This window comes from Leucopleurus acutus (assembly GCF_964270905.1).
Source record: "Leucopleurus acutus genome assembly, chromosome: 2".
Taxonomy (NCBI): Eukaryota; Metazoa; Chordata; class Mammalia; order Artiodactyla; family Delphinidae; genus Leucopleurus; species Leucopleurus acutus.
The window spans coordinates 85544566-85832923 of record NC_139143.1 but is presented as its reverse complement, the minus strand read 5'-3'; the positions used below and the strand labels follow the sequence as shown (position 1 = coordinate 85832923).

The 288358-nt window shown below is 43.7% G+C and overlaps 17 protein-coding genes across 20 annotated transcripts; 6 read left to right on the top strand and 11 right to left on the bottom strand.

Moving 5' to 3' along the window:
- Positions 1–112131: 112131 nt before the first annotated feature.
- Positions 112132–112736, bottom strand: LOC309978337 (histone H2B type 2-F). Its single transcript, XM_082864754.1, has one exon. The coding sequence runs from the start codon at positions 112695–112697 to the stop codon at positions 112317–112319; it is 381 nt and encodes a 126-aa protein (XP_082720880.1). The 5' UTR covers positions 112698–112736; the 3' UTR covers positions 112132–112316.
- A 1038-nt stretch (positions 112737–113774) lies between these two features.
- On the bottom strand, positions 113775–114209 carry LOC309979109 (histone H3.2; the record flags this gene model as incomplete). Its single annotated transcript, XM_082865730.1, has 1 exon — positions 113775–114209. One exon carries the CDS (start codon positions 114207–114209, stop codon positions 113799–113801), a length of 411 nt encoding a protein of 136 aa, XP_082721856.1. The 3' UTR covers positions 113775–113798.
- A 4869-nt stretch (positions 114210–119078) lies between these two features.
- Positions 119079–119434, top strand: LOC309972639 (histone H4). The gene has a single exon (XM_082856422.1). It carries the CDS (start codon positions 119091–119093, stop codon positions 119400–119402), a length of 312 nt encoding a protein of 103 aa, XP_082712548.1. The 5' UTR covers positions 119079–119090; the 3' UTR covers positions 119403–119434.
- A 13962-nt stretch (positions 119435–133396) lies between these two features.
- On the bottom strand, positions 133397–133824 carry LOC309975646 (histone H3.2; the record flags this gene model as incomplete). Its single annotated transcript, XM_082860832.1, has 1 exon — positions 133397–133824. Exon 1 carries the CDS (start codon positions 133805–133807, stop codon positions 133397–133399), a length of 411 nt encoding a protein of 136 aa, XP_082716958.1. The 5' UTR covers positions 133808–133824.
- Positions 133825–134925: 1101 nt separating this feature from the next.
- On the bottom strand, positions 134926–135452 carry LOC309957566 (histone H2A type 2-A-like). The gene has a single exon (XM_082832867.1). The coding sequence runs from the start codon at positions 135420–135422 to the stop codon at positions 135030–135032; it is 393 nt and encodes a 130-aa protein (XP_082688993.1). The 5' UTR covers positions 135423–135452; the 3' UTR covers positions 134926–135029.
- A 301-nt stretch (positions 135453–135753) lies between these two features.
- LOC309978920 (histone H2B type 2-E-like) lies at positions 135754–136697 on the top strand. Its single transcript, XM_082865595.1, has one exon. The coding sequence runs from the start codon at positions 135773–135775 to the stop codon at positions 136151–136153; it is 381 nt and encodes a 126-aa protein (XP_082721721.1). The 5' UTR covers positions 135754–135772; the 3' UTR covers positions 136154–136697.
- A 6570-nt stretch (positions 136698–143267) lies between these two features.
- LOC309979098 (histone H2B type 2-E-like) lies at positions 143268–143742 on the bottom strand. The gene has a single exon (XM_082865715.1). It carries the CDS (start codon positions 143696–143698, stop codon positions 143318–143320), a length of 381 nt encoding a protein of 126 aa, XP_082721841.1. The 5' UTR covers positions 143699–143742; the 3' UTR covers positions 143268–143317.
- A 304-nt stretch (positions 143743–144046) lies between these two features.
- Positions 144047–144493, top strand: LOC309975540 (histone H2A type 2-A-like; the record flags this gene model as incomplete). Its single annotated transcript, XM_082860736.1, has 1 exon — positions 144047–144493. One exon carries the CDS (start codon positions 144047–144049, stop codon positions 144437–144439), a length of 393 nt encoding a protein of 130 aa, XP_082716862.1. The 3' UTR covers positions 144440–144493.
- Positions 144494–145624: 1131 nt separating this feature from the next.
- Positions 145625–146052, top strand: LOC309979107 (histone H3.2; the record flags this gene model as incomplete). Its single annotated transcript, XM_082865729.1, has 1 exon — positions 145625–146052. The coding sequence occupies exon 1, from the start codon at positions 145642–145644 to the stop codon at positions 146050–146052; it is 411 nt and encodes a 136-aa protein (XP_082721855.1). The 5' UTR covers positions 145625–145641.
- A 17734-nt stretch (positions 146053–163786) lies between these two features.
- H2BC21 (H2B clustered histone 21) lies at positions 163787–166052 on the bottom strand. The gene has a single exon (XM_082834343.1). It carries the CDS (start codon positions 166033–166035, stop codon positions 165655–165657), a length of 381 nt encoding a protein of 126 aa, XP_082690469.1. The 5' UTR covers positions 166036–166052; the 3' UTR covers positions 163787–165654.
- A 274-nt stretch (positions 166053–166326) lies between these two features.
- LOC309957244 (histone H2A type 2-C) lies at positions 166327–166843 on the top strand. Its single transcript, XM_082832390.1, has one exon. It carries the CDS (start codon positions 166363–166365, stop codon positions 166750–166752), a length of 390 nt encoding a protein of 129 aa, XP_082688516.1. The 5' UTR covers positions 166327–166362; the 3' UTR covers positions 166753–166843.
- On the bottom strand, positions 166780–167471 carry H2AC21 (H2A clustered histone 21). Its single transcript, XM_082832389.1, has one exon. It carries the CDS (start codon positions 167304–167306, stop codon positions 166914–166916), a length of 393 nt encoding a protein of 130 aa, XP_082688515.1. The 5' UTR covers positions 167307–167471; the 3' UTR covers positions 166780–166913.
- A 9931-nt stretch (positions 167472–177402) lies between these two features.
- Positions 177403–179618, top strand: BOLA1 (bolA family member 1). Its single transcript, XM_082832956.1, has 2 exons — positions 177403–177607; positions 177977–179618. The coding sequence occupies exons 1-2, from the start codon at positions 177575–177577 to the stop codon at positions 178391–178393; spliced, it is 450 nt and encodes a 149-aa protein (XP_082689082.1). The 5' UTR covers positions 177403–177574; the 3' UTR covers positions 178394–179618.
- A 2912-nt stretch (positions 179619–182530) lies between these two features.
- On the bottom strand, positions 182531–190822 carry SV2A (synaptic vesicle glycoprotein 2A; the record flags this gene model as incomplete). Its single annotated transcript, XM_082865711.1, has 12 exons — positions 182531–182714; positions 183111–183270; positions 183863–184069; positions 184932–185065; positions 185273–185437; positions 186114–186202; positions 186391–186501; positions 186741–186830; positions 187496–187629; positions 187742–187893; positions 188716–188896; positions 190201–190822. The coding sequence occupies 12 exons, from the start codon at positions 190820–190822 to the stop codon at positions 182531–182533; spliced, it is 2229 nt and encodes a 742-aa protein (XP_082721837.1).
- Positions 190823–203033: 12211 nt separating this feature from the next.
- Positions 203034–207580, bottom strand: SF3B4 (splicing factor 3b subunit 4). The gene is made up of 6 exons (XM_082865743.1): positions 207499–207580; positions 206898–207026; positions 206102–206644; positions 205330–205536; positions 203639–203812; positions 203034–203435 (listed from the first exon to the last, which is right to left on the bottom strand). The coding sequence occupies exons 1-6, from the start codon at positions 207530–207532 to the stop codon at positions 203248–203250; spliced, it is 1275 nt and encodes a 424-aa protein (XP_082721869.1). The 5' UTR covers positions 207533–207580; the 3' UTR covers positions 203034–203247.
- Positions 207581–208343: 763 nt separating this feature from the next.
- MTMR11 (myotubularin related protein 11) lies at positions 208344–216610 on the bottom strand (the record flags this gene model as incomplete). 2 transcript variants are annotated; one of them, XM_082832952.1, is made up of 17 exons in its annotated part: positions 208344–209074; positions 209377–209670; positions 210105–210287; positions 210682–210855; positions 211152–211318; positions 211854–211924; positions 212117–212183; positions 212866–212990; positions 213076–213164; positions 213324–213411; positions 213662–213797; positions 213926–214004; positions 214476–214618; positions 215232–215292; positions 215527–215648; positions 216091–216181; positions 216545–216610. In XM_082832952.1, 17 exons carry the CDS (start codon positions 216608–216610, stop codon positions 208928–208930), a joined length of 2103 nt encoding a protein of 700 aa, XP_082689078.1. In that variant the 3' UTR covers positions 208344–208927. The 2 variants fall into 2 exon arrangements, with proteins under 2 accessions (XP_082689078.1, XP_082689079.1); XM_082832953.1 differs by having other exon boundaries at positions 216091–216166.
- Positions 216611–218961: 2351 nt separating this feature from the next.
- On the bottom strand, positions 218962–274017 carry OTUD7B (OTU deubiquitinase 7B). 3 transcript variants are annotated; one of them, XM_082862822.1, is made up of 12 exons: positions 273757–274017; positions 243348–243497; positions 239264–239452; positions 237155–237382; positions 235557–235658; positions 233889–234016; positions 229582–229694; positions 227776–227903; positions 227318–227467; positions 226621–226735; positions 225573–225657; positions 218962–224338 (listed from the first exon to the last, which is right to left on the bottom strand). In XM_082862822.1, the coding sequence occupies exons 2-12, from the start codon at positions 243430–243432 to the stop codon at positions 223130–223132; spliced, it is 2532 nt and encodes an 843-aa protein (XP_082718948.1). In that variant the 5' UTR covers positions 243433–243497; positions 273757–274017; the 3' UTR covers positions 218962–223129. The 3 variants fall into 3 exon arrangements, with proteins under 3 accessions (XP_082718948.1, XP_082718947.1, XP_082718946.1); XM_082862821.1 differs by having other exon boundaries at positions 239264–239447; positions 273757–273862; XM_082862820.1 differs by lacking the exon at positions 273757–274017 and adding an exon at positions 258127–258424.
- Between the last annotated feature and the right edge of the window lie 14341 nt (positions 274018–288358).

Sequence of the window (288358 nt, the reverse complement as noted above, 5' to 3'; positions counted from 1 at the left end):
CTCCTTCATGTAACCTCCTCAAACAAGGGAGGAAGGGCTGCTTCTCAGGTAACCTGAGGCTTGGGGCAATTTAGGGTTTCAAGAGCCCCACCTTCATCAGAATCTATCCATAAGACCCCATCCCAATGATACCAGTCCTTCTTAATAAATTCCCTGACTTTAACATAAGAGATTCTGTGATGTTGAAAATTCAATTTAGGTTTAGTTTGCAGAGCTCGGGCCTACAGTGATACTACTAGACAAGGTTTGAAGGTTGTTTTGTTTTGTTTTGTTTTAAATATGGTTATAGAATCTTTCAGGTCCCTAACCTAAATCTTGAGCTAGGAACTTAGAACCTTGAGCTCATCATTTTGTTTCCCCAATTCCTCCAGTTTACATGGAAGTAACCAACCCATCACACTCATATCTTCACTAAAATGTTCTCTGGCAGCAACTATTTGACCACTCTAATCCTTACTTTCTGTGAGAATCTAAATACAGGTGTCTGCAGACGATGATTTGGGAAAACGTTTTGCTACTGCATGCCATGAACTGAAAGTGGTCTCTGACATCAGGGTCATTAATAATTTCACATCTAATCGGGTCCAAGATCCAATTCCAGATAATATGGAACCACTCCGTTTATTATCACTCAATTCTAACCAAGGGTGTCACTACAACAATGCTAAACCTAGAACAATGGCACTACACAAAGATGACCAGGAACTTCAGCATCCTGGATTTCTGCTACCACGCCACTTTCTTGTGCCCACGCCCACAAACTCAAACACACATCTTACTCCCTCCTCCCAAATATTAAACCAGGCATTTGTACTACCTAGGTTTTCAACAAAACAAGGCAAGGCTTGAACCACCTTGGAGGCCTCAGTGTTCTGTCCCACTTGCCTCACGATCCTTCTACTTCCTCTCATTAGATTTTCATTTATTCCTGCCCTCCTACAGCATGTCCTTCTTCAAGCCCCTGGCCCTCTCTCTCAGGAACAGGAGGTAAATGGAGAATATGATATTGTTGATATTACTACAGGCTTGTTCCCTGGATAGACATCAACTCAAAGAAGAGCAATTTGTCCATCCCAGGGTATTTTGTAGAAAAAAAGCTTAGAAAACTAACACTTGAATATTTGCTTTCCCTACAAAGAGAAATTTGAAGTGACACTGCTGGCAGCTGTGAAGTTAGCTCTGGGTGTTAAGCTAAAATGGGAGCCTTTGCATTCACCATGGGGCTGAGGAGAAATGGCAGTCAAAACTGGTTGGAAGGAGGCTTCTGAATCCATAAGACACATCACTTCCACCAAAGAGAAGTAATGTTTCCACTTCTCAGTTTGTAGATGGAGTTTACAGAAGCTTTCATTCTGAGGGAGGTAAGGAACAGGTTATGGGAGGGCAGTTGACGGTCAGTCTAGCCTTGAAATCATTTAACTAACAGGTGTTCTCATGAGCCCCAAAATGTGTTCCATGACATGACTTCCTCAGTCATGTCTCCAATGTCTGAAGCCTCTCCAGGCTCCCAAAGCTAGAGAAGTTTGAAAGAGGAGAGAATGAAAGAGACACAAGCCTAGGTTCTTGTAAGCACATTCTAGAGTATGGTACAAAGACTTCAGGGTCACCAGTCCCTTGGGCTACCAACTAAGTGGGTTTGGTGGCATAAACCTACCTGGAATCAAAGCTTCCTTTTGAATCTTTTCAGGTAGATTCCCTACATGGTTGAGTTTTGCTGTCATTTCAGCAGTTATCTCATCCTCTTTGCCCTTATCATTTAAATCTGATAACAAAACGCCCTAATTAGTAGAGTGTTGGTGGACATAATAGAAATATTTTCATCTAAGCTCTGGAAATTAAAGGTAAAGTTTGCCCTCAAAGTAGTTTTCTTATGTTGCCAGCATTTGGTTCTTTGTAACTGTGCATCCCTGGGAGGCAGGCTTGGTGTGCTCCAAACTTGTTTCCAGCTCTTGCTTAGTTCAGTGAGCTTAGATCTATCTCTAGAGTTCCTTTGGAGTCCAAGGATGCAAGATGTCTCTTATATTTCTTGTATTTCAAACATGACCTTTCTGAAAAGAGTACATTGTCTTTAAAAAAAAAAAAAGGTGATTCTACCCAGTTTTTGAGTGAACATTTTTCATGTTGAGGCAAACTCTCCACTGTAGTGTCCCCACTCCTTTCTGAATTCAGTGCTGCCTGCTGTGTCCAAATTTAGGGCATGTGATGTCCAAAATTCAACTGCATTCTACACCAGGAGCAATATCTCCATGAGAGCTCAGCACTCCATAGGCTCTTGCTTTGGGGCTGTATTGCCTTTCCCTGGAAGAAAGGGCCCAGGATTTTCACAACCTGGATTCAGAATCCCACATCTCAGTCGGGACTCCTGATTTGAGAACAGAACACCAACTGAAAGTTTTCACCGCTTGGACCTTGGAGCTCCTGGAAGCTGCAGGAGCTAGGGGACGTGCACAGATCAGAGGCATGAGACAGCTCCTTGCAAGCCAGGAACTGTGGGACTCCTCCCCTCCCCCACCTTTTCCTTTCTCTTCATGACATTGCTCTGCCAGGTCATTCCTTTCAAATTCCAGTGCCTCTTTCTTGCCTTTCTCTCAGAAATAGGACCTCTCTCTGGCTCTTGTCACTTTGCTCTATTTGATCAAATTTCAAGTCTAATACTTTAACAAGGCCTTCATGTTTTAAACAGTTCCCTAGCCAAGGCTGAAGGTCTCAGGGCATTTGGCTGCTTTAAAATGGTGAAAATCTGTTCCAAGTCAGCCCTTGATTACATGTTTGAATTGGACAGAAGACCAGCCATGAAGCCAAGTGTCAATTATTCACATCACTGGGCCACCACCTAGTGCAGGGTGAAGCCAAGGACCAGGAAACACAGACTACCATGTTGACTCTGCTTTCTCTTCTTTCAACTTTAGATTCTTTGTTTTGATGTAGATAATGATGTTTTCTAAGGGAACAATTGCGTTTCTATCTTCTCAATACCTGTGTCATCTAGTTTCCTGTCTTTAATTTACTTTCATATGTGTGTATTTGTTTATTTATGCTGACCTACAGGTCATCAAGTGAGATATTTTACTCAGGATTAAGGAAAGCATAAAAGACAGAGAAGCTTCCTTAAGACAACTAAAGTTTGTTCCCTTGGTTGGTTCTTCTTACAGGAAAGTATCTCAGATGGAAAGCAGGCAGAAACTGCTTTTGTGAAAGACTTTCATGTATCCTTTTTCTCAAGGGTGTCTATGGGAGGACAAGGGAAAAAAATTAAGCGTGTCCTTGGATTCCTCTGGGATCCTGGATATAGAAGCTTGGTTACTACCCTATGTTGGGGAGAGGCACAGTTGAATATGAACCACAAATCAGGATGCCTCAGACTGGAGCCAGGACCATTTAAGACCAAGCACCATTGTTACCTGGGTTATTAAAGCATGGATTCAGTAATTAAATGTTAAATAATCTAAATATATGAAAGTCACTTAACAGTTCCAGGGTGATTTAGAGTAGAACAATGCTGTGTACTGCCAGAAACTTGTCTTACTAATCTCCAGATTCTCAAAAAGACATTTCCAAAATATTTTTTAAAAATTTAATGAGGTTATCTTATTTTTTAAAAAACAGACTAAGCACCACTATTACAAGGCAGCCACCTACCTGACAGCAGTGATACAGACAATTCTGGAAAGCTCTTGAGAATTATCCCCTACTTTTGATAATTTTCCACCTGCTCCCCTCATCCTCCCACCGCAGAAAGATTCTTCACCTTTTTGTTGAGTCAGAACCCTTTACAATGTTGGTAGGAATGTAAAATGGTGAAGCCACTATGGAAAACAGTAGGGAAATTCTGCAAAAAAGTAAGAATAAGACTCTGCCATATGATCCAGCTATTCCACTTCTAGGTATTTATCCAGAAAATACAAAACCAGTCATTGGAATAGATATATACACCCATACATACATCAAAGCATAATTTACAATAGCCAAGATATGGAAACAACCCAAGTGTCCATCAACAGGTGAATGTATAAAGAAGATGTGGCATACATACACAATGGAGTACTATTCAGCCTTAAAAAAAAAAGAAATCTTGCCATTTGCTACAACATGGATGGACTTCAGGGTATTATATTAAGTGAAATAAGTCAGGTAAATAAAGACAAATACCGTGTGATTTTACCCGTATGTGGAATTAAAAAAAATTTAAATGAATGAACAAACCATACGAAAAGAAACACATAGGTACAGAGAACAGAGTAATGGTTACCAGAGGGGAAGGAGGAGGAGAGAGGGGAAGTGAGTAAAGTAAATTGTTATAAACAAACAAACGAAAATCCTAGCAGGAGAGAGAGCCAGGCAAGAAGCAAGGGGGCTGCTGCACTTCCCTGAAGGGTCTCTCCCAAGGTAGGTGGTTCCACTGGGCAGTGGACTCAAGACTCCACAGCCCACCAAAGCAACAAAGCAGAGTCCACAGGGCAGCAGGTCCTGGGGGGAATACCAGCATAGACATGTTCCTCCTACAAGCTCAAGGTGTGCCTGGCCTGCACTATCAGGAAGAGCGGAATAAATTTCCACCTGAAACTTCTTATAGCCCGCAGAGAACAGGGCAAGAGGGACCTCCTCGCCAGGACAAAATCTTACCCTGGCCTTAGAGGACAGATACCACAAAAGCTGGTTTTGAGGGACACGGCAAAGAAGGAAGCAACAGCAGCCCAGTGATCTTGAGTTGAGATGTCTGCAAGTTACTCTCAAATGGTGTAGCAAATTATGTACATGGAGAGAGACTGAGAAAGCAAATGTGGGAAAATGTGCGTTTTGCTGAACAATATATGCTGTTACTATTCTTGCAAATTTTCGTAGGTGTCAAAGTTTTGTGGGGTTTTTTGTTTTGTTTTTTTAAAGGAGTAATTCATACTCAGGTCCCGAGTTCTCTTTAGATGGACCCTGAAAGTGAGACTGTAGGTATCTGAAATGAAGGAAGGCATGGAGGCGAGGGGCTGCCCAGGATGCTCATCACACCTCCCCTCTCCCAGCCTGGGAGAAGCCTTGGACCTGGGGCCCACCTCACTGGCTTAAGGATTCAGTGCAGAGATCTACTGCATCTGCACCTTGGGGCACATAACACTTGTGAGGAGGAAGTGAAGATTATTGGGTGCTGAGATGCCACAAAGAAGAAGGGAGAAAAACCAACACAACAAAACCTAAATCTCCCTGACCGGGAATCGAACCCGGGCCGCGGCGGTGAAAGCGCCGAATCCTAACCACTAGACCACCAGGGAGCTGCTCGCAAAAACACTTGTACGTGACGATACGAAGCCTATAATGAGTGTGTACTATCTCCCGTCCTCCTGTTCTGAGTGCCGCACCTCCCTCCAAGGAACTGTACCCGAAGAACGTTCCCTCCCTGCTTTCTCCAAAAGAGGAGCCCCACGCGAAAGGCCGAGCGCTCTGCGGGACAGTGGACGCGCCCGCGAGGCCCGCCGGGGCCGCAAGTCCAGAGCGAGTTGCCCCGTCTGGGCCGCACCTCAGAACTGCCCTGGAGCCGCGCCTTTGCCAGGCGACCGCGTGTGGAGAGCAGGCCGCCGGGGCAGGGTAGGGGGGGCGCGCGGGATGAGACCCCGGGATCCCCAGCACCATAAAAGACTCCCGGCGGATGCAGGATCGGGGACGGCTGGACGGAAAACGCTTTCAAACAAGGCTGCGCGCCCAGACCTGGATTCCGGGTCTTCCCCTCACAACCTGCGGCGCCTGCCGTTCTCCCGCCTTAGATGACGCCAACTCCAGGTCCTAAGGCTCCGACCAAGAGTTGTCTCTCACGCAGAGTTTTCCTCAGACCCCACATGCAGTTAGTTAGGACTTCGTGTTTGCTTCTCGGTCCAGGTGGACTTTGGCCTACACAGTCCCTCCCTTTTGCGACTCTGGACTTGGGCAAACGACTCTCCTGATAAAGGCGGGGAAATCAGTGTAACGCTCGGCTCCCTCACCCTGAACCTCGGATGGGGGCGTTGGGCGACACTTGCGCTTTTTCCTGGGCTGCGTCCCTCTTCCGGGCCAGTCCTCGAGGCCAGGGCCGGGGCCGGGTGCCCTCAGCGCGCTTCTCTCGCCGGCTCTGGATGTCCGCGCCTTCCCTTGTGGCTGCAGGGAGGCTCCAGGGGCTGACTGATCGGGTTTGCGGGCCCCAGCGGCGCGGGTGTGTGTTTGTGGTCGCTCGGGGGCCCAGTGTCCCTCCGCCCCTGTCGGGGAAAGGACGACCGCCCCCTCGTCCTGTCCACGTGGGACGGCAGCGCGCCGGACGCGACCGAAAGACAGCGAATCCGTTCCTCTGGCTGCGCGTGGGAGGTGAAAACTGGAACCTGGAGGGGAGGGAAAAGGGGGAAAATCTCATGAAATGTCCTGATCTAAAGCTATTTTCAAGTCCGCCTCTTTGGGAACTCAGCCCTCCAGCGCTGGCGAGGATGCTGCAGTCCGGTCGCACCCTCGACGGCACTTGGAGTCGACGCGCAACAAGGCAGAGCCCCGCGGCTTGGGGGTCAGTGCGCACGCTGCCCGCGCCTTCCTCGGGGTCGCAGCACTTGAACCTCACGTGTGAAGGAAACGCGATGACCGCCACAATAAGAAAGAAGGAAAACAAAGACTGGAGAAAATGACACGTGCTTCCCCAAACTTGTAAAGCTTTACTTTTAAAGGAAACCAGACAGGGAGACACAGACACACAGACAGACAACGTTGCATTAAAGTCTTTCAGCAAAAAGAAAGTTGTCGGCCTGCTGGCCGTGTGTGAGGTGAACACGAAACACCCTCCAGACACCGGCTTTCTGGGAAAACCGCCTTTACCTCTTTGCCTTCCTAGGTTAAAATTCGCTCTCCATGACCTGTTTGACCGGAAAATTGTAAAAGGCAAATAAAAGACGTTTCAGACCTTGTAAAAGGTAAAACAAAACTGTTCCTCAAGAAGAATATCAAGTACGCTGAGGGAGGAATGAACAGCCGTGAGATGGGCGTGGACCGCGCCTGCGTCCTCCGCGTCTTTCTGCTGGGCCTGGTCTTCAAACGAAGTCAATACAGGCCGGGAAGCGCAGCTCGGCCTGCGTTGATGCTTGATGTTTTTCCAACAGCCAAATGACCTGAGACGTCAGCCTTTGCTACGGTTCCTGCTAAACGTGAAAGTGTGATTAAAGTACTGGACTTCAACTAGACGACTAGAATAAGCCACAGCGGCAGGAACCTGAGGAAGCCCGTTTGCCGGGAGACGCCGGAGAAGGGCTGCTACGAAAGGGCTTTCGAGGAAGGAGCAGAGGGGAGGGAGGGGAGGGCGGGTCCTATGGTTCCCGGGTGGATTCGAAGCATCGATCATTTCCGAGAGCCCAGAGCACTGACCGCCTGCGCCGTGAAAAGGGCCACCGAGGCGCGGGTCCGCAGCCTTGGAGGGGTGGTGTCCACGCTGCTGGGATGCGAGGTCGCCTGGGGCTCAGGCTCACCTAACCCCCGGCTCCTGGGGCTTCCGGGAGCTGGAGGGTCCGCGGGGGCGATCCCTGCACTCGGTGCATAGCTGTGTGTTGGATGCGGGATTGGGAAGTGAAGCTGTGGGGGCCCCAGGGACCTCGCTTCGGGGGAGGCGAGGAGCCCTAAACGAGGGCCTCTCGGGAGCTGCAGTCTCCTTACCTGAGGGCTCGCCTGTGCACCCAGGGTCCTTTGCTTTCGAAAATATTTGTGGCCAGTCGTGGCAAGAGATACAGTTCTTGAAAGTGTCCTTAAAAACCTAAGAAAGAGCTGTTTCCGTAGTGTAGTGGTTATCACGTTCGCCTAACACGCGAAAGGTCCCTGGTTCGAAACCAGGCGGAAACACGTCGATTCTTTTCTGAAACTAACATTCACGTTTAAACACCAAAAAACGGGGCGAGTGGGATGGATTGAGGTAGCGCGTGCAGCTGTACTTTTATCCCCCCGAAATGCATGGGGATTTCCCTTATTGCCTGAAAGCCTGTTCAGCACTAGCAACCATCCCTCCTTTGTCTGCTCTGTGTCACTTTGAAGACAAGGCCACAGACAGACCAAGAAAGGCACAGGACAAAGCCAAGTTAAGGTTGTCTTTACATTCGGAAATCCCCTCACCTTCTCATGTGGCGCCTAAATCTCCTTTACACGCTGACACGCATTTTGTCTCTGGAAACAAGAAGTTTATCCCTGTGAAGCTCACTTGCTTACCCCACCTCAGCACGCTTGCGGAACACGTTGATTTGCGTGACAGAACAAGAGACCGACCCAACTCCGCACCGGGTGCTCGACCCAAAGACACGTAGACGAATTTCAGGCTCCAGAATTGCCGCTGGTAGGGGCACGTAAAGGAGTCTTTACACGTGCCATTATCAGGAGAGCCCCTGTAGTGAGCTCAGAGATGAGGAAGTAGACGGAATCGCTCATCAGCCTCTGAGAGCCAAGGCAGCACCTGACACATAAGGAAACCGAGGTTCAGAAAGAGAGCATGACCTTGGCTCTGCCGCACACAGCGCTAAAGCTAGAGCAGGATGGAACCCAGCCACTTACCTTGCGGTCTGGCCTCAGAGCCCAAAGCGTCACCCGGAACAGGAGAGGTGAAAAGTGATGAGCAGCGGTGCAAGGGCTGGGAGCCCTGCACAGCTGCCTTCAGCCGCGGGCCGCTGGGAATCGCCTCCTTTTCTGCTCTGCCATTCTCAAAAATCTAACCTTACTCTTATAGTTTTCAACTGGAGAAGCGAAATTTTGGAGGTTTGTTATGTCTGGTTGCCTGGTAGCTACAATTTGGCGTTTCACTGCTGGGGCCCGAATTCGATTCCACGTCAGCAAAGCTCTAAATTGCGCTAAATCTTCCTCTTCCCGAACAGAGGTAGTTTGCCAGAAGGGCGATGCAAGACCCTCCTCAGGGTTCCTATTGCCAGGCACCCTCCATGTGGGGGAGGGGAAATGTGATGAACCACCAGGGCTTCTGCCCTCCACTCCACTCTTTTCTTCCTTTATTTCAGAAACCTAGTGTCTCACTTATGGAGTTTTCATCCAAAGAGAACCTGGGACTTAACTTCGAAAAACTCATTAAGAAAACCAAAACATAAAGCCTTTTAAATATACAAAAATTTGAAATACTAGCGTTGTCTATTCTGTACCTAATCTCACAGTTAACATTTTCCAAGCTTGCTTTCTCACTCTCTCTCCATATACATGATTTGCTACACCATTTGAGAGTAACTTGCAGACATCTCAACTCAAGATCACTGGTTAGGCCACTGTTGCTGCTTTCCTTTGGCATCTCCTTCAAAACCAGCTTCTTCGGGACCTGTCCTCCAAGGACAGGAGAAAGCTTTGTCTTAGTGAGGAGGCCCTTCTCGCCACTTCAGAAACCTGGAATCTGTTCTCTTTAGGCTGTAGAGGAGCTTCAGGTGGTGTTTTATTCGGCTCTCCCCTGCGCTGATGTTCGATGTGTTTCCAACAGCCAAATGACCTGAGACGTCAGTCTTTGCTACGGTTCCTGCTAAACGTGAAAATGTGATTAAAGTACTGGACTTCAACTAGACGACTAGAATAAGCCACAGCGCCAGGAACCTGAGGAAGCCCCTTTGCAGGAAAGGACACCGGAGAAGTGCTGCTGCGAAAGTGCTTGTGAAGAAGGAGCGCGCGGGTCAGGCGCACCAGAGCAGAGGGGAGGGAGGGAGGTGAGTAGGAGGGGAGAGGGAGGAGGGAGGGAGGGAGGCGAGGGCGACTCCTATGGGTCCTGGATGGATTCGAAGCACCGCTCATTTCCAAGAGCCGAGCGCACTGACCGCCGGCTCCGTGAAAAGGGCCACCAAGGCGCGGGTCTACAGCCCTGGAGGGGCGGTGTCCACGCTGCTGTGAGGCTGGGTCGCCTGAGGTCTAGACGCACCTAACCCCCTGCTCCTGAGGCTTCAGGGAGCTGGGGAGTCTGCGGGGGGGGGGGGGGGTCCCTGATCTCTGGCGCTAGGCTGAGGAACTGGAGACCCTGCGTTGGATGTGGGAGCCTGAATCTAGACTGTGGGAGCCCCAGGGACCTTGCTTCGCGGGAGGTGAGGAACCCTAAGCTAACACCTCTCGGGAGCTGCAGTGTACTTGCCTGAGAGATCGCAGGTGCTCCCAGGATCGTTTTTTTTTTGGTGGGCCAATTGTGGCAAGACATATACATTTCTTGGATTTTTTTGTTTGTTTTGTTTTGCGGTATGCGGGCCTCTCACTATTGTGGCCTCTCCGGTTGCGGAGCACAGGCTCCGGACGCGCAGGCTCAGCGGCCACGGCTCACGGGCCCAGCCGCTCTGCGACATGTGGGATCTTCCCGGACCGGGGCACGAACCCTTTTTTTCTGCATCGGCAGGCGGACTCTCAACCACTGCGCCACCAGGGAAGCCCTTGGATATTGTTTTTAAGCACTTGTGCTCGCGTGGTTTCCGTAGTGTAGTGGTTATCACGTTCGCCTAACACGCGAAAGGTCCCCGGTTCGAAACCGAGCGGAAACAAATAAGCGTTCTCTTCCTCCCCCCCTTTTTTTTCCCCCCTGAAACTTACATTCTCGTTTAAAAACCAGAAAGGGGGCGAGTGGGATGGGTTGTGGCAGAATTTGTAGCTGCGTTTTTCTCTCCCCAAACCCAGGAGGAGTTCCGTTACCACCTGAAGCCTACTCAGCACTAGGAGCCAGCCCTCCTTTCTCTCCTCTGAGTCCTTCGGAGACCAGACCACAGACATTCCAAGGAGGGCACAGGAGAAGGCCCACTTCAGGTTATCTTTAAATCTGGAAATCCCCTCACTTTCTCATCTGGTGCCTAAATCTCCTCTACACGCTGATACGTATTATGTCTCTGAAAACCAAGAAATGCATCCCTGTGATGCAACCTTGGCTTTCCCACACCCCAGCACTTGCGAAACAATTTGATTTGCGTGACAGAAGAAAAGAGGACGAATTCAACTCTGCACCCGGGGCTCGAGCCAGACACGAAGATGAAGAATTGCAGGCTCCACGAATTGAGCGGGTCGGGGAGGAAAAGGAGCCGGTAACGTGCCTTTATCAGGAGAGCCCCCAGAGCCACATCAGAGATCAGGAAGTAGACAGATCCACTCATCATCACCCGCTGAGAACCAAGCCTGCCCCTGACTCATAAGGAAAGTGAGGCTCAGAAAGAGAGCATGACTTGGCTCTGCCGCACACAGCGCTAAAGCTAGAGTAGGATGGAACCCAGCCTGTTACCTTGTGGCCTGGCCTCAGAGCCCAAAGCGTCTCCCAGGCGGGGAGTGGTGAAGCGTGATGAGCTGCATTCAGACCTGGGCTCTGGGAATCGCCTTTTTTTCTGCTCTCTGCTTCTCTAAAATCTAACTTTTACTGGGGTAGACAGCCTATCTCCACTTTACTTAGTTATTCTGGGGTTTTATCTTGTTTCTTCATTTGGAACATATTCCTCTGTCACCTCATTTTGCCTAAGGTACTTTTTTAATTTCTATGTGTCTGGTAGGTTGTTTACATTTCCTGGCCTTGGAGAAGTGGCCATTTGTAGGCGACTTCCTGTGGGTACCAGCAGCACACTACCCCTCTCATCACCAGATCTATATGCTCTAGGGGTGCCCTGTATGTGGGCTGCATGGCTCCTTCTGTTGTGCCTGGCTGACCGCAGTGCATGGTCTGGTAGGATTAGTTGGTCCCCATCTCTTTGGTTGTCAGGCCCTGCCTTGTTTGGAATCTGCAGCCGCTACTTGGCACTGCCGGATCAAGAGGCAACTGGCTGTGGAACCCCCGTGGGGGGGGTGGGGGGGGCTAGTGCTGGCTCACTGGTGGGTGAAGCCAGGTGCTAGGGCTACTGCTAGTGCTGGCCCACTGGTGGGCAGAGCTGGGTCCTGGGGTTTGGCTGCAAGGCCCAGGAGTCCCAGAGCTGGTGTCAGACTGCTGGTGGGTGGGGCTGGTTCCCGACACAGCTGACTGTGGGGGTTCCGGGTGTCCCGATACTTGTGTTGGCCTGCTAGTGGGCGGGGCCAGGGTCCAGCCAGTCCCAGGGCTGGTGAAAACATGGGACATTTTAAAGAAAAGTAATAACCTTGGATTGTTATTATTTGGATGGTTATAAACCTTGGGTTTATAACATATGCAAAGTAAAATGCATGGCAACAAAAGTGTAAAGGCAGGCAGGGGAGAAATGTGAACTGGTATGACTTCACTTGAAGGCAGACTGTGGTAAGTTACAGATGTCTGCTCTAAAGCCTAAAGCAATTGCTGAAATAACAAGAGTTATAGCTAGTAAGTCAACAAAGGCAAGAAAATGGAATCATATACAAAACTATGTAGAATCTATGATAGAGCAATTGCTCTTCTGGCTTTCTACCCTATGGACATGTGTACAAGAATGATGACAGCAGCATTACATGTAATAATAAAAGCATAGAACCAAATTAATTTCAAAGTATATGCAAAGGGGTAAATAAATACTATACAGACAATGGAAGAAACTTCATTGATTACAGGAATTCACAGGGTAGTGATGAGTCTACTCTTGAGGATTCCTCAATTCCCAGTGACCTGTTTTCCTCCTGAGCTCCTCTCGGAGGATCGATGATGATCTGGGTTTAGTTAGATCCTCCTGTTGTGCAAAAAATACAGGGTACAGGAACATAGTAGTAGAGGAGCCTACCTCGGCCTTTGAGGGAGAAAGTGTATAGAAAAGGGAGGACCCCGAGTCATAGATGCCAGGAAGATGCCTCCCAGAATAGGCTTGAACAAGCAACCTTTGAGTTAATAGCCTAACGCGCTAACCGGTTGCACCACAGAGATACCTTTAGGTCACTTTCTCTCTCTTCTCCCTCACCTCATCCCCAGCGAGAGCAAGCACGCCTTCCACTCTATGCCGAGGCACCCGCCTTTAACAGTGCAGTCGTACCTGCTCAAAAGAGCCCGGGAAAACCAGAGAAACCCGTGGGAAAGCCGTGCGTCGGGCGATTCCGAAGGCAGAAGAGCAGCCGAGCGTCCCCGCCGCGCCTTGCTCCACACCCGCCGCAAATGCCAGCGCCCCGGAGACGCCCGGGGCCACGAGCCCCCAGGCCTGAGCCAAGTGGGGCCCAAGGGAAGCTGAATGCCGGGTGGGCTCCGTGACGGCTCCCCGTTTGCTCCGCCTTCACCCGACCATCTGCCCCGCAGGTTTAGTAGGTGTGCTTGGTATGGCTGCGTCGGGAAAAAGATCAGGTCAAAAAAGAAACGTGAAAAGGAGCGAAAGCAAGCAGAGGCATGGATGAGACAGCGAGACCTCCCAGGAAGCCTGTGAGGAGGCTCGGGCCAGATCCTGAGAAATAAAAATTGCTTTTATTAAGTAGCAGAATGGGGAGGGAGAATCGGAGAAGAGCATGAAAGAGAGAAAAGCACGAATATCTGTAGGTGTCCAAGAATAAAACAGCAAAAGCAGTGTGGATATATTTACCTTCAAAAAATTACGGGAAGTGCAGTGACTGCCAGCCTGCCTGTGGCGCATCATGACCGTATGGTGGTTAATACTATGTGGTGGCCGCAGTAATCTCGGCTCAAATCCGAGCTATGGTAGGATGGTGTCTGTGACTGGTCTCTCGGTTTGCTTTTTTTTTTTTAAACATCTTTATTGGATTATAATTAATTTACAATGGTGTGTTAGTTTCTGGTCGGTTTGCTTTTAATGCCAGCACCAGCTACGCCCCTTAAGAAGCGGTCAGAGAGCAGAGTATGCCGCCGGCCACACAGCGCGATGCGGTCAAAAGAGGAGTAAATCCCACGGTGCACAAACCTGCGGGTGGCGTTGTCTCACCTCTGAACAGAAAATGTCTCTAAGGGTGAAATACAGCCTCTCAAGGAGGCTTGTCTGTACATTCCGCTAATTAAACAGTGCCGTCATTACCGTTTTTCTGGTAAAGATCATTCAAGTATCAGTGTTGGGTTTTTTTCTAAACGAAAACGAGGTTTTAATGAGTTTACAATAAAATGCAAGCTAGTTGTCATCATCTACACCAGCTTGTCTCCATCCATTATCCACTAATTTTTATGGGAACAGTAAATCATTGAGCTACAGTTCACATAGAGTTAAAAGCACAAATCTTTAAAGCACAGTTTTTTGAATTTTAGCAAATGTAACTATTACCCAGATCAAGTTATAGAATATTGCCATCATCCCAGAAATGTCCGCTGAGCCTCTTTCCAGGCAATTCCTACCTTCTCTCTCTTAGTTGATTACTATTTTGAGGTCTCTTGCCGAAATTACTATTGCCTGCTGTTGAAATTCAAATGAATGAATGTATTTTTTTTGTATCTGGCTTTTTAAATACAACATTATGTTCATTAAACATAACTATATTATCGTGTATATCACTTCTTAATTTTGGCATTGTCGGAGTAATTTTGGTGTTATTTGTTGTTATTTGGTGAATATTCTTGGTGTTTTGATGAATATTCTATACCAATCTTTCTGTATACTTGTGCATTCATAGAAGTACTGCGACTGCTGGATCATGGAGTAGGAACAAGATTAACTTTATTAGAAACTGACAAATAATACTCTAGAATGGTTTCAAACCAGTAACTATGGTTGGAATTTCTCTGCATTCTTGTCAGCGTTTGGTGTAGTAATTCTTTTAAATATAGCCATGCTGGAGGGTGTATAATGATATCTCCGTATAGTATTAATGTGCATTTCCCTAATGAATAAAAATGTCAAGAATATTTTCTTGTAACTTTTGGTCATTAAGATATCTTCCTTTGTGATCCAGGACGACCTTGGCTTAGCCTTTCCAGGAAAAGGAAACAGCGTCGGGTGGTCAGTCGCTGTGCAGGTAGATCCTCCCGAGGCGTCTCTCCGAGACAGAGACCCAGACTTGGGGTGTTTGGAGCGGCGACATGTGCAGATCAATGACTGGCACGGCATCAGCGTCCCCTTCCGGCCTCCCAGACCTTTGCCGTCTCCACGCACTCCTCAGTTAAGCAAGGGCCGAGAACTGTTGAGACAGCGCAATGGCTGCGGGTTTGGTCTGTTTGGAGCCGCTGCTGAAAGGTGGTCGGTGTTGTGAGCTGTGCAGTGAGTTCTCCTGTATGTGTGTGTGTGTGTGTGTGTGTGTGTGTGTGTGTGTTGGGGGGAGATTGGGGAGGAGATGTGGGAGGGGAGGTCTTCGCTTGAATTCCTTTGAGGAAAACGGTTTAGAAAAACAGCGTGGGGCGGGTGGAAGGGAGGGTGGCGACCCTGAGTGAACCTTGGAGGGGTGGGAGGCTGCACTGTGCCTGCGGGGTATGTGCCCCTAGTTACCTGGCAGGAAAGATGCCATGATCACGATGGTGGCTTTCCCAGTGCGACGCTTGTCCATTGCACTCAGGTAGTGCTGACTTTAGAGATTTCCCCAATGTGGGAAACTTGACCTCGGAATTTGCGCTAGTAGGGGTATGTATTTGTGCTCTCCGCTATCTCTCTGTGTATGGCAGGGGAGTTCTCTTCCGTGGTGCCTCACTGCACTCTACTGGCTCAGGCCCAGGGCGAGAGGCTCCCCACACACAGGGATCCAACCCACACCTTCCTGGCTTTCCTATTCCGGGACCAAAGTGTATGGATGGGCCCTGCTACTTGCTTCAGGCCTCCAGTCTGCAGGCTTGCCGGCAGGCATCTGCAAGAGAAAGGCCACATGGTGGGGGTGGTGGGGAAGTGTGGGAGAAGTCACCCAAAGGCCTCGAGCTCCACAGTCCCTTTGGGGCCAGATCGGGACCCCTTCCAGGAACATGGAGGCCAGAGGCCTGCCTTCGCAAGGAGGCTCCGGGGGCCAGAGCGCTGTATCCCTGCCCCGGGTTAGCCAACTCTTTTGGTCTCTCACCCGGCTTTCCCTTCTCCTTCCTCCCGTTCCACCCCAGCTGCGTTCTTGGGGACAGTAAGCTGTACCCTATCACCCCCTAACCCACGCGTAATGACCCAGTCCCTTCTCCAGTGCTTATGAAGAGAGCTGAATCAACGTTTTCTAACAACGGGAGGAGAGAGAACCTGCGGCGACAGGAGGCAACCCGTTCTTATGCTGGTTCTTTTGGCACAGCCCATTGAGGGGCCCGGCTCAGGAGCCTGGAATCGTCCCTCCTACTTGAGGGACCTGGGTCGCACGCGGCCCACGGAACCGGCCAAGTTGGCGTCTCTCCCACTTCCTCTCAGGTAACAGCAGGAAATCCTGCTGGGTCCACTCTTACCCAGAAGAGACACCCGGGAAATGATCCAGCAGAAGCCCGGACCCTGCTCGATGGACCACTTCGGAGCGACACTTCTGTCGGCCGGTTCTTGAGAGGAGAAATCATTTAGGACGAGGTGTTCTTCAGTGTCTTGTCTCAGACAAGAGTGAAGGAGGGTGATTCTTCCAAGAAGCTGGCAGTCCTGATACCTGTGGTCGCAGAGAGGCTTGTGGAGCAAGAGCGCCCTCTCTCGACCAGGGTTATCCAGCTGTTTCGGCCTCCGCCTCTTCCTCCTCTTCTCCTTCCCCTGTCGTTTTCTATCTTGGTGTTCCTTGAGTACTTATCTTCCTTTTGTGCCTCGGAACCTCTCACCCTCTACCATGGATTATACATTTTCCTGGGTTGTTCTGAGCTTCAAATAAGGAAATGTATGTAAGAGTGCCACAAATGCTCAAAAATTTTGATCTCATTATTTTATCAGTAACATCATCTGAATCATCAGGATTGTCTAACTCCCTTTTTAACAATTGCATTTTAATTGTCTGAATATATTAATGCACATTTAAACCATATAATTTTTGAATAATAAATTGCTTCTGATATTTTAGGATCAAAAATAATGCTGTAGGGCTTCCCTGTGTCGCAGTGGTTAAGAATCCTCTTGCCAATTCAGGGGACACGGGTTCGAGCCCTGGTCCCTGAAGATCCCACATGCCGCGGAGCAACTAAGCCCGTATGCCACAACTACTTAGCCTGCGCTCTAACGCCTGTGAGCCACAACTGCTGAAGCCCGCGCACCTAGAGCCCGCACTCAGCAACGAAGACCCAACGCAGCCAAAAATAAACAAAATAAATAAATTCATATAAAAAATAATGCTGTAGAAAGTTCTTACTTGTAAATCCTTGGCAATTCTGTAGGATAGACACTGTCCTTTTTTCCACCCTGTAGCCAACCTGTCAGTGTTAAATACCTTTAACAAAAATTTTACAACAATCAAATGCTTGGGGCCAATTGCCTTCACTTGTTACCGTCTCAGTTCAAGGACTCTAGCTAATTGGCACAATACCCTGGATTAGCTAAAATGGAGAATTTTTTCTCACTCTCTTCTGTTTTGTCTCCTTTCTTCAGTTCTTAGGTAACAGCATCCTAATAAAATGGTTGGCAACAACAACACAAGTATATCACTGTATCTTGGGGAAAGTTAGTGCTTTCCTTGTTCATATGCTTGTCTACCCAATTTGTGCTTGGAGCCAAGGAAGAAGAGATCTGCCATGGGCCTCACTCTTGCACTCTTCTAGCTGTGCCTTCTTCCATTAGGCAAGGATCATGTGGACCCAAGAGGACATTCCCACATGGTGCCCATGTCCTCCCTCCCCCATAGGGCTGTCAAATGTGTAACGAATCCCAGAGTCCCTTGCCCAAGTGTCTTTTAGCTCATGTATAGAGACTGTGGATCTTTCTTCCTTGCATTGTCAAACTGAGGGCAAAAGGTACTTTTGTTTGTTTGTACTCAAACCTAGGGATTGTGGGCAATGTGACATCAAGAGACCACATTTTAGGGAGAGCTAGTGGATGTAGCATGGATGTGTTGGAGGTGCAGAACACAATCTGGTTCCAGCAGGCCAGTAGGCAAGTGGTGATGGGTGTTCTCACCATGCTTCCTTTTTCTGGTGTGTCACTCCAAAAAGTATAGGAATTCTAAAATCCTATACATTCAGGTGATTATAAACATATAGTTTTCAAAGTAAGAGAATACAATCTATTTCAGTTTCAACTGAGAGATTTTTTTTTTAAAGCTTGATCAGTAGCTTTAAAAAAGATAGATCCATGGTAGATGCCAAGCTTGTCACTAACATTTGCAGGTGCCAGTGCAAAAAATAAAAGCAGAAGCATCAAAGCTGCTTACACTCTGAGGTTGGAGTGCCAAGATAGCTTCTTTCATATTCTGTTCCAGGGGGCCTTGAGTACAGGAAACATGGAAGTCAAGTTTTAGTCCCAGACTAACTTGAGAAGTCATATAGGAGGTCCTCACTACATTAAGCTGGGACCCCAAAGTCTTAAGCCCTCAGGGGTAAGGGTCATCCGATCTAGTCCTGTCCCTTCAAATCCCAGAGCTCTTTGGACAAGGCAGCCTTGGTGCCACAAACAGTATAAAGTACGCAACGGGAGAGGCCACAACAGTGAGAGGCCCGTGTACCGCAAAAAAAAAAAAAAAAAGAAAAAAGAAAAAGAAAGTTTTAAAAGTTCATGAGAAATCGTGGCCACAGACTTGACCTCTAGCAGATTTAGCCTTGAGTACCCACAGCCTGGGTAGTCTGAGAAACCATAAGAGAGCAACTTGATGTGTTGTTTCCCAGCTGGTAACAAACCACAAGAGCCTATTAGAGGAGAACATATTCAGAGGGAAATATATTCATTCTAGGGCTGTAGAGATGTCTACAAATAACATTTCAAGAGAATCAACTAGTATTTAGAATTCAATTATAAAATATAAGAACAAAATCTCATGTATTTGGAATTTTAGAAACACTTCTACCAATCCTTGTATCAAAGCAGATGTGAAAATTAGAAAATATTCTGTATCAAACAAAACTGAAAATACTACGTATATGCAGAAGGTGCAGCTAAGCCAGTCTTTAGAGGACAATACACAGATTTAAATGTAAATTATGAAATTTAAGGCTGATTTCTGAAGAGCTAAATCTCCATCTCATAAAGTTACAAAAAGAATCATGACAACAACAAAGGCAGATAGGAGCAGAAATTATATATAAAACCAGGAATTTTCAAATTAGAAATAAATATACAGAAGAAAAAGTATAAATGGTTGGCTCTGAAAAGACTACTAAAACTGGTAATACTGTTAAGAGAGAAGAAGGAAGTCATTGCTGCTGAACCTGTAGACATACGGGAACAATAAATGAATCTCATAAACACATATATGCTAACAAATTAAAAATTTGAGAGGAACTGAACATATTCCAATAATGATTCTGGGGGAAAATGAGCTAGTCCTACAAGCATTAAATTTTTTAAAATCAGAATTTAAAAATCTTCCTGCAAAGAGAGCTCCAGAACCAAAAAAGTTCATTAGAAGAAATGATTCCCGAGCAAATAAATTCCAAAAGTATTAAAAGATGGCATATTTTCTCCAACTTATTTTATGAGTTTATATTGGAACCAAAAAACGGCAATGTAAAAAACAGAAGTTATAGGTCTGTCTTATTGCTGAATATAACTGTAATTAAAAAAATAATCAAGCAATGTATTAAAAAATATATATTGTGACAAAATTGATCTTATCCCGGAAAACAGTTGATTCTTGTTAGAAAATAAATTAATCTAATTTACCACATTAAAATGTAAGGGAGAAAAATAATAATCACTAAAATACAGAACAGGTGTTTGAAAAATTTCACCATCGATTTACCATTTTTTAAAACTTAAGCATAATAGTATAGAAGAGAACAGACCTAATCTGCTAACGGGTAGTTTCAAAAACAAAAACAAAAGAAACACACAAAAAACCTTCAGCGAACATTATAGCTGATGATAAAATACTGGCTTTCCCCCCTCCCCCAACCCTTACCAATCAGGAACCATCAGGAATCAGACAAATAGGCCTCACTCTGACCACATCTTTTCACCACTGCGATGGAGATCTTAGCCAGTGAGGAAAGGCAAGAAAAAAAAAAGAAACAGTATAAGATGTGAAGATGACCAAAAATCAAATAACCCAATCAAAATATGGGCGGAAGACCTAAATAGACATTACTCCAAAGAAGACATACAGATGGCCAAGAGGCACATGAAAAGATGCTCAACATCGCTAATTATTAGAGAAATGCAAATCAAAACTACAATGAGATATCACCTCACACCAGGCAGAATGACCATTATCAAAAAATCTACAAACAATAAATGCTGGAGAGGGTGTGGAGAAAAGGGAACCCTCTTGCACTGTTGGTGGGAATGTAAACTGATACAGCCACTATGGAGAACACTATGGAGGTTCCTTAAAAAACTAAAATTAGAGCTACCATATCATCTAGCAATCCCATCCTGGGCATATATCTGGAGAAAAACATGGTTCAAAAGGATACATGCACCCCAGTGTTCATTGCAGCATTATTTACAATTGCCAAAATATGGAAGCAACCTGTGTCCATCAACAGATGAATGGATAAAGATGTGGTACATATGTACAATTGAATATTACTCAGCTATTAAAAAGAATGAAATAATGCCATTTGCAGCAACATGGATGGACCTGGAGATCATCATACTAAATGAAGTAAGTCAGACAGGAAGACAAATATCATATGATATAGCTTATATGCAGAATCTTTAAAAAAAAGATACAAATGAACTTATTTACAAAACAGAAACAGACTCATAGACTTAGAGAATGAAATTACGGTTACCAGGGGGGAAGGGTGTGTGTGGGGGAGGGATAGACTGGGAGTTTGGGATCGACATGTATACACTTGAAAAAAAAAGTAAAGATGAAAAATGAATACTATAATTATTTACATATATGAAAGATAAATTACTAGAATTATTAAGAGAACTGAGTTTATCTGGTATATATAAAATTTAAAAATCAGAGGAACTGAGCTAAATTAAGGGTTTAAGAAGAAAAGGTATTAAAAACGTTATAAATATTCAAAAATTGTAGCATGCAGTTCAATCACATGCACTGGGGAGGGGACGAGGGGGCAGGGAATGAAATATGACACCTACCTCTACTGTAACCAAAATCATTTCAGTGTGGATTAAGTACCTAAAATGAAATGAAACTTAAAATGATTTTAATTGGTATTATGTAGCAAGGTACTTCTACGATCTCAAAGGTAAGCAAGGATTTTAAAAATAAGACAAAAAGACTAATTCTTAATGAAGAGACTGATCAATTTGAATACATCAAGCATCTCTGTTCATCAAAACACAGAATAAAGAGTAAAAAGACAGGTCACAACTTGGGCGAATGTATCTGCAGTCAGCATAATCAACTGGTACTGAAGATATTTAATGAATTCTTACAAAACAAGAAGAAACAGACAGACAGACCTATAGGGAAATCAAAAAGATCTTTGGGGGGGAACCACTTATATGAGAAAATCCAAGTAGCTAACAAACATGTATTGGTGCTCAAATTCATTACCAATAAGGGACATTAAAAGGGAAACCCACATGAGATAACATTCAGATTGGTGAAGAAGAAGAAGGAGAAGAAGAAAATAGGAGTGGGGATGAGGTAGAAGGTTATTACCTGTTAAAGTGTGGGAGGAATTGAGGAATTGCCATCGTTTTATACTAAAAATGTGGAAAGACAATCTCAGAATATGGAAACTCTTGAAAATGAATAAATCATGTTTTTCTTTAAAACAGAAAGGGTGGGTAACTCCCAAAATGTCACTGATCTTTGATTCCCCTACTGTTAGGTAGGGGAATCCTCCACAGATTTTGGGGAAAATTAATCACTCCTAGTCTCTCTTAAGGCAGCCACACCCCTAGTACCCTCAAGTCGGAATCCTTTAGAAGGAACCTCCAAGAGCTATAAAATAAAACCGGATAAACATATCCCAGATTCTGTTGCTCATTTTCCCTTAAAAATATATATATATATATAAATTTTCAGGCTAACACCTGTTGACACACATTGCCAGGTACACGGGATCCTTCCTGCAACACCGACGGGCCCCTGGGACACGCAGAGACCGAGGCGGCTGACGACGTTAAATTTAGCACAGTGTCCGATGCACAGACTCGAGAGGCCTCTCCTCACCTCTGTGCAAGGCCCCCTTTTCGAATACCCCCTCCTGTCCACGCGGATTCCTCCCCACACGCCTTCCTCTTCCTAGGGCTGCTAGCGCCTCCCTGGACACTGAGGTGTCTGCTGGGCCCCGCAGATGCTCTTCTTTTGGGACCTTCCTCTCTTGATTCTCGCTCTCCGGTGAGACGTGGCCCAGCCGTCAGCCCAAGGTCCAGAGAGCGAATCAGTGACCTGATGGCTCTTTGGGTTCCTAGGATCTTCCAGGAGAAAAACTGAAAGTAAGGTGGCTGCTGCGCTGCGAGCCAAAGGCTACTCTGTATGCCCAAACACCTGAGGGCCACAAGGCTCTGCGAAGCCCCAGTTTAGCTCGACTCCTTAGAGTCTACTGCTCAGAACTGCCTTGAGGATTTTAGTTCTCATTTTCCTACTCCTGGTGGCCAGAACCACGGAATTTTCGGACGTGACTGTGCACCACGCAAACAAGGAGGAAGCATGAAAAGTCGGGGAGGAAAAAAAGAGAAAAGCACTGTGCATTGGCCGGGAATCGAGGCTGGCTCTCCCGCGTGGGAAGCGAATGTTCTACCACTGAACCACCAATGCTTCTCCCTGTCCACGTCTCTGACAGCTCTCCAGAAAGCATCTCCAGAGCGACCGAAGAACCGGGGGCGGCGAGACAAAAAAGTTCCAAAATAGGCTTACCCCTTCGTCTTTGGAAGACAGAGCTCACAGACTGACAGGCACCCGAAGCAAAGGCTTGCGAAAGAGACTCGCAATCAGGCAACAGCATGGAGTGGGGACAGTCAAAGGAAAATATCAAAATATTAGTTTTGTCAGCTCACATCACAGCTCTGATCATTTCACCCATTGATACTTTTCTAAAAATAAGTCCGCTCCTTATGTAAGCAAAGCACCAAAGCCTATGCGTCATGTGCATCTCAGAGTCACAAATGCTAAAACTAAGCACAACACCGAGTCCAATTCAGGAGATTAGATTCTCCCATATAATCAAGCATTGATTGCAAACTTAATGTTAATTACTCTTTTAATGATTATGGTATGTCACATATCCATCCAAATACTTTGAACACCTTAAAACGTAGACACATATTATTGTTATAGTGGTTACAAGACTGACTCATTATTCTTGTACAAAAAAACAGTTACAAAGAACTAACTCCGTTAACCAATGTGTTTCTTCATTATCTCTATTTTGATTCTGGCTTTTTTCTAATTCCAGTCTAATTCTGCTTCTGTTTCTTATTTCTTCCCTGGATTAGAATTTAGACCGAACAATTCTACTCCTGGGTATATATCTGAAAGAAACAAAAACACTAATCTGAAAAGATACATGCAACCCCATGTTCATAGTAGCATTATTTACAATTGCCAAGGTATGGAAGCAGCCTAATTGTTCATCAACAGATGATAAAGTAGATATATATAATACTACTCAACAAACTAGTGAATATAACAAAAAGAAGCAGAAGAAATATTAATATATTGGCCTTCTGATGAAATTGAAATACAGAGAGATTTCTTTCCCAATTTTTCCTGGGGGAAATTACACTGAAGAAAGGAACCTGGCGGGGGGGCTCCCCCACATGTTGGGACTTAGGAACCATTATGACTTTCTGAAAGATAGGAGCTGCAGACGTGCAGTCATGCTTCTCTTGCTGAGAAGCCAAGCTAGGTGGAGGCTGAGTCAGAAACTTGAACTCAACAAGGAAAATGACCATCCCCCTGCCCTTGAAGAGCTTTGGCTCTATCTGCCCTCTGCCCAACACCAAAGACACACACCAGCTCTGGCCATCATGCTTTCATTTACCAACTACATCAACCAGATCTACATGTATTCCCACACCTCTTTCTAAACTACAAACCTGCACTTTCCACTCACAACTCCTAAATCACGAGTCGATGTCTCCTATGTGTCTCAGAGTCACAAATTCTAAAACCCAACACAGCAGTGAGTTCCCTGTCAGCATCACACACCACCCTCTACCTCAACACTCTATGATCAGACCCAGGCACAGTGTCTCCCAAAGAGTAGTGTGCACTGTCTCTCAAGCGTTTCAATCAATCACCAAGACAATACCCAAATCTGTTCCTTCCCTTACCTAGTGTGTTTATCCTCACCACCAACCACCCTGTTGTCCAAACCAGACCTTGCTACCCTCTTTGCATATACTCTCTTATCCTCCTGGCACAGAAGTTTATGTCCAGTATAATCAAGAGATCGTGCTTAACTTTATTGGGTGCACCACTGGCTTACTGCCACTCTATGCCTACACTCTTCCACCCATTAATACATTAATACATTCCATCCGTTAATACAACCAGATAAAAAGCCAGCCTCTCTACAGCCAGTCTAGTCTACACTAATCCATTTGCCACACTGTATCCTGAGCGACACTTCCGCAGCCTAAATCTGGACATGCCTGTTGCCTAAAGCCACCTAGCATCCCCATATTCCTTCACTAAAATGTCTTATTACCTCTATGACATGTACTCTGCTTCCCCCCCTCCTCATCATCAGAATATCTCTTGCCAATTCTCAAATCCAACAACAGTGAAGTACTTGACCTGTCAGGAACTCTCTCACTCTCAGGGACTTGCTTCTCTCTACAGGGGATGGCCTTTCACAACTCCCTCTTTGTTCTTCAAATTCATTCTCATCCTTCAGGTCTCAGTTCAGAAGCCTTTTTTCCTCTGGAAAGACTTTCCTGACTGTCAGAATTGAATATGTGATGTGTCAACTTTTATTTTGGCATTAATTGTTCTAACAAAATCACACTTTGCTTGACTCTGTCTTCTGAAGACATATTTTCATATGAAAAAGATTCATATTTCCCAGAAAACTAAGGTTGTATACGTAAATAAAATATTCTCAAGAGGTAGAACAGTGCCTAGCATAGTTTATAGTCTAGGGTTGTTAAATAATGAAAGAGAGAGAGAGGAGCAAATAAGGAAAGTTTCTCTCTCTCTCTCTCTCTCTCTCTCTCTCTCTCTCTCTCACACACACACACACACACACACACACACACACACACACTCACAGATAGACAAAAGAGAAAAGAAATTTAGCTAGATAGGCAGAATGATTAGTCTGCAAAGTAGCAAAACTCCAGCAGAGCAATTGAAAAGGGTAGAGAATACAATGATCAAGAATAAAGTTTTGCTTGAATGTAAGGTAGTAAAAAGACCTTGAGTGGATCTTCAGAGTTGAAAATAAGTCAAGAGCTGGAAAGGAGAGGGGGAGGATATGGTGTGATGTGGTGAAGGGAATAAACCTTGGAGTGAAAATTTCACTTATACTCTTGTGTAGGTCTTGTAAGACATAAGAGTTTGAAAGCTGCCCATTTTGATCCTTAGGCTTTTCTAGGGACTTAAAAGAGATGCCAAGAGAGGAGAGAGGCTCTGGGGCCCTGGAGTCATTGTGCATGGGTTAGTGCTTGGCCTGTGCCAAGCTAATTGTAAACAAAAGAATAAAAAAGGAATAATTTGGATATCAGAATATCAGACAAGGCAAAGGGCAAAAGAGCTTTACATTAGATAGAAGAGTAACATTCTAGCATCTACCCAGAATCGAATGTAATCGTTTTTCTCTGGCATGCCCTCTTCAAGTGGCCAAAGAGGGTGGGGCTAAAGGGAAGAAATCTTGGAGGGAAATTTTCACTTATTCACCCTTTTGTAGGTCTCTCTCAAACACAAGAGCTTAAATTCAGGACCATTTGATCCTTGGCCTCTTTCAGCGACTCAGAAGAGCAGCTTATCTGGTTAATTTTATTTATTCTGAAGAGAATAGATTAAATTCACTTAACTGTCCACTCTATTAAATTTTGTTATAATTTATGTTACTGTAGTTGAATCAGGGCAGGAGGAAATTAAATTGCTTTAAAAAAAAAAAAGCCTTAGGAGGAGAGAGGTTTAATAGTCACTCAGATCTGGAGTAACTCAGGCACATCCCCAAACCTCCAGCCTCCCAGACCGTCCCTGAGTCCTGAACGCCTGTTTAGGGGAAGAACTTGTGCTTGTCTCAAGATTGGGGGGAAAGGGTTTGGGAGGCACCAAGCAATGGGAGGGCAAAGAGAATGCATCCTCAGTGAAGAAATGAAGTCCAGTATTTTGATTTGAATGCTGCAACTTGGTGGTGTTTCCTGACCTAAGCCTCCTACACAAAGCTTTGCTCTGGGTATGTTTTTTGTGGGGGGGGGGCGGGGGGAGCGTGTTGTTCTGCCTAATAAAGAGGACTGTATAAACTTATTTTTAGAACTGGCTTTTCAAAGTCCTTCCCGAGACCCTGCCTGGTGACGCCTAGTCTAGCAGTACAGACCAAGGTATTGGTAATTCAGTGGTAGAATTCTCGCCTCCCACTTGGGAGACCTCGATTCCCAACCAAAGCATAGCTTTAGCTGCGGGGCTCTTCCCAGTATAAGGAGCTGAGCTCAACAGGAGTACTTTTGCAGCCCTCTGAAGCCACGAAGTGATCGCGCATGCGCTAGTGCTACAGGGCGGAAGCCACCTGGCGAGAGCCTGTCTTTGAAGCCCCAAGTGTGTCTGTCTGCTGGATCTCTGCGGTTTGGAACAGTTGAAACTGAAACCCTTGTTACTACTTATCCTTTCTCCTATCCTATCCTTGGACTACATCGCACTGTGGAGTGGGGATCAAGAAATGAAGGTCACTGAAGGACTGTAGCTGTGACGGGAGAGTCGTCAGGGGCCCAGGGAGGCGGACGCTTGTGGGGAGGAATTCGCGTGGAGATGAAGGAAGTTGGAGAGCGGGACCTCTGACCCTCCTGGGGAGGTAGGCCCTAGTTTGCTGGTCTTGGTAAAATTAAGAACAAGGATGAGCCCGCAGTGGAGCGGCGCACCCATGAGAAAATCATTTTTATCTTGCCTTTTGGTTTTACCCTTCAGCACTCCAATCTTCTGGTCAGTAGATCTTTGTTTTTGCATTACGAATACTCGTTAGAACTCTTTGAGGATTACAAAAACATTGAGCACATAGCAGAGTTGTCATATTCACTCCTTTGCACACAGTTTCCTCTATTATTTACATCTTGCCTTTATGTGATACACTTCTTACAATTAATAAACCAATATTGATACATTATTATTAACTAAAGTTCATGGTTTGCGTTAAGGTTAACTCTCTTTTACTATCTCTATAGTTTTGCCTTCAATGTCATATAATTAGAATCATACAGTATGCAGTCTTTTCAGACTGGCTTTTCACTTAGTAATATGTGTTTAAGGTTCTTTTGATTATAGTCCATTTCTTTTTATTGCTTAGTATTATTCCATATTCAATATGTTCACCTACTGAAGGGCATCTTGCCTCCAGTTTGGGGCAATTATTAATAAAGCTGCTTTAAACTTTCGTGTGCAGATTTATGTGTGGACATATGTTTTCAACAGATCTCTGTAAATACCTAGGAGGAGCACGATTATTAGATCATATTGTAAGGCTATGTGTAGATTTTGTAAGAAACTACCAAACTCCCTAAATGGCTGTATCATTTTTCATTCCCACAAGCAATGAGTGATGATTTCTGTTGTTCCACAATCTGCTGTAGCATTTGGTGTTGTTCGTTTTTTGGATTTAACCATTCTAATGGGTGTGTAGTGGTATCCCATTGTTGTTTTCATTTGCAATTCCCTAATGACATAGGATGTTAAGCATTTTTTCATATGCTTCGTTGCCATCTGTATACCTTCTTTGGTGGGATGTCTGTTTAGATCTTTTGCCACTTTTTAAACTGGACTAAAACTTTTTTTCTTATCATTGAGGTTTAAGAGCTCTCTGTGTATTTTAGATACAAGTCCTTTATCAGATACTTGTTTTGCAAATATTTTCTCTCAGTCTGTGGCTTGTCTTTTTGTTCCCTTAACTGTGTCTTTTGCAGAGCAAAGATTTTCATTTTAATGAAGTCCAATTTATCCATTTTTTCTTTCATCAATGGCACTTTTGGTTTCATACCCAAGAAACTTAGTGTCAAGCCCAAGGTCACATAGATTTTCTCCTATGCTATCGTCTGGAAGTTTTATAGTTTAACACGTTCCTTTTAGGTCTATGAACTATTTTGAGTTATATTTTGCGAAAAATGTAAAGTCTGTGTCTAGATTTGTCTGAGATTCTCTTGCAGCTTGGCTTCTGCATAGAAATTATGTATGCCATTAGATGCACTCAAGAGAAATTGTAGAAGTGAGAAGAAGCAATTTTCTGCAGCTCTTGCTGGTGGCATGTAAGGTTATGGAACCATGAGTGTTTAGACACACCTGTGACTGGCAGCCATATTCTAGTGTCTAGTCACCTTTTTAGTGCTCTTCAGTGGCAGTAAATATTCCACTTCTCTATGACCTGCCTCACTGCTCCCCTTCACTCCCCCATACTGAAACCTCTAGGATAGAAGGCCATTGGTCTTGCTCTCCTTGCCAATTTCCTGTCCATTGCTCTCTTTCCTTCAGTGGACATTTATTCTCATATCCACAAATAACTAGTAGAATGGCATTCATATGAGCCTTTCCCCAAAGCTGTAGTTTGAAATTACCCAAATGTCCATCATTTGTGACATGGTTTTACATTAGTGTAATGCTTATCATTAACACCAAAATGAAGGTGTGAGAAACTCAGTAACATACGTATATATCAAAAACATAATGTTGCTTGTTAATAGCTAGATAGAAAAATTACATATTCATTCACATGAACTTGAAGACAGGACAAGCCTACTCTGAAGGGGTAGACATCAGAGTAATTTAAAGTAGCAGGAGATGTACAGGCATTACCTGGAGGGTATCAAGGGGCCATGCTTGAATGATAAAAATCTTCTGTCGATCCTGGTGATGATCACACATTTCAATAGTTAAATAGCTGCCCATTAATGATGTGTGCATTTTGTTCTATAAACACACGTTAATAATTTCCTTTTAGGATTGGTGGGCGGACGTCAGAAAATCCAGTGTAGACCACGATCGGTTTGCAGTATACTGTAAACTCTTTAAAATCTGTTTTATTTTGTGTAAAAAAACATGACTGATGTTTGAAACATTTGCACCAAAAACCAAAACCAAACAAAATCCCCGTGTGACTAGACCATTTCCTTCGTGGAAGTTACACATAAGACTCATTTAGAGCTTGAACCTGATCTTTAGATATTTTCTCTTAAATGGTGAGACCCGGAGCACATCCAGAGCTCTATAGCCTAGTGCACTGATGGGCTGACCTCCGTTCTCCTTATCTTACTCCGTTTGGACAAGCCAGCGACAAGCTAAGAGTTGCTTTGGTAGATAAAACGCAAAAGATGGGGAAAACACTGCTATTACTCGGACTCGAGCCGAGGTTGCTGCGGCCGCAACGCAGAGTACTAAACACTATACGACCACAGCGCGCCACCGTGCTGGCAGTCAACTGCACTCTTGCTCTTCTCATTTTGACATAAATCCGTTCCAGTTACTGCTCTGCTTTGTTGTTGGATAACTGCAGGCACTCCTGATTTCCCTTCACATCTTCCCTCCGTTATCCCCTCCCAATTCTGACGCATTTCTCATCTCCCCTGTGTCCAGCCCTTGTCTCTGCACAGCCCTCCAGGAAGTTATCTTTGCTTTGCCCTTGCCTCCCCTGCTTCATTCCCGCCTCTTTATATTTCCCTTTTGAGCAACCCTCCCCAACCCCTCTTTCCCGCTCCCGCGGCCAAGCCCAGATGGTCGGGTGAAGACGGAGCAAATGGGGAGCCATCACGAAGCCCACGGGGCGTTCAGCTTCCCTTGGGCCCCACTCGGCTCAGGCCGGCAGGGTCGCGACCCCTGGCGTCTCCGGGGCGCTGGCGACTGCGGCGGGTGTGGAGCAAGGCGCGGCGGAGACGTTCTGCTCCCTTCTGCCTTCGGAATCGCCCGACGCACGGCTTTCCCACGGAACGAACGCGCTGCGTCGACTCCACGTCTCCGGTTGTCCGAAGCTTGGAGCCAGCTCCTCAGTCCTGCGAAAGGCGGACTTGCTCTCTATGGAGATGAGGTGGGGGAGGGGAGAGGAAGGGCGACTTGCGGGTGTCTCTGTGGCGCAATCGGTAAGCGCGTTCGGCTGTTAACCGAAAGGTTGGTGGTTCGAGCCCACCCAGGGACGGGCCTTATCGTTTTAGAGTGTAAAGGGTTTGCGGTTGTTTCTATCCTGTACAGTGCTCTAAAAGTGCAGAAGCCCTCCATTACCCTTTTGTCCCCCAAGTCTTATGCACAACAGGAGGACGTAAGCCGAAATCATCACTGATCCCCACAGAAGAGCTCTGGAGGAAAACAGGTCACTTGGAATCCAGGATTCCTCATCTCATCGTTATCTTCTGGGTTCCTTTTAGCAATGAAGTTTCTTCCATTGTTTGTTTGTACTAGTATTTATTGAACCCTTTCCATATAACTTTGAAATTAATTTGGTCCTATGCTTTTTTTTTTTAACAAATAAAAAATCATTCGTGTGCACATGTCTATAGGGTAGAGTTCTGGAAGAGCAACTGCTCTATCATAGTATTTACATGGTTTTGTATATGGTTCCATTCTCTCACCTTCGTTGGCTTATTAGCTATAACTCTTTCTTTTGCTATTTTAGCGACTGCTTTAGGCTTTACAGCGTACATCGGTAACTTACCACAGCCTGCCTGCCAGCGATGCCACACCTCTTCACATTTCTCCCCTGCCGGCCTTTATGCTATTGTCATACATTTTACTTTGCATATGTTATAAACCCCACAATCCATCGTTGTTACTTTTCGTTAAACTGTCCCATGTTTTTAATAAGATTTAAATAGTAATAATAATACCAATAATAAAAATAAACGTTGTATATTTTCCCTGCAGATGCCATTTTTGTTGTCCATCAATTTGTGTACATCCAGATTTCCATCCGGCGTGAGTTTCCTTTTTCCTGGAGGACTTCTTTAACATTTCTTGTAGTGTGGGTCTGCTGGTGATGAAGTCTTTCAATGTTTGTATGTCTGTAAATTTTTCACCCTTATTTTTCAAAGACTCTTTGGGGGGAAGAAGCATAGAATTCTACATAAACTTTTTTTTTCCCCTCAGTCCTTTAAAGATGTTGCTTCACTATCTTCTTATATCCACTGCTTCTGATGAGAAATATGCTATAATCTTTATTTTTTTCTGTATGCAGCATGTCTTATTCTCCTGCCTTCTTTTGAGATTCCTTCTTTTTCAATGGATTTGAGCAGTTTAATTATAACGTGTTAGGTGTGGTTTTCTTCACGTTCCTTGTGTTAGGGTTCATTAGGTTCCTTGGATCAGTGGGTTTATAATTTTAATTACGATTGGAATGTTTTCTGTCATTGTTTCTTCAAAAATCTTTTCTTCCGGGCTTGCCTGGTGGCGCAGAGGTTGAGAGTCCGCCTGCCGATTCAGGGGACACGGGTTCGTGCCTCGGTTCGGGAGAATCCCACGTGCCGCGGAACGGCTGGGCCTGTGAGCCATGGCCACTGGACCTGCGCGTCTGGAGCCTGTGCTCCGCAACGGGAGAGGCCACATTAGTAAGAGGCCCGCGTACCGGAAAAAAAAAATTTTTTTTTTTCTTCCATAAAATTCCCCCCCCCCCCGCAGTGTTTTCAGGGACTCCAATTATATTAGGTCTTTTAAAGTTGCCCTAAAAAATAAATAAATAAATAAATAAAGTTGCCCTAGCCTTCACTTATGCATGCTCATTAAAAAATTTTTTTTGACTGTGAATTTCATTTTGGATATTTTAAAATTGTGGCTTTGTGTTCCACAGTCTTTTTTTTTTTTCTGCAATGTCTCATCTGCTGTTAATTCTAACTGGTGAATATATTATCCCAGACATTATATTTTTCATCTCTGAAGTTTGATTCTCAACTTTTGTCTATGTTCTACATCTCTACTTAACTGTTTGGACATATGTAACACAGTTATAATAACTATTTTAATATCCTCTCTACTAATTTTAAATTATATCAATTCTGGTTCAGTTTTGATTGACTGATTATTTCCTCCCTATGGGGCATGTTTTCCTGCCTCTTTGCAGGGCTGGTATTCTTTGATTGGATGCCAGACCTTGTCAGAGTTTCCCTTTTGGGAAACTGGCTATTTTGGCATTCCTATGAAACTTGAGATTCATTCTGGGGAGTAGTTAAGTGACTTGTAATCAGTTTAATGTCTTTAGATCTTACTTTTATGATTTCTAGGTAGATCAGTCTAGGACTGAGTGTTCTCACTAGTGAGGCAAACTTCCTGAGGGCTCTTGCCAATGGCCGATGAATGATGAGTAGTCCAGTATGGCTGGTGGGACTGAGTAAGATTTTCTGCCCTGTGTGAGTACCAGGCACAGTTCCATGATCTTTTCAGAATTTTCTTTCCTTGGCTTCATGCAGTTCCTCTGCAAGTAGACCCTGATCAGAACTCTGCTGACTACCTGAGGAAGATCTTTTTCATATGTCTGGATTGTCTCTTCCATCACTCTCAACACTGGATCTTTGTCCTATGGACTCCAGCTACCTTGTTCTCCACAGACCCTCAGCTTTATCTCCTCTATCGAGGACCTAGCCTCAGATCCTACTCTTCATGCCCAGCTTTGAATCTCTCTGGAAGCAGTAAGCTGGGCCAATGGTAGGGCTCACCTTGTTTGTTTGTCTCCTTTGTTGCCGGATTTCCAGTGTCTGCCTTTCATGTATTTTTCTCTTTTGCTTTTCTTGGGGGCAGGGGAGAAGGGGAGGGTGAGATTTCAAGCAAAAGGGTAAATATACAATAATTTCTGTCACTCCACATTTGCCAGAAGCTGAAGGCATCTTTTTATATGTTCCTAGTTTGGCTTCAATAGGAGTTGTGCTTATTTATATTCCAATGTATTATTCCAGCTTGATGAAAGACCCTTTTTCCTGCCAGTACAACAAGCTTTGTACATCTATCTGATATTCTAAGAAGGGGAGTGGTGCCCTCTGGGCTCAACTAAGCAAGAAATACAACAGAAAGACAATGTGGACATTACCCAGAGACACCTACTGCATATGTTCAGCAACTAAACCTCCAAGATGTTTAGAAAGTCTTCCAACAATTGTAATTGTTTTCAGCGGTGACCTACATAATCGGGTCCAGAGAAGACTGATTAGAATGACCTGAGATTGCTTCCTGCCAAGTAGCTTATTAATTGGAGGTGGGAAAACCATTGGTCTCAGACATTTGTTCTTCTTCCCTTATCCTATGTGAATTGCACTTTTGCCTTTGTCGAATGCACGCAATCTAATGACTGAGTGCATCCTATACCAGGGTGAACTAGCATACTGATAACTGTCACTATGTAATTCCTTGACAGTGTTTGGCTATTTTTGAAAAAACAAATTACCCCATTTGAGACAAATCATTAGAACCAACAGAATCCTCCTGCTGACAATGCATCAGGTGCAGACCTGGACACAAAGAGTTATTGGCTCACCTTCCCTTGGTTCTTCTGTTGAACCTCATGAGCATAATTGAGCTCTTTGGCTTTTACACACTAAATATGGTTCTTGGACAATCACTCTCTCTCTCTCAATCACACACACACACTCTCTCTCTCTCTCTGTTTGTCTTTGTCTGTCTGTCTCTCTCTGTCCCTCATACTCTAGACTGCCCCCAATCTTACCCACTTTTCTCTCCTCCTCTTCTGCTTTCCAGGATCTCTCATTAGAATGCCTTCAATCACTGAGCACATATTAGGGGCTTGCTAAATGCCAGGCCCTACTCTGGGAGAGATACTGCATAGTGAGCAAACCCAAGGTCCCTGCCCTGCTGAGCCCACATCTGGAGGCATCCAAAAAAAAAAAAAAAGTGTGGCAGGAGCACAACAGCTTGGCACTGTGTCCTTTCCAGGTGTGTCCTCCCACCCCTCTCCCGGGGCACTAGCAGTGAAAAAGAAGACAAGGAAAGCCTAACAAAGAAGGGGAAAAGGGTGACTCATGATCTAGAAGGCAGGTAACAAAGAACAACCCCTTACACAAATTTTTAAAAAATAAAAACACTTAAGGAAAACAGCAAGTCTCCAGTGACAGCTCCTTAATTCCTGGAGCAGACATTGCATGTGTTTTACACTTCTTAAAAATGACAGTGTTGGCCATGCTCACAAACATCCCTTAAAGTACTGACATTTCCTCTTAACCTGTTACCATATGGCCACTTTATATTCTATAAAAATATGAGGCAAATGACTGAAAAATGGTAGGTGGAATAATTAACACAGTTACTTCTAGAATTATAAGACTTAATCTCCATTTAAAAGATATCATATGGTATATTTAATTTACTGCAACACATAATTTTAAATCTTATAAACTTAAATATTTATGGAATTTAAGTTTGCTTATTGGACCAGTAAAAATAATATAGCAAAATTAGGCAGTTCAGTGTCATTAGGATTTTGAAGAGAAAATAAATCTGAGACTTCTACAAAAATAGAACTGGAGTTCTTTGCTACCAATATTTTCTTCATTATTAGAAGAAAATAGCTCTTAGAAATTATTAAACCGGTGAGATGCATAAAAGGAGTCATCTTTATAAGTATGACATGACAAAAACATTGTCTATGCCATTGTATGTCAATTATTAGAATTCTTTAAAGTCTTTAAAAGTGTTTTGTTTTTGTTCTGTTTTCTTTTTTGTTTTTGCTTTTGTTTTTTTACCTAGCACTGAAGACCACAAATTTATCCAGAGCTAAACTTCCCCCAACCCCCTACCCCGAGTTACCTGTCACCAAGAAAGAATGTTCAAGAACAAAACCCAACCCATGGATGCCATCCCCTGGGATCCTGGAACTAGAAGCTCAGTGACTACCCCACTTTGGAGAGAGGCACAATGGAATATGTACTGCAAACCAGGATGCCTCTGTCTGCTTGGACTCAGACTGGACCCTGGCCCAGGTCAAGGCCAAGACAAGACTAAGTTCCATTATCACAGGGCAGCCACCCCCCTGACAGCACCCATGCAGACAATTCTGGGAAGCTCTTGAGAACTTTCCCTCTCCCTTTAATGTATTTACCACCTGCTCCACTCATCCTCCCACCACAGGAAAGATCCTTCACCTTTCTATCCAGTCAGAACCCTTTATGCTCCCTGAAGGGCACAGAAGCCAGGTAAGCGCCAAGGGGGCAGCTGCACCTCCCTGACGGTTACTCCCAAGGTAGGTGGTTCTAGCACTCAGATTGACCCAAGACCTCACTGGCCAACAAGGGAACCAGGAGGAGTTTGGAGGGCAGACGGTCTGGGGGGACTCCTAAAAGCACAGGGCATGCCTGGCCTGCACTTGGGGGAGAGCCGAATAAAACACCACCTGAAGCTCCTCTACAGCCTAAAGAGAACAGATTCCAGGTTTCTGAAGTGGCAAGAGGGGCCTCCTCACGAAGACAAAGCTTCCTCCTGTCCTTGGAGGACAGGTCCCGAAGAAGCTGGTTTTGAAGGAGATGCCAAAGGAAAGCAGCAACAGTGGCCTAACCAGTGATCTTGAGTTGAGATGTCTGTAAGTTACTCTCAAATGGTGTAGCAAATCATGTATATGGAGAGAGAGTGAGAAAGCAAGCTTGGAAAATGTTAACTGTGAGATTAGGCACAGAATAGACAACGCTAGTATTTCAAATTTTTGTATATTTAAAAGGCTTTATGTTTTGGTTTTCTTAATGAGTTTTTCGAAGTTAAGTCCCAGGTTCTCTTTGGATGAAAACTCCATAAGTGAGACACTAGGTTTCTCAAATAAAGGAAGAAAAGAAGGGTGCCTGGCAATAGGAACCCTGAGGAGGGTCTTGCATCGCCCTTCTGGCAAACTACCTCTGTTCGGGAAGAGAAGATTTAGCGCAATTTAGAGCTTTCCTGACCTGGAATCAAATCCGGGCCCCAGCAGTGAAACGCCAAATTGTAGCTACCAGGCAACCAGACATAACAAACCTCCATAATTTGGCTTCTCCAGTTGAAAACTGTAAGAGTAAGGTTAGATTTTTGAGAATGGCAGAGCAGAAAAGGAGGAGATTCCCAGCGGCCCGCGGCTGAAGGCAGCTGTGAAAGGCTCCCAGCCCTTGCGCCGCTGCTCATCACCTTTCACCTCTCCTGTTCTGGGTGACGCTTTGGGCTCTGAGGCCAGGCCGCAAGGTAACTGGCTGGGTTCCATCCTGGTCTAGCTTTAGCGCTGTGTGCGGCAGAGCCAAGGTCATGCTCTCTTTCTGAACCTCGGTTTCCTTATGTGTCAGGTGCTGACTTGGCTCTCAGCGGCTGATGAGCGATTCCGTCTACTTCCTCATCTCTGAGCTCACTACAGGGGCTCTCCTGATAATGGCATGTGTAAGGACTCCTTTACGTGCCCCTACCAGCGGCAATTCTGGAGCCTGAAATTCGTCTACGTGTCTTTGGGTCGAGCACCCGGTGCGGAGTTGGGTCGGTCTCTTGTTCTGTCACGCAAATCAACGTGTTCCGCAAGCGTGCTGAGGTGGGGTAAGCAAGTGAGCGTCACAGGGATAAACTTCTTGTTTCCAGAGACAAAATGCGTGTCAGCGTGTAGAGGAGATTTAGGCGCCACATGAGGAGGTGAGGGGATTTCCGAATGTAAAGATAACCTTAACTTGGCTTTGTCCTGGGCCCTTCTTGGTCTGTCTGTGGTCTTGTCTTCAAAGTGACACAGAGCAGACAAAGGAGGGATGGTTGCTAGTGCTGAACAGGCTTTCAGGCAATAAGGGAACTCCTCCTGTATTTCGGGGGGATAAAAATACAGCTGCACGTGCTACCTCAATCCATCCCACTCGCCCCGTTTTTTGGTGTTTAAACGTGAATGTTAGTTTCAGAAAAGAATCGACGTGTTTCCGCCTGGTTTCGAACCAGGGACCTTTCGCGTGTTAGGCGAACGTGATAACCACTACACTACGGAAACAGCTCTTCCCCCGGCCCCTAATGACACATCCAAGAATTGTATCTCTTGCCACGACTGGCCACAAATATTTTCGAAAGCAAAAGACCCTGGGAGCACAGGCGCGCCCTCAGGTAAGGAGACTGCAGCTCCCGAGAGGCCCTCGTTTAGGGTTCCTCGCCTCCCCCGAAGCGAGGTCCCTGGGGCCCCCACAGCTTCACTTCCCGATCCCGCATCCAACACACAGCTATGCACCGAGTGCAGGGGTCGCCCCCGCGGACTCTCCAGCTCCCGGAAGCCCCAGGAGCCGGGGGTTAGGTGAGCCTGAGCCCCAGGCGACCTCGCATCCCAGCAGCGTGGACACCACCCCTCCAAGGCTGCGGACCCGCGCCTCGGTGGCCCTTTTCACGGCGCAGGCGGTCAGTGCTCTGGGCTCTCGGAAATGATCGATGCTTCGATTCCACCTGGGAACCATAGGACCCTACCTTCCCTTCCCCCTCGCTGCCTCCCCTCCCTCCCTCCCTCCCCTCCCCTCCTTCCCCTCCCTTCCTCCCCTCCCTCCTCTTCCTCTCCTCCCTCCCCTCTGCTCTGTCGCGCCTGACCCGCGCGCTCCTTCCTCGAAAGCCCTGTCGCAGCAGCGCTTCTCCGGTGTCCTTCCCTGCAAAGGGGCTTGCTCAGGTGCCCCTGTGGCTTATTCTAGTCGTGTAGTTGAAGTCCAGTACTTTAATCACACTTTCACGTTTAGCAGGAACCGTAGCAAAGGCTGACGTCTCAGGTCATTTGGCTGTTGGAAAAACATCGAACATCAACCCAGGCTTGTATTGACTTCGTTTGAAGACCAGGCCCAGCCGCGGAGGACGCAGGCGCGGTCCACGCCGATCTCACAGTTGTTCATTCCTCCCTCATCGTACTTGACATTCTTCTTGAGGAACAGTTTTGTTTTACCTTTTACAAGGTCTGAAACGTCTTTTATTTGCCTTTTATAATTTTCCAGTTCAACAGGTCATGGAGAGCGAATTTTAACCTAGGAAGACAAAGAGGTAAAGGCGGTTTTCCCAGAAAGCCGGTGTCTGGAGGGGGTTTCATGTTCACCTCACAGCACACGGCCAGCAGGCAGACGACTTTCTTTTTGCTGAAAGACTTTAATGTAATGTTGGCTGTCTGTGTGTCTGTGTCTCCCTGTCTGGTTTCCTTTAAAAGTAAAGCTTTACAAGTTTGGGGAAGCTTGTGCCATTTTCTCCAGCAGTTGCTTTTCTTCTTTCTTATTGTGGCGGTCACCGCGTTTTCTTCACACGTGAGGTTCAAGTGCTGCGACCCCGAGGAAGGCGCGGGCAGCGTGCGCACTGACCCCCAAGCCGCGGGGCTCTGCCTTGTTGCGCGTCGACTCCAAGTGCCGTCGAGGGTGCGACCGGACTGCAGCATCCTCGCCAGCGCTGGAGGGCTGAGTCCCCAAAGAGGCGGACTTGAAAATAGCTTTAGATCAGGACATTTCGTGAGATTTTCCCCCTTTTCCCTCCCCTCCAGGTTCCAGTTTTCACCTCCCACGCGCAGCCAGAGGAACGGATTCGCTGTCTTTCGGTCGCGTCCGGCGCGCTGCCGTCCCACGTGGACAGGACGAGGGGGCGGTCGTCCTTTCCCCGACAGGGGAGGAGGGACAGCGGGTCCCCGAGGGACCACAAACACACACCCGCACCGCTGGGGCCCGCAAACCCGATCAGGCGGCCCCTGGAGCCTCCCTGCAGCCGCAAGGGAAGGCGCGGGGCTCCAGAGCTGAGGGCACCCGGCCCCGGCCCTGGCCTCGAGGACGGGCCCGGAAGAGGGACGCAGCCCAGGAAAAAGCGCAAGGGTCGCCCAACGCCCCCATCCGAGGTTCAGGGTGAGGGAGCCGAGCGTTACACTGATTTCCCCGCCTTTATCAGGAGAATCGTTTGCCCAAGTCCAGAGTCTCGGAAAGGAGGGACTGTGTGGGCCAAAGTCCACCTGGACCGAGAAGCAAACACGAAGTCCTAACTAACTGCATGTGGGGTCTGAGGAAAACGCTGCGTGAGAGACAACTCTTGGTCGGAGCCTTAGGACCTGGAGTTGGCGTCATCTAAGGCGGGAGAACGGCAGGCGCCGCAGGTTGTGAGGGGAAGACCCGGAATCCAGGTCTGGGCGCGCAGCCTTGTTTGAAAGCGTTTTCCGTCCAGCCGTCCCCGATCCTGCATCCGCCGGGAGTCTTTTATGGTGCTGGGGATCCCGGGGTCTCATCCCGCGCGCCCCCCCTACCCTGCCCCGGCGGCCTGCTCTCCACACGCGGTCGCCTGGCAAAGGCGCGGCTCCAGGGCAGTTCTGAGGTGCGGCCCAGACGGGGCAACTCGCTCTGGACTTGCGGCCCCGGCGGGCCTCGCGGGCGCGTCCACTGTCCCGCAGAGCGCTCGGCCTTTCGCATGGGGCTCCTCTTTTGGAGAAAGCAGGGAGGGAACGTTCTTCGGGTACAGTTCCTTGGAGGGAGGTGCGGCACTCAGAACAGGAGGGCGGGAGACAGCAGACACTCATTATAGGCTTCCTACCATCACTTAACAAAGGGCTTGCGTACAACTGCTTGGTGGTCTCTTGGCTAGAATTCGGCGCTTTCACCGCTGCTATCCTGGTTCGATCCCAGTGAGGGAAGTTTTTTTTTGTGTGTGTGGCATCTCAGCACTCAGTAATCTTCACTTACTCCTCACAAGTGTTATGTGCCCCAAGGTGCAGATGCAGTAGATCTCTGCATTGAATCCTTAAGTCAGTGAGGTCTGGACCCAGGGTCCAAGGCATCTCCCAGGCTGGGAGAAGGGAGATGTGATGAACAGCCTTGGCAGTCCCTCGCAGGATTCCTATCATCGCTTACAAACGCAGAGTGCACAGCTCCCTGGTGGTCTAGTGTCTAGGATTCAGCACTTTCATCGCCGCGGCCCGGGTTTGATTCCCGGTCAGAGAAGCTCGTTTTTTGAAGTGTCACACGCAGCCGCCTTTACTTCTTCTGCAGAAGTGTGCTGTACCCCAATGTCCAGATGCATTAAAGTCTCTGCACAGAATTCTGAGGTCATTGAGGTCGGTCCCCAGGGTCCAAGGCAGCTTCCACGCGGGGAGAGGGTGATGTGATGAGCAGCCTGGGTACTCCCTCGCCTCCACTCCTCCCATCATCTCAGATACCTACAGCCTCACTTTCAGTGTCCATCTAAAGAGAACTTGGGACTTGAGTACCAATTACTCCTTAAAAAAACAAACAAACAAAAAAACCTACTTTGAAACCTCCGAAAATTTGCAAGAATAGTAACAGCATATGTTCTTCACCTAAATGCACCATTTAACATTTCCTCACATTTGCTTTCTGACTCTCTCTCCATGTACATGACTTGCTACACCATTTGAGAGTAACTTGCAGACATCTCAACTCAAGATCACTGTTGGAGCCACTGTCGCTCCCTTCCTTCGTCTCCCTCAAAACCAGCTTCTGTGGTACCTGTCCTCCAAGGCCAAGGGGAGATTTTGTCCTGGCAAGGAGGCCCCTCTTGACCTGTTCTCTGCAGGCCATAAGAAGCTTCAGGTGGAAATTTATTTGGCTCTCCCTGACAGTGCAGGCCAGAATGGCGTTGAGCTTTTAGGAACACAACTAGGCTGTAATCCACCCCAGAACCCGCTGCCCTGCAGACTCTGCTTGGTTGCCTTGGCGGGCAGTGGGGTCTTGGGTCAGCCTGAGTGCTAGAACTGCCTACCTTGGGAGGGACCCTTCAGGGAAGTGCAGCTGCCCCTTGGCTGTTGCCTGGCTCTCTGTGCCCTGTCAGGGTATCATTTTACTCATCTTTTTGTTTATAATATTTTTTATGCATACAGTATTATATTTCAACTTCTGTATACACTACAGTGTGCTCACCATCAAAGATTGACTTTCCATCTCTTGCCATACAGTTGACTCCCTTTACTCACTTCTCCCTCCCCCCTCCAATCTTCCCCTCTGGTAAGCATTGCCCTGTTTTTGTACCTATGTGTTTGTTTCGGTATGGTTCCGCTTGTTCATTTATTTTAAAATTAAAATAAAATTCCACATGTGGTGAAATCATAGGGTATTTGTCTTTCTTCGAATGACTTATTTCACTTAGCATAATACCCTCAAGTCTATACATGTTGTAGCAAATGGCAAGATTTCATCTTTTTTTTTTTTAAGGCTGAGAAATTGCATGGCTGCCAAACCTCTAAGCATTCCCGTGATTTGTCAGTATGAAATACCTTCATTTCTTTCGGATTTAATGGTTTGTTCTGCTCTCTGAATGTCCTGTGCTCATGGGTATGTGCCAGGTGACTATAAGCTAATAGAGGTGAACAACACAGCACCTTCTATGTTTATGGGCTTCAATAAACTACTAATTATAACAGTGCACAGACTCCCCTGTGGCTGTGAGGCAGGGTGAGGAAAGGGGAGCAATAGCAAGACAGTCATGTCTGGAACAGAGTTCAAAATGCCCACAGCACATAACCATAGAAGGGGCTGGCAGCATGACAACTATGTTATTCCAGATTCTCCAAAAAGCAAATGCTGAGCAGGATTAAATATACAAGGACTATATTAGGGAAAATACCTATGTGAAAGGAAATAGGAAGGTACTTAGGAAGGATGGGAGACACCTTAGAACATGAAGCAAATCTGACTCTGAATAAGGAAGACAGGGAGAGAAAGTGTCCAAGACTGCCTGCCATGAAGTCTAAATTCATCAAAGTTATTGTGGAGTCACTGAGCCAAAGTCAGCCAACAGAGAGTCCTATGTCTCCCAGGAATGGGTCTGCCTTTGCATCCTCACTGCACTCAGCTACTGGCAGGGAGCAGCCCATGGGAGATGTGGCCTCAGAGATAGATTTTAAAGCATAGCTGGGTCCTTCAGTCAATTAAGATCTATGTATTACGAAGGTCTATAAGGCAAATTATCATGGCCATCATAGCAGCCAAACCCAGAATAGATGTAAGACTACACAAAAGTACTAGTGATTGGCAAGTATGGGGAACAGAAATAAGTACAGTGGTCACCTCTCCTTCCAGTTCTGTGAAAGCTACTGTCACTCACCTTTTGTTCTACCTTCAGTTTGAGCTATAAGTGGCAATAAGGAATAAGTGGACCCAAGAGCCACAGATGTGATTACTTCTGTGCCCTGGGCTGATCTCATGAGACAAGTCATCTTGTTGACAGCATCTTGATTAAAACTATTCTTTTTCTAGTAAGTACGGCATTGTTTCTTGCTCAAGCCTGCATGGAATGTAAGCATGTACAACAGCGACTGAGACAGCTGGCTGGCTCACATTGTGGAAGGCAAGGAGAGCAGGAAGAATGGATACAGGGAAGACATAACTAAACACTACTATATATATATATATATATATATATTTTTTTTTTTTTGGCTGTGTTGGGTCTTCGTTGCTGTGCACGGGCTTTCCCTAGTTGAGGTGAGCAGGGGCTACTCTTCGTTGCGGTGTGCAGGTTTCTCATTGTGGCTTCTCTTGCTGCAGAGCACGGGCTCTAGGTGCGCAGGCTTCAGTAGCTGTGGCACGCAGGCTCAGTAGTTGTGGCGCACGGGCTTAGTTGCTCCGCGACAAGTGGGATCTTCCCTGGCCAGGGCCACTGTGCCACCAGGGAAGCCCACTATATTTTTTTAAAAAAGAAACTTGGGAATTCCCTGGTGGTCCAGTGGTTAGGACTCTGTGCTTTCACTGCTGAAGGCCTGGGTTCAACCCCTGGTTGGGGAACAAAGATCCCACAAGCTGCGTGGTGCAGGTCCCCCCCATCCCCACCCCTACCTCCCCCAAAAACTAAATATGTAAGGAGATTGGGTTGCTGAGGGCAGTATCCACATTTCTTTTGAAGACAGGGGAGATTAGATTGAGAAAGAATACTGAAAGAATAAGAGAAGGACTAAGAGTGCCCTCCTGAGAAAGCAAAGAAGATTGAGCCCAGAGGGATGTGATAATGCAAAAAAATGGACGCACACCACATGGAATAATCATGCATGTGAAAGCACTTTGTACATTTCAAGGTACCCCAAAACAGAAGAGATAGATCTTAAATATAATGAATATGCATTGCCATTAATTCAGTGATTCTTATGTTGCGTGGCATTATCTCACTATCTCACTCACTTAATGCTTCCAGCAACCACATGAGGTAGATTTTTTATTATGGTGTTAGAAATGAGGAATTTGGGACTGGCTTAAATACCTGAGAGCCTACATTGTTTGTCTAAAGCAAAAACCAAAAAAGTAGTGGCAAACCAGAACCTCCTGCAAATAGTGGGGACAAGCAGCTGTAATTAATACAGTAAAGGCTCATGACACTTTATTTGAATCTTTTGGGCCAGATGTTTCTAAGATGTCGGAATTTGTTATTCTCTTAGGAAAATAATATAAAGCACAGCCTTTATATTACACAACACCTCCAGTGAGTACTGGGATTGTATCCCACAATCAAATACATATACTGGATTCTAAAAATATAGGCATCACTTGTCTTGCCCTAGTCACTTCCAGCTCATGAAATGAGGGCCACTTCATTTGGTGTCTTTATCTGGAAGGACATTCATCCTGGAAAAACAAGTCCTCCTGTTGCTTCTCCTTCCAGTTCTATGAAAGCTACTATCACTCCACGTTCTTTTGCTCTACCTTCCATTTGAGCCCTTGAAGCTGGGACTGAGAGGATAGCAGAGCCTCCTCAGGAATTCCATCTCCTTGGAGTGTTCTGGTGAGCCCAGGTTGGAAAGGGGTAAAGGAGGGGGAATTTGGGTTCTCATCACTGCAAAGCAGTCAGCTGGAAGGTGAGCCCAGTCACACCCACACTGATATTGAGATCTAAAGCAAAGGTGGAAGGAAGCATCACTATTGGTATCTGAGGTGAGCTAGGGCCATATAATGGCCCCTGGGGTGACTTGCACTTATCTGGGTTCAGAGAAATAAGAGTGGCACCTAAATTCAGGGAAACTGAGTTTAGTACCGAGGCATCAGGAGATGTGCTGGGTTTACTTGTGGGAGGGTTGAAGAGAGCTATTGAGATGGTGTGAGTGCCTTTGCGATAACCTACTGAGAAAGGTAGCATCCAGTAAAGACAAGCACATAAAAACTATGCAATAGAACTATTTAAAAGACCAAGCCGTGAATATCGATTAAAGAATCATAGAACCTTACAGTTGGATTGTGCCTTAGGCATCTATCTCAGCAAGTTCTCCTTTCAAGGATTCACTCTCAGACATTCTCCGTGAGGAAACATGTACTCTGGTCTTGAATACTTCCAAGGACAGAGAGCTCTCTCCACTATGAGGCACGCTACTTCTGTTATTGGACAGTTCTAGTTGGTAGAAATGGCTCTCATCATCAAGTCCACCTTGGCCTTCACGTCACTTTCGCCCACTGGTGTTCATTCTGCCCTCTAACTCCATAGTCTAATTTCATTTCCACATGGCAGCTGTTCCAATATTTGATGAGCCTGTATTCAGAATCTTTTCTTCTCATGTACCTTTTTTCATGAAATACTCTGTCATCCTCTGAAAACTAGCAAAACTATGTCTCTTAGTTGGCAACTAGAAGTTCTCTTAAAACCGAGTTATGCCATGACCAATATAGAGCACATGGGCCTAAATTTTATCCTTGACTCAGCTCTCTGGGCATTCTTCTGACCTGCTACGTTATCAATATGGCTTAACTTGCTCTTGGTGAACCCATTCTGCTAATCAGTGCCCATCTTTTCTATGTGCTTACATGTCATCTAATTAATACCAATCCATTCTTAGTTTGAAAAAGATCAAAATAAAATTTACTCTTCTATATATATTGAAATATATTATTTCTATCTTTCTGAATATTGGACAACTGCTATTTTCCAGGCTTGAGGCAACTCTGATCTTCATGACTTTGAGAAGCAGCTTCTGTCATTCTGTTGAAGGGAGTGCACCCGGGTCTGGTAAATGGTCTTCATTATAAACGTTCAGATTTTATGCTACTATATTTTCACGTGATAGTTTTTCTGTTCTTTCCAAGCATGTAATGGGGGTCAAGGAGTCCCACGGCCCCACTCTTAATAGCTCCAACATTTTCCCAGCATCGGCCTTTCTGGTCTAGTTCTCTGAAATAGAGAAAATGTATTTTTTCCTTTAACCTTTGCTATGAATTTCAGGCCATTCTGGGTTTTATTCTTTCCTGCCCAAATTTTACTTTTTATAGACACTCAATAAATACGTGTAAACAAGTTTTAAATAATAATTTATTAAATTGATCCATTCATTTAAAGGTAATATCTGATGCCTCCAAGTTTACATCCACGAATGCTGTTGGATAGGGCTGGAAAATCTGGAGAACATATCTCTAGACCCTCCTGCTGTCATGTCACAAGATGTCCTTACCAGAGGCAGAATAGTGACTCTCAGTGTATGAACGAGGGGTTGCAAGGGAGATATCTGGAGCTGGCTGTGCAGTTCCTAGGGAGGGAAAGACAGAGCTGCAATGAAGTCTGGAGGGACTTAGGGTACTCTCTTCACTGACTGCTCCAGACAGAAACTGACATTCTTTCCCCTCCTCATTTACACTCAGCTGGAAATGGGAAAGGGAGAGAAAGAGACACCAAGCTGGTATTCAGTTCACAGCCAGTGACCCTCTGGTTATCTGCAAAGATGGGAGAAGGGATTTATATATGAAATGTGAACTTCTCAGTGCTATTGACAACTACAGCTTGTGAGTCTAGGGACTTGTAGGTGGGATCTCATAAGAAGCAGCCTTATCTAGATTGGGCTGTGTGGGTCTGGGCAATTTTTGTACTCTCTACCCTCTTCTCTTTGATTCTGCAGCAGAGTATTGCTGTGGAAAGGAGGAATATGGAAGTGACCTGAAAACTCCAGCTGGCTTCCCTGAAGGCCCTTTTCTTGTTGTAGAGCTGAGGCATGGACCCTGGGTTCTAACCATGGAAGCCAAAGGTGGATACTGTCTCAGGGAATAACAAAAACCCAGTCAAGTCACACATTTGGGTAACAGATTCTTTCAAAGATATAGTTCCTTGCATTCACCAAAGTTTCAGCCCTAGCCAAACAGAAAACCTGGGCGCCTCATGCACTGGGACAATAGTATGATGTGGCTGAGTCCATGACGGGCCACACACTCATGTCAATGGCTGCAGTTGTAGAACAGGGTCTTTCCCCCTAATTGGCTGCTGCTGTGATGTTGTAGGGGTTCTGGTCACCTTTTTTCTGATCCTGACAAGGGAGAAGGAATGTGGAAGTACTGGTCTTCCAGCGAGAACATCTGGGTGGAAAGTGTGGAAATACGGGCCACCTGCATGGGGCGGGGGAGTGGCAGGTGCTATCCAGGGCATATGGTAGTAACATGAAGGTGGGATGTGGTCCTCCCTCTGCTGAAGTGGGCACCATGGAAGCCTTGGCTCTATCATTTGACAGTCAGGCCACAAGCCCAGGGGCAGCACCAGGTAGTATAGGGAGTCACAAGAATGGGCATCACATCAGACAGCCCTGAGGATGAAAACTAGCCCTGCCTGGGGCAGGCCACTTGGGGTCAGTATTTGTAAAGTAGGGACAATAGTGCCTGTCCTGCTTCCCTCTCTGGGCTGACTGTGAGGAAGAGTGGAGTACTGCACACCAATGTGTTTTATAACTGCAAACCTATATGCCCTCCTGAGACTCTTAGATGTGGACAGAACCGGGAGGCTTTGGTGCCTTTCTTACTTTTTCCTTGGTGAGCTTTGCTGAGCACATATTCCAGCCTCTCCCGCAGGCGGTCATTGATGAATATGGATTCCTCCAGGCGCTGGCGCAGGTTCTGGATCTCAACAAGATTCTTTTCCAGCAGGTCGGCCCCTGTTGCGTACCACCAAGACATGGGAGAGGTAGGAAATGGGGAAGGCTGTCACTCACGGGCAGGCGGGGGGTTCTGCCCAGGGTCCCCCTGCAAGATCCCTGCCCATATCTATACTTCCGTCAACTTCCTCCTCACACCTGGGCACCCAGGAAACACCAGGCAACTTCGTTTAAAGAGCTCCTGGGCTCTCAATCACATCCACTCACTGACAGAAAGACTAAGGTAAGTGGAGAGGAAATTAGATCAGGCTGTGAATAATGAGTGACACTGAGTGTTTTCCTTTGGTGAGAAGTGACAAGGAAGAGCCTGGGGAGGTATCAGGACCTGAAGGAGGAGTGAGAGAAAGGAACCCCTTCAAGGAGAGAAAAAGATGCACAAAGGAAAGGGTAGAAAGACCAAAATTAGCTTCATCCACCAGGACATCTTGCTTAGGGCCAGCTTTTTCTCTGAGAATTTCAAATGTTGTATTGTTACACTGTCTGCATCCCAGAAACTGAGCTGCTTCAAGGCATTCCTCTACACAGCTGAACCCCGAGCCACTGGGTGCCAGATGCCTGGCTCCAAACCCAATGGCAAAGTTTGAGAGGCAGGACTGGCTTATAGTTGTATACAAAGTGTGTGTGTGTGTGTGTGTGTGTGTGTGTGTGTGTGTGTGTGTATGTGTGTGTGTATAGAAATAGTCTCCCATCCTGCAATAGCTCTTGACCTAAGGAAGACCGACCTTCCCCATGGAAGGGAACACACAAATGTGAGGCAACTCAACCTCCCTACAGAGTGCCTCAGAGTGCCTTCCTTTATTGTCCTGCCCAGAGTAAGTCCCTAGGTAGGGGAAATGGGAGAGGCACGTAGAAAGGACCAACACTGAGCTGGGACTTCATTCTCTGGCTGACCCACGGGATGTTGCCTTTCATCTTCTCACCCATTTTCTGTGAGCCAGGGTCTAACAGAGGAACAAAAAACCATCTGGCCAGGAAAGGAATGTATCATTCCTGTCAATGGGCTCTATTTCACCAACTGCTCCTTTGTATTTTACCAGAGGGCTTGGAGTTGGGCTGGTATAAAGAGGAGAAGGAGGATAGGTTCCCAGATGCATTCATCTTCTGAGGCCTCATCTCGTCCCATGGGCCACTGCTGCCGTGAAGCCCAGGGTCTGGTGTCCCACTCAGTTGTGTGGTGCCACTCAAAGGATAGAAAGGCTGAGCAGACATGGCTTCTGAATGGTTGCTGGGCAATGAACCTGAATCAGCAGGAGTGGCTGGGCTCTCATCTGTCCAGAAAGGAATATGAGTGAGAAACAAACAGAGAAGTCAGAAATGAAGTGTTTTAAAAATAATTATACTGGGTTGAATAGTATCCTCCAAAAATTCATGTCTACCTGGAACCTCAGACTGTGACCTTTATGGATATAATTACTTAAGATGAGATGATACTGGATTAGGGTGGACCCTGAATCCAACATGACTGATACACAGGGGAGAAGACCACATGACAGTGGAGGCAGAAATGGGAGTGACGCATCTTCAAGGCAAAGGATGCTTCCCGTAACCACCAGAAGTCAGGGAGAGGCAAGGAAAAGGGAGCATGGCCTGTTGATGCCTTGATTTCAGACTCCTAGCTTCCAGAACTGTGAGAGAACAGATTGCTGTTGTTTTTATTTTTGTTTTGTTTTGTTTGTTTGTTTTTGCAGTACGCGGGCCTCTCCCGTTGCGGAGCACAGGCTCCAGACGCGCAGGCTCAGCAGCCACGGCTCACGGGCCCAGCTGCTCCGTGGCACGTGGGATCCTCCCGGACCAGGGCACGAACCCGTGTCCCCTGCATCCGCAGGCGGACTCTCAACCACTGCGCCACCAGGGAAGCCCCTGCTGTTGTTTTTATCATCCAGTTTGTGATATTTTGTTACAGCAGCCTTAGAAAACGAATGCAGTAACTCGTGGAATGAAGACTAAGGTGGATATCAGTGACCCCCAGCCTAGTGCTGAGTATCAGCTAAAAACTCATTTCTCAAGGACCACAAATTTCACCCCAAGGTTACTGGCATTCCTGGCCTATGATATCAAGAAGTAGTTGTTAGATGTAGTGTCTGAGGGTCACAGTGCACATGCAGGAAAAGTACAGGGGCCCCTCTCCTAGCTCCCTCTATGATTCCCAAAATGCTGGAATGTTCCCAGGAAGGTACTTCAGAAATGTCTCCTCCAACAGCAGGACTCATTGCCAATCGTGTAAGTCATGAGACTAAGGAGATGAAGCAATTTGCTGGTCTGTGAACAGGTGATCCACTCACCCAACAGTCTATGCTCTTGCCAGCAGAAGAGCAGCTAGTCCTTCCTGGGGCTGTTCTGTACTGGGGCTGTTGGAAGAGGATGAGGAAGGGAAAATTGTCTCTACTTCCGGCGGATGCGCAGAAAACCTAGACAGGGGTGGCTCCCACTCCTCCTGCCTCAGCCTACTCTGGACGCCTTCTGAGGCTGAAGGAGTGTCTGAGGAAAGCAAGTGGTGAGTTGCATCCCACCCAGAATGGCTCATGAGACTGTAAAAATAATTCTTAAATATAGCTGATTGTCTGGCTCCCGTCCAAAGAATGACCTGGGTATTTCTGCATGGGGGATTGTAGAACCAAACAATATATGGTATCTTACAGCTCAATGATCCTACGAGAACATCATCATGTCCTTTGCTGGCTCCCTTTAGAAAAAAACCTGGCTAGGTGGCAGGGCCATAATTCAGAGAAAAGTTCAAGAGTCGCCCCTTTCAAGGATTATTATCAAGGTCCACAGAGTAGTCGGGTTTCTCCTCTAAGCAGGGAGGAGTGAAGTCCTATTTCCCTCAACCAAGCCAAGTTCCTCTAGGGAACTGCCTACTTAAGTCAGTATCCTTCCCCAGTTTACATAATACCAGATGTAATTAACATCACAGTGAAATAAAGAGTAAAGCCTTCAGTTCAGAGCCTCACTTAAAGTAGGAACTCAATCAAAATGTGATTCCCAACCCCTTTCAAAGCCCCTTTATCCCCTCCCCAGAAAATCAACTTACTCTCAGCTAAGAGCGTAGGAGGGTTCAAGTCTGTCAGTTAACAGTGATCAGCGTTTTCTTGTCCCATTCTCCCCTGGCCACACAACACAGGGAGTGTGCCCTGCACGGCATGTGGAAAGCAGCAGAGAAGAGCCTCCTGTGAGAGGAATTCAGCCTCACGGTGAAGCTGCCGCATCTGCCACACACCATTTGTTAACTACCCTAGACATTTTGACCCCAAAAGCAAAGAAGGAGTAGTGATAAGCCATTGCCCCTCTGAGAAAATAATGACTTCAGATGGGAAAAAGAAGGGCTTCAGTCTCCCTCAGAAAAGATAGGAATAACAGAAAATAAGGCCAATACTTTGAGAGTGCCACTCCAGCAGCCACATTTTAAATGTGGCCATTCTTACAAGTAGTGGCAGGAACTGCAGGTAAGGAGAAGGTGTATTTGCCTTTCTCCTGCTGTCCCTCAGGGCAGCGCGGAGGTGGAACCAAGTGCCTGTGGGCAACTGAGTCCAAGGATGCACTCAAAACTCCCATAGGCCCTTGGATGATGTCACACATACATCAAGGGCACCCCATTCATTTATAAATTCATGGGTGGAAGTGCAATGTGTCTAGGGTCTTGTCTCCTTTGCAGAGGCTAGGGCTTTGTGTGGGGCATAGGGGCAGAAAGAGTGGAATGGGGAAAACCCTCGCCCCAGAAGCCTAGAGAAAGAGGTGTGCAACGGAGTGACTCCCTCCCTGCTTGGTCCCTGAATGCTGAGGCTGCCGTTCAGTGGACAGTCTAAGCTTTAGGGTCAGGCAGGCTCACAGTGAACGTTACCCCAAGCTGGGCTGTCTTCAGTAGGTTCCCTTACTTCACCAAGCCTCAGTGTCCTTAGCTGTGCTGTAAAATCAGAACACCAGCACCAACTGAAGAGGACTGCTGTCCTGATTAAATGAAGCAACATATGTGTAGTGGTCAATAATCCAAGCATAACAGGTGCTCAATAAAGGTGTACTTCCTGTCTTCCCTTGGCTGCTATACCCGTGAGGAAACATTATGCTGCTTTGCTTCTCAGGGTAAAATGAGAAACAGGAACAGTACCAGGTCAAAACCCATTATGGCTTATTCATGCCTAAAACAGTCAGTTCAGGTAAAAACAAGAAAACAACAAAAAAAGCAAAAAAACCCCAGATATAGCCAGGGACTAAGGATGGTTTCCTGGTCCCTGGTTGTTCACACCAAAATCTGACTCATACAGTTGCCTAAAAATTCAAATGCTTTTCTCAGCAGGGAAAATAAAGAGAAGGCTTAGCAGGAGAAAACGAAGGTTTGATTTTGAACTTACTCTCCTCCTCCTATCCCTAGCAAGGCTGCCTAAGAGCCCTCCTTGGGGAATTCTGGAGAGGGGCAGGCTGGTGATGGATTCAGCCAGTCCCAGTTACTGATGGTTTAGAGGATATTACAGCTGAATTATTAGAATGATGAGTGGGATCTGTAAATCCACAAATGATAAAGAATATTTAGTGGTGAATAGAAAATAGGAACTGTGGCTGTTTCCCCAAAAGAGTCCAAGATCAGAGGCCCAATGTTAATGATATTTGCATCCATAGTCTGAAACATGACGTGACTGTGTTGCAGTGATGAGGAGCATCTGTCCCCTCCCGTTCCCAATTCATGACCCCTCCCCTCAAGTCCAATACCATGTATGTGCCTGATGGGGTCTGGTGGCTGACGACGTCAGGGACTGGGAATGGAGAAAAGCTATCTGACACCCTTGGGGCCTGTGCTCGGCACTGAGTCCCAGGCCTGTGCTCAACCAGGTGCATCACAGTGGATCTGCAGGGTCTGGCTGCCAAGATGCCTCCCCTTGGCCTAGACAAATAAGCGAGCACCCAGAAACTGGAGGCTCTCTGCATACTTACTGGCCACATCCACTGCAGGGCGCACTTCCTGCTCATCAAACAGTGGAGAGGTGCTGCTAGGGGAGCGATGGGCAGAGGACTCGGCATGGCTGCTGGAGTGGGTCTGGGGCCTAGTCTGGGGCCGGGCATCCTGCTTGGTCTCTAGGACTTCTGTCATTTTATCCTTCTTCTGCAACTCCCTTAAGATACTAGGGGGTAAGAAAGACAGAAGGAAAAGTGAAAGTCACCCGAACACCACAGCTGTATTGACCTGGGGGCTCACAGGGGAGGCCCCAGGAGTCAAGGAGACTGTTCCTTTAGGGAAGAAGCCAAACAATCCATTTCCATTTGGGGGTGGAGAGTTGGGAGGCAGGAGAGAACAACAGTGTCCAGTGCCTTGGCCACAAACACCCTGAGAAAGACAGAAGACCCGTCAGGCTCTTCAACACTTAACGGTTCCTTCACAAGACACCCACAGGCCCGTAAGATTTCAACATACTCTGTGACATAATCCACTGAATAGTATTTAAAACTGCTTCCTGAGGCAATGTTGCCTTCTGGGTGTCTTGTAGTTTCTAGACCTCCTTCCCTAAGTATAGTTATACACAGTATAAATCTATCTATGTCATATTTATAGTATAAATCTTTTTTCTTTCAAAGAAAATTTGTAGCCATTTAACACCTGCCAGCACTCGCTGGGTCACACTTGAATATATCAGGTATAATCTCACTCCAGTTTTTAAAGATCTAGGGGAAATCAGAGGTGATTCCTGGGAGTACAGGAGACTCCTAAGACTGGAGAGTTAGGCTAGAGCAGCTCTATATTACTAAATTAGTGAATTAATACGAGACTGGGAACCAAAAGAAAAATAAATTAAAAAAATAGGAAATGGGGCTTCCCTGGTGGCACAGTGGTTGAGAGTCTGCCTGCCGATGCAGGGGACGCAGGTTCGTGCCCCGGTCTGGGAAGATCCCATATGCCGCGGAGCGGCTGGGCCCGTGAGCCATGGCCGCTGAGCCTGTGCTTCCGGAGCCTGTGCTCCGCAAGGGGAGAGGCCGCAATGGTGAGAGTCCCGCGTACTGGGAAAAAAAAAAAAAAAAAATAGGAAATGAGACCACGTTGTCGCTCAGGATACATAATGGTGTAATGGTATAATCAGCTGTTTGGTTTTTACGGAGGGTGAGTGCTCCTGCTCCTTTGATCTTCTGGCCTTCGCTCTGGATCCTCTACCAGATTATATCTTTCATAGCCCCTGAAAATTTGGACTTACCTGAGGTCCCGCAGCACCTGTTCTCTTTGATTCTTCTTACTTATACAGTCATCTGAAAAGCAAATTTAAAAAAGGATCAGTCATAATTTAAACAGCTCTCATTTACCAAATACAAACACACACTGGGTTCTCTCTCTGGGATCAGAGACACATAGCTACTCGACTCTCAAGTCCAGGATACTCTGAATTTTCTCAGGAGACACTGGGTGGAGTCTTTAGAGAACTTGTCTGGCAGACTTCCCTGAACCCACCGTGAAGATCATCATCTCTACTCGCTCTGCCCTGAGTCAGAGTAAAAAGCTGAAAATGTCTCTTTTCCCACAGATCATGGGATACTTGTCCAGCTGGCCTCTGGACCACTCCAGCCAGAGTCTCCAAGTCCTGCCACAAGGCTGGTTCCCAGTCCCGTGTCTGTGTGTCCCATCACAGCTTTCATGCAGAACCTACTCCTGCCTCTGTAGAGGTGACAGAAATCCCTGTCCCACCTCTGCATCTGCCACCAGGAGCCTGCACAGTGGCCTCAAGCCTGCTCTTACTATGTGCCCTCAGGTCTCCAGGCAATATTCTATGTAAAAGGCTCCTGAAATAAATATTCCACTAAAGGTACTAATACACAGAGCGCCTAAATCATTCCCAAATCAGCATGATTCTTTTATCATTCTTTTTTTTTTTTTTGTGGTATGCGGGCCTCTCACTGTTGTGGCCTCTCCCGTTGCGGAGCACAGGCTCCGGATGCGCAGGCTCAGCGGCCATGGCTCACGGGCCCAGCCGCTCCGCAGCGTGTGGGATCTCCCGGACCGGGGCACGAACCTGCGTCCCCTGTATCGGCAGGCGGACTCTCAACCACTGCGCCACCAGGGAAGCCCTTTTATCATTCTTTTGAAGTACTCTGATTAATATTGTTTATTTGTCCTAAGAACAATCATGCAAACTTTAGGGGCTGGTATTATTTGACCTAACTTTTTAGGTGAGGAAACAGATATCAAAAGGAATATGAGTATGTCCAGAACTAGTAATGATCACATACAGGCTAGAGCAAGAGTCTTTAGATTCCTAGTTTAGGGCTCTTTTCATGACAACCAGCTGCCCCTACTACACCTCTCTTTCAATTAGTTTCAGATAAATGCTGTCCCCCCACTGACACCTCCTGCCATAGCAGCCACATTCCATGAGAGATGGAGGAGCAAGTAATCATCATGGCATCCTCAACCCCGTGTGCCGCTCTGTCGCTCCTAACCAGCCAGTCCTGACTCTGGCCCCAAGATGGTGATTACAAAGCAGGACCCCAGATTGAAAAGTCACTCGTGGATGAGTGTGGGCCTGTGTGAGCGTAGGTCCTTGGGAGGGACTAAAGGCCCTCCTGAGGCCTGGGGCCAGATTACCTGTGTTGAACTTGCTGGCAAGGCTCTCTGCCAGCTGGCTGCCCTTGGCCAGCTGCTCACGGAAATGCTGCTCCATGTAGCAGTCAATCTTATTACTGCTGAGGAGCTCTTCAAAGGTCTTCACTGTGTTCTTGACATGCTGGATGAGAAGGGAAGAGACAGCCCTCCCAATCCTCATCTTTTCCCGCAGGTGGGTCAACTCTCGAGCCTGATCCTGGATCAAGGAATATTTCCTAAGGCGGGAAAGAAACAGTTAAGGGTGGAAGGGGGTGACTGGTAGATTATGGCGCTTCAGCAGAAGGCGCTTTGAGAATTTCACCGAAAGAGCCTCCACGCTGAACTCTAGCACGTGTTTAGTGACCGGAATGTGGTAAAGAGAATGATGTGTAAAGAGAATGATGTGTTTCTCTGTGTAAAAGACCCCTGCTAAGATCATCTTTCCCCTTGCCCTATACTTCTGAAAATGGCTTTCTTCTCTAATTCTACTGTAAAATCTGCTCCCAGTCCCTCTCTTCAGCTTATAATCCATTTCAATACAGTAAACAAAGCTAGGTGTTAATTGAAAAGTTGAAAGGAAAATCATTATGTGAGAGAAGAGACCACTTGTCTAGGCAGCGGGATTCTTCTTTCACCAGAAAGGACCTATCTGTGCCTTTTCCATAGACAGCCAAGGCTTGACTGGCAAGACATCCTCAAGCCCTTAATTTAATCACTATATACTATTGCTTCTGTATTCTCCAGTGTAACTGCTACAGTTTTGCCCATAGGGTTCAAAAGAATGATCTGAAAAATATGATCTCCAAAAAATGTTCTGAATTAATTTAGAATCCTATGATATCTTGGCCAATATAACTACTAGTTGTTATATAGAAGAGTAGAAGAGAAGGTTTTAGTCTATCTTGTTCCTGAGGGAGGCAAAGAGGTTAGGTGTATGAGCAGGAATCAGCAAGCCCAATGCACACTGTCCTCCCACCGCAAACTTGAGAAGTCACTTTACTACTTTGTGCCTCAGTTTCTTTATCTGCAAAGTGAGAGTCATTTAGCTTCTTTGCCTTTTTAGAAATACGGTCAGGATTGAAATTTATTTTAAATGTTGGGATGAGTAGAGCAAAGCCTATAAAGCATTTAACTTATCAAAATGAAGACAGATTATCATTCATTACTTTGGTAATGGTGAACTTATAAGACCAACTTGACATCCTCTGTGTTTCTACAGATGTGCCAGAGCAGAACCAACGGCTTCTGATTTCACCATTTTCTCTTGGAGACCTAGGCAGTGTTGTCTGTATTGTGCCAGCAGGAAGCACAGGTGTTTGTTTTCTGAGAAGCGAAAATCTGCCTGAGGCCCAGAGTCGCTGGTCTGGAGACCTAGGCAGTGTTGTCTGTATTGTGCCAGCAGGAAGCACAGGTGTTTGTTTTCTGAGAAGCAAAAATCTGCCTGAGGCCCAGAGTCGCTGGTCTGGAACTGGCAATCCAGGTGTTGGAAGGAGCCTGAATGGGGATCAGGGCAGGTCAAGTAGCATAAAACCCCCTTTGAACCTTTTAACCCACCCTACACTTTATTCACATTTCTGTCCAACAATTCTCATGTCATTAAGCAGCTATACTGGTTACTAGGCTAAGAATTCTTTCAGTGCTGGGAGTTTTTTATTCATCTTATGCACACAGGCAAACACAGAGGGGGCTCTCAGTAAACAGTTCTTCAATAATGGAAAAGAGAAGTGCTTGCAAACCTCCACTCATCTCTCCCTGTGTTCCTGTCCTAAGTGTCCTCTCAGGGAGCCTATGGATTCTCCATTGATGCAGAAAACACTTTCCTTAAGAAGGACCCTGCACTCCTTGTGTGGAGGTCTGTGAAATGGGATTGTCTTCAGAAATTCATCTCAATGGGTGACAGCTTCTTAGGAAGAGATGGCCTTGTCCTACACTCTTTTCATCTGGGCTTCCAAAACACCCAGAGGTTAGAACAGTTAGAGTGTTCTGTTGAAGCTATCTATTCGTATACTTTCCTTCCCCACCGGTTTGAGTTTCTCCATGGAAGAGACCAGATCTTATTTATTTATTTATTTTTGGGCGGTACGCGGGCCTCTCGCTGCTGTGGTCTCTTCCGTTCCGGAGCACAGGCTCTGGACGCGCAGGCTCTAGACGCACAGGCTCACCGGCCATGGCTCACGGGCCTGGCCTCTCCGCGGCATGTGGGATCCTCCTGGACCAGGGCACGAACCCTCGTCCCCTGCATCGGCAGGCGACTCTCAACCACTGCGCCACCAGGGAAGCCCGAGACCAGATCTTATTGATTCCAGGTGCCTAACATGGTATCTAGCAAATGATACATTCAGTAAACATTTATGAGCTATTACGTATAAAAGCCTTTCTCCAATGTAATATAAGTACAGAAAAATACTATTATTACTGCTGCTTCAGATGCATTAAGGATTTGAGCACACTGCAAAATCTCAGAAATTCTACTTCAATATGCAGATGACTTACTTCTGTGTTCCTCATCCAGAGAGAACTCAGGAGTTAATTCAAAATATTTGTTACCACTGGCTTATAAAGGCCATAAGGCCTCGTGAGATACACTTCAGTTTTCACAAGGAAAGGTACATTACCTAGGTCATGATTTATCTCTAAAAGGACACTTTCCGTCTCCAGAAAGAATAAGTACCACCCCAAGTAACCCAATCTATGACTAAGAACTTAGAGGTTTCCTCAGACCTGCAGGATACTGACAAGCCAGGGTCCCTAACTTTTCCTTGTTAGCTACTCCACTCTATGTAGGAATTGACTACAAATAACACTCAAGAGCCTCTTCCTTGGGAAACAAAATATGAGAAAGGCTTTACTGAAACTAACGGGCTTTACAAAATCCTCCTGCATTGGGACCCGCCCCCCGGCCCCCAACCCGCCAACTACCCTAAACCTTTCATGCTATTTGTTTAGGAATGTAATAATCAGGCTTTGGAAGTTCTTATGCAAAAATCTGGAGGAAAAAAATAGACCCATAGCCTACAATTAGGTCCAGTGGCCCGGGCATACCCAAATTGTTTAAAGGAAGTAGCTGCAGCCTTTAAATTCCTTTGTGGGATCCTCCTGGAAACTTGTTCAGGGAAGTGAATTAAATTTACAGGTTCCTCATGTTGTAGACAGTTTGCTAAACATTGAGCGTGCACACCATTTCTTAGCTAGTAGATTAACATGAGACTCTACTTCTGCCTCCTAATCTGAGCCTTCTTTGCTGCCGCTCTTTAAACCCTGTTACCTTCCTACGCTTATCTGACAGAGAGAGACTCAATCTGACAGAGTGCTGAATTTGGCTCCCCAAATCTAACTCCTAGATGAGTTTTACAGAAAACCCTATTAGCCAACCCAGATTTAGTACTCTGTGTTGGTGGCTCCTATGCCACAAATTCTGAAGGGGAACGTCAAGCTGCATATACTGTAACTACTCAACACGAACTGTTAGAAAGAGGAGTCCCTTCCTCAGTTTAATTCAGCTCAACCTACAGAACTATCTACCCTCACTTGAGCCTGTGAATTGGCAAAAGAAAAAACTGCAAATATCTACATTGATAGCAGGTATGTCTTCAGAGTGGTCCGTGGCTTTGGTATGCTCTGGGAACAGAGAAGATTTTTAAGTCCAGTGATACACCTATAAAAATGGACCTCAGGTTGCTGACCTCCTCTCTGCACTGTTATTGCCCTCACAAGTTGCTGTCATAAAAACTGAGGCTCATACCCACTGATCAGACCCTGAATACCAGGGAAATGTGATGGCTGACTTTCATGCTAAGGCTACTACTCAAGAAATTACTAAGGTACCAAAACTTTGTAATTTAAATGAACTCCATAAAATGGCACATAGCCATTTTTCCTGAATTTCCACAACCTACCATCCACGGTAGAGCCAAATCAGATTGCTTAAGACAATTTGGGTAATAGGCAAAAAATTGTATGTGATGCTGAAAGATACAAAAGTGTCATGAAGAAGGACGAATATTTAACATAAAAGAGAGGATTTGCAGAGGGCCCAAATGGCTGTCTGGTGCTTCCTGAATCTCTCAAACTACCACTCTTGCAAGCACTTTACGAGACTACCCACAATGGAATTGACAAAATGACTCAAATTATGAAAAAATATTAGTGATATGGTTGTTCTAAATTAGCAAGACACATTTATAATCAATGTTTAAACTGTCAATCATATAACATGGGTAAAACCATTAATGTAACTCCAAGGGCTGCTCCCCCACTGTCTGGACTATTTGAATATTTACAATTAAACTTTTTCAATTGTCTCCTTTAGGGGCTATCAATATGTACTTGTAATGGTGTGTCTAGAGGAATAGAAGCTTTCCCATGTTGGAAAGCTGATGCCAACATTGTAGTCAAGAAATTATTAGAAAATGATTTTCCATTGTGGGGAATCCCAAATGAAATTTCAAATATTAGAGGGACTCACTTCACTAGACAGGTTTTAAAACAACTAACCAAGGTTATTCAAACATTATGGCATTATCATTGTCCTTATCAGCCTCAGTCTTTATGGAAGTTGAATGTACCAATGGCATTCTAAAATTTAAATTGGCAACACTGACTGAAAACACAGGAATACTTGGCCTAAAGTGTTACCCTCAGCCCTCATGACAATGAGGTCAACACCTTTTGGGAAACATAAATTAACACCCTTGTGAAATCACCACTGGACAACCCATGCCTTTGATAAGAGAACCCCATGCACATCCTACCCTTGTAAATTCTAATATGACCCAATACTGTAGGGCACTAATACAATATTCAAAAGCTTACAGTCAACAGGTCAAGGAGACTTTCAGAGATCCTTGGTCTCATGAGGACTTTGTATCCCTTACACTGGAACCTGGAGACTAGGTATTCCGGAAGAGATATCAATGAAAAACTCCACTTGAACCTTGATGGAAAGGGGCCTACCAGGTTTTTTAAAATTTCTCACACAGCAGTTAAATTACAGGATATTGAAACTTGGATCCATGTCTCTCAACTGAAGAGACGCCTCCCCGCACCACCACCAGACTCTTGAACTTGTCAACCTTAAGCTGACTTAAAATGAAAGATTTCCAGGAAAAAAAAAAATCTTCCCTCAAAGCAGATGACAACATCAGGTAGACAGCTTACACCCAAGATCACAGAACATGATTCTGCTGGATTCCCCATTCTCTTCCAGGACTTATTTTTATAACAATTATTGTGATATTGCTATTTTACAAACACAAAACATTCAAACTCATTTTCCTTTTTCTGTTAGGGATTTTCTCTACCCACTAAGGTCCGCCATTCAATGCATACCCTCCTTTACTAATCAAAATGATTGTTATGTTATTATTATTTAAGTGTAGCCACTAAAATGCTCAGGGAGACTCTCAGTTAATATTAGAACCAGGTTTTACACATACTTGGATGACAGGAAAAATGGCCTTACAGAAAGATTTAGTATCCATCCTTTGGCCATTCAGCTAATACTGATGGCCAATTAATCTGCCATTGAGAGGAAGCTTCAGAAGCCAAAGGATGGCCTGTAATCACTGTAAACTTCATTGCTGGCAATCTGTCCCTATGCATAGAAAACCTTAATGGTACTGGACTTGATTTAGGACATGTTCTGGACTCACTCTTTAATCGCACCCTTTGGTTTGACTCAGATGATGGAGACTGAACTCCTATATATAATGACACAGATTTTAAAACAGATAATGACAATGAAATCTTTGATTATAGTATTAAGAAAATTACTGAAGCTAAACTCAACCTAATCTGCAAAACAAGAAAAAATTACATTGGGCTGCATCTCGTAAGTGCCTTTGAAAATCATAAACAAAACTTAAGCTGTTCCCCCAAACTGGCATGAGGTGGCCAGTTTTAAGCAAACCTCTATCATTAGGAAAACTCTAATGCTATAACAAACCATTGTAAATAATACACAGCCTCTGCATTCTTACTATATAAGCTATCTTATAACAATATACTTCCGAGCCTCATTCTAACTGTCCGTTTAAGAGTTCCCAGTTCATGAACTGTTTTTATGTGCACAATAAACTCTTACTAATTACTATTTTTAGTGATCCAATAGTTTCAATGTTGTCATTTCTGGATTTTTTACACTCAGTTCCCTCTAACTTTCTCATTCACACCAACTTTGCCTACCCGTTCCCATCCCAGCGCCATCATCTCCATCCTTCTTCTTGTTATTCTCTTTTTCCAACTAAGAAGATGCTTCTTCTCCTATCTGCTCTTTCAGCTCTATCTCAGGATATAATATTAGCATAGTGTTCCTTGTAAGAAACACACACACAACACACAGATATACATCAGGGGCCAAGGCCCAGTCTTGGCTGCATTTACTAAGATAACAGACCCTTTAACATCAAGAGGTATAAAATACTAGTTCAGGAAGGGACTTCATCTTATTTTACAGATGAAGACATTCACAAAGAATAAGAGAGATATTTGACATATGTCAAAAATATCTCAATAAAGCTGAGGGGGGATATATCTGAACCCCCATAATTGGTTGGTGGAAGAGCCATCATTAAAAATTTTGGCTTCAAACTCCCAACCTAGTATCTTTATCAGTACCATGCATCCTCTTCTGACTTTCAGGGGTCACTGAGATATAATTAAAGCTAATTCTACTTTTAAAACAAGGCTCTTAAAAAAAACAAGGCTCTTTTCTGAAACACATTTATTATGCTGGATTCTATAGGTCTATTATTTACTCTCAGCCAGTTTCCAAATAATAAACAGCACTTATCACAATAACAATTAAAATGTATCTAGGTAATTTTCTTGCATAAAAGCTGTTTTTTTGAAAACATCAATAAAATCAATAAGCGTCTGGCCAGGCTAACTAAGAGAGAAGACACAAATTACTAGTAACAGAAATGAAAGAGAGGACATCATTATAGATCCCATGGACATTAAAAGGATAATAAAGGAATACTATGAATAACTCTAATCCCACAAATTTGATAACCTAGATGAAATGGGCCAATTTCTTGAAAAACACAATCTGCCAAAACTCATACGAGAAGAAATAGACAATCTGAATAGAACTATAGCTATTGAAGACATTGATTCAATAGTTAATAACCTTCCAAAACAGAAAGCACCAGGTCCAGATGGGTTCACTAGTGAATTCTACCAAATATTTAGGGAAAAAATTATACCAATTCTCCATAGTCTCTTCCAGAAGATAGAAGCAGAGGAGATACTTTCTAACTCATTCTATGAAGCTAACATTACCCTAATATCAAAACCAGACAAAGGCATTATAAGAAAAAAACTACAAACCAATATCTTTCATGAACATATGTGCAAAAATTCTCAGCAAAATATTAGCAAATTGAAGTCAACAATGTATGAAAAGAATTATACAACACACCAAGTGAGATTTATTCCAGGCATGCAAAGCTGGCTCCAACATTTGAAAACCACCTGATGTAATTCATCACATCAATAGGTTAATGAAGAAAAATCACATTATCTCATCAATAGATGCAAAAAATAGCATCTGACAAAATCCAACACCTATTCATCATTAAAAAAAAAAACTCCCAGCAAAATAGGAATAAAAAGAAACTTTCTCAACTTGATAAAGAATATCTACAAAAAACATAACTAACATTACACTTAGTAGTAAGAAACCAGAAGCTTTTCCACTCAGATCAGAAACAAGGTAAGGTTATCCCCTCTCACCACTCCTTTACAACATCATATTGGAATTCCTAGCTAATGCAATAAGATAGGGAAAAGAAATAAAAGGTTTACAGAATGGAAATGAAGAAATACAACTGTCTTTGTTTGCAATGACATTATTGTCTACGTAGAAAATCTGAAAGGATCAACCAAAAAACTCTTGGAACTAATAAGTGATTACAGTAAGGTTGCAGAATACAAGGTTAATATACAAAAGTCAGCTTCTTTCCTATATACCAGCAACGTACAAGTGGAATTTGAAATTGAAACAATACCATTTGCATTAGCACCCCCCAAAATGACATATTTAGGTATAAGTCTAACAAAATGTGTACAAGACCCATGTGAGGAAAACTACAAAACTCTGAGGAAGGAAATCAAAGAAGAACTAAATAACTGAAGAGATATTTCATATTCATGGATACGAAAATGCAATATTGTCAAGATGTCAGTTCTTCCCAACTTCATTTAAAGACCCAAGGCAATCACAGTCAAAATCTCAAGCAAGTTATTTTGTAGATATTGGCAAACTGATTCTAAGGTTTACATGGAGAGGTGAAAGAACCAGAAGAGTCAACATAATATTGAAGGAGAAAAACAAAGTCAGAGGACAGACACTACCAATGTTAAGACTTACTATATACCTATAGTAATCAAGAAAGTGTGGTAGTGGTGAAAGAATAGACAAATCAACAGAACAAAATGGAGAGCCCAGAAACAGACCCACAAAAATATAGTTGACTGATCTATGACAAAGGAGTAAAGGCAATATAATTGAGAAAAGATAGTCTTTTCAACAAAATCGGACATCCACATGGAAAGAAAATGAACCTAGATACAGACCTTATACACTTCACAAAAATTAACTCAAAATAGATCATAGACCTAAATGTAAAACACAAAATTATGAAACTCCTAGAAGATAATGCAACAGAAAATCTAGATGATCTTGAGTTTGGTAATGACTGCTTTTTTTTTTTTTTTACTTTTTATTTATTTATTTTAACATCTTTATTGGGGTATAATGGCTTTACAATGGTGTGTTGGTTTCTGTTGCTGGTATTGACTCTTTAGATATAATACCAAGTTTTAACATTTAAAATTTCTGCTTTGCAAAAGACATGGTCAAGAGAGTAAGAAGACAAATCACAGACATGGAGAAAATATTTGAAAAAGACATATATGATAAAGGACTGTTACCCAAAATACACAAAGAACTCTCAAAACTCAACAATAAGAAAACATACAATTCAATTAAATAATGGGCAAAAGACCTGAACAGACACCAAAGAAGATATACAGAGGTCACATAAGCATATAAAAATGCTCAATATCAATGTCACCATGGAACTGCCAATTAAAACAACAATAAGATACTACTATACATCGTTAGAATGGCGGCCATCTAGAACACTCACAACACTAAATGCTGGTGAGGATGTGGAGCAATAGATACTCTCATTCATTGCTGGTGGGAATGCAAAATGCTATAGCTACTTTTGAAGACAGTTTCTTACAAAATTAAACATATTCCTACCATATGATCCAGCAATCACACTCCTCACTATTTACCCAAATGAGTTGAAAACTTATGTCCACATAAAAATCTGCACACAGTGTTTATAGCAGCTTTATTCATAATTGCCAAAACTTGGAAGCAACCAAGATGTTCTTCAGTAGACGAACAGATAAACTGTGGTACATCCAGAAAATGAAATATTTTTCAGTTCTTAAAAGAAATGAACAATCAAGCTATTAAAAGATATGGAGGAATCTTAAATGCATATCACTAAGTAAAAGAAGACAGTTTGAGAAAGCTAGATAGTGTATGACTGCAACTATATGACATTCTAGAAAAGGCAAAACTATGGTGACAGTAAAAAGGTCAGTGGTTGCCAGGGATTAAAAGGGAGGGAAGGTGGAGCAGAGTATTTTTAGGGCAGTGAATAGTCATTCTATATGATACTGTAATGGTAGATGCATGTCATCATACTTTTGTCAAAACCTATATAATGTACAATACCAAGAATGAACCCTAATGTAAACTACTGACTTTGGGTGATAATGATGTTCATCAATTGCAACAAATATCAACAAATATACGACACTGGTGCAGGATGTTGACATTGGGGGAAGAGGCTATGCATGTGCGGGGCAAGGGATAGGTATATGGGAACTCTTTGTACTGTCCATGAATTTTGCTCTGAACTTAAAACTGCTCTAAAAATAAAGTCTATTTTTTAAAAAGAATGATCACAAGAATATAAATTTTTTCAATGCGTTTGACAAAGTGAGTGTAGGCTTTGTGAATTGAGGGCCCAGGATTCTGATATTATTGCTGCTGAAGGCTACAGTGCAACTGTGATCAAGCAACCATATCTTTGGGCCTGAGTGTTCTCAGTTCTAAAATAACTCTCAGGTTATTTTAGCTCTAACATTATTCTCTGGGTCAGTGAAATTTAAGTGGTACATATTGACAGTGACCCAATGGAGTATGAAGCAAAATCTAACCACCTCCAAAGCTGCACTTCAACCACTAAGCAAGTTAGTGATGATTTAGTATTTCAGTAACTGGTGCTCACAGGTAACTGTATAATAGATTATCCCCATATTAATTGAATGCTTTCCAAAAGTTATAGGCAAACAGCCATTAAAGACAGACTGACAAATCTAGCCAACAGGCCATTATTTGGCAATTTTGTAAGCTTATTTGTAAAATTGAGCTGATCACACTGTAGTGTATACAGAAGTAGAAATATAAGATTGTACACATGAAATTTATATAATGTTATAAACCGATGTTACCTCAATAAAAAATAAATTTAAAATGTTGAGTTTATCCAAATTGCCATTCTAGAAACCAGGGTCATGAGCTTCCAAGAGAACGGGGTGGAGATGGAGGAGCCTCTGTATAAGTCTACCTTCTCAGGCACTGATGTGGGTCAGCTTTCACCATCAAAACATCTCAGGTAACAGGAGATTCGTATGTGCTCCCATCAATGAAGAAAAGAGACACTACTCAAGTGACTGGAAGAGTTCCATGAAATCTCAAGTACCCATGATATCATATATTTGGTGAATACATGCATTGTTAGTTAGAATAAAACCAAATTACTCTGAATAATATAAAATAATTAATAATAAGAACACAGGGACTTCCCTGGTGGTCCAGTGCTTAAGACTTTGCTTTGTAATGCAGGGGGTACAGGTCTGATCCCTGGTCAGGGAGCTAAGATCCCACATGCCTCATGGCCAAAAAATCAAAACAAAAAACAGAAGCAATATTGTAACAAATTCAATAAAGACTTTTTAAAAAGATGGTCCACATCAAAAAATCTTAAAAAAAATCAAACACAACTTGGTTCCACGTTGTGGACCTTTTTTAAAAAATAAAATAAAATAAAAATACTATAGACTTTTCTTTAAAGAATTTCCAGCAAGGTCTTAAGAGAAAGCACTACAGTTAAGGTACAAAGCCTGAATACAGACCCTGAAAGGTGCTACGATAGCAATGACTTAATTCTGACAGAAGAAGTCTCTGAACAAAGAGTCTCTTACCCACTGTGGGACACAGAGGAGAATCCTGCTTTCTCAGGCTGAGTCTTCTGCTCATTCACTCCCCTCTCAGCAGGTCCCTTCTTCTCTAAGGGTTGATGCGTCACAGTCTTCAGTTGGAGCATTGTCTCACAAAGAACACTCTTACTGCCTCCTTTAAAAGGAAAGATAGAAAAGAAATGCATCTGGGTCTCCACAATGGCTAGACATTCCTCCAAAGCTACCTAGAGGAATCAAAACAAAATAATGGTTTAAAGAGGCTGGATTACTATGAAGGGTCCCCTAGGAGCATAAAAATCACAAGAGCAGAACCTACAAGAAAGTAAACAATGAAGCCTACAATGTGCCCCCTTGAACAGTTCTTTATCAGCCATGAAGACCCTGGTGATCCACTGGGTTGAAGGAAAGATGCAGCAAGTAGGGGGAGACGCTGCTTGCTATGAAGAGGAAGAGGACGGTCCAGAGAAGTTTTAGAACTAAAAACAAGCAAACAATGAAGTAAACAAATGAAAATAAATGGGCTTTAAACTGGGCTAAAGGATGAGTATTTTTGATTCTTACAGTTGAGATAAAGTTCCCTGGGAGTGTCCCTTCAGAAATCAGAAAGCCTTTTTATCATCTCTAAGTTTTGACAGTCATGGAGGCAGAAACAAAATTTGAGATGTCAGAATTCAAATCTCAGTAACTGGGACTCAACAATAGCACCATGGGAAGGACTCAGAGTGTCTGGTCTCAAGTTGTAATCCTAGAATTGGAATGTGGAGGTAGCTACAGAACCTGAGGAAGCCCTGCTTTCTGATGGCCCGCCATACTCAACACAAGGCTACCTGTTTCTCCCTGGATGTCCCTATCAATAAAGACCACCTCTCTTACCAGCCAGTTTTAGTATCTGTGTATTCTTTTGCTCATACTACTAACCAATCAATTCTAAAGAAAAATCTAAGCATATTTTCCTTGTTCAATCTTGCTGTTGCATAGAAAACATCAAACAAATAATATTTTCTCAACACCTTTTATTTTCTTGAAGATAGTTTCAATAAAAACAATTGTGGCTTTTCCTAAATGAATTTTTTTTTTTTTTTTTTTTTGGTATGCGGGCCTCTCACTATCGTGGCCTTTCCCGTTGCTGAACACAGGCTCCAGACGCGCAGGCTCAGCGGCCATGGCTCACGGGCCCAGGCGCTCCGCGGCATGTGGCATCGTCCCAGACGGGGGCACGAACCCGTGACCCCTGCATCGGAAGGCAGACTCTCAACCACTGTGCCACCAGGAAAGCCCCCTAAATGAATTTTTTAAGGCTTCTAGTGATTCTCACCATTTCTATTTGGGAACTCTCCAGATTTTGCTCCTTATATCCTTATATTCTTTTTTTTTTTTTTTTTTTGCGGTACGCGGGCCTCTCACTGTTGTGGCCTCCCCCGTTGCGGAGCACAGGCTCCAGAGGCACAGGCTCAGCGACCACTGCCCACTGGCCCAGCCGCTCCGCGGCATGTGGGATCTTCCCGGACCGGGGCACGAACCCGTGTTGCCTGCATTGTCAGGGGGACTCCCAACCACTGCGCCACCAGGGAAGCCCCTTATATTCTTTTAAGAGCAGAGTGATCAAAAACTGGAGTATATGTTCGAAGTATGACTAATAAATTTAGCATAATGATTTTTCATTAATCATAATCTTTTCATTCCATAAGAATTAATATATCCCAATGCAATGTTGGATTTCTTTCCCTTGAAGTAGGGAAACATGTAGGGGTTTCATTTAACAAGAAGTCAATTTTAACTTTCTGAACTCCCACCCTCACCCAACTTTGCTACTTAACAGATGATTGTTTTTGCATCTACAATTTACTTTCCACTTTGTCAAAGCCCTTAAAATATTTTATCTCCTTTAATATGATTAATGGATACTTAATGTTGGTGCCGATTTAAAAAATCTAACAGATTTATTTATTCTTTCACTTGGGTCTTGATAGAGTTGCCTGGGCTGCCAAAAAGCCATTGGAAATGGCCCTTGACAGAGCCCAGTAAGACCTAGGCCATGGAATGGAGGGAATGGATGGCAAATGCAAGCAATAGTTTTTAGTGACAGCAGCTGAGACTATAAAGAGAGTCACAGGCACAACAGGAGTGAGAGGGATTACCTTGTTTCTTAATGCAATTGAGTTGAGTGCTCCACGCACTCAACTGAATTGCATTCAGTCTCAGTGGGTGGTGGGTCAGTGGGTGGGCATGTGGAAAGGGTCAGGGCCAAAAGGGAAACTTCAGGAGGAGGAAAAGAAGAAGGGGAGGCATGGTCAAGGACAACAAGACCTCCCAGGAGGCTTGTGCAGAGACCCAGGCCAGATCCTGAGAGAAGAGAACTGTTTTTATTCTGTATCAGAATGGGGAGGGAGAAATGGAGAGAGAGGACCTGAAAGAGAGAAATGTGCGAGAACCTGTAGTTGTTTAAGAACAAAGTTCGAAAACATTGTGGATGTTTTCACAACAAAAATATTAAAGGACGGGAGTGGTCAAGATGCTCAAGGAACTCGGGAGAAGAACTGATGAACACAGTGAGAAGTTTAACAAAGAGTTAGAAAATATAAAGAAGAACCAAATAGAGCTGAAGGATAACTGAAATAAAAATACACTAGAAGGAATCAACAGCAGATTAGATGATACAGGGGAATAGAATAGCAAACTGAAAGACAGAGCAGTGGAAAACACTCAAGCTGAAGAGAAAAAGGAAAAACAAATTTTAAAAAATGAGGACAGTTTAAGAGACTTCTAAGCCAATATCAAGCATACTAACATTCGCATTATACGGGTCCCAGAAAGAGAAGACAGAGAGAAAGGGACAGAGAACATACTTGAAGACATAATAGCTGAAGACTTCCCTAACCTGGAAGAGGAAACAGACATTCAGGTCCAGGAAGAACAGAGTCCCAAACAGGATCAACCCAAAGAGGATCACACTAAGACACGTTATTAAAATGGCAAAAATTAAAGATAAAGAGAGAATATTAAAAACAGCAAGGGAAAAACAAGTTACATATAAGGGAACTCTCATAAGGCTATCGGCTGACTTTTCAGCAGAAACTCTGCATGCCAGAAGGGAGTGGCATGATATATTTAAAGTGATGAATGGGAAAAACGTAAATACCCTACCCCACGAGGCTCTCATTCAGATTTGACGGAGAGAGCAAAAGTTTTACAGACAAGCAAAAGTTAAAAGAGTTCAGCACTATGAAACCAGTTTTACCAGAAATGTTAACGGAACTTCTTTAAGCAGAAAAGAAAAGGCCACAACTAGAAATATAAAAATTATGAAAGGAAAAATCTCATTGGTAAAGGCAAATATACAATAAAGGTAGTAGATCAACTACTTATAAAGCCTAGTAGGAAGGTTAAAAGACAAATGTAGTAAAATCATCTATAGCCACAATAAGTAGTTAATGGAAACACAGAAAGATGTAAAATATGATGTCAAAAACAGTAATCATAGGAGGAGGGGAGTAAAAATGCAGGGTTGTTAAAATGCGTCTGAACTTAAGAGATCAGCAACTTAAAATAATCATACATAGATACAGATATAAAGATTACTATATATAAACCTCTGGTAATCACAAACCAAAAATCTATAATAGATACACACACACAGTTATTATTATTATTATTATTTTTTGCGGTACACGGGCCTCTCACTGTTGTGGCCTCTCCCGTTGCGGAGCACAGGCTCCGGACGCGCAGGCTCAGCGGCCATGGCTCACAGGCCCAGCCGCTCCGCGGCACGTGGGATCTTCCTGGATCAGAGTACAAACCCGCGTCCCCTGCCTCGACTACTGCACCACCAGAGAAGCCCCACACTGTTATTTTTAAATGGGTATTTGATACATGTAAAAGAAATAAATTCAGTTAGAATCTATTTTAGCACTGTAAACTGAATTGGTTTAAAAGCAACATCACCGAAAGCTCAATGAGTATCCACAGTGTCCAGGTTTTGGTCTTTAATACCATTACCCACAAAATGAAGCAGACTTCTTAAAGAAATGACTACTTCCAGGAATGGTGCAGGGGAATTACAAGGTGAGCATGGGAAAGCTTGGACCAGAAAGCAATGTTCATTAACAAACTATTAGGATCTTTTCAAAAACACATAGCCAGCTTTAAGGAATTCCCAGTGGCATAAGTTGTGATAATTTGAGCATGAAAAGGAATTGTGATTTTTGTGCAGGGGTCAGTAAACTATGGCCTACTGGCCAAATCTGGCTCACAGCCTGTTTTTGTAAATTTTTTTTTGGAACAGAGCCAGGCCTATTCACATATGTATTATGTATGGCTGCTTTTGTGTTACAATGGCAGAGTTGAGCAGTTGTAACAGAGACCATATGGCCTGCAAAGCCTAAAATATTTACTATCTGGTACTTTTCAGAAAAGAGTTTGCTGACCGCAGTCTAGTGGATTAAAAAACAGAATATTGGAGTCCATAAATGATAATCAAAGAGATGAAGTCATTTGCATGTTGAAGTACTTAGGTTCAATGATCATGATGTCTGTAAATTCCTCAAAATGTTTCAACAAGAACATATAATTAAGTAGATGTAAACTATCTGATTTCTATCTTCATAGATTAGTGTTGACTGTTTTGAAATTCACATAAATAAATATACTTTTTGTGTGTGTCTGGCTTTTTTTATTCATGCGACATAATGTTTTTGATGCATCTGTGTTTTTGAGTGTATTATTTTGGTGTTATTCATGAAGGTTATTCCTGTGTGTGTCCATATCACTGTTGATGGATAATAGAGCTATTTCTAGTTTTGGCTATTGTGAACAAAGCTGCTATGAACATGCTTGTATAATTCCTTTCTGTAGACATGTGCATTCATTTTTCTTCAATACATACTTTGTAGTAGAATTGCTCAGCCACAGGGTAGGTGTACGTTATTAGAAACTGCCAAAACAGTTTTCCAGAATGACTGTGCGATTCTACCTTCTCAACAGCAGCAAGATATAAGTTATTCCACATTCTTGTCAGCATTTGCCATTCTCTGTCTTTGAAGTTTTACTTATTCTTATGGGTGCATAAAGGTATCTCATGGTAGTTTTAATTTGTGTTTCCCTAATAAGTAATGATACTGCACATCTCTTAGGTCTCTTGCCCATTTAGAAATTCTCTTTTGTGAAGAAAGTCTATTCCAGTATTTTGCTCATTTTTATATGGCTTAGCTTTTGTTATTATTTCTATGAGTTCTCTATACATTCAATACTAGAGTCATTTTCAGTTAAGAATATTGCAAATATCTTCTCCTAGTCTGTGGCTTGCCTTTTTACTTTATGGTGATTTTGGATGAGCAAAAGTTTTTAATTTTGATGAAATCTAGTTTCTTTATTTTTTCTTTTATTGCTAAGGCATCTTACTCTAAGACATCTCTCCTATCCCCAGATTGTGAATATATTTTCCTACATTTTCTTCTAGAAGCATTAATGTTTTAACTTTCAGCTTTTACATATATGATTCATCTCCCGACCTCAGCACAATACTTAATCACTATAGAATCCATAGCTTGCTTGCAGACCACCAACCCAGACTCCCCCAAATTTTTACAACCTTTGATGTAAACACATTCACAATAGTTTCCTGCTCTGCTCTTTGATAACTACAGATCCTTGTACTTCCATCTCTCACTCTTTCTTTGGCCCTCTCTTTCCTTCTCTCTCCCCTTCTTATCCCTACAGCTGAGAAAACCAGAAAAACCTAAAACTGAGAAGAAAGACCTGGTCAATCTGTGCTCAGGAGCACAGGTTCTGGTTTGTAAAACTGATTCAGCCCTTGTGTGGCCTTGGACAAGTAACTTAAACTTTATGTGCTTCAATTCTTTCTTCTGTAAAATGGGCCTAATAGGAGTAGTCTACTTCATTCTGCCATTGTTAGCTGTGCCTAAATTTAGTAGCTACTCGATCAATAATGTTATACTTAGTAGAATCATCGTTTTCATTGTCATTATCCTCTGCATTATTTTTATTTATTTATTTACTTATTATTATTATTATTTTGCGGTATGCGGGCCTCTCACTGTTGTGGCCTCTCCCGTTGCGGAGCACAGGTTCCGGATGCGCAGGCTCAGCGGCCATGGCTCACGGGCCCAGCTGCTCCACGGCATGTGGGATCTCCCCGGACCGGGGCACGAACCCGTGTCCCCTAGCATCGGCAGGCGGACTCTCAACCACTGCACCACCAGGGAAGCCCTCTCTGCATTATTTTTGAAAAACACTATGCTGATATTTTGCACCTTAGTTTTACGTCTTCGAGAAGTTATTGTAAATGGAATAATGGAATATGAATCTGTTGTGTTCTGCATAATGGCTCTCAGTTTTATTCATATTGTTGAGTATATCAAAAGTTTATTACTTTTTATTGCGGAGTAGTATTCCATTGCATGGATATACCACAATTTGTTTACCAGTGTCCTGATAATGGACATTTGGGTTGCTTCAAGTTTTGGCTATTGTGAATAAAAATGCTATGAACATTCTCACCACAATTTTTTTTGTATGGACATGTGTTTTTATTTCTCTTAGAAGAATATCTAGGTGAAGTGTTTCTGGGAACAAAAGGATATTTATGTAAATTTATGTTTAAATGTATAAGAAATTGTCAAACCAAAGTGGTTATAACATTTTACAGTCCCACTAAAAATGTATGAGAATTCCGGTTTTTCCACATCTTCACCAAGATTTGATGTTTTCAGACATTATAATTTTAGCCATGCTACTGAGTGGAGTGGTATCTCAAGGTAGTTTTAATATCTATTTCCCTGACAGCTAATGATATTGAACACTTTTTATGTGCTTACTGGCCATTAATATATGTTCCTCTTTGAAGTGTGTTTAAGCTTTTGCCTGTTTTAAAAAATGGGTGTTTCCGTTTTTAATCTGAACTGTAGTAGTTCATTATATATTCTGGAGACATAGTCTTTGTCAGATATCTTTTGTAACTATTTTCTTCCAATCTGTGACTTGACTTTTCACTTACCTAATGGTATATTTTCATGAGAAGACTTTTTAATGCTGTTAAAGCCTAATGTATCATTGCATTTTTTACTTCTTTCTGTGTCATATTTAGAAAATCTTTGCTTACTACCAGGTCACAAGACTATTCTCATGTATTTTCTTATAAAATGCTATAGCTTTAGTTTGTATGGTTTGATCTATGATCCAACTCAGATTAGCTTTTGTGTATATTGTGAGGTAGGGATTGTAGGTTTTTTCACTACATAGATATCCAGTTGTTCCAGCACTATTTATTGAAATGATATTCCTTTCCCCATTGAATAGCTCTACTGTCTTTTTAAAAAAATAATTTGACCATATAAGGTGGGTCTGTTTCAGGTGTCTCGATTCAGTTCCATTTATCTACACATGTATCCTTTTGCCACTCTCATACTATCTTGTTTGTAGTAATAAACAGCTTGATAGTAAATCTTAAAGTCTTCCAGGTTTGACTTTTTCACACAGCTCAATAAATTTTGAAATGTGTATATACTAAAGTAGCCACCATGCACAGCAAGATATGCTGTCACTTAATCCCTCTCATTTAATTGCAGGATACGTGCCTTCACATATTATGGCTGACCTGTTAGCCAAAGATCCTCTATTGCAGCCTCCAGAGAAAAATCTCCAGTTACCTTCAGAGCTGATTGAGAGACAAAATATCTGCAACATTCAACAATGAATCTAGATTTTTTTGAAAAAAAAACTTCATTTTCCTTACACCCATGAATACAATTGTTTGATTTGCAATTTTCTATTCTTCGTAGGGACAGTCCCCTGGAAGGTCTACCCTAATTTACTAGGCTGATGGTTGAGTGTGGGGTTGCAAATTAAAGGCTGAAGTAGAATTTACTTTTATTGTATAGAAAAGATGATGGGGAGATGCTGAGGAAAGGCTTAGGGAAGAGTAAGTTGGAACTAGAAAGTTGATATTAGGATCTTGCAGTGATTGTCAGATTTCGTAGAAAAAGGAGTTAGATGCTACCTATCCAAAGGCGGAAAAAATGTTGGTGGAAAAAAACAATATTTAAAGGCATTTTATTAGGGCTTGTCATTTATATATCATCTTTCCTTTTCGTTTTTGTAAAATTGGCATAAAGCTGGCCTCATGTGTTTGTTATATGACTTCTGGAATGTGGATTTCCATTGAAAACTATTAAAATTAAAATATTCATTGTGAACGTCCTAGATTACTGGTCCCAACCTAAGGGACAAACCTACCTGGCTGAAGTGCCGTTCCTGGGTCTGTGTCATTAACAGTAGTTGCTTTCCCTAGTGTATTGGCTTTCGTATTTCCCCCACACCTGAAAGTCGTAGTTCATACCAGCCATAAACCGTTTCCTTTGCTAAAAGATTTTAAAGTACTCTTACCCCAAGTAAGTGCATTTAAAAAATTGACCTATCTGTTGCATCCTTGGAATCCATCAAAAGCCAAGGGAGAGACGTTCAAGTGCTACAAGTTCCAGTGCTGCCCATCTGGGGAGGCAAAGGGGCTGCTTACTCGCTGGCCGCCTGGCCACGGTTGTCTGCTTTGGCTCCAACTGCTCACGGGAACTCGACTCACCTTCACCACGCCGGGAGGACCGGGTCGCTGCGGACGCCGACTTCATCCTCAGGATGCGTTCAGATGAGGAATTCGCATGGGATTTCTTCTTTTCCCTTAATCTGTTTTCACCTCGCCCTCTGTCTCTTCAAGACCGTTTTTGGATCCTGACTGGACAGGACTTAAAGGAGAGGCTTCCCGTCTCCTACAGGTCTCTTCCTGCCCGGACGTTACTGCCCGCGAGGGAGAACGAGAGGAGCTGGGAGGGCAGCGGGTGCCCGAGAACCACAAAGTCGCCGCGTGCGCCCGCGCGCACCGCGCCCCTGCGTCTCGCGGGCCGCTGGCAAATTGAATCAACACCGCCGGAAGCTTCTCCGCCGGCGCCACGCGAGGTGTGGGGCTCTCGACCCGGCGAGAGGGGCCCAGCTGAGGCGGCCCCGCCCTGCTCCCGGCCCCCGAGGACAGGCCCGGAAGAGGCCGATTTGGACCGGCGGAGCCAAGAAAAGTCTCAACCGCGACCCGGCCCCACGCTCCCGAGGTTTAAGGTCTCAAACCCTGAAGTCTTAGCGGACCGAGCGTCGCGAGTTGAATCGATTTCCACGCCTTTATCAGGAGAGTCGAGGGCCAAAATCAGACCAAGAAGAAGACTGTGTGGATCAAAGTGCGCAATTAATCAGAAAGGAAAAACTATTTCTTAAATGATTAGGTTGTGGATTGTGAAAGACCGGCATCAAGTTTTTTGGCGTGAGCACACGAAGGATGGAGTTGCCCTCAAGTAAGGTAAGAAAACTGCAGGTGCAGCAGGTTGTATGGGAAAGATTCAGAATCCAGTTCAGGGCCTTGGAGCCTGATTTGAAAGCGTTTTCCATCCTAGCCGTCTCCGTTGCTACATCCGCCTGAGTACATTTGGACGATGGAGATGCCGGGTCACGGTGCGCGGCCCCTTCTCTCCCCGCGCACATTCCCTCCCGCCTCCAGTGGGCCCCTAGCACGCTCCCCGGTCACCGGTGACCTTCTCTCCACACGCAGCCACCTCACAAAGACGCGTCACCAGGCCAGTTCTGAGGTGCTGCCAGGATGAGGCAACTCGCTCGGGACTTGCAGACACGGCTGGCCTCGCGCGCGCTCGGAGCGTCACCTGCGGGCTCCTTTTTTGGACGAAGCAGGGAGGGAACGACCTTAGGAAAGGATTTCTGGAACGACGGGTGACCCTTCCGGAAGGCTCAAGGCCTTCCAGAGCAAAGGGAAAAGGTCACTGTAGTCAGAAGCAAGGAGAAGAGGTGTGGATTTGTGGTTCTTCGGTGGTCTAGTGGTGAGGATGCAGGGCTTTTACCGCTGCGACCTGGGTTCGATTCCCGGTCAGGGAAGGACGCTTTGCTTCTTACTAGGTTTGGCATTTTCTAACCGCTATCGTTCGTTTTTTCCACGACTGGAGGAGACATGGGGTTAACTGTTTACCAAGAATACATTCCAGAAAGTGGAACAAGTAGGTGAAATGTAGTATGAATTTAAAACTCTCATATGCGGCCACCACCAAATTATAAATCCAATTACATGCCCCAAATTGTACGAGGCAATTTTCTCCCCACATTTAAAACCAACACTAGAAATTATCAATCTTTTAGATATGATTTTGAACTTTATTTACCATCAATCTCTTCACAATTTCCCCATAGTCTTTTAAGTCCGCAGGAGACAAACTAAAAGAACTGCCTAGTATTTCTGCAAACTTGAATTTAAGATTCTTTCTCTGTTCTCTTCTGTTTTGGTGTTCACCCTTCCAGGTAAGATAAGTCGCAATAAAAAATGTAAGTCTGGGCGTCCCTGGTGGCGCAGTGGTTGCGAGTCCGCCTGCCGGTGCAGGGGACTCGGGTTCGTGCCCCGGCCCGGGAAGGGAAGATCCCATATGCCGCAGAGCGGCGTGAGCCATGGCCGCTGAGCCTGCGCGTCCGGAGCCTGTGCTCCGCAACGGGAGAGGCCACAACAATGAGAGGCTCGCGTACCGCAAAAAAAAAAAAAATGTAAGCCTGGATTTTTTGCTTGCAGCGGTCTCACTGGTTCTAAATTTTGTGGATATGGAGTTGTAGCTTGGATAGGTTCACGGGTATACTTTACCTTTAGGAACTTCACAAACGTGGTACATCGGAGGATCCCTAGATCCATTTTTGGAAGTGTTGGCAGAAATAACCACCAGAAATAAAAGTAACAGCTCCTGAAGACCAAAGACTGGTTGGAACCACAGCAGACTTTTGTTGTTGTTGTTGAAGTGTAGTTGATTTACAATGTGGTGTTAGTTTCTGGTGTACAGCAAAGTGGTTCAGTTATACATATATATACATACTCTTTTTCATGTTCTTTTCCATTATGGTTTAGTATCGGATATTGAATATAGTTCCCTGTGCTATACAGTAGGACCTTATTGTTTATCTGTTTTATATATAGTGGTTTATATCCACAGCAGACTTTTTAAAACCAGAGAGGAGTTGCTTTCATAATTTAATTTTCATTTTGATGGCCACTTTATCTATTTTGATGAGGACATTAGTGGAGGGAAATTTCTTTATTGGGTCATTAATTTTTCTATATTGTTATTTATCTAAAGGAAACTTAATAAAAAATTGTACTATAATGGTGATAATAACAATAAAATTTAATAATAAGATTTCACATCTTACATTATTCACATTGATGTAGCTGGCTTATGCTGTCATGTATTGCCCACTGTATAACATTACCTGATGAGTATATTCAAATATGTAGTAATACGTACTATTTTGTATATATTTTACATATGGATAGATAGATAGATAATGCAATTATTTATAATTCAAGAAGGGAAATATAATGGGAAGGTGTTGGTAACCTCTTAGGTAGTGTAGTCCTGAAATTAACTGATTTTATGCCATGTTCTCACATACTTTAGAAGGCTATGCTATAATATTAAAATGACATTCCTTGGCCAGTTTTGTTGCCCATTTCCTGACCCAGCATTAAACACAGGAAGAGTGACAATGGGAAGAAAATGGCCTTTTGATGGACTTACCTAATATCTCTCTCTTATTATTACTTAGAATAACATCAGAAAGTCAAGGGAAATATTTATGTAGAAAAGGGACATTCTCTGCTCTTCCTCTTCCCCAACCCTTAATACCCAATGGGGGAGTAAACACTTCTCATTCTTCACAATCCAGGACAGATATTGAGCTTCCCTTTCTAATTGTTGAGGTCAGAGTATATTAAAACATCATACCAAAGGGTGTGGTTATTACTGCCGCTTTCTACCTGAGCAGCAAAAATTCTAACCCAACTGGTGTCAGGGGGAGGTTCCAACCATGCATCCTCATTCCATCTGCCTTCTTTCTGGCCCTCTCCTCTCATAGGACTTGCACCGTCAGATTAATTTGGGGAAGTTTGGTAAAGGTTGTTTTGTGCTTAGACAGAAGGAAAAACCTCTCAGACCTCGAACTGAGCCTTATGTTCTGGTCTAGTTTACTGGAATTCCTTCTACTATGGCACAAGCCCTACCAATGGAAGTTTGTTATTGGTAATAACCAATACACTTTGCTACTTTTCTTTGTGTACATATCTCCCTCAGGGACCCCCACACCAACCAGCAAATCTAAGTTATTGGCAGGTTGAGATTTGGGAATTCTTTGGTCCTCTGGCCAAACACCACCAATTAAGTGCTCTAATTCCACCATTTGTTAAAATTACACCCACCATATTTTAAACACTTTATTTTAGAAAGTCCAGTTTGTAGGCAATGGAGATTATTACTTTAATGTTATTTCTGTATTTTTAAAATTTTAACTGTAATGGAGATTTCTCATCAAAAAGCATGGAAGCCAGAAGACCGTGGAACAACAGTTTTTACTATAAAACAAACAGGTCAAACTTTGGCAGGAGTTATAAGTCTAGCATGCAGTGGTGGCTTCCATATCAGAAATACAGAGTTCTTTACTTTGTGAGAGAAAGCAGTTTTCGTTGTTTTTGTTTTGTTTTGTTTTTCTCTTTTGGCTGCCAGAGGGATTGAGAATGGCCAGGGGAATTGATCCACCTAGTTCCAAGTAACTTGACTTGACAAGCAAGCTACTTGCTTGTTATTGGGGTTTATCCCTCACTCCTGCTAGTAGCAGTCTGATAACACTGCAGTCAGAGCTGTTGATATTAAAATTTTTGACTTGTCAACCAAGAGGATATTATTTACACGGTGAACCTTTGGACATTAGAGGGTACAGGCACTCATGCTAAACTTTGACCCATCAACTGGCGGCAAACCCCAGGAGAGTTTATCCCATTAGCACTTTTTTTTTACACATGACAGTACCCTGAACAGAAGAATCTCCTCTAACACTTTAAGAGCATTCAAAGTATAAGCATGTAACTCATTAATTCCAATTACAAATTTTCACAGCTATGTGTTGAATTGACTCAGAGGCCTCACTCATAACTTTAACTTGGTTTTTCTCTTTGATGCAAGTTGTACCCAAACTCTTTCAGTTGAATTCATGCTCTCTTTTGCTGGAACACAGACCAAGGAGTTTAACACTTGCACTTGATGGGTTACAGCAGCAGCCAAGAGACCATTTTACCCCCTTGACAGAAAGTTCAGGAAGTGCAAGGAGGTGTGACCAGTCTGTGAGGTCAGTTGGAACAGTGGGAGGCTTCTTATTATCTGAGGTCAGGAGGAGGAGAAGAGAGGGTTTGGAGAGCATGAGGGTGGCAGCCCCACAGCAGTAAGCACAGCTCTGCATTTTGGTTTTAAGAGGCTGTCTACTCAGTCTCAACAAATTTTTAGAACAACTAAAACATTGTTTAGGTGACTGTTTTCGATCCTTCCTTGTCATTGCCCAGCCTCTAAATGTTCATTAACTCGTGGGATAGTTGGAGGATCCTTATTCCCTCCCCGCTCCTGCTCATAACCACCACTTGGGGGAGAACTTCCCAGGGAGCCTTCTCATATCTCCTAACTTGGCTTACACAGACCCTTCTGTCTTTTCTTCAAGAAGGTACTGTGACCTCACTGGCCCTACACTGGGCACCAAATTAGTCAGGCAGTCTAGCAGTCCCTAGACAATGGTATAGTGGCAGCTGCTAGTCACACTTCTGTAGAATTGGTCAGTAAGGAGACAAACAATCTCAAATGAACTGAAGTAGTTCATTATTTACACACACAGCATAAGTAAATGTAGCATGTTGTCAGCTCCCCACATCCATAATTCCACAAAATCACACCACACTAGAGGGATCAGATGACAAGACACAAGTGATTGCTTGCTCTGTTACGAAGGAGCCAGTTTCCATGTTACGGCTGAGCAGTTTTATAGCTTATAGTTGAGCCCTAGGAGGGTGGGGGCAAGGTTGGAAATTTCTATGTCTCACAAAAGCAAGGAGGCAGGTGAGAAACTATCTGCTGGTAGCCTGTCCCAAGGTAGGGAAGCTCCTATAAGAGATCAGTGAGAAAGAGCCTTATGATAGCTCCTCACAAGACTGCCTATCTTTCCATGTTCCGAGGCATTCAGCCAGGACTTGGGTCAGACTCCAATTGAGCCTTGCCTATGTGGCCTATGTGGAGAAGTATAAGGTCACCGGAGTACCATACCAGAGCTATTCCCCTGCGCCATGAACCTTGAAAACGAGGTTGAGTGGACATGATTATCTTTGATTTGCACGTTCTTTACATAAGTTCCTTGAAAATGCTGCTCCACTCTTGCCTTGCTTTGTATGTTGGTCCTCATCTAATTCTGTTGCTTTTGTAACTTATTTCACAGTTTTGCCTGGCAAGCCTAACGGTGTTTTCTTTATTTTTATTTGTTTGTTTTCTTTATCTTTAAAGTCTAAGAGTTTTACTATGATATTGTCTCGGAGTTGATCATCCTGGTTCAATTTTCCCCGATACCTGAGGAGTCCTTTCATTTTGCCTCAACATATAAGTAATCTAATCATTTCTTTTTTATAAATCAAGTCCCCTAGTTTGTTCTCTCTAAAGCCTGATTCTTGTATTTAACACATTACAATTTTTATTCAACAAATACAGAGATTCCCAAACAAGTTCCCAAACAAATAGTAAAACAACCCTGATGATTTCAACACAGTATGCCAGTTTAAGGCTTAAAAAAAAAAAAATCACCATCAGTTTATAAACAAAATGTAGAAAGACATAATGTCAGATAAGGAAACCTTTGAATATGAATAAATTTATTATTAAAAAGAGAAATGTAGCTGGCTTGAAAATAGGTTAAAAAAACTTAAATTCTAAGCCATTCTTAGGTGAAAAAATTGTGGAACAAGATTAATCACCAAGTTGTCTTTCTAACACATTAACACCCATTACTTTTATTTATTTAATTTTTTAACATCTTTATTGGAGTATAATTGCTTTACAATGGTGTGTTAGTTTCTGCTTTACAACAAAATGAATCAGTTATATATATGTGTTAGTTTCTGCTTTACAACAAAATGAGTCGGTTATATATATACATATGTTCCCATATCTCTTCCCTCTTCGGTCTCCCTCCCTCCCATCCTCCCTATCCCACCCCTCCAGGCGGCCACAAAGCACCGAGCTGATCTCCCTGTTCTAAGCGGCTGCTTCCCACAACACCCATTACTTTTTTTTTTTTTTTTTTTTTTTTTTTTTTGCGGTACGCGGGCTTCTCACTGTTGTGGCCTCTCCCGTTCTGGAGCACAGGCTCCAGACGCACAGGCTCAGCAGCCATGGCTCATGGGCCCAGCCGCTCCGCGGCATGTGGGATCCTCCTGGACCAGGACACAAACCCGTGTCCCTTGCATCATCAGGCGGACCCTCAACCACTGCACCACCAGGGAAGCCCCACCCATTACTTTTAAATGGCATTCTTTCCCAGGAGCTTCCTAATGTGTCAAGAGCTATAAAACAAAACCCTATAAACAGTTGCCAGATTCTCAGTTCATTTTCCCTTTAAAAAAATATAATTTTCAGGCTAACACCTGTTGACACACATAATCAGGTACACAGGATCCTTCCCTGTGTTGGGGACAAAAATTCTACCACTGAACCACCAATGCTTCCCTTTGTTACACCACAGGCAGAGTAATTAGAGTGTCCAGAAAGACCCAGCAGTAGTTCCAAAAGAAGCTTTTTATGGTGCTAATAGCTAACAAGGACACCAGAACAAAAGGTTTTTAATAGGAGACTTATCGTAGACAAAACTATAAATAACAAAATATCTGATTTATCTGATCAGACTCTTAACTCTGAAAAAGATTCTGTGTAACTGCACAACAGATTCTGATAGAAGAACATCAGAAATTCATCCAGGTTCTTTGTTTCTGTTCCTAAATCTTCACTTGTCAACCTCTAACTGTTGCCTGAGAAGGTAAGCTAACTTGTAGGTTAGGTAAGGTACAGTTCTAATCCAGGAAAGAAACAGGAATCAGAATCAGAATTACAATTAGAAGAAAGAGGGGGAAAGGGGACAGAATCAAGATAGAGATAGTGAAGAGATCAATTTTGGTTCTTGGAGTTGGTCCTTTGAGGTTTTTTTTTTCTTGAAAGAGTAATGATCAGTCTTACGATAATTATAATAATACTATGTGTCTGCTTTTTAAGGTGCATAAAACATTTGAACGGGTATATAGTATGAAAAGATTAATATTGTTTGCAATCAGTATTTAATTTTTTGGGAGGATTCAATTTCCTAAATTAATAGGCTTTGATTTATTAGCTGTATGAGGCATAGACTATTTTAAAGAAATATTGATTGTTAAAATATTAGCATGGTGATCTTTTGGTGAAGTTCAAATAGTATAGAGGTCTCTTTCCTCAGTCTTCCCTGGGGAAATTAAACTGACGAAAGGAGCCTGGGGAGCTCCCCCATATTTTGGGACTTAGGACTTTTTGAAAGACAGGAGCTATAACCTGCAATCATGCTTCTCCTGCTGAGAAGCCAGGCTAGTTCCAGGCTGAGTCATAAACTTGTTTTCAACAAGGAAAACAACCATCACCTTGACCTTGAAGAGCTTTGGCTCTGTCTGCCCTCTGCTCAGCACACCAGACACACACAAGCTCTGGCCAGCATGCTTTCAGTTACCACCTACGTCAACCAGATCTACATGTATTCCCACATCCCTTTCTAAACTACAAACCTATACTTCCAACTCACAACTCCTAATTCACTGGTCAATGCCTCACATGCATCTTAGAGTCACAAATGCTAAAACTCAACATACCAGTGAGTTCCCTGTCAGCATCACACATCACCCTCTGCCTCAACACTCTGTGATCAGACCCAGGTACTGCGTCCCCAGAGGAGTAGTATACTGTCCCGTGTTTCAATCCGTCAGTAAAACCATACCCAGACGTCTTCCCATCCCTACCTAGTACATTTATCCTCACCACCATCAAGCCTTTTGCCCATACCAGATCTTACTATCCTTTTTGGATAGACTCTCTCATCCTCCCAGCACAGAAGTTTATTTCCAGTATAATTAATAAATAGTGCTTAAGTTTATAGGATTCTCTACAGATTCACCTCCACTTCATTACTATACCCTTCCTCTATCACCTCTTACCTCCATTAATCTAAGCAGATCAAAAACTGGCCTCCCTACAGCGAGTCTAGTCTACTCCAGGCCCTTTGCCACACTGCATTCTGATTGACTATTCCGTGGTATAAATCTGGACATACCTGTACCTAAATCCACATCAACCAAGACAGTAGCCAAGCAACAGTAGTCCTCCCTCCCTTGGTCATTAGAGCCCTGGAGACTGTGGGAGGTGCTAGGAAAATAATTGCAATAGATCAGCGTCTGGAGTTAGTGGTTTCTGGACTTATGTTGGCTTTAAAACATTTACATATTGGAGAAGCACAAGTCTCTGACAGGGCTTGGAAATTAGGAAGCAAGGATAAAAATGAGTCACTGTGCTGGTACACCTGTCCTTTTGACTTTTCAGTTTCACCAAGTCAGTTTCCTAGCAGCTGGAGTAAAGGCCACCAAAAGGCCCCTGTAGGAAGTTCTCTGGAGGAAACATTCTGAAACTTGGTCTTATGGGAATTCTTAGTAGTAATGATCAGAGGTGTCCTAGAAGCACAGAGGTCTTCACACAGGGACAATTTTGGGTTCCTCAGGGGAGAATTTTCATCCTTTAGAGGGAGCTGGGTCCTACCTGCAGTTCTCTTCCATCCCAGACCAAGCTCCAGAAACAGTGGGCTGCTTAATGTGCTGGAATCTGTGCAGTCATTGAGTCCAGGGTGTGGACAGGTGGCTCCATTTCTTTGAAGAATCCTGGTAGATGAAGTCATATGACCTGCTGGTGGTTGTGGGAGAATCAATCTCATGAATTATTGGATGTGTTATGATCTGTGAAGAACACCTTAAACTAAGAATACTGGTGCTTCAATAGCAAGCATTTTATCTCTCACCTGAGTGACCCAAGTTTGAGTGCAGGCCAAAACGTACAACTGTTTTTCTTCTTTCTGCACCATAGTGGCTTCATTACTACCTCTATTAAGTCTTTATTGCAAAGGCAAGTCTCATCAAAGATCCAACAGGCAGGGGCAACACAGTCAGCTGAGGTAAGGGAGGGAAAGAATAAAATGGACAGTGTTTTGGGAACAAAAATTATTAAAGACCGTTTCTAAACAGTAACGTGACAGCCTTGGAACTGGGATAGGGCTATGATCATGGAAAGATTAGTGCCTGGCATGAGTTACACAACTGTTCCTCTGGGGTGCATCTTCCAAGGCAGGAAGTAAGTTTCGGTGTGTTGCTGGGACATGTAACATTTGGAGCTAAAATCCTTGCTACACTCATGTGTATAACCTCTGACACCATGACATCACCTACTAACAAATGAGTGTCCTAGAATATGAGGAATAACTTTACTGTGTTTCTATCTTTGGAAGTTAGCTTTGGAAAAAGATCAGAAGATTTCCCTCCCTTGTCATGCCTATATTATTCTGATTTTCTCTTGTCATGATGCATGTAAATGTACCCCAAGAGATTTGAGGAACATAGAGGAAGTCTCACCCTCTCCTTTAGGTTGCCATTCCATAAACTTTTCTTGAACCTTCTGTATGTTACACTGGACCAGAAAGATGAGGAATTTGGCCAATAAAGACACTTCTCTCAACAGGTTACTGTACAGGTCACCACAATATCACAAATGGTCAAAATCATACATTAAGTTAACTTTTGGAACCTAGTATCTGAGAAGTCAATTGTTCATTTTGAATTCTAATTATTTACCTCTTCTAACAGCCTATCAGACAATTACAGTCAACAGAGGAATATTCAGAACTTCTGATTTAGGTGGGCATGGCAGATACAGAACAAAAGCTGTTTAGAATGAGAGAGAAACTGAAGGGTAGCTCTAGAAAGTGCTAAAGGCAGTCAAAAGCCAATCAGCTTTAACTGCCAACCATTCAGTTAACAGCATAACTCCCTAACTGACTGACCACATGGCCACTCCTCACAGATGAGACTACATCAAGTGGTAATGTGGACCGTTCACCTGCTGAAACCGAGAACATGTCCACCTTATCTCTACTCTGTCCAAATCTGCCAGCTCCAGAAGGCTGAGAGTGCAAGAGAGTGTAAGACCTCTGCTTCTTTGGTACATGCATAGGAAACACAGGAATTTAGGGGTTAGCCAAACAATAAGGATGGGGAAATTGTCCTCAACAGTTTTGGTGTTCTGAAGAGACAAAATTAGGAGGGAGGAAGGGATAATGTTTGAAGTTCGGTGGGGTGGTGGAAGACTATTCTGGTCCAAATACCTCCTGCTATTGGCCCAGTGATAAGTGAAGCAGTTGGCCTCAGAGAAGCCACATAAATGAGCATTTGATTTACTATGGGAGGCAGAGACGAAAGAGCAGCAGGAAGCTGGACAAGAGCAGGCAAGGAGTTTGGCACTGGCACTGCCATCCATCCATCTGCATGCCAGAGACAGTGTCATCCTGGGTTTTTCCCTACAGTCTCCCCTGACCCTGGACAGTTAATAACCTAAGATTTGCCTAGGGAAGAAATTCTGAGGGCCTGCTGTGGCATGGGAATCATCCTAAATTATAAGATGACTGTAATTACGTACACAAATTTTAAAGATAAGGTATCTTTAAAGATTTATTAGTTTATTATGCCTTTATAGTTGGAGGGTGAAGAAGAAAATATCAAAGTTCTTTGTCTAACAAAATGACTCATGGAGATTAATTTATATATCATTACCCATAATAACCAGTTAGCATAAAAGGCAATTAGAAATGGATGGTTGTATTCCACAAGAGACATATTCTGAAGTCATGTTTTTTGCCTTAAAGTCTATTAATGTAGCTACTTTTTGGTTAATATTTTCAATAAAGCTTGTTTTTTCTCCTTTTGTTTTCAACCTTTCTGTCACTTTATAGTTTCGGTGTATCTCTCGAATACAGCATATAGTTAATTTTTAAATCCAGCCTAGCAATATTTATTTTTTACTGTATAACTTGATCTCCTTATATTTATGTAATTGTTAATATAATTAATTTAAAATCTATCAGCTTTATCTTTTTCTATTTGTCCTCTTTGTTCTGTGTTTCTGTTTCTCTCTTGGGTTTTTTTTTAATTGGTTATCTTTTAAACTATTACAATATTATGTTTTTTATTGTTTTATATATACTTTGCTTCAATTTTTTCTTTCTAAATTTTTAATTGTATTTCACTTCGTTTCTATCCTTTTTGTGATTAGTTTAAAAATTACAATCTTAATCCTTAGTTTATCAAGCATAGTAATAATTATGACCCTTACTGTCATACTGAACAGTATAAAGACCTTGGGATACTTTCATTCCATTTAGTCTCACTCTACGTATATGCTGTTATCATTTGTTATAGTTCTAAGCATTTTTTTTTTTTTTTTTTTTTTCTATGCGCGGGCCTCTCACTGTTGTGGCCTCTCCCGCTGCGGGGCACAGGCTCCGGACGCACAGGCTCCGGACGCACAGACTCAGCGGCCATGGCTCACGGGCCCAGCCGCTCCGCGGCATGTGGGATCTTCCCGGACCGGGGCACGAACCCGTGTCCCCTGCATCGGCAGGCGGACTCTCAACCACTGCGCCACCAGGGAAGCCCAGTTCTAAGCATTTTTAAACCCCATAAGACTTTTTATGTATTTTTATATGGCCAGTGTTAATTTAGATTTATCTATGTATTTACTGTTATCTTTCTCTTTTTTTGTGTCTGTCTTTCCATGTGGAATCATTTTCCTTCTGCTTGAGAAGCATCGTTTAGAGATTTCTTCTGTATGGGTCCCTGGTGAAGAACTGTTTCAGCTTTTTTTCTCTGAAACAGTCTTTATTTTTCTTTAATTACTGAAGACTATTTTTATTAAGTATAGGAGTCTAGAAGCAGTTACTATCAGAACATTGAAGATATTTGCATTTGATTTTTGCTTTTCAAAAGTCAGTCAGTAGTCTAATTGCTGCTGATTTTAATGTAACCTCTCTTTTTTCTCTGGGTGTTTGTATAATTTTTGTCTTTGTTTTTGATTTTCTGCAATTTTAGTGTGATCGCTCTAGTATTGATGTCCCTTTATTTACCTTGTATGGAATTGGTTGGCCTTCTAGAATCTGTTGTTTTGTGTGTTCCATGTTGTCTCAAACATTACTTCTTCTAATATTTACCCTGTTTTCTCTCTCTTCTACTTCTGAGACTAACTAAAATATAAGGTAGACCTTCTCACTCTATTTGCTATTTTTTTCACTTATGTTTAATGTTACTTTTTTCCTTCTTGTTCTACATTTTTAATTTTTTCTTCTTCCCGATCTACCACTTTACTAATTCTCTTTTCAGCTATGATTGCTCTCCTGTTAAATTCTTCCACTAAGTTTTAAATTTTAGTTATTTTGTTTCAGAATTTCTTTTTTTTCTACCAAGTGAAGAAAACATTTCCAGGAAGAGGGAAGGATCAACTGTTGTTGATAGATTAGATAAATGTTGATAGATACATAAATGAAGGTAAGAATTGACCACTGGATTTAGCAAAATTAGTCATTGATGACCTTGACAAGAGCAGTTGCAGGGGAGTGATGGGGATAAAAGCATGATTTTAGTAAGTTCTAGATCAGAGACTGAATATGCAAATGGACAATAGCCAGATAACAAATAAAAGTAGAACTCTGACTCACAATTTGTAGTAACCAGCCTAGAAAACCGACCCATTATCTACACTAACCAGCCCAGGAAGTCAACGTACTATCTATAAGTCAGAGTTGTAGAAAGTCAACCATTTTCTCAGCAAACAATCCAGGAAGCCAAACAAAAACCCTTGTAATAATCAGTCCCAAATGGCCAGGACTTGATTAATAACTTTAATTTTTGTCCCTGCTTCTAACTTAGGACCAACCAGAGAAGGCCAAAAATGCACCTTTAACCAGTCATATAGGACATCCTGCTTCTACAGCTGGATGCTGGAAGCTGTTAGCCTGCCTACGGCTTCCCCATGCCAGCAGCCTCCAATCACAGCATACCTGAAGCCTTCCTTTTTTTCCATAAAGCTTTCCCAGTCTTCTGCTTGCCTTTGAGTTTCTACTAAACCTAAAGGATGGTGGCTGACACCTTTGCTATAGCAAGTTCTGAATAAATAGCTTTAGCTTATTCTCATTTGGATGGGTTTATCATTTTAGAATTTCTGTTTGACTCTTCTCTAAGTCCGTTTTGTCACTTTTTATAATTTCCATTTTGTGGTTAAAATGTTAAACTAATAAAAAAACAAAATGTTTCCCCTTCTGCATGACAATTTGACCTTTAATTAACCTTCTAGGTCTGTTTTCCTGGAATCTTGGGGTGAAATATCAACTATATTACTAAAATACATTGCATGATAAAAAAAAGACTCCTGATTGACACCTGGACTTGGAAAAATAAGCATCTGGCGAGAAGGTATACTTTGAGCTTCCTTGAATGCAGTGACTCTTGTAACTTGCATAAACCTTGCATGGACACTGGAAACTACGTTATTGTTACCTGAAAACTGGGTTCACCTCTTGGTGAGTGCTGAGTCAAAAGACAACCGAGCTAAAGACTGAGAGAAGGAACAGTTTGTTGCTTGCAGCAAGTAAGGAGAATACCAAGGATCCTTCCCAAAGCAGTGTCTTCCCTCCCAAGACAGCAAAATTGGGGAAGTTTTAAGCTAAGGGTACATGCATATTCATAAAGGGGGTTGGGCATCCAACAGGATCCAAGCTTTAGTTTATTGAAGTCAGGAGGGTCAGAGAAGGCCAACCTCATCATCCCTTAGGTTCCTGTTGAACTGGTGGTTGAGCTTGGGGGGTGGGGGTGGTGGTAGGGGGTGTTAAATTCTGCAAATCTGCTCAAGAAAGTGCTTCAGGGTAGTCTTTACCATAGAAACAGAACTGGGAGTCTTTACAAATGATTTATTATCTTTGCTATTGTTACTTCTCTTGCTTGATAACAGTTTGTTCTTTTGTTCCCTTAAGATCATTATTACTGAGACCTGTTCAAGGGCAAGCAGTGTGGCCAGGCTTAGATCACAAAATGGCTTAGGCCAAAAATGGCTTCTATTATGTCAAGAAAGCCATGCCTGGTTTTCTTTCTCCAGGGACCCCCCCCTCCCCCACCCTATCTGCTTACACTGTGAAGTTTTTGCAAGAGATATTGGTTTCTGGGACCTGGAGTTTCAAAGCCAGGGTGGCTCCACTATATCTTTTTCCCTTACACCTCACTCTTCATCTGTCCTGGAATGGAACATGAGGGGCAGAGAACCAAGATAGTGTCTCCTGGGTGGCAGTGCAGACTGCTGCAAGGACTACTTCCACAGAAGAATAATGCCTGAGATTGCCCTGCCAGGAAGCTGTAGTTCTTATCTTTTATCTTTCTGAGTAGACTGGTGCCATGTGTGGCCTATGAAAGTCTTGTGATTCTGAATGTTTAGTTGAAGCTAAGAAAACTCCCCAATAGGCAAAATTCTTCCAAATTTTCAATTAAAACAAAATTTTCTATTGAGGTATAAGAGATATACAACATTATATTAGTTTCAGGTGTACAACATAATGACTCAATATTTTTATATGTTGCAAAATGATCACCACAATGTCTAATTAACATTGATCACAGAATTTTTTTTCTTATTATGAGAAATTTTAAGATTTACTCTCTTAGCAACTTTCAAATATGCAATACAGTACAATTAAGTATAGTTGCCATGCTATATGTTACATCCCCATGACTTATTTTATAATTGGAAGTCTGTGCCTTTTGACTCCCTTCACCCATTTTGCCCACCCCCCACTCGCTACCTCTGGCAACCACCAATCTGTTCTCTGTAACTATAAGTTCCGGGTTTTTTTCTATTAAGATTCTACATAGAAGTGAGATCACATGGTATGTGTCTTCCTCTGTCTGACTTATTTCACTTAGCATAATGTCCTCAAGGTCTATCCATGTTGTTGCAAATGGCAAGATTTCATTCTTTTTTATGGCTGAGTAATATTCCTCTGTGTGTGTGTGTGTGTGTGTGTGTGTGTGTGTGTGTGTGTTTGTGTGTGTGTGTGCGCGTGCACTGAATTTTCTTTATCCATTAATTTGTTGATGGACACTTATGTTGTTTCCATATCTTGGCTATTGTAAATAATGCTGCAGTGAACATGGGGGGTGCAGGTATCTTTCTGAGTTATAGTATTTTCATATTTTTCACTTGTTTCATGAACAATGTAGACATCATTGTTTACAGTCTTTATGATAACTCCAATATCTCTATTATTTCAAGGGTCAGTTTCTGTTGCCTGATGTGTCTGCTGGTTCTCATGCGTAGATCTAGTTTCTTTGTTTTCATTATCTTTGAATATGTGCTACATGTTGTATCTGAAAAAACAGTTTTGTAATACTTTGAGACTTACAATGAAGGCTTTCCTGCCAGGCACCTGGGAACACTCCCAGCCTAGAACAAGCTTAAACCAAGTAAAATGTGTGAAAGATGCTCTAAAGTTAATTGTATTACAGAGGGGATGTTTCATTTCTAGTTCACCTTCATCCTAAGATTATAGCCATTTGCGGTCCTAGCTTTTGATAGGAATGCATTTCTGGTAGACACCCCAACTTATGCAGAGCCTGATCTTTTATTTCTGCTCTATTAGCCACAGGAGGCTGTCACACCAAATTTGCAGGATCAGGAAGTGCCCTTAGCAAAAAGTGTGGCTTCTATTCTTGTTTATGTCTCTGGCTTCCAGTTTTTCCTTACTTTAGACCTGGTGATTCTTTATCGTCTAATCATCACCTTGATGCGTTTAAGAATACATTTTCTGTATTTTATCCAACACTTATTTGTTTTCAGAAGGAAGGTTAATTTAAATATTCTAGCCACTATTACCAGAAATGTATCATCAACTTTTAAAATATACTAAATGCCTCAAAAAATAAGGTCATGTTTTACTGCTATGGCTCTTAAATCTAAGTTGCTAACACCACAAGACGGAGTACAAATCACAGTTCAACCGTTGTAAAAACTGTCAGACCACTACAAATACAGATTTTATTACAGAAAATTACTACAGAATTTTCTTTCCCCTCTTTTTCTTAACTCATTCCAGCTATCAGTCTATTCTGGGCCATGCAATCGAAGGCTTCAGTCTCAAAATCTAACTTTTTTTCCCTATGGATCCCCCAGATGCCAATCCTATACATGTTCAGCCTTTACTTTGGATAAGAAAATCAAGTCACATCATTTAAAATTAAACTGTTTATTTTTATTAGGTAATTAAGAGTGTAGTAGACAGATGCACATGTATATGTTGGCTAGAAATTGAGATAAGTTTTCACAAGTGAGAATCAAGAATGCCACCATAGAACCATCGGCCTCAACTTCACTTGTCTGAATAAGATGGCATAGCCTAGTTTCACCACAACTGAGAGCACACTATGTGGCATTTTCCAGTGTCCTTGAAGTTTTTAGTTACCTACCAGAGGACAGGTCGTGTAGAAATAACAAATGGTGCCAGGTTCCAAGTGCCTTCAAGTGACAGAAATAAAGATTTAAATAAACAGAAGCTGAGTCGGCCAAGGAAAGTGGCTCTGCTGTCAAAGGACTCTAGAGTACAAAAGTAGAGGGTTTACTTAGGATTTCAAGGAAGCGATAGAGAAATCTTCACCAGTTTTTATCCTTGAGATCCTTTTGGTGGTTGTGACCCTACAGTGGGATAATCCTAGGATCGTTTCTAACCCTAAGGATATCTTAGGACCCAAGAAACCTAATTTCTGGCAATTCTGACTATCATAAAGCCTATTCAATAAGTCATTATCTAATGTTGTATCTGGAAATTGTTACTACTATTGTTTCTTATTTGAATGGTCATCTCATTTCCTGCTTCAAAATGATTATCTAGAAATAATGGCTTAGAACCACATTCTCAATTTTTAGGTGAAAAGTAGTCTCTGGAGACATCAGACACAATAAAATACTCCCTTAAATGACAGTAAAGTATATGGACTGGGAATCAGGAAAGCAAGAGTGTTCTCTTAGGAGATAGAGAAATTGATAGAGCAATTGAAATTATGCCATCCACCCCTTATGTGCTATGTAGGAGGGAAATTCTTGCCTTACCTAACCAGTAGATGGAGCTACCAAGATGAAAAATAAATTTTCATCTGGTTTAGTTCTTTTCTGACCCATATGCTCTTGAAAATTTGAAAACATTTCACTCTTTTTTCTTTTTGTGTTTCAACGTAGATAGTTTCTTTTGATTTATCTTTAAGTTCATTTTTTTTTAGAAGATGTTGGGGTAGGAGTTTATTAATTAATTAATTTATTTTTGCTGTGTTGGGTCTTCGTTTCTGTGCGAGGGCTTTCTCTAGTTGTGGCAAGCGGGGGCCACTCTTCATCGCGGTGTGCTGGCCTCTCACTATCACGGCCTCTCTTTTTGCGGAGCACAGGCTCCAGACGCGCAGGCTCAGTAGTTGTGGCTCACGGGCCTAGTTGCTCTGCGGCATGTGGGATCCTCCCAGACCAGGGCTCGAACCCATGTCCCCTGCATTAGCAGGCAGATTCTCAACCACTGCACCACCAGGGAAGCCCTTTAAGTTAATTTTTAAGTCAAAATCTTTCAAATATTGGCAATTTCATATGGCTCAATATAATAGATTAACCCAATGGGCAAAATTCAGATTTGCTTATACACAGCTTAATAATATTTTTTTAAAAAAAGACTTTGCCAATTTACTTACATTGACAGTGTGTAAAAGTATCCATTTTCTTTCATTCTTTCCAACCTGATATTATCAATAGTTTTTACAAACCTGAAGAGGAGGTTGTGGGAACTCGGGGGGCAGTCTTGTGGGACTGAGCCCTTACCAGGTGGGGTCTGTGCTTTGAGTAATTAGTATCAGAATTGCTTAATGTGGGGGGAAAACTCATACATTTGGTGTCAGGAGGGTTGTGAGCGGAGGAAATAATTTTTTTCTTTTAATATGTGTGAAGGAAAAAGCACCCTTAAACTCACTTATCTTGGGGAAGGGGGGGGTGCCACAAATCTGACACTGGAAATGGCCTTTCCCCATGTGAGTCTTCTGAACTGAACCAACTGCCATCTATCTGAGCTAGGATAACAATATTCCTAACCAAAACAGGGAGAATAGTGATATGATCCCAGGAAGTCCTTGTACTCCTAGACGTCTAATCTTATCTATTTCATTTGGTCTTATAGTTCATAGTTCTTGAAACTGTAGAGACAGAACTGAAGACTGGGCCATGTTTGGGGCAGTGATGTCTCTAAGATCAAAAGAACCAAGACTTGGATCTAGAAGTGAGTAGTGGAAAGGGAAAGTATATGGTTGTAACTTAAGAACCATCTCAATCCTCCCTGAGTTAGTAGTTGTCATCCTCTTACTTATGCTGCTCCTAAGAGATTCCATTCAGGCCTTTGTGGCTCAGCAGTGGGCACAAACATAGCTCTTCTCCTTCCAGAATAGCGTTCAACAGAAAACCTTGACATAAACCATGCATTGTATCTATATTATGCCATCTTCGTGGAGTCAGGTGAGAAGGCCAGAGGATCCAATCTGAAATGCTGTGACTTAAACAGGGTCTTTATTGAGTTCTAATGTAATATCTTAAATTATAGTTGTAAAAGGAAAAGTCTCCCTATGTCCCTTTTGACTACAATAAGGCTGTGCTTACCCTCTGAAAAGTCAGAAGAAGATTAATACAACATTTACTCTTATCAAACCAAATGAGTCTGCTCACCCGCACGCAGTAAAGCCAATCTACTGACACTGGGTTGTGGTGAAGGAAGGTGCACCATTTATTGTAAGGCACCAGACAAAGAGTCTGGGACAGCTAATGCTCAAAAATCCTTAACTCCCCCATGGGTTTCAGGGAGACATTTTTAAAGGCAACGGGAGGGAGGGGAGTCGCAGGGTATGTGATCAGCTCTTGCACAATTCTCTGATTGGTTGATGGTGAGGTAACAGGGTGGTGTCACAGGGGTTAACATTATCAATCCTCAGGCTCCGGTAGCTCTGGGGGCTACAGTGCTCATGGTCATCAAGTAGTTAACTTCTTCCATTTGGTGGGGGTTTTAGCATCTGTAAAACAACTCAGGAAATGTGCGTCAGATACTGTTATCTATGTACTTCAGAGAAAAACTAAAGATTCTGTGACTGCCATATGGCCAATTTACTGTTTAAATTCTTATCAGTTCTCCTGGCCCAACTGCTATTTTTGCCACTACATGTTCACATCCTCTCAATCATTAACTCTTGAGCCAGGCTTTTGTGACTCAGGAGCGGCCTGGGAGACTACAGCTTTTCTACAAAAAGGAGGCAGGCAGAAGACAAGGTGGTGAGGGGTGTGTCCCAGGAAAGTTCTATAGGGTCCTGCTCTGTTACGTGCTAAGGAATCTGGAGTTCATTTCTGAAGGTGACAAGGAGCCACTGAAGAATGTTAAAGGGGGAGTGAGTGGCTCTCCCACTTACCAGCTGCGTGGCTCTGGAAAAGCCATCTCACCACTGTGAACCTGAGTCTCCTAATGGGTAAAATAGGGATAGATGCCTATCGTCTGGTGTGATGGCAAAGAATGAACTGGCTCATGACCATGAGGCATCCAGCTCAGCCCTAGTATGCAGCAGCTTCTGGGCAGCAGATTAGATTCTGTGTGATCCCTCCCTGCAGAGAAGAAGCTTTAAGGAGGCCAAGCAGGGCTGTTCTGTGGCCCAAGGTCCCTGGTGTGGGATTTGTGGGTGAACACCTTTGAGCAGACTTCCTGCTAGGGCACTGGGAGGACTCCATCGAGGCTGTGCTTGCTGTGCTAACTTACCTCTTGGAGCAGCAGAAGCTGAAACCTTTTTTTTTTTTTTTAACACGAGAACTCTTAGCTTGGGGTTGGAAACCATCTGCTTTCTTCTATTGGTGAGCTGCAAATTCTAATGATTATAATCTATCAAATATTTACAGAGCACCTATTAATACCTGGAATTTTCTGGCTACTGGAGATATGTCAGGGACCAAGACAGACAAATTTCTGCCCTCATAGGCCTTTCATTCTAGCGGGAAAGGCAAATAAAATACAAGTAAAATGAAACTAACATAAAATTTTTGGTAAGTTGTAATGAGTGCCTTGATGGGAAAAACAAGGATCTGAGTGAGAGAAGAATCAAAGTAGAAAGTCAGGGAAGACTACACTGAAGAGGGGACATTGGAACTCAGACCTCGAGGAAGAAGAGGAACTAGGGTTGCAAATAAGGGAGGGACCAGGAGGAAGCTTTCTGGGTGGAGGGAAAAGCACATGCAGAGGCTGGGAGGTGGGGAGGGGCTTGGTCTGGGATGGGAATTGAAAACCACCAGTGTGCCTGTGTCAAGGGGAGCAGGGTGGAGGGGGACTGGACATTCGGAGAGACAGTTTGGCTACATATCACAGGGGTTAAGAACGCAGGCTTGGGGAGTGAGTCATATTTTCTCTGCCGCTCATTAGCTATGTGATCTTGGACATGTCACCAACCTTTCCAAACCTCAGTTCTCTCATCTGGAAAATGGACTCAAAAGGAATACCTGCCTCCTAGGAATATTGTGGCTATAAATGAGTAAATACTTAGCAGAGTGCCTGGCACATAGTAAGTGCCCCACTCCTGTTAACTATAATTATTATTAATAAGTGGAGGGTGGGTTGGAGCCAGACAGACTTGTGTTGAAAACTGGCTCTGCTGCATGATTGCTTTGTGCCATAGAAAGTAAGCCTCCATGCCTTCTGTCTCCTCATCCATAAAATGGACTTCATATTCCTGGGGGGGGGTAGGTTATTATGGGGATTATATGAAGTGATTTATGTGCAGCCGTCCTGAAGGTCTTACATGTTTTTAACACAATGCTCTTTTCAGAATAGCTGAGAACAGTTATTGAACATTTAACATCCCATTATGTATTTTTAAGAATGTTTTTGTTTTTGAATATATGGTCAAATCCAAAATGTAAAAAAAACATATACAGTTAAAAATCTCCCTCCATCTTGGACTCCTAGCCCTCTGTCTTAGTCTGTTTGGGCTGCTATAAAATAATACCATAGGCTGGGTCACTTGGACACAACAGAAATTTATTTCTCACAGATCTGGAGGCTGGAAAGTCCAAGATCAAGGTGCCTACAGATTTGGTGTCTGGTAAGAGCTCAATTCCTGATCTATAGATGACTATCTTCTTTTTGTGTCCTCACATGCAGAGGGTGAGGGTGCTGTCTGGGGTCTTCTATAAGGGCACTAATACCACTCATGAGAGCTCCACCTTCATGACTCAACACTCACCAATGGCCCCACCTCCTAATACCATCACTTTGGGAACTAGATTCCAACTTATGAATTTGGGAGGAAACACAAATATTCAGTCTATAGCACCTTCTAATGTCCTTTCCAAAAGATAATTACTATTGGTTGTTTTCTGTCATCTCAGAGACTTTTATGCTTTTATAGGCAAATAAAGGGAGACATCCTTCCCTCTCTCTCCCTTTGTACACAAATGTTAGCATAATATACACACCATTGCACCTTGCCTTTTTCAAATAACTTATCAGGAGTAGTATTTGCTCCAGAGCTCCTCAGCAGGTCGATCAAGGCTGTCAGGCCTTCATTGCAGTCTGATTTCTTCCTCTGCCCAATCCTATGTCCTCATTCTTCCTTTCACAAGGGTTCATCCCTAATAATCACCTTGTACCCTAAACTCTATCTCAGCCTCTGCTTCCAGAAAGTCCATCCTGAGCATTTTGTATGCCACTGCAACAATTTATAAAGTCTTTGGAGCCTTATAAGACTGTTCAAATAACACTTCTAGGGACACATTTATTTTAACAGAGAACAAAACAAGTTGTTAACATTAGAAAATATGCACCACAGCTCCACTGTGCACAGGAGAATAAGCTTGATATTCCTGTGAATGTTTTTGGTTTAAAACCTTATCAAATCAGATTTTTTGAGCTGGTTTATGATGCAAAATGTTCTCTCTCCCTCTGTCTGTAAGGGAGAGGGAACATCTTCATTTGTTTCTAATTGTACTTTTATGAATTATGAAGGCTTGCATTTTAAGGTTAGGGTTTGCAATTTCACTAGTTAACACTAGAAGCAAAATGCAAGCCTGCTAATTTTATTTGTAGAATCAAGAAATGGGTCAATAAGATTTTATTCAACACTGGTGAAACAAGCACCATACAGCATTTTATTCTACAGTCACCACCACTCCCTATTGTCACACATATGGATTGCTTTACTCACCAGCATAGGTGTCCCCCAAGAGTGTATGAACCCACAGGGATATATAAAGATGTTCTAACAGGTACATTGGCAATGATAGTTTAAGGGAATCAACCCCCAAACATCAACTTCCATAAGCACTCTTTCATTACATTGTGCAGCCTAAGAACATGCCTGTTGTAAATGCTTGAAGCTGGTTCACCTTTTCCACCTCCTCTTTCCCACTCACCCTTCTCCCAGTTTACAAAAGAAAGGCATATCTCTCACCCATCCCAAATCATGATACACTACCCTGGGGATAAAAAAATCTCTGAGTGTACCAAAGAGACAAAGGAACTATAAACCAGAGGTAAGTTTTTGTGTCTTTCTCTATTTTATACTTATGGGTGTTAGGGGCAAAGTCAGGTATTAGAAATGGATATGTTAGCCCATGTTGAGATGTTCTGAGTCCTAGTATATTGTAGAGAGGTAGGGCAAATTTCATGACAATTTTTATTTAAAGACCTTGCCTCTTGCTCTGTTATTTAAAAAAAAAAAAAGATGCTTGGCTCTGAGGTGAAAGTCTTCTGAGAGCAAGGCAAAGAAATTGTAAGTAAGAAATACTGATAACAACCGCACCTTATCTAGGATAACAAACATGCACAGCTCTATACCTGGTCTATTCATCTATGAATTAGGCTGTATAAGAATAGGCTAGGGTATGTTAAGGCTCAAACAACTCCAAAATCTCAGCACCTTACACCAACAAAGTTTTGTTGTTTATATTACACTAGGGTCAACTGAGAGGGAGGAAGAAGGCCAGTTGTTGTGTCAGAGTGAAAAAGAGTTCTGGAGCATCTCAAACCAGAAATTAAATGCTCCAGCCCAGAAGAGACACACAACACTCCCACTTCCAGCTCACTGGTCAGAAGTGGTTACATAGCTCCACCCAAACACAAAGAGGATGTAAAATCCTAAAGTAAGCTAAGGCAAGAAGCTGGAAATATTGTGAGAACAGCATAAATGCCATCACAAAGAGTGATATGCAAAAAGCATGCTGGGAAATATCAACTAACTTCAAAGAGCAGTCTTCCTGCATTATCACATCCTCAGTAAAGAGGTTGATCTCATTCATCCATGACTCAGTCTGTTTCTCAGCTGAACAGTCTGCATGATTTCAAAAAAACCTGAAAAGCCCTTTTACTTCTAACAGATCAACATTATATCTTCAAGTAAAAGGAATGTATTGAAGGTAAGTTGGTGTTTTCCATTTTCTGTAACAATTTAGAAGGGATTGTTTCATTAACTTTTGCCAAAAAAAAAAAGGGGGTACTAGATAGCGTAAATCCATATTTATATTTTTACTTGGTTGCAAATCTGCTTGTTATCTCTCATCAGTCATTTGTCTTCCTAACTGGGACGTGTTAGTAGATTCTATTGTAAATCAGCTACTTACCAACGGTCATTAATACACTTTTTTAGCTCCACACTTACTGGCTAGAACCGGGCTCCCGGATGGACAGACCACGGCGGTAGCTCTCGGATCCGTCGCGGTGGCGGCGTTGTGCGTATCCCACGGAAGGCCACTGGCGCCACCCTGTGGTCTCCTGTGCACATTGCGACCTTAGCTCTCCACAGAAGCTGCAACCGCCAGTGCGCGCGGGCCCAGCGGCGCGGAGGCTGGCCGGGTGCACGCTTTCTGCAACCTCCCCCCAAAGCCCCGTGAGAAATACTTGCTTCCTCAGAGCCGGCAGGGGCAAGAAATTAGCTCTGGTCAGGTCGGCGGCAGAGGCGGCGGGCGGGTAGAGGAGAGAAAGGGGTTGTGAGTGTCAGATTTGCCCCGGTACCCCAAAAAGCACCCAACTCGGGGTCTGCTCCTTCATATCCGACGTAACTGTTTGCTTGGGGCCGGCAGGTGTGAGAACCCGACTCCCGAATGAGCTGGGTGGGCACCTGCAGCGGAACCGCGCAGCTGAAAAACCCATTCGTAGGTCAGGGGGGATGGAGGGAGGGCTCGATCCTGCTCACGGACCTGGCGGCGGCGCCACCCCACGGGCGCCTGTTGCGGCTGCCGCCTAGCGCAGGTGCTGCCGGGAGGCGCGGGGCGCGCGGGAGTTTGCGGCTGGCGGTGGCCTCCGCGGAGGCCTGGTTGAGGGGGCCACCGGAAGGGGAGGGTCGCTGGCTGTCTGGGCGAGACCTCAAGAATAAAGGCGGCTGGAGGCGGTGGTAGCAGCAGGGAGGGAGCAGGTGGAGAGTACGAGACGGCTGTCCAGTCAAGCCCTGATGAATTCCTTGCTGGTTCCACCACCATCAAGAGCCAGGAAGGGACCCCGGGCCGGCAGAACCTGCAGGCCTGTGGGCAGGGAGCCCCCAGGCCCTTCACGGGCTGCTCTGAAATGCATTTGGGAACCATGGAGCTTCTCCCTCAAGGGTCCAAGCCCTGTCCTATCCCGGAAGACAAGTTTCAAGGACTGAGAACAAGGGCCCAGAGGGGATTGATGCAGCTGTCTGGGAGAGAGGAGGAAGGTGGGGTTTTCCTTCCTTCGCCCTCAGACTCAGCAGGGACAACACCCAGGGCCTGTTGGACCTATCGAGGCTTCATTTTAGAAGTTTAGAGCTTCATCTGAGAAGCTCCTGGGCCCATCCTGTAATCCCCAGGTCTGTTCCAGACCTAAGCACAACTCTCCAGAGTAGACAGTTACGGAGCTGAACAGGCAACTGGGTGTGAGGAGAGTGGTCGCTTCTCACCTTCCAGGCTCTGTAGGATGAGCCCTAAACTCATTTGGGGACCACAGGAGCTTCTACAAGAGTCCAGACCCATTTCAGAACACTCAGAAGGTTCCTAGCCTGAGAAGGAATCACCAAAGTGAATCGCCTGGTTTTGGGTAAAACAGGAAGAGTTGGTTCCATTCTGGGTCTTTCCTGGCTCCCAAACTCAGCCGGGAGCAAAACCAGTGCCTACTGGATTTAGAAATTTTCCCCCAAGAAGCCAAAGATAGCCAGACCTATCCTGTAATTCCAAGTCTAAGAATTAGACACTGGAGGCATAGCTGGCTGGAAGGTGTCTGGCAGTCCTCACTGCCACCAGAGTTAGTTGGAGACAGACCCTCAGGGGTAGTAAGGGGACAACAGTGGAAGCAAGAAAAAGTTAGGAATTCAGGGGAGAGATAACGGTAGCTTGGACTAACGTGGTAGCAGTAGAGGTGTTAAGTGGTGGTATTTGGAATGTACTTTGTAGGAAGTGTAAAAAAAAAAAAGCTTGCTGATTGATTACATGTAGGGAATATGGGGAAGAGAGGAATCAGGTACAAATCCTAGATTTTGGGCCTGAGCAATAAACTGACTCCATAGATTGAGCTGGGAAACAGCAGGAGCAAATTGGTGGAGCAGGGGAGACAGGAGTAGCAAGAAGCAAAAGTTTTGTATTGAACATCTTAAGATTCCTATTTGACATTTAAGTGTAACTGTTGGGAAAGCAATGCATACATGTGTGGAGCTCAAGGAAGGATCCTGAACTAGAGATAAACTTTTGAGAATCATCATATATATGTGGTATTCAGAGCCATGGGACTAGAGAGACAATCTAAGTGGAAAGTACAAATAAAAAACAGAAAAAGGTCTCACAGCGATAATAGTATAAAAAATGAAAGACCCTAAGAGAGCTGTATATTAAGGTTAGCAATGGAAAGCAGGATGTCAAAAAGAAAATGCTAGTAAGTTGAAAATCTGGAGCCCCATAAGGTCTTTTAGGTATAGACTTCTTTGTTAATGCACACTGTCAGTAAAATTGGAGCCGATAAAATTGTTTGCTGCCCTTTATTCCTCATATCTTTGTTTGTTTCTAAATATGGGGTCAAAACCCCAAAGGCGTAAGAAGTTCATCTTCCCGCCTTCCCCTTTCAGCTTCTTGTCACACTAAGCACGTATTATTCCTTAACCCTTTGGCTTAGGATACGAAAGAATAAATTGTGGAGAAGGAGCATGTGTGGAAGGGAAAGATGCCAAAACACGGTATGTGAGTTAAATGGAGATAGAAAATCTCTAAGAAAGGCTAGAAATAATTGGTTTACACATCCTGGAGAAATAAATTCCCCAAATATGGTGTATTCTGAAAAGATAATTTAATTTTGAGGAAGCAATGGCATGATCTCCAGTGAAACAGCAATCATCTGGAGTCTGGCTGTAACTTTGAGGACAACTTCTGCACAGGCAGGAAAAAAGCCTTGAAGAAAAGAAATAGGTATGTACAATGGGATTGTAAGTATCATATTTATTTTAGAAGATAATATTTTCTAACTTTAAAGAAATAATTTCTTGAAATTTCACAGGCTTTGGGCACAATAAACTAGAATTCAAATCTTAACCTTACACTTAATAACTCCTTGTGTTGCAGTTTCTTATCCCAATTACCTCTCTTTCTACTTTGAAATCTATATTCTGGCTCATAATATCTAACTTTTATGGATTATTTTTATGTACCAAATACTCTTTCATTTGCCTTGCAGGGGTTATTTCGCTTAATCTTAATATTTGTTGCTCTCATTGCCCCATAATATTAGTAGGTGGCTTTTAATATTTTTCCATTATCATGATCAATTTATATAATAAGTATTTGTCTCTTCCCCCAGTGTCTGGTAAAACTGTCTGGGCCTGGTGCTGTTTTTAAGGGTAGATCTTTGCCTATCTTTTCAGTTCCTCCTATAGCTAATTTTTTATTCAGGTATTCTCCTCTTCTTAAGGCAACTTTGATCATTTGTATTGAAAAATGAGTTGTCTACATTTGTAAATATCTGTATCAAAATATACATACCATTTTAATACTTCAATATCTAATTTTGCTGATGTTATTTGTGTACTTTTTCTTTCAATATTAAATTTACCAAAGGATTAACTTTTAAATTTTCTTTCAAAGAACCAGATTTTGGCTTTATTGATTAATTCTGTTTTGGGGAGAGTGGGGAAGTATGATCTATTCCAATGATTTCTATCCTAATTTATTCCTTCTACTTTCCTCAGGTTTTATTGTTCCTTTATTAGCTTTTAAATATAAAGCTTAATTCATTATTTTTAATAGTTCCTATTTTCTCATAAATGCATTTAAAGCTATGAAGAGGTCCTCTGACTTCTTCATATAGGTTTTAATATATAGTGCTCACTTTGTTTATTTCTAAATACTATATAATTTTTATTTTGATATCTTCTTTAGCCATGTGCTTTTCCCTAACAGTATAGATCAAGGAGAGTATTTTTAGTTATTTCATTGCATTATGATTAGTAAATATATCTTGTATGGTTTCAGCTTATTCAACACTTGTTGAGTTTTCATTTGTCATCTCACACATGGTCAGTTTTGAATCAGTATTGCATGTGAATTTCAGTATAATGTACTTTTTCCATTTTGGATACAAGATGGTGTAGGTATAATCTTATACTTATGATTACGTTTGTTAACTATGTTCTTCAAAGCCTCTATATTGTCAAACAAGTTTTAGTCGACTTGGTCTTTTAATTCTTGAGAAAGATGTGTCTGTGTTAACATAATCACCACAATGATTGTTGACTTATTACAAATCTTTGTTGTATGCACATGCGTATGAGTCTATGCATGTGTGTGTACCTGTGTTAGGTGCAAACAATTTTTTTTACATTGTATAATTTAAAAGCTTTATTTCCCCTCCCACAATTAGCAAATGGGTTTTATATTAGTTCAACTGGAATTTTTCTTCCTACAATCGCCTTTCAAGTGCAAACAATTCTTGATCACTGCTTAATGGATTTCTGCTTTTCTGAATATGAAATATCCCTCTTCTAGTGCTTTATAGTCAGCTTTTATACATATACATTTTGTATATACATATATATTTAAACTTACACTTTTCTAACAACTTCTAGAATAATATCTATATCCTCCTCCTAAATATAACATAAATATTAGTTAGCTTATTTTATTTCTCTTCATTCTCTCCATGTCAATATCATCTGGAATTTGAAGTCCAGATTTTCTTTTCAATTTTTTAGGATCTACACCAAAAGACGTATATACTTGAAGTCACTAACAGTTTTGAGCTCTTGTTTCTTCAAAATAGTAGACAAAATGTGGAGCAGAAATCATACATGTAAAAAACTCTGTAATCACAGTTACCTAAACAAAAATCTTAAAATCCAAACTTGAATCAGTAATCAAAACAGAGGGAGATTTCAATACAGACATGATGGATACAATAAATTAATGCTTCTTGTATGAACCAGGATATCACGAACAATGTCACCTGTATCTCTAACCTCACAGTACTTTGTATCTATCATCTATAGGACATTTCTTTTTAAATTTGTATTACAGGTAACTTGGTATATGTATTATATTTCTTTGTTATTTGAACCTTTTCTGCTTCATTTATTTCATCTCTCTCCTATCACCTGATTTCTAATTTCTCAATAAATTTATTTAATTATGAAATTAGGTGGATGAATAAATACCAAGTATTCTAAGCCTTAAAGAAATTTTTCTAGAATCTAAACTTATTTAGACTTAGCAATATATTTTACTGGGCACATGGCCCCCTTCTGGTATCGCACATCTTCCCCTTAGAATCTTTTCTGATTCTTGCAGGAATACAACTCCAGAAATTCTTTCAGGGAGGGCCTGAAAAGTCACCCACACTTAGATGATAGTTTGGCTGGATATAGAAATTTAGTTTCAAAATTGTTTTCCCTAGATTTAAAAAAATACCGATTGTCTTCATTTATATCCAGTGTTGTCCAAATGAAAAGTCTGACATAATTTGATTTCTATTTCTTTGTAAGAATTTTCTCTGGGTGTTTCTAGAATCGTCTCCTTAACTCTCGTGTTTTGAAATTTTATTGCCATGTCTCTAGGTAAAGATACTTTTAATTCATATCTATATGCTCTTCATTTAATGGGACTTTTCAGTCTGAAGATATATATTCTGTGAAAGTCTCCTTTTCTTTACTTCCTCAGGACCACCATGTATGACACTTGGGTTGTGCACTGCACAACTGCAGGGGATACCATTCACTAAGATTTTAATTTAAATGGTGCTACTGAAGCTGTGCAGTGTACAATCAGCAAACCTTATTTGGTAGACCTGTATTTTATTTTTTACATTATTTCAGTTCTCTCCATCTAAACTCCTATTGGGTGAATTTTGGAACATCTGAATCTATCATCCATGTCATTTAACTTTTTTTCATATTTTCTATCTTTATATCTTTTTATATGGCATTGTGGGGGAATTTCCAGGCTTCATCTTTCAGCTCCCCTATTTTCTCCCAGCTATATTGATTCTATTCTGGACTCAGTCCTACTGTTGAATTTTTGTGTCAATAACCAAATTTTAAATTTCCAAGATGTTTACTGTTTTTGCACTCTTCACTCTTAACCCATTTGCCGTCTTTTTTGTCAGTTTTCTATCATTTAAGGAATTTGGGGTGCAAAATGGGAAGAATGCAACATATGTTTGGGACACTATCTTGAATTAGTAGATATTTCACTGTACATTAGAGATGAAAAACTTCCATAGCACTCAACAGGAGTTCCCTACTATCAACGGCAACGAACAGTTATTGAAATGTTGTGTCAAGCATCAGTCTAAGAATTTTTATATGTATTTACTCATTCACCTTTCAAAAAAACATTATAAAGTAAGCATTATATTATTCTCAATTTAAAGATGAGGGAATTCCCTGGCGGTCCAGTGGTTAGGACTCAGTGCTTTCACTGCCAGGGCACAGGTTCAATCCCTGGCGGGGGAACTAAGATCCCACAAGCCATGCTGCACAGCATCACCCCACCAAAAAAAAAAAAAAAAAAGATGAGGAAAAAGCATAGAAGGTCCAAAAACTTGCCCTAGTCACACTACTGATAAAGAGCAGGGCTGGGTTACAAACCAGGTGATCTGTTTTATGAGCCTGTGCTCTTTACTAATACAGTGGCATACTCAGAAGATTTTAAGAACACACCATCCTTCTACACTGTCAGATTATGTATTTACTTTGACACCTCTGTGCTGTTGTGGGGCCCTGCTACATGGTTATCCACCAACTCAATCTAGAAGACTCAGTCATGCTTGTAATTCATGTACATATATATTACTGTTTTCTCCTGTCAGGAAGAATAGTCAGAGTTGTTTTGTTTTACTCTTATAATCGTTGGGACTTTGCTATTTCCCATTATAAATGATTTGCATATGCTAATCCAGAAAGATTTATCTATATGCCCCTTCCTGCCTAAACACATCCCACAATCATAAATACAATGAAATTCCCTTAGACAAATGAAAAGATTCCTTCCTTTTTTTACCCCTAGGCTAAGAATTGAAATTCCAGTTCTACCTTGGTTAACTTTCCTGCTAATCCTAAAATTGTGTTCTCTATGCATACTTGCTGTTTCTGAAAAAAAATTCACTTAAGAATAATTTCTGGGGACTTCCCTGGTGGTCCAGTGGGTAAGACTCCACGCTCCCAATGCAGGCGGCCCGGGTTCGATCCCTGGTTGGGGAACTAGATCCCGCATGCATGCCACAACTAAGAAGTCCACATACTGCAACTAAGAAGCCTGCATGAGGCAACTGAAAAAAAACAAGATCCCCTATGCCGCAACTAAGACCTGGCACAGCCAAAATAAATAAATAAATAAAATTTAAAAATAATAATAAATTCTGTTGCCCAGTTCCTTGATATTAATGTGAAAAAATTGTGAAAATCAAAATTCAAATACTTAAAAAGACATCACAGGAAAAGTTCCCTACAAAGAAGCTCATATAAGCAAAATCATTCTTATTCGATTTTCATATTGCAGTAGGGAGGAGAAGGAAGAAGCCTACGAAAACAAGGATATGCTCCCTCGCTAGAAGTAATCTTATGGTTGATGCATATACAAATTAATCAGTATGCCTTTCTCCTGCTTATTCTACATGTTATAATAGGGGTCTTGAGTAAGTAGACATGCCAAACTGTAGGAAATGTACATCTCCAGAGAGAAATTCAAGTAGTTTAAGGCCCATCCCTAGGATTGGGAATTTTATTAAGAATACTGAACAGCCTTTGTCCAGGGTTATATCTGTGGTGTGTCTGAACTCTGTTTCACATTCCCTCTTGGCCTAAGGCGTTTTCCTTCAATGCATTTCAAAATGATAATCCCACTAACTGGAAACTAAGACCTACACAAAGCTCAAACATCATTGCCAACAACAACAAAAAATAAAGCCGATATCTTTTGGTATTTTCTGTTCCCCTGAATGTTAAAAACACTGATATCAAAAGAGTGATATGGATTTTCCCCTACCTTCTGATAATTTAAAATTATTGCCTTTGATCATGTAAAACAACAGAGATAAATTGTTCCTTATTTCATTTCACAAATCTGCATCCTCCATTTTTTGCCACAAGAATTCCTTCTTCTGGGTGCCTTGTGCTGCCTCAGTCCCAAGATCAACTGAGATCTTGATCTGTCAATCTCTCTCTCTCTCAAAATAGCCAGTCCCAAGCCATTACCTCTTTACCATCCTTGGGACAATACATCAGCATCCAGGTTTGGATCCTTCAAGGCAAAATGCTAAAGAGCTGCTCAAGCTCTATGAGTTCTCTTATTTTGCTCTCTGTTTCTGGTTTTGGCCATCTAAAGAAAAGTTCCTTGGATTGGTTGATAGTGATACTCTCTAGATTCTTATGCTTCTTTTTAGCAGAACCATCTGAAATATCTCATCTATTGTGTAATGAGTTCTTGGTCAAAGAAAAGAAATATTGAGGTCTTGGGACTGCCATCTTACTTGTTTACCACTCCTTGGACTGTAGTTTGAATAAGAAAGTCTTATATTCTTGGGGAAACTTTCATCCCTGAATAGTGACAGGAACAGGAGCTTCATCTTGAAAATACTGAGAGGAAAAACATGAAGTACATTAACAAGCAGAAATGAAGAAATCAGAAGTCATCAACCTGACTCCACCGAGCCCATTTTTGAATTTCTAATTAAACATTTCCCAAATATCTCCACATTCTCCTTTTGGTTATAAGGTGTGTCCTTCTCTGTGCTACCTGATAGTATGCCTACATCATTTCTATTCATTTGGCTTGCTCTTGTGTTAAATCCTCAAAATTCAGAGCTTTCAACTCAGAAATCAGAAAGAAGTATTGAGATGAAAGTATTTCAATTTTTTCTGAAAGCATTGATGGGAGGTATTGCAAACATCATCTGATATATATTTTTAAAGGTATTTGCCAAAGATTATATTGGTCTTTACAGAGCACTAGTAACAGACACTAGAAATAAGGTCTTTTATTATTTAATTCATTTTTTTCCCTTTTGGGACACATAGCAGATACTTAAAGATTCTACAGTGTCAGAGGCCCAACAAGTAAATTGTGGCATTGCCTTCTTGGATGTTTGTTTTTTTTTTTTTTTTACGGTACACGGGCCTCTCACTGTTGTGGCCTCTCCCGTTGCAGAGCACAGGCTCCGGACGCGCAGACTCAGCGGCCATGGCTCACGGGCCCAGCCGCTCCGCGGCATGTGGGATCTTCCTGGACCGGGGCACGAACCTGTGTTCCCTGCCTCGGCAGGCAGACTCTCAACCACTGCGCCACCAGGGAAGCCGTCTTGGATGTTTTTAAGACAAAGAAGGTCTTACTGCTCTACTGCAAGATGCTTAGGGAGTTGACTCTCAAATCACTAGAAATCTCTTAAAGCACAACTTGTTGGGAAGGAAATGTGCTCTGGAGGTACAAGGGTGCTCATGCAAGTGCCTTCCCAGCCACAATAATGGGAGAAACACTGATCGAATATTTGCCATGTTCCAGCTGCTGTACTAAGTGCATTAAGTACATTATCTCATTTAATCTTCACAAGTCTTGAGGGTAGGTTCCATTATTTTTCTCATTTTACAGATGAGGAAATTGAGGTTCAGAAGAGTAAAGAAACTTTCCCAAGGTCATATAGCTCTTAGGTGGGTTAGCTGGGACTCAAAGCTAATGCCCATCACTACTACAGTACACTGCCTTTCAGCCAGTATCTTTTGACTTTTATAATTGGTTTGCTATAAGGGGTCCATGGCCAGAGACCAGGGGCTGGACTGTGACATGATAAATGTATGTTTGATCTCTTCCCCCAGTTTCTAACACAGAGCTCCTAAAACTCTTGTAATTCCCTGAGTGATAGGGGTGCTAAGGACATCATTTGTTCTAATATTTGGTCTTTGACCCCAATTCCTGACATAGAGCTCCTAAATCCCTTGGAATTTCCAGGGTAATAGGAGCATATTTTGTTCTAATGAGATGACTCTTGGTGGACTCCTGGGGAGCTTCAGGACAGGGGCTGGTCACCAGAAAGGCCAGGCTATGATTAGAAGATTGAAGCTGTTAGCCCACACCCCCCATCCCCCAGGGAAGAGAGAGGGACTGGAAGTTGAGTTAATAACCCATCATGCCTACTTGATGAAGCCTCCATAAAAACCCCTAAACTATGAGATTCAGAAAGCTTCTGGGTCAGTGAACATATCCACATGCCAGGAAGCCACATGGACACCCCAATTACACGGGGACAGAAGCTCCTGCACTCAGGACACTTGCCCTATGTACATCTTCATCTGGCTGGTCATCTGTATCCTTTACTATATCCTTTATAATAAACTAGTAAATGTAAGTGTTTCCCTGAGTTCTGTAAGCTGTTATAGCAAATTATTGAGTCTGAGGAGGGGGTTGTGGGAACTCCTGATTTGTAGCCAAGACTGACAGAGGTGTGTGTAACCTAGGGACCCACTACTTGTGATTGGCGTCTGAAGTTGGTACAGGGGGTGGAGGGGCAATTTTTTTGGACTGAGCCCTTAACCTGTGGGGTCTGCACTAACTTCACGTAGTTAATGTCAGGATTGCTTGGTGTGGAAAACCCACATACTTGGTGGCCAGAAGTACTGAGAATAGTAGAGGAAACAAAAGTTTTCCTTTACTCTCTTACTGCTTCTGAGTTAGTGTAGGTAAGTATCCTTAAATACCCAACAACTTACACTATGAAGCTTCTAAACTGATTTGTGGACCATGGTGTCTGCAACTTCACCTAGACCTTCACTCCGTATTGTGCTGTTCCCCATTCAGAGGGCAAAAGATTTTTAAAATCATTTTTTGTTAAAGCCAACTCTTAGAGTTCTGCATCTCATAAATCCAATCCCACTGCCCTCCCTCTCAACCACTCCTTCCCTCATCAATCTATTCATCCCATCAGTATTTACTGAGTGCCCAGTCTATTCCAGGTACAGGTCGAGATGATGGGCAAAGTGCAGTGAACAAAACAAAGTACCTACCTTCATAGGACTTACTCTGAGAAGGTAGGAGGAGAGTCAGACAACGTATTGGTTGGAGAACAGTCTAAATTATTGTGCCAAATATTAAAAAAAAAAAGTGGCTTAAACAAAATACAAGTTTATTCATCTCTCACGTCCAGGGTTAGTAGAACAGTTCTGCTATTCTCATCACATGGCTTCTGTTTCTGGGCCCAGAGTGGCTGCCATAGTTCCTGCCATTGTATCTGTAACCCAGCCAGAGGAGAGGGTAAAAAGGCAAGGGCAGTACACATCTATTCCTTTTTAGGACACAAACTAGAAATAATATGTATCACTTCCATTCATATCTCATTGGCTCAGAACTTTGTCTTATGAACAAACCCAGATGCAAGAAAAGCTGGTAAATTAGCCTTTAACTGAGAAGCCATGCACCCATAAAGCAGGGGGTTAAAGTAAGGAAAGAAGAACAGCTTTTATGAGTAGCAGTCTCTGATTCAGTAATAAATAAGTAAATAAATACATTAGTATTCAGATGATACACGGAAGAAAATTTAGCAAGGTATGAGGACAAGGAGTACCAAGAAATGGGGGGAGAGAGGGAGGTGGGCTTGCTATCTTACATAAGTCAAGGAAGAACTGAAGAGTAATGGAAGTTTTGAGCAGAAGCCTAAGAAATGAGGAAGCCAGTCATATAAATATCTGGGGGAAAAGCTTTTCCAGAAGAAATGGCAAGCACAAAGACCCTGAGATAGGAGGGCCTTGGTGTATTCGAGATAGAGCAGGGAGACAAGTGTGATGAAACGGAATGAACAAAAGGGAGAGTGGTAAGAGAGGAGGTGGATGTGGGCCATTGTATCAGTGTGGACCTTCTCTCTGAAGCCATATGGGGATTTTCAGTTGGGCAGGATGGTGTGGGAGTGACATGATCTGACTTAGAGGTTTCAGAAAGTTTACTCTAGCTGGTTTGTGGAAAATAGAGTGAGGGTAGAGGCGGAAGCAAAGAGACCAGTCAGAAAGTCATTGCAAATACCTGGGAGGTGTGATGGTGGCTTGGAGTGGGAAGACAGCAGTGGAAGTGTCGAGTATGGTTGGATATGGGACATGTTAAGCCCACAATATTTTCTGATAAATTTTACTTGGGATGACTGAGAAAAGGCTTATTCCCATGCTTTACTATAGTCATACCCCCTGCAAAAGAAAATGAATCTCACAGGGAACAAGAAAATAAAATTTCTCTCAAGCTAGGATCATGGTGAACAAAGAAAGCTTCAGCAGGTTTGAGATGCTGGGAGCCAAGTACAATGTGACTTAAATTGCTTTGCGGGCAAGAGGGTGGGACAGCCAGAGCTTTCCAATATAATGAAAAACCCTAAAAAATAGTCTATGTGAAAATTTTAAGTTTAAAGAGACAAAGTGAAAAGAAAATGTTACAACCTGGATGAGGAGTACAGAAATAATGACACCTAGTCACAGAATTTAAAGGGAACGATGAAGAATTCCATTTTACAAAAATCAGATGATTAAAAAGTTGAAAGATGTTACAGTGAAAATTGGGTAAAACTAAAACTTAAAAAAAACTTCCCAGAGGATACTTGATATATTGGTCGCAAATAAAATTCCAGGTGCACTTCATGGACTTGGGAAGGAGAGCACCTGTATATCCCCATCACCTAGCACAGGGTCTGGCACATGTAAATTCTCACTTATAGAGTGATTTTTCCTACCATAAAATGTGTTGTATAATGATTTCTTTTCTTTCAACTAGAAATTTTAGATTCTCAGTTGAGTCATCTTTCCCTGGTCTCTTGTCTGATAGTCTCTAGGGAAAGATGACTCACTGAGAATCTTAATTTCCCAGTGAAAGAAAGAAATCACATACAACCCACTTTATGCAACTTTTAATTAGATGTAAATTCGAACTCCTACATTACAAATGAATAAAATTCACTTTAAGCATTTTAAAAATTCATTTTAAATTCCCCCAAGTTTAACCAGGAATGGCTTAATTTCAAAACTCGACTGTCAAGTGAATTGGAAGCTAAGACTTTTCCCTTTGCCTCAAGGATATTTTATTTAGTAGAATATCCAGCCTTTTTCGGGATTGGTCTTGAGTTATGCAAGTTTTGAACTGAGAGGGCCTTAGAAATTCATCCCACATGTTAACTGCCCTTTTGTACACCATGCCCCCAAAATCTATTCTAAAAATATACACTTGAGAACACTAAAAAACACCTCACCAGTCCCCCACCTCCAACGGGACCTTATCAGGGAACTTCAGGAGAGGCACCTGGAAGTATGTTTAGCAAGCTTGGAGGTGGGCCTTATAACCAGGAGTTACAGAACCAAGACAAGGTCCTTGCCCTGGAGAAGATAATTTTCCTGTGGAGGAGTGTAAACAAGCAGTTTAAGTTAAGTGCTGCTCAGTTTTCACCAAAAGCAGGGTAGGAGTGGGGAAAGGTTTGACCTAAATGAGGATTAAACCCAGAAGGGAAAATATCCTGAAGGAAGGGAAGTCTTTGGGCACTGGGTCTCTCAACCTTGGCGCAAGGGTCAACATCATTCACCAAATAATTCTTGGTAATGGGGGCTCTCCTAGGCATTATAGGATGTTTAGCAGCATCCCTGGCATCTACCCACTAGATGCCAGTAGGGCCCCTCTCCCCAAGTGATGACAATCAAAAATGTCTCCAGATACTACCAATATCCCATGGGGAGTGTGATGGAGGGGGTGGGGTGGGAAATCTATCTGGTTGAGGGTCACAGGGCTAGGTAGGCCAACGTACTAAAGCACCTGGCGATGTTGAAAGTTTGTGACAGACACCTAGAGATTTATGTTTAAAACAGATTAAAACATTAAGAAACAGCGGCAACTGGGGAAACTATAGGGCTATCTGTACGCTAGAATAAAATAAAACCCAGCTCGCTTACTAGTTTAATAGTTGAGTAAGAGACAGCCCTTACCCCGCTCCTCCGTACCTAAGCTCCCATTGAGGACTCAAACTAGGTAGGAACCACCTTAAGGACCAATCACTTGTTACCAGCGACATGACACATACCACTAGGTGGCACCACTGGACCATGGGAGGTCCTAGATTTTAACAGGGCAACCATTAAATCACTGTCCCTATCTAGCCCCATGTCCAAAAGCACTCGTGATCATGGGCCCACCCTACCCAACCAACAACTAAACCCACCTTTTATCAAGTGTTTACAGCTACTTTCCCCGATAATTTAAGTGGCTCTGAAAAGAGCCTTTGGGGTAAAATAGATGTTCTAGTTCGTCTCTTGCACGCTTACTTCGAACTGGTGTACTTGGTGACCGCCTTGGTGCCTTCCGACACGGCGTGCTTGGCTAGCTCGCCGGGCAGCAGCAGGCGCACAGCCGTCTGGATCTCCCGGGACGTGATAGTCGAGCGCTTGTTGTAATGCGCCAGGCGCGACGCTTCGCCCGCGATGCGCTCGAAGATGTCGTTCACGAAGGAGTTCATAATGCCCATGGCCTTCGAAGAAATGCCGGTGTCTGGATGAACCTGCTTCAGCACTTTATACACATAAACAGAATAGCTCTCCTTCCGGCTGCGCTTGCGCTTCTTACCGTCTTTCTTCTGCACTTTCGTGACAGCCTTTTTCGAACCTTTCTTAGGAGCAGGAGCAGATTTTGCTGGATCCGGCATCTTCACACAGGAGAATCCCCACACGCCAGTAGAAGTGATCCCGACTACACCGAAACAGCCTGGTTACGCGCTACTTATAGAGGCTGTATGCAAATGAAGACTAGCACAGTATTACGTTTTTATTGGTTAATATCCAACAGTGTCGTCATAGAGGGGCGGAGTCCATGTAAATGAGGTTCTGCTTGCGCTCCCTCAGTGGCCCTTAGAACAAATGTCTTGTTAACCAATCAAAATGTTCCATTTCACACTAACCACTAAATTATGTAAAAAGTAGTTTCACCTGTTTGTGGTCTTTTGATGTTAATTGGTTTTCACTTTTACTTGGAGATCTGAAGTGCCAGCTAAAGACAAGTTAACTTTCTCATTTTTGCATCATTTTACTCCTCTGTACTACTTTGTGGAAGTTTGTTTGATTACGGTTTTTGCAACAATACCTCAGCCCACATTTTCTTTTTTTTTTTTCGCGGTTTGCGCCTCCTGTCTTATGCAACGAGGAAGATGGGTTCTTACACATCTCGGGACTCTTGCCCCCATTCTTAGTTGAAATCCCGAGTAATTACTTGGGGACCGAGGATTTTATCTAACATCCGGCCTAGTTCTAGTAACTGTACAATCGGGCTGAAAACCCAGATTGCCATCCCAATAGTTATCACATAATGACGGCCTTCTAGAGTGTCACTTAATTTCAGTATTCAGATTTGTGCTAACGTTTTGTACTAGCACTTTGGAACGCGTTACAAACGACTGGTAGAACATATTCTATCCTCTTGCAAAGTTTAGCAAGGTTGGCGTTCTGTACTAAGAAATCAAGCCAGCAAATAAAAGCAGTACTTGACCGACACGACCCAGACCTTGCCTCTGGTGGTCCCTCTAGCGTCTGTCTGCCTTAATTCCATAACCTCACCACCCAACACGTGCGAGACGCCCCGACCCACTTTACCCTTAACACTTGTGCATTAGGAACTCACCAAGCTTAAAGGTAGTGAGTTCCTGTTGCTCTTTATGAAGACGTGGGCGCTCTTTATGAAAACAGCTACTCTTTATGAAAACGTGGGTGGCTCTGAAAAGAGCCTTTAAATCGTCTAGTTTAAAACGTGTGCCTTAAGCCCGCTCCCCGCGGATGCGGCGGGCCAGCTGGATGTCTTTGGGCATGATGGTCACGCGCTTGGCGTGGATGGCGCACAAGTTCGTGTCTTCAAACAGTCCCACCAGATAGGCCTCACTCGCCTCCTGCAGCGCCATCACGGCCGAGCTCTGGAAGCGCAGGTCGGTCTTGAAGTCCTGCGCGATCTCGCGCACCAGCCGCTGGAAGGGCAGCTTGCGGATCAGTAGCTCGGTCGACTTCTGGTAGCGCCGGATCTCCCGCAGGGCCACGGTGCCCGGGCGGTAGCGGTGTGGCTTCTTGACGCCTCCAGTGGCCGGCGCGCTCTTGCGGGCCGCCTTAGTGGCCAGCTGCTTCCGCGGGGCCTTGCCACCGGTCGACTTCCGGGCAGTCTGCTTCGTACGCGCCATGATAGCTCACTGGTTTTACTCGCCAGCCCGTAGGCAGTCTTATTTATAGACATAGCCTCGTCTTGATTGGGCCAGAAAAATTAGGAATTTCCGAAAGTGTAATCTCATTGGCTAGAAATCAATCCTATTTATTGGGCAGAAGATTGTTATGCTAATCTTTTATAATCTCCCCTTTCCAGTACTTTTCTATAATCTTATCGATCACAGATTTTTCTTTTCAGACCTTTTCTTTAAACTGCTGTAACGTTTGTAAGAGCAATTTATAAAGTGTTTTTACACGCTTGGGATTTATATATTAGCAGGTTCTTTCGAAATGCAAGCATGCCCTAGGTTTCAGCCTGCATTTCCACTTACTAGTTACTGTAACTCCTCTCCCATAGCTAACATTTATTTAGCTTCTGACACCGAGCTAAGCAAGTCAGAGTTACATTATGACTGAGGTTCAACAAAATATGTGGTTGAAGGAACCAAAAACTAAACTTAACGTTTACCTGATTCGGATCTCCGCCAAATCTGTGTGCTGACTGGTACCAATTTACAGAGTAGAGCCTTCAGCCTTTTCCCCTTGGAATGCGGTTTCCTCCTCCTCAATCCATCAATGGCTAATTTGGTCCTATAGATGGAACGCTTTAAGTAACGGACGATAAGACCAGAAATATTAATTTCTCCTTTACAATGGTGAAGAGTTTTAAATAAAGTTGCTTATCAGTCAGATTTAAATTTAAAGTGTCAAAGCAAATAAATTTTTCGTTGATTACTGAGTTGCTAGTATATTTTCTTCAATAAAGTGTTTTCTAACGCTTAAAGTTTCATATCTTTTCTATTCTCGGTAAGGAAATTGAAGATCCTTTGCCTTTTATTTCATATGCTTTGAAGAATTTCTCGGAAAATTACATGTAATAAAACAGCAGTTATGTAAGGTTACCAATGCTTTAAATTGTAATAACTGACATAAAAACTTTTACTCGTATGCTTATTTGATTAAAAAAAATTATTGCATCCAAATCTTATAAAAACTCAAGCCTGAGAACAAAAGCAGCCCCAAGAGGCTCAAAACTTACCTCTATGGTGTCAGTATGAATGACCATCTTCCTGAAGTCAAAATAAAATAAAAGTGATTTTGAAAGGATTTCCTGAACGTTAAACACAAGGTAGAAACTTATCTTTATAACAATCTGTGATGTATGGCTGCCTTAGAAGTCACCTTTAATAAGAGAATTCTGATTCATATTAGAAGTCTCCTTAGGCAGCAGCAATCTCCTGCTCTAGGGAGAAGAGCTAAACTGTCAGCGCAAAAGTGTAGCTGATGTGAACAACTGTTACCCCCTCCTGTGGTGGTTTTGTAATAATGTCTTACATATACAGAGCACTACTCAGTATTGTAAAACTCTCTACATACACTATCTCATTTAATCCCAACTCTGTGAAATAGATGTTATTTTCTTCCTTTTACAGATAAATAAACTGAGTCTCAGAGAAGTTATGGCTCATCCTGGATAAGCAACAAGGCCTGCGTAATATTCTAAAGCAAAAGAATGAAATTATAATGGATTTCCAGTTTCATCAGGCTTGGGGTATATTTTAAAGCACTGAAGAATCTTCACAACATACGATCGAATTACTCAACTGAACTATTCCCATCAGAAGAGGAAACTACCCCAGGGCAGGTGTCGATGACAGCCCAAAGCTGCGCAACCAAATGACACATTTCTTTGAAATGTTCTTTTTTTTTTTTTTCCTTTAATGTATGCACTCTTGGCCAAGCTGTATGGATGTGTTCATTTAAACAAGAAAAAGATTCTCAAGCTATTTATATAGAATCTAACAGTAATGGGACTTATATTACCTTTATAATGTAGAGAATAAGAAAATTCTAAGAGTCTTCCTCTGGCTTAATAAAGAAATTGAATAAGAATTTCTACTCAAGAACAGTGATGCCAATTTAAATATTAACTCCGGGGCAACAAGTCAAATGAGATAATCAGAATAGTATATCATTATGGGTCATAGGTAACATTTCTCTGAATATAACAATCTGATATATGGTTGCCTCAGAAGTCATCTTTAATAACAGAATTCTGATTTATATTAGTTCAACTTCACCTATTCTCCACATTGGACAATAGAGTGATACTCCTGTGAGCATTCTCAATATACCACTTTATCAGAAGCAAGTTTATAATAAAGAAGAACCTCTGCTTTGCTGCAGCTGTGAGGAAGAGGGACTATTTTTCTCCTTTAATATTTCTGAAGTTTCTTTCATCAGAAATAATAAGAATCTGCAGTTTTGAGACAGCACTGAAATTTCACTATTTAGTACTGACGAGGGGAAGAAAACAGGGATGAGAAGCTTAAATTTTACCATAGGGAATAAACAGGCAGGAGAAAATGTTAGTAAGTGAATTATTAGGCATATAATGTTTTGTATGCGCATGTGTTTCTTTTTAATACAAAAGTAATGAACTAAATTAAAATATGTTTCAGGAAGGCAGTTTGTGTTTAGTTTTTGACTTCAAGCACTGCCAGGGCTTCAATTATCCCATTTTGAGACTGAATCTTTGGTTTGTGGGTTAGTCAGGCCATGTGCCTGCTTCCCTTTCATTTTGAGTAGCTTGCAGCCCTAGACCAAATTGAGAAGCCATGATTTTGAGATTTTTTTCTTACCCCATTCTGAACTAAACTCATTCCCCCAACATCCTACTCATTGATAAACACTTCCTCTTTTCTACCAGTCCTTAACACTACTGCCTGTACTGTACAGTGAGGGGTTGTGTAGGGGAGGAAAATTTTTCCTTGACCCCCTTAGGGTCCCTGGCTGGGTCTGAAAATTAACAAAGATAGATTAACAGGAAAGAGGGGTCAGGTAGGCCTCTTAGGGAGAGTAAATGATTTTTAGGAAAGATGAACGGACCCGTAGAATAGATGGGAGGTATGATAGTTTGTGACAAAGTTTGAGTTTGGTGTTGACTTCTAGTCTCCTCTCCTGTGACAAGAGTTAATCTTCCCTGGTTGATGAAACCACGTGGGGCCGGGATTTCTGTCAATTGGGTTCCTTTCCAAGGATCTGACTTTAGGCAGAAAAGGGGAGTTCAAAGAAAGTCTGTCCTTGCATTTGCTGTTTTTCAAAGTATTACGGCTCAAAATAATCAATACACCAAAGCAGCATATTTTGAGGTAGCATGTCCTGGATTCCTACAGTCATGTTTTGGGGTGGCATATGCTACTACCCTTCAACATCTATTGTGAATTCCAGGGTGTTGATTTAGGCATGTGATGCAAGTTGGCACCATCCAAAGAGCGGAGAGAGAACCCCATTCTTATGGGGTGGGGGGAGGAGAATATATTCCCTCAGCCCCCACGAGAGTCATACCTTGGAGATTTTAAGTTTAAACATTTTGATTTTGGGAAACTTTGAGTTTAAAATGACTAAAGAACCCCCAGGAGAATCTACATGTCTGGAGCCTAGAAGTTTGGATAAAGATATAGATTTAAGATTCATTAGCATATAGAAGGTTGAGCTAAAGGAGAGCTGAAAGAAGGAACATAAGTTGTTTTTTGTTGTCGTTGTTACTTTTTTTAAATATCAAAAAAATAATAATGTCTCAGAAAAAACATAATTATTTCTGACGCAGAAACCATATCTCCTCCTGTATTCTACAGAAGGCCCTGGTAATGAACGTGTTATCAGTAGAATCCCGATTTCGTAAGGAAGTTTCTGGTAATGACTCTCAATATGGAGCAGATGTCCTCTTGTGAAACCCAATCCAGCAAACTTTGCTAGCTCCATGTAGGGCCTCAATTTGGGCACTGAATTCTGGCTGAAAACAAGGGTCGGATTTAGAGGATCTGTAGAAACGGAGGTACAGAGGCTTTTCAGTCTTCTTTCTATATATATTGCTTCTTTCAGCAGAGCTTTGCATGACAGTGAGTTGGATTCACTGACCTCCATGTTAGAAGTCTTGCAGTATACAGACCAATTTTCCTAGGATCTGATTTCTCCTAGATGAGGTGAAATTCCATGCCTCATATCAACAAAACAGAGACGAGACTCGGGAATTACGGCGCTCTCCCTGCTTCCGCCTCCACGCACATCCAAGGTGCCGCTGCTCTTGAGATCGCCTACTGGGTCTGTCAGTCTAATTGTGGCAACCGCCTTTGCTGCAGTTTTATGTAACCGTGGTTCCGAAGCCTGGGATCCTTCTGTCGGTGTTGTACACGGCGCTGGTGCTCTGTTCTCCTTTCCGTTTCTGGATTCCATTTGCTCTTCCTCTGGTCATCTCCACTATTCCTTTCTTCCTAGCCTAAATTTAATGCCTTCTGGGGGCACACAGGGAGAGAGATAGAGGCGAAAACAGCGACGGGATCCGGAAGCTGGGATCCGAATTCTCCCGGGGACTCTGGCAAATAGATCTTTTAAAAGATTGGAGTCCGAGAGGGGAGGGACAATATAAGAGTTAGGGGATTAAGAGATACAAACTACTATATATAAAATAAATAAGCTAGAAGAATATCTCGTACCGCACAGAGAATGTAACTGGTATTTTATAATACCTAAACGGAGTCTAATTTATAAAAATATTGAATCGCTGTCGATACACTTGAAACTGATATAAAATTGTAAATCAACTATACTTCAAAAATAAATAAGTTAAATAAATAAATAAAAATAAACGGTGAGAGTCCGTTGAAGGGAACTGTGGAGGGTTAAGGAGGGATAGGGAAACAGCAGAAAAGAAATGACGAAATGTCGAGGGGGTTGGGCCCATTTAGACAACTTCCCGCCCGCGCGCTTTCGGTTTTCAATCTGGTCCGCTACTCTTGTATATCAGGGGAAGAAGCCGACCTTGCTTGTCTCAAAGGTGTTTTCAGATTTCATTCACTATGTCTGGAAGAGGGAAGGGCGGCAAAGGCTTGGGCAAGGGTGGCGCTAAGCGCCACCGCAAGGTTTTGAGAGATAACATCCAAGGCATCACCAAGCCCGCCATCCGGCGTCTTGCTCGGCGCGGGGGAGTCAAGCGCATCTCCGGCCTCATTTACGAAGAGACCCGAGGTGTGTTGAAGGTGTTCCTGGAGAATGTCATTCGGGACGCGGTCACCTACACCGAGCACGCCAAGCGCAAGACGGTCACTGCCATGGACGTGGTGTACGCTCTCAAACGGCAGGGACGCACCCTGTATGGCTTCGGAGGCTAAGCTGCAGCTTCTGTGCTACGTGACAATCTCAAAGGCCCTTTTTAGGGCCAACCACCCAGTCATCAGAAGAGCTAGACACCTGCCTGAAGTATAGGTAACTTTGAATTTGGGGGCTGGTTAGTGGGATCAGGAGTCTAGGAGGTACCGATGCCCAAAAGTGCTAACAGCCCTGAAAACCCGAGTCACTTACCAAAAGCTGCCTTTCACTTGCCTGTGTCAATTTTTGCTAGCCTGAGAGGCTATACGTGCTCCAGATTTAAAGCATTTTTCAGTTTGCTTTTGGGTGTGTATCATTTGTAATCGTTGGACCAGACTGTGGAAAGTGGTGTGTGTAGGTTTCACTTACCAGGTCTACAGTGAGGAAGTGGGGTGGGTGGCTTAATGCTGTGTGCACATTGGGTTATTGTGTCATTACAGTCTGCTTAATTGGAAAGGTGCAAAAGCACTAGCAAAACCAAATCCAGCCACCAACCATTCAAAACTGAAACAAATATAGGTTGTTAGACCAGAGATGAGCTCATTAATACAATACTTAAGTACATCTGGAAATTATCTGGCTAGTGTATGGAAAGTATTTTTGGTTTCCTGTGTTTTTGGTGTTAAAGGCCCCTCACAATTATCTGCCGAGAGTAGTGCCTGTGCGTGCACGCGTACGCTACATTTAAGGGAGAATTTAGTTTATGAGGTTTGTCTTTCAGTGATAACATTACAAAGAGACAAATGCAGAAGCAACTAAGTATGAACCTTATATAAAATCTGAGCAAACTATATAACCTTAATGTGAAAGCAAGTCTTCAAGAAACAGTTCGGGTATGTGACTTTTCCATTAGGGCCTGTTGTAGCCTAGAGTAAGAGGCCGGCAGAAACATACCCACCATCAATACAGAAAGCACAATTTAATTTTTGACAAGGCAAAAGTAAATTCTCCTTTATATATATATGTGAAGCCATTCTCTATACTATCACTTCTAAATCGCCTTGATTTGAATTGAAATGTAGGTCCACGCCTCTGGTCCTTAAACCTAATTATAGTTTTGCAGCTATTACATTTGCAAGTAAAAGATTTTTTTTAGTGTTCTATCTAGGCTTATGATTTTACAGCTAAATTTGTCTTGTATGTAGCCAAGAAAAAATTCTACAGAAGAAATTCTGTCAGCTCCCAAAAGATAAGCCAGCTATTGCATTATTGGTCTCCACACTCGGCAGCTCTCATTAGCATCAAACACTTGGTGAGCTAGGTTTAAAACATGGTGCTTAGCAATGGAGATGCCAGAAAGTCAAAGCATGTAAGACTTGCCTGTAATAGCTTATTATCAGAATAGGGGATAAAAATAATACATAAATACATACATATACATGCATACATACTAACATACACAGCCCAAAAGTACATGGTGGCACATATTCGGTATGATGAGAAATGTAGCCGATGATTACTATAGGAGTCTTAACACTACAGAAGTCACTGGCTGATGGGAAATGAGGAAGCTTGGCTGTGGAGGTGGGGCTTGTGTCAGACTGTTAAGAAGGAACTGACAGACTTCCCTGGTGGTCCAATGGTTAAGACTCGGCGCTCCAATGCAGGGGGTCTGGGTTCAATCCCTGGTCAGGGAACTAGATCCCACATGCTGCAACTAAGACCCGGCACAGCCAAATAAATAAATATTTTAAAAAAAGAAGGAACTAAATGCCTGGTATCCTATTAAGAGATACAGTAAAGGGGAGGGGGAGGAACAGGGGGTGAGAGGCAAGAATAACATTTGTGAAGATGTCCAAGTGAGAAATAAATAAGAGGATTCAATGGTCAAGATGTTTCGTCGTCCCTTTAGATTAAAATCTCAACTGCAACTGATGGCATTTGTATTTCAAATATCACTATGATTTGTTTTTTTAACTTTAAAGGCAATGCAGATTGAATATATCTGATCCTCACTGAGATACTCTGGAAAAGGAGATATCAAAAGTTTGAAAAGAAACCAAAGAATAAAGGACGGTGGTGGGGGAACATGTCCATTATCTAAACTAGTGGTTCTCAAAGTGTGGTCTCTAGTCTAGGAACATCAGATCACCTGGGACTTGTTAGAAAGGCAAAATCTTGGACTCACTCCAGACCTATTGCATGAGAAACTCTGGGAGATGAGACCTAGCAATTTGTATTTTAAGAAACCTTTCAGTTGATTCTGAAACACATTAAAGTTTGAGAATGACTGATCTAGGTAACAGTTTTTCTTTAAATCAAACAAAAATATTTAGAATCTGAGTATATATTACCCTAATTTTTTACCATAATGTTAAATTTTGCTTTCTTTGATGGAAAAGAAAAACATTAGGTGAATGATCCTAATAAAATTTTGTAGGACAAAATATTACGGGAGGAAAAAGTTAAAATAGCTTATTTCCTAAAAGCATTTGGGGCAAAAAAGAAGTATGAATAAAAAATGTAGTTAGCTTGGGCTTCCCTGGTGGTGTAGTGGTTGAGAGTCCGCCTGCCGATGCAGGGGACACGGCTTCGTGCCCCCGTCTGGGAAGATCCCACATGCTGAGGAGCGGCTGGGCCCGTGAGCCATGGCCACTGAGCCTGCGCGACTGGAGCCTGTGCTCCGCAACGGGAGAGGCCACAACAGTGAGAGGCCCGCGTACCGCAAAAAAAAAAAAAAAAAAAAATGTAGTTAGCTTGTTTTACTAAATATTATTGGTTTGTGGGGTTTTTTTGAATATTATTTTATTTATTCTTTTATACAGCAGGTTCTTATTAGTTATCCATTTTATACATATTAGTGTATACATGTCAATCCCAATCTCCCAGTTCATCACACCACCACCCCACCCCTGCCGCTTTCCCCCCTTGCTGTCCATACGTTTGCTCTCTACTGGTTTGTGTTTTTGACAGTATTGAATTTTGTAATCAGTGGATATGTTTCTTTTATTTATTCCTAAATTTCTCCAAGATCTTGTCCTTTAACCATTAATTATACATCTTCTTTACAGTGATTTTAAGAGTGATCCCTGTTCCCACCTCGTCTACTCCACTACATACTATTATAATAGGACATGACCGAATCCTCTGTTAGCCATATCCAGCCTGTGAATATTGCCAAATTACAGTATATGCATTATGCATATTTTTGTGTTAATAAATGGCTTTTTTGTTGTTGTTCTTAACTATCTGTAACAGTGAGGAATTAATGCTCTGATTTGCTTTTTTGTTTTGCTTGTTTGTTTTTTAATTTTATCTTATTTGGCCGTGCTGCGGGGCATGTGGGATCTCAATTCCCCTACCAGGGATTGAACCCGTGTCCCCTGCATTGGGAACACAGAGTCTTAACCACTGGACCGCCAGGGAAGTCCCAATGCTCTGATTTGCTAATAAAATAATTTCCTTCCCATTTCTACCCTTGAGTGTCTCAAATACTCTCTGTAAGCCAGCCCTGGCTGCCAAGTCTTTCCTTTCCTGGGTGAATTCAAGACTTCCACTAGGATATATGTATACAAATGATTCTTGCCCGGTCTGCATGTCTACTTCCATTACCATGGTCATAGAGGCACTTAAGTGTCCCACTGGCTAATCAGACTTCACAATGGACCAGTGTGAAGTCTTACCTTTCCTTTCCAGGCTCCCTGTTTCTCTGAATAGCAGCATTATGCTCTAGAAGACTGGATGCTCCTGTCATCTTTCACAACATTCTTATTTGCTTCCTTTGAAACCTTTTACTCTGAGCTTTATATTCTATCTATTGATCAACATGTTATTTCTCTACTTGAGCCAAAAGGATAGAATTATCCTTAATGCAGAATATTACTAGTATATATAAATATGCATGGATGTATAGAGAATTATCAGGAAGAATGTTCACAAAAATTGGAGTGATTTATGGATGTTGGTTTTTGTTATATTCGTTGAACATTTTGAATTGTTTGGTTGTCTTAAAATAAGAATGTACAATTCCCCCCACCCCAGACAATCAGAAGATATAGATAGATAGATAGATAGATAGATAGATAGATGATACATAGATAGATAGGAAGATAGTCTGGGCTATATAAACCATGGCAAATCTTAATTTTGCCAAAGTTCAATTTTCTCATACGAGTGGCCACCAGCCCTTCATTTCCTTTCTACCACCTCACAATGCAATAAGACTGAATGCAATAACTTCCCAACCATTAAACACAAAATCCAAGTAGCAAAGGAAGAGAAGAGGGGGGAAAAATCAATCAAAGAAACACAAATCCAAAATCAAAACCTGACTGAGGAAAATTCAATCGTGAGTTCACAAAGTTTAGCCCTGAGCAGGGATTCTGATTGGTCGGAGAGGGCCCACGGCCTTAAAAAAGAAACTTTGCAAGATCAGGAAACACTTAACATTTTGCTCATCCTGTCTAAGAGGGACCTTGAGATTCAGAACTAAATAACAAACTGACCAAATTTAGTTGCTAATGTCCAGAGTCAGTTGTACCAAAACTTTTAGATTGGAAGCTTACAGTTTAGTGATACCTATCAAAAAAAACCCTTCAGATATACTGAAAATGTACCCCAATTATATGCACAAGGATAATAAGTTGTAACAGTGTTTTTAGTGGTAAAAATCTGGAAAATACTTACATATTAATTAATATGAGTCTGAGTAAATAAATTAAGAAATATCCATTATGTGAAAGCTGTGCATCCTCTAAAAAGAATAAAGCAGATTGATTCAGAGGCACTTTTATATCTGTAAGGGTTGAGATAGAAGGACTTCATATATATATATCTCAAGGTCATGCCCCTTGTTTTTTCACTTTTATATTAAAAAATATATATATATACTTTTTTCTCTTATATATTTCATTTATAGATAAAATATATTTTTAAGGAAAAAGAAAACAAAGGGCAGGATAGTGTGTCTTCTGTGTAAATTGTCTTAAAAGAATATTGGTAAATAAATAGAACTGTATTGGTAAATAAATAGAACATTTTTCTGGAAGTACATATTAGAAATCTGTAACAGTTATTACCATTATGAAGAGGAAATAAAGTAGGAGACTGGGAAGAGGAGGATTTTACTTTTCATTTTATTCCTTTCTATACTGTTGGATTCTCTCTCAAGTAAAGTATCACTTTTTGTGTGTGTGTGTGTATCAACAGAAGCAATCTAGAGAGTAGGATTATGAGCCACTTTGTCTTTCCTTTGTAAGTCTTTATTATAAAAAACACTCAATGTTTTCAAAATATAGGAAGGGGGATAAACCGTCTCAAAATGGCTAGCATAGTGCCTGGCACATGGCAGACAATAAATATTAGTTAAATCTTAAAAAATAGAGTTTTATGAATTGAAAAGGAAAAGAATTTGCTAAAAAGAATTCAATTTTATAAATTGAAAAGGAAAAGAATTCACTACACATATGTCTATTTTTCAGCAGGCAATCCTCTGGGTGATTTTCCATACCAGTCTTTTTTTTTTTTTTTAGTTAATGATGCCTGATGATAGGTCTGCTTCTCAGCTGGGCTCACCACACCCTAAAGAGATGAATCTTGGAGAACCTTGAAATCAGGCAGAGGAGATTAGACACGGTAGAATAGAGCCTGGAGATCTCTGTTGATTCTTGAGCAAGTTGAGAGTGATATTTTGGGAAGGTTAGTCTGGCTGAGGTGTGCAAGGTGGACTGAAGGGGACAGAGAATTAGAAATTGAAATGAGTTAGGAGGCTGTTGCAAGCCTTATAGGGCCCTGGACAAGAATAGTGGCAGCAAGATTGAAGGAGAAAAATAGATGGAGATGGAAGGAGGCACAGTAACCTCTGGTTTCTCTAACCATGAAGTGGCCATTGGCGTTGAATTTAGGTACCACTCTTTGATTTGAATTAATTTTTATTTTTTTTAATTTAGTTACTTTTAATTAATTAATTTATGTCTGCGTTGGGTCTTCCTTGCTGCGCGTGGGCTTCCTCTGGTTGCGGCAAGCGGGGCTACTCTTCGTTGCAGTGGGCGTGCTTCTCATTGCGGTGGCTTCTCTCTTTGTGGAGCATGGGCTCTGGGCATGGTATTCAGTAGTTGTGGCGCGAGGGTTCAGTGGATGTGGCTCACGGGCTCTAGAGCGCAGGCTCAGTAGCTGTGGCGCACGGGCTTAGTTGCTCTGCTGCATGTGGGATCTTCCCGGACCAGGGCTCGAACCCATGTCCCCTGCATTGGCAGGTGGATTCTTAAACCACTGTGCCACCAGGGAAGTCCCTGAATTAACTTTTAAACAAGAGAATAATGAGTAATAATTCCCATTTATTGAATATCTACTATGTACCATTTATATCGTTTGCATAGTTTACAAATCTTCAGAACAACCCCAAAAGGTAGTTATCCCCATTTTCAAAGCAAGAAACTGACGTTCATGCAGTTTAAATAACTTGGCATTCTCTGATACATTACGATGCTCCTGAATCTTACTAAAATATTTGCCTAAAATTTGAAAACCCCAAATAATCTGAGGATCTTTAATACATTTGCTACATTTATTTAATAGAACCATATAATGTTGATTCTGGAAAAGACCCAAGAAATCATCTGATCCAATGTCCTCATGATATTTTTCCTCTGCTTTTAGGACAAAACTCTACTCTATCTTCCCTTCCCCACCAGATCCCTAAGTGGTGTAGATTCCTGAGAGGCCCCTTCTTTGATCTCCCTATAAGCTCTTCCCAGGCACTCCCACTGGTTCCTCTAGCTCCTCTGGGCACATAGGAAAATCCAGCCGGCCTCTAGCTCCGCCTCCCGATCCACAATCCCAGCTGCCGGAAGGGCATGGCCACTTGCTTCTGCCTGGTGCCAGCTCTGACCCAGTGTGGCCTGAACGCTTCAGCAGCTACCCATCCCAGCCTGCCTACTCCTGTGATGGTGGCCTCATCCTCCCAGTCGCTCAGGCAGGAAGGTCTCAAGACACCTTTGATTACTTTTTGCCACAACCACCTCCTTCTATCCCCATCCAGGTTCAGGCGATCTTCTACCTGCAATAACATCAAAACTTTCCCTCCAGTCCTTGCTGTGGCTGCTTGCCTTGTTCTCCTCACGCTCAGCACCTCTCATCTGCTACACCCCTGAGGCCTGGGATTTGGCCGCTGCTCACTTCTGGCTCCTTTTGCACCCCCACTACGGATTAACCCTCTGTGTACACAGCCCTGATTATGTTACCCACCTGCTTAAGGCATTGCCCCGTTTGGGCGTTCCCCACTTTTCTCACTCTCTTGTCCCCATTTCCCTATCTTTTCCCCATCACCCCCCACAGAAAACCATTCTACTATGTTTAAAGTATCTTTTAATTTCTATGTGTGATTGCAAAATCTACTAATTTTTAAAATTTTCATAAATAATATTCTATTAGATCTCATTTCCTTATTTCTCTCAGAACTATGTTTTTAAGATCTGTCCTTATTGTTGTGTCCATATAATCCACTGTCTCTTACTGCTGCAGAGCGCCCCATGGAGTGTGTCTACCACATTTTCTCTATCAACTCTTGCAGTGATGAATGCCCACATTGTTTCTGATGTTCCATCATTCTTGTCATGGTCTCTGATAGACCTATGTGAGAATTTCTTTTGGATGAATACGTACAAACAGAGCTGCTGGTTCCCATGATGTGTAACCTTAATTGGCCTAAGAAGTACCAGGCTGCTCTCCAGAATGGCTGCCCCAGGTCACACCCCACCAGCTGAGCACCAACCACCTAAGCCCTCCATCCTGGCCAACCCTTAGCATTATTCAACTTTCCATGACTGGCCAGAGTATCGAGTATAAGGTGATTATCTCATTATTGCTTTAATTTGCCTTTCTCTGATTACTAGTATTTATGAGCATCTCTACATATGTATGTTAATTTTGTTGTTTCCTCTTCTATAATCCCTCCCCCTACACTGTTTACAGAGTAAAATTTACCCCCTCCCCAGCTTGGCATTCAAGACCCCCAATAAGCCGGCCTCAAAATCCCACCCCTGAAAAGTCATTTCCCATTTCTGGCCTTGGACCCTGTGGACCAGCCACCACTCACAATTCTCCTTGTCTTTCTCTTGAACCCCACCTCAAGTTGTCCTACAAGAAGAGCTCTGTGGATCCCTCGGTTAAAACTGACCTTTCCCTCTGACCTTCCAGATAATTCATCTGCACCTTTCTCCACTGCCTACCATGGCTCGCCTTCATTATAGTGCATATCTTCTCACAGAGTCTAAGGACCTGGTTCCCATTTCTGCAAACTCATATGCATGCCTCCAGCTATGAACAGTTGCCAGGCTTCTTGTTTATTTATTTATTTATTTATTTAGGCTGCACCGAGTCTTAGTTGTGGCATTCAGGACCTTTTTAGTTGCAGCATGGGGACTCTTAGTTGCAGCATGCATGTGGGATCTATTTCCCCAACCAGGAATCTAACCCAGACCCCTTGCATTGGGAGCGCGGAGTTTTACCCACTGGGCCACCAGGGAAGTCCCAGCCAGGCTTCTTGTTGAACAAAACAGTAAGAATTTTTAAATTTGAGTGATGATTTTACTTTATTCTTTGTAATTTTCTCTATTGCAGTGGTTTTCAGTTGCAGGTTGTAACCCATGAGTAGGTGATAAAATCAATTTAGAGAATGGGAACCAGTATCTTTTATTAATGAAACAGAATAGGGTTGAAAATATCAAGGTGCATCCCAAACCAAAAAAATATCCTTTTGTATAACTTGTTTCAATTTTTTAGATATGTGTGAATGTGCAGCAGGTAGTAATATAAAATTATATCTTTCTATAGTTTGGAGTCAGCAGAAATCAGAGCTACTATACATATATAGTGATAGTGTATCTCTACATGTAATTATTGTGTGTGTGTTTTTCTTCTGACACAATGAATCTAATACAAAAAGAAAACACAAGACCCAGGCTCAAGTTCCACATCTGCTGTCTTCCAGCTGTATGACCCACGTTCCCAGGTGTCTCTCCCTCAGCAGCTTTAGTTTCTTCAGCTATTCAACAGAAATTTTAAACGCTCTTCTTCCCATCCTGGGATACTGTGAAATTGAATGAGAGTGAAAGATGAGCCATAAGCCATCTAGGGATCTGGGTATTCTTACTTCCTGGGGCGCACAGTCTAGAAGCTGGCTGTGTGTTGAAAATTATTCACCAATTTGTATGTGTGTGTGCCTGTCATTCTTTTTTCTATGACATGATTATAACTGTGACTTACATCAATTCACATTAATGTCACTAATATTTACATCACTGATATTAATGATGCTACTAATATTGATTTATGACCATATGTAAGGTTCTGTTCCAAGCACTTTTTATGGGCTGTATTATCTCTTTTCATCCTCACAGCAATCCTGAAGTGGGTGCAATTGGATCCTGCTTTACATATGAGGAAATGGAGATCGCAGTCTTTTCTCTTTGCAGCCTTTTCCTGGTTAAGGGTCAGGAGCCCTGGCCCTATGCTGGAAGGGGTCTCAGGTATCAGCCCCAGTTCATTGCAGTGAGGACCCTAGACTTCTGTTTCCCAACCCCTTTCTCTCCTCTACTATCCTTCCTCCCCTTCTTTCTGCTCTTTATACATACTTCACTCTCTGCTCCTGACCACACCCCAATCCCATACCATATCCCCAAAAATCCTGTCAGTAGGGCTGAATCTGATGTCTTTGTGGGTATAGAAACAGACACTCCTCCCCAGATGCTCTGCATTCAGGAACAGACTGGGGGCACTGGCGGGAATGTAGCTCAGTGAACTCTTCTCTCAGTTCCTGTTACCAGGAGCAGGCTGTCTGGGACTGTGGCCATTCATGGGCAAGGGATACCTGGGCTTTCCAGGCACCCTGCCCACAGACAGTTTCCTGCTCCCATGTTCTGGGACCCCCCCCCAAGGACTTTGGAATTTCTTCCCAGATATCCAGTCCAGGCCAGCTCTTGATCTGTAACTTCAAGTACTCCAAGAACTGGGAGCATCTTCTGCTCAGCTCCCTCATATAAGACAAAGAGTTGAAGACCAGGAGAACTGGTCCCTCATCAAGCATTTCTTGACCACCTATGGTGTTCCAGGCACTGCTTGGGTGCTGGTGCCACAGAGATGAACAAGGACCAGTCCTCACCCTGAGGAATGATGCCAGCCTAATGCCAAGAGTAGGGAATAGGAAGGGGTGTTAGGATAGGATGAGGGAGAAGCAAGGAGGAGGGCCTAAAGAGATAAAAGCAAAGAGGAGAAAGGGAAGAAAGGATGAGCAGGGATTCTCAGGGTTACCTAAAAAGGGGAGGACATTCTGGAGAGAAGAAATGGAGTGTGTGAAGACATTGTATACTTGGGGATTGCAGTTGTTCTGAGGGGCTAGAACCTTCTGTTCAGTTGGCAGCGCACCTGAAACCTGGGGAGGCTCTGGGAAATACCAGGAACTAGATGTGTATTAAAATAATTTTTATTGGGATTTTTAAATTTAATAACTATTAATAGAGTAACTAAAAGTAATTGAATACTTATTCTGGACCAGACACTGTGCTAGCTACTTTATAGGAACTGTCACTTTTAATATTTCCAACAACATTATTAGCAAGATACTGTTGTCCCCATTTTACAAATGGGAAAATGAGGCCTACAGAGATTTTACTTGCTGAAGTCAGATACCTGTTATATGGGCGAGACCAGGATTCAAACTCAGGCTTGTCTAACTCCAGAGTCCCTACCAGTTATTAACCTGTACTGTTCTGACTGCCATGCAAAGGAAGGTGAACTTTATTCTGAAGGGAATAGAGAGGGAGGCAGAAAATTTTTAAGAATGAAAGTGACAGGCTCAAAAAAAATGCATTTTAAAAAAAGACAGCTCTCACACAGAATGGATGCTTCGTAGCAAAGCAGAGTCAAGTCTGAATATTTAATCCTCTAGAACAGAGCTGGTGAGGGTGTCAGTTAAGACAGGGACCATAGATGGATGGAGAGAGGGTAATAGACTTGAAAGTCAGGTAGAGGATTTGATAATACTTGCTGACCCATGAAATTTGGACAAATGAGGAAAAAAAGGAACTGCTGACCTGAACAGATGGGGGAGAGGCAGTGAAGGTGCCTTTCAGTTAAGATGGGGAATATAGGAGGGAAAAAATAGCTTTGGGAAGCAAGATGATGCAGTTTTGGAAAGAAGCTGAGTTTGAAGTGCCTATTATCCATCCAGAAGGACCTGGCCATCAGGCAGTTAGAAATATTGGTGTAGCGCTCAGGACAGGGGTCTCAGAAGATACCAATTTGGGAGCACTTGACAGAGAGCAGAGATATGGAAAGTAGGGAAGCCGTGATCTCACTTTAGTTTCAAGGAGAAAAGAAAAAAAAAAAAACAGCCAAGGTCAGCATGGGTGAAACAACCAGAAATATTGATGCGACCTGGAAGAGAAAGAGAACATGAGAAGGCTGAGATGAGGACCTGGAGAAGGAGAAGGATGATCAGGAGAGGGTGTGAACCCGAAGGCCAAGTCCTCTTCCAAGGAAGCAAAGGTAGAATCAACAGGGCATGTAGTTTCTCTCTGCACACACCCATGCACCTGTACCCCACTACCCTCACTAAGGCAGAATTAAACCTGAACAAATACTGTTTTTCTATTCCTAAAAATCCCAGGTTTGGGGCAGACTTTCCTTGAAACAAATCTAACCACATAGAACCTAATCACTAAAGGAAAAGCATTTATTTACCTTGCCCTTAATTTTCCTTTAACTCTCAATCTGAGAGTAGAGAATGATTTAAGTACAGAAATGATTAAATGATAAAACTTACATTTTAAATTGTTCTCTTGCATTGATGAACTTCTTTTATGCTGGTCTCCCAAACAAATAGATTTGAAAGATTGCTGTGAGGGTAGGCCTCTACAGTGACAGGAACACAAAATTTTATGCTATTCCTGACTGGATATAAAAAATGCCAGGGCTGATGGCGCAGTGGTTGAGAGTCCGCCTGCCGATGCAGGGGACACGGCTTCGTGCCCCGGTCTGGGAAAATCCCACATGCCACGGAGCGGCTGGACCCGTGAGCCATGGCCACTGAGGCTGCGCGTCCGGAGCCTGTGCTCTGCAACGGGAGAGGCCACAACAGTGAGAGGCCCGCGTACCGCAAAAAAAAAGAAATGCCACTAAACTTCCCTTGAGATTCATACAGAAAGACTTCCTGGATGTTAAGGGTGCCCAGACTGGTAAAATAAAGCAATGTGATCTCAGAGGCAGGCAGAGGATGTGGAGCACTGACACTTGACACGAAATTGCAGTTTTCCGGGGTCTGCTCAGCTGCTCCTGAACCTGAGATGCTAGACAATTCACTCACCAGAGAACCTCAAGCTGTACCTCAGAGAGCCCTATGTCTGTATGTCCCTGAAAGTTTTACCATGAGGATGCATGAGATGACGGGTGCAAAGCTGGTGCCCCACACACCCCTTGAATTCACTACTTCTTAACTCAGAGTACAGACCCAGGCCCTGGATCCACCCTGCATTGGGGGCCTAAGCAGGTAATAAGGGTCTAGGCAGAGACCCAGAGGCATGCTCTGGAAATTGCTGTGACCCTGGAGCAGAAACACACTGCAACCTGTAGCAGGAGGGGCCGCAGTCCCTACACTGCTCCCCCCTTTTCTGACACATCTCAAAAGACATAACTAAAGTTTAAAAAACAAACAAACAAAAAGTAAATATCCTTCCTTTTCCCTCTCCCTTCTGTGAATTCTCACTGATCTCTATAATGAATGCTTTTAACCTGGCACTGTGCTGAGACAAAGCAGAAAACATAAGTCTTGGCCTTTTCCAAGTTCAGATAAGTGACTGAGAAGGTTAAGAGGTGTCACCTAAGACCTGTACAGCCTTTGTATCTGAGCTCTGTGGAGATGGGCTCTACAAGACCTTGCCCCACGCCACTGCCCACTAGAGGCCTTGCACTTCCACCTCCCAAATGGTACAAGAATCATCTCTAAGGCCTCCATTCTCACTATTTCCTAATGAGAGTAACTTCCTCTCCCCAAAGGAGGACCATGTTCTGCCTGTTTGATCTCTTCCCCAAACTTGAACTCAGAGCCCCACTTCTGTTCTTTCGCTGAGTAATCCAAAACCTGGGGACCGACTTCCCACATGTCTGAATAAAACATGTAGAGACACTACCAAGTCTGGGAAGAGAATCCAAACACAGGTTGAAGCTTTTAGAGATTACTTCGCGAAGTAGAGTGAGTCTCACCGTGAACTCGGCAGAAAAGGAGCAATATGTTTAACGCCCAGCTCACGAAAGTGGGCTTAGGACCTGTACAAACACCCTCCCACCCAACCCCCGGGTTTTGATTAGAAGCAGAGGGTGGGAGTGAGGCCCGAAATTACCGACACTTGAACCCCAGAAATACCACACTTTCCCCGGCAGAAACGAGGCGGGACCGACCGAGATGGCGATTTCCCGCCGGAGGCGGAGAGCCACGCGGGGCGGGGCCCTTTCCGGCGGGGGTGAGGAGGTCAGACCTGCGCGCGGCTCTCAGCTGCCTGAAGGCCAGCCCCCGCGCGCTCAAGCCCGCGAATCCTGAGCGTCCCCTAGTGACTCCGCCTGGCCTAACAGCCCGCACCCCGCACCCCCCACCCCCCCCCCCACTCCCCCACCCGGGACAGATTACATTTCTGGGCCAAGGTCGAGTACGAAGACGCCCTAGAAGAGCCCGACCCTACGGGAGGACCCATGGCTGCCTCCAAGAAGCGAAACTGGGCGCCCTGGCCGCGCCCAAGAACCCAGCGGCAAGCTCGCCAGGCCAGAGAATCCGACTGACCAGACTCAAAGATCTTGACACCCCGGAAGGCGGCCAGCAAGCAGGGGACTAGGCCAGATACCTGGCCTTTCTTTAGCCTATCTGTTGGAGCCCAACGCTCTGCCCGCTCTAACAGCCTCTCCTCCCAGGGTATGCGAGGGTCCGCCGGGAGAGCACGGCCAAGTGGCACAGCTTCTTCCAAGTGCAGTTGTGGGTGGCTCTGAAAAGAGCCTTTGGATATGATGGAACCTCGAGCCGAGCGCACACTTCTTAAGCCCGCTCCCCGCGGATGCGGCGGGCCAGCTGGATGTCTTTGGGCATGATAGTCACGCGCTTGGCGTGGATAGCGCACAGGTTCGTGTCTTCAAACAGCCCCACCAAGTAGGCCTCGCTCGCCTCCTGCAGCGCCATCACGGCCGAGCTCTGGAAGCGCAGGTCGGTCTTGAAGTCCTGCGCGATCTCGCGCACCAGCCGCTGGAAGGGCAGCTTGCGGATCAGCAGCTCGGTCGACTTCTGGTAGCGCCGGATCTCCCGCAAGGCCACGGTGCCCGGCCGGTAGCGGTGCGGCTTCTTGACGCCGCCGGTGGCCGGCGCGCTCTTGCGGGCCGCCTTGGTGGCCAGCTGCTTCCGCGGGGCCTTGCCACCGGTCGACTTACGGGCAGTCTGCTTTGTACGGGCCATAGCGAACCGAGACACGAGCTCACCGGCGCAGCGACGCGCAAGGAGAGGAACCGGGATCCAGCCCGCCGCAGCGGTCTTTATAGGCACAGTCTTTTCCCGATTGGGCGGATCAATAATTGAAAGTCCCGCGCTGGCTGACCATTGGCTGTGACGTCATCGGCCCTAGCGCCACTGATTGGCTTGGGCAAAATACCCCCTACCCCCGCCCACCCGCCTCCCTTTCTACTTTCCAGTTTGCCAACAGTTTTCCCTGGCTTGTTTTTCCTTTCTTTCAGGGTGAGAGTTAGTTTTGAGCGCAACTGTGTCAGAATGTTCCTCCTCAGCCCTTCGCTCCCTTGGAACGCGCTACCCGCGAAACCCTCTTTCTACGCTTTCTAGCTCCCGAATTGAACCTCAACCTTCTGTTTGGCCCCGCCGCCCCGCCGCCCCCGGAACGCCTTGTTGCCTTCTCAGAGCCCCCTAGCTTAGTTGGCATGACGGATCGTTGGGGGGTTTTTTGTTTTGTTTTGTTTCCGCCTTTCGGTGCTTTTCGGATCGGAAAGTTATGTGCGGCCCCCTCCGGGCGCAAGATTCCGCCTCCGAAACCCTAAGTAGGGACCTGTATCTCCGCCGCGAAGGCGCCTTTTTTTTCCCCCTTTGACACAGTCGACTCACTTAAGCCAAACCCCAGGTCCGCCACACTCCCGAAAGCTGTCCGCTCCCCTAACCGACTGGGGTGAACGGGGCGTGTACGTGTGTGTGAGAGAGGTAACGTCCCCTTGGTACTAGACCTCAAGTGTTCAGCAGAGGCCTGGGGAACAACTATACTATAGAGCTGCTCACTAGGCATCCGACTCCGAGTTAAGGCACCGCGGGTCGCCTGACGGAGCACTTAGAACTGAGTCGACCCTGGCGCCCAAGAGGCTTGCCACCTTCACCCGAGTTAACTAACCTCCCGGATTTACAACCCGTCGCCACCCACCGACCCACCGACCCACCGACCCACCGACCCACCGAAGCATAACACCGGCAGGGTACTCAAAGATTCCAGAGGATGGGCGAATGGCACTCCCTCCCCCTCTGTACCTCTGGGCCGCACGTCTACTACTGAGAAAGCTGAAATTGAGCAAACTAGGTGTTGGAACAACTCTTATTTGAAAACGTGGGTGGCTCTGAAAAGAGCCTTTGATTTCACAGGTGCCCTTTCAGGTAAGGGGCTTGGGAGAGCTTCCGGAGACCGGCCTCACTTGCCCTTCGCCTTGTGGTGGCTCTCCGTCTTCTTGGGGAGCAACACGGCCTGAATGTTCGGCAAAACGCCGCCCTGGGCGATGGTGACTTTGCCCAACAGCTTGTTCAGCTCCTCGTCATTACGAATGGCCAACTGTAGGTGACGAGGAATGATGCGCGTCTTCTTGTTGTCTCGGGCCGCGTTGCCCGCCAGCTCCAGGATTTCGGCGGTCAGGTACTCGAGGACTGCCGCCATGTACACCGGCGCGCCGGCTCCCACCCGCTCGGCGTAGTTGCCTTTGCGCAGCAGGCGGTGCACTCGCCCCACCGGGAACTGCAGACCTGCGCGGGACGACCGCGACTTGGCCTTGGCGCGAGTCTTGCCTCCTTGTTTGCCACGACCAGACATGACAGCCACTAGCACTACAAAATACCCCCGCTTGACGGCTAACAAATTCACTCTCAACAGCGCCGCTTCACCCTTTTATAGGCAGAACGGCGCTTGTCTACGGAGCAATTTGATTGGCTAAAACACATCTTTGTACTGCTGACCAATAGGATAGCTCAACCAGAATCCGCTCATTTACATAACCTCGTCCCCCTCGCAAGAGAGCCGCTGAAAACTCGCGAATCGCAACGCGGCGTAATCCGAACCTTAATTTGCGTACAGCCTCTATAAGTACCGAGTCGCTTCCGGTAACCTCGGTGCCGCTGCTGTGTTTGCGTTCGTGGTAGTCTCTGCAGCTCGTGCTTGCCGTTATGCCTGAGCCGGCAAGATCCGCCCCGGCGTCCAAGAAGGGCTCGAAGAAAGCTGTCACCAAAGCCCAGAAGAAGGACGGCAGGAAGCGCAAGCGCAGCCGCAAGGAGAGCTATTCCATCTATGTGTACAAGGTACTGAAGCAAGTGCACCCGGACACCGGCATCTCGTCCAAGGCCATGGGCATCATGAACTCGTTCGTCAACGACATTTTCGAGCGCATCGCGGGCGAAGCGTCGCGCCTGGCGCATTACAACAAGCGCTCGACCATCACCTCCCGGGAGATTCAGACGGCCGTGCGCCTGCTGCTGCCCGGCGAGCTGGCCAAGCACGCCGTGTCCGAGGGCACCAAGGCGGTCACCAAGTACACCAGCTCCAAGTGAGTTCTTGCCGGGATGCGGCACGCGCACGAGTCGCCGGGCCGCTTGACTTTCCAAAGGCTCTTTTCAGAGCCACCCACCTTCTCAGTGGAAGAAGCTGTTATCCAATTTATTTTCATTTTCTGTTATGGTTCTTTTTTGTGCCACTTACTCCTTTCGTAGTGTAAATTTGCCATTTTCCTTAGGATGAAGGGAAAAACCCAAGATAGGACCAGATTTTGTCTATCGATCAAGAACTAGCTAGAGTAATTGTTCATTCTCATGCAAGTAACTTGCCTTTTCCAGTAAAACGGTTAGCGATGGGTGATGATCAGTGTAAATCTACTCAGGAGGATGGGGTAAAAAGTTAAACAGTGGTTGCTCTGCAGCAATTAGATTGTAAATTCATTTTTCTTGAGCTCTGAAAACCAAATGTAACACCGTTTAAAAAAAAAAAACGCAATACTTTGAGACCACGCCCCAGCACGTATAGAAAATCTATACGTCGACTAAAAAAAATCTGCGTTAAGAATCAAATTTTATTCGGTGACTTGCTGAGGACTAAGCCCGAGACAGCCTTTCAGATAGCTCTGAGGGACTATTCCAAGGCGGTATGGGAGGAACCAGAATATATACCAGTTTTGCAAAAACAAACCAGGTAGTTGAACGTCAAAAGAATTCTAATTAATGAAAATTATAAAAAAGATCTCAAGTTAATGAATTTAGCACTTCTCTATGGGAAGGTGAAAGAGTGGGCTGATTGAAATCATTCATTCGCTATGCACCTTAACTGTCTTGGTCCAGTATCCTGTTTTTCTCCATCCCGAATCCCCTCAGGGTGCACAGTTGGGGTAGCTGCAGCGGCTGATGGCTTGATGGCCACAACATCCTTTGATTACTGATATGGCAGGTGACATTTTTCATCCACATTTCATCTAGACAATTTTTAGTCTAGACACACGTCGTGTCTCACTTTGCTATTCCTTTCGGTTAATATTTGAACAGAGGCCTGAATGAAGAAAGTGAGCCATAGGATATCTTGGAGAAGAGTATTCTAAGAACAAAAACAGCAAGTGCAAAGGCCCTGAGGCAGGCACAAGTTTGAGGAGTTCAAGGAATAAGCAAGACCACTGTGGTTAAAGCACAGTGAGCAAAGGAAAGATCTGCAGGGAGATGTGATCAGAAAGGTAGTTGAGAGTCATTATGTATGCCATTGAAGGGCCTCTAGGCCATTGCAAAGATTTTGTCTTTAATTCTAAGTAGGTTAGAGTGCCTTTGGAGAGTTTGATAAGAGTACTGACATTATTCGACTTACGCTAAAGCTCACCCAGGATGCTATGTTGAAAAATAGACTATAGATGAGCAAGAGTAGAGGCAGGGAGAATATCACAAGGGCTACAGTAATAGCTCAGGAGAGAGATGGGTGGTAGCCGTGGAGATGATGAAAAGTAGTCAAGATATATTTTAAATGAAACTGATGAATTGTAAATAGGTTATGACAGAAAGAGAGGAATCAAGGATTAACTGCAGGTTCTTGGACTGAGCACTTGGAAAGAGCTGCAATTTACTGATACGAGAGGCAAGTAGGTTTGGAGGAGGAAAGCCTAGAGTAATGTCTTGGACAAAATTTTGAGACTACTGGTAGCTATCCAGGTGGAAATATCAAATAGGAAATACCAAATTCCCAAGTTGGGAATATGAAATATGAGAACTGGAGTTCAAGGAAGAGAAAGGACAAAGGGGTAGATTCTAAAACCCCGATTCTTGCTCGTTTATAGGTGATCTATCGTTTTTTCTCTGGACGCTTTTAGAATCGCTATAACATGTCTAGATATGGTTTTTTCCATATCTAGCTTTGGTCTCAGTGTTTCACTAAAATCCCCTATCCAACTTCAGTTTCAACCTCCAACCTTAGAAGGCAGAATAATGAAATGTCTAAATCAATGTTAATTGGGCATCCCTTGGCTATTGCAACCACATAAATCACTGTTATCTCTAATAAGTGTAGCAAAATATGAACAAAGGATATCATTAAGAGTTCTAGTTAATATATAGATGATCACTCTCATACATAAGACTTTTAAATATAATGTAGTAAAAAAATCTTATATGTTCATATGTTGAAATTCTATCAGTTAACATTATACTGTAAAAATAAAATGGAATAATTAACGTCTATGAAAGTTTTCTGTACTAGTTTTTTAAATCTGATTACAAGTTTTTAAAATTTTCTCAATTTTTTGTTTTGTAAAATTTAAACCTTTAGAAAAGTTGAAAGAAACTGCAATGACCAGCATTATCTTCATCTAGTTTTACCAATTGTTACTATTTGCTGCATTTGCATTTTCTGAACCATTTGAAAATCAGTTGTAAACATAGTGACATTTTTCCTTACTTAACATTTTTTTTAATTTTTATATAATTTTTTTTTTTTTTTTTTTTTTTTTTGCGGTACGCGGGCCTCACTGTTGTGGCCTCTCCCGTTGCGGAGCACAGGCTCCGGCCGCGCAGGCTCAGCGGCCATGGCTCACGGGCCTAGCCGCTCCGCGGCATGTGGGATCTTCCCGGACCGGGGCACGAACCCGTGTCCCCTGCATTGGCAGGCGGACTCTCAACCACTATGCCACCAGGGAAGCCCTATATAATTTTTGAAGGTTACTTTCCATTTACAGTTATTACAAAATGTTGGCTATATTCGCCGTGTTGTACAATACATCCTTGAGCCTATCTTACACCCAGTAGTTTGTACTTCCCACTCCCCCACCCCTAAATTGCTCCTCTCCACTGGTAACCACTAGTTTGTTCTCTGTATCTGTGAGTCTGCTTCTTTTATGTTATATTTACTAGTTTGTTGTAATTTTTAGATTCCACATATAAATATTATACAGTATCTTTCTCTGATCTATTTCACTTAGCATAATGCCCTCCAAGTCCATCCATGTTCCTGCAAATGGCAAAATTTCATTCTTTTCCCTAAATACTTTATTTACATGTCTCTCTTAAAAATAAGGACATTCTCCTATATAACTACGTACCATTATTACACGCCAAAAATTTAATATTGATTCAGTAATATTAACCAATATGCAATCTATATTCAAATTTCTCCAATTGTCAAAAAAATATCCTTTAAAGCAGCGGTCCCCAACCTTTTTGGCACCAGGGACCGGTTTTGTGGAAGACAATTTTACACAGACGTGCGTGGGGGGCGGTTTCAGGCAGTAACGCGAGCAATGGGGAGCAGCAGTTGAAGCTTCCCTCGCTCGCCCGCCGCTCACCTCGTGCTGTGCGGCCCGGTTCCCAACAAGCCGTGGACCCCCACTGGTCCGCTGCCCGGGAGTTGGGGACCCCTGCTATAAAGGTGTGGCATTAATTTCCTACGGCTGTTGTAACAAATAACTATAAACTGGTGGCTTAAAACAAATTTATTCTCTTAAAGTTCTGGAGATCAGAAGCACAAAAATCAGTTTCACCAGGCAGGTCTCAAAACTGCTCTCTCCAAAGGTTCTAGGGGAGAATCCTTTTCCATGCATTTTCCAGGTTCTAGAGGAGCATTTCTTGGCTCATGGTTCCTGCCTCCATTCTCAAAGCCAGCATCCTACCATCTTCAAATTCTCTGCTTCCATCACCTTTTTCCTCCCTTGGCTTTTTTTTTGCCTCTCATGAGGACACTGTTGATTACATTTGGGTACACCCAAATAATCCAGCATAATCTCCCTATCTCAAAATCACACCAGGAAAGTCCCCTTTGACCTTTAAGGTAATGTTCACAGATTCTAGGGTTTAGATGTGGACATATTTAGGAGCCCTATTCAGCCTACCCCAGCTGTTGACTACTGTTATAAGTTGAATTGTGTCCCCTCAAAAGATATGTTGAAGTCTAACTCCCCAGTGCCTTAGAATGTGGCCTTATTTGAAAATAGGGTCTTTGTAGATGTAATCAAGTTAAAATAAAGTCATTAGGGTGGGCTCTAATCCAGTATGACAGGTGTCCTTATAATAAAATATAGAAATGCACAGGAAGAAAACTGAGACAAATGTCAGGGTTTGTCGTAAACCAAATAATACCTGGGGCTACCAGAAGCTGAAAGACAAGGAAGGATCCTGGCCAAGAGCCTTCAGAGGGACAGGGGCCTGCCAACACATTGACTTTAGACTTCTAGCCTCCAGAAATGATGACAGAATAAATTTCCGTTGTTTTAAGCCACTCAGTTTGTGGGAATTTGTTATGGCAGCCCTAAGAAACTAATGCAAACTAAAATTTTTAATAATAGAATTATTTAATTTTTAAATAAAATTTCAGATTTTTAAAAATCCTAGACTGTCGTTCATTTTAATGGCAATATTAATCTTTGGCCCTGGTCAAATATTGATTTTAAAACGTGGACATTTAGTCCAAATGTGTAGTTGGAGCACCTCTATTTTTCCTTATCTACTCTATTTGGCCTCTTTGAGATCTTCCAAGATAAAAGGTCTATCATCTTTCCTTTTATTCTGGGAAATTATTATTTCTCAAATATTTCAAGATCCAAGTAGGGCTCTGAGGCTGGCTGAACTCCATGAGTGGCTCAGCTTTCCAATTCTTCCTCTCAGCAGTTGCCCTCCAGTGGCCTACAATCATTCTTGCCTTCACACCCACATAACACTACATTCTGCTGCAGCCTCTTGAAAGCAAAGAAGATTCTTCACCAAAAGATAAGAGCAATCTACATTCCCAGTAGTTCAATTTCTGAAATGTTTGTGCTGATTAGATTGGTCTAGATTCCTGAGCTAATCAGTGTGGGAAGTGGTTAGGACTACATTTAAACCAATCATGCCAATGCTAAGAACTGTAGATAAGATCTGTTTTCTGGGAAACACATGTGGCAATGGTTCTCAAACTTGACTGCTCATTAGAGTCACCTGGGGAACTTATTTTAAAATTCCAAGTGATGACTGTGTCCCAAATCACTTAAATCAGAATTTCTGGGGATGGCACCCAGACATCAGTATTTCTAAAAGTTCTCCAGGTACCTATGGGCAGTCAAGTTTGAGCTCCACCTACATAAGGGATTAGGTGAGCTCCTTAATGAAAATCAGCATAAAATTAGAAAAACAGAATAAGAAAAATGCTACATAGTCAATAACATACATTATAGGGCTATCAAGTACTAAGTTATACTACATAAACACATACGAAATCAAATCTCAAAGAATACGTTAAGGAAACATATAAGGAGAAATAAAGTCTAGAAGAATAAGGTGATAGTGTTGTGTTTACAGTGTGGACAAAGAATGTCTCCTGCCATTTCAGTAAGCAAAAGATGTTGTGGCCAAAAAGCCCTCAGCCACTGCAGCCGCCCCTGACGGTGCACCCTGAGGAGATTCAGGATGGAGAAAAACAAGATAATGGCCCTACATAGTTAAGGTGCATATCAAAGAAATGGTTTCAATAAGCCCAAACTCTTGTATCTTCCCATATCTAGGAAAGCACTAAAATCATTAACTTGAGATGCCTGTTTTTGTGATTACCAGTAATCTTTTGATGTTCGACTACATGTTTGGTTATTTTTTTCATCAAAAACTCCTATATATCCTGGCTCCTCCCTTACCTCTTTGGAACAGTCCCTTGGATCTGAGAGGCTGTATCCCAGGCTTAAGTCCTCAGCTAAGTCCACCGAATAAAACATACTTCTCAATTTTTAGGTTGTGCACTTTTTTAAAAAGCAGGTTCATGTTATCTTCGCTGAGCCCTAGATGCATCTCTCACACTGCCAACTCCATTTATCGAGTTGAATGTTGAATGTCAACTCCATATATTGAAGGTTCTCAATCTTAAATCAGAATTCTGGATCTCCCTTCAATGCCCCAACCTATCCCTCCTCCCAGTATTCAATCCTAATCAACAGCACCACTGTTTACGCAGTTGCTCAGGCTAAAAACCTAGGGGTTTTGCTCCTATCCACAGTACTACCTCCAAAATATAATCCTAATCGCAACATTTCTCACCATCTCCATTATTATTACTGTTCTCCAATCCGGCATGTCTAGACTACCCAGTGGTTCTCACACTTTAGCATGCATCAGAATCACCCAGAGGGCTCGTTAACACAAATTATTAGGGTCTGAAGATTCCACCTTTAATAAATTCTCAGGTAATTCTAATACTGCTGGTCTGGAAAAGAGACTTTAATTGAGTCACTGCTCTAGCCTGCAACACTGTAATAGCCCTCCTAATTGGTTCCCTTGCTTCTACTATGGACAGCCTAGGATCTTTGATTCACCGTAGCAACCAGAGGGATCTACTTTAAGGTTAATGAGGTCCTGTTATTCATGTCCCTACAGAAAGCAATCCAAGGGTTCCCAAAGCACTGACACTAACCTCTGAAGCCAGTCTCCTCTGCATTCCCAGCTATATTGGGGCTTTTTGCTCCTCGAACATTTCAAATATTTTCCTGCTTTGGAAATTATGCATATCTTATTTCCATTGTATGGACATGTCTTTTAAATTGGGCAAGCTTTTCTAAGAGGTAATTCTCTGGGGAGAACACTATCACCGAGTATTAGGCAAGTTTTATGTGATTTGATCTAAGATGAGGCAGACAGAACCTACCAGAAGAATGGTTAATTCCTAGGTATCAAGACCAAGCTCCGATTTCCCTATTGGGGAATCTACACATAAACTGGGTACTCAGGTGCTTGTGAATGCAAGATACACAAATGCAAGGAAGTTGTTACTACCAATTGAAAGTTGAGTTATTCCTTTTTTATAAACACCGAGCACACAGTACAAAAAATTAATTACAACCACTGTTTTACCACTTGGGATGGGAACACCAGATGGTCGCACCTTTGATATTCCAACTTCACCTTGCATACCTAAGTTCATAAAAAACATCATTGAAACAGCCAGTTTCAAAAGTTCTGACAAAACGCAGCACATCTATCTATACCCCATCAGCTTCTCCCAAACTAGGTAGGAATACTCCGTCACTTATCTAGAAGAAATGGCTGTGTTCGTACTTAACGACTGTGAATGCTATTAACGTTCACTAAGTGAGGAAACCAAAAAGCAAAGTAGAACTACAAAAAACCCGTGTAAAACAACATGACAGCTTCTTCCACTGAGAAGATGGGTGGCTCTGAAAAGAGCCTTTGGAAAGTCAAGCGGCCCGGCGACTCGTGCGCGTGCCGCATCCCAGCAAGAACTCACTTGGAGCTGGTGTACTTGGTGACCGCCTTGGTGCCCTCGGACACGGCGTGCTTGGCCAGCTCGCCGGGCAGCAGCAGGCGCACGGCCGTCTGAATCTCCCGGGAGGTGATGGTCGAGCGCTTGTTGTAATGCGCCAGGCGCGACGCTTCGCCCGCGATGCGCTCGAAGATGTCGTTGACGAACGAGTTCATGATGCCCATGGCCTTGGACGAGATGCCGGTGTCTGGGTGCACTTGCTTCAGTACCTTGTACACATAGATGGAATAGCTCTCCTTGCGACTGCGCTTGCGCTTCCTGCCGTCCTTCTTCTGGGCTTTGGTGACAGCTTTCTTCGAGCCCTTCTTGGACGCCGGGGCGGATCTTGCCGGCTCAGGCATAACGGCAAGCACGAGCTGCAGAGACCACCACGAACGCAAACACAGCAGCGGCACCGAGGTTACCGGAAGCGACTCGGTACTTATAGAGGCTGTACGCAAATTAAGGTTCGGATTACGCCGCGTTGCGATTCGCGAGTTTTCAGCGGCTCTCTTGCGAGGGGGACGAGGTTATGTAAATGAGCGGATTCTGGTTGAGCTATCCTATTGGTCAGCAGTACAAAGATGTGTTTTAGCCAATCAAATTGCTCCGTAGACAAGCGCCGTTCTGCCTATAAAAGGGTGAAGCGGCGCTGTTGAGTGAATTTGTTAGCCGTCAAGCGAGGGTGTTTTGTAGTGCTAGTGGCTGTCATGTCTGGTCGTGGCAAACAAGGAGGCAAGACTCGCGCCAAGGCCAAGTCGCGGTCGTCCCGCGCAGGTCTGCAGTTCCCGGTGGGGCGAGTGCACCGCCTGCTGCGCAAAGGCAACTACGCCGAGCGGGTGGGAGCCGGCGCGCCGGTGTACATGGCGGCAGTCCTCGAGTACCTGACCGCCGAAATCCTGGAGCTGGCGGGCAACGCGGCCCGAGACAACAAGAAGACGCGCATCATTCCTCGTCACCTGCAGTTGGCCATTCGTAATGACGAGGAGCTGAACAAGCTGTTGGGCAAAGTCACCATCGCCCAGGGCGGCGTTTTGCCGAACATTCAGGCCGTGTTGCTCCCCAAGAAGACGGAGAGCCACCACAAGGCGAAGGGCAAGTGAGGCCGGTCTCCGGAAGCTCTCCCAAGCCCCTTACCTGAAAGGGCACCTGTGAAATCAAAGGCTCTTTTCAGAGCCACCCACGTTTTCAAGTAAGAGTTGTTCCAACACCTAGTTTGCTCAATTTCAGCTTTCTCAGTAGTAGACGTGCGGCCCAGAGGTACAGAGGGGGAGGGGGTGCCATTCGCCCATCCTCTGGAATCTTTGAGTACCCTGCCGGTGTTATGCTTCGGTCGGTCGGTCGGTGGGTGGCGACGGGTTGTAAATCCGGGAGGTTAGTTAACTCGGGTGAAGGTGGCAAGCCTCTTGGGCGCCAGGGTCGACTCAGTTCTAAGTGCTCCGTCAGGCGACCCGCGGTGCCTTAACTCGGAGTCGGATGCCTAGTGAGCAGCTCTATAGTATAGTTGTTCCCCAGGCCTCTGCTGAACACTTGAGGCCTAGTACCAAGGGGACGTTACCTCTCTCACACACACGTACACGCCCCGTTCACCCCAGTCGGTTAGGGGAGCGGACAGCTTTCGGGAGTGTGGCGGACCTGGGGTTTGGCTTAAGTGAGTCGACTGTGTCAAAGGGGGGGGAAAAAGGCGCCTTCGCGGCGGAGATACAGGTCCCTACTTAGGGTTTCGGAGGCGGAATCTTGCGCCCGGAGGGGGCCGCACATAACTTTCCGATCCGAAAAGCACCGAAAGGCGGAAACAAAACAAAACAAAAAACCCCCCAACGATCCGTCATGCCAACTAAGCTAGGGGGCTCTGAGAAGGCAACAAGGCGTTCCGGGGGCGGCGGGGCGGCGGGGCCAAACAGAAGGTTGAGGTTCAATTCGGGAGCTAGAAAGCGTAGAAAGAGGGTTTCGCGGGTAGCGCGTTCCAAGGGAGCGAAGGGCTGAGGAGGAACATTCTGACACAGTTGCGCTCAAAACTAACTCTCACCCTGAAAGAAAGGAAAAACAAGCCAGGGAAAACTGTTGGCAAACTGGAAAGTAGAAAGGGAGGCGGGTGGGCGGGGGTAGGGGGTATTTTGCCCAAGCCAATCAGTGGCGCTAGGGCCGATGACGTCACAGCCAATGGTCAGCCAGCGCGGGACTTTCAATTATTGATCCGCCCAATCGGGAAAAGACTGTGCCTATAAAGACCGCTGCGGCGGGCTGGATCCCGGTTCCTCTCCTTGCGCGTCGCTGCGCCGGTGAGCTCGTGTCTCGGTTCGCTATGGCCCGTACAAAGCAGACTGCCCGTAAGTCGACCGGTGGCAAGGCCCCGCGGAAGCAGCTGGCCACCAAGGCGGCCCGCAAGAGCGCGCCGGCCACCGGCGGCGTCAAGAAGCCGCACCGCTACCGGCCGGGCACCGTGGCCCTGCGGGAGATCCGGCGCTACCAGAAGTCGACCGAGCTGCTGATCCGCAAGCTGCCCTTCCAGCGGCTGGTGCGCGAGATCGCGCAGGACTTCAAGACCGACCTGCGCTTCCAGAGCTCGGCCGTGATGGCGCTGCAGGAGGCGAGCGAGGCCTACTTGGTGGGGCTGTTTGAAGACACGAACCTGTGCGCTATCCACGCCAAGCGCGTGACTATCATGCCCAAAGACATCCAGCTGGCCCGCCGCATCCGCGGGGAGCGGGCTTAAGAAGTGTGCGCTCGGCTCGAGGTTCCATCATATCCAAAGGCTCTTTTCAGAGCCACCCACAACTGCACTTGGAAGAAGCTGTGCCACTTGGCCGTGCTCTCCCGGCGGACCCTCGCATACCCCGGGAGGAGAGGCTGTTAGAGCGGGCAGAGGGTTGGGCTCCAACAGATAGGCTAAAGAAAGGCCAGGTATCTGGCCTAGTCCCCTGCTTGCTGGCCGCCTTCCGGGGTGTCAAGATCTTTTGAGTTTGGTCAGTCGGATTCTCTGGCCTGGCGAGCTTGCCGCTGCGTTCTTGGGCGCGGCCAGGGCGCCCAGTTTCGCTTCTTGGAGGCAGCCACGGGTCCTCCCGTAGGGTCGGGCTCTTCTAGGGCGTCTTCGTACTCGACCTTGGCCCAGAACTGTAATCTGTCCCGAGTGGGGGGGTGGGGGGGTGCGGGGTGCGGGGTGCGGGCTGTTAGGCCAGGCGGAGTCACTAGGGGACGCTCAGGATTCGTGGGCTTGAGCGCGCGGGGGCTGGCCTTCAGGCAGCTGTGAGCCGCGCGCAGGTCTGACCTCCTCACCCCCGTCGGAAAGGGCCCCGCCCCGCGTGGCTCTCCGCCTCCGGCGGGAAATCGCCATCTCGGTCGGTCCCGCCCCGTTTCTGCCGGGGAAAGTGAGGGATTGTTGCAACCTGCCTGTGTGTTGGTTGTCGGTAATGCCCGGGCATCACTCCTCAGCGAAGAATTTAGCGGAGACCATTCATCCCCTTACTCCACCCTCTCTCAAAACTCCCGCGCGGGCCTCAAAGATTTCTCCTGTTATTTTAAGCCCTTGACATTCTCACTTTCCTCAGCCTTGCTCCTTTTCTTTCAAATGCCAACCCCACTCAGACAAGTACCGGTAGCTGTGTGCAGGAATAGACCAGAGGACGAAATAGGATCTGGTGTCTGCGGCTTGGCATTCAGTTCAGGCAGTCGGGTGGGTTTGACCGGCCTGAGCCCAAAGGAGTAGCTGTGGGGAATGGGACAGACGGCCGGGAGCTCAAGGGCCGCCATAACCTAGGCCACTCCCCGGGGACTCGGTCTTGTCGGTATTGTTCTCGGCTCCACAGCAGGAGACTGCTTCTTCCTGGAAGACATCCCGAGAGGCATAGGCGTGAGCTCTGTGTAGTTATATGAGAAGTTATCCAGGTCAAGGCGCTCAGAGTTCAAGCTGTGGGAGGCAGTGAACCAATAGAAGGCAGAACAGACCCTGCTCCTCTCCCTTGCACCCATTTGCTGGTCCCAGGATCTGTAAGGGCAGAGATTTTACGTGGTCTCAGAGGGGCAATTCCTGCACCAGATGAGAGCAGAAGTCCAAGGTCTCTTACTGTCTTTTAGGAATGAACCTGTTCAACTGAGGGAGTGGGACAGTATCTTGTAGAGCCCACACTACACAAGACTCAGCTAGGAGCTACTTATGTGGGTCTCAGATGATATCTCTTTTTAACCTTGATCATCGCTTGTTTGCATCTGGAAGAGGCCAGAGTTTGTGTTTTTGTTGTCTCAGCACAGTTGATAGATAAAAGCATTACCAGAGATGGGTGAGAATTCACTGAGGGGAATAGAAACTGAAGTAGACATACTTTTGTAAACTTTTTTGCCCTTTGCAAGGAGTGTGGGGAAAAAAAGAGCAATGTGGACTGCAGCTTCTCCTGACAGTGGGTCCCCAGTTTGCAGCCCTAGGCTCACAGAGATTTTCAGAATAGGCCCTGTTATGGGCTGAATTGTGCCCCCCAACAATTCATATGTTGAAGCCCTAATTCCTTGTACCTCAGAATGTAACTGTATTTGGGCATAGGACCTCTAAATAGGCAATTAAGTTTAAAATGGGGTCATTAAGATGGACCCTAAATGAATCGTGTCCTTATAAGAAGAGGCAATCAGGACACAGACAACACAGAAGGATATCCATGTGAGGACACAATGAGAAGGCAGCCATCTGCAAGCCAAAGAGACAGGTCTCAGAAGAAATCCAACCTGCCGACATCTTGATCTTGGACTTCTAACCTCTTGAACTGTGAGAAAATAAAATTAGTTGTTTAAGCCTCCCAGTCTGTGGTATTTTGTTATGGCTGCCCTGGAAAACTAATACAGACCCAGGGTTTCATTCCCTGCTCAGACCAACACTGCAAGATGGGATCCTCAGGATCTGTACTCTGTGAGATATAAGCAGAAGCAGCAGTGACTCAGGGCTGTGCAGGGATGGCACATTTACACCCAGCATCTCATCCACTGAAGTTTGTTTTCAAAGAGGCAGCCTGAAGTTCTCAGACGGTGATTGACTTTCCAGCATGTCTGAACCATTAGTGGCTCAGCAGACCCCTGAGCACATAGATTTCCATGTTAGGGCTCTTCCTCCCCAGGATCATACTCCCTGAAGGGATACTGCATCAGATTTAAAAGCAGATATCTAAGATCTCCCTGTGGCTCTGAAATTTGGGGTCAGCCTGGGCATCTGTCATGGCTAAGGCAGGTCAGGGGTTCCTAGCTTAGCAGGAATGTCTATATCCTGCCTTCACCCCCTCATTTTTCTACCCACGTCTGTCCTCCTACCACAGCAGTAGATTGCTCACTCACCAAACTCAACGCTTGCAGGGTGTGGAAGGATAATGACGAAAGAAAGCAGAGAGGGAGGAGCACTGGTCTCTTGCTGGTGGAACAGGGGAGGCCCTCCTTGGTTGGTCTTTCCTGGTTTCCTGTCAAAGGTGAGCCCCTTAAGGGCAGGGCCTTGTCTGCATCATTGATCCCTCTTCCAGGGCTGCTACGCAGCCGGGCTCTGGGCCTCAACCATGGAAGTGTTCTCTACTCAGCTGACAGCCCCCTGCCCTCACATGGGGCCAAGAAACAACAGGCAGTGGAAACAGGTGTATACACACTCACTTTCTGAGGAAGTGGGCCTGTCTGACCCAATCCCTGTCACCCAGTGGAGAGTCAGGCCTTGGCAAAACACTGCTGCCTCACCAATCAGCAGCTGTTTGGGGGATTTGCCCCACAAGGCCAAGACAACAGAATCTGGTTCTCACTGTGAGCCTGTTCTGGGAGGTGTGAAGAGTTCTCCAGTGCCTTCAGGGCTTCCCAAACTGCCACAGGCATTTTAGCTTTGACACCTTTTGGGTAATAGGACAAAGATGATATTCCTGCCACTGTTCTGCGAAGGTCAAACTTCCTAGGCCTAATAGGAAACTTCTGGAATGTCTTCATTGGTTTGAAAACCTAGGGTGAAGTAGTACCCAATTTTTTTAATGTCAATATCAAAATTTAATTATTTTAGGTACTTAAGTAATTTTCCTCTTTCAGATTACAAAAAACAAAATCAAGCAAAAAGAAATTCATGTTCTTTTTAAAAGTTTCATCATGTCCAGCCTGTTTCCAGAAAAAGTTGGTCATGGAACTGGATTGTTTATTGGACTTTGTGTCCTTTAATCAGAGCTGTTGGTGGCCTCAGTTAAGGCAGTGGCTAGGAGTGGACAGAGATACAGTGATGGACTTGAGGGAATTGTAGAAAGTAAATTTGATAAGATTTAAGTATTTGGAGAATGCAAGAGAGGAAGGAACCTCTCCTTGGCTTGAGAAGCTAGGAGATAATGGTAGTTTTCACTAAGGTGGAGAATTTAGGGAGAAGAAATTGCTTTTGGAACCAAGAAGCTGCATAAAGTCTCTTCCAACATTGAAGTTGAGATTCCTGTTATCCATCTAGGATACATTCACTAAGAGTTAGGAATATTAATTTAAACAGCAAAGGCGCTCAGCTGGAGCTACTTTGGGGGAAGCCCTTAGCAGATAGATAAGGGTAACAGAAGGCAAGGAATGAGATGAGATCTACCCAGGGGTCAAGGAGAAGAGAAGAGGACTGAGGCAGGCATCCTGGGCAAGCAGGACCAGTGATGGGGCTGGTAGATGAAGAGAACACCAAGAGGCAGAAGGAGAGCTGGAAAGAGAAGAGGGCCACCAGGAGAAAGTGTCCCAAGGGGCAACTGTGGTCATCATAGGGACATATTGTACACTGAAGTTCAGAAATAACAACCACTTATGCATTAAGCTCAGTCACTTCTGACTATGCTTTATATTTTGTATCTCTTTTAATCACCATGACAACCCTGCAAGGCAAGTAGATGTTCTATCATCCTCATTTTAGACTGAGAAGATTTGAGTATTTTGCCCAAGCTCTCACAGCTAGTGAGTGCCAGGGCCAGGGATTCTGACCAAAGTGCTGGGACTCCAAAGTTCATATTAAGCAGAAAACCAAAGTGCTGGGACTCCAAAGTTCATATTAAGCAGAAAACACCAAGTAAAGGGCACATACTGGAAGTTGGGAAGGGACATGACAGGAGGTGCCTGATTGAACACAGGGTTGAGGGCCTCATTCCTTCAGTGGACTCTCTTCCTCCTGCTTACCCAGAAACCCTGGCTTCTGAATCCTCACTCAAAAAGACCCAGTATCCAGGCCCCTCCCAGCTCTCAGGGAACTCTCAGGAATTTGCAGGCCAACAGCAGGTCTGGAAGGAATTTCCTGCAGGTTGGCTCCAGAAGAGGGCAGAAGGTAGCTTCCCTGGGCTGTAACCCTTGCCCACAGATGGCTAAGGCCAACCATTAGCCTGCTTCTGGTGACCTTTGCTGAGGGCAGAGTTCACCACTAGTGACCTGCTTAATGGGATCAGTGCTTGAAGGGGGGTGCTTTAGGGAGTGGTTCATATTTGTGGTAGACTGAATAACAGCCCCCCATTAGCATGCCTGCATCCTAATCCCTGGAATCTCTGAATGTGTTACCTTATATGGCAAAAGGGACTTTGCCAATGTGATTAAATTAAGGACCCTGAGGCAGGGAGATTATCCTGGATTCTCTGGGTGGGCCCTAAATGTAATCACAACAGACCTTATTAGAGGGAGGCACGGGGCTCAGTGGGGAGAAGGTGATGTAATGACAGAAGCAGGGATGGGGTGATGAGGCCAGGAGCCAAGAAATGCCAGCAACCTCCAGAAGCTAGAAGAGACGAGTGGATTCTCCCCACAGAGCCTCCAGAAGGAATCAGTCTTTCTGGCACTTGATTTTAGCCCCTTAAGATTCATTTTTGGCTTCTGACCTCCAGAACTACAAGAGAATAAATTTGTGTTGTTTTAAGCCACTAAATCTGTGGTAATTTGTTAACGCAGAATGGGAGACTAATACACCATCCTGTATTCATGAAAGACACTAGTTTCTTTTTATTTGTGGGAAGGGAGATTTGAGTGTGATAAGAAGCAGAGTATACAGTGTACTTGGAGGAAAGGTGGGAGGGAGGGAAGGGAGATGGCAGAGGAGAAGAAATGGCCTCAAGAATGGGAGACTTGGTACTCCACAGCTATCAGACTGGCCCCTTCATGAGCCCCTTGACCTGCTCAACCCAGAGTTCCTCAGGGCATCTCCATCTTCACAAGTGGCACTGAGGGCCTCTAGACACTGGTTGACCTCTCCCAGCCATGGACGTCTGTAGGGCTCCCTGAGGCCATACCAGGGCAGGAAGATCCCAGATTGACTCCGTTGTGGTCTGCAGCAGTGGCAAACTCTTCTTACTCTTCAGGACATCTCACACCCAAACTGCTGCAAGCATGCTGTGTTCTTTTCCTTAGGGCTGCTATAGCAAATTACCACAAACTTGCTAGCTTAAAACAACAGAAATTTATTCTCTCACAGTTCTGGAGATCAGTAGTCTGAAATCAAAGTATCAGTAGGGCCATGCTCTATCCAGAGCTTCTAGGGGAGAATTCTTCCTTGCCTCTTTCAGCTTCCACTGTCTCCTGGCGTTCCTTGGCTTCTGGCAGCATCACTCCAATTTCTGCCTTTGTCTTCACAGGACCTTCTTCCCTGAATCTCTGTGTCCAACTCTCCCTCTCCTTTCACTTATCCCACCCTCAATCCAGGATGATTTCATCTCAAGACCCTTAGTTACATCTGCAAAGACCATATTTCCAAATAAAATCACATTCTGAGCTTCCGGGTAGACATGAATCTGGGGGGAGGACACTATTCAAACCACTACGGATGCTGAGCCCTGAGCCCCTAGGGCCCTCTGGAAGCAGGCCCAGACTTCCCCTGGTTTCCCTCTGTCTAGGTGCCCATGAACTCTCCACCTCCAAAAGGCCATCTGTCAGTCACTTGCACCTGAGTATTAAAACTAAGAGCAATAGCTTTGCATTTTTACTAATGCTCTCTGTGCCCATGAGTGTGGAGCCTAGAGGAGAGGCTGTATCTCCACGTGGGGAAGTCCAGGCTTCAGGGGCAGTGCAGGGAAATGTCTTTGGCCCTTGGTTAGATGCCTCTGGTAATCATGAGACAGCCTGAACTGTCTGGGCAATAGTAGAACGTTCCCGGATTCATTTGTCTGGGAAAAGCTGCAAGAGAAAAGATATGGAGCTAGAATAGGAGTTCAATGTCTCAGTTTCAATACCTGTAAAATAGTGACAATAAATGTAGACACCTCATAGGATTACCATAGGGATAAAATGAGATAAATACAAATAATGCAAAAGACTTAGAGCAGAGTTTCAACGTGGCAATAAATTAATAATTATTAGTCAATTTAATTAACATTATGATAAACACTAATTGATATAAGTCCTAAATCTTTCCTTTGGGAACATTACAATCATGTTGTGGAAAGAAAGACTAATACATAGGAAACAATGGGTACATTATTTAATCTCTAGATGATTAGCATCTTGAGATTCTGCTAGACTGTGGCCCAGACATTAAGAATACTTGGGTTCCTGAGTGCCTTATGAATCACAAAAGCTATTCACTTGTGTCCTCTCATTTGATTCCACAAGAACTCAGGAAAGGAAGAAGAGGTTTGTTTCCCTGTCTTACAGTTAAGAAAATTTCTGGTGAAGATGAGACACCTGGGTATGTGGGTCACCCAGCTAAAAAGTGGCCAGGATGGAATTTGAGCCTAAGTTTTGTGTTTTAAAATCTTAAAATTTGTATGGAGACACAATAGACCCCGAATAGCCAAAGCAGTCTTGAGGGAAAAAAACAGAGCTAGAGGAATCAGACTCCCTGACTTCAGACTATATATACTACAAAGCTACAGTAATCAAGACAATAGAGTACTGAGACAAAAAAAGAAATATAGATCAATGGAACAGGATAGAAAGCCCAGAGATAAACCCACGTACCTATGGTCAACTAATCTATGACAAAGGAGGCAAGGATATACAATGGAGAAAAGACAGTCTCTTCAATAAGTGGTACTGGGAAAACTGGACAGCTACATGTAAAAGAATGAAATTAGAACACTCCCTAACACCATGCACAAAAATAAACTCAAAATGGATTAGAGACCTAAATGTAAGACCGGACACTATAAAACTCTTAGAGGAAAACATAGGAAGAACACTCTATGACATAAATCACAGCAAGATCTTTTTTGATCCACCTCCTAGAGTAATGAAAATAAAAACAAAAATAAACAAATGGGACCTAATGAAACTTAAGAGCTTTTGCAAAGCAAAGGAAACTACAAACAAGTCGAAAAGACAACCCTTAGAATGGGAGAAAATATTTGCAAATGAATCAACGGACAAAGGATTAATCTCCAAAATATATAAACAGCTCATGCAGCTCAATATTAAAAGAACAAACAACCCAATCCAAAAATGGGCAGAAGACCTAAATAGACATTTCTCCAAAGAAGACATACAGATGGCCAAGAAGCACATGAAAAGCTGCTCAGCACAGCTAATTATTAGAGAAATGCAAATCCAAACCACAATGAGGTATCACCTCACACCAGTTAGAATGGGTATCATCAGAAAATCTACAAACAACAAATGCTGGAGAGGGTGTGGAGAAAAGGGAACCCTCTTGCACTGTTGGTGGAAATGTAAATTGATACAGCCACTATGGAGAACAGTATGGAGGTTCCTTAAAAAACTAAAAATAGAATTACCATATGACCCAGCAATCCCACTACTGGGCATATACCCTGAGAAAATCATAATTCAAAAAGACACATGGGGCTTCCCTGGTGGCGCAGTTGTTGAGAGTCCGCCTGCCGATGCAGGGGACACGGGTTCGTGCTCCGGTCCGGGAAAGATCCCACATGCCGTGGAGCGGCTGGGCCCGTGAGCCATGGCCGCTGAGCCTGCGCGTCCGGAGCCTGTGCTCCGCAGCAGGAGAGGCCACAACAGCGAGAGGCCCGCGTACCGCAAAAAAAAAAAAAAAAAAAGACACATGCACCCAATGTTCATTGCAGCTCTATTTACAATAGCCAGGACATGGAAGCAACCTAAGTGTCCATCAACAGATGAATGGATAAAGAAGATGTGGCACATATATACAATGGAATATTAGCCATAAAAAGGAACGAAATTGAGTTATTTGTAGTGAGGTGGATGGACCTAGAGACTGTCATACAGAGTGAAGTAAGTCAGAAAGAGAAAAACAAATATCATATATTAACACATATATGTGGAACCTAGAAAAATGGTACAGATGAACCGGTTTGCAGGGCAGAAATAGAGACACAGATGTAGAGAACAAACTTATGGACACCAAAGGGGAGGAAGTAGTGGTGTGATGAATTGGGAGAATTCAAAAAAAAAAAAAAAAAAAAAAGAAGAACTAAGCAAATAAGTAGGTTTTGAAAACATTATTCATGAGTTTGCTTCCATTAAAGCCAGGGAGGAAAAAAAGTTTTGTGTTTTACTTTTTTTTTTTTTTTTGTATTAGAGTCAGTGTTTCAAGGAAAAGTGATATACACAATAGATACAAATAACATCAATACATGTACTGTAGGGGAGGAAAACTAATTTTCCCTCTGACCTTTTGAATTTTTAGGTGAGGCCCCCATAATAAAAAGAGAAATTAACAAGAAAAGAGCAAACAAGATTACTAACAATGTATACCTCATGCATACATGGTAGATACTCAGGATAAAAATGAGTAACACACTGAGGTGGCTTAGAATTCAGACTTAAATCTTTCTTAATACGGAAAGGGGACAGGGGATCCAAGCCTCTTAGGGGAGAATAAATGACTTTGAGGAGAAATGAATAGGCCCTAGAAGAATAGATGGGAGGTATGATAGTTTGTGACAAAGTTTGTCTGAGTGTGGTCCCGACTTCTGGTCTCCCATCCTGTGAAGTGTCAATGTTCCCTGGTCAGTGAAACTCTCCGGGGAGGGCATTTATGACAATTGAGTTCCTTTGGAGAATCTGTCCTTAAGCAGATAAGGGGAGTTCAAAGAAAGTCTGTCCCTGCATTTCCTGTTTTCAAGTGCCTACAGCTCAGAATGATCAATATGCCAAAGTGGCATATTCTGGGATGGCATGTTCTATGACCCTTTCAGTACAGTAGAACAGACCTCTCCTGACCTCAACCCCCAGTAAGAAATACATTTTACATGGCCTCCTAGTCACATTCACAAAAGAATATAAATTGCAACAAGTTTCACAAAATGATACTTACTATTTGTGATATACTCTGATATTTTCTCTTCTCTTCTTAAAAAAAGGGAGAAAAACGTGCTCTCTATCAAGTAAACCGATTTCATAACCCACTAATGAGTTACAACCTATAGTTAGAAAAACACTGGCTAGAGGAAACCACAAAGAATAAAGTAAAAATCATCGTACTTATTCTTTAAAGTCAATATTTCTCAGAACATGCCTTCTGAGTCTTTCTGTTCTTGCACACATAACCTGATGCCTGTCTTTATGGGGAGGTGATACCCACATGAATAGCAAAAGTGGAAGGCCTATTGTAGTGGATGATAAAGAGAGTGCAGGTTGAGCTCTGTGGGAGCTGAGAGGGAAAGGTCAATTCCAACTGAACAAACAAGGGAACCCTTCCTGTAGGAGGTGATATTCGAGGTGGGTTCTCAGGAATATCTAGGATCTGAGATACATTTAGATTGGGAGCTAAGGAAGGTGGTGTAACCCAGGCAGAAGGGAGAGTGAAAACAAAGGAGAATTGTTGTTGGACCACAGGTAGCCTGGACAAAGGGCAGTAATGAGAAATGAGCTTTTCATACTGGGGATATCAGGGACCAGTTTTAGGGGCCTCAAATGCCAAACTATGGAGTGGCTAGGTTTTACTCCATGAACAATGTTGGGAAAAGTCTATAAGTAAGCAATATACAGAAAAGCAAACACAGAAGCTATCAAACTCATGTAGAGCTGCTTGAACTCATTAATAATCAAAGAAATGAAAATGAAAGCAAAGATGAGATATCACTCTACACCAGATAATCTGGCCAAACTTAGAAAGTTGGATGACCCAAGCATTAACCTGGAAGTGGTCTCATGGGAGTCCTGATGCCTTGGTGTTGGAAGTCTGAGCCTACCATTCTGGAGGGGAGCCTGGTACTACTTCATTCAATAAAGAATAAATGGACCCTAGTATTGAGGGTTCTTTTCCAAAAGATATTCTTACATAGGTCCATGAGGGAAATGCACAATGATGTTTATCTATAACAGCATGTTTGTGATGATGGGGAATTGGAGCAAATGTGGATGTCCGTCAGCAGGAGAGTGGGGGGTAAAATGTGGTGTTTGCACATCCTGGAGTTCAATGCAGCACTTTCAGTCAACAGAGTGCATGTTCACATCACAACATGGAAAGCAAAAGAGAGATGCAGGTTTTTGTGGGAGTTGAGAGGGAAAGGCCAATTTTTAACATATACATTAGAAAGGGGGAAAGTAAAAAATAGAATAAAATATTAAACACAATACCACTTACATGCATTCTGAGAAAGTAGACATTTGCTAGGACTGAGAAAGTAAAAAATCTGTTCTGCCATTCATCAGGCTGAGATGAACGTCAAAGAATTAGTCAAAAATTAGCAGGAAACACAAGTCCCAAGGACATGCTGTAGCTATAAAGAGTCAGAATCCCCTTCTTTGAGGGACCACTGCTTTCTTATTCACTGAGAAACTTTGTTCTCTTAAAAATCGTAGATTATCAGAACTTTGGCTGTGTGAAATCGTATCAGTAAGAATGAAATATCCCCCTCCTGCCCAGAGGACCTAAATCACTCTGACACAGAGAAGCAGCCTTGGTTTTCAACCCAGGTACAAAACTTCAAACAAGCGATTTCTAAACACAACATTCCACCTTCATCAATACTTTGTAGTTTCCAAGGAAACAGGACCCTGAATGCACTTGAAAGTCTAGTTCTGATGTCCATCCTTTCACACAGCCCTGCTTTGCTTTAAGCCCATCAAAACTCTATAGTTTATCCTTCCCCACAACTTACTATTGTAAGCTATTGTATGTATCGTACTTACTATTGTATTGTATGTTTTTCTTTTGTTGGTGAGACACCTCACAGTTTTTTTGGTGTGTGCTCTCCCTCCTTGAAAACAAGTCAATAAACTGGGCTTGTTAGACTAAGTCTAACTACTAATTTTTTTTTCCCTTAGAGTTGATATAACTTATTTCAGCATTCCTAAATTGTTGATTATTTCTAACATTGTTAACTGCTATAAATGCTGCATCAACATCTTGCTTCTTTGACATTAGTGATGTAGTACAGTGACTAAAAGGAGACTGAATTTTTACCTTGCCTTGGTCACTTGGCTGATAGGATATGATTCTTGCTGATATGACTGTGTGACTGTGGGCACATTACTTAACCTCTCTGTGGTTCCATGTCTACATCTGTAGAATGGAAATAATAATACTACCTACCTAAAGGGTTATTGTGAGGATAAAATGATTTAATACATGTAAAGTGTTTAGAACATTGTCTGGTACCAAAGAAGAGTATATACGCAATAGGAACAGAAAAAGCATATGCCATTCTAGTTTAACTTTGCATCTATTTAGTTAGTAGTAAAGTATGTTCTGCAACTTTTTAAAATTTTTGTTTTGAAATAATAATAGATCCACAGGAAGTTGCAAAAATAGTAGAATCCCATGTACCCTTCACTCAGCTTCCCCCAATGGTGACATGATTTAGAGTTGTAGTACAATATCAAAACCAGGATAATGACATTGGTACATTACCGTTAACTAGTCTATAGACCTGAATTACTTTTCATAGTTTCTTTAAACTTCATTCATATGTGTGTGCATGTAATCCTGTGCAACTTTATTCCATGTATAAATTCTTCTAACCACCACCACAATCATGATACAGACCTGTTCAATCACCTCAAAAGAACTCCACAATTTACTCCCAACCACCTCCTACCTCACACCCACCCCCTGGAAACCACTAATCTGTTATCTCAGTAGCTTTGCTATTTCGAGAATGCCACATAAGTGGAATATATAGTATGCGAGGATAATTATTTTTAATGCATAGAAAGCAATACATTTTTTGCAGGAACACAAAGAAGCGAAATTAGAATGATTGTCTGAAAGGGAGCAAATAATGAACATAAAAAGGAATAATAAGAACAGGGGAAATGGTTCTATTAAATGCATACAGCAAATATAGTAAGACATCCTCAGATTGTTTGTGATTTGCAAATTTTAGGAAAAAAATTTGAGTAAAATTCAGGAGCATCAATTTATCCTGCAAGTTTCAGTCAGAATAAAGATTTAAAGGTCAGAAAAATCCTCCCAAAATACTGCTCCTGACTTACTCAGTAACCCATACCAACTCTCCCAGGCACGTTCTACACATTGTCTTCTCCACCTGATTTTGTTTCGCTCCGTGACCCAGTCTCCTAGCCTGGCTGAGGACCAAATCTATAGCCGAAGCCTTATCAGTGAAGTTGACCAGTCAGGAAAATCACTTCAGAGAATACCTTCTTTAAAGTGGATGTTCACAATTTAAAGTGATTGTTTTTTTCACAGGATTGGGACTAGTGGAGTCCCAGCCCCAGAACTGTAGGTCAGCTCATAAATCCCAAGGACTTTTGGAGTTTGTTGTTGTTGTTGCTACTGTTTAGGTTATATTATTGAAGATTTTAAAAACTGTTTTTCACAATTAACTAAAACAAGTTAAGGATCTGCTGTGTGCCAGGCATTAGGATAGGTATTTGAAATACATTATTTTCACCAAAAATATTATCATATCACTCGGGCTTTTTTTATGGCCAATAATCCCACACTGCCCAAATAACTTACTTCTGCTGACAGTGTTTTTAAGTGCACATTGATCAAAAATTCAAATGATATTGAAAGATGTAAGGAAAAAGTAAAAGCCTCCTTCTGGACTAACCAAATTCCTCTCCTGATGAATAGCCACTATTATTAGCTTTAATATATGAAATTCCAGAAAAATGTTTTACTTACTTACCAGTGCAGACACACCAATGCATACACACATATCCTTTTTTACTTAGACCAAAAGGGACCCTACCACTTTCTTTTCACCTGCTAATAGATATCTAAGTAGTTTCTATGTGTTTATTATTAAAAATAATACTGCTTTCTCTTAATTCCAGCTAATAAAGGAGAAGTGCTAGAATATTATTTTGCAGCCCCTAGTGATTTAAAGGATCTAAGTATTAAGCATCAATAGGTGTTGTTATCACAAAAAGAGAAGCAATTAGCCATTATGTCCCCTGATAGGAAAATATATATATATGTGTGTGTATATATATATGGCACTAGCTACGAAGTAGTCTTGTCAGGGAGTGGAAAAGTGAACCTAAATCTCATCAAGCCTCTGATCCAACTACTAATTTACAGGAAATACAGAGACAGAAGATCATGATAAACTACACCAAGAAGTAATTGGCAAAATCTGAATTGGGAAAACTCTACAGGGAAAACAACCCAGTTTCTTCAACAAAGAAATTACAAGAAATAAAGAGATGGATGGGAAACATACATTAGAGTTAAAAGGCATCAACCAACCACTATGTGTAGATTTATTTGGCTTCAGATTCAGATAAAGTACTTTTAAAACATATAGATTAGATTAGATAGGGAGATTAAAATTAAAAATTTGAGCACTAACTGGATATTTGATAAATTAAGGAACTATTGTTAATTATTTTAGACATGATTTGGTACTATGGTCCTTATCTTTTAGAGACACATAAGGAAATTTTTATGGATTAAATAATATGGTGCCTGGGATCTGCTTCAAAATGACACAGGATAGATGGCCTTGAGTTGATCACTGGTTTGAGTTGATAATTGTTGAAGTTGGATAAGGGGTACATTGGCATCTTTTTGTGTATATGTTTTAATTTCTCAATTATCAAGAATTAAAAATACTTTTTTTTAAAAGCTGCTATTTACAATCCCTGCACAAATATCTTAGAGTGATTTTCTAGGGGGTTTTGTTTTGTATTCATATATGAAAAGAGAATTTTGATAGTTATTGTGAAATTACCCACTAAAAAGTTTGCACCAAATTCTTCACTCACTACTAGTGTATGAGAATACCTCATTTCTCTAGCCCAACCAGCTCTGGGTATTGGCAAACCTTTGCATTTGGCCAATTATGAATCTCACAGTCCCCCTCAGAACCTCATGGTCCCCTCAGAGCATGATGGTGGCTGGCATCAGCCTGGATGGCCTGATGAAGCCATTTCCACATTAAGGGAAGCCACTGAAATGAATGGACACTCTTTCGAGGGTCAAGGTGTCATCCGCAGTAGAGGTTGCTTGAACGGGTACAGATGTTTCCACAGTCACGCTGGCCCAGAAGCTAATCGGGTTCTTTAAAGTCCGTTTCCATATGCCTGGGCCAATCCCTCAAGGTCTGGCTCTACCTGCCTACCTCCTCACCCTCTAAATACTACCCATACTAAATTTCTTGCAGTTCCTCCTACCTCCCTGAGCTTGCTGTCTTTCACTCTCCTTCAAGTCCTTCTTCAGAGACGCCTTCCTTAGCCCCATCAGTGTTAAGTTAGGCCTCCCTCCATTACACTCTCTGTATCTGTACTTCTCCCAACTTAACACATGTCACATTTTATTATAGTCACTTGTATAATATCTATCTTCCCTTCTAGCCACTAAAAGTCCAGGAAGGCAGAAGCCATTCTGTTCCCTTTAACCTTAAACCAGATTGCCTGCTATCTAACAGATACTCAATAAATCACTGAATGAAAGAATGACTTAATTATATCATACCTAACAATGCTCAGGAGTCAGAGTGGTCCTAGAGAGCCTTTCTTACAGAACTTAATAATATTAATAGATACTTAATAATTATTTATTAAATTAGCAGATACAGATTTTCCATCACCCATATTAAATGAATGATTAAACCTAGTCTCCCGAGCCACAGGGACGGTCTTCCAGTTAAGGGTCAGTGTCTGAAACCTGAACAGAGCTGCCCCTCAGGCTTCCTCCCTGTGCCACAACCACTGATTAGCCATATTGTGAGCTATGTTAGCCTCCCTTTTAAAGGAGCGGAGTTCCCCAGACCATGCTGTGAGACCAAATATGGTATAAGAACTGCTGATAGTTTTACATTTTTTACTCTCATGCTTTTCTTTTGAAGGCCAAACTGAGTCAGAGAGGTAGGCCACCATCTGTGCTTTAGACGACTACTCTGGCCACAGGACATAAAATGGATTAGAGACGTTCTGAGCCTCGGAGAACAAAAGTGAAACCCTAATACTTTCTCCCACTTGAATAAGTATCTGTGTATATGGCTCATCCACCATCTGAGTTCCTTCCCAGTTGAAGGCAGAAAGTTTATTGTGCTCATCTGTGGAACCAACACGACACAAAGTTGGAGTGCATTAAAAAGTGGAGGAAGGGGACTTCCCTGGCGGTCCAGTGGTTAAGACTCCACGCTTCCACTGCAGGGGGTGTGGGTTCAATCCCTGGTCAGGGAACTAAAATCTCTCATGCCATGTGGGCGCAGCCAAAAAAAAAGAAAAAAAAACTGGAGGAAGGACTGGGAACAACACAACTATCGATCAACAAGTAACTGAATTACCAGTTGCGGCTATACAATGGTATACTACTCAGCAATAAAAAGGAATGAACTACTGATACATGCACCGAAATATATACGAATCTCAAAACAATTTTGCTGAGTGAAAGAAGCCAGATACAAATGATACATTGTATGATACAAACTACCTATAATGACATAAAGCAAACCAGTGGTTGCTTAAGGGCAAGGATGGGGCCAAAGGAGGACATTGGTGAAGGGAGCAGGGGGGAAGAATTATAAAGGGGCACTAGGGAACCCTTTTTTGGGGGGGTGGATGGATATGTCCATTATTTTTATTGTACTCATGTTCTCATAGGTATATATGTATGTCTAAACTTAAAGTATACTTTAAACATGTACAGTTTATTGTATGCCAATTATACCTCAGTAAAGTTTTTTTGTTTTTGTTTGTTTGTTCAAAGAAGAGATGAGGGTGGTAGAGAAATTAGTTGAGAGGTGTCATTTGAGGTGGAAGATTATGGCCTTGGCTTGAAAGAAAGCTCTGGTCAGGCCAGAAAGAAGGGGCAGTCCAGTCTAGCCCTGAGAAAGAGCAAACGGGTTTAGGGGAAGGTGACTAGACCATGTTAACTAGAGCAGAAATCCTGTATAGCAGTAGGAGATAGAGCTGTGGAAGAAGGAAGAGGCAGATTATGGAGGGCCTTGAATATCAAGCTTTTTAAAAGTGTGCATTGGGTTGTAGTTCCACCATTTACTTCCTAAACAATCCTGGACAAGTTATTTAACTTTTCTGAAATTCCATCTCCTTTACCTATAAAATAAGGATGAAACCCATCTTAAGTGGTGGCTGTGAAGATTAAATGAGGCAATGCTTGTCAACCACTTAGCAGAGGACAAGGTAAATATTTATGTGCTCAAGAAGTAGAAGCAACTATTATTATAACAAGTATTGTTATTAACTCCAACTTAAGCAAATGTATACAGATGTTTGAGAAGGAGAAAGATCAAAGAGGTTCTTTAGGAGGATAAACCTCACCATCATTAATCACCTCCCCTCCAGAGTTAAAATACCAAACTCTAACACCTCCTTCCCCTTTCTCACTCTGTAACTTCCTAGTAAACAGTGGAGGAGCCCACGGTCAGTAACCAAAGCTCTCTCACGTTAGTAAAAGTATTTCAGCTGGTGAGTCCTACAACTATGGGGACAAATAAAACTGAGCTGAACTATGGTTTCTGGAATGGAGAATGAGAGCACCCCACCCAAGACTTTCAGCCACCACCATAGACTTATATCCAAGGTGCATGCTAAAAAAAAAGCAGGCGGTATTTCTTTATATTTTAATTTTAAAGCATAAATATTTCCCCCCAAATCCAGGTTTTCGGAGAGGGATCTTACTTTCTCAGGTCCGTTAAACATTGAACCAAGAGTTTATTCTCTGGAGAGTTTCCGAGAAGCCGCCTTTCTGTGCCTCAGTTTCCTCATCTGTAAAATGGGACATAATAATGGTAACTATTTCATAAGGTTCTTGTGAGGATTAAATGAGTCATTATGTGTAAAGGACCTAGAACATCATCTGGCATACAGTGAGTACTCTGCAGGTGTTATAAACTTTCTTAAAGACTTTATTTCTTCTATCTTGTTTATAGTGCTTCTTGTTTGTGGTGATTTTTGTTTGGTTTTGTGGTCATGTATTTTCCAATTACTGAGCATTAACAGTGTCCTCATAACAGGCTATTTCAGCCCCCGTGCACTTCTGGAGTAGAAGTAAGTTTGGCTGATGGTTTATAAATATTCATCTTCCAAGTCAGAGGCACTCAGCTTTTCCACAGACCCAGTAGTGGTTGTATCTGTTCATTTCATTTAGTTAAAAACTATATTGCAGATACAATAATCCAGCCAACCTTTTAAATTAACTGGTAACTTTATTAATAACAATAGCATCTACACACATCTGAAAACACACATGTAAGAAACATAAGATTTATTCAGTCTCTGATAATGTCTGGAGCCCATTTGGATTCATGAAACCCCTGCAGTTAACTCCAGGATCCCTTATCCAAAAGCAGAGTTGAATAACTCATCAGACCATCAGTGTCTTTATCAGAAAAATCAAGGCTTGGACAGAAAGATTCAACATTCTGTAATTACATGAAGTAAAACTAAAATACAATTGTCCTCGCATCTGAGGATACAAAGGTGGACAAGGTTAGCTGCATGACCAGTGGACCAATCACTTCGCTTCTCTCAATCTCGATTTTAAAGGGATATTAATCTTGTCTATCGTATAGGGTCTCCTGAAAAGCAAATGAGATGGTGAACATAAATTAAAAGCTCATCTCCGTGAGGAACAAAGGATCAGGATGGAAGGATGTCATAAATAGAGAAAGGAAAAGGATTTCCAGTGACCAATGTTTTGAATTTAATGAAAATCCAAGAGATTAGGCCAAACTGAGAAGTATAAAGGAGGGACAAAACTGCCACCTCCCCCTTAAAGCAAAAAAAAAAAAAAAAGAAAAAGAAAAAAATCTTAACAAAGTCCTCCTCCCAGCTGTTGCCCTGCGGTGACCACGGACAGACTTGGCGAAGGAGCTCCAAAAACATTTCCATTTTCATCACGTCTTCACATACATCTAATGAAAATGAACCGCACCCATCCATCCACGGAAGCGATTAAAAAAGGAGTGGGACAGAAAAATTAATTAAACAAATATTAATTCAATAAGTACTGAAGTGTCCACTGTGTGCCCAGTACTGGTTGGCACTGACGATATAGAGGAAAACCAGACCAGCAAAGTTTCTGTTAAGGGCTTGAGGAGAAAGACCGTAAACAAGAATATAAACGAACAAAACAATTTCTAGGAGAAATCCAATCTGCTAGGAGAAAGATAAAATAGAGTGAGGGCCCAGGACAGGCAGGAAGAAGAGGCGCAAACTCCTGAGTGGATGACTTGGGAAGGTTTCTGAGAGGTGATGTTTGAGCCCAGACTAAAATGACTAGTGCCTTACAGTTACTTGAGGCCGAAACATTCCAAGATAAGAGAATTAAATGCAAAAATGATCCACCAACCAAAAAATAACAGGGATTTCAAAGCACCAAAGTGAGCGGTGGAAACCAGAATCTATGAATTCTGGAGCGGCGCGAGATTTTGAATATTCATGTCGTCCAATCAGGGAAAGGCTGAGACCAGGCAGCGCGGGTTCCGTCCTAAATACCCCGAACTACTGGTATCCACAGGAGGTCACGTCGCAGGGCGTAACTGGTGACTGGGCACCCAAGCAGCCGCCAGACTCTCGGGAGAATTCTTCAGGGCTGTGATGCAGTGTTCGCAGGACTCGGGCTTACTTACATCCTGGGGTCCTTTCTTAAATGAGGATGGCCGAAATCACTCACTTCGTTTTAGAACACCGATGAAACGTACCTAACAGAGCCACCAGAACACAACAGTCTACAAGCAGAGGGTGGGAAGGAGCAGTCTCAGAATCCTAATTTAGAACTGACTGACTCATAAGAAAACGAAGCAGCACAGTGAGGGGTTAAGACTCGGCCTAGATTCAAAAGCAATGCCAGTCACGCGCCAAGAACCTCAAGTCATAAGGGCCTAAAAAGCTACGTGTGCCATTTGCCATTACTTTCATCCAACTACTGCAACTTACTTTGTGAGAAGAGACTGAGAGAAAACAAGTGAACAAAGCTCTTCTCTGGTGATAAGATGGGTGGCTCTGAAAAGAGCCTTTGGAAAGTCAAGCGGCCCGGCGACTTTTGCGAGCGCCGCGTCCCGGCAGGGACTCACTTGGAGCTGGTGTACTTGGTGACCGCCTTGGTGCCCTCGGACACGGCGTGCTTGGCCAGCTCGCCGGGCAGCAGCAGGCGCACGGCCGTCTGGATCTCCCGGGAGGTGATGGTCGAGCGCTTGTTGTAATGCGCCAGGCGCGACGCTTCGCCCGCGATGCGCTCGAAGATGTCGTTGACGAACGAGTTCATGATGCCCATGGCCTTGGACGAGATGCCGGTATCCGGGTGCACCTGTTTCAGCACTTTGTACACGTAGATGGAATAGCTCTCCTTGCGACTGCGCTTGCGCTTTTTGCCGTCCTTTTTCTGAGCTTTGGTGACAGCTTTCTTCGAGCCCTTCTTGGGCGCGGGAGCGGATTTTGCCGGCTCAGGCATTGTAGAATACAACACCCCTTAGCAAGGAAAAGTAGCATGAGAATGGGCGGGCCTGATCCTTTTATAACCACCGTATGCAAATCAAGGCTCCAAAAGTCTTACGTTTCCATTGGGCCATGAAGAGACCTTGCGTTATCAGTAATAGCTACGTAACAACACCGACTCTTGACCTTATTGGCCATTTCTGGAGCCAATTTAGGACCAATGAAAAATTCGTTCCTGACCCCACCCCCTAGGAAAGCTTATAAAAGCTTTCCAGTGGCTGATCTTTCAATCCTGTTTGTTGCGAGAATCTGAGCTCTAGGCCTTGTAGCATTACTTTCAGTTATGTCTGGCCGCGGAAAGCAAGGAGGCAAGGCCCGCGCCAAGGCCAAGTCGCGCTCGTCCCGCGCAGGTCTGCAGTTCCCGGTGGGGCGAGTGCACCGTCTGCTACGCAAAGGCAACTACGCCGAGCGGGTGGGAGCCGGCGCGCCGGTGTACATGGCGGCAGTCCTCGAGTACCTGACCGCCGAAATCCTGGAGCTGGCGGGCAACGCGGCCCGAGACAACAAGAAGACGCGCATCATCCCTCGTCACCTGCAGCTGGCCATCCGCAATGACGAGGAATTGAACAAGCTATTGGGCAAAGTCACCATCGCCCAGGGTGGCGTTTTGCCCAACATCCAGGCCGTTCTATTACCAAAGAAAACTGAAAGCCACAAAGCCAAAAGCAAATAAATCCAGACAAAGTGAACCAAAGACCAAAGGCTCTTTTTAGAGCCACCCAAGTTTTCAAAAAAAGAGCTAATGCGCTGTTTCGTGATCAGCCCTTCATTTGACACTTTGGTGGCTCTTAAAAGAGCCTTTGGGGTGAGTGGGGTTGGTGTCAAGCCTCCTAATTACTTATTCTTGCCAGGCTTGTGACTCTCCGTTTTCTTGGGCAACAAGACTGCCTGGATATTGGGCAAGACGCCGCCCTGGGCAATTGTGACACCCCCGAGTAACTTGTTGAGCTCTTCATCATTTCTCACGGCTAGCTGCAAATGGCGAGGGATGATGCGCGTCTTCTTATTGTCTCGGGCCGCGTTGCCGGCCAGCTCCAGGATTTCCGCTGTCAGGTACTCCAGCACAGCCGCCAGGTACACCGGCGCGCCAGCCCCCACTCGCTCGGCGTAGTTGCCTTTGCGCAGCAGGCGGTGCACTCGCCCCACGGGGAACTGAAGGCCAGCGCGGGACGAGCGCGACTTGGCCTTGGCCCGAGCTTTGCCTCCCTGCTTTCCGCGTCCTGACATTACGGCTAAAAATGCAGTTACAGCTTCTTTTTCAAAGAGAAGAATGTGGCAAGGATAACCAATTTGATGTAATTTATAAGAGCTACCGGGAGGGGTGAAGCGAAGTGGTTTGATTGGCTAAAAGCTGAGTCCGATCGAACAGCCAATAGGAAAGCGGAAAGCAGACTCTTCGTTTGCATCTTGTACTACGAGGAAATGACGGCCTTGGTAAGTACCTACCAATCGCTGTGAACCACATTAAAGCCCCTTATTTGCATGCCAGGATTTTTAAAGCGAAGGCTTTCAAACAACACGCTGTTTTGTTTTTTATTGAGTGGCAGTTTTTTTCCAACTTAAGAGTGGTAGGTTTTTTTTCACCAAGGGAAATCCCAAGAAGGACCCAAAAGGACTGCAGAGAGTCTCTGGCAGATGTAAGAGTTACTCCCACTCAAGGGTACCGAATTCTGAAGCTGATTACCCCCTTGAGCCCTAAATTACCCTCCAAGTCCCTCCCTTTGTGGCTCGTCAAAGCTAAACTGCTTAAAGAATATAGTACTACGAAGGCCTCCCCCTTTCAGTTTACTCGTTGCCTGCAGTGTGGCTTAGCCCCATGCCACCCGCCACTGCTCCTCGGACTCCAGTTTGACCGAGGCTAGCATAGAATTAGTCATCCTCCTCTTTACCTCCCGGCGGCGTCCAAAACCGCCTTGAACCTGAAGGCGGCTTTCCCTTGGCTTTCAAAATGTCGCCCTTCGTCTTTCCTCATCCTGTTTCTGTTCCTTTGCCCTTTTTTTACCTATTTATTTATTTAATTTTATTTCTCCCCACCCCCACCCCTCAACTCTGGCAACACCAAATTCCTCTGCCCGTCTTTAAATCCCGGTGTCCAGCTGGGCTCTGCCTCCCTACTCGCCCCTCCCCCACACTCCTCCATTCTTCACTCTCCGCGAAGAGTCTTACCCAACTCCATGCTTTCAGCTAACACCTAAATTTGTTTCAGAAGCTCAGACCCATATACGTGACTGCTGACTGGATACTTCAACCTGTTTGTCCCAATAACTCGACCTATCCAAAAGCAAACTCATCCAAACACCGCCCCCCCCCCCCGCCCTTTGTTCTCTTTACCTGAATGGCACCAACAATCTTCCAGGTACCTAAGCCAGAATCCACTGTTCCCTGCATCTCAACAGCATATCCAGTGTTACTTATTTAACTTCAGCCTTTTCCTCCATGATCCTCTTGTTTGCCTCTCTTAGACTTCAGCAACAGCCCCTAGAGACTCGTTTGTATAATCCTCCACCTACCTTCCATAGAAATTTTTCCTGAAAGTTCCATTTCTTTCTCCTCAGCTTCCCATCCCTGGGAGTTCTACATCCCCACCCCATTTTCACCCTTTCCTGAATATCCCATAAAGCTGAAACCGCTGAAATGCGTCTGGGGGCTCCGAGGAGCTTCAGTTCTTTATGTCTCAGCGCAGAAAGAATTCAGCGAGAGGCAAAGTGACAGATAAGTGACTTATTAGAATAGGACACTTGTGAGACTTGAGACTTCCCAAGTGGCTGGGTGAGAAGGTGCCGTGCTCCGAGAACTTAGTGGGCTACAGTTTTATAATCAAAGGAAAAGTGGGGAGGGGGAAAAGACCACCTTCTTCCTCATTCTTGAGTAGACGTCAAACTTCCAGCATCAGCTCCTCCTCCACGTGGGGGGGAGGGAGGGAGGGAGGCTCTTGTCCCTACTTGGTCAAGTCGGGACTGTCATGGTGCAATGGAAATGAGCCAAAAGGCGCTCATTTTCTAAAAATGGTAAATGATCTCAGGTTTCAGTATAATGTCACCCTTTCCTTATATTTTTTTGTTTTTAGTGTGTGGAGAGAAGCATGCCCTTGGAATCAGCTTACTGAGCTCACTGGGCAGGATGTGGGTCTCATGCCACCATTGTTTTATTGTTTTGGGGCATGTCTCATGCTTCTGTTGCATAGTTTTGTTGCTACGCAGGCCTGCTTGATTGAGTGATCATTAACTTAGAGTGGTCTCCCATACCTTTTTCTTTACTTACAATCCCCAGTGGGATTAACTATTTAATTACCTACTTTGTCCCTTCACTATGTCCCTATCAAAGACAGGAGGTAGAATGCTATAGAGAAAAGAATAGACTTAAATTTTTCTCCCTGAGCTCTTTTCTAGTGTTCCTCTTTTATCCTCACCTTTGTTCAACTGACATTTATTGAGTACATGCTACCTATCAGGCAATGGGTATACAGATAATTGAGACTAGTACAAAGAGGTCTGTAATGAGATGCCTCTAGAAAATGGAGGAAATCTGGTGAACTCTGTAAGTTAAAATTAGTTAACATCAGCTATCTATAGAGCTTACCCCTGGTAAGATGCTGGTATAGATTTGTGAAACACCCAAGTACAGTCAAAAGTAATGGGAGTGTTTCCTCAATAGTAGGATGCAACTGAAGATAATTCTAGCCAAACTGATTATAGTATTTCAGAAGATGCACGTGTTAATAGAAAGATATGGTCCACATACAATCTAAATGGGGCAATTACAGTAGGAATGTGTTGTGCTTCTCTAACACTTAAGAGTATGTGTCTGCTAGACACAAAGGTTTAGGCTGTTATAGAAGGTTCCCTGGTGAAAGCATCAGCTTGTTCTCATAGTCTAGGTGAAATGTTTCTGAAGACTATCCAACCCTCTTAGCTCAGGTTCTGCTCTCAATTAACAACTTTCCAATTATTCTACTTTAGGATAAAAATATGAGACTGAAAAGGGGAGAACCAGTATGGGAAGATATATCTATCACTAGAAGTTAATTAATTTGAATTCTGACCTATTCATCAATTGCTTGTGTATTTTGTTAGTGTAACTCTCTCCCCAAGAAGCCAATCAGCTCTGGAAGTTCTAATAGTGTCAACTTTTCAGCCCTACAGAGCACAGAACAAAATACAGTAGTAGGGACCCCATGACAACTCTGGTACCCTTCGAGGCCCTGCTTGAGGGGCCAGCTGACCTCCTGATTTCTTTTTTACTTCTATCACAGTGACCCTGTGCTGTTAGGAAGGGTAAAGGGAAAAGAGATTATATTAAACCCTTATTAAGAGATAAGCCCTATGTTAGGGGCTACCTATGAAGTAGATATACAGTTGTACCTCAGTACCAGGACCCCCAGTGGATACTAAAATCCAAGGATGTTCAAGTCCCTTATATAAAATGGTGTAGTATTTGTGTATAACCTAAGCACATCCTCCCAGATGAAGTATCTCTAGATTACTTTTAATACCTAATACAATGTAAATGTTATGTAAATAGTTGTAAATACAATGTAAAACTATGTAAATAGTTGCTAGGGCAGGGCAAATTCAAGTTTTGCTTTTTGGGGACTTTCCAGATTTTTTTTAGAATATTTTCCATCTATGGTTGATTGAATCCTCAGATTCAGAACCCATGGATACTGAAGGATGACTGTAATTGTTTCACAGATAAGGAAACCAAGGCTCAGAAACGTTTAAGCACTTGCTGAAGGTCACACAGCCACTTACAAAGACATGATTAGAACCAAGGTCTGCCTGATTCAAAGACTCTGCTCGTCATCCCTCCAAGCACACTACTTCACTAACTAGATTGTGGGTTTCATGAAGTCACTTAACTTACCCAACCTCGCTTCCTGCCTCTGTTACAGAGAGAGGGAGAGCTGGAGAGCAGGAGAGTTAGAGAGTGAGAGTGAGAGAGCATGAGAGAAGAATGGAATTAGACTTAATACTTTAAATTCCATCTAGCTATAAAACCTTATTAGATAAGTCCAGATAGGCCAATATCCTACAAATTTTATCAAGCTCAGTTACTATCTATTGCTCCCCAGACCTCCCTTCCCAGCATTCTTACCAGAGCTATTAAAATATATAACAGAGCAGGCCATTTGTAAAAGTCATACACCATCACAAACAGGCTGGATCTTATCTCCTTTAACACCTCTGGGATTTTTAACCAAAAGCAGCTGAGTTCCTAACCAGGCAATCTAGTTAATCAAACATTTAGGGCATTCTGGGTCCATTCTATCATTCCAACCACACTTCTCTCCCTTCCCCTTTTCTTCCACCTTTCCTCAACTCCACCCCCAGCCCCCTCCGTACTGAGCTTCACATCATTCATAAGAGGAGCAAGGCCTTTCCACAGCTCCCTGCCATTGCACATAACGTTGCCCTTGGCTAGAATGCTTTCAGCCTCCTCTGGACCTGCAAAATCCTCCTCATCCTTCCAGTTTCCACCCAGATATCACCTCCTCTTTCATGAAGCTTCCCTACTGTCACACACACAGCCTCAGTGTACCCACATCTCTTTGTTCATATCCTGCTGATAGCATTTAAGCACTCTGCCCTGTGTTTTGACCTTGGTCTCACTTCCTTTCTGTGACCACTTCAAGGGACAGACCATGTCTTCTTCACCTTTAAATCAGGAGTCCTTTATTCCTTCTACCTGGCTCTTAGTAGGGTAATTAAATGTTTTTTGCATAAACAAATAAAACTATACTCTTAGAGAATTAGCATCTTCTTCTCTAAAATATTTCTCTTTAGTCAACAAACCACTCTCCAAATGCTAGCTAGCTATCAACAGTAGACTGTGGTAGCCAGAGTGACAGAAAATACAACAGAAGCTCATCAATTAAATAAAAATCATATACCCTACCATAATAGAGTTGTTAGAATAAATGAGAATTAAACATAAAGAACCTAGTACAGAGATGGAACCTGAGACGCCCAAATGCTGGATTAGGAGGCAGAATAGCTTAATGTTTAAGAGCTCAAATTCTGCAGCCTGACTCTCTGGGTTTGTTTACCAGATCTGTGACCATTGGTACATTACTTACCTAACCTCTAAGGGTCTCTGCTTCCTCAATGGTAAAGCAAGAGTAGTAACAGTAGCTACTTCATGGACTTGTTGCAAGAATTAAAAGAGTTTATAAATGTAAAACATTTAGCATAGTATAGTACCTGTCACCAACAAAGCAGGGGATCTCAAAAATTTGAACAAATTTGCCATTTCAGAAATAAACATTGAGTTTATCCTATGACCACTCCTGGATATACACCAAACAGAAAAGAATGTTTACATCCAACGAAAAGCACGTACAAGGATGTAGTATATTCATATACTGCAATACCACACAATGAAAATGAACAAATCACTGCCACACACAAGGATGAATCTCACAGACAATGTTGAGCAAAAGACAAATACAAATGTATTCATACTATGTGATTCTATTTATAAGAAGTTCAAAAACAGGCAAAACTAATCTATGGTGCTAGAGGTTAGAATAATGATTAACTGTGGCAGGGTGGTATTGACTTCCCTGGGAGCATTCCGAGGTGCTAGAAATTTTCTGTATCTTGATATGGTGTATTCCCATGTAAAATTAAGCTGTATGCTTAAAAAAGTGTGCATTTCTTATGTGTAAATTATACATCAGTAGGGACAAATTAATTTTTCTTTTTTTTTTTTTTTGCAGTACGCGGGCCTCTCACTGTTGTGGCCTCTCCCGTTGCGGAGCACAGGCTCCGGACAGACGCGCAGGCTCGGCGGCCATGGCTCATGGGCCCAGCCGCTCTGCGGCATGTGGGATCTTCCTGGACCGAGGCACGAACCCGTGTCCCCTGCATCGGCAGGCGGACTCTCAACCACTGCACCACCAAGGAAGCCCCCAAATTAATTTTTTAATGAACAAATACTGAAGTAATCATCATAGGAAAAAGATGAATACTTTGTTGGGCATCTTACTCCTCACATTACACATTAGTGTTTATTAGTTTTCGTTTTGTTTTCTTTAATTACACGAGGCGGCCACCATAATGTCTCAGTGCTTAAAGCCTCTAAGACTCTTAATCTGTCCATGACAAAGCTTCACTAAATAGTACATATTGTCATGACTATGTTTTTATTAGAAACAAAGACACTAAACTTGCCCTAGGGAGCTTGCAACTTACAAAGCTTTCATTTATTTTTGCAACAGGAATAATAATGTCGGCCCTCTCTATTCACATACTAGCTCACTATCCATTCGGTACATTTTACCGAACACCCAAGTATGCCAACAGTGAGCCTGGCATAACACATGCAGTGAATACATTGCCTCTGGCCAGATCTCTCTTTCCACATGATTGGTTTCCTCTAGTCATTCAAATCTCTGTTTAAATGTCCCCTCCACAGCAAGGCCTTCTCTGACCACAGCCTCCCACCATTCCCCACCACTGTCACTGGATTAGCAAATTACAAGGCCCTCACCTAAAACAAGTCCTTCTTAGAGATTCCATCTCTTTAACAGCACTCTAGTTGATTTACTTCTCTCTAGCCTGTCTCCTGCCTTCACTCAGATTATCTTGCACCAGACTACTGCCAAAGGCTTTTCTCCTCTTCTCCCTGCTTCCACTCTTCCCATTCCCTTAATATATTCCTCATACACTAGCCACAGTGATCTTCTAATAGAAAATCTGATTCTTTTCTCACTTTATTCTTTTTCCCAGGTCATTTCACTCCCCTCATCCACTTCCCCGCCTCCCCCCCCCCCCCCCCCCCCCCGCCCACGATCTCATTTCATCTTCAGCGAGACTCTTGCCTCACATGCGCTTCTCAGATGCTAAAACTAGTAGACAAAAGCTTAATGAAAAACAGAATAGTACATAGACTCAAAGTATCTCCTACAACTACAAAGGGAAAAAGGAAAATTTTACAATTGAGAAACCTGAGAGATACCACCTTAATCAATTAATCAGAATTATCATTAACAATGAGACAAATTGAATTATATGCCCCCTATATGCTTCAGTGAAAGGATTCAATATCACTTCTGCAGTTTTCCTGCCAAAAATGTATATCCTAAATCTGAATCAGAGTGAAGCATTCGACAAACTCAAGTTGAGGGATATTTAACAAAATAAATGGTCTGTACTCCTCAAAAATGTCAAAGTCGTGAAAGACAAAAAGACAAATGAACTATTCCAGATTAATGGAGACCAAAGAGACGTAACAACTGAATACAGCATGTGATCCTAGATTGGATACTGGCCCAGAATTTTTTTTTCCATTTTATATAAAGGACATTATGGGACAACTGGCAAATTTTGCATAAGATCTGTACATTATAGTACTGTATCAATGTTAATTTCCAGAATTTGACAATTACATTGTGGTTATGTGAGAAAACGTCTTTTTTTTTTACTAAATACATATTAGCAAATATATATTAGTCAGAGCTCTTCAGAGAAATAGAACAATAGGATATATATGGAGAGGGCAAGAGCAAACGAGACAGAGAGAGAGAGAGAGAGAGAGAAAGAGAGAGAGATTTATTATAAGGAATTGGCTCACATGACAATGGATGCTGACAAGTCCCGAGATCTGCAGGGTGAGTCAGCAAGCTGGAAACACAGGAGAGCTGATGGTGTAATTCCAGTCCAAGTCTGAAGGCTTGAGATCCAAGAGAAGCAATGCTGTAGTTCCAGTCAAAGACTAACAGGCTGGAGACCCAGAAAGAGCCAGTGTTTCAGTTCAAGTCTGAAGGCAGGAAAGAAGCCAATATCCCAGTTCAAAGGCAGTCAGGCGGGAGAGAACTCTCTTCTTCCAGGAGGGTTAGCCTTTTTGTTTTATTCAGGCCTTCAACTGATTGGATGAGACCCAGCCACAATAGGGAGGGCAATCTGCTTTACTCGGTCTACCAATTTTAATGTTAATCTCATCAAAAACACCCTTACAGAAACACCCAGAATAATGTTTGACCAAATATATGGGCACCCTGTGGCCCAGTCAAGTTGACACATAAAATTAACCATCACAGGTAGTTAGAGGTAAATGGACTTATGTCTGAAACTTACTCTCAAATGATTCAGAAAAATAATTATATATGTGTAGTTAGATACATAAAAAGAAACAAAGCAAACATGATAACATGTCAATATTTGGATAATCTGGGTACCAGGGTGAGGGGTATACAAGAATTATTTGTACTATTTTTGTATTTCTATAACTCTGAAAGCACTTAAGAAAAAGTTAAAAATAAAATACACACACATAGAACCATACATCCAACATGACATCTGTTCTTCGATATCATAAAGACACTTCAGGATCAAGTCCAAAACAGAATTGGGCACCTAGTCTTTCCCTTCCCCACCCTTCCAAACCTGTGCTTCTTCCAATATTCTGTATCTTAGGGAACAAATGCCATCCATCCAGATGCACAAACCTGATAGTTATCCTTCATACTTTCCCTCCCGTAACTAGCCCATTACCACATCCTGTGGGTTTTACCCTCCCAATGTATATCTTACAGCCACAATTTATTTCCATCTTCACCTGCATGACCACCAGCGTGGTCCAAGTCATCATCATCCCTCACCTAGACTGCTACACTAACCTCCCAACTGGTCTCCCTGCTTGCACTCTTACCTCCTCTACGGTTCTCCACACTGCAGCCAGGGATCTTTGCAAAATAAAAATTTAAAGATGGCTAAATTCAATGCATGATCCTTGATTGGCTTTCGAAAAATAAAAAATTATAAAGGCAGTAATGAGACACCTGGGGAAATTTGAATGTCAACTATATATTAATAACAGTATTGAACAAATATTAAACGTCTTAGGCGTGGTAATAGTATTGCGCTTATGTAGGAAAATATCCTTGTCTTAGGAGATATACGTTTAAGTATATAGCAATGAAATGTAAGATTTTCGCAACTCTCAATGGTTCAGCAAAAATGATAACAATATTTTTATTATATACACACATTCAAAGAGAGATTAGGGCTTCCCTGGTGGCGCAGTGGTTGAGAGTCCACCTGCCGGGGACTCACATGACATGGGTTCGTGCCCCGGTCCGGGAAGATCCCACGTGCCGCGGAGCGGCTGGGCCCATGAGCCATGGCCGCTGAGCCTGTGCGTCTGGGGCCTGTGCTCTGCAACGGGAGAGGCCACAACAGTGAGAGGCCCGCGTACCGGAAAAAAAAAAAAAGGGAGATAAAAAGCAAATCTGGTAAAATGTTGTCAGTAAATATAGGTGAAGAATAAATGGGGTGCTCATTGTACTAACCTTGCAATTGACATTATGTTAAATTTTTTGAGTGTGATAGGGTATTGTAGTTATTTAAGAGAATATCCTTCTTCTTAGGAGATACATACTGGAGTACCTAAGGGTGAAATGTCATGCTGTCTGCAACTTATTTTCAAAAAAAGTATAGAAATACATTTTTAAAGTATATAAGTATACATAAAGTACTTAAACATAAAAGTATATATGTATAAGTATATAATATATATAAATGTAAAAAACAGTGAAAGGTAGAGGATGCTGTTTTGCACTGTTCAACTTTTCTGCAGATTTGAAATTTTTCAAAATTAAAAGTTGGGGAAATACATATATGGAGAAATCGATAAAATATTAGGATACAAAATAAAATACTGGTTGAATTGACGAGTTACATATCATCTTGGAAAAATCTCATCCTGTTATATCCCCACTGAAAACCTTCCCTAGCTTCCTACTGCTCCTAGGATAAAAACAAAACTGCCTAACGAGGCCTTCTCCCCACAGGCCTATACATTCGCTCAGCTTCCCATCACCATCATCTCTGCCCCGTGGGCTCCAACCATATCTAACTACACCCAAAGGAACCACTCCCCCAAAGTTCTCTCTCCTCCTGGCCTTTGTGCGTGCAGCTACCACACTAGGAGGGGCTGAGAAAGGGATTTTTGTGCCTCTTGTAAACTGTTTCCTTAAGTTTTCTCTTCTCCCCCAAGTCTGGACGACATGCCTCCTTAGCATCCTGCTCTTAGTCCCATCACAGCCCTTAGCACACAGGATTGCAACTGTCCACTCACTGGTCCATCTTCTCCAGTGTTCTGTAAACTGCCTGAGGACAGGGCCTGTCTTACCTCCCCAGCCTCCAGGACTGGTCTGGCACACAATAATTATGTATTCAATAAATGAAATGGACTTCCATTTTCTTGTATGTAAAATAAAGGTGTTGGGCTAGATAACCTACAAGATGTATTGTCAATAAAATGAATCGAATAATCTCAATTGCACAGAAGTTCCCGTTTTCTTTACAATTCCTCAGGTTCAGAGCCTCCCACGACCTCACGAGTCGGGGGAAGTAGAGACTACAGTTCCCGAGAACCCTCGGGGCACCACGTGGTGCCGGCCCGGTCTATCGCGTAGCGAGGACTCCATTTCCCAGCGTGCCTCAGGACGCGAAGTCTACGTTTCGCCCGGAACATCAGGAGTCCGGCCCTGAATGGGAGCTGCGGTAGCGAAGACTGAGTGCAAGGTAGAAGGGGCCCAGCCTGGGGTTCAGAGGGGACACAGGGACATTGGCTCAACCAAAAGCCCGGAGTTGCACATACCCTACTCTTGCAACCTCCAGCTCATTCTTTGCGAATCTCCTTAGTAAGGAACGTGCTTCGCGCGCGGGCTCTCTCTAATCCACCGCCTCCCTTCAGCGGCTCGCGGCTGGAGGCCAGATTCCCCCAAGTCACACAGAGGAAAGAGGCGGTGCCTCGCGTCTCACTGTCGCGTCTAGGCGGGCTCCCAGTATGGACTTTGGCCGGGGGGCGGGGGCTGGGGTGGTTGAGAGACTGGTCTCTCACCAAGAGCGAGGCCCTGACCCTCACTGCTCCCGTCCTTGTCTCTGCCGTAGCTGATGCTGAGTGGGCAGCTGGTCGGAAGCCTGTTCTCCATGGCTGGCCGCGTCTGTTTGTCCCGGGGCAGCGCCAGATCAGGAGCCATCGGTCCCGTCGAGGCCGCCATTCGCACAAAGTTGGAGCAGGCGCTGAACCCCGAGGTCCTGGAGCTGCGTAATGAGAGCGGCGGCCACGCGGTCCCACCAGGCAGTGAAACCCATTTCCGCGTGGCCGTGGTGAGCTCTCGTTTCGAGGGACTGAGCCCCTTGCAACGGCATCGGCTGGTCCACGCGGCGCTGTCAGAAGAACTGGCTGGGCCGGTCCACGCCCTGGCCATACAAGCGCGGACCCCCGCCCAGTGGAGGGAGAACCCTCAACTGGACACGAGCCCCCCCTGCCTGGGCGGGAGCAAGAAAACTCGAGGAACTCCCTGAACCCCGAGAGAGAGGGAGGACCGGGATCGAAACGGGTTGGGTGAGAATAAACTACTGGGGCCTTCTTCCCTTCAATACAGTCTGGTATTTGTAAGAGTTGAGGACCTGGGCCCCATTCAACCGGCATATACAGGTTCTCTGGAGACAGCAATTCATTTCACATCAAGGTCAACCTAAGGAAAGCATACAATCACTCACTACTGCTCTTGCCCTGGACTATTAAGGAAAAGCTGCCCAGTTGTTTCGTGTTAAATTGTGACTTAAGGAACCACCAGACCTTATGAGTTGCAAGTAATCCTGTACATTAAAAGAGAAATTATCATATGAGGTGAATTGCTGTTTTGTTAAAGGCCTGTTGAACCAGTGCTACAGATGTTCTTGGGAGAAGAAAGATACTTGAAGCCTAGCATAGTCAGGAAGGGCTTCATTAAACCAGAAAGGAAAGGAAAGTTGTTGCAGGCAGGGGGAAGAACCCAAGCAAAGGCATAGAAGCTGGACTGGGCAGAGAGTTATTGGACAAGACAGCAGTTACAGACACATTTGAACTTCAGACTTGGGGAATGTTTGGCTTTCTATCAACCTGTCCATTTCCAAAAGGATTTACATTTGTTTGTGAGAAAAAAAACTTTAAAAAAAAAAACCACTAAAGCAGTGAAAAGATTATAATCTGGGAAGTAAGTATAGAAGGGGGAGAAAACTTTACGTAGCCCTTTTTCTTATGAGCCTTCCAAATGTCATAATTCTGAGGGAAGCTCAGGTAATGTCTAGTTAAGCAGCTTTCTGATGATCTCAATATGGAGATGGAACTTAGACAGTAAAGAGAAAGCTTGGTTAACATGTATCAACTGTTTCTGGCTAAAGAGTTTAGACTGCATCTGGTTGGGCAGTAGGGAGTCATTGAAGGCTGTTGAGAAAAGGATGCCAGAGAGCATTTTGGGGCAGATTGATCTGGCAATGATGTGTAAGTGGGTTGGCATAGGAAATAGGAGGCACAGAGATTAACCAATGGTGCAGGCAGAACCCTGACCTAGAGGTCAGCTGTTGAAATGGAAAGGAAGGAGTTGATTTGAGAGCGACCATTTTTAAAAAGTCAGAAAACGGCTTGATTAGAACAGAAATGCACTAGAGTGAGAGGAGCGTCAATGGTAAACCTCAGGCAGTACTTTTCAGATTTCCTCACAGATAAAAATTCCCACGGGAGCTTGTTTAAAATGTGGATTCTAGGTCAACTCTCTTCCAAAAAAAGATTCTGATTCCACAAGTCAGGAATGGAATCTGGAATCTACATTTTTAAAAAACACACAAGGATTTGGAGGAAAGTTGGTTCTATTCTCAAGAAATATTACTCCAAGTTTTTGTTTATTTGTATTCATTTTTGGAGTTCTTAGATTTTTTAAATGTTTTTGTAAATATTATTTTTTTATGGCAAAAACTCTTGAGATCTGTCCTCTTAACAATTTTTTTTAAGTGTACAATCAATACATTATCACTGACTACAGGTACAATGTCATACAGCAGATCTCTAGAGCTTAATCATCTTGCTTAACTGAAGTTTTATGCCTGTTGATTGGCAACTCCCCATTCCCTTCTCTCCCAGCCCCTAGTAACCAACATTCCACTCTGATTCTATTTGACTATTTTAGATAAAGTGGAATCATGCATATTTGTCTTTCTGTGACTGGCTTATTTCACTTAGCATAATGTCCTCATGGTTTATGATAGCAGAATTTCCTTCTTTTTTAAGGCTGGCAAGTATTCCATTGTTATGTACATACTATATTTTCTTTATCCATTCATTTGTCAATGGACATTTAGGTTGTTTCCACACCTTAGCCATTGTGATATTCTGCAATGAACATGAGAGTGCTAATACCTCTCCAAGATCCTGATTTCAGTTCTTTTGGATAAATATCCAGAAGTGGGATCGCTGGATCATATGGTAGTTCTATTTTTAATTTTTTGAGGAACTTCCATATTTTCCAGAGTGGCTGTATCATTTTGAATTCCCACCAACAATGTACAGGGGTTCCAGTTTCTCCACATCTTTGCCAACACTTTATATAATAGCTATCCTGAGAGGTATGAGGTGGTATCTCATTATGGTTTTGATTTGCACTTCCCTGATGATTAGTGACATTGAGCATTTTTTTATATATACCTATTGGTCATTTTATGTCTTATTTGGGAAAATGGCTATTCAAGTCCTTAGCCCATTTTTTAATTAGGTTATTAGTTTTTTTGCTATTGAGTTGTAGGACATTACCCCAAGTTTTCAAAACTAGGAGACTGAGGGGGTGCTCCATCTGTAGAAGTGGAAAGGTCAGGATAGAGAGGCCAACTCAGGAAGTAAATGTGATGCATCATGTTACTCTGGCCTTCAGTTTAGAGAGAGAGGAGTTGTTTTTCCATCTCACGTCTTCCCCTCCCAGGACTGTCTCAGAGTTGGACGTAGGTGGAGGCAAAGAAGCAGACATAGATTTTAAGGATTTGTTTCCTTTTTATTTTTCATCAATATTTTCATTTTTTACATCAACAGAGTTGGGTTTAGGGTTCCCCAGGAAAGTAAGGGAGATGGATGGGTCCCTCCAGGGGGTTGCAGGGGAGAGGGCTGCGTCCAGCAAGTGAAGGGTGAGGGAAGAGGGCACACACTCGTACACTGGGCACTGGAGAAGGCAGTCCTTTGAGCACAGACATCAAAGAGTTAAACAGTCACCACCTGGTTCATTGTTACAAAATGGGTGGGGGGCACCAGACGCGGCATGAGGAGGGTGAATTTGGATTTTCTTTTTTTATTGTTGTTTTCACTTTTTTTCCTTTTAACTTTTTTTTAACATTTACAAACAGCTAAAAACTACGACACATCACAGCTACGTTGGGGGAAAGGGGGCACCAAAGAAAGCAGCCACACAGAGTAGGGTGGGGCAGGGGCAGCTTAGCCTACAGGGGCTGTCCTGTGGAAAGGGTGAGATGAGGAGACTGAGGCTTCTGGTCCCTGCATTAGGAGTCCCTGGCTTACTGCCTAACCTCTTCCCACTTTACAGGAGTTGCTGGGAAGGCCCCAGTTCCTGCCCCGCCCCAGCTCCTTGTGCTTTTGATCTGCTGGTTGGACCATATGACTGGTTTCTTTCCCTCCACTGCTCCCCTGCCTGTGAGGGGACAGGTTGGAGGTGGGAGGGCTTCTGTGCTGTGTCTGTCTGTGCTCTAGTGGGTAGAGCCTCTCATTCCAGAGGAGGCCTGTGCTTCTTGAGAGGAGGGGAGGAGATGGACCTTGTCAGGTGCCCTCAGCTCTCCCTAGACTGTGGGATTCTTATCCCAGCCTGGCCTAGGGCTCCTCCCACCCAGGCCTGGCACAGAAACAAGATTAGGGGAGGTACTGGGGGAGGCAGGGTTGTGTGTGTGTCCACTGAAGTTACCCTTGGCTTGTATCTGAGGACAGCATAACGACACCCCCACCTCACAGCACGCACACACACACACACATAAATGTACACAAGCACTCACACACACAGTCCTGCTGAGCTGCCTCAGAACTTAATATATAAATAAATAAGAATCAGAAAGCTAATTTCATAAAATTCAGGCTTCTTACTTGTAGCCCAAATTGAGAAGGAAATGGAGGCTAGGGGGCTGAGGTTTATTGCTACTCCCCCAGGATCCAACAGGAGGCGTGAGAGGGCACTTTACGCGCTTACGACTCTAAGTTCTTTTGGTCCGTGGTCTACACTAGGCCCCTGCCGCCGGCATAGCCACACGCCTGTGCTTTCACCAGGGCCCAGGCAGAGGGAATGAGGGGGAAGGCAGGAAGCCTGTTCTAGAGTCCCAGGCGCCGGGAAGAGCAAGGGCCTCTCTCCAACACTGGGGAGAAGTGTGGGGCCAAGCCTTCTCTTGGGCAAAGTCACGGGTGGGAGGAGGTGGGGGACAGGGCTGCACCCCAAACCTGGGATGGAGGAGCCTTCCCTGTAGTCCCTGCCCACGGGGTCACGCACGTGCACACACATACACACGAACACACGGCTAAGACACCAAACAGGAGCGGGGAATGAGGGCTCTTTGTGGCCAGGATGGCAGGGCAGGGAAGGGGAAGAAGGAATTGTTGGTCTCACAGTGTGCCTGCCACCCCCGAAGCCCCAGAGACTCTCACTGCAGCACCTGCCCCCGCGTCTCGGGCAGCTTCAGGGCCAGAGAACTACCAAGGGCAAGAGCAGCTGAGGCAAAGAGGATGGGGGCGGCCTTGGTGATTCCCACAAAGGATGTGAAGATGCTGATCCCCAGCACAGCTGCCAGCTTACACAGAGCATTCAGGAAGCCGAAGGCTGTGGTCCTGCTCAGGAGTCCCCCAGCGCAGCACGCAGGATGCAGGGGCCCGGCCCAGGAGGGAGACAAAGGGAAGAGGCATGGGAGGGTTTGTGGGGGAAGGGTGGGTAGGTGGGAAAGTGAAGAGGAAGAGGAAAGATGGAGAGATTAGAGAGGTGAGGGATGCACATCAGGGAATACAGATAAATTGGGAGGCAAGGGGGAAAGGACACCAAAAAATTAAGTTAAGACTTCAAGGAGTGAATATATAAAGCTACCAACTTGTAGAGGAGAAACTCAAGGGGAATATGTACCCTTTTACCCCTAAAGATGCCTTTCCCAATCAGCCCCCTTCCTCACCCCTTTTCTGTCCTGTCCTGTGAGCACTAAACCTGCTGCCCTGCCCCTACCACACTCCAACTACCTCTTGTCCGAGGGGTAGAGTTCAACAGTCAACACGTCCAGCGCGTTCCAGGATGCAATGCTGACCCCCCCAAAAAGGCAGAGCAGAGCAATCATGGCTGACTCGCTGTTCCCAAAAGACAGGAAGAAGCAGGAGACACAGGACATCACGCTGGAGCCAGCTAGAGCCGGGGAAGGAGAAAGCAGCATGAGCCTGGCCACAGCCCACACTGTCCTGTCGAGCAGCGTTGAGCGCAGCCCAGGATGAGACTCTCTTTTTGCCAAGGTACCCAAAAGAAAGGCTTTCCACTCATCCCCAACCTCCCTTAAAATTGTCTTATTAACAATTCAGTACCAACCATTTCTTCAGTGCAGGCTATGGGCCAAGCAACTTGATGGTTTACACGCATTGCTAATAAGGCAACCTCATGAGACAGGTACTATCATCACCGCCATGTTGCAGATGAGACAGCTGGGCTCATAGAGGTAAAGTGACTTGCCCAAGGTGGAGCTGAGATTCAAAACAGATGACCTCAAAGCCTGTGCCCTGAACTTGCTATTCTGCCTACCTCCTACCCCCAGAAAAGCTTCCCCACCAGACCCCTCCCTGTCCTGCAGCCACCCCCAAGCAGAAGACGTGAGAGACAGAACCTTCTATCTTAGCTTCTGGCTAAGCTTTCCACAGACTAAGCTGAGAAGCCCAGTGACAGCCTTCCCCTTCCCCCAGCCCCCTAAACAGTTCCGACACACCACCAGCCAGCCTCCCCGCCTTACCAAGCATCCGGAGCCTGCCAATCTTGTCCATGAGCAGGGCAGACACAATGTTCCCAGGAAGCACAGCCAGCGTCCCCAAGAAGCTGACGAAATACACCATGTAGGCGCCTTCACCTGTCCCTGTCACGTCCAGTGGGCAGCCCTCCTTGTTGTGCAGGAATGTGCTGTTCACCAGACGGCTGTTCACAAACTTGTACTCAAACAAGTCTGGGGGCAAAGGCCAAGACAGGCGGACAGGGCAGATGTGAGAGGGAGGCTGCTACTGCTTATGCCCAGGGCTCTGCCTTTGAGGGGTTTAGCTGGGATGGCTCTCAGAATCATTCAGGACACTCATGGCAAAGCATCAGATAACATCACCATATGAACTAGAACTCTTTACAGCACAAAATGACCATAGTCTACCAAATGAAACAGTGTGGCTGGCTGTTTCCCAGTTTTCTCATTAACAGTGTCTGCTTCTTTCCCATTCATTCTTTTTGTCTGCTCTAGCTGACTACAAGCAGTAGCAGTGCCATGAATTTAGGATAAATTAATGAGCAAAATATTAAAAATCATTAAAAATCCTATCTATTATTTTTTCCTGCAAGGTGGAAAAACTCACCCAGTACTCCATTTTGTGGTGGGAAACCTCAGTCTAGCTCACAAAACCAGCCTTTCATGTGCATACAGTTTGAGAATCACTATTAAAGAAATGGATTAAGGCACTGACTCCCTTTTCTCCACCAAATATCCCTTTTATTGTTTTTCTGTTTCCCAAGGACACTGTTTTGAATGATTTTTGCCCTCTTCAAAAATGCATTAATATCACCACACTGAGCTGTTTCAATTCTAGCCAAAGGCAAAGAAACCTGATGTTTTTGTCAGATGTTCTATTTATCACAGAAAAATGTTCAATTTCCATTAGATATTTGTAATTATTGGTAGTAGCTAATAGGCCCCCATACCACCTCCAAGGCTCCAGAGAGCTCAGCTTGAGAACAGTGAGTTAGGAAGTGAAGAAGGCTCCTTTTCCCTGGCTCAAGATCCACCCAACCCTTTAGTCTGTCAGCCACTAGCCACCCCACCTTACCAGTGTTATAGAACACGGTGTTGATGAACGTGCAGTTGCGGAAGAAAGTGTTGCTGGATGTGACATCCTCGAAATAACACTCCTCAAATAGGGAGTCCTCAAAGGACACTGACTTCAGACGCAGCCCAATAAACCTGTAAGGCCAGGATGATGAGAGCCACTTTCCCCTCATCCTTAAACCCTCCTCCAAGACTCAGTTCCTTAGTGAAGTAACAGGAAGCTGCAGCGCTGAGAACCACGGCTCCTTGCCCCCAAACACCTTGTCTCCAAATCCCCAGACTCACAAAGGAGGCAAAGGGTAGAAGGGGTGGAAGGAGTGAAGTGCAGAGGTCCCCACATACTTGTCATTGAAGTACTGTCCCCCTCGGTGGATCTGATTCTCCAGGGTGAAGTTAAAAGTCACATGCTCTACACGTTCCCCAGGGAACACTTTGGTGCGAGCTGCATAGTCCACTGCTTGGAGATGGCGGATCATGTCGGGAAACCAGACAGTCAGGCCATAGTAGCTGAAGAGTCAAGGGCAATGGAATCAGACAGGGCTCCAGCATCAGAGCCACGCAGTCCAGAAGGAGGGCGAAATAGAGTCAGCTCATGTTAGGACCTTGCTCACCTCCCCAGCCTCATCTCCCACCTCATCTCATCTTTCACCAGTTGCTGTGGTTCTGGGGGACTTCAGGTTCTTCTAACCCTCCCACCATATTATTTCTTACCTCCCAGGCATTTGCTCTTCCTTCTGTTTAAAACAGTCTCCCCATCCCACCCTCAGCCTATCTAACTCCTATTCATCCTTTAGGACTTAGATCCCCTCCCCAGCCCACCCCAGATCTGGGCTGGAAAGCCTGCTCATGTGTTCCAGAAGCACTTCCCCCACCGTGGCACCCATCACACTGCTTTACAGCTAGTTTTCTCTAGCTCCTGGACCGAAATGTAAACTCCATGAGGACTGGGACCACATCTATTCCATCGCATCAGAGTACCTGGCACAGAACAGAAATTAATACTGTTCAGCCTGTAATATTAGTTTGTTGGATTAATGAGTGAAGTATAGGGTGGAGGATAAGAGGGGCTCTGAAAAGCACCTTCCTCATTATTCATCCCCTTCACTTCCATTTTCTCCACCTCCCTCCCAACCCACAAACCATCACATCCCCCACATACCACCCGTCCCACCCACCTCCTCACCTGAACGACATGGTGAACCACACACCCATCATCATCAGAGTGATGCGGCGATATTCTGGACCAAAACAGGAGAGGAAATTCCCCCAAACCTAGGTGGAACAGGACAAAGCCAGACAGTGGCTGCCAGCCAGTAGTTTTAGCACCTAAAGATCCCCATTTTTCTGCTCTACCACCTCCCTTCAGTTCACGCATCACCCCCACACCCAGGCTCAAGCTCTGCCTTCCTCTCCATCTCTCCCACTCCCTTCTTTCTCTCCACCATCCCATACCCCATTACCTGCCCTCCCAGGCTCAAGGCCCGGACCCCCCAGCGCTGGTACCAGGTCCCTGTGTCTGACTGAATCTCAATCAACTCATCCTCCTGATGAATTGTCTTAATGTGGGTTACCTAGGGTCAAGAGAAGGAGCGAGCAGTCACACAGTCTGTACTTTCCACCCCTTCCAGGTACCTCAGTTTCTCCCGCAGTAGCAAAATGGGAGGCAGGAGGTGGACATGATACCCTGAGGGATCTCACTGAGGGAGAGTGTGGCCAGAGCTGCCTAGGAAGGTGGGTGGGGACTGCGGGAGGTATCCAAAGAGGGGCCAGGTGGGGGCTTGGAGGACTGAGGGGGAGGACTGTGGCTTACTGAGAAGACTCGCTCAGGATGCCCCTTGGCTCGCATGTTGGTGTCATGGACCTGCTTCAGTACCATCCAGGCCTCATCATGTTTCCCGTTCTAGAGCCACAGACACAATCCCCACATCCAGGTTAGCCCCTCCCTGACCCAGGGTTATAGACCCCCTCCCTCAACCTGGCTTATGGAATCACAGGACACAAAAAGGCTCCTACCCCCAACCCCTATGTGCCCCTATGTGACCTATGGGCACATCCGTCATCCACTCTGAAAGAGCCCAAGCGGGAGTACAGCAAGATATCATCAGACTTGGGTAAGAGTGGGGGAATCCAGGGTCCTAACCCAGGTCTTAGGGAATCCCCTGGTCCAATGGAAAGAGAAAACTGAAACCAAGGGAAATGATGATGGTGGGCAAGCATGTAGTCAGAGAAGGGGCAGCATCCTAACCCTGCTGGATCAAGATAATGTTGGAGGGGGAAGGAGTAGGCAGTAGATCCTCTTTTGAACTGTAAAGTCAGGGCCAGGGCCAGGACCTCTGCCTGCAAAACCTTAAGCCACCCATGGTTGAGCAGGTCCCATGGTTTCTCCACCCACAGAACTCCTCTGGAAACACATTCTAAGACAAAGGAAGCAAGATAAAGTCCCCCAGACCTTGGACCCTGTGAGGAAGGAAAGCAGCCACATAGGACCAAACCAAACCCACAGTGGGTGTTTGAATACAGGAGCCCCTGCTGCCCTTCCCCCAGGCCAGCCCCCGCCGCATTCACCTCCAGGAAGAAACGGGGGCTCTCCGGCTGTGTGGTCAGAGCCCCAATGGCAAACACAGAAGGAAAGGCGCAGACGAGGACAAAGACCCTCCAGCTGTGGAACTGGTAAGCGGACCCCATCTGAAAGCTCCACCCTGGCAGGGACAGAGTCACAGCATCAGCAGAGAGGCCAGAGGCTGGAAGGTCCTACCACAGGGAGCACAGGAGAGGAGGGAGTCTGGGGTGCATCTTCTGGGGGCTGCTCACCGTAGTGGGGGATGATGGCCCAAGCCATAGCAGCGGCGTACACTCCACCAATCATCCAAAACATGCAGAGCCAGCTCAAATGCTCCCCACGTTTCTCCTGGGCCAGAAACTCCGAAAAATAGGAGAAGACGATGGGGATGGACCCTCCAATCCTGGAGGGCATTGCAAGAATTCAGCATTGGAAAATGGCCATATTCTTGATCCCCTCCCTGCCCCACTGCTCTGGATCCCCAAGTCCCTTTCATCTTCCGGACCTTTTAAAGAGACTCTTTCTCACACGTGCCCTATAAGCTCCCTCACCACCAGCCATCAAGCACTCATCCTTGGGAATCTGGGAAACAGGCAGGCAGGTCTCGGGGAATGGGAAGGAACAAACATTGAATGTTGAAGATGACTACAGAGTTGGAAGGGAGGGAATATAATTACAGAAAAGAGGGGAAATCCCCAAAGGAAAAAGAGCAAAGAGGCAACTGAGGGCACATATACGGGAGCAGGCCAGAAAAGAGCTTGGAGACAATGCAGAGAGTACATGCAGGTGGCTGAGGAAGTGTAGGACTTGGGTGGGTCAGGACTTCAGAGTTCTGGCAGGTGGGGGTATTGACAAGGTCTGTTACTCAATGTAGGAAATATTTAGACTCTGGGAAGGGGATAACTCAAGGGTCCACAGGTACCCAGGGGTGAAGCTGAGACCCACTAGGCCTCTTCATGGAGCCAGGCTCAGAATGGAACTAAAGCATAGGGTGGAAGACTCAGGAGTGAACCACACATGGAATGGCATTCTGGACAGGCAGTAGACAGGTCCTGGACAGGGAGAAGCTGGCCTGAAGATGGTGGGAAGAGAAAGGAATTCATTCATTCAACTCACACATATTTGAGGTGCATCTGGTGTGCCTGGCACTGTGCTGGGCCCTAGAGATATAACAGTGACCAAGACCCAGCCCTGCTCTCCAGGGGCTTAGGAAGTGGACACTCACCCGACGCCAGAAAGGAGGCGGCAGAAAAGGAAAGTGCCATAACCCTGGACGAAAGATGAGAAAAAGGCGAAGACGCTGTTGACTGAGAGTGATATGAGCAGACATTGTCTTCGACCCAGCCGATCAGCCAGCCCTCCCCAGAGGAAGGCTCCCACCATCATGCCCAGGTAGACAATGAGGCCTGGAAGGAGGAAAACAGGGGCAGAAGGGGTATGAGCAGACACATTTCAATTCTTCCACTTGCCAAATATTTAAATGAGCTGAAACTGCAGGAGCATGGATGGAGATCTGAAGGACCTCTAGAAGCTAAGTCTACCCAGAGATGAGAGCAAGTGAGAGAAGATGAATTATGTGAGCAAAAATGGAAGGCCATCTCTGCAGGCCAGGGGTTCAAAGGCAGGGATGCAGGTATGGGAGATCCCTAGAATTCTCCTCTTTCTTTCCCTCATTCCTTCTTGCTCGCTCTTACTTCTCACTCTCTTGCTGTCACGCACACACATGTACACGCACACACATACATGACACCCCCATCTCTGGCTTGCCTGGAATGAGGAATGGATCTGCCTAGATTCTCAGACCCTCCCAGGGTCCCCTCTATTCTCTCTGCCGTGATGCCCTCAAAGCAGCAGGAGGTGTCTCTTTTGTTTCCTGGGAAAGAAGCTCCATTGCTTCAATCTTCCCAGGAAATCCCATGCACAAAATCCATCCTTTACTCTTTCCAGCTCCAATACTTCTGGTCCTAAAACTCTCCTGTTTCTTACTTCCTTCATAAAATCAGAGTTGGAATTGATCTTAAAAGTCATCTACTCCAAACTCTACATTTTACCCAGGCCCAAGCCAAGCCCCAGGGAGAAGGGAACTGCCCAAGATCTCACGGCAACTTGGCGACAGAGCAAGACCTGATCCCTTCTGAGTGAATCTAGGGGACTTCCTCCCTCTGGGTCCCCATCAGGAAGGGCCATTAAAGACCAATCGCTGGCCCCTGAACACTCCCAAGGCTAACCAAGAGCAAGTGTGACCAGCTTCTCTGGCTGGAGGCCGAGGATTCTTCCCCTTCCCCGACCACCCCAAACTGACTCTCCTCATGTAAACCAAGGAATTTGGATACTGACTTCTTGTTCCCCCCAAAAGGGGAATGGATCAGGATAACAAGAGGGAAGGCTCTGAAGAAACATTAAATGGGGGCCCATCCCACCATGGCCACCTCCTGCAGAACTAAGCAGACCACCACCCAACCACTGGCCCAAGCCCCAGCCCAGCTGCCCTCCCTCAGGCCTCTCTTGCATAAGCAACCTCACCATGACCCAACCCCCAGAGGAGGGGGTGGGGGTGGAGAGTTTGCAGAGGAACCCTGAACCCTCTGGGCACATCTTGGGAGCAGGGTCCTTGGGAGCCCAGTGGTAAGGACAGGAGCAGTTCTCAGGAACAGGAGTGTTTCCAGAGTTTCGGGCAGGACGGGGCTAGAGTGCTCGTTGAGAATCTTACCCAGCATGCCTTTGTTGGAGTCAGACAGGCACATGTCTTTCTCAGCACTGGGCAGCACGAAGCCCACCACAAAGACCTCGACACCATCAGCCATCAGTGCCAGACCAAGCACGAAATACAGTGTCCACTGGAAGCGGCCATGGCCACACTCCCGTAGGATGGCTTCATACTGCTGGGCCAGTTCTTCCCGTTCTTTCCGCCGCTGTGCCTCTCCACGGCCCCCAGGGGGGCCCTCCCCATCACCCAAGCCCCCCCTCACTCCAGCCAGGGGTGCCCCATCTGCCATCCGCTCGCCTTTGCCCCCAGACTCTGCACGGGGGATGCCCTGATATTCCCCCTCATAGATCTCATCATCCTCGTCATGGCCCTCAGTGGCATCACTAGATGCGCCACCTTCCTCCTCATCCTGGGCCCCTTCCCCGCGGTAATAGCCGTCAGCAGTGGCAGGGAAGTCATCATCATCGTCCTCCTCCTCAAAGCGGGAGTAGGATCTCCGGGAATATTCATCCTGGACTCTGTCCAAGCCCTTCACCACCTTCTTGGCTGCGTGCTTCTTGACTTCCTTGGCAATGTCTTTGGCCCCACGGATGAAAGCTGCCCGGTCTCTGAAACCCTCTTCCATGATGGGGCTTTGGGAATACTTCACAAGATTTCCTACACTCCTTATTCAGATTTTGCTCAAGGACTTGTGGAGTCAGAAAGACCCCGTCCCCCTGTTACTTAGATGAAGTGTGTTCGAGTATCTTTGGGCACAGAATAGGAGAATATAGGGCTTGGCCAGTGTGTGTTTAGGCGGGGAAAGGAGGGAGAGGAGCTTTGGCCCACACCCACTTCAGTTGGGTGCATTGGGAAGGGAGAAGGGGAGAGGGGGAACAGGAAGGGGAGGGGGAGCCAGGTTGCGGAGGCTAAGCTGGGGAGCCAGGATAACTCAGAAAAGGCTGCTACTTCTCTTCCAGGAGCTTCTGGAGATCTAGAAAAAAATAAGAGGGAGAAAAAGGAGGTTGTGAGGCGTAAGACACTGAAGAAGGCCAACAAAGAGCTCCTGCTGACACAGAGCCCCACCTGGGCCATGTGTTACAGAGATGGTCTCCTTGCCGCAAGTCCCACTTGGTAAAAAGGGATGACTACCTGGGCCTACTACGGGCCATTCAGTATAAGCCCCCTTACTTTGACCTTGGAGACTAGACCCACGGGATTTGCTCCAAAGTTACAGTCATCGACCCAGAGCCCTTCTCACGACCCCCTGCCCCCCATCAAGATCAGACCTTTTGCTTTACCACCAACCTGCCAAGAACACCAGAGGAAATAGAGAAACCAGAACTCCCTACTCCAGTCTGGTCTGGGTTTCTTACTGGGGGTGGAGCTTGGGGAGAAGGTGGAGAAGGAGCACTGAGTCCTCCAACCTGTTGCCTTCAGCCCACGGATGGCATCTGAAGGTGGGGCTTCCACAGTCCTTCCCTCAGGTTTCATGTTTACAGGCCTCACAGGGAGGGGTCTTCTCCCAACACAGCTCAGTGGGTGAAAGCTCAGCTCAGAGTCAGACACACTTGGGTTTGACTTCCTGCTTCAGCACTTACTAGCTAAGCGACCACGGGCATGTCTCTGAACCTCCAAACCTTAGTTACCTCTTATTTAAGCAGGGAAAAGTAAGGATTAAATGACATAATGTGTGTAAGCTCTTTACCATAATACCTGGCACGTAAAAATTGATGAATAAATATTAGTTATTACGCTTCACAGTGATAATAATGTACGGAGATGCCCTCTACTCCTTCACAAGATGCCAGAACAAAAGCCCTGCGGGTGCTCTTTAGGGTGAGCAACAGAAAGGGATACTGGCAAGGAGAAAGCTGGTTCAGTGCAAAGCACATGACAGTTACACGACATAAGTTGAAATCCCAGCTCTGCCATTTACTAACTGATCTTGAGAAGGTCACTTAACATCTCTAAGCCTCAGAGTCCTTATATTTAAATTGGGGATAACAATCTCTATTTCTCCAAGTTGATGTGAGAATTTAATCTCACAACAGACATTCTATTAGTTTCCTTCCTTCCTATTAGATTGAAAAATGTGAAAGAAGCAGCAAGGGCAAAGCAGGGGAGTCATACTTGGATGCTACTGTATCCTCCCAAAACAGAGTCCCAAGACCCCTCTGTCTGTGTGCAAACGAATTCCAGCAGCTGGACCCACACTGTCTCCCTCCAGACAAACAATGGAAGACTCACAAAAAGGGAGATCCGGAACCTAAGGAAGGTCATGGAAAAAAAGGCAGATCAAAATCTAAGAAAGAGGTGATGACTGGCTATTGCCACCTTCCTTCAGGATGTCATAAATAGGCCCCCCTTTCACTAGTGGGGGTGGGAGTGGAAATGACTGATCAAACACATACATTTCCAACATGGGGGTCTAAGGTCTATAGTTGCACCTCATTCCCCCATGGCCTCCCTTCCTAATCCCCCTTAATCCTTTCTGCTCCTCCTCCAGGAGTCAAGGAAAAGGGAGTCCATAAATACCGCATTGCGTAGGAGGCTGATGTAGAAGGAAGGGGGCCTTGGACCTCCCCACCATAAAAGTCACCCTCCAGAGGCAGGCATAGGAGAACCCCCTCTTCCTTCATAGAAGCAGAGGAAGCAGGACTAGATTCTGATCAGAGATCATTCCCCTAAAAACATCCTGCCTCCTTCTGCTCCCACCCATCCAGGGCCCTCATTAAATATCACACACACACACACACACACACACACACACACACACACACACACACACACACACACACAAACACACACGGTGGCCCTGGCAAAGAGGGTAAGTAATGCTATGTAGTTCAGAAAGAAGCACTGGCAAGCAGAGTCCTACCCCTCAGGTCAGATGTGGGCACTGGACCACGATGACCAGAAACAGTGACCCCTACATCACCTTCTTTTCTTTGCAGTTCAGGACCCAAACCATCCCCCATGAAAGAAAGGGAACAGTGGAATCCCCTTCGTGCATGCAATTTGCTTGCCTCTCCTTTCTTTCCCAACTAGAATCTCCCTCCAAACCCTGAAGGAGGCAGATGGACCCACCAGGAGCCATGCCCCTTGTTTGTTAACACTATCCACCCCTGAGAGGTACGGGAAGGGTAGAGAAGGCCCCCAGAGCCTCAGCAGGATATGATGGCTCAACAGCCAGCTCCCCCAGGGCCAACAAGCCCAGGAGGTCAGGATGGACAGAAGGAAGACAAATTCTTTGAGCTGGTGAGGAAGTGGTGTTATTTTTAGCCCCCAAAGCAGCACAGGGTGGCTAAGCCTGTGGGAGAGGAGACAGGACTCGGAGAGGTGGGGGTTAAAGGAGACAAGATTCAGGGTTACAGGGCCCTTTAAGGCTGGCTGACTTCACCTGACCGGAAAATGTGCCCAGGAGATTTTCTGCAGAGGATGGAGGGGCGGGGAGACTCTGAGCAAAAGCTTCCTTTCAGGATAACTGAATCAGCCCTGGATAAGTGGAGGAGGGTCCAGAAGCCCCCTCCCCCCCATCAAAACGCCTGACTTTGGAAGCCATCTGGATTTCCCAACCCACCCTAGCCCAGGTGACAAGGTCATCAAGAAGCAGTCGCTTATCAAAACATCCATGGAGGGGGAGGCTCTGGAGCACCCCTCCCCATTACAGCTGGGTGATTGAGCCTCGGTCCCCACCCCAGGACAGCCAAGGCTGCACCTCCCCTCCCTACATGCTACCCTAGGGTTAGGAAGATGGAGTATCTGAGGGAAGAAGATCAAGGTGTCAGCTGAGAATGCCCAAGACGGAATACGGAAAGGCAGGGGCGCAGGGGGAGAACTCCACGCGCACACGCGCAGAGACTGCCCCTGCCATCATCTGCGGTGACCGTCCCCATCCCGCTCCGCTCTGGTGTAAGAGACGAGCCCCTAGAACTGACTGAACCGATTCTCTGAGCGCCTCCCCTCACCCTTGATTCTGCTGCTGGACGAGTGCCTACTCAACACCCCTTCCCCCTCACCCCGGAGCAACTGCCTCCATCCCCCGCCATCCGTGCCCCTCAGCCTATTCATCTACCACCTCTACCTACCCAGCGCTTCCGTTCATCATTCCCTTCCCTCCCTCCTTCTCCTGCCCTTCCTCCAACGCCCCCCCCCCCCGCGCAACCCGAGTCCAGGCGCACAGACTGAGGCAGCATCCATTCTCTGGCCCCAGCCAAGGTCATTTATCACTCATGGGGGGAGGCAAGGAGGCGGGGGAAGATGAGTTGGGAATTGGAGTTTGAAGGAACCCTGTTCCACCTTACAACCCCCAGCCCGTTAATATCTGAGGAGGTAGTAGGGACTTGGTTAAGGTAGAGAAAAACACCCCTCCTCCCTATATATACGTAAATATATGAAATATATATATATATATATATACACACATACAATGTTTTTTTTCTCTCCTCCTCTGATCAGCACAGCAACCACAATAAACGTCCATTCAAACCACCACCAATTCCCTCAGCCTTAAAGAGGGACGGTCACCCTTCCCACAAGCAAAGCATCGGAGGATAAAATGGCTGCAAGGCAAGGCGAGGATGCTTCTGCCCGGGGCGGGGTGGAGCCGAGAGACTGAGAGAGGGGTCTTACCTGGGCTGGGTCCCCCGGATAAGGGAGTCCGGGTGAGGGCGGGGGTCCCGGCTGTGGGGCTGGCGGCAGCGGCGACTGCTCCGGGTACCAGGGGAAGCGGCAGCGCAGACCTGCCCCCCAGCAGGCTCCGGCCCCGCCTCCGCCCTCCCCCTCCACCCCCCAGTGCCACTGAGCATCGGGAGAGACCATTGTTGGGGGGGCGGTGGAAGAAGAAAAGAGGATGGGGAGGGACTCGGGGCTCCGCGGAGAAGTGTTGACGGGGCTAGCGGGGCTGTCACAGGGACAGCTGGAGATGACACACAGCCCCTTCTAGTTAAAGACTAAAGGATCTAAGGAAAGTAAAACTGGTATCAGGGAGGCAAGTGGGAAGACAAAAAAGGAGATGGTGAAGGAGGAAGCCCCTTCTTCAGCGGCCCAATCCCAGAATGGCAGGACCGACGAATTTCAGGGGCTCTCTCTTCCTTCAGATCGCTTCCCTTCCCCTTCCTCACGGTTCCTAGCCAAACTCCTTTGCACAACCCTCTCCTAAATCCGGAGTGCTCACACTTAAAGTTTACCTGGCTGTTTTAGAGGAAGCAGGAATAACAAGGTGTGGTTTCTATCCCGAACTGCCAGAGGCAGAAACTCCTGGATCCCTGCCATCTCCTTCCAGAAACAGTCCAGATTATTTATTTCCAATGTAGACCTCCCTGTCCTCCATTCTGCTGGCGACAGCAGAGTTTGGAGAAGCTGAAGCGGTTTAACAGGCCTGACCAAGTGGGCATCTCCCTTTCCATTTATTTGCTCCAATGACTCAAAAAAGAACTCCCTCAGTACTCTTCCCCACTTTCTTACTACACACACACACTTCACACTTCTGCTTCCAGGGCAAGAAGGAGTGAATTGGTTTCAATTCTTTCCTTTATCTTTCCTTTGCCCCTGTACCAGTAACCTGGGCTTAGAGATCCAAGTCATACCACTTGGTGAAATCTTTGCTGCAGAGTGCGGGAGCAGGGTGCTTTGGGGATGTTCATACTGAATGTGTCTACCTATTCTAGGTAAGGTCTTGGGTTATCTACACAGAACACCGACCAGGGGCTCTGACTTGGGTTCTCACTTCCAATAAGCTATGGGCTCTTGGTCCAGTTCTCTGCCTCTCTGAACCTCAGTTTTCTCATCTGGAAAATGAGGGTCTTGGACTAGATGCTGTATCGGATCCCTTTTATATTTAATAGTATGTGATAGAATAGTCTGTTCTCCTAAACATGGAGGTTTCAAAATGCTGGGATATGTTACATGGAGAGGGCTGGCAGGCTGTGTCCCAAGCAACCTGACAGATGGCATTTGTGGTGTTGAATTTACCACTGACAAGGATGTGGGCCTTTGGAGTTTCGCATACTCCAAAGCTACATCTTGGAAATACTGTTTTTTGCCAACAAACTTTATAATTTACTAAAATATAAAACCATAATACATAAGCATAATTTACAGTGAGAAATTTAACTGTCACTCAGACTGAAGGAAAACTCATGTCTGCATGTCCAGCACATTTTCTCCCTTAAACCAAATCAGAATAATAATGTCAATGTATAAATGCACAATGACATAACTGAACAGGAGTAGTTGTATCTTTAATGGCATCTGGCCATCCCCAGCAAGGAGTCGTGCCAATGGGTTCAGAAAACTCTTCTTTGGCTACGGTTCTCCACCCCTATCTCTTAAGCTATGGGCAGCCTTGCCAATGCTCCTGGACTACTCTAACTCTGCTAGTTAAGGCACTCTTTCCAGGATGGCTCTTGGAAAGGCTGTGCCCACGTGGGCCTCATGGACGCTCCTTTTACTGGCTAGCATTCACTGCTGACCTCTCTTCAGGTTGACATATTCCTTATTGAAATACGTTAATATTTTCAATTAGGTTATAGCCAAGTCCTGCTGGCAGGGAGCCATCTCTTCTCTTTAAGGTTACTTTGCATACTCTCTACTTACCCATTACTAAAATAGAAATCTTGTACTCTTAGAGAGAAAGGTTGTATATACTTTTCAAGTTCTGAGGAAAGACCATCATTTTCCCCTAGAACCAAGGACCCATGCACCTCACCAGCTACTCCTTCACAGGCCCCTTTTCTGGGTCCATTAACATTAGAGTTCCTTAGGGGCTCAGTCCCGGGCCCGTCTCTGCGTCTACCTACTCTCTCTTCTCCTTGATCACTTCAGGTAGACCCAGGACCTTAATGCTGCCTATATGCTATTAATTCCCACATTTCTATCTCCAGTCCAGACCTTTCCACCAAACTCAGAATCACCATCTGTCAATTCAACATCATCACATGGGTATCTAAAAACCATCTCAAACCTAACAGACCATAAACAAACTTCTGAACGAGTTCCTCATCTTTTTACCAAGGTGTTCAGGCCAAAAACCTTACAGTCATCCTTGTTTCCTTTCTTTCTCTTATCCCTACATCAGCAAGTCTGGCTGGCCCTACCTTCAAACTCTATTCTGTATCTACCACTTCTCCACCACTGCCCTAGTCTAAGCCACCATCATCTCCTTCCTTAGCTACTGCAACAGCCTCCTAACTGGTTTCCCTACTTCCAATCTTGCTTACTTAAAACCCATTATTCTCAGCAGTCAGGGTGATCCTTTAAAAACAAATCAAATCTGATCCAACAAATATGCTCCCAAGAGAAATGAGTGTGTATGTCCCATAAAAAGACAAGTATTTTTATAGCAGCCTTATCCATAATAGTCAAAAACTTCAAATGTCTATCAGCCAAAGAATGGTTAAACCTGGATAAACAAACTGTGGTATATTCATATAGGAAATACTATGTAACAAACTTAAAAGACAGAACTATTATATACAACTGCATAAAAAGATCTCACAAAATATTGAACCAAAGAAGCCAGGGCTTCCCTGGTGGCGCAGTAGTTGAGAGTCTGCCTGCCGATGCAGGGGACGCGGGTTCATGCCCCAGTCCGGGAGGATCCCTCGTGCCGCAGAGCAGCTGGGCCCGTGAGCCATGGCCGCTGAGCCTGCGCATCCGGAGCCTGTGCTCTGCAGCGGGAGAGGCCACAACAGTGAGAGGCCCGTGTGCTGCAAAAAAAAAAAAAAAAAAAAAAAAAAGCCAGACCAAGAGTACACACTTTATGATTTCATTTATGTAAAGTTCAAGAAAAAGCAAATTAATCTACTGTGAGAGAAAATAGTGGTTACATGGTGGGAATGTGCTACATTTAAACCTAAATGGTGGCTAAAAGGGTGCATACAGATGTAAAAAATACACTTAAGATCTGTGTGTCTTTCTGAATGTATTTTATACTGCAAATTTTTAAAAAAAGCTTTAATGAGCTTTTTCCATTCTCCTTTCCTCAGATCCTCCAATGCTTCCCATTATACTAAAAATTAAATCCAAACTCCTAACCAAGATCTAAAAAGCTGTGCATGTTCTGGCCCCTACCTGCTCCCTCCAACCCTCTTTCCTAGGTCTCTCCCAGGCTTCAACTCTGCTTTACCTTCACTGGTCTCCCTGCTGTGCCTCCAACATGCCCACATCTGAGGACCTGGGCACTGGGAGTCCTGCTGCCACTGCTGGGAACTAGTCTAGACTTGCTCTTACCTCCCCCCACCAGACAGCTCTCCTCCACAGATGGCTTAAATTGGGTGTGGGAAATAAGATTATGGAGCAGAAGGTGATCAATGAGTGTACAGTAATCATGGTTAACATTGTTAGAGCATTTACCTGACTTGGGCACTTTTCTGACCAGTTACATTAACTCACCCCACCTCCTCACCCCACCTATGAGATGATCACCATTTACAGATGAAATTGAGGCATTGATTAGTTAAGTAGTAACTTGATATAATCACACAACTCAAAAGTGGCAAAACTAGGATTTGAACCAAGGCAATATAGATGCAGAGCTCTTATTCATTTTAAATGCATCCATTTTAAGTGTATAGTTCCATGTGTTTTAACAAATGTATACACCCATGTAAGCAACCTTTTGATCAAGATAAAGAACATTGCCCCTAAAAGTTCCCTTGTGCCCTTCTGCAGTCAATCTCCCCATCCTTGGCAACCACTAATCTCCTGTCACCGTAGGTTAGATTTGTCTATTCTAGAGTTTTATATAAGTAGATTCATACAGTATATAGGTCTCTGGCTTCATAGCTCTGGGTTTCAGAGCTTTCCAGGGTTTTTAACCACTGCCTTATACTACTTCCTGGTGTAGCTTCTTTCACCACTTACCTATCAAACTGGCTACACCTCAGGACTTCCCTGGCAGTCCAGTGGTTAAGACTCTGTGCTTCCACTGCAGGGAGCACGGGTTCGATCCCTGGTCAGGGAACTAAAGATCCCACATGCTGTGTGGCATGCCAAAAAAAGTTTTTTTAAATGGCTACTCCTCAACATCAGCCACCCATCTATATCCTATCACTGCTTTTACGCACGCCACTCCAAGCACACGAGATTGTCAGAATGGGGAGTGTAAAGAGGGACAAAACAAGGTCAGTGACAGCCCCTCTAAGATACCATAAAGTTCCAGTGAGAGATGCTAACAAGTGAAGCACCAAAATTCCTATCCTTGAAGAGCTTATAATCCAGTTAAAGAGAGGGGATAGCTTATATATAAAGCCAATAAGTCGCAAAGCAAAAAATTCATTCATTCAACAAGGACTTATTCAGTAAATATAAAATAGTATAATGTGACTAAGCAATTGGCTCTGGAGTTCAGACAGATCTTACTTCATCTACCACTTCTTAGCATGTGACCTTGGTCAAGTAAATTAGTATCAGTTTCCTGATCTTAAAATTGGCATAACAGCAAAATCTACCTAAGGGGTTGTTTTGAGGATTAATTGAGATAATGCATACAAAACGCTTAGTACAGTACCTGGCACATAGTAAGAGTTCAATAAATATTAGCCATTATTTTTACAATTATTGTATATGTTAGGCACCTTTCAACACTCTCGGGAGATACAGATTAATAGAATGAGATTCATTAAAGGTTCTTAAGGGATTCAGTTTAGTGCAGGGATACTTAGACCGGGATCCATGAAACTTCTGGAATTTTTGCTTCAGGATATTGGATATATATGCATGTATGTATTTTTTCTTGGGTAGGGTCCACAGCTTTTGTCATATTCTCAAAGGACTGTCCCATGACCTACAAAACACTGAGAACCCATCGTCTGGAGCATGCATTCTCAATGGGGGTGGTATCGCCCCCCCACACATAAGAGGTCAAAAATTGGTTCAGGGATGGGAATCTTAGATATTACAATGTTTATGTCCTTCCAAAGGGCCATAGTACATATGCAGAGACACAGAATATTGGTGATATTAAAATTTCATGCATAGGGGGAGGGCAATTAGGAAAAAATGTCAGAGGATGGGCAAACACTAAAAAACAAACAGATGTGCAAACTGCAGTACCTAAGTGTACAAGCAATACTAGCTCTGTTCAGAGAATTGCTGAGTACTAGAGTCTGAAAGAACCAGAGGGTGGAGAGATAAAGGAGAGTTTAGGGGAGTCAAACTCAGTGAGTAGTGGAGGCACTCAAGAATCACTGAACGAAGAAAAGTTCAGAGATTCTGAGAATGAATGCCTGAGAAAAAAAGTGGCTCCAGAGAGAGAAGTAGGAAATTCAGCAAAGGCACTAATTTATTCTATGGTGTGAATTCATCAACACGATATCAGATAACAGCAGAAAATACCGCATAGGGGGAGTTCCCTGGTGGCCTAGTGGTTAGGATTCTGGGCTTCCACTGCCGTGGCCCAGGTTCAATCCCTGGTTGGGGAAGTGAGATCTCAGAAGAGTTCATTCATTTGATAGGTAACCTGAAGACAGAAAGGACACAGAGACTGAAAAAAGCCTCCCACCACCTGGGGCTGCTTCAGTGCTGTGCCGGGTTCCAAGTGCTCCTGGGACCTCAGCTTATGACCACATACAGCAGAACTCTGAAATTACGAGGTCAGTTTGTCCCATTACGACACAGAAGACCGGCATCCAGTCATGATGTGAAATATCACATCTAATCTTCCAAGTTTTTTTTTTGGCTGCACCATGCAGCATGCGGGATCTTAGTTCCCCAACCAGGGATCGAACCCATGCCCCCTACAGTGGAAGCGGAGAGTCTTAACCACTGGACCACCAGAGAAGTCCTTCCCCCAAGCTTTTGACATATGGAATCAGACATCCACTAGACGACCCAACCTGCATAACTCACAACACACCTCAAAGTTGGCATATCCAAAACTGAACCTATCGTTTTTATCCTGTCCCCCTAAATTCTTCCTGCTGCATACTCTCATCCTTGATGCCACCCTCCCCTTCATTCACTGTATCCAATCTAATACCAAGTCCTAATTTGCCTTTTAAATATCTCCCCACTGCATCTCTCCCTTTTCTTCCCTACTTGTCACAGCCCTCATTTAGCCCTCATCTCTCACCTGAATTGTTGCCAGATGCATAACTTGTTACCTTGCCCCCAGTCTTCATCTCCCCCATATCTACTTTCTACAGTGCAACCATGGTTCTAAAACACCAATTTGTCATCCCCTTGCTTAAATCTCTACTGTGGCTTCCCATCATGGATAGCAACTTCCCAACCAGTGTGCCTTGACAATGATGCTCAGTTATTAATTCCCTCAGCACTTTGGACTGCTAGGCAGGGCCTGGGATAGCTAGAATTCTTAAGCCAATAGCCTCGAGCCTGAAGAACCCTCCTCTCTTTACCTCAATGTGTTGCTTGAAATGGTTCTGTGCCCTGATGTGAAAAAGGGCTGAGAAGCACTGATCTTTGGGAGCTCCCTAACTGGCTCTGACCTCATCCCACCTCCAGCACAGAACAGTGTCATTAGCTTTAGCGAATTATATACCATGTTACTCGTCAATCTCTGCTTCTGCTCAGAAACATCCCATCCACCTGGAATGAGCTTCCCTTCATCTTTGTCTGAGAAGCTTCTAACCTTCCTTTAAGATTATATTCAAGTATCACTTTTTTTCCAGGAAGTTTTCATGCCAGGACTTTCATGCCAGGTTAGATACCCTTCCTTACGCTCCCCAAAATATTTTGTTTCCTATGTGTCAGTCTACCCCCTCGGTAATGATCAGACAGCAGAACCACCTTGCTCATCTTTGCATCTTCAGCGGCCACCAGCACGGAGCCCTTGTATGTACGTTACATGAATGAGAATGATGCAAGAGAACGAGAGAGCTAGGCTCACCTTTTCTTTCCTAGAGTTTAGTTCGTGGTTACGTAAGAGCTTCAGAGAAGGGGGTGATATAACAGGATTAAATGTGGCAAAGAACAGAATAGGCCATTGGATTTGGTCTAGTTACTGCTCTAGTTACTGAAAGTCTGAGCACAGATTTAAATATGATGGAAATCAGGTCTGGAAGGACTGAGAATGAGGAAAAAATAGGAATAAGATACAAATCCCTTACCCAAGATACCTGATGGTATGAAGAATGAAAGAAAATGACGGCTTACTGAGTTCCTACTGTCCCATTTCAATTGTTTTGCAATCATTTAAGACATTTATATGGTTCCAAAGAAAACCACATTAACATAGTACACTCAGAGAAATCCAGTTTCCTCCATATCCCTTCCCTTCCCCCAGTGGTAACAACTTCCATTAGTTTTTGGTTTATCCTTCCATTTTTAAAATATAGACAAATGTATATATTACGTGTCACCCCTTAGATAAGGAAACACACTATACATTGTGTTCTGCGTGTTAGTTTCCTCACTTAACATATCCTGGAGCTCTCTCCAAACAGTATGCAGAGTCTCCCTCATTCCTTTTTTACTGCTGCTCAGTACTCTACTGTATAGATTTACCAGTTTATTCCACCATTCCCTTACTGATGGATACGTGAGTTGTTTCCAATCTACTGGTATTACAAATAGTGCTGCAATGAATAGCTTTGTGTATGTTACTTTATATTTTTGCCATCATATCTCCAGGAACTTTACTTCTGTTCTCACTTAATACTCACAATAACCGATGCCATGGATACTGGGTCTCCATCTTATGTATAAGCTTGATGTAAGGAAACAGCTGCTGTAGTACACAGCAGTCCAGCAACTGCAACAGCACATTACAGAGTAAGCCCTTAAAACATGGAATAAACACCCTCACTCCTACCTTATCATTCTTCTCCCAATATACGTCTCTTCTTAGAGAAAAACAAGTTATTTTGCCAAGTTAAACACCACAAAGAATAAACAAGGAGTTTAGTTTTATTTTCTCTGTGCATTTGCAAAACACTTAGGACTGACACAGAAAAAAATAAAACCTCCTGTGAAAAAAATTACACTTACAAAAGGAGGCCTGAGAGGGATTAGCGCCTTAGTCCCTGGGAGCTACAGCAACTCTGATTGGTCCAAGGAAGTGAACAGATATTGGGAGGCTATAACAAGAGGAAAGGCAATGAGAAATCACTGAGGGAGAGGGCCTCGAAGTGGGCCTCGAGGGGGAACTGGAGGCCGGGGAGTGGGTCTGGGTGGAGGGAGGGGCCCCCGCTGGTAGCCGTAGGGTGGAGGTCGTGGAGGGCCAGTGTATCCATGAGGGGGCATCAGTGGAGGAGGTCCACGCATGCCATGCGGAGGCATAGGACCTGGGTGACCTGCAGGAAGAAAAGGAAAACTTAGTAAAAACAAGAAACAGGAGACAGTTCACACTGGGACAATGCAGAGAGAGGACAGACAGGGAGACAGTGAAAAGAAATCTAAGAAAGAAAAGTAAGGAAGCGCAGTGGATAAGAGGTGTGACAAAAGAAGATGCAAGAATGCCACGTGAGGATGAGGGAAGTGGCTACAGCCTACTCACCCATGGGAGAGCCGAACGGAGGCCCTCGGGGGGGCATGCCCATTGGAGGAGGTCCAGGATGAGGCATTCCAGGTGGTGGTCGGGGTGGTGGCTGCCCCCCAGAGCCAGGGGGCCCAGCATGGGGGTGTCCTAAGCCATGAGGGCCATGGTGGGCCAGCTGCATCTGAGACATCCCTATGAGAACAAAACAGACACAAAGAGAAAGGAGACAAAAGGAAGTTAGACAAGAGGGCAAAGAAAACGAGACAGGAAGAGAAGAAAATGGAGAAGCAAGTGACATCAGGAAGAAGAGCATGGAAAATAAGGCTGGTAAAAAGTGCCCTTATCCTTGACTCCATTCCAAGAGAACAAACCAACCAACTACCCAATCAACTCCCTGCCCCCCGCAGCTCACTTGCTCCTTCCATGATTTAGGCACTGTAATAGTGCTGCAACAGTACATAACAAATGGCGTGATTATTCTACGGAGTAGGATTGGGGAAGGTAACAGAGATGCTGTCTGAGCGAAGATCTAATTCTAAAGGATGAAAAGGAATTTTTCAGGTGGACAGCAGAATGGGAACAGAATATTCCAGGCAGAAAAGATCAGCATGTGCAAAGCACGTGTATGATCAACAGCATAGTATGTGAAAGGAAATCCAGTAACTCAGTCATCAGGAGCAGCGTGCAGTCATAGGAGTAAGGGGAAGGAGCCAGATGGTGAAAAGCCTAGAATGCTACGGCAGTGAGTTTGGGTTTCACTCTGTAGATAAAAGGGAGCAACAGAAGAATTTTGAGCAAGGGTGTGTGAACATCTGTATTTTAGAAAAATTACTCTGTGGAAGTCGATGAAAGGTAGACATAATTAGAGTCAAAGTGTCAGGATATTACTACAATAAATTAGGTGTGAAATAATGAGGATATGAGAGCCTGAACTAGGGCACTGGCCTAGTGGAGGTCGATGCCAGATATAAATAAGACTTGGTATTAAGAGTGGGGTGACAGGGAATAGTCAAACATAACTCCTAGATTTCGGAATCAAGCACCTGAAAACAAAGAAAACTAGAGAAAGAATAGGTTTGAAGGAGAATGGCAGAAGAATGGAGCTGTCCATTAAACACCAAGATTCAGGGTATGGAATGTTAATAACCATGGAACAGAGATACAGATCTAGGAGGCATCAGTGTACAAATAATGGAACTATGCAGAAAAGAGAGCCAAACACAAAAACCTAGGTACAAGCAGAGAAAAAGGAGCCCATTAAGGTGGGTGAGATTAAGGATTCAGAGAGATAGATGGAGAATCCAGAAAAATCAAGAGACAAGATTTTCAAACAGGAGGACATGGCCAGTTTCAAGTATAGCAAAGGTCAAACCAGATAAGGAGCAGAAGTGTCCCCTAGACCTGGCAATTAGGTCACTGCTTTTGGGTGGAATTCAGAGGAGAGAATGGAAGTAAAAGTTAAGGAAACAAAAAATAGCAAGTATAGTTATACTCTTTGGTAAAACTGAAATAAGAAATGAAGACAGGGTGGTAGTTGTTAAAGTAAACAGAGTAAAGTATCTTGTATTTACTTTTACAAAAGAATGTCTGAAAGGAAGGAGAACTCTGGGACTATTTATTATTGCTGAAGGACAAAGAGCAGCAGCATAAGTGGTGATAGAGCTCCTCTACCAAGCTCATTCCTCTCCTTCCCAGCAAAGAACACCCACCTGGATGGGGCATCCCACCCGGTGGGAATGGGTGAGGATGTGAGTGTCCATGTCCAGGATGTCCAGCCCCTGGGGTTCCTGCTGATGGGGGGCCATGTCCTCCAGCTCCAGGAGGCATAGGTGGTGGGGGCATGGCTGGGGGTATCCCAGGTGGAAGGGCTCCAGGAGGCGGTACTGGTGGTGGGAAGGAGCCAGGAGGAGGCATGCCTATAGAGAAAATGTAAAAAGAGTTAACGACAGTGAGAAGAGAGTGCCTTTAGAGAGCCTGTTCCAATCTGGTCTCTCCAGGAAGGATGAGCTCTTTCCCCCTCCTCCCAGCTCTCTAAAGTCAGAAGCAATGCTAGATGACTCAAACAACACCTTCTGGAGAAACTCAACAACTTGCTTCCCTCCACAATCATCCCTCCACAATCACCCCTCAATCCCTTTCTTATCACTTACTGACTCAATGTTCTTCCCTTTCCAGGTTCTTTTTCCTTCTCCTTACCTGCCAGCCCCCCAACCCAAGACAAACATTTTGTTTGTTTGTTTGTTTTTGTTTTTTGTGGTACGCAGGCCTCTCACTGTTGTGGCCTCTCCCGTTGCAGAGCACAGGCCACAGACTCCGGACACACAGCCTCAGCGGCCATGGCTCATGGGCCTAGCCGCTCCGCGGCATGTGGGATCTTCCCGGACCGGGGCACCAACCCGTGTCCCCTGCATCGGCAGGCGGACTCTCAACCACTGCGCCACCAGGGAAGCCCCCAAACATATTTTTTATCAAAAGCTTTACCTGGTGGAGGAAGCCCAGACCCCAGTGATGATACCACAGGATTCGGAGCAGAGGGTGGAGGGGGTGCATCTGCAAACAGCTGATGAGGGCGGTCAGCCTGGGAGAGTGGGTTCTGTGCTGCCAGAAGTCGTTCAGCGGCTGAGCCATGGCGTTCACCTTTGGAGTCCTTCTTGAAAGCATAGGACACGGTGATTGGGCGGTTACAGAGGTACTGCCCATTCATGGCCTCAATAGCTGCATCCGAAGCATCAAATGAAGCAAAATTAATAAAGGCATAACCTTTGGAGTTGCCTGTGTCAGGGTCCCGCATAATCTTGGGGGTTTGTAAGATGACCCCAAAGGCGCTAAAAGTATCATAAAGCAACTTCTCATCGATCTCTGGGTCCAGGTTCCCAATGAAAATGTTGGCCCCCACATCCAGGTTTTTGTTGTGAGCTGATGCCTTGTTCACCCGTATTGGTTTCCCATAGAGTTTGATCATGTTCATGATCTTAATGGCATAGTCAGCATCTTCCTCACTCAAGAATTCCACAAAGCCATAGCCTGGGGGAGTGGAAAGAAGAGGTTAACAAGTGATTCCAAATGAGGTATAACTCATTTGCCTTCTGAAGCACAAAGAACAAGAAATAATAATCTCACTTCAACTGAGAATGGTTCCAGAAACAAACTGTGAGTTAGGCTTAAGAGAAAAAAATCCTTAGTTTGCTCATTCCAAGACAGCTATGAATACTGCTGGGGGCCTCCTGGAGCAGCCTGTCCCCTCAAAACATAACTGCAATTCTTGCCATGTACTCACCTTGGTGCTGACCAGTGACTCTATCCTTTGGCATGTGGGTGTTGACTACTGGCCCTGCCTGGAGAAATAGCTCCCACAGCAGTGGTTCGCTAACCTTCTCATCGAGGCCCCCCACATACACAGTGGCATCTGGAGGACAGGATTAGGAGGTTAGGGCAGAGATGAGAGGAGACAGGGAGGTAACGGGAACATGAAGATGGAACCCAGGCGGGGGATTTGGGGGTTGAGACAGGGTATAGGAGCAAAGAGGGAAAGAGAGAGAGAAAAAAAAAAGACGTTAGCTTAAGCCCTTACACCTCCTCCTTTCCAGAAAACAGATAAACTTCTTAAGTCTAACTTAGAGTTCTAGAGCAAATTCACTTCGTAACTTTTCTTTTTCTTTTTTTTTTTTTTTTGAGTGGGAAGGCAGCAGGGGATTGGACATAGCATCACACCTACAGGCCTCAGCCTGCACCCGTCCATCCCGTCCCCAGCAGGCATCGGGGCAGGTCTGGCACCCTTTGGAAAGGCCCAATCTCCCGCCCCGGAGGAAACACTGCTAACCCTAATCGGGGCCCCCCAAACTCCCTGAGTTCATTCCGGTCTTGTCCCCTCCAGTCACCCTGGTTCCGCTCGGAGATCGGCCCGGCCGCCATGGCGAAAGAACTCCCGCCGTCTCCAGACAACGATCCCGCCCCCTGACCTCAGTCACAACTTCCACTTCCGGGGCGAAAGCTGACGAGAGGCGGTGGGCGGGCCCTAGGCAGGGGAGGAGCCGGAAGCGGCCGCGGCCATCTTAGGAGCCGCTGATACTTGAAGCGGCGGAGGTGACGGTGTTTGAAGTGCGTCTGGGAGTTGTCAGGGCGGGGCAGACGAACGGAAACGCCCAGACCCTCCTAAGGCAGTGCTAGACGTTAAAGGGTCACACTGCTCCCGAAAATGTCAATTCAAAAGCTGAGAGAACAAAACTTCACTTTTCATGTATTTTGTAGCCCTCTTTCGTTTCCCAGAGAAGGGTGTGCTGAGGAACCCCCCAACACAAGGCGTGGAGGCAGCTGTCCGCCCCGACCCGCAGCCTTTGGACAGATACGGCCTCACAGCCCCGGCCTGGGCTTGAGGTATTTCGTTTTTCCTCAGCGAGGGGATTGCGGAAGGTCTGAGCTCGCCTAGGCGTTATTGCATAGAGAGTGACGGGAACATGAGGCTCAGAGGTGGAGTGATAGCAAAGCTGAAGGGTGGTTGACACAGAAGCCCAGAGTCCTCTGTCTCAACGTCCAGAGCGCACCCTGACGCCCAGCGACGTCTGGGTGTCTTTTGACCCATCTGCACGGAAGAGAGAACCCAAATTGCCTGTGAATTCTTCAGAGCCTCCCCTGACCCATCCCCTTATTTCCTTAGCAATATAATATGGTCGGTACCTTCCTCTCTTGGGTCACACCCCCTTCGCCCACCCCACCCCCACCACTCTCTTACCTAGATTCCTTTATTCAGACACAAGAAACAATGCCAGCAGCGTGTATAAATATTGTGCTTTAATGAACTCCTTAAATAGAAATGTCACGACAAAAATATACAATTGGAAGAGACAGGGTGTCTCCCATACCCATGGAAAACTGTAAAGGAAGAAGTAGAAATTGGAATTACAGGAACAGCAAGAGGAGGTGAGAAGGAGGTCTGTAGGCCATCTTGTTGACACTGATAAATGGTATCTCTGATCTCACAGTTTACCAGCTCAGTATCCAAAATTTCCATCCAAAAGGGATGGCATTGCCCTGAAAAAAGGATGCGATCATATTCTGGATTGTTTTTGTTTGTTTTCGTTTCTTAATTCTTCAAATCACAAGAAACTATTTAAACCAAACAGGGCAGAGTAAGAGTTGGATAAGGTCAGCACCACCCATCTGCAATGGAAACTCAAGTCAGTGAGCTTGTTTAAGGGCTGGCGTATGAAAGCTGAGGCAGCAAGACCAGGTAAGAAAATTGAAGGATTAGACAAAACTCTCCCTCACCCCAGACCACCCTCTGCCCTGCCCATGAGAAAGCCAGCAATTTCAACGGGACTGGGACATAATGGTATTTGGATTTCTTTTCTTGGAGTGATCCTCAGGAGATATTCTTGGTGTCCATTTCCTTAATAACTCCTGAAGATGGGCTAGCTCAGCCTGAAGGCCAGAGATCGTGGGAGCTGAGAGTCCCATCTGGGGAGGGGGTGAAGAGAGGCAGAGAGGAATATTATTTTAGCTGCAGCTCTCTGCTCCTGGCATCCTTAATTCTCTTTCCCCCTCCAACTATGCCCTAGTTTCCACTTGATATTAGTCGCAAGCAGTTTCCCCACACTCCCAGACCTATCCACTTTGATACCAACAAGAATGGTACCTCATTTCCCAGACCCCCAGCCCTTTCCCTTTCCAGCTCCTGGAAATATCTGGTTTCTCCTAGAACTTCTGGTTCAGCAGTCAGGCCCCTTCTCCCACTCCCAGTCCCTGTTTTTCCTTCTCACCTGGACCTCAGGCCTTCCCCTCAGGTAGCAGCGTCTCCAGAGCCTGATTTGGGGTCCCAGATATCCAGGCAGCAGCAGCCCTGGGGGTAAAGGGCAAGCTCCCCAATGTGAGGGGAGCCCCCACTCCTGATCAGCCAGGCTTTCAGAGGAGATAGCAGGTCGAGGGAGCCAACGAGAAGAGACTGCCAGCAGGGAGGGACTGTCCCGCCAAGGACAGAGCTGATTCAAGGGGGTCAGGGCCCCTCTAGAGAACAGCCACACGGAACTGGGGGGCCCAGGAACCATGAAGCTTGGCTAAGGAGGAAAGGGAAATCAACTGACAACCTAGAAAACTGATGACCCCAGTTTCCCCAAACTGGGTCAGGAAGGAATGTCCAGCTGCCAATCACTCAACACTGCACGTGTGATCAAACTACCAGCCTCCGCCCTAGAACTCTTTATCTGCTCTCCTTATTAGCCTTCAGACTAGGCCTCAGGACTGATTCAAGTTGATTTTAGGGAAACATAAAAATGTTTGCGTGAGACAGGAAGACTAATAAGGATGAGGAGGACAAAAAAGATGCTTTATGTTAACTTTAGGATTTCTGTCTTCCTGGGGACAGTCAGGTACTATAAATGCCAGCTAACAGAAGAGGAGTGAGGACCTCAGACACTGTCTTTTCACTTCTCACCTAGTGGGATGAGCCTGTGAGAGAGTCAGAAGAATTTAGGAACTTTAGACACCTCACCTGCTGTCTAGGGAGCCATGAATCTGGGCAGTGTTCTGGGTCATAGCCAAGATTATGGAACTGTAGTATCTGTTCCTTGCTGTAGCGTAAGTCCCAGTCCCAGACAGATAGCTGTGGGTTAACAGAGTTCCCAGCTGGGGGCTGGGAGTACCCTGCAGTATAGACTTGTGTATAGGTGTTGAACTGGATAGAGGAAACAAGAAAAGGATGGTTAAACAAACAAAAATATATAATCCTTCTCCCAAGTCTAGAGAGAAATCATGAAATTCTCATCTCTTAAGAATCAGATATAGGGTGAAAGTCCCGTCCTGAAAGTGAGCATCAACCTCCCCCTTTCCCATCCACAGACCTCACTTTTCATAATCAAGACTAAACTTCAGAGAGTAGTGGCGTTTTCTGGGGTTTTTTGGGGGGGTGCACTGCACAGCTTGCGGGATCTCAGTTCCCCAGCCAGGGATTGAACCTGGGCCACGGGAGTGAAAGCCCAAAATCCTAACCAGTAGCCCACCAGGGAACTCCCAGAGAATTCTTCTTAATGGGGGGAAAAAAAGACAAGTCAAAAATGGAACTCACTGACCTGTCCACTCTGCTTTCCACGCTCCCAGGGAGTGTCTCTCAAGAATGTAAGGGTGTCAGGAACCCTGACGCTGTCATGAAGAGCAAGAAGGAAGAACTCAGAGAATTCAAACTCAGCTGGAGACTGCTGGAGGAGCTGCCAGACGCAATCAAGGAAGAGGAGAAACACTGGGGCCTGAGAAGAGGGAAATTAAGAGGTTGGAAGGGGTTATGGGGACCTAAATGGGGAGGATGACAAAATAACAGGGGATGAAGGGCACAGGAACAGAGGACACTAAGGAGGTCAGGGAGTGGAAATCTCAGTTGAGGTAGGGGGTTGTGGTCCCTCACTCCTCTGGGTCTCCCTTCAAGCTTAGCCCAACCTCAGAACCCTTTGCACCTAATTCACCTCCGATGGATTTTACTATTTAATTTTCTCATCCCCGTACTTCTTAATAATACTCTCCCAGTACCCTCCCCAAACATTCTCACCTCTTCACTGGCCCCAGTTCCCCCAAGTCGGGTCAGGAAAGGATGTCCAGCTGCCACCCACTCTCGCTGCACTAGTGATTGGAAGCCAAGCAGTGTCCGGGCTTCAGGGGCTGAAAGCAGCTGGACGAGTGAAGAGAGGAGGCCATTGAAATCACGATCACCGCGCTCTGGGTGATAAAGAGGGATAAGGGACAAAGAAGGAAGGCCAAGAAACTAGGGCAGAAGAGAGTGAGAAAAAGAAATATGGCAAGAGGAAGTGAGCAGCACAGAGGGGGAAAGTTTGGGGTAGGTAGGATTGAGAGGGCACATAAAAGTGAAGAGAAAACAAAGACTTTGAGTGATTCACTTCATACACTCCACCGAGATAGAAATACCCAGCTTCACATGTAGGAAGCAGAATCATAAATGTCCAACCAGCTTCCACATTTTCCTTCCCACCCCAACCCCAATCCCCATCCTCTGATGGAAGGACAGGAACAGAGGGCTGAGAACCCCTCTGTTAGGGACCACAAGCTTAGTGGGGAGGCAGAAGTAGCACTGAAGGATGAGTTAGAGCTGATGGGTAGTTCCTAGTAAAACGAGAGGATGCTAGCACTGGGAGGGGACAAGGAAGCTTTATAGGTCTCCCTCCCTGAGCAGAATCCAGTCAGGTGAGTAAAGAGAAAAGGCAAGGAATGGAGTGGGTTGGCCCAAGAAACTCACCTTGAAGTACTACAGAGCGAACCCTGGATGTCACTAAGACTGAGATGTCACTAGCCTTTCGAAGACAAGACCTGGAGGAGTGGGTGAGGAAGAGAAGGGGAGAATAACAAGCCTGGAGGAAGGGAATGATGGGTCAGGGGATACAACAGAGACAGACTCCCAATTCCTTCCCCCTCTCCTTCTAAGGAGAAACAAATAACAGTCTTCTTGGGGAACCAAGGAGAAGAGTTAATGGAAGACCATTTAGGAGTCAGAGGGAGTACCTGACATAGTCCAACCATCGTGTTCCATCCAGAGCTGAGAGCCATTTATCCTCAGCCACAGATGAATCTGAGAGAGAGTAGAGGAGTCAGAAGGGCAAAGAGATCAGGAGAACTGGGAGTTCAGGATCCAGAATTAAGAAGGGTCAATAATAAGTTGGGTAGTGGTTGGGTCTGGGGTTAGGAATGAGAAGTAACTATAAATGGCTATGAGGGGGCTTCCCTGGTGGCGCAGTGGTTGAGAGTCCGTCTGCCAATGCAGGGGACATGGGTTCGTGCCCCAGTCCGGGAAGATCCCACATGCCGCGGAGCAGCTGGGCCCATGAGCCATGGCCGCTGAGCCTGTGCGTCCAGAGCCTGTGCTCCGCAACAGGAAAGGCCACAACAGTGAGAGGCCCGTGTACCACAAAAAGAAAAAAAAAAAAAAAATGGCTATGAGGTTTCTACAATTAAGTTGTGGCGATGGTTGTACAACATTGTATATACAATGAAATGCATTGAATTGTACACTTAAGATGGGTGAAGGGTGAATTTTATGGTACATAAATTATATCTCAATGAAGCTGTTTAAAAAAAAAGAATATCTCGGGGTCAAAAAGACAGGAAATCAGTGAGTCTGTGGGAGATGGGAGTTGAGTAGAAAACTAAGGATCAGTGGGTTGAAGGGGTACTCATCCACAGCAGGCAAAAGGGTAAACCAGGTTAGGGTCAGCAGACCTAGAGATGGGGTAAGGGGTCATAGTTTATCTCACCAGGCAGGCAGAGGGCCCTCAGCCTCAGGTGGGCAAGTTGGACGTCTGCAAGACTGGGGAGCTCATCCATAGTGTCTACCAGGACAACGTCTGAATGCCCAGCCTGGAGCATCGACTCCACTACTCTGGAGGGGAGAGAGTCAGAAAGTAAGGGAAGCTGTCTGCCCTGAATATCTAACGCTTGATTCTTCTCATCAAACCTCCCCTCACCTGATATCATCCTTGTTGGGGTCACTGGCTGTATAGAAGCCACCACAGCGGAGAAGATCACTACCCCCAGGGTGATGCCAGGACAGGCGCTTCATGTGGATGAGAGAAGGATCATTGAGGGAGAAACTCCTAGCCCCACCCTACCCTTGCCCCCACACTGACCTCACAGGGATCCCCTCCCTCCACAATGACCCGTAACCTCCCATGACCCTCTAATTCCCAACCGTTACCCTCACCCTCACACTGACCGGTCCACGGCTCTGATGGAAGTGGCCAAATGCTCTCCTGACCTCACTGTCCAGAGTTCGGTTAGGGACCCAGAAGTAACGGGGGAGGCTGTGAAATTGAGAGTTATGTCACAGCTTGGCTCAGTGACCTCATTATAATGCGAACCTGTTATTACAAGGAAGCTGCTTAGGAGGGGATCATTCCAAGGGATCTCAAGTTTAGAGATCTAGGAATTAAAGGGGATAGCTTTGCGGATGTCCTAGGAGGCTGGAGTTTGTGGGAAGTCCTAGTTTTAGAGGATCAGAGAAGTGTGGGAAGATTGAGGGGGCAGCAGGGGTTGGGTGGACTGGGGGATCACCTGGTGGCTACGTCGAACCTCTCGTTGACAGTGCTGACCCTCCAGCCCCTGGCCCCCTGCTTTTTTCGCTCAATCTCCCAGTCTTCTGATGTCTCCAAGAGGGGAATAGGTGGTTTTCTGGAACCAGAACTCTGGCCTAGGGCAGGAGGGAGGCACAGAGGAGGAGGAAGAGGAACCAGAGCCAGCTCAGCTCTTTTGCCTTCAGCCAGCTTCTACTTTTTCAGACTCTCTACCCTTTCCTTATCCTAAAGCCCCCACACTCACCAGCCTTGCTCAGGGTTATCCCTGCATACTGTTGGGCTTGACTGTTCTGAGCTCTGGCTTGGACAATGGCCATGGTCACCTGTAGAAGAAAGGACATCCCATCCTTTGTCTCAGACTGAAGTGAAAAGAAGGAAATAGGGCTCATGTGTTGCTCCACTGTCTTTGCTGCCAATAGAGAAGAAAAGCGAAGACAATCCCTAACGAAGGGAGCTTCCACAGGTCATGGGGACTGGAGTCAGGGGAACACATTTAGGACCAGAGAATGACAGAATGGTAATTCTGGGAGGAATCTTGGGGATAATCTTATGCAACCCTCCCTGTTTTTCAAAGGAAGAAACTTGTCCGCAGTTACACTCCTGATAATTGGCAGAGCTGGGCTAGATTTCAGGCCTTTACTCTCATTATACTATCATTTTAGTCACTCCTTGAGAAGAGAAGCAGAGAGAATGATGAGAGGGATCTTGGGAGACAGGGGACTATTGGGAATTTCCAGGGAAAGGATGCCAAGGTTCTAAGGGGAAGAGGGGTCCTTGGGCTGGAGGCCTCTTACCTGAAAGGCCTGTGGCTCTAATCCTCCAGCCTCAAAACCAACTCTGAGTAGCCGGAAGTCTTGGCCATGAATCAGAATCTCCTCAGGGATAAATTTAAGCAGGGACCCTGGACGGAGGAGCTGGACTCGGGACAGGCCATTCACTGAAGTCAAGAGAGAGTGGAGTGAAGTAAGTCAGAAAGAGAAAAAAATACCGTATGCTAACACATATATATATATGGAATCTAAGAGGAAAAAAAAAAAGGAACCTAGGGGTAAGATGGGAATAAAGACACAGACCTACTAGAGAATGGACTTGAGGATATGGGGAGGGGGAAGGGTAAGCTGTGACAAAGTGAGAGTGGCATGGACATATATACACTACCAAACATAAAATAGATAGCTAGTGGGAAGCAGCCACATAGCACAGGGAGATCAGCTCGGTGGTTTGTGACCACCTAGAGGGTGGGATAGGGAGTGTGGGAGGGAGGGAGAGGCAAGAGGGAAGAGATATGGGAACATATGTATATGTATAACTGATTCACTTTGTTATAAAGCAGAAACTAACACACCATTGTAAAGCAATTATACTCCAATAAAGATGTTAAAAAAAAAAAAAAGAGCTAGAGAGCGGTACAGCCATGGATCAGGGTCCCTCTAGGAGGAACTCTTCCAGCCCATCCCACTCTATCCACTCAGGCTGTCCTCTGAAAATAAAGGAAGGATGAGGGGTTCCGATACTCCCAGTGAGCCCCTTCACCAAGCTCCCACACTTACCAGCCTCTAATCGCCCAATGTTGGCCAGGGAAAAATCATACTCACTGCTCAGGGGAGTCTCCTAGAGGAAGCACATGAACTGATGCTAAAGACATCTGAAGTCTCATTCTTTGTCCTACCTTGGCAGCCCTAACCTCCCTAGAGATGGTCCCCATGGACAATCCCTGATACTCTCAGAAGACAGCCCTTAAGCATAACTCTCACTTTCTCACTTCCTGTAATGTTTGTCTACATCTTCTAGACTCCCCTACCCACTTCCCACTAGTTGTCCTTTGCGCTGCCCTAACCTTCTCACCTCACTCCGCTGCCATCCACAGGGCTGGAAGGTGACCCTCAGGTTGCTGCAGATCAGGGTTCCAGGCAGTTCAGGTTCCAACCCTTTCCTCACCCCTGGGGCCCATGCTAGGATCTGCTCCCCTGCAGGGCAAGAAGGGAAGCCAGGTTATGACTGTTCCCAGTACTGCCCACACTTGTATACACCCACTCCTCTCAGACAGGAGGATCTAAAGAGGGAAGATTAAGATCCTCCCCTAACCCCACTAGAATGAAAGCTTAGGAGGAGAGAATTTATATTCTTTTACTCTAGAGCCTAGAAAGTGCCTGGGACATAGTAGGCACCCAAATATTTATTGAATAAGTAAATGAGAAGAGGAGTAACAGGGTCAAGAAAACAGAGGGACCATCAAGGTCCAAGCTCCCAGCCAGCCCTGGACAGAGAAGAGAGCAAACCTCAGGCAGAAGCACTTTGAGCCAGGAGAGGAGTACAGAGGTACCTTTGGTGAGGTTTGAAACAAGGTCTGAGGAGCATGAAATTTGGAGGAGTCTTTGGAGATCAGAAGTATTGGAAGGGCATTATTACCTGGGAGGCATCCAGAGGCCAGGCAGCTGCCAAGCTGATGACTCCTGGGCTCTGGCATCCCACTCCCCTGGACAGACTTTGGTCCAGAGAGCTGCGAAAGGTGTAGGGTTAATCCCTAGGCCTCTCCAATCCTGGGGTCTGGGGTTACTTCAGCAACCACCTCTGGAGGCCTACACTCAGACACTCAGGATAAACTGAGATCAGTGGCTGTGGGGAGCTCAGCACGGTGCGGGGCGGGGGGGGGGGTGGCAGATAGTTAAGGGAGGAGCTGGTTAATGGATAATGAGACAATGAACTTGAAACTGCAAAAAAGACCAAGCTCCATCAACTGAGGTTGATATGAGACACACCCTCCTCCTCCTCTAGATCCTTTTCTTCCCTCTTTCTCCACACCATCCCCATTCACACCCTCTTGCCAATGCCCCCCTCGCGCAAGCCCGTTTCCTCTCCTTACCCCCATCTCTGGCTCCTCCTTCTGGGGGGTGACGTTGAAACTCTGGCCCCGGCCCCCCCACCACATTTCTCTGGCTCCATCCGGGGATGGAGCGGTCAAGGGTGGGAAACCTCGAGGATGCTCAAGCCCCTTGGGGAGAGGCTGAATCTTGTAGATGGGAGGAGGGAAGTCAGGGAGAGGGGCAGGAGGAAGATTCAAGGGAAAGGAGCATTTAAGGTGCAAGGAGCACGCTTTGGGGTCTTTTGAAAGGTGTGTCCAGCCCAGCTAGAGAAGGCTCCTCGGAAACTTCAGTCGACTCTGGAGAGGGCGGGAGAGATGCCCAGCCCCTTAAAGGAGAATACACACAATTTTGGAAAAGTGGAGAGGAAGTGGAGGAGGCTAAGAAAGGTGAGGAAAAAATGGGGGAGTGAGAAAATACCCAGATTCCCCGCTTTACCCCAAACCCAGATCCTATTGTCTTCCTGTTCATGAGCATTGGAGACTGTTTGAGGGGAGCAGTAGTGCCAAATATTAAACTGGAATCATTGGGCCACTTCCCTGGACTCTCACTGATGGCTTCCCTGGGAAGCTGTTTTTGTTTTTTTGTCTTCTTAAAGGGGGTGGGGGTGGGGGGAATGTTAAAGTAGTGCAGACTTCCTTGCTGCCTCCCCTTACAGACCTAACAGAAGTGGTTGAGAAGAAATTTATTAATGGAAATTGGCCCTCAGGGTATTTTTGCCTGGGGAGGGAATTAGGGAGGGGGGTGAGTTAAAGTGTTTTTGTGTATCCTTCTCCAGAGAGCATGAAACATCTCATGTGAAGGGTCCAGTGGAAAAGTAGGGAGAGAAATTGAAACATCTGCAGGATACAGACACAGGTACAGGTATGTTTACATGCAAGTTCTGGTGGTGGGGTGGGAGGCTCAAGGAAAAGATCCACTTAATCCAACACACACACACACACACACACACACACACACACACACACACACACACACACACACACACACACACACACACACACACACAACCAGCTGGAAACTAGGGCCCATTCCAGGTACAGGAGCCCTCCCTCCAGCCCAGACATCAGATCTCCAAGTTAATGATTCATGTTAAGGACTTTGAAGGCTGAGGGTTGGAAACCTCTGTTAAGTGCAACAGTCCCATCCCCCCACTCTCCCCCTTGCAACCCAAGAAGCAAAGATGGGTGGGGAGGGCACTAGGAGGGAAGTAAAGGAACTGTAGGCAACGGTGACTGGGGGTAGGAACGCGAAACTCTAAGTATGAAAAAGACAGAAAATAAAATACAAAGTAATGAATTCACGAGCTGCTATTTTATTGATTTTGAGTTTGTACAGAGGCAGCAATTCTTAGGTGGGGGCCCCAGTTTTCTAGTGACAACTCTCTCTTCCCCCCACCAGCACACACACCCTTCCGGCCTCAGCTTTAAAAGTTCCCTGTCTTGGCTGCAACTGTGGAAATAGTGAAGATATTCTGAGGCAGGGAGTCAGTCTGAAACAGAGAGGCATACACCTGCTAGGAAGGTAGCCCAGAAGCCTGATTCTAGAAGTCTTAAAAGCTACCAAGCCCCGCCACCCCCACCTGCATTCCATCAGCCTCAATCTCTTGGGGGGAAGAAAATATTTCCCAAGGTCTGTGGCAATAGGAAGAGCTGTGTACCACAGTTTAAAAATCCATTATCCACTTTCCTTCTCCCCACCACCCTTCATTCAAGAGCCTCATTCTATTCTTTAATACTTGAGGTGTAGGAGCAGCAGAGGAATACAGAGAAAAAACATCAGGGGAATGGTGGAAGGTCACAGGCAGAAAAAACATGGGTGACTTGGATCAGCACCTCACCAGGAATGCAAAGGGGGCAGCAGCTGAGGGTTAAGTAACAGGAGGATCCCCTCTGTCCATTCTACACACACCCAGTAGAGGTTTAGTGGATGAAAGGAAGGGTGAAGAGGCAAGGGGCTGTATCAGATTTTTCCATTTTCAGAATCCTGGTCTGGTTGCAGGTTTGTGCCAGGAGTGAAGGCTGCTGGGAGGGGCAGCTAGAGGAAGGAGGTGGAGCTGTGTGACTCACAAGATGAGTCACAGATCCAGTTATAAGCACAGAAAAGAGGCCAAGGTCCTCCCCACCCCCACTCCTCTCTGCGCCACTGTCAGCCAGCTTCCCTTTCTCTTTTCTACTGCCCCTTACCCAAGTGGCCAGTGAAGGGAGGTGGCATGGAGAAAGTCTCCATGGGGGATGTCATATTTTGCTAGTCAACTTAAGTTCAGGAGGCAAAACAGCCTGTAATTTGCAGACCAGGTATCTACAAAGTGAAAGAGACAGACTGCCTACATGAGTCACTGAATCTGTTGTTGAAGGGCCTGGAGGGAAAAGGAAATTAGAAAAATCTGGGGTGCAGGTGATTCCAGGCCGAGAAGGGGCTTCTGATTCTGTCTTCTCACCTGTGGTTGTGTGTCTGGGGCACTGACTCCTTAGAGAAAGAAGAGAACACAGAGTCCAGAGGTGTCCGAGTAACTGGGGACAATTATCTTTGAACCTCCTTTATTGGGAAAGATAAAATGTGACTGGAACCTTGGATATGTGGCTGTTTAGAAAGTAGTAAGAATAGCAAAAGCTAGGTTCTCAGAATTCATTCAGCTCCATTCTTTCCAGCTCAGTATCATTCTCAAATATACAACAAAAAGCCATTGCTAATTTCTGTTGTGTTGGTCTGTGAGCTTTAGTTTCACTTGAGAAGAAACAGCCAACAGGAGAGGGAAGGAACTTCCCTCCAGGCCCTGTACAGCACTGAGTTAAACACCATCCGCACTCCATAAAGAGACTGAATCTTAAAAAAAAAAAAAAAAAAAAACTTTTAATATAATCTTTTACTTTTGTTTTAGAATCCAGTGTGAGGGGAAAACGTTTGGTTAAATCTTATAACTCTCAATAAAACCAGCATAGATTAAGGGAGGAATTTGGAGGCCTCTCCTATAGTATACTTGCTCCATCAGGGCTGAGATGGAGAACGTAGGGTGGAGGGGTAGCACTGTCTTAAATCAAAAGGGGAAAAATAAGAGCCCTGAAAAATCTTCCCTCTCCAATAAAAACCTCAGTAGTTACCCCAGTGCCTGGATTAAAGGAACTAGGTGCACTTATTTAAGCCTGAGAGATATCATCCCTCATCCAGTGTTGAGGGGTCTGCTTCCCCCCTTCACCCACACCCTCCTTAACTAAGGAGTTTGGCTCATTTTGAGTGCACATCATGTACTCTTCTCCTCCCTTTTCCCCAACACAGTAATTGCATGAGCTTGCCTCTTCCACCCCCTCATCCTCCCCAAATACCATAAACCAACTAGAGTCTGTCTTCATTTTGCAGGCATTATTTTTTCACCACCCTCCCATTCCACAGCCCTCTCAAAGGATGAAGCAAAACAAACTTTACTCATCCCTATGGAAAAACATCCATTGACTCAGGGTCCCTCATCTTTAGAATAGAGAGGGTGTTTTTTTTTTTTTTAATGTGTCAATAAATAGTTACCTTCCCAAATTAAAAAAAGAAATGTATTTCTTAATGAAAAAGCTAGAGGGTCTAAATAAAGCTCTATTTTACCATATTCACCCCTAGGCCACCCACCAGAATTTCCACCTTTTTTATTTGAAAAGAAGTCAAAAGCAATTGGGATTGATTCATTTATAAATCAGAACAAAAGCAAACATGACACAAGGTTTCCGTTTTTGTTCATTTGTCCTCAGTTTTTAAAAACAAAAGTATTAACTAGAATCTAATAACAGGTCAAATCCAAACACAGCAGTCCAGTGGAGAATCAACTTTCCTGGTTTTATTCTCTGGGAAAGTCCCTGGTCTGTTTCCATTTCTATTGGTCCAGGCCAAAATCCTACGATATAGATGGATGCCTATGGGAAAGCTAGGTGAGCTATGCAAATTCTTGGTGTGGGTTTGAGCCACCTGTTGTTTGGGTGCATGTTAGGGGATGAAGTTCATAAGGTGGTGGTCTCACCAGTGCTGTTCTAACCCCGGAAACAGGGTAAGGTGAGCAAGGCACTCACTTTGGGCACAAAATTTAAGGGGTGCCCCAAAACCCAGTAACCAAGATACTATTTTAACACAGTATATTTTGAAAATCAAAACTAATGTAAAAAAATCCACAATGACTAAAGTATCAAAATTTTAAATAAAGACAGGATTCAACCCGTACTTGCTCAATTCAGTGTTCCTACCCTCACTCTAACCCCAGTCCTGTTGGATTCTGTCTTTTTTAAGATTCTGATATTTTGCTTCTCATGGATTTTTTGCATTAATTTTTAAAAATACTGCATTAAAACAGTATTTATCTTGATTACTAAGTTTTTGGTATCTCCTTAAGTTTTGAACCTGAGGGGCGTGCTTGTCTCACACTAGTCCCAGTCCTGCCCAGAAATATATACATACCCTCCACCCTCCTTTGGAACCTATCTCCTTTGACCTCATCTCATTGCTTCCTTAACACCAGGTTTGTTTTCAAATAAAAGCCTAAGAATTAACAGCCATGGAAATTATTAAATCAACAATCAGATTTAGAAAATAAGTGACTTTTCAAGTTTGTTGAGGAGAAAGGAAACTTTCTAAATTGTGAGCAGTTCCAATGTATAGGACAGTCTTGGCTGGCTTTGTTACCAAGGGGGAGATGGGATGACAACTTTCCTGATTGGGCAGAAGCAACACAGGGCAAACACGAGTCCCCCTAACACACACACCCAGCCCATGTCTGCCTTGGATCAAATGTGGGGATTACATTCCACAGGATGGTTTATGAGTACATACCTCAAAAGAGAAATCCAAATACAGAAAAATAGCCCCAATTAACACTCTGGACACTTAAGTACACTTATTCCCCTTCCTCATATGCACCCAGGAGTGTATACAATTGCATAGTTGAGTTTTTTTCCCCCCAGAAAAAAAAAATTTAAAGAAAAGGGAAAATTGGCCCAGGATAGGTCCTCCAGTTTAAAGCTCTTAGAAATGGTGCTGGCCAGAGCATAGGCTGGCCAGACTTGTGCTTTGTGCAAAATGCAAAGGAGCTCCCCGCTACTGTGTCCACAGACCCACTCCCATCCTCTGGGGAAAAGGATGGGAGGGGGGGGTGGCAGGGGGAAAGGGGGAAACCCAAAAACAGATCAGCTCATTGGGAGTAATCTGTGATCTGTGGTTATAGTTCACTAAAATATATTTCTCTACCTTTTTATAAATTGCCCCTAGCCCCTACCCCAAGTTTCAACATCAGTCCTATTATCAAAAATATCTCTTCTTACAAAGTATTTTTATTATTTTAATAAACTAACCACAGATTAAGGTCAGCTATGGCTTAACAAAAGAAGCCGGGACGTTAAGTTCATTCTCCAAAAGTAGAGAGGAAGGAGAAAGAATCACTTAAATAGGAGGAAAAAAAAATATTTTTAAAAATGTTTTTGCTTGCTGGGGTCTTTTTGTTTCTTTTCTTTAAAAAAAAAAAAAAATTCCAAAAAATAAGTTGCTTTCTACAGAAACACAGCAGCAGAGGATGGTAGTGCTCTATTTAGGTTTTTGGTTTTGTTTGAAACAGTCTGGCCAAAAGTCTGTCCTCCTCCCACCCCCCTCCCAAGGCGCACTCAAACCCCAATATGTGGTTATTGCTAGTAGTTAAAAAAAGATCACCTCTGTACCAATTCACCTGGAGAAAATTCAACACACACAGCTGCTCTTCTCATCATTCTCTTGCCTTCCCCAGAGGGAACTTTTGTTGTTGTTGTTGTTTTTTAATAAAATTAAAGTCTTAAAAAAAAAATCACAACCTTCTTAGCTCAGCCCTCAAAAAGGATGAGAAAAAGATAGGGGGCAATTGGCAATCTCCTCCTGAACTAGAAGGGATGACAGATAGCTGTTTAGAAGGAAATCAAACTCAAGAGGAAGAAGATTCCCCTTTTAAGTTTCTCCCTTTCCCATCTCACTAAACTGATTTAAGCCAGCCCCCTCCTAATAAGCATCCATAAGCACATGTTACTGCCTTGTCTTTCCAGATCCTTCAAGAGGAAAAATTTATCCAACACTAAATTTCTACCTTAATTCAACTCAATAGAAAATTTGACTAATTTCCCAGTTTCCCTCCACACTCCCAACTCCACCACCATGTGCTTTTTTCCAACCTAAAAGAACTTTGGTCTGTTTTTTTCTTTTATTGACTGAGAACCTCCTTTGCCAGTTCCTCCCCCAGACTTCTGCCCACCTCCCCACCCCCTCACATCAAATCTTCCCTTACACTTTCCCTTAGGTCCTGGGATGGACCCAAGGGATTATGACACAGAATTACCATCTTTCCCCGCTTGTACCTCCTCAGTACCATTAAGTCAAGATGGGCAAAGGACCAGTAGAGCCCTTGAGGCACCATCCAGCCCTGACCTGCTCTTGCCAGCCTGGCAGCTCTCCAGAGCATACACACTTAAAAGTTTCTGGCCAGGTTCACACAAACATTACTGCATTTGCCCCATCAACATGGAGGCTGGGTCTCATGAGCCAATTAATTGAGCTTAACTTTCTTTGTTTAGCCCCCTTGCCCTCCAGGGTTTCCCCATTCAGAACCTGTGCACCAGCAGCTCCCCACCCGGTTCACGTTCCCTTCTCCTCAGTTCTTCCCTGTAACAGCAGGAGCAGAAGTTGTTTGTCTCAGGGTGTCCATAGAAGCTGCAGTTCGGTTGTTTGCATTTGGTCTGGGTTGGGGGAAGCCCCCGGGGACCTCCAGCCCATCCATCTGGCTCAGGGGGCTCTCTGTAGCCGTTGCTATAGGAATCAGCCACGCGGAAGTGGGGTGGTAACAATGCACCCCTGTGAACTCCATCCTTGGAGTGACTGCCTGGCTCCAGAGAAGGGATGCTGTCCTGATGGGGGTAGGGTCGCCCAGGAGGGCACTGTCTGGGGAAGGTGGCATATGGTGGCAGGCCCCCCCCACATGGCCCCCCTGCCATCTGCCTCCGGGGCTCCTGGCAGTGGACTCCACCCCCAGAAGGTCGAGGGATAGTAAAGCCACCAGGGTAGCCAGTAGACAATGCCACCGCCTTGGACTCTGCTGGAGGGGCAGTCAGCAGCTCCTCCCCGCCATCTGGCTCTGGCTTTTTGGCTGGAGGAGGCCCACTCCCTACCCCTCCATTCATGATCTTCCTCTCTGCCTCCTTCTGCTTCTGCTCTGCCAGGAATCTCTCCTCAGCATCAGAAAGGTAGCGTTGGATCATCTCCTCCTGATATTGGTGACGGTGACCCATCTTCAGGGTTCCAACAAAAATAAACTTCCCCTCCCCTTGCATTGCAATCCTCAAAATGCTCAGGCTTTGCATCACCTCCTGGCTATACTTGCTCCCTCCATTACCAACAGACTCAGATGTGGGCTTCTCAGTTACAGGCCCATCCCCAGCTGCCTCCTCTTTGCCACCCTTCCAACTCTTCAGTGAGTTTTTCTTCTTCTTCTCCAGTGTCTCAGTGCCACTGCTTACCCCCGACCCTGTTCCCATCCCTCCAGGCTTAGAACCCTTGCTGTGCATCAGGCCTCCCATGTTCTTCTTGAGCTTGCTGCCCAAGGTTTTGCCAAAGCTGCCCAGTTTGTTAGCCACAGAATCTGCTCTTTTCTTGTCCTTTTCCCGGTCTCGTTTTGACTTCTCTTTCCGCTTGCTGCCCTCATTGCTGGCAGAACTGCTGCCAACTGACTCCTTGTCTGATTCCCCAGACTCAGGAGTGGACCGGGGCTCATCTCCAGCTGAGGCTGTCGGGGACTCAGGCTGGGCCAGGGGAGCCTGGAAGAGACAAGAAAGTGGTTGACAGATATAGGATGGATAAACAACAAGGTCCTACTGTATAGCACAGAGAACTATATTCAATATCCTGTGATAAACCATAATGGAAAAGAGTATTAAAAAAGAATTTGTATATGTGGATAACTGAGTCACTCTGCTGTACAGCAGAGATTGGCACCACATTGTAAATCAACTATACTTCAATAAAAAAAATTTTTTTTAATTAAAAAAAAAAAAAGAATGTGACTGACAGTTATCCCATTGGTTTGGGTTGAGGGAAGCCCCCAGGAACCTCCAGCCCATCCATCTGGCTCACGGGGCTCCCTGCAGCTGTTGCTATAGGAATTAGCCCTGTGGAAGAGGGGTGGTAACACCCCTATGAACTCCTTCCTTGGAGTGACTGCCTAGTTCCAGAGAAGGGTTGCTGTCATGACAGGGGAAGGGTCACCCAGGAGGGCACTGTCCTTCCCCAGCTCATCAGCTCTCCCATGAACCAGGGAAAGAGGTATCTAATATCTAACTTTTATCTCACCCCCTGCAATTTGATGCCCTTCTGTAATAAGGGGATACCAAAATGAAGCCTGGATTTTGCTCTTCTAGAACAATGAGCAACTATACAAATATATGGCCTCTGGGTGAGGAGGGAGAATATTCTATAGACACTAGAATGGCCTTTATTATAAATTTCTCTATGCCAAATTCTGCTCAAAATTAATCTCAAGGAAGTCTTGAATAACCACCCCAAGCCTTAACCATTCTGCATCCCCTCAAGTTCTAGACATTCAGCACTGGAGTCCATCAGTTGGCCCTTGCTCCTGTGTTCCTGTTCTATGGATAATAATGACATCCTCAGAACCTACTGTATCAGGAGCCCTTTAAGCTATTCTGTCTCCTCTGGTGCCCAACACAGAGGTCTATGTACAGAGGGCTTGGAACAAAGTAATAACAATCTCAAGTTCACCAAAAAGTTCAGAAAACTTTTCTTGAAGAATGTGTTTTAGTATCAGAAAGAAGAGGCTGGCCGGTGAGAAGATATAGAAAACAAAGGGCACTAACACGTAGAAAGGCAAGAAAAAGTGTCGTTTGGAATTTATCTGATATTTTCTAGGTATTCCTAACCTTGAATCATAAGCCACTACTCAGAAGAGACTCAGAAGGAACCACCACCAGATTTCCTTGTTCTCCCTGACATGAAAATGAGGACATGCAAGGGTGGGGTGGGAGAAGTCCTCACCTGTGCATCCGAGGACACTGGGATCCACTTCACATTCATGTAGCCATGAAGCAGATGCAATTTGACCTCTAGGGACAGGATTACACTGTGAAAAGGAGAAAAAAAGAATTTCAAAATACTGTGACCTTTAAAAAGCAGAGCAGTGTGATCCATTTGGGAGGTAGGGTGGGAGAGGGCTACATGGCTGGGAACTCAGACAGGGTTGAGTTTGAATTAGGGCTCCACCAGTTACTAAGCTTTATGACCTTGAGCAAGTCACTTCAACCTCCCTGAAACTCAGGGAGGGGTTGATAATGGGTATAGATAATAATATCTATCCTGCAAGGTTGCTGTGAAGATTAAAATAGTATTTGAAAAGGGCCCAGCACAGTGTCTGGAAACTAGGAAATACTTCTAAACGGCAGCCACTATTATTGTTGTTGCTGTAAGTATTACTCAGAAGGAGCTTTTCATAATTAGGTGAGAACTATTTAAAAAGCCATAAACGCTGGGTTTTTAAATCAAACCGTCTCAGTTGGGTTCAGTTTTAGGAGCCCGAAGAAGGCGGCACTGGCTAAGAGGTAAGGGAGGAGCTTTTACATTCATAAGCTCTTATGGGAAGTTTGGAGGCAGGAGGAAGCCAACTTCTGGGAGGTGGCAGGGGGGCGGAGAACATATTTTTCTTGCTGTTTAAGTTCCAGAAAGGCAAAAGCCCAGACCAAACTGTTTTGGTCAGCTATTTAAAACCCTTCTCATTTGGGCTGGGAGAAGAAGTGTGATTTGATTATCTTGATTTTCTGATCACTGTTTTGGGGATTCTGCAAGAACACTCCTCATACTGTAAGGAGATCCCAGGATTCCCTTGTCTTTCACAGGGAGAAAAGGCAGCTGCAAGAGTCCTGGTGCCCAATCTGTCTCCCTCCTCTCCATCTTCCCAAAGACACTGGAACTAGGATGCGACTGTCTTTGCCTCTGAGCTGAGGAAAAGTCCCCGGGAGACGGACATCGGACATCATATGTGGAAGAGATCGCAGCTACAAAGCAGATAGAAAGGCTAGGCTTGCCTCACCTGGCCAATCGGACATTGTCATTGTCATCTTTGCCCCACTCCCAGCCCTTTCCAGGGTCCACAGCAAAGTGCAAGGGCAGCAGCTTATGCTCTGAATCTGTAAGTGGGATCACAGCTGGGAAGGAAAGAAACATGATCAAGGAGTCTCTTTGAGGAGAGAGGAAGGCAACTGAACACAGACTGACTTCAGTGAAAAGGAGGCTGAACCATACCAAAAGTCTCTAACTGCAGTCACTTCTCAGTTCGTAACATGTGAATTACCTTAGCATTTAAAAACTTAACAGGCAGGTTTTCCCTTGTAACCCAGCACACAATTTAGGCCACTAATCTCCATGACTTCCCACCAGTCATCTAGCACCTATGATGTTCTTGCCAGTTAACGGAGATTCAGGGAATTCAAAGTCATTATCAAGACAAATATAGCAAAGCATCATTTGGAAGGTACTATGACCTTACTGTATTAGCTCTTTACTCCAGAGCAGGGAATACAGGCTGTGTTTTTCTCCAAATCTTTTTTCTTTTTTTAATTTTAAAACCTCTGTATATCTTATAGCTTAGTAAAACAGTATCAACATGCACTGTCTGAGCTTGCATGTCGCTTAATTCTTTCCTCCTACATTCTCTCTCATTTCAGTTTTTCGAAGTGAAAATAAAGCGGACCAAAAGACACCAGAGACACAGACATTGCATTCCGCACCTTGTTCCTTGGCATTCTCCTTCTGTTCCATGGACACAAGTGCAGAAAAGTGGGCCTGATCGTAGGCGAGCACCAGAGGGGAGCGGTGACACTGGCTGGCTGGAACCTCCAAGGGCAGATAGATTCCCCCAAAGGGAATAGGGGCAAATGCTGCAGGAAACCACGGAGATTATTATTAAAGCTATATTCTTGCCTAGTGGGAAATCCCTCCACCCCACTCTGCCAATTGAGCCCCCCTCTCATTCCAACCCATGTTTAATAATTCTTTCCTAAGAAGCCACATCAATTAACCTCAGCTGCTTTACTCTGAATCTCCTGAGAATTTTGCCTTGTTCTAATTTATACCTTGTTTTTTTCCCAAGGGTCTATATAACCCCTTTCCTGCCCTCCTTCCAGTGCTTAGCCCAAGGCTCTGCAAATAGGGCTGCTCAGGGTAGAGTGAGGACTGACTGACTCACCTTCCCCACCAGAGTCCCTCAGCATGGTGTCTGCCACAACAACTATGGGCCTCCTAAGCACGTGGGCAAGGACGAAAACATGGAATTCTTCTAGGCTCTCATACACAGGCTCTTCTGAACTCTCCACCCTAGAGTTGCAGGAGGCGAGAGAGTGGAAGGGGTGCAGTGGCAGGGAGAGGGAAGAAAACAAAACAAGAGACCCATGAAGACCAGCTCTGCAAAGAGGAAAAAACAATGTCCCTTCCTTGTTTTCCAGTCTTAAGGCTGTCACACACACAGCTGATTATTTTTTATGCTACCATGGCTGTTTCTACTTCCGTTTCACAGATGGGGAAATACAAGAAAAGAAATATGAAGGTTCAAGAGTTAAAGTAGTGTTAGGAATCGGCACGTAATCCCTCTCTTAATACCCATCTTGTTCAACAACCTTCCCCAATTCTTTGTCCAGTAGCTCAGTGTACAGCTGTGTAGCTTCATCCTGCTTATCACTTTACGCACCACAACGCACACATCACACTCACCATGTCCTATCAAAAAAGGACAAAACAAAACACAACAGGAAAGAAACAAAAATCCCTCCTTCTATGTTCACTTACTTGAAGAACAGCCTCACCCATCTGCTTAGTAGCCTAATCAGAAATCTGTGAAATATTTACTGTTCTTTATATTTCATCTTCAATTAATCACCTGGCTTGACCAATTCCATCTTTTAAGTGTCTCTTGTAACTGTCTCCTCTGGCCTATCTGCAACCCACCACTCTTGCTCACACCCATTACTACTACTCCCCTCCGCTTCATCATCCACTCTGCTGTCAGTGTGTTCAAATACATGAATTTGCTCCCGTCACTCACAAACTCACAATTTAGTGGCTTCCTGCCCCCTACAGCAATGTTATTCAACATTGGGTGCTTGCTACAAATGCAGATTTCTGGGCCTCACCTCAGTCCAACTCAACTGGACTTCCTTAGGGTGGAAGTCCAAAAATCTGCATTTTAAACAATCCTCCCAGATTATTCTTACGCCCAATAAAGTTTGGATAGGTTATAGTTTTTTAACTTTCTAACTATAGAAAAATTTAAAATTTTAAACATATTCAAAACTAGAAAGAATATTATACTAAACTCTCATGTATCCATCACCCAGCCTCAACGATTATGAACAGATGGTCAATCTCGTTTCACCTAGACCTTGATATATTTTCCTAGGGATGGCCCCCACACCCACCCCACCCCACCAGATTATTCTGGAGCAAATCCTAAACATCACATAATTTCATCCATGAATATTTCAATTTCAATCTCTAAAAAATAAAGGACTCCTTTAAAAACGGCCACAATAGCATCAATACCACACTTTAAAAACTTAACAATAATGTAAACATTATTCACATTTCCCCAACTGTCTTATATATGTCCATACATTCCAGCTGGTTGATGTGTCTCTAAAGTGTCTTTAAACTTAGGTTCTTTCTCCCTTTTTGTTTTCTTTGTCTTTATTTATTGAGGAAACCAGGTCATTTATCCTGCAGTTTCCCAAAGTCTGGATAGAATACAATTTTAATTCCTTAGCATGGCACACAAAAATCTGGGCGGCCTAGCCTCATCCACCATTCTGCGCCACATACTCTATATTCTGGCAATACTGAACTACCTGTATTTCCTAGAACATACCATGCTGTTACACCCTTCTGTGCCCTTGCCATGGCTTCTCTTCCTCTCCTTCTAACATCCTCTTAGCACAGAGCTCTTTGGACACTGAGGACTAAGCAAAGATTATTTCCTGCTCCTCCAGTTAGACATACTTACCCACCACAGTTGGCTCCATTGGTACCTAGATGCATGCGGGGTTCACTTGAGGCAAGCTTGATCAGCTCATTCCATTCCTTCTGCCACTCATCCTCTGTGTATACCAGCCCCGACTGTGTGAAAGACAGGCAAGGAATATCAAGCAATTAGAGGCTAGGTTCAAGAGGCAATAGCCATTCCAACTCACTCGTGTTACTCCACTCCCTATTCTCTTACCACTTGGCTAACAATTTTTACTACAAAGTCCAATCTCTTCTCCCTTTTATAGTCAGGATCCATGAAAGAATGTCTATGATCACTCACACTTCTTCCATTCTTTTCTGACCCACTGCAGTCTAGCTTCTGTATCTGCCCTCCAGCCTATGTCCCCTCCCTCACCCCCACAAACTACTTCACCTAACTGGCTCTAGCAAAGACAATTACCTTCTAATTGCCAAATTCAGCAAACTCTTCAGTTCTCATCTTTCTTAGCCTTCATGTGGCATTTGATCTCCTCAAACTTTCTTTTCGTTTAGCTCACACAACACTACTTTCTCTTACCTCTCTGAACTCTGTCTACCTCAAAAATATTGATGTTGTGTCAATGATTTTAGCCTTGGTTCTTTCCAGGTTATCTTTTCTACTACTATAATCTCATCTACTGCTATCTACATGCTCAGGATTCAAAAATCTTCTTCTCCAGCCCAGATTTCCTCTTAATTTCTATGTTCACATCCAGCTGCCTACTGAAGACTGCCACCTGCCCATGACTACCTCAAACTCTGTGCAGTCAAAACTGAACTTCTACCTCTTCAAAAACCCTCTCTTCCTGTTTTCCTACCTTTGTAAACAACACTATCACCCAAACACCCAACTAGAAACCAGGGGGTTATCTACGACTCCTCTCCTTTGACCCATCCCATACCTGGGATGGGTGAAAGGATTTACTAACCCTTTAGTCAACAGTTATTAAGCATGAACTACGGCAATGGACCCTTAATTGGTTTTACTACTTCCAGTCATACATTCTTACGATCCGTTTTCTACAATGCTACCAGAAAGATTTTTCTAAAATTAAAATATGATGATGTTTGCTTCCTGCTACAAATTAAGACCTGTCATTACCTCTTAGATACAGTTCAAACTCCTTAAGCATAGCAGAGACTCCACTTCCTGGCTCCCAACCCACTTCTCTAATACCATTTAATTAGTCATAGTTCCTTGAATGCACTGTGTTGTTTTATACTTCTGAGCTTTTGTCTAGGTTGTGCCTTCTGCCTGGAGCAGCCCACTCCATATCCACCTGGTGAATAATTTCTCAACTGTCAGGAAAGAACTCAAGTATCACTCCTCTATGAAGCCCTTCCTAAATCTCCCTGGTACATCAACCACTCACTCCTTCCTTTGTGCTCTCCCTCCTCAAGTGCTATGTAGACTTCTATCATAGAAGTCATAACCTGTTACTTTGTTGCAATTATGTATTTACATGTCCATCTCCTACTACTACTCCTAAGAACCAGGACCATGTTTTATGCAATATGCCTAGTACCTACTATGTGATCAGTAATCAGTAAATACATGCTCAGTAAAACTATTAACTTTTTATTAAAGGAGTAGAAGGAGTAGTACAAACAATCTTAAAATACCATATTGGCTTTAGGATATATATGATGATTTGGAAGAAAGTCTATATTATTAATTATATTTGACCTATATAAGTGTTAAAATGAGTTTATACTTTAAACACACATTGACATAGTAGAAAGAATCACACTGGAAACATGAGAAGTATCAGAACAAATATAACAGGAATTAAAGAGCTATTGTGACCACATTTTACTTTAACAATAAAAAAAAAGACAAAGCTATTTTCAATGTGTAAAATTCTATCACAGATTTTTTCAACTAAAAATACAAAAGAACAATGCACAGGTTATATATGGGGTGCTCTGGTCACTCTGATAAATGGTCCCTGATACACATTCATGAGGATCTGTCTCCGTCTTGCTCTCACCTATTTTTGTTTGCTGTTTTTATACACACAGCCACTAGGTGGTGTACCCTTCTAGGCTGAAAATGTTCTTACTGTGTTTTACCACCATTTTTAACAACAAAACAAGGAGGCCTGGGAAATCAAAACCAATTTAGTTTGTTTGGTGTTTGGTACTGGCTAAAAGTAGCTCCGCAGTCCGTCACCCCCTTCCCCACCCCACTATAATGCTATGAATGGTCTGAGCTAAAACAATTATCTTGTTTCCATGTGGAACTTTCAATGTGCTGAGCAAAAGGAGTAAAAAGATCACTCCTTCAATATCTACTACCCTCCAGGCATGTATTTCCATTTGAGGACTTTGAGAGGGAATAGATGGCTGACCAGGAATAGAACTTGGGTATTTCTGGGTCTCCTGGCTAAATACCATCATAATCTAACTTAACCTTTAAAATAGTAACTATAACAGCTTAATATAGCTGGAATTGGGCCTACCTATCCTCTGACTGTGGCTATCACGTCTACTTTACTAGCTGGCATGACCTGGTTTGGTCTTTTCCTGTCTCTGAAGTGGTCAAATCTAAGGTTCAGGTATAGCCTGAATTCAACAATGAGGAAGGCAAACTCTAGGCTGGCTCTAGCTCAGGCAAAAAAAGCTCTCCACATAGTCCAGCTCAGCTCACCAGACTGCCAGGGGGTTTGGTGTCAATAAAGAATGCTGTTTACTTGGCCTTGCCCCTGTGCATTTCTTTCCCTCAGGAATCTTCCGGGGCAGACTGGCTGATCAAAGACCGGATTCTGATATTAATATCATCCTAATTTTAAGCTTGAGTTCTTTATTTTTGAGAAAGAAACATAACACATTCTACTTCCATATTTTAAATCTTGAGAACATAAAATTCTAATAACTGAAACAAACAAAAGTCTGTTAGTTCTATATTATGGCCAGTTATGATAGAGCAATAAAAAGAGAAGGAAAAGAAGCTGGAAATTAAGTTTCTGAAGAGATATTCCCATATTAATGGCAGAAACACCCAGCTTTATATACATGGCAAAAATAAAAAAGATATACATGAAGAGCAGGAGATAAACACAGAAGACAGAGAACCAGGGCAAAAGGAAATAGGAAGACTCATTATCTTTATTTAACTGTATAACGTCATTATTAAAGGGAAGGGAATCGGCAAACTTTTTTCTGTAAAGGGCCAGACAGGAAATATTTTAGGCTTTGCGGTGGGGCAACGTGCAGCTTCTATATTCTGCTGCTGTAGCACAAACACATGTAAATGAATTGAGTTGGGGAGGCTGTGTTCCAATAAAAATTTTTTTTTAACAAAAACATTTGGTGGGATTTGACCCACAGGCCATATTTTTTTTTTTTTTTTTTGCGGTACACAGGCATCTCACCGTTGTGGCCTCTCCCATTGCGGAGCACAGGCTCCGGACGCGCAGGCTCAGCGGCCATGGCTCACAGGCCCAGCCACTCCATGGCATGTGGGATCTTCCCGGACTGGGGCACGAACCCACGTCCCCTGCATCGACAGGCGGACTTCCAACCACTGCGCCACCAGGGAAGCCCTACAGGCCATATTTTGCCCAGCCCGTTTATAGGAATGGAAAGTACAAACAGTCCAGTGTTACTTTTTTCTTTTTTTTTTTTTTTTTTTTGGCTGCGTCGTGGTGGTGGGGACTGAACCCGGGCCATGGCAGTGAAACCGCCGGAGTCCTAACCACTGGACCCCCAGGGAACTTCCCAGTATTGCTTTCTTATACGAAAGCAGCCTTAACATTTACTAAATCCCTGAGAAGTACCAATTAAACTCAACTCAACATCTGCTGAACTTCTAATAGAAGTACCATTCAAACTCATGCTTTTACAATTTTTTAACAGATAAACTGAACATACAAAACACGGTATATATGGCCAAAACTATTTTTATGCATTTACATTTCTATAATGGTTGAAAACATAAGTCCTTAAAAATTGGTCTAGCCTTATTATATGCAAAAACACAAAACAACACAAAAATCCTATGAGCTTGTCGTATTTCATTTTGCAAAAGACTGCCACTAAAGGCTTATTGAGTGCCTATCGGGTAGAAATGCACAACGTTAGATACCTCCTCTACAAGTCTCCACTTCCCCACACCAGTTCTCATAACTCTATCAGAAGGCATGTACCCTATGGTGGTATCTGAATTTTCAACCATTTCCAGGATTACAAGAGGAGTGACACTGACCTAAACACCTAAGTAGGAGACATTTCCTACTGGTAGGCACTGAGCATTTCCCCTCGGTAACTTTGGGAAACAAGGTGCTCCTGCCCAAGCTCCCTCACCTCTTTATTCTGCTGAGTTTGCTGCCACCTCCAGCGCCGTTTTAATGCTTCCTTCTCCGCTCCCTTCTCCATTAGTGCATACAAAGCTTTCCGTAGCATCAAGTCTCGATCATGGAAACCCCACATCCCTATGGCAAGAAAACATTATGGTTAAGACACCCTACCTCGACTCAACTCCACTCATTAATTATGATACACAGACCCTGGCATGAAGGAAATCAGGCTGAAGCCCAGGTTCAAAGAAACCCCTGCTGTGACTTGGGGGAAAGGTAATCAAGAAAGAAAAGATGTTCCTATTCTGGAGGTTCAGAAACTTTGAGAACCTGAAAGTGGGGGATATACCACATCCTACAGACTCCTGACAAGAAGCCTTTATTCGTGATACCAAGTCTAACAAATTAAAATACAGAGTGGGAATTCCCTGGCCATCTAGTGGTTAGGACTCCTCACTCTCACTGCCAAGGGCCTGGGTTCGATCCCTGGTCAGGGAACTAAAATCCCATAAGCCTCGTGGTGCGGCCAATTAAAAACAAATTGTTTTTAATAAATAAAGTAAAATACAGAGTAGCAGCAGATAAGATGGGTCTGGCACATGGTAATCAGCATCAAAGCTTGAGGGGTGGTTGGAAAATGGGGACTTTTTTTAAAAGCTAAGGCAAATAATATATTGAATTATAAATAGGCATAACAATTTAAAGAAAACAAGTCAATAATTATGTAATATATTTGTATGGTGACAGATGGTAACTACACTTAACATGGTGATCATTTTGAAATATATAGAAATATTGAATCGCCATGTTGTGTGCCAGGGTATAACAGTGTTGTAGGTCAATTATACTTCAAAAACAAACCCACAGAAAAAGAGATCAGATTTGTGGTTACCAAAGGCAGGGGGAATTGGATGAAGGTAGTTAAAAGGTACAAAGTTCCATTTACAAGACTACTGAGTACTAGGGGTACAATGTACAGCATGATAAATATAATTACACTGCTGTACATTATATATGAAAGTTGTTAAGAGAGTAAATCCTAAAAGTTCTCATCACAAGGAAAAAAGAATTTTTTCTATCTCTTTAATTTTGTATCCATGAGATGATGAATGTCCACTAAACTTATTGTAATCATCTCATAATGCATGTAAGTCAAATCACTATGCTGTATAAAACTTATACAGTGCTGTATGTCAATTATATCAATAAAACTAGAAGAGAAAAAAGAAAGAAAAAGAAAAATACATTATTCTAGATTAGACATAAACAAGTTTCACAGGGGACTGATGAAAACGTATCTTTTTTATATACCAAAAGAATAAATACTTAGTGGAATTATATGCATACACATACAGTATACTGCTTGCTTACTGCTGCGCATTACTTCTGGGGGCCAGTTCTCCGAGTGGGACTTGTGCTAAATCCTATGTACTCCATATGATTTGTCAACAAGACTGAAAAACTAGGGCAGGGCTCTCTTCCATCTCCTCCTGCACCAGTGAGCATGCACGCACACGCGCACACACACACACACACACACACACACACACACATAGCCTTGCTCTGAGCCATCACTTCTGTCTGAGATCAAGAATAGTCGGATCAAGCCCTTCACATGAGATTTAACTACTGCTTCCTTTCTATGAGGGAATGAAGGACCATTTTCAAGACTCACCAAGAGAGGCTGCGTGCAGGAGGCAGTTTCCATCTCCAGTAGTTGCTAAAGGAAGGAGCCTCTGACAGGTGGGGTCCACACTCACCCACCAGTTCAAACGCCCTACAGAAACAGGACGAAAAGGAGAGCAGCAGATGATGCATGAAGTTCTCCCTACTTCCCTATTTCTAAAACAGACTCCTAATTTGCCTCCTCTAGGAAGCCTATCCAAAATCAAACCATCACTCTATTACTCTGTGTATCTTCTTCACTTATATCTGCTTCATCAGAATCTGGTGAGCACAATTGGTTAGATCAGTTCTTAAGTAGGGACAATTTCGTCTCCAAAGGGACATTTGGCAACGTCTGGAAATATGTTTGGTTGTCACAAGTGGTGGGGAGATGCTACTGCCATCTAGTGGGTAGAGGCCAGGAAGGCTGCTAAACACAATATAATGCACAAGGCAGCTCACACAACAAAGAATCATCTGGTCTTAGGTGTCAGTAGTGCTAAGATTGAACAACCCTGGGTTAGATGATGAGGCCTAGGTCATAGGTCGAAATCTGTGTTGGCTACTTGGTCTGGCTCTGATTTCTTCACTCTGGTCAAGAGACCAGCAGACACTGTAGCAATAAAGGTCAGCACAAATCCATCATCAGTAAAAGAAAAACAACCCAACATGTATATTCAAAGTGTCATGCAAGTATCATCTGCAATATGACAGTAAGCATGTCACCATGTATGTGGTACGACTTTAAAGACATGAGCAATAAGACAAAGTACTTAAAATACCCAAGAAAATGATTCTCAATTCTGTAGTCATCCTATAATTGCTGATCCATTACTTATATAAGGAAAATAATTTATGAATAATGCTTAAAAGTTTTTTTGAATTACTGGACAGTCTACTGTAAGAAAAACTGGCCTATAATCACAGCAGTCAGATAAACTGCTTACTACTTAAAAAACTGTAAATAGATGCACATGATTAGTATAGAAGGGCACAAAATGAAAAACAAGACCTTCCTTTCTGTGCCCCCACCTCCCACCCGCCCCGTCCTTCTTCCATGGGAGGTTTTTAATAACTGACTAGCTTTCCCAGAAATCCCAGCTGCCTCACCCCAACATGCCAACAAATTTTAAATATAATTTAAGACAAACATAATTGTAAAGGTAAATAAATCTTTTGGGAAAGGTTCGTATAAATAAACGTGACTTAGTTTAATCACCACTTGCATCATGTACAGCACTGGTTCTTGGAACCAACCATCTACAGCATTGGAACACACAAGGTGTTCCAGAGCCAATTATAATTCATTTGTATTTTTTTCATGTATTGATTTTTAGGTATTGATTTGTAGGCCTTTCACATGTGTATCTGGTTTCCCTTCAATCAAACAGGAAATTTCCAGAGGAAAGTGTCTTATTTGTGTCCTTTCTTTAACTTGAAGAAGCACCTAGCTCAGTACATGTCTCTCTGACTGACTGCCGAGTTTGACTGCAATCAATCAGATCGCAGGCTTAGACTGGAAGCCGCTTGTCAAGCCCAGCCCCTCCACATGGCTGCCTAGACGTGGAGAGCAGAGGGAAGAGCATGGGAAAGAAAGTGCTCACTGACCTGCCTGCTCCAAGGCAACCAGCATGGACTGCTCAATGAGGTCTCTCTCTATGAAGCTGCGAAAGTCTTCATTGTACACAGTGAGATCTGGAAGCTGGAAGGCACAGATGGGCATTTCCAGGGGGTGCTCACTGCTCCCCCCACCCCCACCATTGGAGGAGACATGGGACCGGGCCAGGGAAACAATGCTGGAGCTGGCGTGGGAGATGCCCCTAGACAGGCGTTTTTCTGCAATGAGAAATGGAGTCACCTTAGAACAAACACAACCCACTCAGAGAACTTTCCACTCATGAGGTGATGGTTACCTCTTGACAAGGTTTCCAGTCAGGGAAAAACTGTAAGTCTAACTGGCTACCAAATTTCATGACCCTCTTTCTCATGCCAAACACAGCTGGAGAAACATAGAAAGTGGCCTTTTCACAGGCACTCGCATTAGCACCAAATATACGTTCCTCTTTATACCCTTTTGCCTGAACTTCTCTCCACGACACTGTCTTCTTCCACTTCCATTTCCCAACATAATAGGGACCCTTCATTTGGCAACTTAGTCATTGTTTGGTGGGAGGAAGAGGGAATAAGGGAAATGGAGTTTCATTTGGCTACACTGAGTCAAATAATCTCTCTGATAATTTTCAGGGCCTTGGAGAATGTAGAAAAGGATTTCCGTTATAGAAAATTAATGACAAATCTTACACATTCAGGAACTTTCTTATCTACCATCAATAACATTTATTTATGTTATTTACTACAACTATTCTTGATGCTCATATTTATCAGAAATTTATAGGTACAGTCAATTCTTACTTAACATACTACAGAGGAAGGCGGTAATATAGATAGTGCCCCAAATTATTTCATTTGTTTTGAATACATGGCACTTATAATTCTCCAACAGATATTCCAGTGTGATAATAATTTGCTCAGTATAGTATTGAAATTCATTTGCATGGCTTGAGTTATATAATGACTATCAGAAAGAGCTAAAAATTATATTGGGTATCAGGTCTTAATCCAATATCTGCCAGGGATGATGCATAAAGTAAGTAGTTAGTCTAAAGTTATTTTATAGTGTTATTTTTTAAACTCTTTTTAAAGGTATTTTAAAAGTACCACATGCCCATGGTAAAAAATCAAAATACTACCAAAAGGTTTGAAGTGTTACAAAGAAATGTCCCTCTCATTCAAAATTCCTGATCCCTTCCCCAGAGGCGATGTTTTGTATCCTTCTAGAATTTTTTTGCCATGCCGTGCGGCGTGGTATGTGGGATCTTAATTCCCCAACCAGCGATTGAACCCGTGCCTCCCTGCAGTGGAAGCACGCAGTCCTAACCACTGGACCACCAGGGAATTCCTAGAATTTTTTATGCACATAGAAGCACAAACAACTTTTATAACAATTTTTAAAAACATAAACAGGAACATGCTATATATATTGTTCTGCATCTTACCTTTCTCAATAGATTTTAGAGATTTTTCCAAAATAGCACATCAAGTTCTACTTAATTCTTTCTAATGGCTGCCAAGTATTCCATAATATGGATGATTACAATTTATTTAACCACTCCTCTATTAATGGATAATTAAAAGTTGTTTTCAAGCTTTAACTTTTAAGCTTTACACTACATGTCTTTGTGTCTACTTATGAATTAGGTAAGTATGTATTTATTTAAAAGGATACACACCACACACAGACACACACACACACAACACATATATGATAAATTCCTAGAAACAAAATTGCTGAGATAGAGTATACGTGCATTTAAAAATTTTGACAGATACTAATAAATATTAACAAAATATCCTCCAAAGGGGTAGATGATAGTGATCCTTTGAATTCTATCTTTATGTGTACCTTATCTCAACAATTAGATCGTTATTCTTCTTCCTCTATCTCTTTGAAGATGGCATTTATACAGGATGGCACTCAAGATGCAGAAAGTGAGGGGTTCCAGCATCTGGACAGACTGTCACCTCTGATCATTTGGTTGGGGAGGTGGGGGAGGAATGGAATCATCTCTAAAGGATCACTAAATTCTCTGACTGGTCAGCAGCTGCCTCCCTTTCTTTCTACTCCGCATATGGAAACAGCCCTCAGCACCCCAATACCTTGAACGATGTCATCTTGCCGCTGTAGGGTGGGTCGGGGAGGGCGAGTAGACTCTCTATCAGAAAACCCTTTCTCAGGGGTCCTGGAGCCACCACTCCCCTCACTAAAGGGTGGGGGCAGGTTCCCAGCATGGACCTGACGTAGCTGTTCAAAATCACTGAGGGCGGCGCTCACATCCCAATTCTTTCCTGTCAGGACACAAAGCAAAAAGTGAATTGGGAGCTGAGAGTATAGAAAAATTGAGGAAAGATACAGAACCATCATTCTAAGCATCTTATCAAAACCAGCGAGCATATACTCATGCGTACCTCAGTCATTCTCCTTTTCCTTCCCCTACTTTAATTTCCTTCATAACACTTCGATCTGGAATACCACAACTTCTTTATTTACTTATTGTCTATTTCCTAAGAAAGCCCTGTGTGCATACAGAATTTGTTTCTCTGAACTGAAAGGGCCCTTGGAGATCTAGTAACCTCATTTTACAGATAAAGGAAATGAAGCCTAAAGAAGTAGAGTTACTTGCCCAAAGTCACGGGTAGTTCACACCAGGGCCTCAGCTGGACTCAAGCCCAGGTCTCCTAATTCTGAGATCCAGAGAGTTCTGAGCCTAGATGTGCTCTGGGGTGTCCTAAACCACCTGAAACTGTATACAAAGTTATAGGTATGTGTGTTCTAAAGAAAGAGCTGATAGCTGCCATCAGGTTATCAAAGGGAATTGTTAATTCCCCTCAAATTTAAGAATCACTACTCTGCTGAAGAAAACACCCGAAGGATAGATTTGTCACAGCAGATTTTTCAGTTGCTTTCTCCAGTTAAATTAGTCAATAAATAACATATTGCATAATTGTTCACACTTCTTTCTGTTCTATTCCATTTGTCACCACCTTAATTCAATTCCTATATCACCTAGTGTCCCACCTCCAATCTACTCTAAAGGATCCCATGAGATTAATCTTTCTACAGCACAATTCTGATCATTTCAGTTCCATAATCAAATTTTTAGTGGCTTACCACTACCTACAGGATAAAGTTTAGCCTCCGTTGTCTGACGTTCAAGGCTTTCTATGACCTAGCTTACTTTTCTAACCTTTCCTCTGTGCTTCAACTTCCCTGGCTATGAAAGTGGAGGTGATACCACATAGGACTGTTAAGAAGATTAAATTAACTGAAAGCACTTAAAACAGTGCTTGGCACACAGGAAGTGTTATATATGTATTTACTGCCATTGCTGTTATGCTTCTTGTTATAATTATAATTCTCCAGTTAAGCTGTATTAATCATCCATGCCAGATGAATTTATTTCTGAGCCATTAGATTCACCACTTGCTCCAACTCCCTTTGCTCACTCTACACTCTGCGTCAGTCATACTGGCCTCTTTGCTGTTCCCAGAAATGTGCTAAGCCTGCTCCCACCTACAGCCTTTCCACCAACTATTCCCACTGCCTAGAAGGCTCCTTCTCCAATATATCTACACAATTCCTCATCTCCTTCAGATATTTGCTCAAATGTCACACTCTTAAAAACGCCTACCCTGACTACCCAACTAAAAATCACAACCTACCTCATCATTCCCCTTACCATTTTCCACAGCACCTAACACCTTATACTATGTACTTTACAACTTACTTGGTTATCATGTTTATTGTTTATTGACTATCTCTCAGGCTAGAATGTAAGGGCAGAGATTTTTGCTTGTTTTGTTTTGTTCAAGCATCTAGCACCTAGTACATAATAGGTACTCAATAAATATTTGTTAAAGAATGGAGGACTTTTGTTCTGAACCAATGAATGAATAAATGATTTGTCTTGAGCACTGGATAGTTATCTCCAACTGTCTGCTAAAGTCCTTAAAATCAGGTCCTCCTAACAGTCAACATGTCTAAAACTGAACGTCCATCATCTTCCCTCCTAAAGCCTGCTTCTTCTCCTTCTTCTATAGTCCCTAAATCAGTAATGGCATCACAACCCCTCCAGGCCAGAAACTACAGTCATTTCAGCTCTTCACCATTCCTCAGACCCCACTCCTTCTCTTCCCTCACTATCTACTCAGTTCTCAAGGTGGTTTGTACCCTTGAGACATTTCTCAAATCTATTCTTTCTTGTCCATTTTTATTGTCACTACCCCAATTCAGGTCCTCATATTTTCACCTGGTCTTTTGGGAGGGGGCTCCCTAGTCTCTCTACTCTTAGTCCCCTCCCCTCTATAATTTGTTCTTTACACTACAACCAGGGTTAACTTTCAAAGGAAAAAGCAAGAGACAGAGAGATAGAGAGAGAAAATGAGGATCAGATCCTTTGGTTCCCTTTCTAAATTATACCTTAAATCTACCCACTTCTCACTCTGCTGTTGCCACTGTAGCCCAAGTCACCATCACCTCTCACCTGAACTATGGCAACATTCTTAACTGATTTTACCACTTCATCTCTGGCCACCTTCCAATCGGTTCCATATCTTTTATCAGTACACTGTTCAGAAACTCAAACCCAATCATTTCACTCCCCTGATTAAAATCCTTCACCAGCTTCCCACCGAACATACACTGAAATGCACAACCCTTACCATGGCCTACAAAGGCCCCCCATATTCTGCTTCCTGCTTATCTAACCAGCTTCCTCCCACTCTTTCTTGTACTACTCTTCCTACCTCGCTCACTAGCAGTGCCAAACTCTCTCCCACCTCAGGGTCCTTGTATAAGCTACTTTTTTTTACATAAACACTCTGTGCTACATCCCTTTGTCTTGCTACTCCTGTGCATCCTTCTGTGTTCAGTTCACATGTCACTTCTTCAGAAAAAGCCTTTCTGAACTCTATATCCAAATTAGGTTTCTCTCTTAAACTTCCACAGCACCCTCAACTTTTCTTTCATAGTATGAGTGTGTGTGCACATGGGTGTGTGTGAGAGAAAGAGAGACGACATGCAAGCATTAACTTGTAACACACTTGTTAAAAGCCAGACTCTGAAACCAGATGGCCTAGGTTCAAAGCCTACTTAACTTCTTGGACCTCAGTTTTTAAGCTGTAATACTGGGATAATAAAACCTATTTTGCAGAATGGTTGTGAGAATAAAGTAATATATTTCAAGTGCCTCACACATATTGAACACATAGAAGTGTTCAACACATGTTACAAGAGGAAGAGAAGGCATTTGAGTTGAATCCGGAAGGATGAGGAAAATTTCAAGAGAATAACGGAGGAAAGGACACTGCAGACTTAGGAGACAACTTAATATGATCAGGGAAAGGAAACAGGTCAGGCCTGGCTGGAGCACAGGAACTGTGGGAGAAGGTAGTAGGAGATGAAACTGAAAATACAAGTTAAGGGCAAAGCCATACTGAATTATCAAACTAGAATTTAAACCCTGATCTTCCGTTTCCAAACCAACATTATTCTCACAGGTGCCTAAGTAAATGTCATATTGCCACACCTTACTAAGGGCTGACAACCTAGAAAATTACCTATGTGTGCTAAGAACTTGCTCCTTCCCCCACAGGCTCACCTGTTTGCGTCATTATATATTTTCACCAAAAAGCATCTGTTAACTATGACTCCAAACAAAGAATCCTACTGACATGAGGCCAAGCCTAAAGGACCTTAAAATCTAGAACATTCACACTTACGTATACATACAGATATAAGTAAACAAAAGCAGCTAAATGAAAACATTAAATTAATTCACTCTATATAGAATGACCCATACAAGTTAGGGAAGGAAAGACAAAAAACATGAATGATCCCAAATATGAAAATCTAATCATTTATACATAAAAAGGAAGTCTTACAGATCTAAAATTATGGTTTTAGTGGACTAATTATTAGTGGACTAATATCAAATTTCACTTGCATTACCTGAGCTTAAATTGACAGTGGAGAAAGCTACCCAAAAATTCAAGGTGAAAAGGGAATTTTGCATTTTAAAATTATGGTGGGTAATACACAAAGTAGATTATTAGAAGTAACTTAAATGTAAGGCCTACCATACACAAAGTGTCTTTCTGTTCACCTTAAATGTTCCAAATCATCCTAACAATAAATATCACATCTTATTTTCTCTCTTCTCATTCTCCCCCAAAGACTCCTTACCTTCCAGGAGATCTCGGGCCAACCCTGGCTCTGCTCCTGTGGAACGGACAAAATCTGACAGGACAGCATCCATGTCCAGGGTCATGTGATCATTAAGTACTTTCAGGCAGCTGATGTAGGGAGGACATAGATCAAAATTCAGGCCTCCACCTGAGGAGGAAATAAACACATAAGGCCCAAATTACACTGGAACAGGATGATCATAGCCCAATTTCAGCAGCTTCCTAACCAAATGGGGAAACTAACTATCCTAGCTCATTCATTTCAGTAGAATTTATTATAAAGAGTAACACTTAGTTTCCTAATTTCTCATTAACATTAGTTTTTTTCCTTTTATTATATAAGTTTCAGGTGTCTAGCATTACAGTTCAACATCTATAAACACTACAGTGATCACCATCACAAGTCTAGTTACCATCCATTACATACAGTTCACCCACTTCACCTATATTAATTTCTTAACTACTACATTAACCACAAAACCATAATACCACTCCAAATAATGCTCTTCCTCTACCTTTCTAGAGTATTACATTTCTAGCCATCAGTTTGCTTATCCAAACTAATGGAAGGAAGCAGCAGACTACCACCCTGAAGAATTCCCCCCCTGCATTATTCTCTTACATAGCGCCTGTTTATTTCCTTCTTGGCACTTGATATACTCTGAAATTATTTTAGTTGGTTGCTGTCTAGCCTCCTCCTCCAACATAAAAGTTTCTTGAAAGTACAGAGCTTGTGTGTTTTGTCCACTAATGTATCCCCAGCATGTATCCCTTGGCACAGTGCTTGGCACACGGCTCTCAGCAAACATTTTACTGAATGAATGAATACTATACACTGAGTAACTTTAGAGTTGACTAGTACTCTGATGCTAGCTGAGGAAATGGGAGGAGCAAACTGATATCTAAACTTAATCAAAATAGGGACTTCCCTGGCGGTCCAATGGTTAGGACGCTGTGCTTCCACTGCAGGGGGCATGGGTTCGATGCCTGGTTGGGGAACTAAGATCCCACAAGCCGAGCAGCGTGGCCAAAAAAATTTTTAAAAATAAGAATACTCAAAATAAAACAATCTGCGATTATGCAAAGGAGAGTGGAGATCCCAAAGGTTCATAACAAAGGTCAATCTTTGTCCACCAACTTCATGAACCCAGGAAACATGCCTTTCTCCACTCAGGACAAATGACCACCAAGTAAGTTCACCTGAGAAAGATCGCTTCTTTCAGACTTGACTTTGGCAGAAACTATGTCCCTGACCTGTCGGCCTGGCACCAATCCACATTCCTCTGAAGTTAGCAGTCCCAGCGGAGGGAGCAATAACCGACTGAAAAACAACTTCTCACCAAAATCTGCCACTTCAGACAGGTTTACAGTTCTCTGTAAAAGAGGACTTGTTGGTAAAGTCACCAGGCACATACCTGCCCCACCAAACCCACCAGTCCCCTGCTTTGGCGGAATGCCAAAAGTAGAGTTCTCAAAGGCAACAGAGTGGCTCAGATGACTGTCTCTTCAGAAGCATCTCCTTCTAAACAACCTAAACTCTAAGGGTGATTCTCAGGTACTTTTTCATCACACCTTCCCTGACCCCAAGACACAGATTCTTTAGTGGTGTGATCAGATCCTAATTATCTAAATTCCTTAGAAATAGTAAGGCAAATAAAAAGCAGTGATTTGTGGGTTATAAAACCAGTAGGCCACTAACTTAATAACTTCATGTAAAAATTTTTTTTTTTTTGGAGAGAGATGGCAAAATATAAAGTATTCCTTCTTGTACTGTTCCATGAGTACAAGAGGTCCAGGAGCAGAGGGACATGTTTAATTCCTATTCGTGCCGCAACATCTAGCACAGCATCTACATTACTGTCGACAGTCAATAAACGCCTGATGAATAAATGACTAACTGAACCTCCACATCAGCCACCACCAAACCAATCAATTTGAGGCTTAACTAAGAAGATCAGAAATGTGAGAGTGGGACTTCCCTGGTGGCACTGTGGTTAAGAATGCGCCTGCCAATGCAGGGGACACGGGTTCAATCCCTGGTCCGGGAAGTTTCCACATGCCGCCGAGCAACTAAGCCTGTGCACCACAACTACTGAGCCTTCACTCTAGAGCCCGTGAGCCACAACTACTGAGCCTGCAAGCTGCAACTACTGAAGCATGTGCGCCTAAAGCCCATGCTCCACAACAAGAGAAGCCACCGCCGTGAGAAGCCCGCGCACCACAACGAGGAGTAGCCCCCGCTCACCACAACTAGACAGAGCCCGCACCCAGCAATGAAGACCCAACACAGCCCAAAATAAATAAATAAAAACAAAAATAAATTTTAAAAAAAACATAAAAAGAAGAGAAATTCAAGGGTACTTCATCTTTCACATCACCCCACTATTTCTAATGGTCTGTCCCAGTCCCAATCCATCTCTCAAAGTTTTACAAACTCTCCTTTCTAAAGAGACATCAACATACTGACACTTCCACCACCCTCGTATCAGAAGAGTTCTACCTACACTTATATATATTAGCTGGGTGACTTTGGTCAAATTACTTACAGGGTGTCAGTTGCTTCTTGTATATCCTAGACTTGGATTCGATGACTTCTAAGATTCTTCCCAGGTTTAAAAAATGAACTTCTTTAGTTCACTACAGCCTCAGAAACCATGATCCTTACATTCTCTTTTGGTCTGCATATTATCAGTGTCTAATTTACTTCCATTTTAATATCACAACTGTCAGAAAAGACTACCATTACATAAAGAACTTTTGGCCTGAGATACCTCAAATTCAAAATGTTGTTTTTAAACAACTTAGTTCCTCAGATAAAATACTTAACAATTAAATTCCTTCAAAATTCACAGATGAATGAGTGGTTTCCCTTTCCTCTAATACAGACAAGAATTCCTTCTTCAAGCCCATTTTAGTCACTGTCTTAGGTCACAGGGCATGGTAGCAGCCCAAATAACTTAAACACATGAATAATCTAAAACCAAGAGCACAGCTGCAAAATGAATTTCAACCTTCTCTCTTAAAAAAACATGCAAAGGAACTTGGTAAAGCCACTCTAATAACTTACTGAAAGGATGTGGGAAATATACAGTAAGTACACAAATAACAATCAACAAAAAGGTACTCAGCAGAAGAGAGGAGTTGATTAAGCCACAGGCTTATAGGCAATTTCCCAGCCAGCCAGAGGCGTTTGAGTGAGAGAAGCCAATGAAAACCATCGATGTCATGGCATCGTAGACCTCATATGCCAACGTAGTAGGATATTCTTTTAAAAAAATATTTTTAGGGCTTCCCTGGTAGCGCAGTGGCTGAGAGTCCGCCTGCTGATGCGGGGGACGTGGGTTCGTGCCCCGGTCCGGGAGGATCCCACATGCCACGGAGCGGCTGGGCCCGTGAGCCATGGCCACTGAGCCTGAGCGTCCGGAGCCTGTGCTCCGCAGCGGGAGAGGCCACAGCAGTGAGAGGCCCGCATACAGAAAAAAAAAAAAAAAAAAAGTTTTAAAATAATATTTTTTAAAAATAATTTCCAAAAAAAAAAAAGAATTAATTCTGAGTAAGTCATCTGAAAAATAAATAAATAAATAATTTCAAGGTCCAACATTATCTAGAATGACTTGCTCAAAAATTCAAAGCACTAAACCAAACTTCTTGGCAGCCCATTCTTATATTTGATGTCTCCAGGTGCATGCCATGGACTCCACCCTAAGCCCACCCAACAGGTGAGGACTGCAGCTTTTGTTACATCACCACCAACACCTGGCTTGAGCTTCTTAAATTCCAAATGGGAATATCCAAGGCAATGACTAAGACTCATAGTCCTTGACTCAGCACACAGGAAGGAAAAAAAAGAAAACAAAACACTGGCTTTCAAAATGAAACAGAAGAGGTACTCAAATATTTGTTGATTGAATGGTGTTTAGACAAATCTAAACTGGAGTCAAAATCCTCCAACCTTCCAACTGGTGGGACTTTAGCAATTATTTAAACCAATGTCTGCCCCAATGCAAGAATCCTTCTATTACATCTCTGACAGATAAATCATCCAGTGTCCACATGAATACAAGCTCTGATGGAGACTCATTTCTTTGCCACAATGTCCATTTTATTGTTGGACAGCTCTAATTGTTAGAAAATGCTTTTTTAAACTAAATCACCAGCCCCCCCTCTCTCTCACATAATGGTCCTTGATCTCTTCTCTAGAACAATAAAATCTACTCCAGGAATGATGGAATTTTCATGGAAAAGGAACAGATAAAGCATTTCTTTCCATAAAAATGTGTTGTAGGTCAACACTGCAATGTTATCATAAGCCAGCCAGTGCCTTTACAAAATTCTTCCTTATATCAATACTTGCTTTTACCTGTATTCATTCATAAATGTTTATGCTGACCCTACAGTACAAACTCAACAAGTGGAATAAATGAAGTCATGTACCTTGTTCAAAATTCACTTCTGCTGCTATCTTTGCCTCTCATCCCTACTTCCACACTTTCATGCCCTCTTGAAGCGATGACAGCAATCAAGAATAAAAACTAACAAGTTAATATTAAGTAAGCACTTTCAAAAACACTATCTTATTCATTAACAACAAAACCCCTAGAGCAGGCTTATTATTCCCAGTTTACAAGTAGAGAAAGGTATAAGGTTTGAAAAGTCAGGTGGGTTACCCAAAGTCTGAACCCAGATATTTTGAACACATGCTCTCTCTACTGTACCATGCTGCTTCCCTAGGGACTAAGTCATTACTGATTCCCAGAACTGCACTGATTCTTATCCATTCAATTCTTTCACCATAGGAAAGGGCTGTGCCTATCTCTCAGTGTTTATTAATGACTTAGACACCTGCCTTATATTTTCCTCAGTTCAAAGCCTACCACCTTCCTGAGCAATTTCAACACCCACCTGCATAATCCATCCAACATTTCTGCCTTAGAGTTTCATAACCTCATCAAATGCAAAGACCTCCATCTCCACTTCAACAACTCAGTCCTGGACCCTGCCATGCCCTGAAACCATTCCACCTCTAAATCTTCAACTCCTAACATCTTACTCTGTCTACAACCTCATCTCCCTCCAGCTTTCCCTTACTACTAAACCTGCTACCTCACCTCAAGACATCCTCACCTCAGACTAAGACATCCAATTCCTTAACCACCTTATTCATTAATTCAACAACAATTCATGGAGTGCCTACTCTGTGTCAGGCACTACGGTCAGGACTAAGAACACAACCATGAACTAGACATAATCTCTATCCTCACAAAGCTTCCAGTATGGAGGAAAAAACCCACAAAATTTCACAATTATAATCATAATAGGGAAAAATACTGGGGGGAGGGGTGTTATAGCCTATAGGGAGTCAAGAAAAGCTTTCCCAAGAAAGTGACATTACACCTAAGGACTGACGAACGAGTAGGCATTGGAGACAAACTAAGAAAGAAAGAATGCTCTTAGCAGAGGAAACACATATCAATGTTCTGTGGCAAGGAGGAACACAGAAGTGAAAATGGTGCAAAATGAGGATGAAGAAAGGGCCTAGGGCTTCCCTGGTGGCGCAGTGGTTGAGAGTCCGCCTGCCGATGCAGGGGACGCAGGTTCATGCCCTGGTCCAGGAAGATCCCACATGCCGCGGAGCGGCTGGGTCCGTGAGCCATGGCCGCTGAGCCTGCACGTCCGGAGCCTGTGCTCCGCAGTGGGAGAGGCCACAACAGTGAGAGGCCCGCGTACCGGGAAAAAAAAAAAAAAAAAAAAAGGGCCTAGTGGACCCTAATGAAGATTGAGATTTTATCCTAAAAGTAATGAGAAGGCTTTGAAGGGTTGTAGGCAGGGATAGGACATGATCAGATTTAAATCATTAAAAGATCATCCTGGTGGCAGTGGGAATAGTTTGTAGGGAACACAAGTGGATTTAGGGAGACTTGTTTAGAAAACTGCTGGAAAAGAGATGATGGTGAGCTAGACTAGGATGAGAGCGGAGAAGACTGAGAAAAATAGATAGATTCCATTTTGTTCCTTCTTACCTACCTGAACATAAACACAATGAGTGATGACTTTATTTTCCTGTAAAAACCTATCCTTATCCTTCCATTTCATTGGCCCAACCTGGATGGACCCTACATTCAACTTCTCTGCTACTAAATAGGGCTACTGCACAAGACAAGATCACATAATACTACAGAGCAAAGTGACTACAGATATATGGTGTTCCATCTCATTCCTTTCAGTGAAACACTGCAGTCTTTTGCTTGACTTTGGTACCTAACCAGTCTTCTCAGCTACTACCCCACACCTTTGCCATTCTCCCTGAGCCTCCCACCAAAACCTTATTACCTCCCTTACTCCTGGTAGATGACCTTCCCTCTGACTTCACAGAAAAAATAATGAAACGAAGCAAAAGGAGTTCCTTCAGGCTTCCTCCTCTGCCCTACCTGCTGGCTGCTATTCTCTTCTTCCCTGCAAAACTCCTTAAATTAGACTACAGTCACTGATGCTACTTTCTCATCTTATGGTCAGTCCTCGACCTATTAAAATGGGCTTCTATAGAAAGACAACGGCACCACTGTCTTATAGATAAGATCATCACCATCCTCCTTACTGCTTATCCAAAGTATCTCTTTGTAGGGACTTCCCTGGTGGTGCAGTGGTGCTCAAGCCCTGGTCCAGGAAGATCCCACATGCCGTGGAGCAACTAAGCCCATGTGCCACAACTACTGAGCCTGCACTCTAAAGCCCATGAGCCACAAATACTGAGCCCACACTCTAGAGCCCACAAGCCACAACTACTGAGTCCGCGTGCTGCAACTACTGAAGCCCGTGCGCCTAGAGCCCATGCTCCACAACGAGAAGCCACCACAATGAGAAGCCCACACACCGCAACGAAGAGTAGCCCCCACTCAACACAACTAGAGAAAGGCCGTGCGCAGCAAGGAAGACTCAACGCAGCCAAAAATTCATTCATTCATTCATTCATTTTAAAAAATGCATTCACAGTCCCCAACTCTTTCAACTCACCCAGGAATCCCACAGGCACTTCAAGCTCAGCACATTAAAAAAATGAGCCCATTCTCTATCTCTGTCCCCCACCCTTTCAAGCTATTCTTCTTCTGGTATTGCCTATTCTAGCAAGTGGTACCACCATCCCTCCTATCACTCAGGTCACAAGCCTGGGAACCACCCTGGATTTCTCTTGTGCCTTATCCTCGCTCACAAATAGTCCTTTACTATGGTTTACTAATTTTAACCTTAAAAAATTCTCAAATCCATCCAACACCTTCAGATGTTCATAACCTGGACCCCAGTAAGTAGCTTCCTAATTTCTCCCTCTTCCTCTCTCCAGCCACTTTTCACAATGGTTGCTTGTAGAGGCTGATCAATCTAAAATACAAATATGATAGTATTATATCCCACTGCTCTGAATTCTTTATTGGATCCTCAGTGACTAAAGCTTAATATCCAAATTCCTATACATGACAAACGAGGCCCTTCATGATCTAGCTCTACCTAACCCTCCAGCCTTATCTACCTCCCATCATTCCCCTCCTTGTACTGGTAGTTCCCCAAGCATATACTACGTGATTCACATTTCAGTTCCTTTGTGAATGTTGTTCCCTCTGCCTGGAACGACTCCTGGCCTAGCAGGTGAATTCTTGTTTCTTCTTTAAGGCTAACTTAAGTACTACCTCATCTGCAACACCTTCCCTGGCTTCTCAAGTTAAAGTGCCTGCTTCCTCCTTGGTGTTACATCTTGTACTCTACCTCTATCATATTCTTTATCACACTGCACAGTATTTGTGTTTATTTACATGTCTCTCTCCCCACTAAACCATGAGCAATTTGAGGGCAGGAATCTTGTCTTGTTCATCCTGTATTCCTAGCATCCAAGCACCTGGGAGGTACTCAGTTTTTGTTCAGATGAACTGAATTCTACTTGTACAGTATCCCACTACACACACACACACAAAACAGTATTGTCGATAATCAGATAATCAGTGTTGTAAACAGGCAAGTCATCTCAAATTGTTTACAGTGTTGTAAACGCTGCTCATCTCAAATACATTTGCTTAAGATTGTAATATGATCTTATTTGCAACAGATTTCTCTCCCTAAACGTTTAGCTCAGACTAATATTAAAACCAGTCTGCGTGATCTGAGTGCCCAACTACTTAGTAACAGAGAAAAGTGACTTAAAATTAAATACCGACTGTAGATAATACAGCTATGTTAAAATGCGTGAGAAACTACTGACCCTACATTCTCCCATCTACAACATTCCCCAAAGTGTCCACATTCTCACACTATACCCACTCTCCTGGTCCCAGTGATGCATTACAGCTGTGTCTGAGTACTCACCAACTCCTCCCCAAACTCACTGGAAAACCACAACATCCAAGACTGTCAAGAATTTTCAAAGGTCAGCAACTCCTCCACGTCTATGATGTCAGTCCCAAGGAATCCAGACAGGGAGAGAGAGGAGGGACAGAAACCCTTAGACTTTCACACAATTCTTGACTAGGTGGGCGGGAGAGATGAAAGACTGTCTTGGCAGATTGTTTTTAGTTAATATACATCCTTCCAAGTGAAAGAAACAGAATATAACCTTCTTAGAAAAAAAAGAATTGACCGAGTTCCATACTAAAGAGACCTATATATCACTAAATGTTATAACCCAGAGATAATAAGATGGGTCTAAATGGAAGAAAAGAAGGAAAAGAAGTAATATGTGTTACAGTTTTAGACATTGTTTTCATTTAAACTTCCAAACAACTCTTAGAGGTTTGTCTGTATTGTTAACTCCATATTATAGATGGAGATGTTAAAGCTCACAAAGGTTAGATAATCTACCCAAGGTTATACAGTTTTAAAAAGTGGTAGAACCAGAATCTTTATGAGTCCAGCCAATCTGACTCCCAAGACCAGACACTTACACTAAATCACACACAGTCCAGGGAGGAGGACTGAGGAAACACAGGCAGTCCACCATGTGAAAGTCCACCCTCACTGCTTCAACTCCTTTCAACTCCACCTGGAGAGAGAGAATAGGCTCTGGATTCAGACAGATCTAGGTTCAAATCCCTGATCTACTACTAACGGTGGTACAATCATGGGTAAGTAATATGACTGTTCTGTGCCTCTGTTCCTTCATGTTAAATTGGGGGAAATACGTACACTTCAGACCTCTTGTTAGGATTAAATAACTTAAGATATGAAAAGCCTTTAGGGCAGTGCCTAGCACACAGTAAGTCCTCAAAAAATGTCATTTGCTTTCTTGCCTAATTCCCTCCTACGCGCTCTGCCTCACTCCACTGTGTGCCCAACACAGCCTCTGTATCTCTCCTTCAGAAGCTCCCCCTACTTCTCCAAACAAACCCTCCAGTCCTATAACTGTTTCCAAGGCACAGTCTTAACACATACACATTGTACATGCTCTATCACTCCCATTCCAGTGTCTTTCAACTCCTCAAGTCCTCAAGAAAACGTCGTAAAGGGAACTCCCTTAGTTGCATCTTCTACCGGATGGTCCCTCAAAAAAAAGAGCAAAAGAAAAATGTCTGTCCTCTCCTAGAGGTACAGACATAGCTAAATAGCTCCTTCATCCCCAAATCTCCAGGAACAGCAATTTCACACATATTGACCGAAATTCTAATGCCTTAATCTACCAGCCCTATCTCCCCACCTTACTACTCTCCTCATTCCAGATTCAAAGACTCTATAATATTCACCTAATCTCATGCACAATGTCTATTTTTGGATTATTGGAAGGAATAATCCTATTCACCCTGCACAATTCTGAGATGTTTTCTACCTCCACTACAGTGTATACTTGGGGAATGTCTATTTTCTCCCCCAAAAACAAACTCAAGAGAAAAAAACTTAACCCGATCATATAATTTACCACTCCCAAAACAATGCTATTGTGTATACACACCAGTAAGGACTCAAGAATTGGCCCCTGGACTTTATCACTACAACTGGTTTGTGTATGAGTCAGAACAAGATTTAACTATTTCTTTTCAAAGTTTCTAGTTTTTATCAGGCTACAAACAGCAAAATAAATTTCTAAGAGACAAATCCCATAAATAGCCAAATGCTAATATACAAATGAGACAGAAGTTCACAGAGAACTCCTTATGAACTGGTATTTGTCTTTTCAGTGCTACTGATAAAAGGCTCCCTGGATTACAGTTATTTGGGAAATTTAATAATTTGGAAGGCTTGTACAATGGAAGTGACCTTTGGAAAAATAAGGGCAGAGACAGTCACAGAGAAAGTCTATTATTATAATATTGGCACAAGAGTAACTTGAATAGAAACAGAAACCATGTTAATGTTTATTTTTTTTTAGATCCAGACCAGTATGTCTATTTGCCACACACAATGAATTTTTTCTTTTTCCTTTCAGCTAAGGTCAAGGATAGCCCAAGGTTTGATTCTCAGTAAGTTCAACTTTTAAAAGAATAGCCTGTAGGGCTTCCCTGGTGGCACAGTGGTTGAGAGTCCGCCTGCTGATGCAGGGGACATGGGTTCCTGCCCCGGTCCAGGAAGATCCCACATGCCGCGGAGCAGCTGGGCCCCATGAGCCATGGCCGCTGAGCCTGCGCGTCCGGAGCCTGTGCTCCGCAACCAGAGAGGCCACAGCAGTGAGAGGCCCGCGTACCACAAAAAAAAAAAAAAAAAAAAAGAATAGCCTGTAAAAACAAAAGTTCTACTGAGCCCTTAAAAATAGGACTTACCTGGTGGCACAGTGGTTAAGAATCCTCCTGCCAGTGCAGGGGACATGGGTTCAAGCCTGGTCCAGGAAGATCCCACATGCTGCAGAGCAACTAAGCTGGTGTGCCATAACTACTGAGCCTGTGCTCTAGAGCCCACGAGCCACAACTACTGAGCCCACATGCCACAACTACTGAAGCCTGTGCACCTAGAGCCCGTGCTCCTCAACAAGAGAAGCCACCACAAAGTAAAGCCTGTGCACCACAACAAAGAGTAGCCCCTGCTTGCCGCAACTAGAGAAAGCCCGCACAGCAATGAAGACCCAATGCAGCCAAAAATAAAAAATATATAAATACATAAATTTATTTAAAAAAATATTCTCATTACTGAACTTTTTTTTTTTTTTTTGCAGTATGCGGGCCTCTCACTGTTGTGGCCTCTCCCCTTGCGGAGCACAGGCTCCGGACACGCAGGCTCAGTGCCATGCTCATGGGCCTAGCCACTCCGCGGCATGTGGGAACTTCCCGGACCGGGGCACGAACCTGTGTCCCCTGCATCGGCAGGCGGACTCTCAACCACTGCGCCACCAGGGAAGCCCTGAACTTTCGACATGAGAGAAAAATAAATACTACAAATCAACAGAGGCTAGTCTAATAGCAAAACACACTATTTCTCTAGAATCAACCCTCAAATATTCAGTAGCTGACAACCTTCTCTCCCCTTCTTGATTCCTAACTACTGGTCATTTCACTGTCAATTACAGAACTTCCATTCAAGGGAATAAATAGCAGAAGGGAAAAAAATTCCAATTACTATCCTATCTGAGATTAGTTATCCACAGGAAATTAATTCACTTTGTAAATTCCTTCTGATAAATTAACTTCCTTCAGCATACAACTACTAATTTTTATAAAAGCCTCACTTAGAAAATGAAATCTGTGTTTTATAAAATGATATAATTCAGTTCAAAGAAAGACACTTTTTATTACTATTTTTTTTTTTTTAATTCTCCACCTGCAAGTTCCACTGTTCCATCTTTCCTGGCTATATCTAATCCTCATTTGAACTCCTACAGGTACAATATGTGAAAAATTCAGTGGCACTTGCTGTTATCATATATTACCTTATCATATTAGTTGGCCTTCCGGAAATTTACCTCGCCAATTTGACTAACAGTCATTCATTCAAAATTTACCAAGCCGGGTCCACCACAGCCTGGGGATACAAATGAAGAAGAGAAGCCAGAGTCCTACCTTCAAGGCACTCCAGTCTGGTGTGAGAAATCTAAACATGCTTTTAGTGCCCAGGGGGGTAGGAAGAGGTATTAGGAGCAACTAGTTTACCTTGATGGGTTAGGGAAGTTTCTCAAACTTAGTCTTTAGGATGTGTAAGGCTGGAGGACAAGATACATTCTAGGTAGAATTAAGATCCTTGAGCTTGGCACCTCTCTTTTATACTTTTAAAAATTCTAAACAGGCCTAACAAACTGCTTGGCACATAGTAGATGCCCAACAAATATTTGTGGTTCTAAATTATTCATGGTAGTCCATGTGTGTGGTTAACTAAGAGCTCATCTATACCTAAAATAGCCTGGTGAATATTTACGGGTTTCAAATGTCACCATTCACCCCATAGACATGTAAAATAAAGGTCTATATGAACAAATACATTTGTACAGCTGTCTGTTCACTAAGAATAGCTTCTCTTTCGCTGTAATTTTTTGTTTTTAAAGCACTTTCACAAATATGGCCTCATTTAATAACAATTTTAAAAATTATATACCCTTTGAGATTTTTAATCCCCTCTTTTCTGATGGAAAACACATACACAGAGAGAAGCTTACAAAGCTTGAGTGATACCCAGATAGCAAGGAGCTTGGACCTACATATTCTGAATTTGAATACAGGATTCATATCAGTTCTCCAGGGATTTATAGCAAAATGAAATCAGTCTAGCCATGCAAAGTCCACAAGCTGAAGAACTCTTTAATACTTTGCTTTTATAACTACTATCCACATTCACCCACACTGTCTTCTAGCCACCACCACCCTCCCCATCCCCCAGCAATCCTGCCAACACACACCTATTTCTATTTCCAGGTTAGAGTTAAGAAGCAGAAACTCCAACCCAGGGTATCCTGAGCATTATTTGGGTCTCATTCATTTGTATAGGTTGTACCTTTTGTGATAATAATTTCTCTTTTAAAAGCAAGCAAGCCTCTGGTGGCACAGTGGTTAAGAATCCATCTGCCAATGAGGGGGACACGGGTTCGATCCCTGATCCAGGAAGAACCTACATGCCACAGGGCAACTAAGCCCATGCACCACAACTACTGAAGCCCACGTGACTAGAGCCCATGCTCCACAACAAGAGAAGCCACAGCAGCGATAAGTCCACGCAAGGCAACGAAGAGTAGCCCCCGCTCAGCACAACTAGAGAAAGCCTGCGCACAGCAACAAAGACCCAATGCAGCCAAAAATAAATAAATAAACAAACAAACAAATTTATTTTTTAAAAAAAGCAAGCAAGCCTCATATTTATGCACATAAAATTAGTTACAAGCATATAATACAATCTGACAAGTCTAGTCTACCTAGTTATACACTTCTAATATATTTACATAATTAACATTTCACATTCAGGTCTTATTTGGAACAAGGCTGGTGGTAAGGTACAGAAAGTCAGTCTATTTTCCTTGTTTGGCACTCTCGAATTATGGACTTTAGAACTAGGATATCAGAGATCATTTCATTCCATACCCTCAAGTTACAGATAAGAACACTGAGAACCAGGTGAGTGAGATTAAGTGACTTGCCCAAAGCCGCACAGCTAACTAGCGAGAAAACTGTGTATAGAACATAAATCTGTTAACTCCCATTCCAGAAATCTTCACTTGACTTCATATATATTGATAACTTTCAATTCTCCATGTAATCTGCACTGTGGATTGATATATGAAAATGTCTTTTCCTCCTGCCACCCAGATAAATCTCTTACTTCTACAGATGTATATCAAAGAAAAAAATGTGTACCTGGGAAATTTAATCACTTAAGCAAACCATATTGGAGAAGGGAAATCATCTATAAAGAAAATCATGAAAACATGCTCAAATCATCATTTTTGTTCTGATCGTCACCACTAAAAATATAAATTGGATTTGAAAATACTGTATTCTTTTAGCCTTATATCCCTAAGGTCTGAAGTTCTGTAAAATTTAAGTTTTATAAAATTATAAAATTATGTATGACATAGGGAGAGATTTTTTCTTTTCTACTGATAGTTTGAAGCTATAATACACTTCTCATACGTTAAGAAATCACAGCAATAACTAAATTTTGAACAGAATAAAACATAAAAACCAAGAGATAAAGCACCAACCTTTAACACATTACTTCTCCTTGTCCAAAAATGTAAAATGCCTGGAAGCATCAAAGCAATCACTTTCCTCGCATTCACATTTATTCATGTTTATTTGCAGAAAAGCTACATTTCTTCTTCCTCTTAGGAAGGGCCACCATCGGCACAGCAGCACCGAGGTCACACAACTCTCCCCTTATGAAAACTTTAACCTCCTGACTCAATCATTCAATAAGCACTTATTAAGGACCCCCTCAGTGCCAGGCAGTCTGCTAAGCGGAGGGGACACATCATGCATCAACTAATAAGGCATTATCCCTGCTTTCTAGAAGTTCATCTAATGGGCTGGTTCCAGAGAAAACCCTAAGATCAGTATCAGCTAACTTCCTTTATTCAACAAAGATTTACTGAGTGCCAGGCCTAGAGACAGAAAAGGATGGCAAGGAAATTTTTTAAAGTAAGAGGTTTTTCCAAATTTGCTGCACAAGTTGCTCTTTTGGATTATAAAAATCACATGTTCTTCTCTAAGAACACCAATCATCAGAAGTTGACTGTAAAGGCTTTTAATGATAACACCTAACCAAATATTTTGGTCAAAGGCACTGTTTCCTCAATCTTCCTACACTGGGAGGCCAGGCAGATACTATCCTGGACCAACATAATTTTGTTATTTATTATAAGATCCATAATATAGGAATGTGGTTGATCTTACCAATAAACTGGGATGAGTTGTTTCCTATGTAGACAGATGCTTCCAGTAAAATGTACTATAAGCCTCTAAGGTCAAACAGATGATAAATCCTGTTAAATTTTCTTGCCACCACAGAACACCAGGTATAGTACAGGTAACCCTTCATGAAGACATAGCACCAGGCCAAGTTTTCAGGGTGTCAGGTATCTGCTTTTCCTTCTCCCTTCCAGAAAAACTACAAAAGGTATCAATTAGTACACAAGTCATCTGGCAAATATCCCATTGTCCTCTGAGTTCTTCTCCTTGAAATTAATCCAGGAAACCAACCCCTGTAAAAATGAATCCCATTCCATTAATATTTTTAATGTTATTATTAGTAATGATGGTGGTGGTGATAGCAACCACTAGCTTTGTGGTTCACAAAACACTTTCAAATATATTATCTTATTTACTAAAAAAAATGGAGAGGGGATAAAAGGAAATATCATAGGCAACTATCTCAAATATCAAAAATCAAACCCAGTTTAACTGAATTGAAAAGCAAGCATTTTTAATTCTACCAACGGGTCAAGAAGTTATTTCTATCAAAAAAGCAAAGGGTTGACTCTAGCAAAGCAAAATCACAAATACCCCCTTATATGCTAGGCCTAACTGATTCAATTTATAAATGTTAAGTCTCAGCAAGAACCTGATATTATAAATCTTTGTTACCCCAACCCCCTTCCCAAATGCTTTACCCACAGGTAAAGGCTCAACAAATACTCTTCTAAAGAAGGAACAGTTAATGATGAGGAAGCTGCCCTAGGAAGACAAAGTGATAATACTCATCATTCAAGTATCTTTTTAAGATTTAACTAACGTTTACTGTGCACCAAATCAAGTATCAAGCACTAGGCTAGACACACCCACATAAATCATCTCATTAACCTCATGAGCCATGCCCAGATATTCCTGGAATCCAAATACTAAATTGACTGGATCCCCAATACTAAATAGTTTTGACACTTACAACCTTGATCCCACCTTATTAATCCCTAGAATTCAACTACTGGAATTTAGCTCATCACTCTCACAGACTTAAGCATCTTTTAATGCTTTCTGCTAGGTAATGCTCATGAAAAAACTCCCTGTGCCTGTTTTTAAGCTCCTAACTCCAGAATACCACTCATTCCAGATATGGCACATGGTGATAATGGCCATAATCTAACAAGTATTCTCTTGGAACACACTTGCTAAAGAATAAACCTAAAATGCTAACAAAACTGGATTTCAGCTGGGCAGAAGACATTGAATATTAACAGTCTTCTCAACCTCAAGACTATTGTCTAGTCCTCTGAATACAGAAAGTCTTCTCTATTTGAATGAACTGTGGAAAGCAAGTGTGACCCAAGAGTCACATACTCATCAGAAAGAACCAAGGGAAAAAGAAAAAAATATTCCAACTGGCATGACCACATCACGAGGTTAACAACACATTACTCATCATTGTGCTACAAGAAAGAACTTGCAAGCGGGCAAGGAAGTCAAGGAAACAAATAAAACTCTCCCAGTGCTCAAAGCACAAACACATCCAAATGCCAAAGCAGGTCTCACTGTCCAGTTCATGCCCAGGTATGAGTGGGTTCAGAGAGAGTGGGTAGAGGGGAGGGGAAGAGAGGAAAAGCATTACTGTGCAGGTGTGCTTGCCAGCACCAAGGCAGATTTATTTCTCAGATTCATCAAGAGCCTTTTTAAAAAGAAATACTGGGGGAACCCACCTATTTTTATAGCTTGATTTGTGCAATTACAGAGAACATGTAGTACATGTAAACAGTAGCATATTGTATTGATAATAATTGTTGCAGACATTCCCTTTGGAATCCATCAGTTCTATACCTAAATCCTACCTCTGCCACTTTCTTGCTATGTGACTTTGGGCAAGTTATTTAACTTCTCTGTGCCTTAGCAGAGACCTCATCTGATATTCACTGTGATATCCCTCAGCACCTTAAACAGCACCTAAATATTCTGGTGAATTAATATTTTATTAACATAGTAATAAATACTTTGGATGAATTACCTGCAAGCAGGTATAAGAATATCTACCTAACTTACGGAATTGTTATCAGTATTAAATGAGGTGATTATATAAAACACTTGGTATAGCTGAGGGTAGGGTCTTCACTATTAAATAGCAAAGTTTTCTTCCCTTTATTCCCCAGGCAGGTCACAAGTTATAAAAGAAGAGTCATGGCAAGGATTAAAATGGGATAAGAATTGTAGAAGCCAAACATTGGAATATGTTGACTACAAGGGAGCTAACATAAAATCCAGGAATATTTAATCTTGGCTGATGAAATTACATAACAGTGCCAGACCCTTATAGTAGATACATAGTGTTAGCTGATCCGGAAAATGCTATTTTGCATCTGCAGGTATCTGTTACCAGATAGATAAAAGCCTGGTAGAAAGGAAAAGAAAAGGAAAGGAAAGGAAAGGAAAGGGAAAAAAAGGGAGTAAGAAGGAGCCACGGGCTTCCCTGGTGGCGCAGCGATTGAGAGTCCGCCTGCCGATGCAGGGGACACAGGTTCATGCCCCAGTCCGGGAAGATCCCACATGCTGCGGAGCGGCTGGGCCCGTGAGCCATGGCCACTGAGCCTCTCCGTCCGGAGCCTGTGCTCCGCAACAGGACAGGCCACAACAGTGAGAGGCCTGCGTACCGCAAAAAAAAAAAAAAAAAAAGAGTCACATCTTATATATACCTGACTACATATTTAAAAACAAAACATAAAGGATTCTTCAGAAAGCCATTCAATTCTCTAAAAACACACCATTAGCAAAAATACCCTATTGATTCACAGTATTTACTGCCCTTTTTAGGTAATAAGATCTGTGTAAGGAAACTGTTCTTAACTGCTGACAGGGTAAATAAGCTTGAAAGATTTGGGTCCAAAACTCTCCTCCTCCAAAAAGACTAATGTGGCCTTTGAGGCTACTTCACCTATAGTTTGTAACCAAAGCAACCTAACTACATGCAGGGAGAAGGACTATTTTATCTTGAAAATTGGGGGTCAGAGAATATATGCAATTAAATCCAAAATCTGAAAGAATCTTTTTCCTTGACTGTGAAGAAGTGAAACTCAGAAGAAGATGGCTCTAAGAAACCTAGATCACTGTTACATTACGAGCCTGACAGAAGTATACACATTTAGCGTCTAAATATAAGGAATATCTATGCAGAACTGAAACAGCTTGTGGTTAAACCTCATCATAATGTGGTCTTGAACTTCCCATTTCACTTCCAGGCATTTGCTCTGTGTTTTTAACCACCTGACCCACCTCCTCGTAAGCCGTATGATATAATAGAAAGAGCACTGAACAACAGTCAAAAGAATGGGCTCTACACCAAGTTCCACTACTTACGAGGCATGCACACCAGCCACTTAAACTCTTTGTATTCAGTATTATCTGAGTGTTGGGCTAGACTCAGTGCTTGCTTCCACCAGGGTATCCCTTTGGAGAGTAGATCAGAAGCCAACCAAATCCAGCTCCCCTACTGCTATAACCCAGAATAAAAACATGAGCATTGTTCTTATCTATCCTTTTCCATAAAAGCAGTTACCAAATTCTATTTAGTTTTCTTCAAATCACATGAGTCTCTCCCCTTTCTCCATTCCCATCACCCCTGTAGAGACTCTTTTGTAACAGTCCTCTAACTGCTCTCTCTTCCTCCATTTCACACCACACGGCTGAATCAATTTTCCTAAAATACTAATTTATATATACAATTCCCTGCTCAGGAATTTTTCACTGTAAGGATAAACCAAACTCCTCGGCCTCAGATTTAAGGCCCTCTCCAATTTACCTAACTCTCCAACTTTATTAATCTCATTGCTCTCCTAGGTGAAACACTATGTCTACTTGTTCTGCCTCCCAAGCAAGATGGGCTCAGCTCAAAGTTCTCATACTTTGAATGTTTCCCCTCTATAATTACCCAGTCTTCTCTAAGGCCTAGATTATCCTAAGGGTAAAAATTTTCCCTACCCACTCCCTCTAAACTTCTGTATAACTCTATATAACTGTACCCCTCACTTGACACGTAATGCCCATGACTTTGTATTACTATTTATCTTTTTATGCAAACATTCAGTCTTCATAACTTACTAAGTTCTTGATAACTTTAACTCTTTCTATATCTGAGGCCTAACTTTTCAGAGGGCAGATATCTAACAAAATGTTTGTTGTTGAGGGTAACTACCTTGAACAAGTCATTGAAATATTCTGGGCCTCATTTTCCTCACCCAGACAATGATGACAATATGTAAATTTCCTTTCCATTCTAAAATGCTACGTGAGATTATACATAATACTACATAGCCTGTATTTCTTTTTTTCTAAATATGTGTGTGTAAATATATAACACTATGTCCTATTTTAACCCAGAATATATATTCCCAGGGGGCCAAGTCTCCTACTACTTGTTTAGTTTATTTATTGGGTAACACTTCCTTGGCATCTCCTCAGAGCATCTTGTCCAAATTCCAGTACACAGCAGGTGTTCAGTAGAAAGGAATTTATAGTCTCAGCCAGACAGCAAACATCAAGGGAAATCTGCGTAGATGATTTTTTTCAATCTTACTTTCCATAATGAACTAGTATATTACCAAAAATTACAAAGATGATGTGAGAGAGAAGGAACTTAATATTAAAATGAGAGGTCACCTTGTGTCAAATAGCTAGGAATTCATTTTAGGCATCCAAAGAAACTAGGATGCAGCCAATCTTAAGTCTAACTCTCAAATTCTATTTGCAGAATTCTGAGGAGTGTGTTAAGTCTCTATCCCTAGACAGTAAACAGGGACCAAGTATTCTTCATATCAGATAATCTTGTCTTTAGTACTGATGGAAAATTTCAGAAAATGAAGAGTCCAAACACTCAGCCAGGTGAGCTCCTAGTTCAAAGAAGATGAAAGCAAACACTCACAAAGGAACTCATTAGAGCCTTAAAGTTTTTAAATGAGAGCATGCTATCCAAAATATTTTTGTTAGTAGCATTATATTTTCCCATTGTCTTGCCTCCATTCCTCACTTGGGACTATCTTCATGTAAATATCAAGACTTACTCATTCTAAAGCCTCAGAGGAATTCTTTTCTTTTCCTTTGAAGTCAGTTATTAATGATTCAAAAGGCACTAGCAGACCAACTCATTTAAAATGACCTAACTTTTCAAAGAATTATTTTAGAACACAAAGCTGATACTTTCAAAGCTGACGTCTATATATGATGTTTTCCAAGTAGGTATGTGGCCTGGATACAACTTTGATATAGTTTAGGTACAAGGTTTATAAAGAATTCTAAGCGGTTTTGAACGATGAGAGGAAACAGAACCTCTTTAAATTTTTATACATATCCCTTTTTCCCATTTCTGCTCCTCTGCTAACTCTCGCTCTCTACTCTGTTTCTTTGCTCTTTCTCCTGATTTCCGCATTCCTCCTCGCTCTTACCCTAAGAACTGTTTGGGGAACCATGGGTAAGAATCCGGTGCCAGGAGCCAGGGTTCTTACCCTCTTCCCTGTTAAGTCTCCAAATATCAATAAAATCAAGGGTCACAAGCAATTTTCTCTTCCCACCACCAGATCTCCCTTATCAAGACTAGAGAAGAGACATGGGGGTGGCAGGAAAGGATAGTGGGGTGGTCATCTACTCAAAGGAACTGCAAGCTCATTAAAGCCAATTCAATCAATTATATGTAGCTACTGACAGCGTAAGTTTTCATCTCAGCCTTATCTTCCAGGTACTCTGGCCTATAACCTTCACACATTCCCCTACAACCTTCCCAAATATACTAAATGTGTGCTGAGAAATAAGAACATTTTATCAAAAATTTGAGCTAAAGATAACTACAAAAGATAATCGGTTGTAAATTAAAGTTCAGAAGTGCATTTTAGAATTATAAATAGATTTGGAATTAGCCCTCAGAAAGGTCCATAATAATGTTCTTCAGAACCCCCATAGGAAATCAAGACGTGACATGTTAAGTTTAACCACAGTTTAAGTTTAAGCAATAACCATTAAATATAAGCTTAAGCAATAACCATTTAACATAATAAACATTAAACATAATAACCATTTAACATAACAACATAAACATAAGGTTAAGCAATAACCATTGGTGATATTTTACTTACTTTACCTCTAAAATTGCAATTTCATTATAGTTCAACTTAACATTTAATTTCTTCCTGGTGGGGGGAGGGAAGGGCTTCCGTGAGGCCTAACAATGTTATACTGGTACTACACATTCCAGAATTAAAAGCTTAAAAATATTTTGCTGAGATACAATCTGGTCTCATCAATAAAAAAGGTGCTGTTAAAAGTATAAGTACATATATATGTACAAATGTGTACATTATTTAGGCTTTCTTTTTTAGAGGCCTAAGAATTCCTGTTTCTCAGCAGTATTCATTAAGTGAACAGATAGGCTGCTTTTTCCCAATGCCAATATAAATCTCCAGTGAAGGTGTCAAGACCTTGATGACAATAGCAGAATTTGATAGCTAGTGAAATGTGTCTGGCCACAGGAGCACATTGCCTCAAATACCATCAGGATCAATTCCCAGGAGTTTCCTCATTGGGATGATATCACCAATCAATTCCTATTTCATTTCTCAGGGAATGTTTACTCTCATCTCCTACAGGAAGTTAGTCTTGACTGCTCTCAACTTTTATGTGCATTTCTATATAATTTTCAGTGCTGAATGTTTCTTTATAAGCTTTATTTTTCATTAGGGCCACTATATCACTCATAATTAAACAGTTCACCAACCCAAAGGACTGTCTTTATTTTTTTATTCATTAATTAACCATTTAGTCACTAATAGCGACTAAATGCCTACTATGTTTATGTTACTGTGGCAAGCCCCTGAGGGATACAAAGATAAAAGAAACTACTTATCTGCTTTCAAGGAGCTCACAGTATAGTAGAAGAGCCATGCTAAGGGCACAAATAAACTAAAATACAAGAATATACAACCACCACCAGATCAGTACCAATAAAATGATAGGCGGATTCAGAAGTAGGAAAGATCACAGCCTGCAGGAGAAAAAAAACAGGAAAGTTTTCATGGAAGACAGGTTTTAAACTGGGACTCTGATGGGTAGGATTATTTCATGAGGCAAATGGGGAGGACAGTAGAGGAAAAAGGCTTCAAGATTAAGGTGATTAAATGAACTAGATCTACATGTACACAAATGTGAAAAACAATGTTGAGAGAAAAGGTTGCAAAAATATACATGCAGTATGACTCTATTTATGATTTCAAAATAAAACTATATGTTGTTTGTGTCTATATTACACATTTTTTTAAAAAGTATAAAACATGAAACGGAATGATACATAACAATTCAGAACAGGATTCATTTCCCAAGAAAGAAGAAGGGGATAAGGATGCAGAGTAGGACTTTGGCTATATCTAATACCTAACAGAGAGTGAGAGATCTAAAACAAATATGACAAAATGTTAATATCCATTAAATTTGGGTTGTGGGCTCAAAATTGTGTTAGGGTTTTTTCCCCTGAACTTTTCTAAATATTTAAAATATCTTAGGATTCAAAATTTTTAAATTAAGAAAGGGCCGGGTAACTGGAAGAATAGGGGAGTCATTAACACAAAAATAATCGGGAGCAGGTTGGTTCCCCTAAACTTTAAGGAAACAGTTGATAAGCTCAGTTTTAGACTGAAGAGCGTCCTTCAGATCCCCCACCTAGTGTGCACAAAAGGCACTTAGAACAGAGTGAGGTGGAGGCTGACATATATGGACAGAAAGGAAGTTTTTATTGCCATCCTAGGTCAGATAACTGAAGGGAGAGAGAACCACCTTCCCACGTAGCTTAAATGCCCTGTAACCAAGTCATCTGCCGCAAAACAAAGCCAAGGAAACTTCCAGTTACACAGGAATTCAGATAAAGACTCACTGTGAGTAGCTATTCCATGCCGCCTCTCTCCCCACCCCTCCCCCAAACACTCATAAACAAAAACAAAATGTACCCTTGCCCACTTGAGAAAGAATTAAGAATTGGCAGCTCTGCTAAAGTGGACAGTATCCAATCCAAGGCCCTTCTCTGGAGATGTTGACAGAGCCCAGAGAAAGGAGTAATCATAATTCAGTTAAGTTTCGATGAAGACTTACCAGTGGCAGGCATCCATCCTTCTACATCCCCTCATGTCCCAACTTTCCCCAGGGGAATCTAAGGACCTCTAAGATGTCCTCTATCCTGTTCTGTTTTTCTCCAGCAAAAAAGACTAAAACGCAAAATCCAAACTCTTACTTCACGCTTTAAACCCAAATAATTTACCTTCACAAAAATCCAATAAAATTAAAAACATGGGGAAGAAACATTTAGAATCCAAGTATAATGACAAATCTTGTTTTTTAGATATACTTTTTGTCGGTGCCCAATTTATCATAGCTTATTTCTTTTACCAAAGTTTCATTGGTACAATTTAAAATTAAGTTTAAAAGAAAACTTGAAGGCAACTTAGCAGGAGAGATAAATACATCTACACACACAATAACACAAATACCCTGACATTCTTGTACATTTGAATCACTATCGCTGAAGAATCCTAACATCCTATTCACTCCACTCCAGGGCATCCAACTGCCCCAGGTCAAAGTCCCTATTCTCCATGGTACTCTCAGAACAGATCTTCCTCAGTCAGACCTGGGAAAATACCACTGTTCACTTTGGACTAGTAAAAAGGAAACGACAGAAGTCCTTCTGTCTTCTAGCTCAATGCAGTGTGGCAGAATGGAACAAACACTGCAACGGGACTTGTGAGGGAATGAGAGAGGTGAGCTAACATTTATTAATCACCTACCTCATTACAGCCACTGAAGACTGAATTCCAGACCAAGCTATCACTTCACTACTTCTGTGATCCTAAGTAAATCTCAGGTATTCCGTTTGAAAATCAATGAGGGAGACTAAGAAGCCTAACAGTCCCTCTAGTTCTCTGATTCCATGATTCCACAAACATGATCACTCAACAACAAACATATTACTGTTAAACATAATAAAGTTATTTTAAGTCTTTTGCTTTGTTCCTCTCCAATCCACCCTCTATATACCACTAACAAAATAATCTTTCTAGAACATGAAAATTACTTTATCACCCAATGCTTAAAAACCCTTAAATGGCTTATCATTTAGTGTAGCACAAGATAAAGCTGTCCATGATCGGCCTTACCTACTTCTCCAGCCTCTTCCCTGCCCTCCAACCCTGTCCTCCAGCCATAATAATTACTTAAAAGCTACCTGAAGAAGCCTGACTGTTTTGTTCCTTTAAGCTTTTGTTCATGCTGTTTTCTCAGCCTGGAGTGTACTTCTCTCTCTCATCTGTAGGGTATATCCTTAACTCATCTTTCAAGACTCAGCTCAAATATCATCTCCTCTGGGAGGCACTTTCCAACCTCTGAATGTCCAAGGCAGAACTGACCTTTAGGTCCCCACTCTGCCCCCTACATACCTCTAACACAATACCTATCACACTTCATTCCATCTATATACTGACACATCTCTCTCCTCCCACTAGACCCATAACCCCCTTGGACATTGAGATCTTGTCTGACTCATCTGCTTCCTTAGTGCCTAAGACAGTGCTTACAAGAGACATTCAACGGATATTTGATGGAGTGGGGAGCAGAGGAACGGAAAACATGAAAGGAGACAGAAAAACTCAATTAAGATGGCCTGAAGAGTAGAGAATAGTAGTATTTATCAGTACCACTACCTTTGGCCTTCTGCTCTTTCCCTAAACTCTAGTCTTCAGAGAGTTTATTCATCTTCTTGGCTACAGCTACCACATCTATGCTGATGAACTGCAAAACCACACTTTCAAGCATTATTAACCCTCACCTCTCCACCAGCTGTAGGCTCTTCTCTAACAACTGGAACACCTTTCATTTGGATGTTTCATTGCCACTTTAAATCCAAAACATCTCAAACTGAACTCATCATATTTCCCTAAGAAATGAGTAAACCTCCCTAACTTCTTTACCCCAGTCAGTATCTCAGAAACCCAGGCCTAAAATGCTATCGTTATGTTTGATTGAACACTCTCCATCATCTTCCACATCCAGCCCGCACTGATTTCAATTTTTTCCTTCACAATCTCTTTGTCACTCTTTCCCCTCCTTAACCCACCCTCCACAACTCTAGCTCAGGCCTCATCATCACCTCACACATCCCAGCTGCTAATCTCCCTTCCCTCCAAGCCAATCTATTTCCCAATATCATCACATTACAATCCTAATAAAAAATACTCAGTGGTTAGCTATTTTCCATTGTTTAAGATCTAAACTTATAAGCCTGACTTTTAAGACCCTCTATAAACATAGCTCCAGACCATCCTCACCACCTGTGTTTTACTACTATTCACTGCGACTCAGGTCAGTCTCATCACTGCCCCGAGAACATTCCAAGTACATCCCTGTGCCCAGGCTTCTGCTTGATCCCTCTCAGCTCCAAATTTAAATGATTTTTTTGTTATTTGTTTCATTTTCATTTCTTGTACCTAATACAATTTTTTTTAAGATCTGGAGTAAGTCACAATTCCTCTGTGACATCACTCATAACTACCTGAGTACTCTTCTCCCAAAACACCTATGGTATGAGGTCTGTATTATGCAAATGATAATACACTTTCACATTTTAAATTTTTCTCTGGCATAAAAAGTCTCAATAGGTATTCATTCCTTCCTATTCCCCTTACTCCCAACTAGGCTGTAAATTCTTCAAGGGCACAAAACTGTCATTTTTCCTAATCCTCCATACCACTTAGTAGAACTAAATTCACAGCAGGTCACTAAAAATAACAGCTTAGTAGTCTCTCCTATCAAAAACTATTTCTTATAGTATAAGGTATAAGAGATAATCCTAAAAAACACAGTTAAAAATAATCCTGAACTAAACTGTATAAATTAAGATGACTGATTTTTCCACCTCTGAATTTTAGCTCAGAAATACTTCAATCTCCTGACTTAAGTGGTAAATAATAATCCTGTGCCCATGACATCACAAGCACATAGTTTGGTAATGATTATGAGAAGGCTGGGGGTAGGCAAGGATGAAGGAAAGCAAGTTAACTGAAAGAACAAGGATGGAAGAACAGCTGTGTGATTTTTTTGTTTACTTCTTAAGTGTGGACTTCTCCTCATTCCTTTTTCTTTTTTTTTTTTTTTCTTAAATTGGCCACATTTTCAAACAAGTTTACTTCAGGAGGAAAAATCTAATAGATTTTCAAAGGAGCCAATATCTGAAGAGCCTCTACAAAGCCCAAGTCCTTCAAAAAAAATCCAGCTTAATCTTCAACAATGCAGTATCACGCAGTAGGACTCTTCCAGATATTGTGTGTAAAGACTTATTCAGGCTGCAACATAGGCATCTTCTACCAATAGCTCTTAGGAATAAGGCAGACAGCCTGAGGCCACATTGGACCCACACAGATTTTGAAAAGAAATTGGTCTTCATTAACATACTCAGTATAGCCCAGTCTTAATTACCCTCATATGGACTTTTCATTTTATGGATTTCTGAGGCAAAATCTTTAATTCAAGACTGACGTTTCTTCACCATCAGTATACTTTCCTCACTATCAGGTAATTCAGGCTTAGAAATGCCAATTCATTTCATCAGTATGATCCCCAAAACACTAAAATAAGTCTGGTTTTTAAAATAATGCATTTTCAAACGAAGAAATTTCTTTCTGAAGTTCTGAATTACCTAAACTAGTGCTCCCTACAATAGCAGAGATAACTGAAAGTTCAACGCACTGGAAACATGACACTGCCCTTACCATAAGCTCTTGAAGAGAATCCAGACATAGCCTTGAGACTTCCCCACAGGTTGGTACAACATCAGACAGTCACAAGCAGAGCTCAACATAGTGAGTAAGGTGTGTAAATACAAAAATTTCTACAAGGAATCTTACGTCTCCTGGCTGATCTCTTTAGGCCAGGATGGTCCAGAAGAGAAGTAGGAGAGTCACAATTTACCGGTGCCTGACTCCTTGTCCCTGAGTTCTTGGATCAGAGGGCTCAATACTTCTCATTAAATCCATCCTTTGTTCAAGGACCTACAATGACTCTATTGACCCTTTCATCAACACCCAACAGAGTCTGGCCTCTGAGTCCCCTCCACCCTCTCGCCTGCTCTACCCATGACTTGACCAACCCACATTCTCTCCAGTCATTCTTATTTATTCTCCCCACAAACACAACTTAGTCATTCATACCATCATTGCACACTGTACATTCTATACTTTCTGCCCAGAAGATCTTTTATCTCCTTTTACTCCTAACACAGAATAATTATTTTATTTATTGGAATGCTCACACCTATTATATAGATAAGGATGGAGAAGTAAATTGCCCAAGGTCACATTAGTAAAAAGTAGAACCACAAGTTGAACCAAGATCGTCTAACTCCATAGCCCATGCCTCATTATGACTCTAATCCATAGCCTCCCAAGTCCATTTCAAATTTTACTGACTCAGAAATCTTCCCTAATTTACTTCATTCATACTTTATTACTTCGAATTTTCTAATCTCTACATACTTCATTTGTAGCACATTAAACTTGGTTTTGTTTATATGTTTTTTCTTAAATGTTAAAGCTTATAACAGTCTGCTTTCTCATTTACATACTGCCTTCCCCAACATCACCCTTGTCCCAAGGGCAAGAACACCTGTTTTTACAACTTTTATATCTCCCCAAAGCCTGTCACTGACACTTGGAAACTGCCTTATCCACAGGAGTGTTCAGTCATTATTCAGCAAGGATTTATTACTTAAAAAAAAAAATCAACTTCCTTCTTCTATCATATTAAAAAATCAACTAATTTCAGGCATTCATGATAAAACTGTCCTGCATCTGCATTCTAGTTACACAGATTTTAATTGTCTGACTTATCAGGGGCTGTTGAAAAGATTCCAGGCTGCCATTCCACAGCTCCTAAGTTTGCATAAGAAAGATACTGCTGAAGTCACACTTCAAAGCATTGTTTCAGGATTTTTCCCTTGATGGGATGAATGTCTGGCGTAAGGAGAACGTGTGCTCCCTTATAAAGTCCTCTGCCAGCATACTTAGCATGCTTGAGACATTCAGGAGCTCTAAAACTTTAACAAGTGGCACTTAGTGCCCCCGTAACAGTCTGAAAACTTATTTTTAATACTGAGTTACTCCATCATAATTCACTTAGTTACATATATATTGAATCTCAAAATTCCAAACAAAGCCTTCTGAGAACTGAAAACAGTGATGGGCTATTGGGCTGCTACACTTATTCCTAGAGTTTATTCACTCCTTCAATCCCCACCCCTAACCCCTGGAATAATATATGTAGTTCAACTAGGGGAAGTTGCTAAATACAGATATGAATTGAATTTGCCAGATATCATCACTAATATTGGCACGAACTAACTCATAAATTAAAACAACTATTGATAGTCAACAGACTCTGGAACAGCATGTGTGATTTTTAAAAATTAGATATTACCCTTCAAATTAAATCATTTTCAATAGGGGTCCCAAAAGAAAGAGATTAACGAAATAAAGCTTCAGGAAAATTTCCACGTTGTTGGTAACATAACTACACAAAGTCCAACTAGTAATTAACATTCATTACTGGTCAGCCTGCCTTATACAAGTCAGTAGACAGCCCTTTCTTTGGCAAAGGTTTACTTTTTTTCTTCACAAAGGAGTCTTTGGCATTAAATGAAAGGGATAAGTCAAAGCAGGCAACAACAACAACAAAAATAGTAATAGTTTGGAAACTATCTTCCTTCCATCTTTCCTTCCTGCTTGAATGCGTACTGTCCAAAGTGGATATCTGTTCAACTCTAAATTATTCATGTTAATGGATGATTATCGGTAGAAAGGTGCTGATAATCCGAAATAGAAAAAATCGAAAAATAATCTATTTCAGTTTTGGAAAATCTTTTCAGCGTATTTATCATTTCAATTATTCCTAGCATGAGCTAATATGTGTATTCATTTGTAATCTCTAAGTACATAGTAACTGGCCACTAACTCAGGGAGGTGCTCTGAGGCATGCTGCGTAGCTAGCGGAAATTAGAACAGACTGGTATTCAGCTTCCAGATGAGCAACATCAATTTCATTTATTTTACAGTTCTGTCCAGCCTTCAAAATATCAACAGACTAGCACAGCAGGTTGGTTACTAACCTTTAAAAGAAAGGCTCGGAAAAACAATGAGGACAAAGAGTATAATTGTTTGCCCATAATGTATTCATTTGTAAATTATGCACAGCAAATGTTTAATTACAAGTCTGATTCTCCCTAGGCACCCAGCATAAGCCCCTGCTGTCTTCTCCATCCCATCAAGAATGCAATCTCACTTATTATGAAAGAAAGTTTCTGTTTTTTAAAGTTATACAGTATAGAAAATGTTTTTAAAAGATTTAGGACTAACTACCCTTTTGGACCCGCCTTATCACTACCTCTTCTCTCTACTTTGTCCTTTCCCACTTTAGAAATAGGTTGAAAGACAAAGGGATCCAGCGTCCTCTAAGATCTAAATATACAGTATGAGAAGCCAAAGACTGAACATTACCCGTTTCTGATTTTCTATAAGTATTTTATACATATATGTACTAAAAGTCAACTAATTTTTGCCTTTGCATTCATGAAAACTCCCTGAAAAGCTGGGGAGAACCTCTTACAGAAAATTTCTTTGAACCTAATTTTTATATCTGTATTGTGCCCAGAGAAGCCACCTGGGCTCCAGAGAGACTATCTAGACCGTGGGGGGGGGGGGGGAGGGGTGGGAAAAAAAGAGGAAGAGAGAGAAGGAAAGACGGAGGGGAAGAGAGAGGCGGAGAGAGAGACTCAGAGCGCTGGTCCTTGTGAGCCGACAAGCTAAAAATACGCCGGCCCAGTAAACAAATCCCGTTCCATCCCGACCGGAGCCACACCGTTAACCTAGTAATTATGAGAAGAGGAGTGAGATCACGCAGCCCCCGGCTTACTCATCATCAGCTTCTAAAGTTTCCATCGGCTCACGGCAACTTTTCTTTTTTCTAAAGTTCATAAGCCTGCCCTAGAACCAACCTCTCTCTCTCTCTCTCTCTCTCACACACACACACACACACACACACACACTTCTTTTTCGCTCCCTTCCTCCATTACTGGACGCACCTCAGTTTGGCTATCGATAGGGGAGAACAGCTTGTTTTCTTTTCATTTTACTTTTATATTGAGACTTTAAAATGAACTTTATCCTACAATGAGGGTAGTACCCTGCACTCCTAGCCACCTTAAAACTCCACCATCTCTCCCCGAAAGTCTAGCTGACAAGGGAGGACCGTCCAAACTGCCCAGCACAGTTGACGAAGGGAGGCCACGAACGGGGAAGGGAGGCTGGGAAGGCGGGACGCAGGTGAAAGGGAGGAGTAACCGCGGAAAGGTTGGGGCCAAGCAAGGAACAGTCAGGGCGAAGAGGGGGTGCCGAGAGGAGATGGCTGAGGGTGAAATATAATCAGAAAGGAGATGGGGAACAGTGGCGATCAGAGGGTCAGAGTTTGGGAGTCTGAAGAGGCGGGAGGGGCGGGAGCAGACGGGGGAGGGTGACAAGGCGGGGGCTCCGTTACCCTCGCGGCTCCCGGGGCAAGGCCCTAGGCCGGGGCGGAGCGCGGGGCCCGGCTGCCTCTCCTCATTCCTCTGCTGTGACCCCGGGGTCCGGCCGGCCCCTCCCCCGTCGACGATGGAGGCGGAGGCGGTGGCAGAGACTGAGACCGCGGCTGTTGTTCCGCACAGGATCAAGAGCTGGAGCCAGACGGGACTGATCTGGACTGGCCTCCCCCAGTGGCTTTTTGCCTGCTCCACACTCGACTCCGGCTGCTGGTTCAGGATCGGTGGTTTTCGGCCGTCCGGCCGGAAACAAGCGCCAGTTTCCGGCCGGAGCGGGTTGGTGGTGACACCCAAGCGGCCCCCTCCCGCCCAGCCCCGCCCCGCCCCACCCCGTAGCAGCCCCGCCCTTAGCGCCACTCCCCTAGGTGCGGCCAGTTTGGCGCTTGCCCCGCGCGTGACCCCGTGTTTTCCTGGCCCGTGTACCTAAAGCCCCTGTTCTGGAGAGTTCTTGAACCGGAGCTGGAGGGCTACTGGGTGGACTCTTGAGACTTTGAGGTGTAGTCAGTTGGACACAGCCCTTTGGGAAGAAGCAGAAAGAGGCGGGGTAGTTCTAGAAAGGTGAGAGGGATGAAAATACTTAGACTGAGAAGACTGAAATTCTAGTTACTCTACACGATCATTCTGGACTGACCGGAGGAAAATTAACACTTCTTCCAGACCAATCTCCACCCAGTTAAGCACTCTCCCTCCTTCACTCCTGCAGTGAACATAGTGTAAGATGTTAGGGGAAAAGCCGAACGAACTTTTTGGCCAACCGCATACTTTTCTCTGTAAATACTCAATATTTATTTACTTGCATAATGATAATACCCTATTGACATATCTGCCTTAGACTGTTAGCACAAGCAAAACAAGTTATGTAGTGCTTTTTTGGTAATACCTTTTAACAACCTTGTACAACAACCATGCTGTAGCATAGTTCAATTCACAAATATTGAGTCCCTACTACGTGCAAGGCACTGTGCTCATTGATCCTGGGGACGCAAAAATGAATAAGACATAATTCCAGGCATCAAGGGTCTTACACTTTAGTAAAACACAAAACTATTGTATAAGGCAGAACTCACATATGTGCTGTGTGATTTACAAGGACCTATGGCTATGGGAACATAAGCCTTGCCTGGCACATAGCAGACCTTCCATATTTGTTGAATGAATAAATATTAGACGAACGTGGACAGTTTCAAGTAAGAAGAGCCATTTAATAAATACCTCTTTATGACAAACACAAAGTGCAGCCAGCCCCTGCTATAATCTGACCAAAGAAATGCTAAGTTTTTTAAAGTTTATTTTATTTATTTATTTTTGGCTGTGTTGGGTCTTCATTGCTGCGTGGGGGCTTTCTCTAGTTGCGGCGAGCGGGGGCTACTCTTCGTTGAGGTGCGAGGGTTTCTCATTGAGGTGGCTTCTGTTGTTGCAGAGCACGGGCTCTAGGCGCGCGCGCGCTTCAATAGTTGTGGCTTGTGGGCTCTAGCGCTCCGGCTCGGTAGCTGTGGCGCTCGGACTCAGTTGCTCCGTGGCATGTGGGATCTTCCCGGACCAGGGCTCAAACCTTTGTCCCCTGCATTGGCAGACGGATTCTTAACCACTGCGCCACCAGGGAAGCGCAAGAAATGCTAAATTTTAATTCAGATTCCTAACATTGTGGCAACTGGTTTGCGTTTTCAAAATGTTGTGCCCATTAGGCCTATTTAAAAACAAATATTACAGTCAACTTTTCTGTCCCCTCACTACTTTCTGAAGTCTTCAGTTTCTAAAGGTAAAGAGGGGAGCATAGACACTTTAGAATTATCCAGCTCAAGACTAGAAAATTGACATCTGAAACAAGAAACTTCCTAGACAGCTATATCTCTTGGGAATATCCTGGATTTAGAGTTGAAGATTTAGGGCCTAGGGCTATACCAAGGCCAAGTAGGTCAGAGTACCTAGCATGAGGCACATCCAGGACCAGCAATACAGGTTGGCAGGCAGAGGCATTTGGGGGACAAGCATGTGGGGACTACAAATTTTGGACACTGTTCAGTGGCAAATTTGAGAAGGAGTAGGATGAGACTTGGTCACCGAACTCCATGGATCGCACCCACCCCTTGCCAGCTAGATCTGAGGTAGGAAGAAAGGTCCACAGATGAGGAGCCTCAAAAATTTAAAGCTGTCTTGTTTCACCAAGGCCCTCCCAGGACCAGGTTATGCCCATCTGTTAACTACGTCTTTCTAGTCTTAACTCCACTACCACAGACTTATTATGACCAGGTATGACGTTCAAAGGCCTTCTCCACCTCTCAGTACAAGGCTGACCTTTACTTTTGGCAGTGACTACAAAAAGTTTCCAAATTTGAAAGCTGGGCCAAGTTGCTGGTCAAACTCATCTAAGTGACCACACTTTATAGGCTTGCCTGGAAATTTAGGGGCCAGGAAGTGATGGGGTTGCAGTTGCTTTGTGCCTGTTTCTTGCTCTGACCATCCATCACTCATTGTTGTTTGTGCAGTTGCTCAATGGGCTGCTTGTTTTGGGTCAGCCCAGGCTGTATGCGTAGCAGTGTGGTCAGCCGGGCTGGGAGCCAGGCCACCTGGGTTCTGGTCCCAGCTCAGCCAGCCCCTAATCCATTAAGTGATTCCCTATTCCTATGTGTCAATTTCTCTGCCTAGAAGCAGGGGACCTCTTTTGTAGTGATGTGCAGCCATTCAGGCTGTCCCTATACTAAATGCTCAGAAGCAGCTGTCCAGTGTCATTGTGGGAAGTCAGAACACAGGTGATTATTTTTTGCTGACAGGTAGAAAAACAGTAAGGGAAGTAAAAACAGCAGAGAAAACCCTACCAGTATACACAGGGTCACACAGCCTTATCTGCCATTCAGTACAAAGTTCTCATCCACCCTAAAGGCCTGTTTACTCATTTTAGCAATTCTAAGGGCTACTCCAAGGAGCTCCCTGAGTTTTCACCTCACTTTAAGCAAGAGCAGAAAAAAAACAGAGCTTTGCCTTTCAGCAGAGAAACTAAAAGGAGAGATTATTTCAACACCTGGGCTAATGGATAGAGTAGGGGGAAATGTTCAGAGAAAGCTATTTTGCAACTAACCAGGAAAACAAAAAACAAACAAAAAAAGCCACCCGGCAATTGTTTGCATTTATATGCTTTTGTGGTAGAAAAGAAAATCAAACCAAAATAACTTCCTTTCCACTACCACCACTATAATTTAGACCAGTGGTTCTGTGGAGTCTTAAAAACTACATACCGTATGTGCCTAGGAACCTCAGATGACTAACTCAGAATTCTTAGGACTGAGGACCATGAATTTATATTTTTTTAAAATATCCACAGTTCTTATAAAGTGAAACGCTTTCCTACTCTGTGACCCAGCAATTCCACTCGTAGGTATTTACCCAATAGAAATGAAAACAGATGTCCACAAAAAGCTTTTACGTAAATGTTCATAGCAACATTATTCATAATAGACCCAAACTGGAAACATCTCAGATGTCTACCAACAGAAAAATGACAAATACACTAATCAAACAATGGAATACAATTTTAAAAGAATGGACTCCCTTTAAACACAACAACATGGATAAGTCTTAAAATCATTTGTTGAGAAAAAGAAGCCATTTATATGAAATTCGAGAACAGGCAAAAGTAACCATGATGATAGAAATCAGAAGTGTGGTTGCAGGGACTTCCCTGGTGGCACTGTGGTTAAGAATCCACCTGCCAATGCAGGGGAACATGGGTTCGAGCCCTGGTCCGGGAAGATTCCACATGCTGCAGAGTAACTAAGCCCATGTGCCACAACTACTGATTCTGTGCTCTAGAGCCTACGAGCCACAGCTACTGAGCCTGAGTGCCAGAACTACTGAAGCCTGTGCACCTAGAGCCCGTGCTCCGCAACAAGAGAAGCCACCGCAATGAGAAGCCCGCGCGCAGCAATGGAGAGTAGCCCCTTCTCGCCGCAACTAGAGAAAGCCCGCACGCAGCAACAAAGACCCAAGGCAGCCAAAAATAAATAACTAACTTTATTAAAGAAGAAAAAAAGAACTATGGTTGCATATTGGGGGGAAGTGGAGATTGAATAGAAAGGGGGCATGAGGGAAATTTTTGAGGTGACGGAAATGTTCTATATCTTGATGAGGTAGCTGTTACACATGTACAACAAATTGTGTACTTAAGATCTGCACATTTCACCATGTGAACTTTACCTCAATTTAAAAAATAGAAAACAAACATCTTGGATTCCTTCATAACACTTAACCAAGTTATAAATTTACATTTACTTGTAGATTATTTCATTGATATTTGATTCATCAGTTAGATTCCAAAGCTCCACCAGATATGTTCACCGTTTTATCTATAGTACCTAGCATAGTGCTTTACCCATGGCAGTCATTCATTACATATCTATTGAGTGAATGAGTGAATGAATTGGCAGTTGAGAACCATTGCTTTGGTAGTACATATCAGACTCTATTTTATAATAGAGTCACATCTAGACTCATAATAATATAACTGGGTCTATTTCCAAGCCTTCTATCTTCTCGCATACCATTGCTAGATTATGCTTCCTAAAATGCTTCACTGATATTTTCTCTCTTTTCAAAAGCTGTAGCAGCATGTTGCTTGCTTAACCACTGTCCATCCCCCTTCCCCGCCCTTGCTTATAGAATCCTGATCATGTTTAAGCAGCCATCCTTCTCTATGTGACCATGGGCTTCAGGGGAGATTGACTCCAGTGTAGGGGTGGGGGCTGAGTGGGAGGGAGATGGGTGAAACACTGATGGATCTAAACCAATCACGGGATTCCATTCCCCTTGCCAGTACTTGGTTTAGGACTATGATAAAATTCTCTCCAGTGTGAGATTTGAGGAAATCTGATGGACTTCCTTGCTCCTACAAAGAGACAAAGAGAAATAAGAAATGATTCTCTTTTGCTGCTGAGTGTTGCTGGATTTGGAACTGCTGTTCTGTTTGGAGGACAAGGTGACATACTAAGGATGGCAGAGCAAAAAAAATGAAAAGAATCTGGGTCTTGGGTGAACTGCTGAATTAGCCAACCCTCAGCCGTCCTCCTTGAATTTCTTATTATATAAGAATACGTCTTCCTTATTGTTTAAACAATTTTGAACTTAGTTTTTCTATTGCTTGTAAGGAAAAGCATCTCAGCTAATATAAAGCCATCAACAATTCCTCGATATCTATAGGATAAAGCCAAAATTCCTCAGTCTCCCCTGTAAGATCCTATACAATCTGACCCCAGTCTAGTACTAACTCCAGAATGTGGCCTGCTAATTTCCATCTCTCCAATGGTGTTCTGCTTTCTTTACCATCAATGGTAAATATGAACAACCAGCTCTCCAGGTGGAAAAGGCCCTAATTTATAGCCTTTACCAATTTCCATTGTGTAAATATTTCTACTCCTGATAATTTCATGCCACTAATATGACATCACTGAACACAGAGTCGGGAAGAGACATGCAATCAGCACCAGCAAGCCAGTTAGAGGACTCTACCATGCTACTACCCACCTTCCTTTCTTCTGTCTATAAGTTTTCTCCCTAGAGTTCAAGGCCCAACCTGTATCATGTCCTTTTAAAGACTTCCCATAAAATCCTAAACTATAAATGGCTTTAACAATCAATTGGAATCTAAAAATTGCCTTGAACTGTTAGTCTTCACAAGCATTTGCTCATCAGTCAACTATTTAATCAATTAATTTAAGAACCTAGGAATAATAAAACAGCAAGAGAGAAGAGTTCAGTGATACCATTTACGTTCCCACATCTTCTAAAGGGTTCCTAAGATTAGGCACTAGGGGAACTACTAAGCAGAAAATCCTGCCTCCAGGCCCTAGAAGTAGTAAAGATCACTGGAGGTACATTGTTGTAAATAGAACCTATCAGCTCTCAATTATTGCAAGTGCTGGTCCCCAGGAGAGCTATGTTAGGACATTAACTACAAGGCTGTTGGCAAGATTTGGGCTTGTTCCTATTCTGGTCCTGACAAATCCCCTGAGGATGTAAGAATGGGAGTTTAAGGCCATCAGAGGCCTAGCAACAGGTAGGTAAAGAAGAGAAGCCAGTTCCTGAGGCTTTGAAGAGAGCAAGTGCTACCTTACCTGATTGGAATGCCATCCAGGTGGATCAGCTTCATCTCCACCTCACAGGTGACACTCTTAGGTTTGGAGGAAAAGCAAATAATTAGACTGCCAACACATTGGCTGGGGCAATGAGGAGAGGCGGGGGAATGGAGTGACTAAGTCACTCTGTCCCCTGACTAGGTCAGCCCAGGGAGGCAGGCCAAATTCAGGCTACTGGAAACTGACAGAGCATTCAAGGGATAGGAGATGTGAGACTGCAACAAACTCTCCTTTTTTAATGAGACAAATGGCCCATATTGAGCTCTATGGGTACTGAACACTAGGAATGTTTTCTAAATTATAAATATGTGCTTCTTTCCTGCCTTGGAGAGCTACCATCCAGCTGTAAGTGGTATAGTTGAGTGACTATAGGTACCCTCTGACTACCTCTTTCCAGGTTACTGAACTGATCAGCATTAGGGTTTTTCCCATGTTGCTTATGTTCTGTAGACAAGCCTGCAGATCATAGCAGCTCCTCATAGAGAAGTAAATGGATGATAGTTTTTTTCTGCTGGAAAAAAAAAATCTGGATTTCAAAAGCGTCAAAATGTTACCTTAGGTTACCCTTACCCTAGCACGTTAGGTAACCTTCCTAGTCGAAGAAGAGATGAAATCCTGAGGTCAGAAGAAATGAGAACAAGACCAAGAACTAGGGAGATGCTTGGATGAGTAAAGTACTCTAGGGGCACCCAAGAGAAAAGTGTAAGGCCTGAGGGACATTGATTATGAGAAAGCATTGACTATGGGAAAAGAAAGGAAGGAAAACTGAGGGGCTGAAAAATGAGACCTGCTCGAAGAAGGTTACAAGTGCTAGTCAGGGATGCTGCCCCTGCAACAGTGTTTGAGTGGTCTAGCCTCCCCCAAGCAGTGTCCTTTTTCTCCTCCTCTGGGCCAGAGATCACACACAAGTGGCAGCTCTGCTCTTACTTGCCAGGAAATGATACTGAATATAGCGCCAGAACACTTGCCTCCTTATTTAGATCCTCTACAGGAGCAACAAAATGGGAATTAATACCATTCAGTGAATTCTTTTGCTATTTTTAGGCACCCACCATGTGTAAGGCATGCAAAAATACAATCATAGTCTTTAAGGAGATTTCATGAGCAGGACCAGGCATTAGAAATCCAAATCCTTCTATGACACGTAGCCTTCACCTAATCCAGAAAAAAAAAAGGAAGGTGGGACTTCCCTGGTGGCACAGTGGTTAAGACTCCTCACTCCCAATGCAGGGGGCCTGGCTTCGATCCCTGGTCAGATAACTAGATGCACGCCACAGCTAAGAGTTTGCATGCCACAACTTAGGAGCCTTTGAGCCGCAACTAAGACCCGGCACAACCAAATAAATAAATAAATATTTTTTAAAAAAGGGGGCTTCCCTGGTGGCGCAGTGGTTGGGGGTCCGCCTGCCGATGCAGGGGGCGCGGGTTCGTGCCCCGGTCCGGGAAGATCCCACATGCCGCGGAGCGGCTGGGCCCGTGAGCCATGGCCGCTGAGCCGGCGCGTCTGGAGCCTGTGCTCCGCAACGGGAGAGGCCACACAGTGAGAGGCCCGCGTACCGCAAAAAAAAAAAAAACCCACAAAAAAGAAACACACACAAACACACACACACACACACACAAAAGGAAGGTGATGTAGAGTATAAAAGGACAATGTGGCCTTTGACTACAGACATCCATTCCTAAAAGAAGCTGAAAGGGCCAATTCTTACTGCCCGTACTGTACATTCTGTCATTGATTTCCTGCTTCCTACATGACTTCCTTTTGATCTTTAGTTTCCTCCTCGCCTCCATCTCTAGATGAATAGTATTTATAGGCCCTTATGCAGCAAACTGCTTCTTTTTTTTTTTTTTTTTTTTTTTTTTTTTTTTTTTTTTTGCGGTACGCGGGCCTCTCACTGTTGTGGCCTCTCCCGTTGCGGAGCACAGGCTCCAGACGCGCAGGCTCAGCGGCCATGGCTCACGGGCCCAGCCGCTCCGCGGCATGTGGGATCTTCCTGGACCGGGGAACGAACCCGCGTCCCCTGCATCGGCAGGCGGACTCTCAACCCCTGCGCCACCAGGGAAGCCCATGGTGGTTACTTCTTAACACTGAAGCACAGCCCAGTGCTCTGGCCTATTTTGTGGGATACCCCTAGCACTGGACCCTAGCACTGGACATACACACATCTGCAGTTAGGTTACACCACAAACTCAGTTTGTCACTAGTGTCCCTGCTTAAACCCAGGTTAGTTTTCTTTTAATGTCTGAATCTATTGTCAATACCTCTACATCGAATCATTAAATCTGTTCCTTTCACCCAATTCCCACTGCCATAATCCTAGCCCATGACCTCTGACCTAAGCTACTGTAAAACAAGTCCACCACTGGTCTCTTGCCTTTCATCTCTCCCTTCTCCTACTATCCTTCATGCCCTGTCTAAAACTAAGGTCTGGTCACATCATTCCCCTGTTCAAAAACCTTCAATTGTCCTTGAAGCAAAATGTATCTGCTGCCAATAATAATAATGATGATAATAATAATTATTATAGGTATATTATAATATTAAATATTATAATTCTATTACATATATATTATTATATTATAATCATATTATCATATACTTATAGAATACTTTTTTTGGTCAATGTGGTTGGCACTATACATCCCTGAGGGACTAAAAGAATTCAAAGCGGTCGTAGCTTACTTTGTGATCATTGCGTAAACTGAGAAAGAAAATATGTAATGTTATTTAAAACCAAAATTGACTACAGCTGCTGCCTTTTAAAGGCAGTGATGTAATTCATATAGAAAACGAATATTTCTTCACACTGCCTGCTTCCCCTCACAGAAATGGAAGAAGGGAGTGGTGGCCTTTGCAAGACTCAGTTGGTCCTTCTGAGTCTCAGGATGGGAACTAGAACTGATGATCCACAAATTGGCATGACACATTACTGAGTCCTTGGCTCTAACAAAAAAAGGAGAATAAAATTATAAGAGGGGAGCCCCATGGAAGGAGATCAGGAAAATGAGGAGTCTTTTTCATTTATTTATTTATTTTCTGTCTGTGCCATGTGGCTTAGCAAGAGATCTTAGTTCCCCGACCAGGGATTGAACCCAAGCCCTCAGCAGTGAAAGCACAGAGTACTAACCACTGGACCACCAGGGAATTCCCAAGGCATCTTTAAGCGAAGAGAAAGGAACAAGCAATATGGCAATATAAAACTTCTTCATTGCCTCCAAATCTTCAGCAAAACTTAACACATACACAAATATCCTGTGCGAGGAGTATTTTCTGGGGAAAATGAAAGTGGTCATTTCACATCTTGGGGCAATGTGGTGGAAAACAGCAACAGCCCACTATAGATGGTGAACCAATCTATCCATTGAACCAATCAGTAACAAGGAAAGGCATAAGGCACACCCCCACCTCCAGAATTCCAGGAGAGACTGAGGGCTCTTACCATACAGGAGAATGGGCTTAAGGCAGTTTCATTTGAATCTCACTGGTATCTGTACAAAAGCACTGGAACCTTCACAGAAACATGGGTTACGATTTGATGAGAGATGTGTATTCCCTTTTGACTCCCGTTCCCTGTGAGTATTCCGGGGGCCCAGTGTGTGCTCAGTGCCCACAACATGAGTACTAAATAAATACCTATCTGATAATGGTGTTGACATTTTTCATTTTCCTTTCATTCAAAATGGTCTGCTCAGAGGCCCGTTCCATTGTGCGTTTTCTGTTCCTCCAGCTGTGGTCAGCAAGCAGTGTTCCCTCCCTCCCAGTGTGACTGTTACAGGGGCCACCGCTCCTCTACCCAGGGGTGGAATCTGCCACAAACCCAGTGAACAGTCGTATTCTTAAGGCCTTCTCCTCAGTGAAAACAAAACGCCATGTCTCTTCCCCAGACTTATTGCCACCCACATTCTTTCCTCCCCTGGGTTAACTTTGCTAATAAGAAAGGTCCCAGATAATTAGTAGAGGGAATTGGAATCAAAGAGAGAAATAATGGAAGGTACCATCCTTGTGTCCTATTTAGTAAAACTAGTATCTGAGCAGAACAGTTGGTAACCTCTGTGTATTTGGAGGGAAGACAGTAGACAAGAAAAGAAGCAAAAGACAGGGGCTTTGTAGTAGAGTAGGAATTATAAAGGGTGGTTCCCAGGTGACAAATTATACCACCCACTGGGCTCATGCAAGGGGCCTCTGCTTTGAGCCCTGAACTTGAAAAGGTACCATTCCTACCTTCCTCTGATGGCCTTAGGATTCTGTAGAATCAGGAGACATACACATCTGGAGCCTGGCACCCACTTCTAGAGCACATGCTAGGTGCTTGGGAATCTGGAATTCCTGAGCCCACTTCCAGGGCCTATGTGGGCCTCTTTCCGGGTCAAGATTTCTGAGGGTGATCACAAACACCAGTGGGCCAGCTCCTCCCACGCTGCAACACCCCAGGCCACAACCCCAGGAGACCAATAATTCTAAATTTGAATCCTGCCTTCCAAGTTGTTATGCAAATATATTTGTTAAGGTAGGAAGATAAAACATGTTTTATCTAATAACTTCTTATCTCTATGCATAACTTTTAAATATTTAGGCATATGGTATATGGGCCTCTATTTGTACTCTTGTCCCATGCCTACGAATGTTAGGAGTGACCCTATTTAAAATAAAGTGCTTGGGACTAGAGAACTATATATTTAAGAGAAAATATGCTTCCCTGCTATTGATTAAAACTGGACGACAAACCTAGATTTTTATTTACAGCTACTGATTTACCTGGAAATTTTTCTCTAAGGTGAAGTAGACCCCTGTCAAATAATTGTCTGTATCTAAAAATTATACTTTCCCCACACCTGTTTGTTGTAACAAAATAATTATGGGCACTTGTTGATTTCTTAGCTTCCAAACAAGGGCCTGGATCCTGGCCCTAGTCTGCCTTCTCTGGTCCTGCTCTGGTCTCTGCTGGGGCTGCTGTTCCCACCTTTTCTCCTCTGCTTGGCCTCAGTCTCCCTCCTTCCACTTCCATCAGCCTTCTAATAAAAGGAAAGTCACATATTTTTTAAGTACATAGATTAAAAGACTTTTTATTCAATAGCAAATGAATCGACTCTTCTGTGTTCCTTTCTCTCAAAAGAAAAAAAAATCTAACAATCTTTTTTCAGTGACTCAGAATTTCCCCCTTTGGGTCATATACTTTTAGTAGGAAATGCTCTGTTTTGCTCAATAGTGTATTGTAAGGCTTTTGATGTCTGATTTTTTTTTTCCAGTGGGGGTGAGGAGGAAAGCAGGCCAGCCTTGGGCAGGGTCCCAGAGGCTAGGAGGACTTGAGAAAGGTATTTACTCACAGCCGCTGGGAGTGAATGAAGCCAGAGGGTGAGTGTAAAACTATATTAGGGAGGTCTGGCAGGGGTTAATTATTAATCTGGAGAAGCAAAATCTTGTCATCAAGTCCGAGGGGCAAATTCAGAGCCAAAAACAGAAGATGAAGTCAGAGAGCAGGAACTCAGGAAACTCAAGTACCATGACTAAGGCAGGTATGAGGTGAAAGGGTCCAGTACAGAATGAAATAGACTGAGCACCAGAGCTCCCTGGTATGGGATAAGCAAACATGGGCTAAGCCCAGGTCAGGTTTAGTGAAGAAGACACGACAGCAGCAGCCCAATGGAATCCAGGCTCTAGTGCTCAATGGATAATTTCAGTTGATGGAATCCATTTATTAATTAGTCAACAATATGTATGAAGAATATATAAGATGTATTAGAATAAGCATATGGCCAGCAAACTCAGCAGCTTCCCTGAAGAGAGGGAAAAGGGAGAAAAAGGTGCGAACGTGGATATTTAAAATTCACTAACATTATAGACACAGTGGTTACACTAGACTTTCTCTTGCCACCAAATACAACATCTAACCCAGTCATTTCAACAGTTTCAACAGTCGTTAAGAAACAACAGTTTCTTATTCCAAAATGAAGAAAAATCTAGCATATCTCTCTCTTTTTAAAAAAACTATTCTTCCTGCTTCCCTGCCCCAGCTTCTGGAACTCAGAATGGAGGTAGTAATGAGTCGGAGTTAGTTCGACAGTCTTCAACTGTAACCAATACTATAAAGCCTCATGCCTAAGTCTGAAGCAGCTGATCTGGCCGAGGGAGCAACGCCAGCCCTTGGTACCTGGAATTGTGTAAAACAGCCACGTCCACACGTGCTCACGTGAACAGAGCGCGTACTTCACGTGGTTCTCAGACCAGCAACAGTACATCACCTGGGAGTTCATTGGAAAGTAGACTTGTTGGCATAGACAGATTCCACAGGCCATGTAATGACATCTTATCCCCATGTCTCTAAAACAGACTCTGCAAACCACAAACAACGGATGGGAGTCTGTCCCCTGGGCAAGTCAGTCAGGAGTCACTCTCCATTTACCTGCAGTTTTATTCAGCTATCTAATATTTCACTGGATTCATCTTATGTCCAATGGTACGTATATTTTTAAGAACATAAGAGAAAAAAGAAACATCTCAAAGTGCCCTATTACTAAAAAACCCAAGGAGTCTCTTTACTAAAAGGCCAGAACATTATCTGCAGGAGCCTCAGCTAAGGGACATTGGTATCCAATAAGATTTTATTGTTTGCCATCATTGTGGCAAGAGGTTTATACAATTAAATGACACCTGGCTGTGGGGGACTAGGCACTAGAAAAGACAGGGAGACTTCTCTTACCCGGTGTATAGTGTGAAAGCAGAATCAGGAAGGGCTATTGACATTAAATACAGAAAGGTATAGTAGCCTGACCTAGTGACATCCATACTTCCGGCTTCCTTCTACACGTGTTAGTGAGTGATGACAGAATTGAACTACTTTAGCCGAGAACTATTTCCTTCCTAGTTGTGACACATCAGTTAGTGGTGGGTTCTAGGGACATGAAAGACAATTATTTCTCAGTGGAGCACCACTACTTAGCATATTAATAAAAAATACTTCACAAGTATTTATCTGCATAAGGCAATGGAATAAATATTCCATTTTACAAGTCAAATCTAGTTCCTGCTTAGCTTTTCTAAGCCCCTATGATCTATTTTAGATCACAAATTATAAGTCCCTTCAAACAGAGCCATTTTCATTTTTGTTGTCAAGAATGAGACCACAGCAAACAATAATGTCTGAGGTAACAGTTTTTCTGGCAGGAGCTTGTCCCTGATTATTGCCTCTGCACTCTGGGGAATAAAGGATCTCACAGGCTTATGAGGGAACATTAGCTTCAATAGGAGGAGAACAATAAAGAGGATAAGGGATTTGAGTACAAGGTGATAAAGCCTAGGAACAGACGGCTTGATGAAGAACACCAAAGAGGGTTAAAGGTATTGATCTGTATGCTGCTTTCCATGTTCTGCACAAAAGCTAGAAAAATTATTTTTGATGTTTTAAGAGTTTAGCCTGAATGACATTATATGACAAGAATTGTAAAGACATAAATATAGCGATTTGAGAACAAATATCTCAATAAATAGAAATAATTGCAGCTATCATTTTAGAGTGTATTGTATGCCAAGCACAGAAAACTAAAGGACTGATGATGGTTTTCTCACTTAATCCTCTCAACAATTCTTCTTTTAACCCCAAGTCTTCAGTGAAGTTTTATAAAACACCACAACCTGATCTGAGCTGAGTTGCGGAAAGTCCAACATATGAGCGACCTCAGGAAGGAGTGACTGAAACCAAGGGCTCAAATGTTTCCAGGATTCTCTGCAGCCTTTATCATGAGTAAAGTTCTTTCTACGTTTGAGCTTTACTCTCTCCCAGCACAGACTGGCTTCTTTTACACAAGAGGGAGTAACAACTCCAGGAGCCACACATCTCACAGTGCTCTCACCACCAGAGAAGATCTGAGACCAGCTTTCTCTGGCCAAGTTAAAAAATCTGGAAGAAGGGCTCTTATTGAACCAAAGTGGGTCTGGTGCCCATCACCAGACCAATGAATTATGTCTAATGTTGGGAATAGTGAAATATTATGTTTGAGTCTTGTGTCTGGCCCTAGACCAATGAGCATGGCCAGCTACAAGGAGTCATATAAGAACATGGAAGCCGGGACTTCCCTGGCAGTCTAGTGGTTACGACTCCGTGCTTCCACTGCAGGGGACACTGGTTCGATCCCTGATTGGGAAAAGGGGATCCTGCAGCATGCAATACAGCATAGCCAAAAACAAACAAACAAAAGAACATGGAAGCCTCCATAAGAATTACGTGATTGGAGAAGCCAACGTGGTCAGGGGCTTATGTTCATACTTGGAACAAAACAGTATAGGGGAAGCAGAGTGGGGAGAGTCTTATAGGGCTGCAAGGGGATCTGGAGAGCTCTGGAGCAACAGTGGCCTTGAGTGAGAGCTTTCCAGTGTTCCTCAAAGGGAGGAGGAAAAAAATGAAGAAGCACATGTTCTTTTAGAACATTTCCTAGACACTGC

What these genes read in the sequence shown, in the direction of transcription:
- LOC309978337 (XM_082864754.1), bottom strand. Translation starts at nt 112,697, where the DNA reads ATGCCGGATCCAGCAAAATCTGCTCCTGCTCCTAAGAAAGGTTCGAAA.
- LOC309972639 (XM_082856422.1), top strand. Translation starts at nt 119,091, where the DNA reads ATGTCTGGAAGAGGGAAGGGCGGCAAAGGCTTGGGCAAGGGTGGCGCT.
- LOC309957566 (XM_082832867.1), bottom strand. Translation starts at nt 135,422, where the DNA reads ATGTCTGGTCGTGGCAAACAAGGAGGCAAGACTCGCGCCAAGGCCAAG.
- LOC309978920 (XM_082865595.1), top strand. Translation starts at nt 135,773, where the DNA reads ATGCCTGAGCCGGCAAGATCCGCCCCGGCGTCCAAGAAGGGCTCGAAG.
- LOC309979098 (XM_082865715.1), bottom strand. Translation starts at nt 143,698, where the DNA reads ATGCCTGAGCCGGCAAGATCCGCCCCGGCGTCCAAGAAGGGCTCGAAG.
- H2BC21 (XM_082834343.1), bottom strand. Translation starts at nt 166,035, where the DNA reads ATGCCTGAGCCGGCAAAATCCGCTCCCGCGCCCAAGAAGGGCTCGAAG.
- LOC309957244 (XM_082832390.1), top strand. Translation starts at nt 166,363, where the DNA reads ATGTCTGGCCGCGGAAAGCAAGGAGGCAAGGCCCGCGCCAAGGCCAAG.
- H2AC21 (XM_082832389.1), bottom strand. Translation starts at nt 167,306, where the DNA reads ATGTCAGGACGCGGAAAGCAGGGAGGCAAAGCTCGGGCCAAGGCCAAG.
- BOLA1 (XM_082832956.1), top strand. Translation starts at nt 177,575, where the DNA reads ATGGGAGCTGCGGTAGCGAAGACTGAGTGCAAG. An exon ending in TAGCGAAGACTGAGTGCAAG is followed by an intron (nt 177,608 to 177,976) that starts GTAGAAGGGGCC and finishes TCTCTGCCGTAG; the next exon opens with CTGATGCTGAGTGGGCAGCT.
- SF3B4 (XM_082865743.1), bottom strand. Translation starts at nt 207,532, where the DNA reads ATGGCGGCCGGGCCGATCTCCGAGCGGAACCAGG. An exon ending in GTCTGGGCTTCCTCCACCAG is followed by an intron (nt 205,537 to 206,101) that starts GTAAAGCTTTTG and finishes TTTTCTCTATAG; the next exon opens with GCATGCCTCCTCCTGGCTCC. An exon ending in TCCGTTCGGCTCTCCCATGG is followed by an intron (nt 203,436 to 203,638) that starts GTGAGTAGGCTG and finishes TTCTTCCTGCAG; the next exon opens with GTCACCCAGGTCCTATGCCT.
- OTUD7B (XM_082862822.1), bottom strand. Translation starts at nt 243,432, where the DNA reads ATGACCCTGGACATGGATGCTGTCCTGTCAGATTTTGTCCGTTCCACA. An exon ending in GCAAGATGACATCGTTCAAG is followed by an intron (nt 237,383 to 239,263) that starts GTATTGGGGTGC and finishes TTCTCATTGCAG; the next exon opens with AAAAACGCCTGTCTAGGGGC. An exon ending in CAGTGTCCTCGGATGCACAG is followed by an intron (nt 224,339 to 225,572) that starts GTGAGGACTTCT and finishes TGTCTCTTCCAG; the next exon opens with GCTCCCCTGGCCCAGCCTGA.